The following is a 288,358-nucleotide window of genomic DNA, read 5'->3' as shown; positions in this document are numbered from 1 at the left end:
CATTCATTCATTTACTTGAGAAATATTTATTGAGCCTCCGTTATATGTCAGGCATTGTACAAATACTTATAAGTGGTGAGCCAAATTAGACATTGTCCTTTTACTTGTGAATAGAGAGATATTAATCAGATTGTCCATACAAATACATGTATAATTGCATCTGTCATACATGTTAGAAGGTAGACTCATAATGATGAGTAACTAATGAGGTGATCTGACTGCTAGGTCAGGTAAGATCTCCTTGGGAGTACTGTTTCACTGAGATCTGAAGTTAATAGGAGCCAAGTGAAGAGCATTGCATGCAGAAATAACAGTACGTATAAATGTCCCGTGGTAACCCCAGCTCTTTGAGAAACCCAAGGGTTTTGTGTACTTCATTTAAAACATTGTAGTCAAAACCAATATGACACATCACAACTGAACAGTAAAACAGCGCAGTGTATGAAAAAGGCAAGTTAATCCTAACTTCTTCAATGACAAATTTATCTATCTCTCTGCTTATAAGCATTCACATCAGAGGATAGAGAAAATAGTTGAGGGGAGGGAAAGGAAGTGATATTACTACAGTTTTCTAAATACAAATCTGTTCATGTCAGTCCTTGCTTTAAAAATTTCTCTACCTCTTCCCTGTGTGCAACAAGATTTTTCTGCTTTTAGATAGTGGAGGATTGAACAGTTTTAATTTCAATGGTAGTATATTTATTGTAAGGTCTAGCAGAAATTGCACTAGTAATTTCATACATATTTCTTCCTAGAGGGAAGTTTAAGTAGTTAATCCTACTGTAATGTACCTTAGACAGTTGGCATGAATTACAGGGGAATTTTTCAGCCATACCTATTGTTTTTTTTTTAATTTTTAATTTTTAAATTTCTTTTTAGTGTACCAGAATTCATTGTTTATGCACCACACCCAGTGACCTATTGATCTTTTAAAACATCACTAGCCAAACCTCTGCCTCTACAGTTTAGAAAGCATACAGTTCAGAAGTACACATTGTATATATAATATGGTTTGCTGAACATGGACCCTCACATCCTGAATTTCTGTGTTCAGTGCTATAATTTTTTCAACCATACATCAAAATGCTATTTCTAATAGTACACAAATATAACAGTAACAGCCAAACATTTTTTAGTTCTTTCCAGATGCCAGGCACTGTCATAAGCCCTTGGCATGACTAATACATCACAGGAGTGTAACAATACCATGAGGTAGAGTCTCAGTTCTCCAACGAGGAAACTGAAGCACAGCATGGTAGATAATTTGCTCAAGGTCACACTGCTAGGACAAGATAAACACCAGACTGGCAACCCAGTGCTCTTGTTCTTAACCATCATGTCCCAGAGTGGTTCAAAACCATGATGGTGGCACAGAAAGGAGCAGTTTGGGAAACAGAACAGGAGATAGAATCTAATTTTCTCAACCAGGTACCCTTCTGGCCTCATTTCCTGCCCTTCATCTCATGTCGCACTAGTCCACTCGCACCTCCCCACCCCGAACTGTGTTGGGACCCTTCAAGCCTGGGACCTTCAGCCATACAGACCCAGACCCCATCCCCCGTTCACTGCTGCATCCAGAGCTTCCAACGTAGAGCTCCACTCAGAGAGTCTTGTCGGCTGAGTGTTAGATCCAAGAATATTAGAGCCAAAAGACACCTCAGGAATCATCTTGAAGAATTTCATAATTTTCTAGATTAAGGAAAGAGAAGTCTAGGGAAGGAGACCATGTTGCTTGCAGTCACACATCAAGTCACACACAGACAGGATCAGAACCAAGACCGAGCTCCCAGGCCAGGAGACTTGCTAATCCATCTGGCTCTCAGCCTTTTGTCCTTTAAATTCATCAAGGAAGCTCTAAGAAAAAAAACACAAAAACTAGAACACAGATAGCAAAGGACCGTGGGTAACTATTTCAATGTTTTATTAACTCTTGAATACATTCCAATGCATTTCAAAGTGATCTAGAGACCACAGAGTGGGCCGGGAAGTCAAAGTCATCCTAAGCAATTACAGTGTTTATCACACCAGCGCTTCACAAATGAATCCAGAAAGCATCTGGGAACCTAAAATAGATTCCCCCAGGCTAAGGGAAAAATCTTCATGTAGAGATTAAGAGATTTGTCCGAAGGTATGTGGGGACTCACTGGTTTGGGATTAAGCTGCATGGGTGCATGCCCTCCAACCTGATTTCATCTGACAGCCAACCAATAGCATTAGCCCTGCGGTGAAGACACCACTCACTCATTCATTCATTCATTCATTCATTCATTCAACACATTCATTGATGTCTGGTCTGTGTCAGGCAGAGTGCCAGGCATGAGGCACTAGATGCCTAAACAGAACATCATGTCAGGATGGCATGTGGTCACCTACCCGCAACAGCGGTGCTGAGAGCCAGAATAAGGACACCGTGAAGTACACATGGAATCCCAGAGGAAGGAATCATTCTGGTGAGGGCTGCACCTGCACCTGGTTTGAATTCTGTCTCCAACTTCCTAGCTCTGGACCTTCAGAAAGCTAATTAGCAGTTCTTGGTCTCGGTTAGTTTGACATTAAAATGGCAGGGGGCGTAACGAATGAGAGTATCTACTGCATAGGACCGCTGTGTGGATTAAATTAAATAACATCTGTTGAGCAGTTAGAACAGTGGCTGACTCATCAGTGCTCAGTAAAGGGCCTGTGAATCGTCAGAGGTCAAGGGCTTCCTGCTCTAGCCCTGTTTCCACCAGCCATGTTACCCCAGGCCAGGGACTTAACATTCCTGCATTTCCATTTACTCATTTCTAGATAGCAGGTTGCTCCATAAGAAATCAGAGATCTATGTGTCCCCTATTCTTCAGCGAAGAAACCGTAAGAAAGCCATTCTGAACCCCAGAGAGTAGCTTCCAGTAGAGAGGAAGGTAAAGGGTACTCTGTGAGTCTCCCTTAGAAGCAAGCTGTATGCATTTGCTAGGGCTGCCATAATCAAGTACCTCAAACTGGATGGCATAAAAGATATTCATCATCTCACAGTTCTGGAGGCTAGAAGTCCGGTATCACATTGTTGGCAGGGTTGGTTCCTCCTGAGGACTGGGTGGGAGGACCTGGTGGAAGATCACTCCTTGGCTGCAGGTGGCACGCCTCCTGGGGCTCTTCACAGTATGTCTTCCTTCTGTGTGTGTCTTTGCATCCAAATGTTCCCTGTTTTGACGAGGGCGCTAATCGTGCTTTCCTGGGTCCCACCCTAATGACTTCCCTTTAACTCGATAACCTCTAGAAAGACCCTCTTTCCAAATAAGGTCCTATTCTGCAGTGCTGGAGGTTAGGACTTCAACATATGATTTGGGGGGGGGGGCACCAAATCCAGCCAATCACAGAAGAGAGTTAACATTTGAATCTCTGAAAAAGAACTAATAAAAATATATGGCAGATTGTTTTACAATTCACTAGTATGTGTTTTTTCCTCTGGGAAAATTAAGTTCCCCTGCCCCTTGAAATTAGTCTTGGCTGGGTAATTTGTTTGGATCAATAAAGTGCCAGCAGAAGTGACACTCTGGGCAGCAACAGTTTTTGCTTTGTCATGCCACTAGGACTGGCCCTGTATCAGGGGGTTCCTACTCCATCGGCCTGGGTCCCAGAGTAAGGATAGCTATCAGTAACAGAACCCAGAATAGGAGTAAAGCATAAATCTTTATTTTTACAAGCCACTAAGATTCGGAGGTTCTTTGTTACCTCAGCATAACTAGATGAAGGGTAGGCAAACTCTGGTCCTTGGGCCGAATCCTTCCTATCACAGTTTTTGTAAATAAAGTTTTATTAGAACATAACCATGTTCATTCATTTGCCTATTGCCTACGGCTGCTTCCGAACTATAATGGCAGAGCTGAGAAGTTGTGACAGACACTGCCTGGTCTATAAATCCTAAAATATACACTATCTGGTCCTTTATAGAAAACTTGCCAACTCTTAACCTAGACAGTTCTTACTAATACAATATATTTGAGGCTTTAATTTTTCCTTGGAATTTTGCTTTTGCAATGTTCCACAAACTTTGATATGTAGTATAATAATGATCATTTATTTCTAAATAGTATATAATTTATTTTAATTCTCTTTTTCATCTGGGTTATTTTAAAAAGTATAATTAGTTTGTTTTTTAAGTATACTATACTTTCATTGTATTTATTATCATATCAATGATACTATCATATCATTGTATTATAAGGATACTGTCCTTTCAATAGTATTTATTACATTATAAATATAAATACTATTACATTATAGTCAAAGAATGTGGCATATTAAGTTCTATTGTTGGAATTTATTGAGTTTCTTTGTGGGCAAATACATAGCCTATGTTTGTAAATGATTCACATATATTTGAAAGGAATGTGTATTTTTATTTGTTAGATGGTGAGTTCTTTCTCTGTGTCTGACTCTCTCCTTCTCTCCTTTTATATTTGTGATCAAGATAGTTAATGGTTATTATTTTTTATTCAGATCTTTTTCATCTATACTTGCTTTTGGCTTTTTGATTTGCCCTTTTCTGAGATAATGTTAAATTATTCCTTTATAGTTATGAAGTTGTCAATGTCTAACTTACGTCCCTCCTTTTTTGTTTATATATTTTGAAGTTATGGTCCTCTATATATAAAGGCACCTGCCTCTTACATCTTCTTGGTGAATTGTACCTTTAATGAATTTGGAACATCTTTCTTCGTTCCCTTGAATGTGCTTTGTCTGGCATTAATACTTCTGCATCTGCTTTCATTTGGTTAGCATTTGCCTGTGTCTCAGCATTCTCAGCTTTTAAGTTTCTCTAGTTATTGTTTGTTTTAGAAGTGCTTTTGGATCTCTTTTTAGACCAAGCTGAGAGTCTCTGTCTTTGAATAGTGAGAGTTAATATACTCATACTTGTTACTACAAATATGTTGGGAGTTTTAAAAAATATTTTCATTTGTTTTCTATTTAAATTGTTTTTTTTTTCCAGTTTCCCTTTTCTGCTTTTAATCGGTTTACTGAGGTTTCTTCATTTTTTTTTCTTCCAATGTTTAGATTAGGTATGTTTCCTTCAGTTCTAAGGAAGTTAGAATGACACACAACTTTTTTCTCTTTTTTTAATTGAAATATAATAAACATACAGTGTTACATTAGTTTTAGGTATACAATATAGTGATTCAATAATTCTGTACATTACTTAGTGCTCATCACAGTAAGTGTACACTTAATCCCCTTTATTTCATCCATTCCCCCACCCACCCACCCATCTCCTCTCTGGCAACCACCAGTTTCTTCTCTGTATTTAAGAGTCTGTATTTTTGTTTGTCTCTTTTTTTTCTTTATTCATCTGTTTTGTTTCTTAAATTCCCCATATGAGTGAAATCATAATGGTATTTGTCGTTCTCTGACTGACTTATCTCACCTAACATGATACCCTCTAAGTTCAACCATTTGTTTCAGATGACAAGATCCCATTCCTTTTTATGGCTGAGTAATGTTCATTACACACATACGTGCGCGTGCACCGCATTCACTTTATCCATTTGTCTATGGATGGACACTTGGGTTGCTTCCATTTCTTGACTGTTGTAAATAATGCTGCAGGGGGGTACCTGGCTGGCTCTGTTGGTTAAGCATCTAACTCGAGGTTTCAGCTCAGGTCATGATCTCGTGGTTGTGGGATCAAGCCCTTTGTTGGGCTCTGCACTCAGTGAGGAGTTGGCTTCAGATTCTTTCTCCCTCTCCTTTTGCCCCTCCCCACTCGTACTCTCTCTTTCTCTCTAAAATGAAAAAATTAAAATCTTTTAAAAAGATAATGCTGCAGAAAATATAAGGCTGCATGTATCTTTTGGGATTAGTGTTTTTCTTGTCTTTGGGTAGATACCTAGTAGTGCAACTACTGGATCATATGGTAATTCTATTTTTAATGTTTTGAGGAGTCTCCATATTGTTTTCCACAGTGGCTGCACCAGCTTACATTCCCACCAACAGTGCATGAGGGTTCCTTTTTCTCCACATCCTTGCCATACATTATTTCTTGTCTTTTTGACACTAGCCATTCTGACACATGTGAGGTGATATCTCACTGTGAATTTGATTTGCATTTCTCTGATGACTAGTGATGTCAAGTGTCTGTTGGCCACCTATACGTGTTCTTTGGAGAAATGTCTCCTCAGGTCCTCTGCTTAATTTTTAATCACTTTATTTATTTTTTTGGTGTTGGGTTATATAAGTTCTTTATATGTTTTGGATATTAAGCCCTCATGGGATGTATTATTTGCAAATATCTTCTCCCATTTAGTAGGTCACCTTTTTGTTTTAGTGATGGTTTCCTTTACTGTGCAAAAGCTTTCTTATTTTGATATAGTACCAATAGTTTAATTTTGCCTTTTTTCCCTTGCCTAAAGAGGCAGGTCTGAAAAAAATGTTTCCACAGCCAGTGTCAAAGAATTTACTGCTTGTTTTCTTCTAGGATTTTTATGGTTTCAGGTCTCACATTTAAGTCTTTAATACATTTTGAGTTAATTTCTGTGTATAGTGTAAGAAAGTGGTCCAGTTTAATTCTTTTGCATGTGGCTGTGCAGTTTTTCTCAACACCATTTATTGAGGAGATTGGTTTTTCCCCATTGTATATTCTTATCTCCTTTGTCATAGATTAATTGGCCATTTAATTGTGCATTTATTTCTGGCTTCTCTGTTCTGTTCTATTCATCTATGTGTCTATTTTTGTGCCAGTACCATAATGTTTTGCTTATGACAGCTTTCTGGTATATCTTTATATCCGGAATTGGGATACCTCCAGTTTTGTTTTTCTTTCTCAAAATTGCATTGGCTAGGGGCACCTGGGTGACTCAGTGGGTTAAGCCTCTGCCTTTGGCTCAGGTCATGATCTCAGGGTCCTGGGATCGAGCCCCTCATCGGGCTCTCTGCTCAGCAGGGAGCCTGCCTCTCTGCCTACTTGTGATGTCTGTCTCTGTCAAATAAGTCAATAAAATCTTTTCAAAAAATTGCTTTGGCTCTTCAGGATCTTTTGTGGTTCCACACAAATTTTAGGATTATTTGTTCTAGTTCTGTGAAATGTTACTGGTATTTTGATAGGGATCGTATTAAATCTGTTGATTGCTTCGGGTAGCATGAACATTTTAACAATATTGGTTCTTTCAATCCATGAGCATGGAATATCTTTCCATTTATTTGTGTCATGTTTAATTTCTTTCATCAGTGTTTTATAGTTTTCAGAATATAGGTCTTTTACTTCCTTGGTTTATTCCTGGGTATTTTGTTCTTTTTGGTGTTATTGTAAGTGGGATTGTTTTTTTAATTTCTCTTTCTGCTTCTTCATTATTAGTGTATAGACATGCAACAAATTTCTGTATATCAATTTTGTATCCTGTGACTTTACTGAATTCATTTACCAGTTCCAGTATTTTTTTGTGTTTTTAAGTAGTTTTCCAGTAGTTTTAAGGCAGATGGATATTCAAAGTATTAATTATAAAAATAAAAGGGATATAATCATATTTGTGCACCATGTTTATGGAAAGTTCTTACTGCATATAAAATGGAGGTAATCATCCTATCTGTTCTCCCTGTGTCACAAGAGGATAAGGAGATAAAAAGGGAAATGAAAGCCAGTTCTGTTCTGTTAGTGTTTATGTTAAGCTAATTATAGCTCCATTTAAGCAAGTTATTTGAACTAATTCTCGAAGGCTTAGCCTTACTTACTAGTTTAAAAGGATTGGATGAATTTCAGACACAAGAAAACACATAAGCCTGACTCTAGGTCAATACTGACTTTTCCCGATTGGCAAAATTTCCTTTCTACACTGAAGGCCTCTGAGCACATAAAAAGCCTCAAGGTGAGTTAAAGGACACAGTAGAGCTGCCTTGTTCAAGGGCTCAAAGTACCTTTTCTAACCAAGATCCATGATCAATCTGTGTGATTTCCTATACACCAAAAGAGGGAATTGTATTGTAAAACTGTTCACCAACAGTCTTAGATTTTGTTCACACAGCTCCAAATTTTGTTTACACGTCCTGGCTTTTTACTTCTCCGTTTCTTCTCTGCTGACACCCAGGTATTCTCCTCTCCTACCATTTCGTCTGTCACATTTCATTGATTACTTCATTTGTTCACTTATGTAGTCAACATTGACCAAATGCCTATAAAATGGTACAGATGCTAATGGTACAAAGTTGAACAAAAGGACTTCTTTCCCTCCAAAGCACAGAAGCTGGTTTTTAGAGGATGAATGGTAGGAATTTTATAGACATGGGAATTCTAGGCAGAGTGAAAATTATGTACAGAATTCTTCTCCCTCCATGGTTCTGTTCTAATATGTTTGGGATGACTTTGGGGTACTTTGGGATAACAAACAGAGCCCAGGAAAGCCTCTTTACTAAGAAAATTACAGGAAATTCCTCACATGACCTTTCAGTATGTGAAAGAGTCCTTCTGCCTGGGATTCATTTCCACTTTGGGGGACACTGGTAGATTCGACCTGAAATCAGTGTCAGAGGTACCAAAGAGGGTGACGACAAAAGAGGCAAGGGACGAAGATAACCGTCAAGTTAAATCATAACTCCCGGATTATCTGGAGAGATTAAGCCATAATTCTCTTAGGCCCAATTGTAGGGAGTTGCTTTTCTATGCAGATAAATCCTGTCTGGAGTTAGGGCAGATCCAAGTTCTGTGGGGCCTGCTGATTATTGTACAACTGGGACAAGAAGTAGGGTGGATCTTTACGAAGACAGCTATAAAACTGCAAATCTGAAAGTAGATGCAGTGCCTTGGAAGAGGCCCATGCAAGTGAGGGCCCCGAAGCTTGTCTCTCACTAGATTCCTGGCAAAACTGCCTCTGACCAGAGCTCCAGCAATAGGGAGTAGGGAAACATTAGGGTTCTTCAGGCATGTCTGGGCCATGAAGTCACTAGGACTTGTTTTTCAGCATGCTTCATAGGATGTAGCTCACCCAGGTATCTTCACGACATATCCTTGAGTATCAATTATATTTAATCCTATTGGGTACCAAGGTTTCTGGAACCCTAAATCTGTACAACTAATCAAGAAGAGTGTGTTTGTTGACTATGATAGAAATGTCAGGATGCTAGTCTCTTCTCTGGGGTGGTTGTTAGCTCCTCAGTGGAACAAGCATCATCATTCCTTTCTAGGCCTGTGAGGGCTGGGAACCAGGAGCCTTCAGAGCCACCAGGGCAGAGTAAGTGAGCTGTTTTGCTCTGGGGTGTTAGGCATGTTCCCTCATGTATTTCTATGTTAATCAACTTGAGTTCTGGCTTAAAGACAGTGAATCATCTTGAGGACAATCTGTGCTGTTGGTGCTTGCAGGAGTTTAAATGGCCAACTTGGAATCCAACACTGTTGAATTTAGAGGGCAAAAAAATTCACATGTAAGAAGGATGTTTCTCCCTCCAACCAAACAAAATAGAATTAATCCTTATTAAGAAGGAGGAGACCTACAATGTCTGGCAGGGAGAGAATGTCTGGGGGAAATAGTGATTTGCTAATTTACTTAGTATCCTTATTTCTATTTGATTTCCTTCTTGTCCAAGAGTTTTGTTTGGCATTGTATGTGCTTAGTCATTTTGTCATGCATCAGTCAGACTCTATACAGATCCAAGCAAGGACAGGAGCTGGGGCTACAAAGAAACCTAAGAAGATCTTGCCTTATAAGGAATGACCAGCAGAGAATCTGACCCCAAGAGGTGCTTTGTAAATGTCTATTGAAATGAATAGAATTGAATTAAGTTAAATATGCTCATAGTTTGGGGGAGAATAAAGAGTAATAAGAAGTAATTATCCTACAGTGTAGCAACTTTTTCCCCCTTAGAAATGCAGGGATGTATAAACATTAATGGCTCTAGATTTAGAGAGATTGGTATGAAATCCAGGCTCAAATTCTAGCTCTGTCAGTAATCATGAGTGTGACCTTGAGCAAGATGCTTAGCATCTCTGTGCCAATTCCCTCATCTGTCCAATGAAGTAAAAACTAGTACGTACCTCATAGTGTTGTAAAATTACGAGACATAATATAAGTAAATCAGTAAGATGCCTGAGCACAAGAACATTTTGTGTTGCAAAGGATTTACAAGGGCTTAAGAAGCACAGTGAAATGGAAGAGAAGGGTTTTGCATTTGGATAGTTGGGGACCAGGATGTGACTTGGGTTAGATATAAGGATGTATGGGAGGACTGATGGGAGGGTGGATGGATGGATCAGCGGACGAATGGATGGATGAATTGGCAGTAGGGTAACTGGTTTGGAAGAGGGTTAGCACAGGATCTTTTGTTCTATCTGGCCTCTGCAGAAGCTGTTTTCATGTCCCAGTGGCTCTCATGTCATTCATAGGATGGGCAGGGTATGACAAAGCCTTAGTGTGAGGGGCTCTCTTTCTTTACATTTCTGCACAGTCCACAGTGTGTGATTCTGGCACAGTGAATTATGGAGACACCAGGGTTTTGGATTTTAGGGAGGGAGAGCTAGGTAGGGAAACAGGATAGTCAAGGAAGGCATTAACATTGGTGGAAACATTTGGGTGCTATGGGCAGTGAACACCGACAAGGAGGCTGAGGCCGTAGGAGGGGTTCAGACTTGATCATGAGTTCCAGTGAGACCTAGAGACTCCACCAAATGATTGAGGGCATCTTTGAGAAGTTGAGATCCTGCAGGTGGGGCTGTGAGCTTGCAAAACTTGGGTACTAATAGACCTTATTCATTCTCTCAGATTGGTGGGATTTGAGGACATTTGGGTTACACAGGGTTTTAAGTATTCACAATATCATTTCTTCCTTTAGGGTTTCTGCTCTGAACTTTAGTCATTTAATTCACTTCTTTCAGTGATAATTCATAAGCAAGAGAAATAAAATCTAAGTGTTTGTTGAGAAGGACAAACTTTTCCTCTTCCAATTTGGGTCCTGTACTCGGGGTCTGCAAATTAATTGACAATAGGCAGACTAAGAGGAGAAAAGACAAAGTTTATTTACAAGAGGTTAGTGGCAGCTATAATTCTCTACCATATTTTGTAGTTTTTGTTGTATCATATTGTACAGTTCCCATTAAATTCCAATGAATTTCTACTTATTCCCAAGTATTTTGTATTTTTTGATATGATAGTAAATGCAAATTATAAAATGTTTGTTTGAATTTTATCTTCCACTTAGTTGTTATGCATAAGTAGAAATGTAGTTGATTTTTGTATATTGACTCTCTGGTCTTGCTAAATTCATTTCTTAATTCTAGTAGGTTTTTGCCGATCTCTGAGTTTTTGTGTTCTTTCTTTCTTTTTTAAAGAACTGAATGCATTTTACTATAGAGCTCACTTAGATAAATACACAACTTAAGATGGTATATATTGAATTTTGAAAGACGGTTCTACACCCTCACTCAAGAACTAATGAAAACCATTGCATTACCAGCTAGTTTGAGTTCTGGTGTGTTCGTGTGTCTCTTCTAGAGCTTACCCAAGTTTTGGTTGTTGCTCCTCCTTCCCTTTGCGAGTCTGAGAGACTGCTTCTTGCCCCCAGTACTCTGCACCATGATGGCTGCCAGCTGGTTCTTCATCTTTCATTTGGGGATTGGCTTCTCCCACACTCTCTCTCAGCCTCTGGAGATGGCCAGGGTATACTCCCTGGCCCACCCACTTTTCAGCACCATGCTTCACCCTCCATTAGTCATGGAAGGGAAGAGTATCATGGAAAGAGTGATTTCGGTGGCTGGGAATGGAGATAAACAAAGGATCTGGCCTTGGCAGAAACAAAATCCTGGGACTTACTGTGTAAACTATTAAACCTCCACGGGGCGCCTGGGTGGCTCAGTGGGTTAAAGCCTCTGCCTTCGGCTTGGGTCATGGTCTCAGGGTCCTGAGATCGAGCCCCGCATCAGGCTCTCTGCTCAGAGGGAGCCTGCTTCCTCCTCTCTCTCTCTCTGCCTGCCTTTCTGCCTACTTGTGATCTCTGTCAAATAAATAAATACAATCTTTAAAAAAAAAAAACAAACTATTAAACCTCCAGGCTGCAGAAGCTCAGTGACTTGGTTTCCAGCTTGACCTTTGACATCAATTTCGTAGGTGGGGTAGGGGTGAAGGTCTAAAAGCTGTTACATAGAAATCACAATAGGCAGGCAGTGATCACAATAGTAAAGCAGCCATTTTTAAAAATAATTTTTATTAACATATAATGTACTATTTGCCCCAGGGGTACAAGTCCGTGAATTGTCAGACTTACACACTTCACAGCACTCACAATAGCACATACCCTCCCCAATGTCCATAACCCCACCACTCTCTCCCGACCCCCCCCAACACCCCTCAGTTTGTTTTGTGAGATTAAGAGTCTCTTACGTTTTTCTCCCTCCTGATCCCATCTTGTTTCATTTTTTCCTTCTCTAGCCCCAACCCCCTCCCCTGCCGCCTCTCAAATTCCTCATATCAGGGAGATCATATGATAATTGTCTTTCTCTGATTGACTTATTTCATAAGGCAGCCATTTTTATTTGACCCCACGGCTTTTCAATTCTTTTCGTTGCTCAGTAATAGGAAAATAAAGTGATTTTAAATGCTATACATAAGTATTCACAGCACTGTTTCTTTTAAGATATGAAAGTATGTTCAGGACTTTCATGAACTTTAATTGTTGTTTACCTACATAAAAAAATTGGTCTTCTCTATGCCTTGCATGGTTTTTGATCTTTCACTATTTTACTTTCCCTTCTACAGCTTCTATTATTCTCCACCGTAATTCTCCATCTACTGCAAGACTGAGAGTACATTGTGTCTGGTACAGTCATTGGTTATCCCTGTATCCAGCACAACGCCAGTCACAATAGGAGGGGATGATTCCTTAGCATTTTCTGTGTAAACAGTCATGTTGTCTGTGAATAGACAGTCTTACTTTGTTCTTTCCAATCTTTATGCATTGTATTTCTTTTTCTTGCCTATGGCACTGACTAAAACCTTCTGATTAGTGCAGAATATCAATGATAAGAACAGACATCCTTATTCTGTCTTTCATTATAGGGAAAAAATATTGAGAATTTCACCATTAAAGATTATGTTAGGCATAAGTTTTTTTTTCATAGATGCCCTCTATCAGACTGAGGTGTTTCCTTTTCTTTCCTATTTTACTGAGGATGTTAAAAATAAATGGATGCTGAATTTTGTCAGCTGTTTTTTGCCATCTGTTTAAAGGACCCATGGTATTCCTCCATCATTCTCCTAACATAGTTAATTATATTGACTGATTTTTGAATACTGAATTATCCTTATACTCCTGAGGTAAGTCTTATTTGGCCATGACGTGTTATCCTTTTTATATACTGGGGCATTTTATTTGGAAATATTTTGTTAGAAATGTTTTTATCTATGTTCATGAAGAGTATTTATTTTTAGATTTTTTAGTGTAATTTTTTTCAACATCAGGGCTGACATGAATATTAGGAAGAAAATAATTTAAATGACAAATTTTACATAGTTATTAACCATTTAATGGTCCTAACCATGTTAGAACTGTTCAGTAGCAAGTAACAGAAAGTAAGTTGAGCTAGCTTGGGCAGCTAGCACTGATCCCAAGATCAGACATGAGACATGTATCCCAGCCTCTAGAAGGAATCGGAACCACAAACCACCAAACCCTCCACCTCCCTACGTCACTCGCCTTATTGCTCAGCTTCACTCTTCCCTCTCGAGGACTTTCCCTGCTTCTCTGATTCACATGACATATCCTAAGCTTATTACTAAGAAACAAATAAATGAGTCCCAGAAAGGTTCAGAAACCTTTCTCATGCGTCACTAGCCAAATGTATGCATAGTTAGAAAGTAATCGACTAGCCTTAGTCTAAGAAAATGGAAACGTGAATTAGATCAATTGATCAAAACAAAAGTTTCACTGGTAATGATTATAGCTAATCCTGAGTGTATACTCTATGCTAGACCATTGGTAAGAACTTGATTTACTTTATCTTATAAGACTTAACGGCACCCTTACGGATAAAAACTCATACTATCTCCATTTCACCGATGAAGAAATTGAGGCTCAGTGAGGTGGATAACTTTATAGACTCCTCTCTGAATTATAAACTTCAGAGTCAATATCGTTGCATCTAAATGGAATGCAGACCTCTGGGCAGAACACAAATTATTAGATACAAAAAGGAAGAAGTCAGAATATTAAAACTATTAATTCCTATTGTGTCTGAGGTTGCATTTACTATCTATGGCAATATAAAGATGATTCCCAGCAGTAATGCTACAGGAAGACTTTTGTTTAACAGTGCTGCTGCATAGTCAAAATTATAAGATCGATATCTTTTTATATTACAGTAAAGAAGCTTTTGTATTCTCAATAGCCAACTGAGCACTGCTATAGCAGAATATCAGAAAGAAAAAGGAACTAACCTTAGTACTAAGAAAGAACTTTAAATTAGAAAAAATAGACAATAACAATATAACAATGATTACTACTTTATTAAGTATTTACTAAGTTCTAGGTGCTCTGCTAGATGCTTTACCTTTACTGGTTTATTTGCTAGTCACACAACCCCAAAAGTGTGTATTACTGGCTCGTTTTGGAGACAGAAAAACTGAAGCACAGAGAAGTTTAGGAACTCTCCCAAGAATCACAGCAAGTAAGCAGCAGAGCTAGGAGAGTACCTTGCATGGTTGCAAGTTATGTGAGCATGGATTGGCTCTTTGCCTTTGGATTCATTATGGTTATTTTGAAAAAAAGCACTTTATGATTTTATGCCAATTTTCAAGATTCCTTGCTGCCCTTTAGAATAAGACAATATTGTGAATCCAGGAACTCTGAGATATTCTCATTCTGGCTCTCAGCCATAGAGATCGCTGCATTTCCTTGACCACAGAAAACACTGGCTTCTATGGCCCAGGGGCCCAGGGCTCATAACCGTTTCCAGTTCCCCCAAAGTGCTGAAGACTAGAAGGTAAATAGTCCTTCAGCATGAAACAGAGCAGGGCAAACACACCCTCAGGCATACACAGGATGGAAAGTTTGCTCAATACACAGACCTCTAATGGCAAACACAGCAAAACAAACATGGCACTGAGAGGAGAAAAGGGGAACAGGGCTGGGGAAAGTCAGCTGATCACATCCAGACATTATCTGCCTGAACATCTGCTTCCCTGGAGGGGTATAGGGAAGGACCCAAGTGGCCCCAATTTGCATCCTTTATACACTCGCTGCCCTGATTTTGGCCTAGCCTACATATTGAGCAACAGAAGCCATTTGGAGAGGCCTTTGTTTGGCCATATCATAATTTGGCATCCAAGATGAAAACATCTTGAATATTGACATTCATCCCTGATGGATTAACAACAACAACAACAAGGATAAATATCAAATCAAGGTGCTCCCAACTGCTGAAATTCACAGGCTCGCTCTAGACTAATTAAAACTCAGACTAATGAGTTTTAGTCTGGGCAAATGGAAATCTGGGGACCCTTCCTGTGGAAACTATGGTACTATGGTACTAACTTAGGTAAAGTCGGCCTCTAGGAGGGGCTCTATGAGTTGGGAGGAGGAAATCCTTCTCTGCCATTCATGAACACACACTATCCCCATGGTCTTCATACCCAACCAAACTAATAAATCTTCTAATATGCTTCTTCAGTGATTACTGATTGATTGGCACTAATATCTTTTTTTTTAAAGATTTTATTTATTTATTTGACAGAGAGAGATCACAAGTAGGCAGAGAGGCAGGCAGAGAGAGAGGAGAAAGCAGGCTTTCCAGTGAGCAGAGAGCCCGATGCGGGGCTCAATCCCAGGACCCTGGGATCATGACCTGAGCCGAAGGCAGAGGCTTTAACCCACTGAGCCACCCAGGCGCCCCATGATTGGCACTAATATCTTGATAGTAGCCAGTTGATTAGTAAGAGATAGAACCTTCAATGCTCATGGTTTTCCATTCACTAAAATGGAAAATGACATCACCTATGGATTGGTCTAATACATTTGTTGGCAAGTCTGGAATAGGCCCTTCAGGTGAATGGCCAATAGTACAAGGAGGCTAACCCTGTAGGCTATGAAGAGACAAGGTGAAGATCAAAGCACAAAACACTTTGTCAGTTCTGTCTGTTTGCCTGTCTTGAGAAGTAATGAGTCTTCCAGAAAGGGGTGGGGGAGGCAGCACATTGTAGAAGTAGCCAAGCATACCATGGTTTTAGACATCCTGCTAGGTCAGAAAAACTGAGATTCAGTGTTCCTAAATTGTTCTGAGACATTTCTTGAACTTCCTCTATATTCCAGGCATGGTGCTGGGTGCTGGTGGCATAAAGACGAAGACAGAGTCTCACCAGAGTCATGCAGGATAGCTGGGGACCCAGACATAGAGACAAACTATCTCCATCAAGCATGTAGGTGCTGGACCAGAGTTCCGTGCAGGGCACTATGGAAGTGCAATGCAGGGGACCACTTAGCACAGGCTTGGGTACAGGCAACGGAAGAGGTAGAGAAGTATTTCCTGGGAACGATGTCTGAGCTGAGTCTTAAAGAGTGAGTTAGGAGAGGGATAAGTGGAAATAGGGAGTTGAGGGCACCATATTGCAGTCTTGCCATATCCTGAACTGGGAGCTGGAAAGGAAAGGAGCTGGAAATGAAGCCAGAAAGGTAGGGGTCTGGTAACAGAGAAGGGTGTGTGAAAGAGACACCTTTACACCCATCCACAAAGCACAGAAGTGATGTTTCAAGAAGTTAGATCAAATGCCTATGATTTGAAGCCAGCCAGTCCTAAATTCAAGTGTCAGGTCTGTAACTCACTCATCAAGTGAACATCTAGCAAGGTGTTTAACTTCTGGGTCCCATTTTCCTCATCTGCAAGCTGGAAAGAATGACAGTACCCACCTAATGGGGCTGTTGTGAGGACTGAATGAGGCAGTGTGCGCAAAGCCCTTCAGGTGGTCTCAGCACATTGTAAACACTCAGTGATGATAGAAAGTAACTTTAGAAAAAATATATATACATTTGCTCATGATCTCACAGTAAACGGCAGAGTGTGGATCTGACACCATCTGCAGGGAACACCCAGGAAGACAGTGGGGGTGACCTGCCTTGGGGGCCAGCAAGAAGGGGAAACAAGCTCAGTAGAGAATTTAAAACTGTAATAAAACTGAATCAACGTGAGTCTGCTTTTTATTATCGTCAAGCACAGAAAATTCCAAACATTGTTAGTGATAAAATACTCCTCCCCCTCCCATATGTTTTGTTGGTTTAAGAATTTCTAAACCATTGCTGCGTGATGACTGTTGAATTTAAAGACATATCTGAAAGCCACAGCGGCCGCCAACACACGTCGTCAACTAAAGACCTTCCCCTGGATCTCGTTCAGCAGAGCATAAATTTCAAATGATCACTTCAGCTGCTCTGTTTTCCCCCTTTACATTTTAGGCAGGTAAACATTCCAAATGATCACACAGGGTGATAGAAGTGAAGTGACTCAATTCTCTGTCTTCATCTTTCAAGCTCTCAAGCTTTCTAGGCTCTTGTTGTGTAACCTGAATCTATTGTTCCATCAAGGGAGTACATACAAAACCTCATCTGCGCACAAAGTGTGCTCACATGTCTGTGAACTTTTAGGAAATGATGAGGAGTTCTCAGAATTAACTTCCATGTAGATAAAATGTTTATTAAAGAATAAGGAATTAAAATGAGCCAATTTAATGCTATTTACTCCAAATAATTTTTCGTGCAGAAGAGGGCATTTAAAAGTTATCTGCTCCATGTTTCATATATGCTCGGGTCTCACCTCTGCTGGCCTGTCAGGCTCTACTGGCCCTGCTGATTCTGCCCCTCTTCCCTCCTAACTCCCGCAGGGCTCCCACTGTCCCGATGCCTCTCCTTCTCCATGCTGGAACCCCCACACTCCTGTCAGCAGAGTCAGTGACTCAGGTAAGACTGTGTCCATCTGAGGCCTTGCCGTAGTGCAAGCTCATCACCCAGAATGGACAACACCTCAGTGCTTAGCTACCATGACAGCTTAGCAGGTATGGCGCCCTCTTGAGTAGCAAGCTCTAGATGAAGCACTAAAATAGAGCATGAGGAGAGAGGAAGGAGGCAGGGTTCAGAGTCGGGGTGACAGTAGAGAAGACCCAAGGGAGGAGAGAGCCCAGAAAAGAGAGGTGGCTTACAGGGTGGGGTCGGAAGGCAGCATCTACAGTGAAGTCTTTCCACTTCACAGTTTTGCCCAAGGCCGAGGAGTATAAATTTGCTCTTTGTGTTCTGCTGGTTTGGAGGGATTCCAAAAAAATCCCCAAAGTCTTGAAACTAATTACAGCAGATGATGGGCACTCTTGTAAATACACGAGGAAAAGACAGGAACAACCTTCTTTTCAAAAGGGAATTTGAGTGAAGTAGCCAAAAACCTGACAGGGACAAGACTGTGGTATCTGGGCACAGAGACCCTATAAACCCTCCTTGTTAGAAGCCTATGCGTGTGCCTAGTCTTCCACCTAAGTGGATTTTTAGAAAGACTTTTATTAATGAAAGATCACTGTGGAGTTTCCAGAAGTGACGTACAGAATGACAATGTGCTCTTGAGATGGTCAATGCCATCAGCTCTCTTCACTATCTGGACATTCATCCTATATTTGTTGGGCATTTATTTTGCCTCAGGTACTTTGCTTGACCCTTGAGATGTAGTTATGAATGAGAAAAACACAGTCTCTATTCTCACTGGGATTAGAGTCTATCAGCGGTGACCGTAAATAATAATACAAGAATTTAATAAATTATTACCCATACAGTAATAAATTCAGTGATTTCAAGTGGCCAAAGTGCTATGAAGGAGAAGTACCAGGTGCTATGGGAGAAATAGGCTGGTGGAATTCAACCATGGCAGTTCTTGGTAGGAAATCAAGAGTAACGTGAGGCTAGGAATAACATGGTGGGATCATATACCCACCTATGAAGTACCTGGCATTTGCTGAGTGGAGCTATAGGAAATTCTTTGGCATACTCAGACTGAGATACATTTAGCAGTGACTTACACTCACATTACTTTATCTTGGGGAAATCAACATTTCTAGATAGAAAATACACTTCCAGACTGCACTGTTGCTGTCATCCAAACAATGACAGCAATGTGCATAGTGGAAGAGCCCACACTGGCCTGAGGACTTCCAGTGAGGACTCGGTTAAATAGGTTCCAACCTCGGGGCCCTAGGACAAGCCAAATGCGCTTACAGTGAAGAAAGATACAATGAAGAAAAAGACTAACACGGGGGCGTTTTTCCAGGAAGAAGGGAAAGGACACTATAGCCTGATGCAACAATTTCATGTCTGAGAAATGGACACAACAAACTCAATAAATAATTAAACAATATGCTAGAGGATAGAGATGGACAAGAGTTTCCATCAGAATCCAAGAAGGATTATTAAATAATCTCATTTAAATGGAAACAGAGGTACCTAAACCTCTGGTATCTCTAATCTGTAGCAAATCACAAATAGTGTGATTTACCTTTACAAAAAAGTAATTTACATAGGCATTTTCTTACTATTCTCACTTAGACTCCTCAAAATTAAAAAAAAAAAAGAAAATAAACTAAAATAAAGGTAAGAGATATTCAATTGTACTGTTGGAGGGCACTATAGGAAGTTTGTTAAATTTGAAAAACTATGGCCCCAAGATGAAAGATGGACCTTATTTGGAGAAGAGAATAGTGGTTTTGTTAGAGGAGGCAGTTAGTTAAGTTCTAACAGGATGCCTGGAGGCCAGCAAGGAGGAAGTCATGACCAGCTCTTGGGGAAGTCAGAGGCCTGTCCTGGCAGCTCTCCACAAGAAGTGGGATCAAACCAGGCAGGCTCAAGATGGTGGATGCCAAGATAGGAAACCCCTGAACAAATAAGGAAGAAAAAGCACAAAATCCTGCTTCCAAGAAATCTCCACCCCAAGTAATGAATATTCCACCCCCTAGTTAATAGCTGTCAATGAAAGGTGGAAACCCAACTGCCCAGGACAGGCTGCTGTCTCTGTGTGCACCCCTTACCCCTTCTCTCTTTCTTACATTCTCTAAGAGTATACTTTTCACTTTGATAAACTTTCCCACTGTGTCATTCATCTGCCGTTCTGTGTCCGTCCTTGAATTCCTTCTCCAGATGAGACCATGAACGTTCTGCAACTCCTTTGGGATGAGGTAGGTCAAAGGCCCAGGGGCTGAAGTCTCTTCAGTTTACCCAACAACAGTTTTACTTCCAGAAACACCTGGATCCATCGTACTGACCATTTCTCCTTACTGTTTTTCATGGTCTAGAATGATTTTATTTACCTCTACTTTTTATTGTAAAAGTCTCCCTACTCTAGTGTATACAGTTGACACTGTATACAGTTTACTACACAGGACTTCGCTTGTCTAGTTCACAGATACAGTCCAGCTTCTCATAGTCCTTGGAGAAGAGTAGGCACTGAAATAAGTATTTAAGGAATGAAGAGATGATATTACATCAAGAGTAGGACATAACAAGCCAGATATGGCCTGGTAATGAAGGAAGTACATTCCAGATAAGTGATACGCAGTGGAGACCAGTACTCATTGCTCCAAGTGGAGGAAACTCATATTGAACAAATCCCACACAGCAATTCTAAGGTTGAACAGGAGATGAATAAAACATGACAGATGCTTCATTCTTCCGGAATACAAGCTGAGCTTCACAGAAAACTAAAGAAAAATCAGGAGTTTACTTTGGAAATGATGAGTTTGAGATCACCTGTTCTCCATCCAGGTGGTATTATTAAAGTAGGCAGTTGGATATACAGTTCAGGAGAGAAGTCGAGGCTGGATTTGAAATGATAATGTGGAAAACAAAATTCAACTGAGTAAATTTGAAGATTCAATTGGCTTTCTTAAACAATTAATCAGTTGGGCAGCCACCCATCTAGCAAGTAGAGGGGTGCTCCCAGGAGCTGTACAAAACAGAAGGTTTTTATAGGAAGGAGGATGGGGTAAGAAAGTTACAAGCAAAAGAAAAGAAAGCATTGTTCCAGGTTAGATCACCTTCCCCTAGGGGGAAGGTCAGGGAGTCTTACCAGGTAGATTACCTCATCTTCCTTTGTGACAGTCTACTTCACAGGTGCTTGTCAGAAAATTCTTGATGAATAGGTTAAGATTTCCATTTCTGGGGGAGGTTAAAACTACCACTAGGTTAGCTATTCAGCCCTGATTTGGTGACTTGACCTATCCAAGTAACACCACTTTGGGGCTGTGGTTTTCTTTTTAACAATAGATACTCACTTAGCTAAACTGTGAAGTATGAGTGAGGACAGTAGTGCTGTAAGATAGGGCTGGAAAGGCAGGCTGGGGACAATATGCTAAAGGATTCTGAAAAGAAAGATACATTCTATGCTTTCATGGTGATCAGGATGAGGATGAGGATGAGGATGAACTAACTTACCTGTTGGTCCACAGAACATATGGGGACCAGCACTTAGCACTGGGAATAAGTGCCTAAGCCTGGGGGCCTTCGGAGATGGCATGCTCAAGCATGAGACCTCCCAGATGCCTATGTACTTCCCCACTCCCCTCCACTGAGCCCCCTGAAAGGAGAAGGAAAGGAGCAATGGGGGAAGATGACACAGTGACTTTGCAAGTCTATCTCCTGCTTGGAAGAAACGGAATTTAGAATTAGTCATGTAAAAACACACAACAGGTGATCTTAATGGGAGCATTGTGACATTGTGATTACAATGAGAAATATGTATTTGGTCTTCTCTGGCTCCAGGTATAGAGCTCCTAAAATCCTTGAAAAGTGACGGGGGTGAGAAGAGCATCTTTTGTCATTGGTTGTTAAACCCCTTTCAACCTTAACTGAGTTTATGCCAATTAGACAACTGTGGAGGATGAGTTTATGCTTGTGAGATGACTGGAGGACAGGACAGGTTGCAGGAGGAGCTTTCAGCTCTCACCCCTCACCCCCACCTCGAGCCTCACCAATGGCCAATGACTTAGTTAACACTGCCCATGTGATGGAAATTCCAGAAAAACTCTGAATGAAGAGGTTTAGAGAGGTTCTGGGTTGGTGAACACACAGAAGTGCAGGAGCGTGGCCTGTCCAGAGAGGGCATGAAAGCTCTGTAATTCTTTCCACATACTTTGCCCTATACATCTCTTTCATTTGGCATTTCCTAATTTGTATCTTTTATAGTAAACTGGTGATAGTGAGTAAACAGTTTCCTTGAATTCTGTGAGATCATTCTAGGAAATTATTGAACCTGAGGCAGGGATTGTGGGAACCCCCAATTTATAGTCAGTTGGTCAGAAGTATGGGAGGCCCAAACTTGTGGTTGGCATGTGAAGGGGTGGCAGTCCTGTGAGACTGAGCCCTTAATCTGTGGGGTCTACACTAACTCCTCGTAGGTAGTGTCAAAATTAAGTGGAATCATTGGACACCCAGTGTCTTTGTCCACAGAGTTGGACAATTGGTTGCAAGCATGGGAAACCCTCACACATTTGGTGTCAGAAGTATTGTGTGTGAATAGAGAAATAGTTCTCCCTGTAGGTATATAAACCTGTTCTCTTGACTAGCCATGAGGAGCTGTAGGACCCTGCTGCCATTTTGTGTATTTTCTACTATGACCAGACACCAAGAGGTATGAATAAATCAAGCATTGGCATTTATGGATTTACTGCATCAGCTATGGTTCAGAGATGTATTGGGCAGCCAGGTCACCAAAAATCCTCTGAGGACAGAACAGCAGCAATAAAGGACCCCACGGCCTTAGAAGAGCTTGCTAAGGCGGCTCTATTGGAAGCTCTTCTGCATGCCAAAGCCTTTCTAAAAGCTTTATGTACTGTATCCCATTCAAATCTGTAGGAGTGGAAATTTTCTCCTTTCATTCTAGGTTCTTTGGCTGATCTAATAACTGAATTAATATAAGACAGGTTAACAAGAGAAAAACAAGCAGAAATTTAATAATATGTATACTCCCTGTACACACGGGAGAGACCTGGGAAACTGGAGTAACTCTCTGCAATGTCCAAAGCCATCACTTTAAACACCGTCTTCAGTTTAAGACAAAGATTTGGGGTGGGGGAGTCAGTTATGGGAGGTTACCAGGAAAGACACAGTTAAAAAAAAGGAAAAAAAAGTAGGATTGTTATGCAGATTTAAGTTCCTGCCTTCTCTATCATCCAAGTTTCTAGAGATTTGGTCATCCTCCTCTTTAGGTAAGGCAAGGAAGACGTCCTTACAAATGGGGATATCCCTTATAAAGGTAACTGTCTCTTACAAAAGGATGGTTAACTTATCAGTTTTCAAAATGACCAATATAAAATAATATGTCCAAGAGGCCAATTTTGAGGTAGCAAAATCTGCTTTCCTTCAAATACTATAACAAACATTTTCTGGTGGCCAAGCCAATACATACACACTAAATTATAGTTATAACTTCATGATTGAACCCAATGAGTACATTCTAAATGGAGGACTGAAAATTTACCTTTATGAAGACAAACTTTTTCTATAAAAAAACTTCTGTGTTTAAATTCAGCTGGCAAAATCTAATTCTCCTGCCGATTTGTAGCTTGATCCATAACCTTAGAATGTGCTTAGCATGGTCCCAAAGGCTATGGAACAAAGAAATATATATTTGAAAACGTCAGTGAAATAATTAGCTGCAACCCTAAAGATGCACAAATGTCATTTCATGATTTTTGGCTAGCTTCCTCTTTGTGTGTGGGGTAGGGAAGGACAGCATGTTTTCCTTTTTCAATTACTTAGGAGTGATAATGAGTCTTTCTTTGACTCAATATGTCACACCACTGAAAAACTGGTTCCTATTTTAGTTAACATTTGTGAGAGCTGGGTGAGCAGTGTTTTTGCCAGAGAACTTTCTCCTCTGTTTTGTGTATGACAGCGTTATGTTAAGGAAAGAAGAGTCCCATTCCTTTGCCAGCTTAAGTTCTAGAAAGATGTAGGATTTTTTTAAGCCAGGCTCCAGGAGGATCCATGAACCCGTGAAGCAGCAAGTTATACATATTTATCAGGTATGTACCTTTTTCTAGGATGGGCCTATAGCTTTCATCGGAGTCTCAGAGATGTTCTGAGCTTACCAAAGATTAAGATCACTGTTGTACAACTTTCTAGAGGTATAACTAACTAAATAGGTAGAATAATAGAGACTCTTTATAGCTAGATGTATTATAGTAATTTTATGTAAATGCAGTGTTGCAGTAGAGTTTGAAATAGTTATGGTCCCTATTCACGATCCCCATGTTTTTCTCTTTCTGGGGTTCTCCAGGTCCAGCCCTTTGTCATAGTATTTTGTCTATGCCCTTGATATTGTTTGAGAATGCTGTCTTCTGTTGCCGAGATACGGTATAGAGGTGGTATTTTGATTTTTTTCTTTTAGTAGAGAGCATGGTCTTGCTCCAACATACTCTCTCACTTGTCAGTTCCCCTGGAATATCAGAAAGCATTTATTAGTTAGACGATCAGGCTAAATACTACATGTGTAGATGAAGGGACATCAGTGTATACACAACAGCTAATGTTGAAAAAATGCCTGCGCTTTAACATTTAGTGTGTAACCCATGTAAGTTTCAACAGCCCAGTGACTCCATGTTGGCATGGTTTCACGTTGAAAGAAATTTAGCCCTGTTTCTCAAACAACTTTCATTTCATTGAATTTCTCAAACAGCACTAAAATGCAAAATAATGAAAAATAAAAATATTTGATATCCTTTTTTCCTATATCTGATCTCTATCGTTGCTTGTGCATGGTGTGTGCTCCCAGTATTTCTCCTCCCCCATTACATGCCCTCCAAAATCTCCCCCAGTTCAGTGCCTTTAAGCTTGAGCATCTCTCCACCTCTTACCGTCTTAGTCCAGTGTTCTATAGATCAGCTTGATTTGTTTTGGTTTCTTTCTTTTGCCTGTGTGTCACAACCCCAATTCTTCCTCCTTGCTCCCTCCCCCAAAAAGCTGATTCAGCAAGCAAGGTCTTTCTGGAGGGCAGGGGAAGGAAAGAGGGAAGATGAATTGCTACTGCAACTTGAATCATTTACCTCTGACACCAATGTAAAAAAAAAAACAAACCACCACACTCATTTGAGACCTAAGCATAACTTCAGTTTGGGATCGTATCTATCTTCATTAACTTGTCTAATTAAACTGTTCACACCTGATTAATTTGATAAGAGGAACCGTTTATAGACATTAGCCCATACATAGTTGCTCTTTATCCTCAGCGATTTCATTCTGCATATGTAACACAGGCACACGCATCTGCAGGCACGCACACAACCCCATCATCCTTCTCTTTTTAGCTTTGCATTTAATTGAACCTATCTTTTACTCTAAGGGCCCTGGTCCAGGAAGAGCTTTAAGCTTCAGGCAAATGGAAAACTAATTTGCATAAAAGCTGCTTTGCGCCAGTGAAAGTCTGGCACATTCTAAATGCTGTAAGTACTTAGCCTCCCTTTGCTTTAATCGTTAAAACCTGCAAAACAAACCTCCAGGGCAACCATCATGATGGGACTTGTGGAGTCAGGCACATTGGTAACTGTAAGTTTAAGGAGTCTTTCATCTTCATTCCCGTGGCAAGGGAGCCCTAAACACCACCTGACCTGAGGCTGTGCCCTCACATGGGTTGCAGAATATGCCAGGCCCGAGTCCCAGAAGTAGCAATCCCAGGAATGGTTGCTGCTGAAACCTGCCTGGGTTTCAAAAGCAAGGATAGGATGGGACCATCAAACTTGCAAATATCCTTCCGAAAACTTCCATTAGTAGTAAAAACAACGTGGCCTCACCTCAGGGCATCTGTGTTACATGCATTTCCCAGCATTGGGAGACAGCTCCTTTCCTGGCTCTTGCCACCAATTACTCGGGTGATTTTAGCCTTGAGAATGCCTTCCAGGTCTAATACTCTCTCATAATAACACGAGCACCTTCATAATTCATGATTTGAAAGCAGTGTACACAGGAAGGCACGTAAGACAGTGAACAATAAAGACACTTTTGGCTCTGGGCCTTAGGTTCCTCATTTGTAAAAGGAGTGGCACAGAGTAGGGAGAGCAAAATTATCTCCTGAGGGGTAGTCCTGCTTAATGCGTGTGCCGGTTTTTACTTTTAATGAAGTAAACACTGACAGAAGCTCTGTAAAGAAACATCAACAAAACAAAGCAAAGCAGAAACCACCTCTGACCGTGTATGAGTTCCCATCTAGCTGAAGAGAAAAGAGATCTTCTCTTGTTAGCCAGATGGGAACTCTCCGTGTGTGTGTCTGTGTGTGTGTGTGTGTGTGTAAAACAACACTAGTCAAACAACTTATGAACACAAATTGAACATCTATGTCAATATTAGCAAGTATTTCTTTGAAACAGGCTGTTAGAAATAATAGAAATTATTAATTAATTATTAATTAATTATCAGAAAGTGCTAAACATAATATGAAAGATAGTAATCCTGCATTCTTTGTCTGCCTCACAGCCCCACTGTTCATTCAGGCCTGACATTTACACGTGAATCCCATAACCCTTGAACCCTTGGAGCTCCGAGCACTGCCATCAATCCCCCTGGTTTCCGGAAATGTCAGATGCCATGGCAGTGGCTCTCTAACGCAGTAACGTGTCACTCCTGCTACTTATCTTGAAGTTACCTTTGTCCCCTTGCCTGGACCCTCATTCGTTAATTCATCAGAGAAGCTAAACACTTTGTTAGGCACTTTGGAGTGCAAAGGAAAGTCTCAGCTTAAACATCACTCTCTCAGGAAGGCCAGATCACCCAATCCCTCTTTGCAGACACCCATAACTCCTGTATCCCTCTTGAGGTCCGCCATGTATCAGGAGTTTGTTCTTCTTTATTGCTGAGTAGTACCGCATGGTGTGAATGTCCCAGAAGGTATTCAGTCCTTGAAAGACATTTGGGTTGTTTTCAGTTTTTTGCTATTACGCATAAGACATGTGAATGTCAGTTTCCCTTTCTCTAGGATAAAATGCCCATGAGTATGCTCACAAGGTTATATGGCAAGTGCGTGTTTAGTTTTGTGAAAAACTCCAGGACTGTTTTCCTGACTGGCTGTGCCATTTTACATCAGTGCATGAGAGAGCCAGTTTCCCTGCATCCCCAATTATATTTTACCTGCTCTTGTAGGTTTGTAGTAATATATCCTAGTGCTTTAATTCACATTTCATCAGTGGCTGACAATGTTGAAAATCTCCTCATGTGCTTCTCTTGCCATCTGTAACTCCTCTGTAAAGAAATATCTGTTTTTTTCTTTTCCCTCTGTATAACTGGATTGATTGATTGAGCATTTTTTGTTTGTTTGTTTTACTATTGAGTTTTGAGGGTTTTTTGGTATCTTGTAAATATAAGACCTCTGTCGGGTAAGAGTTTTGCAAATATTCTTTTCCAGTCTTTAGCCTTTTTTTTTTTTAAGATTTTATTTATTTATTTGACAGAGATCACAAGTAGGCAGAGAGGCAAGCAGAGAGAGGGGGAAGCAGGCTCCCTGCTGAGCAGAGAGCCCAATGTGGGGCTCCATCCCAGGACCCTGAGATCATGACCTGAGCCGAAGGCAGAGGCTTAACCCACTGAGCCATCCAGGTGCCCCTCCAGTCTTTAGCCTTTTGATCTTCTGTTGGGAAGTTCCTTCACAGAATGAGGTTTTTAATTTTGATGAAGTCCAGTTTAGTAGCATTTTCTTTCATGGATTATGCTTCTGGTATCAGGTCTTATAACTTGTCACCTAACTCTAGGTCTTGAAGATGTTCTTCTATGTTTTCTTTTTCTGAAAGTTTTATAGTTTTATATTTTACATTTAAATCCATGATCCATTTTTGAATGGTTATATATGATGTGGAGGTTTAAACCAAGTTTCTTTCTTTTTTTTTTTTTTTTGAATTTTTTTTTTAAGATTTTATTTATTTATTTGACAGACAGAGATCACAAGTAGGCAGAGAGGCAGGCAGAGAGAGAGGAGAAAGCAGGCTCTCCACGGAGCAGAGAGCCCGATGCGGGGCTCGATCCCAGGACCCTGGGACCATGACCTGAGCTGAAGGCAGAGGCTTTAACCCACTGAGCCACCCAGGCGCCCCGACCAAGTTTCTTTCTTTTTCTTTTTTTCTTTTTTTTTTTTTTTTTTTTTTTTTTTGCCTAAGGATAACAAGTTGTTTCTGAATAATTAGCTGAAAAGATTAGCCTTCTTCCTCCATTGAGTTGTTTTGCACCAGCAATAGACATCTTTTTAAAATTTATTTTCATGAGAGCTGTGGTCCATGTCCTCATGGAGGTGACAATCTCCAGAGGGAAACAGCAAAAATCACAGCAGCTTAAGAGAAAAGCTGGGACAGGGGTGTGCACAGGAGTCTGGGGAAGCAAGGAGCTGTGCCTCAGTGCCTGGCTTCCTCTCCATCTACTTGCATCCACACGGTTCTGTGGCTGAGTGCCCGGAGCCCCCCGTCTCTGCATACAGACCATCCTGGATGAGAGTAGTGAGATCTAACCAGCTAGCTGCATTGGAACAATCACCCCTGAACTATTCTCCAGGATTTTCACCCTAGATCTCTACTTGCTCCCCCAGCAAGTTGACCAGACTCATTCTAGTTCTACTGCAGTCTTGGCCATCAAATGTCACCTGAGATGTTGTATTCCCAAGTATGAAACCCATTGTTTCTCCCCAGTTTTGTTTGAGGTTGCCCACGTAGACCAAGGATATCAGGAGGAATAAAGCAGAAATCTGTGCATTCTCTGTGAATTGGCACTGCGCAGATAACCAGTGAGATACACTCTGACTCCAGGTTAAGGAGATGGTGGACAGAGAGAAGAAAGAGACATTTCTCTCTCTCTCTCTCTTTTTTTTTTTTTTTAAGATTTTATTTGACAGACAGGGATCACAAGTAGGCAGAGAGAGAGGAGGAAGCAGGCTCCCCGCTGAGCAGAGAGCCTGATGTGGGGTTGGATCCCAGGACCCTGGGATCATGACCTGAGCCAAAGGCAGAGGCTTTAACCCACTGAGCCACCCAGGTGCCCCCAAAATTTGAGCTCATTTGGTCTACAGTGTGTAAAAAAATAAGTTAGTAGCCATAATAACAGCAAGAGCAATAACCCACTGTGTGGCCCAAACTGTCTGGAGTGTGGATCTCTGTGGTTAAAGAGATTAGCCACAGAATTGCTTCACTCCTACCATTAGAGGTTTTGTTTGGCACTTATCACATTTAGCTATCTCTGTTTAACTATTTATGGCCTAAACTGTGAATCAACGTCTTTGAAGAAAACTCATCTTTGCAAAAACAACTAGTAGGGGTCCTGGCCTGGGGGAATTTTCTCCTACCACCACAGTGACTGCTAAAATTGAGGGTTAATTTTTTCTTGTTGGAAATGTGATTAATCAATTAAGGGCTAGAAACACTGGACTTTTTCATCACTCAAAGGCCCAGGATGCTAATTAACCAGTCATCCTATTTCCATAGCAGGCCTGGTATGTAGTCAAGTCTTAAAAGGAAAAATTCTAAGTATGACCTGTTAGTAGTAAAGAACTTTTATAAGATCTATTCATTAATGAGGTCCTCCTGTCTTGGCATATGTTCTTAACCAAAGAGATAATCCCCTTTTAGTTAATGCTAGTGGCTATAACCCACAAACTACAAAATATTAATAGCTTAATGAAATAAAAATATGCTTCTTGCCCATTTAAGTTCAAATGGATTTTCCTACTTACTGGTTGGTTCTGTTCCAAGAATAATTAAGGAACCCATGCTCCTCTCATCTTGGAGCTTCTTCATTCTCAGTATGTGGGTTCCAAGATCATTGACTTGGGAGAAGGAGCACAGAGGGTAGCCATTAGGTGATTTCATGGGCCAAGCCTGCAAATTGCTCAGATCATTTCTGTTCATATTCCATTGCCTAGAACCTGGTTTTATGGCCATACCAACTTCAAGGGTGCCTGGGAAATGTAATGAAATTGTGTCTAGGAAGAAGAAGAAGCAAGTTTAGTGAACCTGCCATAGTGTCTGACGTAGTCTCTGAAGTCATTACACATCAGTGATTTGGAGCCAAGTAATTTGCAATGATTTGGAGATCTTCTAGGACATATGGTCCCACATAGTCTACCTTGCTGAACACAATGGTGGTGATGATGATGATGATGACAGGAGGGCTGTTGATCCATTAAAGTTCCTGGCAGGTCAGTGAGCTCACCACCAAAACTTATTCAGTTGTTTTGCTTTTTTAAATCTATATATGAGTGAGTATATAAATTGGTGAAATCCTTCCTTTGCCACTGAAATAAATGGTAAAAAGTCACTAGCATGATCCTCATACCTTCATCCCGAATTAATACACTGTCCATGAGTTAAGCAATTCTTTGCCTAGAGAGGCAATATAGTGTAGTGGCTATTAACAGAGTGTAAAACTATGCCTGGGTTCAAATTCTGTCATAGACTAGCTGTATTAATTAAGACTCCTTAATTACAAGGAACAGAGAAAAATGAGCTAGTTTATGCTGATAAGGGGCATTTGTTATAAGGATGAAGGGGTATCTTCTGGAAATCAAGAGTAGGAATACAGCTAGAGCTCAAGAAGGGATGGAAGAAGGTTATCATGACTGTTTTCCCATCTCTGCTTCTTTCTTTGCAGAAGATTGATCCTCATTTTCTCTGCCCCTATCCTTTTTTCACCATATTATTGCAATTTGCCTCCCCAAGGCTGTCTAGTCTATGTGTTCCAGCCACAAGCAGGGACTTACAGTCTCTGAATTCCAATTTCAAATTTCTAGGAGAGAGAACCTGATCGGTTCAGCTTGGATCACATGTTCATGGGTGATCCCAATCAATAATGACAAGAGAAGCAAGGTTCTGTCCAAAAATAGCTTCCAGAGGCCAGGTCCTGTAAATGTAGGCTCAGTTTTTTTTGGGGGGGGGTTGCAGGGGAGGGAGAGAGAAAGAGAGAGACTCGGCTCACAGATGTCTTATTCCTGAGCCTTAGATTCCTTGTCTATAAAATGAAGATAATACCAGCCAACCCAAAGGGTTATTCTGAGGATTACATGAGACACTGTATACAAAGTCTTGTGTAGTACCTTGCACAAAGAAGGTCTTCAATAAATAATGAATGAGTGGATGGATAGAAAGTAATAATACATCACTGCTTTTATCAGAGGCTACAAGCATTAAGGGATAAGTTTGATTAAGGAGGTAGAAGCTCCAATATAAAGGTGATTGGGTTTCAGTTTTATGCAACATTTTTCATGCCACAATCCTGAAAACATGAAGTTGTTATGCATAAAACAGTGAGGATCTTGAACCCTGATGTAGGTATGCAGGCTTGCCAAATTCTGCATTTCAGCTTTGAAAGAATTTATGGAAGAGCAAATAAGCCTATTATAATAAGAAATTATTGTTCCTAATTCATATGGTCTAATGTGCAATGGGTCAAGCAGATGGCGGTTTTATAAAAACAATTCATTCTCTGGTTTCCCACCTGTCACGTATTGCAAGTTTCCTGCCCAGAGGCAGTCTTTGCCACCATGTTTATTACTCCCATAATAGGAGTTGAAACTCCTCCAAGCCCTATGCTGAACACTATTTGGCTAACTCTCACAGGGTATAACATAGATTTCAACCCCACTGCCACTGCCATTGCCACACACAGGGCATCACTATATTTCTCCTGGGTCAGAGAAATGGCTTCTATGTTCATCCTTTTCTCACCCCACTACCGCAGACCTCTCCAGGCTAGCCCCTCACAGAACGAATAAACCTCAGACTGCTCAACTTAACATTCTGACCCTTTAAGATCTGGTCCCAGAATATTTTCTAATGTTATTTCTCATCACTCTTCAGTCAATTCTAATAGCCTCCTTTCTGTCTTCTAAACACTCTTCAGTGTTTGCACTTGATTGCTCTGCTCGTGCTTTTATCTCTAACTGCAATATTCTACCTATTTCTCTCTTTATGGAGGTCTCGTCCATCTCAACTCAAACTTCAACCTCTCCACAAAGCTTTCTGTAATGTCTTTAGGTAGCAATTGCTCTCCTCACCTGTCCAGACACTCATTACCTACTGTGACAAGTCAGTTGTTTGTATCAGTTGTCAAGAATGGCAATAAAGAATTCATCTATTAAAAATGTATAGTTAACCCAAAGTAGGTTATGGTAAAGTCTGAGAACAGACAGAAGGATCCTTCACACAAAAGAGGCATCTCTAAGGAAAAACATACTTGTAACCTTGAAACAAATGGTCATTTGCTTCAAGAAAATTTAACTCAGGAAAAACATTTGCTTCAAGAAAATTTAACTATGGGATAGATGAGATGGGGGAATAAAAAGCATAGTCCAGGTTTCATTTTAGTTAGGGTAAGAGGAGTGAGAGTAGAGAAGCTAATGAATAAAAACATCTACTTTTGGTTGGGATTATATTTGCATATCAATAAATAAATACAGGGTTTCTTAAAAAAATATTTTATTTATTTGAGAGAGAGAGCGAGCACAAGCAGGGAGAGCAACAGGCAGAGGGAGAAGCAGGATCCCCACTGAACAAGGAGCCTGATGTGGGACTTGATCCCAGGACCCTGGGATCATGATCTGAGCTGAAGGCAGGAGCTTAACCGACTGAGCCACCCAGGCATCCCAAGAAAAATACAGCTTATACTATGACTCCATTATCAGCAAAAAACAGTGTAACCCTCCTACTAATTAATAGAAGAAGAAAAAATTTTAAAAACTTGATCAAACTAGCAAAAAGAAGAAAACAAAGAATTGGCAATAAAAGGTAATAAATAGTACGTGTAAAAATATTATGAAAGGAATAAAACTAAGCATATCCATAATAATAATAAGTGTAATAAGTTATCTCATCAAATGACAAAGGGTCACAAATTGGGAGAAAAATCAAAATAAAGAAAAATGCCCCCAAAATGATTTTTAAAATAGTTAACTAATAATGTCATAGAAGCTAACCAGTTAGAAGAGATGTTTGTTATAAATAGCAGGCAATGGTGTGTCAGCAAATACCAGCTTCCTGCTAACCCTGTCAGAGGAAGACCAAAAAGTGTACAAGACATATGAAACCAAACAATAGCAAGGAGATAGAGTTAATATCAAATAAAGTAGAATTCAGAGCAAAAGATTCAATAAGACAGAAAAGGGTATTTTTTTTTCAGAAAAGGGTATTTTGAATGATTAAAAAGAAAATACAACTTCCACAAAGGCTGATGTACCAACCAAAATAGGATTGAACTGCGTAAGACAAAAACTCTTAGAAATAGGAGGAGAATTTGATAAAAGCACAATCAAAACCATATTGGTTCTTTCCAATTTGGGGCTATTTGGTTATTATAAATAAATCTGCTGTAGACTTTCAAGTAAATACATTTTTAGTAGACATATGTTTTTATATGTCATGGGCAAATACAGAGTGGAGTTGGTGGTTCATATGATAAGAATATGGTTCATGTTATAACAAACTATCAAACTGTTTTCCAAAGTGGCTGTACATTTTGTACATTTTTTAGTCCCACCAGCAATGCCTGAGTTCCAGCTGTTCCATTTCTTTTCCAACACTTGATATTGTCTGTGTTTTTTTATTTTAGCCACTCTAGTGAGTTTGGTAATAACATGACGTTTTGTTAAAGATTGAATGAGATAATATTTTAGAGCACTTAGTCTAGTATCTGGCAACTTAAGCACTTAATAAATATTAGCTATCAGAATTACCAGGTAGCAGAAAAGAGATTAATAAGCAGGCAATAAAAAAAGAGTGTCTATAATTTTTTTTTTTAAGAGAGAGAGAGAGAGAGCAGGGTGGGGGTGGGGGAGGAGCAGAGAGAGAATCTGAAGCAGGTTCCACACCCAGTGCAGAGGACATCACAGGGCTTGATCTCACCGCCCTGAGATCTTGACCTGATTCGAAATCAAGAGTCAGACATTTAACTGACTAAGTCACCCAGGTGCCCCAAGAACGTCTATAAATTATCAGGAAAAGGACTGAATGATCCTTTCCCTAATAATCCTAGAGATCAATAAAACAAATAGTCACTTTGTAGAAATTATAACTAGGCGATAAAAATATGAAAAGATTCTCACCCTTACTAATGGTCAGGAAAGTAAAAATTATAATAATAATGAAGTGTTGTTTCCCAACTGATTAACAAAAATAATGAGACCAATAACATCAGTGTTTTTTAAGTGTGAAAACAGGAACATTTTTGTATACCAGTGATGGGAATATAAACTGCTATAACTTTGAGAAAAGGAATTGGCCATTATCTATTAGAATCTTAAATGTGGATATATATATATTTTTTTAATTTTTTTATTTTAATAAACATATAATGTATTTTTATCCCCAGGGGTACAGGTCTGTGAATCGTCTGGTTTACACATTTCACAGCACTCATCATAGCCCATACCCTCCCCAATGTCCATTTCCCCACCACCCTCTCCCGTCCCCCTTCCCCCCCGCAACCCTCAGTCTGTTTCTTGAGATTGAGTCTTTTATGGTTTGTCTCCCTCCCAATCCCATCTTTTCATTTTTTCTTTTCCTACCTCCCCCCAAATCCCCCCACCTTGCATCTCCACTTCCTCATATCAAAGAGATCATATGATAGTTATATTTCTCCGATTGACTTATTTCGCTAAGCATGATACCCTCTAGTTCCATCCACGTCATCGCAAATGGCAAGATTTCATGTCTTTTGATGGCTGCATAGTATTCCATTGTGTATATATACCACATCTTCTTTATCCATTCATCTGTTGATGGACATCTAGGCGCTTTCCACAGTTTGGCTATTGTGGACATTGCTGCTATAAACATTCGGGTGCACGTGCCCCTTCGGAGCACCACGTTTGTATCTTTAGGATATATACCCAGGAGTGCAATTGCTGGGTCGTAGGGTAGCTCTATTTTCAGTTTTTTGAGGAACCTCCACACTGTTTTCCAGAGTGGTTGCACCAGCTTGCATTCCCACCAACAGTGTAGGAGGGTTCCCCTCTCTCCGCATCCTCGCCAGCATCTGTCATTTCTTGACTTGTTAATTTTAGCCATTCTGACTGGTGTGAGGTGGTATCTCATTGTGGTTTTGATTTGTATTTCCCTGATGCCGAGTGATGTGGAGCATTTTTTCATGTGTCTGTTGGCCATCTGGATGTCTTCCTTGCAGAAATGTCTGTTCATGTCCTCTGCCCATTTCTTGACTGGATTATTTGTTCTTTGGGTATTGAGTTTGATAAGCTCTTTATAGATTTTGGATACGAGCCCTTTATCTGATATGTCGTTTGCAAATATCTTCTCCCATTCTGTCAGTTGTCTTTTGGTTTTGTTCACTGTTTCCTTTGCTGTGCAAAAGAATCTTTTTGGTGGGATCCTTGTCTGGTTTTGGGATCAAGGTGATGCTGGCCTCATAGAATGAGTTTGGAAGTTTTCCTTCCATTTCTATTTTTTGGAACAGTTTCAGGAGAATAGGAATTAATTCTTCTTTAAATGTTTGGTAGAATTCCCCTGGGAAGCCGTCTGGTCCTGGACTTTTGTTTGTTTGGAGATTTTTGATGACTGTTTCAATCTCCTTACTGGTTATGGGTCTGTTCAGGTTATCTATTTCTTCCTGGTTCAGTTGTGGTAGTTTATACATCTCTAGAAATGTATCCATTTCTTCCAGGTTGTCAAATTTGTTGCCATAGAGTTGCTTGTAGTATGTTCTTATAATTGTTTGTATTTCTTTGGTGTTGGTTGTGATCTCTCCTCTTTCATTCATGATTTTATTTATTTGCGTCCTTTCTCTTTTCTTTTTGATAAGTCTGGCCAGGGGCTTATCAATCTTATTAATTCTTTCAAAGAACCAGCTCCTAGTTTTGTTGATTTGTTCTATTGTTTTTTTAGTTTCTATTTCATTGATTTCTGCTCTGATCTTTATGATTTCTCTTCTCCTGCTGGGTTTAGGCTTTCTTTGTTGTTCTCTCTCCAGCTCCTTTAGGTGTAGGGTTAGGTTGTGTATTTGAGACCTTTCTTGTTTCTTGAGAAAGGCTTGCACTGCTATATATTTTCCTCTCAGGACTGCCTTTGTTGTGTCCCACAGATTTTGAACTGTTGTGTTTTCATTATCATTTGTTTCCATGAATTTTTTCAATTCTTCTTTAATTTCCTGGTTGACCCATTCATTTTTTAGAAGGATGCTGTTTAGTCTCCATGTATTTGCGTTCTTTCCAAATTTCCTCTTGTGATTGAGTTCGAGCTTCAGAGCATTGTGGTCTGAAAATATGCAGGGAATGATCTCGATCTTTTGGTACCGATTGAGACCTGATTTATGACCCAGGATGTGGTCTATTCTGGAGAATGTTCCATGTGCACTAGAGAAGAATGTATATTCTGTTGCTTTGGGATGGAATGTTCTGAATATATCTGTGATGTCCATCTGGTCCAGTGTGTCATTTAAGGCCTTTATTTCCTTGTTGATCTTTTGCTTAGATGATCTGTCCATTTCAGTGAGGGGAGTGTTAAAGTCCCCTGCTATTATTGTATTACTGTCGATGTATTTCTTTGATTTTGTTATTAATTGGTTTATATAGTTGGCTGCTCCCATGTTAGGGGCATAGATATTTAAGATTGTTAGATCTTCTTGTTGGACAGACCCTTTGAGTATGATATAGTGTCCTTCCTCATCTCTTATTATAGTCTTTGGCTTAAAATCTAATTGATCTGATATAAGGATTGCCACCCCAGCTTTCTTCTGATGTCCATTAGCATGGTACATTGTTTTCCACCCCCTCACTTTAAATCTGGAGGTGTCTTCGGGTCTAAAATGAGTTTCTTGTAGGCAGCATATTGATGGGTTTTGTTTTTTTATCCATTCTGATACCCTGTGTCTTTTGATTGGGGCATTTAGCCCATTAACATTCAGGGTAACTATTGAGAGATATGAATTTAGTGCCATTGTATTGCCTGTAAGGTGATTGTTACTGTATATTGTTTCTGTTTCTTTCTGATCTACTACTTTTAGGGTCTCTCTTTGCTTAGAGGACCCCTTTCAATATTTCCTGTAGAGCTGGTTTGGTGTTTGCAAATTCTTTCAGCTTTTGTTTGTCCTGGAAGCTCTTTATCTCTCCTTCTATTTTCAATGATAGCCTAGCCGGATATAGTATTCTTGGCTGCATGTTTTTCTCGTTTAGTGCTCTGAATATATCATGCCAGTTCTTTCTGGCCTGCCAGGTCTCTGTGGATAGGTCCGCTGCCAATCTAATGTTTTTACCCTTGTATGTTACAGACTTCTTTTCCCGGGCTGCTTTCAGGATTTTCTCTTTGTCGCTAAGACTTGTAAATTTTACTATCAGGTGACGAGGTGTGGACCTATTTTTATTGATTTTGAGGGGTGTTCTTAGCATCTCCTGGATTTTGATGTTTGTTCCCTTTGCCATATTAGGGAAATTCTCTCCAATAATTGTCTCCAATATACCTTCTGCTCCCCTCTCTCTTTCTTCTTCTTCTGGAATCCCAATTATTCTAATGTTGTGTTGTCTTATGGTGTCACTTATCTCTCGAATCCTCTCCTCTTGTTCCAGTAGTTGTTTGTCTCTCTTTTGCTCAGCTTCTTTATTCTCTGTCATTTGGTCTTCTATGTCACTAATTCTTTCTTCTGCCTCATTTATCCTGGCAGTGAGAGCTTCCATTTTTGATTGCACCTCATGAATAGCTTTTTTGATTTCAACTTGGTTAGATTTTAGTTCTTTTATTTCTCCAGAAAGGGCTTTTATCTCTCCGGAGAGGGTTTCTCTAATATCTTCTATGCCTTTTTCGAGCCCGGCTAGAACCTTGAGAATTGTCATTCTGAACTCTAGATCTGTCATGCTACCTATGTCTGTATTGATTAGGTCTCCAGCCTTCGGTACGGCCTCTTGTTCTTTTTTTTGAGGTGAGTTTTTCCGCCTTGTCATTTTGTCCAGGTAGGATTTGCTTTCTCCTGCTGTGAAATTCCGCTGTTCTTGATGACTGAAGTTGGTTTTGGATCGGTTTCTTGTTGATCTTCTGGGGGAGGGGACTGTTGTAGTGATTCTCAAGTGTCCTTGCCGCAGGCGGAATTGCACCGCCCTTGCCAGGGGCCGGGCTAAGTAATCCGCTCGGGTTTGCTTTCGGGAGCTTTTGTTCCCTGAGCGCTTTCCGTAGAGTTCCGGAGGACGGGAATGAAGATGGCGGCCTCCCAATCTCTCGGCCCGGAGGAGCCGAGAGCTTGGGGTTCCGCTCCTCAGTGCGCTCTCAGAGCAAAGCGCCCAATAGCCCCGCCTCCCTGGCTTGCGGTCGCGCCTCGAGGAAAGCAGTCAATTGTTGGAGCTGGAGAAAAGCGCCGGGTCGCTTTTGTCTCCGTGGCCTCCGGCCGCGCTCCGAGCCCACCCAGCCTGCGACCGGCACAAGGTAACCCTGGGCTTAGAGCTCACTCCTCGGCTTTGTCGCTAGAGCCGGCTTCCCCGCTCTAATACCTGCGAGCTCTGCGGCACTCAGACACCCCCAGTCCTTCTGTGACCCCGCGGGTCCTGGGGTTATGCTGACCCCGCCTGGGTTTCCCCCCGGTTTAGCCTCTGGAGCGATGTCTCCCAGTGGAGCCGACTTTTAAAAGTCCCGATTTTGTGCTCCGTCACTCCGCCGCTTGCCGGGTGCCGGCCCCTCCCCCCGGGGTCTATCTTCCCGTCGCTTTGGATTCACTTCTCCGCAGGTCCTACCTTTCAGAAAGTGATCGATTTTCTGTTTCTGGGATTGTTGCTCTTCTTCTCTTCGATTTCCCGTTGGATTTGTAGGTGTTCACAATGGTTAGATAAGCTATCTAGCTGATCTCCTGCTACCCGATGTCGTCTCAGCCTGCTACTTCTCCGCCATCTTGACTCCTCCTCAAATGTGGATATATTTAATTTGACACTTCTACTTGTAGGCCTTCTGTCTTTCATCAGTAAAAGCATAAGAACATGGTAATGTAGTTTATAATAGAAACAATGAAAACTCTCCTAGTCACCCATTAATGGTAGAAGGAAGGAATAAATTTCATACAACTTTACTAGGAAATACTGTGCAACTATGAAAGGAAAGAGATAGGTCTATATGTATTGTCTGGGGGAATTTCAAATTATATATTGCTAAGCAAGTCCCAGAATAATATTTATGGTATGATCCTATTAGCAGGAATGACCTTCATGGGCCACAAACTCAGATGTGCAAAATATATATGATAATTGCCTTTATTTTTTTAATACTTTTTAAATTTTTTTATAAACATATAATGTAATATTAGCCCCAGGGGTACAGTTCTGTGAATCGCCAGGTTTACACACTTCACAGCATTCATCATAGCACATACCCTCCCCAATGTCCATAACCCCACCACCTTCTCCCTACCCCCCTCCCCCCGGGCAACCCTCAGTTTGTTTTGTGACATTAAGAGTCTCTTACGGTTTGTCTCCCTCCCGATCCCATCTTGTTTCATTTATTCCTTTCCTACCCCCCAAACACCCCACGTTGCCTCTCCACTTCCTCGTATCAGGGAGACCATATGATAGTTGTCTTCCTCTGATTGACTTATTTCGCTCAGCGTAATACCCTCTAGTTCCATCCACGTCGTTGCAAATAATTGCCTTTATTTTTATATGGCTGAACCAAAGTTATATCTTGAGTCCCCATTCTGCCTTATGGTGAAAACTGAGTCCTAGCCAGCGTGAGATTTCTATCTCCCTCTCCTCTTCTCTCTTTTCTCTAGGGGTAAGGGAAGGTTAAGGAGACACAAGCCTTGAAGTATGTGAGTGGGGCAGGCACTAGGCAGTTTCTCCTTGGTCATCCTCTGCTGTTGTGTCCTTCCCTCTAGATTGTCAGGTCCCTTGGGTCTGCCAGCAACTGGCGTCACCCAGCTGATTACAGATCATAGCACAGGGGAAAACATTCTGCTGCTCACTGAGGAACACTGAGGGCCATACAGACTGCGCGTGCCACAGTCCTATTCTACAGTGCTTTTCCTTTGAGATATTTGCTCATTCAAAAGCAATGAGGTATGAAAAGGGGTAAACAGAAAAAAGCAGCAAAAAGCAAAAAGTAAAAAGCAGCCCCTGAGCAAAGCCTGGACAGTCTTACAGAGACAGCATGCAAAAATGGTCTAAGGTTACCAAATGCTATGGACTGCACGTTTGTAGCCCCCAAAATTCGTATGTTGAAATCCTCATCTCTGATATAATGATATTGGAGCTGGGACTTCAGGAAGGTAATTAGATCATGAGGGAAGAGCCTTCCTGTTGGGGTTAATAAACACCCTTATAAGAAGAGACAGAGAGAGTGTGCTCCTTTTCCTCACCACCACGATACAACAAGACAACCATCTGGAAACCAGGAAAGGCCCTTCACCAAGAACCCAACCATGCCAGCTCCCTGATCTTAGACTCCTAGCCTCCAGAACTGTGAGAAGCAAATGTTTGTTGTTTCAACCACCCAATCTATGAGATATTTGTAGCCTGAACAAAAACACCAAGGCATGCAGAACTTGAGGGACTTGGAAGCTTGAGGGAAGGAAAGTTCAGAGAAGTGAGTCCTTGAGGCATTTGCAAGGTCCTAAGCAGCCTCAAACAAAAGCAGCTGATAGGAGGCTGAGAAGCTCATTGAGCTTACCGTTCTATCTGACACTTGAAAGACAAAAATTAGAGTTTAGGGCCTTCTAAGGAGAAGAGACACTAGTCGATAATCCAGATGCTCCATGGGGCCCCAAAGGGCTATACTCTAAACATTGGGTATATGTGACTATACTCCAGACATAGGGTGAAACTGGGAATTCCTTGTCTTTGTGACCCTCTTCAAAGACCCTCAACCCAAAGAGTTTGTATCTTTTCTGTTACAGTCAAAATTCACTTTGAAAGTGTTCTTCCAAGTCTGGTGTTCAGACTTGATAGACAAAACCATACTCTTTTGGTTCTCTCTTCGTTTCTGTTGCAGTAACTTGTGGGTAACCAGTGTCGAATGTGATTTGGAACAGAGTAAAGCCACCAGTTTTAAAGAGGAAAAAATTAATTGCACAAAAATATAAATTCTTATGTGTTAGATGGAGATGATAAAACCTAAAGTGTAAAGCTGTTGGGATAGAAATAATGAATGTGAAGTGTGTAAATCAGTGTCTAGCACGCAGTAGGACTGCAGTACATTATAACTCTACCACTCTTATGATTCACTCTTTAAAAATTGTCTCATTGAGACTGAAGAGAAGAAGTGTTTATTTCAAGCTCAGCCAAGCATGTGTTTGCAAAGGCAGGACACTATAGTTGACTCTCAAGGTTTACCTTTAATAGCTACTATTTGACATTTTGGACAGTCGTCTATGATCAGTGTTTTTCTGGAAGCGGACCTTTGAGGTCATAGCAGTGTTGAGTTCAGCTGAGGGTTGGTGAAAGAATCAGAAAGGATTAAAATAAAGCCTCCTCATTCTCAGTTCAGCCTTCCCAGAAACTTAGAGGCTTTAGAAAGTAAAGCTAAAGGTTCAAAAGCTATTTTCAGCATTAAATAAAGCTTTGCAGAAACCAAAAGCTTGTCACACCAGCTAAAATAAGAGATCAACTTTCTTCAGGCTGAAGTACACCATTTCTGTGTTAACACTGTTTAGTTCATGTTGGTCAATAGCTTTGATGGCTTGTTGATGACATTGGAATTTTAAGGATGCAGTCGGTGTGTAACATGTTCTTACAGACACACATTTCGTGGTTTTAGTACCCCAATGGAACATGTCCGGAACAGTCATGGCATTGGACACAAGTATCATAGCACAACAGCTGGTGTTAGGCCAGTAACTGCTGACTTAACTTTCCCCCTCATTATTATAATTAGTGCCACAGCCATGGCAATGACTCATGTGATTACACAATTCACCATGCTAAATAGAAGTGACATTATTGATCATCAAACAATAACTGCCCAAGCAAAATCACTAATTGAATGGCTAAACTTTTTCTTTATAAATTTTGTTTACTTGGGAGATGCACTTTTTCAAAACATGGATTTCATGGAAGGCAGAATAGGGCTTGGGGATCAAGATTTGGGAAATGACCTACATGAAGCACAGACAAAGACTTTGAGTGGTGGTGGTTCTAAGGGGAAAGATGTGCTAAGAAGGCTTGAAGGATAGGTGGCATATGAACCAGGCAGCGGGGAATACCTCTGATTTAGATATTGGTGGGTAAAGAGTACTCCAGGAGGAGGTAGCTGCTAGAACAGAAGGAAGGGGGAGCAAGGTGAGAGCAGTATCCTCAGTTACCAAGTGGGAGAGGTCAGCATCAATGCATTCATGGTCTTCCTGTCTCAGAGAAGAAAGTCCATGAAATATGTTTTCACCATATGAGCTAAAATTGCAGATATCTTGAAAGATAACTGTGAGATTGTTAAACCCAAAGCAAGTTAAGAGTATATTATATTTCCTATTCTGTACCTTTTACTTATTTCTAAGGCATCTTTTACATTGGCTGTTAAGAATAGAAACCATAAAGCTACAATAAAATCAATAAAAAAAGGAAAAAAATAATATGCAAAGTGTTGATGTGTCATTTATTTGTATACATATCACACACACACACACACACACACACACTTAGTTAAAATTTGTTGATTAAAACTCTGTCACCAAAACACTGATGTTTATATTTTTCCAAGAAATACACAAGATATAATCCACATGCAATTCTATGACTTCGGTTTTTTTTTTTTTTAAAGATTTTATTTATTTATTTGACAGACGGAGAAATCACAAGTAGGCAGAGAGGCAGGCAGAGAGAGAGGAGGAATCAGGCTCCCCACCAAGCAGAGAGCGCAATGTGGGACTTGATCCCAGGACCCTGAGATCACGACCTGAGCCGAAGGCAGAGGCTTAACCCACTGAGCCACCCAGGCACCCTATGACTTTGGTTTAAATACATTCAGTGTTAAGATTTGGTTTTAGTCTTTCTTCTTAAGCTTTTCTAATATCCTAACAACCAAGTAGCTATTTTAATCTTATAAAAAAGACCACTGTTGTCCACAGTTTTTAAGTATAGAACATGCACTGTGATCCATTGTGGCAACCGAAGAGTTTAGAGTTGAGAGTCATTATGGGCTCATCTTCTCTGCTTTACCAGTTTTGGGGTGGTTTTGCCTATTAGGACTTACCATGTACTGTCCCTATGAGTCAGAGAGGGTTATGAGCAAATCTGCTTTGGGGTTCCCAAGGAACCAAGACCGTCTGGAAAAAGCTATGTGGTATCGGATCCCAGGCCCTGTCAGGACATCCAGGGCAGAGACACCCAGGGGTTTTCATGAGTCTGCATGATGTTTCACTAATAACAATAATGAGTCAAGAGGATCTGTGCCTGGCATGGATTATTGAATGAGATTCAAATATGAGTCATATTTGCTTAATGCAATCTATGTTTCCTATACTTAGTAATCCTTAATGCTCTGGTATTGTGATGCACTGTTAATGTATTTAAGCGCAAACACCTCAAAATTTGATAATAGCTTTCATTCACTTTCTTCATAATGATTAATAAATGGGTCCAAGTCCACTGAACAGCACTTCTACTTCTACACAATGGGAGTCAGACAGGTAGTTATAGAACTCTGGCCTTCTAGTTCTTCTTTGTTTTGCTAAAATTCTCCATCAGAGTGATGGTATTTGGTCCATGAGTTACAAGCTAAACGCCTGTGCCCCACAGTCACTTTATCCCTGAACTTCATGTACTACTCACGTCTCTTGTCAGTTCTCCCTCTAACCCCTTTCTCATTATAACCCCCCAGTATCATTTAAGGTAAAGAAAAGAATAGAAGACATAACAAAAATCAGAGAATAATGGTAACTAGACAACAGATTTTTCCAGTTAACTCAGAATTAAATGGACCTTTTTTGTTTTCATGTCTTGTTGAAAGTGAATTAACCCACTTTTGGGCTCGTTTTGGTCTTGAAATTATGGGAAGTTTCTAAACGCAACATGAATTCTCACTTTGTAGACTTGTAACTATACAGGTAGATGGGAAAGACTACTGGGAAAAACGAGATTGAGTCTAGCCTTACCATGTATTTTTAATTTTATTGACTTTGATATTCTTTCATTTTGTTGATGTTTCTCTAAATACTCCAGTCCTGCAAGCATAACTAAATAAGAGCGTCTGAGTGTCGATTTTTTAACAGACCGGGTACAAGATCAGTGGCCTAGGCCGGCTCACCACAGAGCTCAGTTCTGTCCCAAAGTTCCCGTTAGTGCGGTCCCACGAAGGCCAATTTGCCAAATGTGTAGACGATGCAAAACTCTGAGCAAGAGCTAACACATCAGAAAGAAAAGGCAACACTGTGGAGATGGCAACGAGCAGAAACAAGAGCCGAACATGAGAAACATGAACTAAATTACAATTAAAAAGCATGAAAGAACAAAGAGGTATTTAGGTTTGAAATTTTCTGTAATCTCAAAAAAAAAATCAATTGTTCAAGTAGATGCTTGTCTCTTCAGCAGTTCATTTGACCTTTGGACTTCTGTTAACGACAACCCAACCTATCCAGCAGTGTGACAGAGCTCCTACACATTTCAAGTGATCTGAGGCTGCATTATTGGAATTTTGATGGATTAGGGTAGGTAAAGGTCCCACTGGACTTTCCATATCAGTCCATATCTGGAGTTGGGGGTGAGGGAGGTGGGTGAGAAATCTGCTATTAAGAGAATTGCTTCTTTTCACTCTTTCTGCTTTGGTGACTGACATTTAGTACAGTTTTATAGTTTGGATTTCCAATGGATATTTGCTCCAAACAGCTAGTCCCTTCCTCATATGATGGTCCCCGAAAACACATAATATCTTGCTTTCCCTCAAAATTTTTCTTTTCTTATTAAAATAACAAACAAGCAAACAAAAACTCTTATGTTAGAAAAGCATAAACCATTAACTATTACTAGTGTAACTAGTGTAACTAGTGAACTAGTGTTACTAGTTCAATGTACTGATCCAGTGCAATACAACAGGAAACGCCCATTTTATCCTTTTCCATCATGACCTTTGGTTATGCTTGGTCAGGTTCCCCGCCCCCCCCCCGCCCCCCGCCCCATGCCTTGAGAAAATATCAGGCCAATCTCAAAACTTACAAGTTACTTGGAGGTGATATGGAGTTTAGTGAGGTACAATTTAAAATTTCAATCTCACATTCATTTCAAAGATTCTTCTCCAAGCTAGGCCTGTTTTACATGCAATGGGAAATATCTGGGGGAGAAAAGGATATGTATGGTCTGTTGTTTCCCTCTTCTTCCCCCTTTCCTATGTGGTCCCTTGGAGGCTTCCTTCTTTGCATACCAACAACAAAAGAGCCATGGGCTCCGGACTTCTGCCCTGGGGGGTTGAGAGCAACCCTGCAGGCCATTCCTTGCTTCCTTTATAGAATGTGGGGTACCACGTATTTTCCTTAGCTTGGGGGTGTAACTGAAATCCTGAGATAATAAGAAAAATCCCATTCAATATCCTGTCATACGACATATAGATCAGTAAGCAAGATTTCAGAAATGCAAACATGTTGTTCCAATTTGATAGCCTCTCTACTAATTCTAACCTTTTATCAATTATTTCTTATTCTGTCCAGGATTTTCATCTTGGCTTGGTAAGAGCCAAGAACTGAGAGTTCATTAATTACCATGAACTTTCTCTCTATGCTAGCTCCAGTGCTCAGCATGCACATCGTGTATCTTCTAGTCTCTCACTTTCTTCTTCTCTTTTTAAAGATCTTTATTTATTTGAGAGAGAGGGTGCACATGAGCTGGGGTGGGAGAAGGGGAAGAGGGAGAGGGAGAAGCAGACTACTTACTGAGCAGAGAGCTGGATGTGGGGTCTGATCCCAGGACCCTGGGATCATGACCAGAGCGGAAGGCAGACGCTTAACTGACTGAACCACTCAGGTGCCCCGCAGGAGTGGGGTTTCTAGTGAAATGAAGGAAATCCTGTCCTTTGAGTAAGAAAACCATTCTTGTGATTAAAAAATGATCACACTCGGGGCGACTGGGTGGCTCAGTGGGTTAAAGCCTCTGCCTTAGGCTCAGGTCATGATCCTAGGGTCCTGGGATCAAGCCCCGCTTCCGGCTCTCTGCTTCGCAGGGAGCCTGCTTCCTCCCCTCTCTCTGCCTGCCTCTCTGCCTACTTGTGATCTCTGTCTGTCAAATAAATAAATAAATAATCTTAAAAAAAAAAAAAAAAGAAAGAAGTGTGTTTAAAAAAAAAACTGATCACACTCAGCTGCCTTATTGTCCCCCCCATTGTTCAGCTTTCTTCAAGAATCATGTTGTAAGCAAGCATTTTTCCCTTTACAAGAGGAAAGTGAGAGGGGTGCCTGGTGGCTCAGTCGGTTAAGCATTTGCCTTCCATTCGGGTCACGATCCCAGGATCCTGGCATCCAGCCTCATAACCAGCTCTCTGCTCAGAGGAGAGCCTGCTTCTCTCTCGCTCTCTGCCTGCCATTTCCCCTGGTTGTGCACACGCTCACTCTTTCTCTCTGTGGGTCAAATAAATAAATAAAATCTTTTTAAAAAATGATAGAAACCCTGCTGCTACTTGAATGTTTAGTGTCTCCCTGCTTCCAGAAAGTTCTTTCCGGGGAGCAAAGTTTGTGTTTTTGGCACCATCACTGATTTGTTATAAAACCTGGATGATCTCTAAGGTCCTTTCCAACATTAGAATTATGTAATTGCATATACTCTGGTAATTACTGGAAGTTTTAGAAAGTCCCCAACTCAACTTCATTACTTCTCCTGGTTTGTAAAGAAACTCCAATCCTCTCTTCATTTCTGTCACACTCATCTTGGTAAAGCAAAGGTTTTTAAAGACAGGTGTCAGGGCATCTCGACTGAGTAAGAGCTGGGCTTTGGATGCAGTTCCATAGAATCACACAGCTTCTATTGGAGGGTCTTTTGTATGCTCTAGGCAGACAGATGTCTTCAAGGTGACAGGGTGCTTAGACATTTAAGCCCCTGTCTGGACACATCTCTGTTTTGTATCAGGCCTTGGAGACTAATGAAGAGAAACTTGGGCCTCATCTTGGTTGACTGATACATATGTCTATTGAACCCGATAGGCCAAATGAACCTTGAAGCTGGACAGGGAAAATGTGTCTCTTTCAGAAAAACCATATTGGACAAAGAATATTTGCAGGGTAGGCGAAATTAGAAGCCGTGACAGGAGGAAGCAGAGGTTCAAAGTGTGGCATGAGGTTGTTCTGGAATCCAGTGGGGCCCTGTCTTTCCCCAGGAACACTTGTGTGCTCTGAGAAGGGAAGAGATGTAATAAATGAGTCCAGAGAGGCCCATGTCATTCTGCCAGGTAAATCTGAAAGCACCATGCCAGGAGGAGTCCTAGACCTTCTTCTCTGCCTTTGCCTGCCACCAGGAAGAGAGCTAAACTCTGAGAGTCTGGCAAGAGAGAAAAAGTGGGGAATCACAGGAATTCAGAGACAGGAAGAATTATTGAGATTTTCAGGCTGTCCTGCTGGAGAAGGCAGCCACCCTGGGGACTTCTGAGGTGTAGCGGTCCAGGCCACTAAGTGGGAATCTGAGCAGAGTTTCACCAGTGTTGGGGACTGGATCAGGAGGCCACAGCCCCAGGGGGCAGGGGGAGCAGAAGAGTCAAAGGCGTAATTCAGATTATAAAACCTGCCTCTCTTCTGGGCAGGCTCCTAGATACAATATTTGAGTGAACGCAGATCCTGACATTTGATAGGTGGAGGGAGACAGATTTTGCAAACTAAAAGCCAAAGGAACTTCCCTGCAACACGAGAGGGGTAGGGGGCTGGGGAACGTTCATATGACTCCCATTTTAATAGAACCTGATAGTGTCTAAAAGGCTCACACTCCTGTGTATGTGTGTATGTGTGTGTTCATTCTATGATCATTAAAACATAGTTAAAATTTACTGAACATTCAGCTTCTACGGTTACCAGTAGAAGCTATACCAGAGTATACCAGAGCTATACCAGTATTTCACACTGAAACTTTGAAAACTGAACCTTTGAAAATTCAGTTAAATGCAATTTAACCAATGTTTGTTCAGGAATGATTACACAGAGAACACAGAGGAACACAGAGGAAGTATTGAAATAGTAATAGTTAATATTTATTAAAGATTTACTGTGTACCAGATACTGTATCTTCATGACCATCTTATGAATTAACTACTATCATTATCATCCTAGCTTTATAGGTAAGAAAATTGAGGTTCAGGAAGATGAAGCAAATCCCCCAGGATCACACAGCTAATTACTGGCAGAGCAGGGACCAAACCCCAAAGTATCTGACTGCAAAGAGAAAGCTCTCAGCTTCCATACAAAGAACTTGTAATGTATATTGACAAAATACTCAGATGAAAACCCCAAACGGTGACCTTGGTTTCTATTCCTTATTTTATCCCTTACTTATTTAATTGTGCAAAGTAAGGTATTAAATAACATATTAGTGCAGCTCACTCTGAAAACCTGCTATGAACACCAGGGTCAACCCTGTAAAATATAAAAAGGCACTTAGCTAACTCTGATGCCTGAAGAGAAAAAGGGCGTCTTCCAGTGCGTATCACCTGAATGCTGCTTGATGGGTCTCCACTTTTACCCTTTACAAGCCAGTCTTTCAGATTCGAAACCAAGCTCCAGGTTCAAGCTAAGGAGAATTAAATCCACCTGCTCTGAGAAGCACAGATTCCTAACATGAGCAGCCTGTGTGGAACAATTGGTGGGACCTGGACGGAGAAACACTGGCCTTTGGGTTGGAATCCACATGCAGCCTCCCTGCCCAGTGAATGCTGGCTCTGTGAGCTGGCTACCCGATGACACAGATAAGCCCGCTGCAGTGACAAACTATGCAAGCCAGCGGCTCTAACAGGGGATCCACAAAGAGACAAATTACACCTCTTTGGGGGCAAGGCTCAGTGAATCGGGAAGGGGGTGCGGGAGGCTTAATCTGAGCTGCGGGAAGGAGGGGTGGAGTGGTGAAATTTTGTGAGAAGGGGATAGGGAGCTGAAGAGAACCGAAGTTCGCTGAGAATAGCCTGTCAGTCTCACCGATTATCTTCATAGGAGCCTTCATATGAAAACAGAAAGTAACCCAAACTCTAGTGCATTCCTCAAGATGCCTCCAGAAAGCTAATGATTTTTCTTCCACTGAGGAATAAAACTGTCAACAGAGGAAAATACTCTTCTTTCCCATTATGGAAGTGGGTTGGGACTGTTGTGAAGTCCATGAGGAAGCGGCAGGCCACGCTCATTACAGTTTAACAAGCTTGGAGCCCAAGAAGCAAAGGAGCCAGAGGAGCAGGGGTCAGCGGGCGCGGGGGATGCTGAATGGGCCAGATGGGCAAATCACACCGTGGACAAAGAACTCTCCCCTTCGACTGCTGGGCCACTGCCCTGACCTCCCAACAAACACCCAGGGCACAAATTTGTTCCCCCTTATCAGCTGCTTAGCTCAGCAGCTGCTGCCATGAATTTCTGTTTCCGCGTCTTGCTTTTTACGAACAGTTGCCTTTTTGTCTAACTTTTGTGTGAGGAGGGAGGAGGCCGACGGGCCAGGAGTATAATGGAGAGATGGCGCGGTCGCTGTTCAGAGGACTGAGGGCTTGAATGGAGTGTTTCAAGAGGGGCAGAAAATAGATTTTTTTTTTTTCTTAAACAACCTCTGGGAAATCCGGAGGCCTAGAGAACACATATCAAGTGCTGGTTATTCATTCTCTTCCCAGTCACTCCGATCAAGGGCGTTTTCTTCTTGGGATTTCTGTTGCAGGGCAGAAGCAGTGGGCATGTGTGAATGGATTATAGATTGTTTGTGCCGAAACCAGCCATGAAAATAAGAGCTGGCCCGTAGGCCAGGCCAGGAAGGGAGCAGACCTGTCGAGAATTAGTGCAGAAATAAACGAGAATCAGGCAGGGAGTCTGATGAGAAAGAAATGCTGTACGCTGTATCCTTCTCTCTGGAAGCAATTACGTGTGGTACCACAACTCCTTGAGTAGAAACCTGAATGGATTTATAAACAAGGATTTCAAAGTGTTTTTGTGATAACAGGATACAGGGATAATGGAGTCTGGTGGCCACTTCTATGAGAAAAGTGGGTACTTCAAAGATACCCATTTCTTGTGAAAATTAGGTATTAAAAATTATGGCAGTGCAACAGAAGAGCAGGGAAATGGAATTCAATGAAATAGAAAAATAAGAAACATGCTTTCTTCTCTTACCCAACAAAATTACTGTTTCATTTCCCCCTGTGGCATTTTCAGAATGTCAGGGAACTGTTTATGCCCACTGGATCGGACAAGGGGAGGGTGGCAGGGAGGTGGAGAGAGGGAAAATCAGTCACCCTGGAAACAACCCCAAAGGAGGGGTCAGCGTCTCCACGGCCCCTCCTCCACATCCATTTCTAACTCGTGCCCTCTGCACCACTTTGGCCTTCCCCATTCAGGTGGATCAAACGCAGTCCAGTGGGCATTTGTTGTAAAGAACCCTGTGCTAGGTGTGGTGTAAGATACAGGCTGATGAGTTAACAGTGAGGATGATAACTGGGGGTCAGATGACCGTGGTACATTTAGGGCTCACCTGTACCATGCCTCGCTAAGCACTTCCCAAACAGAAGCCCTCAGTAACCTGGAGAGCACCAGGGCCTCTGGAGCCTGGGTTAAATCCTGGTCCACTCAGAGAGTTATTTGACTTCTCCAGGTTTTATTCTGTCAGCTGTAAAATGGAGACAATAATGGTATCTGTATCAGGCAGGGTCCAGTCAGGATTTAACAGAAAGAACTGGTTTCACGGGTACTCCAGGGCTGAATGAGAAGGAAGGGAGTTTTGAAGCAATCACAGAGGGTAGCCACAGCAAGCAGCTGCCACCTCTAAGGCTGGAGGAACCAAGGGAAGAGGCCTGGACGACTAAGAAGCTAGACCTGTAGAGGAGAAGACCCATAAAGTTTGTGGGGACCTGTGAAGCTTGTTATAGAATGTGGGAGGACAGTGGAGGCTGGATCTGCTGCTGATGCTGGGTGGTTGGGGGTTGGGGGGTGAGGGGATACTGAAAGGCAAAAAAAAAAAAAAAAAAAAAGCAAACCCAGAGAAAGGAGGCAATGCCCCCCTCTGGCCTCCCATCTCTCTCTCTCTCTCTCTCTCTCTCTCTCTCTCGTGCCCCCTATTGGCAGAAATTAATAGGAAACTTGCTGCCAAAGAAGAACTGCTTTGCAGAGTCCAAGCACCGGCCATACACCAGAGGATAAAAAAGTAGATCTAGAGCTGAGAGAAATAGCTTAAAAACAAGCTCAGTATTTTATAAAAATATGATGGCATTACATGAATTGATACTCATAAAGCACTAGAACAGTGCCTGGCATGTGGAAGTACATTATAATGTGCTTAAAAAAAAACCAAATAAATACATTAATACACAAAAAACCAATGTAGAAAGTCATATTAGAATCCCAGTTTTATTCATGAAGATGATGGGGCTTACAGAGGTCACATAAAGTGCCCAGGGTTATACAAGCTCGTCACTGGTGAGGTCAAGACTGTCTGAATGCAAAGCTGTTGCTTTTACTTCTCTGAGCCCCTTTGAGGTGCAGAAAAGACAAGCACATAAGTCAATTACTTCACAGAGAGACAGACTATAAAAGCGCAATAGGACAGTTGCAAATAACAGACTTTGGGGAACATGCGGGAGACAGAAAAGCTGCTGTGGGCTGGGGAATCTGGGAAGACTTACCTGCTGGTGGATGTGGTGTTTGAGTGGAGCCGGGGAGAAAGGACAGTGTCTAACTGGCAAGTGCCAGAAGCAGAAGAAACTACTTGAGCTAAGTCCCAGGGTGCAGGCATGCGTGCCGAGTCTGAGGACTGGGACATAAATGTTCCTGATCGTTCTCCTTTGGCATAAACAGTAGAGTTGAAGTATCTCCAAATATAATATAATTTATGTGGTATAAATTATATTAAATATAATATAATTTAATGGGAATTAAAGAGTTCTTTTAGGGCAATCATGAACATGAAATGTTGTGTAGAATATTACACATTAGTGAAACAATGGGATTAGCCAAAAATTAATGAATTTTTAATGCACCTCCATTTTTTTAAACCCATACATAAAGACATTAAGATCTGCTTACAAAAGACAAATGGTCTTGTTTCAAGATAGCTGACTGAACTAAAACTCTAATATGAAGCTATTATGATACCCTTTTAGCAGTACACCAAATTTGGTTTCAATCAATTTTATTTAATTCAACAAACCGAATGCATTCTTCATGCCAGGTGCTGTCTCAGGTATTGAACATGCAAAGAATTGCAAATGGTGGTTCCAGCCCTCAAGGAGCTCAATCCAGTAGGGTAACGGATAGCTATGCAAATCTTGGGAATCCAAAATGGAAAAGCAAAGGTACTAAGTGCACTGGGAATATGGAAACTGGCCAGGGAGGATGGGAATGGAATTCCTTTCCAGCCACCCCAGGAAGCAGCATCACAACCATGGCAGTAAATGGGACGTGCAGGGAGAGAGGCCAAGACAAATTATGGAGACTCATTAGTTTTATCTAGTGCTGGACGAGATCACAGCACTGGCTAGCTAAGGAAGTCAGAGTTGTAGGGAGTTGGAAGAAGTTCTGGAAAGTTTCTATGACTCTGAACCTTGTCTCTCTATCCTATGTTTAGCTGTGAAAGTAAAGAAATTGTCCTAAAAGCAGAGATAGAAACCATGCATGCCAATAATAAGAGCTAACGGTGTCTGACTATCCACTCTATGCCAAACACTTTAATATAAAATGAGTATTATATCTAGACATGTAGTTTTTTAGTCCCCAGGAACCCATTTTCCCCTTCTTCCTTATAGTAGAATATGTGCCTTTCCCATTACAGACAATATTTTCCAGGCTTCCCTGTAGTTTAATTTGACTGTGACTTAGTTCTCATCAATAGAATGTGACTAAAAGTCATGTGGGTAACTTACACGTCACTTCCCCAAAGGAGTGCCCTTCACTTCCTTTTTCCCCCTTTCCACTGGCTTCCACTAGGAAGCCCATGTGGTTTCAGTGCTTCTGGGCACAGTAGGACACCTGGAGAAAGGACATGGGCTCCCAAACAGCTCTGTGGCAGAGAGCCCTCACCTCCTCTTGCTACTGCCTTCTGCTGCTAGCACCTCTCCTTTCCTGTGGCCAAAGATCAAACACACACGAAAGAAAGACAACACTGCTAGAATTATGTCTGAGTTAAGAAAGGAGAGGCCACAGATGGGAACATGTGAGAGACTCTCATAATATGTGAATTGTGCATGCTTTAGTGAATAGATTATATAAAAATTATATTGGCTTGTTTGGAACCTTTGTTGTTTCCATCCTGGCTTCCAGCATAGTTTCGAATGACTGAGGTTTACCTATTAAGAGTTCTCCAGGTGAGAGAAAGGTCATTGTATCAAGCCAGGCAGACTCATTCAACAAACAGGTTTTGACCGTTTGCTGTGTATCAGGAATCAAAGAGAAAATACGCCCAGACACACAATCTCCCCTCTCAAGATTTGTTGACTAGTGGGAAGATATGCACATATGAAAACAGTATTGAGAGGAAAGTATCAACACAAACTGTTTGTTTGTTTGTTTGTTTGTTTTTTTAAATCATGTATTGGCTTATGTAAACATGCAGTTCAAGGGTTCACCATGTCTGCCGCTGCCCCTGCCTAGATTCAGGATCCTCTGGATCTTCCCTCAGGAAGAATCTCCTTCAGTCTTCTTTACAGTCCAATCTTTATGAAAGTGGCTGTCCCTTTCCTTCATTCACCCAACTATTTGTTGTACAAAATTGTACAAAATTCACTTCTCAGCTCACACCCTGAGCTGAGAAGTGAAGATACAGATGTTTACAGGCAAAGAGCCTTTCCACATGAAACTTACATTCTAGATGGAGACAGACAATACATAATTAGAGAAATGAGCTAATGACTGGCTGTGGCAAGTTCTGTGAGGGGAAAAATCCTTCTCTCTATAGTCCCTCGTGGAGGCTGACATTGGATGAAGTGGAAGAAAGGCCTTCAGTTGACAGTTTTGTGGAGACCAGAGAGAATGAACACTGTAAGTAGAGGTGATAGCAAGTACAAAGGCCCTGGGGTGGGAAGAAATTGGATGGGGTAGAAACACAGGAAGGAGCAAGTGTGGTTATAGTGCAGTGAGAGAGAGAGTGGGATAGGGTTCACCCTATCTTCAGGTACACCCGAAGAAGTTCATCTTCTTCAGGTTCACCCAAAGAAGTTGCAGAAGGCAGGCTGTCGGATAACCCATAGACATCCAAAAGAGTTTGGATTTTATTCTACATACAATGAAATGTTTGCTTTAAAAGGAATCTCCTGGCTACTATGTGGGCAAAGTATAAAGTTAAATTCAGGACTAGATGGACCTCAGGTCCTTGTCTGTCCACAGCAATCCATGCCTGGGCTCCACAAGGTACCCAGGAGCCCGTTTGGTAACTGTAGACCCTGTATCAGTGATGTCCCATAGAACTTCCAGCAAAGATGTAAATGTTCCATATCTGTGCTATCCAATCCCAAGCTGCTAGACAGGGGCTCTTGAGCACGTGAAATGAGGCTAGGTGTGACTGAAGAAATGGATTTTTAACATTTTATTCCATTTAAAGTAATTTATTTAAATTTATAGAGCCACATGTGGCTAGTGGCTATTGTACTGTGCCGTGCAAAGCAACACTGGGTGTCTGAGGATTTCAGCTTTGAATCCCAAAGCCAGGGCCTTCCTGCAAAGGTGAGTGAGCAGAGGACATGTTACTCCCTAAACACTAACACCCTCTGTGCGTTCAGCTTGTCAGATGGAGACGATCAGGAGGCATTCTGAGCTTCATTTTGCCCCTGGGGAGGCACGTGCACAGGGTTATGAGGCGCCCCACGTGCGTCCTCAGGGGAAGTCCCGCACTGCGAACAAAGGTTTGGGGACCTCTCTTTCCAGAACGCATAAGCCCTGCGCTCTCGCGGCCGCGGGTGCGGTGCAGCCATTGGCAGGAGGAGAACATCGGACCGCAGCGCCTCGCCCCGCCTGCGACACCGGCTCCAGGCGCAGGACAGGTGGGCTGGGGAAGGAAGGATCCGCGAGCCGCCGAGCGACGTTGGAGGTTCGGGGCCCCTCGCCGCGCAGTTGCCTCTTCCTTGCCGGGATGGGGGCGGGGGTGGCGCGGGCGGTCACCCGCACTGGATCTGCTTCCTGGGCTTGCTTTCGCTTTGGCGGGGGCTTGGCTAGGCCTGCGCACCGCAAGCTAGCGGAGAGAGCCGCGCAGGTGGCCGCCGAGGAGGGGCGGAGGCTGGTGCCTTTCGCCCTTCAGGACCCGCTGCCTTCTCCCCGAGGAGGCGTCCCGGGCTCTGACTCGGTGCCCTGAAGCGCGCGTGGCTCCTGGTTGGCCGTCAGACACCCCTGACCTTGATTTCTCCCCGGTGCCAGGTCTGCACAAGGACCATGGGCGCCACGCTGGGCACGGGCGCGCGGCTGGCGCTCCTTCGGGGCCAGGCCTGCGGCGGCGTCCCGCGCTGGACGCCCTCCGCGGCCGCCCGCGGCTGCCACTCCAAATCCGGCCCGGCTCGCCCCGTGCCCCTGAAGAAGCGCGGATACGATGTCACCAGAAACCCGCATCTCAACAAGGTAACGGTCCCGGAGGGTAGGGTGGCCCTAGCCGCTGTCCTGTGGCGGGCCGGGAGGGGCGCCCCGCCCCCTGGGTCTGGGCTGGATCTTCCCAGGCGCCCTTCCAGAGGTTTTCCATTTTTGTCATGCAGAGGCTTCGCGAGTGTCGGTTTGGCTCCCTCCCCTCCCCGCTCTTCTGCGCGGAAAGCGGTGACCGGTAATGCAGGGAGCCTCATTGCTTCCACAAGAACAATAAAGACTGATTAAGGTCCTCTGACCAGTCTGCCCTGCGATCGGAGCTCCGCCTGAGGCTTACCAATTCTGTTGGTCGCGGGTAGTTCATTTACCTCTGTCAAGCACATTTTCTTATCTGTAAATGAGAGACAGTTGCCCCTGGTGTGTAGTGAGATTTAGAGAGAAAATGGAGGCAGAGCTCGTAGCATAGTACCTGACACCCAGTGAGAACAAATGTCAGCTGAGGTTATAACTGTTATTCTGAGAAAAAGATTATTTTTGAGAGCTGGGGGGAAACAGAAGGCTAGAATTCCAGAACTTTTAGACCTTAATGGGCATCAAAGATCCTAATTCAAGCCTCTCCTTTTATAGATGAGAAAACAAAACAAAGAAAACTAGCTCAAGGTCACCAGCTAGTTAGTTCTGGCCCTGCCACTGGAATCCAGAGCGTGGTGCTTAAGATTCTGGGAGTAGAGTTTAGTATTACTGGAGTTAAAACCCTGGAACCAAAGAGACCTGGATTTAAGGCCTGTCTCCCAACACCTCCTCAAATTAACTTGGGCATCTCATTTAATACCTACTTTTACATAGATAATCAAGTTCAACTTTCTCCTGCCTAAAATGGATATAATGACAGAACCACCATTCCTACCTCATCCGGTTATTGTGACAATCAAATGAATTACTGAACTTGAAATACTATTTTAAGCGATATAGAGTGCTTGATAAATAGGTAATCACTACAAAATAAAATTTTTAATAATTTCTTTGACTGAGAATTGTGAAATGCAAGTGAGAAAAGACATGTGGAAAGGTTTTTTTGAGAAATAATAATATTATACAGATGCTAAGTATTAGGATTATTTTCTACAGAATTAATAGAAGAAGCTAAGGAAAAAAAATCTTTCAACCTCTGCTTATTGCACTACTCCTTGATCCCCCCCAAAAGACTGTAAATCTTTCGTATATTACTACTTTGGGATACTTAAAGTATCTTATGAATTCTAATTGCTTTGGTAGCAAACTGGCTTGACCAACAAATACCTTCTTTTACTAAATATGTAGAGAAAGGGTTGCAGGCAAGGCTTGACCCTGCAGTGCAGATGGCATCTCTAAGGATGCAAGTTCTCTCTGGCTCTCTGTTCTGCTTCTTCAATGTCAGCTTCGTCCTCAGGCTTCAGCCAGTGGAGTCTTTCACCTCAATGCTGGCATAATCTCCTATCTCCTTTTCTCACACCACACTGTGCAAGGATAGAAAGACACTTTCTTTGGGAAAGGAGGATACTTTCTGAAGCCTCAGAGAAAGAGTCCTTCTGTCTCATTGACTCTGATTGAATTCCCTTCCTATTCTCAAACCAATTTCCATAATTTAAGCCAGTCAGGGCTCGCCCCTGGAATTAAAGAGAAAGTTTAAGGTAGGACCACTCCAACTGGTTTAGAGTAAGAGGATGTGTTCCTTCACAGCAAGTCTGTGTCCTGTCATCAGACGAAGAAGGGATTGGTGCTGGAAAGCAAAACAATAAATTCCCACTACAGACTCCAGGGGTTTTGATAATACTTGCCTTAGAAGTACTAGCATATTATCAATCAGCACTTAGTGCTTTGGGACTAGCTTAAAAAAATAAAGGAAGGGCTTGGGGCGCCTGGGTGGCTCAGTGGGTTAAAGCCTCTGCCTTCAGCTCAGGTCATGATCCCAGGGTCCTGGGATCGAGCCCTGCATAGGCCTCTCTGCTCAGCAGGGAGCCTGCTTCCTCCTCTCTCTCTGCCTACTTGTGATCTCTGTCTGTCAAATAAATAAATAAAAATCTTTAATAAAAAAATTTTTTTTATCTTTAATAAAAAAAATAAAGGAAGGGCTTGAATGTCTTCTTTTTTAGCCCTAAGTTTGAGGCTCCTTAAAAGCACTCTTCCCTTGTCCCTGATATAATTTTTCCCCCTCCTAAATAGTACAAGTGGGACGTTGTCCATAAATCTAGGGGATTGGACCCTTTTGTAATGTTCCAAAATTTTTGTATGTCCCTGAAGTCAGTTGATGCTGGTCTGGGGTGAGGCGGGTATCTGGGGTGATGCAGAGGGCTGAGGAGGAGCAGTGGAAGGAGAAGCAGGGCAGGGAGCTGCTGAGGACGTCCTTCACTTCCGTCTGGAGCGTCCCTCTTGCTGTTCCGCTGACCTACAGCACTCCGAGAGAGTGGACACTTTCCATCAGCCAGCTGGGGAGACCTCCTGAGTTAAACAGAACAACTGAGGTTATCACTGAGAACATAAGAGAATGGCAGCTTCCCAGGGAACTGCACTTAGAGGGCGGGTCTGTGGGTGGATTTTTTTCCGCTAGGTTGTGAGCGCCTCCAGGGCAGGGGCTGAGTTTTATGCATTTGTGGTGACACAGGGTAGTTCCTGAAAGATTTAGCAAGGCCATGAACATGAATATTAGCATTACATTCTTGCAGTGTGTTTACTAGATTCTTTTTAATTTTTATCTTTAACTATTTTTTTAAATTGATGTATAGTTGAGATACAGTGTATTAGTGTCAGATGTGGTTGTTGCCAGAGGCGAGGGTGGTGGGGGGATGGGTGAAATAGGTGAAGGAGATTAAGAGGTGCAGGCTTCCAGTTATGACATAAGTAAGTCACAAGGATGTAAAGTGTATGTTTTCGCTAGATTTGCATCCCACATTATGAGTATTCTTTGATTGCATGTTTAAAATTTTTTAAATTTAAATTCAATTTATTTAACATATACTGTATTATTAATTTCAGGGGGTAGAATTTAATGATTCATCAGTTGCATACAAATGCCCAGTGCTCATTCCGTCAAGTGCCCTCCTTAATGCCTGTCACCCAGTTACCCCATACTCCCACCCACCTCCCCTCCAGCAATCCTCAGTTTGTTCCCTAGAGTTAAGAGTCTCTTTTGGTTTGCCTCCCTCTCTGTTTTTATCTTATTTTATTTTTCTTCCCTTCCCCTGTGTTCATCCGTTTTGTTTCTTAAATTCTGCATATGAGTGAAATCATATGGTATTTGTCTTTCTCTGATTTATTTTGCTTAGCATAATAGCCTCTAGTTCCATCCACATCATTGCAAATGGCAAGATTTCATTCTTTTTGATGGCTGAGTAATATTCCTGTGTGTGTGTGTGTGTGTGTGTGTGTGTGTGTACACACCACATCTTTTTTTATCCATTCATCTCTCAATGGAATCTGAGCTTTAGATAGGTTAGCAGAGACATTTAAGAAACTTGAAGGCAGAGCATTGTCAGGAGGTGGAATTCTCCAGAACAGCAGCTGCTAAATAGACCAAGCACCACCACTGTTCTATAATGAATGGGTCTGGTTCCTGCTCTGTCGTAATCTCACTGCGAGATCCGTGACAAGCTCAAGGACCCTTCTGCCCATGTCACATCACTGTTGTAAGGATCATGGGAGATGCCTGGGAAATCATTTTGAAAACTGTGGTGAGCTATCAGATGATCATGTGGCCACTTCCCAGAGGTAGGGCTGGAGGAGCCTGTAGAGAAGACCTAGTCTGGAAATTTTCAGATTACGGGTCACAAATTGTGGGACATGAAGTTAGCTTAGTAGGTCTCACCAGCATTTTAATTTTTTTTTAAAAAGTGGGTTAGAATAGAATTTAAAAACAGCAAATGCATTAAACGTAATAAAGAAGAGTATTAAGTCACCATGTGAAATGCCGATTTTCACTGTGGATTTTTGTTTAAAAAAAAAAAAAGCTTTTGAACATCATTGTTCTCATTCAACACGTCAGTTTCAGATGAGGGAACAGACTGAGAAAGTCGAGTAACCCCACAGAGACTGTCATTGGTTGCGGAAGTGGGCAGAAGCAGCCCGCCTCCTGATTTTCAGGCCAGCGAACAGCAGTGACATTTCCCATGTACATCTGCTTTGGCTGATTTAGACGGATTCCTAATAATGACAGGGTTGGAACTAGATGATTCTGAGTTCTCTGCAGGAGTCTGTGTTTTCTAAGTCATACAAATGCACTGGTACATCAATTTTTATTTCCTTTTTCACTCCTACCGTTCATCTCAGATTTGCACCGGACCTCTTCTATTATCCATGTTGACTGTGGCAACAGAGCAGAGCTTTCATTCTGTATTACAAGATATCAGCCATATTTTACTTACATTAAATAGGCAACAATGAACTCCATTTCATCGTCATAGGCAGGTATCATCCCTATCCTGTTCAGGTAGCAAATGGGCCTTCAAACCATTTCTGGGCTCAACTTACCTATAGCCTCTCTTGGGAAGGGCTGTCCTATTCCCTGCTCCTAAAACAAGATTTGAGCCCTCCACCCCCACCCCAACCCCGCTTGTCTTATTGCTCTGTATTTGTTTCCTTTTGGCCCTGAGCACCTGTTATAAGGGCTGGTTGGTGTGTCTTCCACACTGGATCCCAGGCGCCCTGCAGACGGACTCTGTCTGACACATGATATTCTCTATGTCTGACTTGAGATGCTCGATGAATATTTGCTCTTGAAATGACCTCAATCGAGTCATGACCCCTTTGCTCTCAACGTTATTAATCTTACTGCCACTACTTTACAGTTAGCCTGATGCCCTCGTTGTCTAGAAAAATGCCTACCAATGGCCTGTTTGGAGGAAAAATACCTCCTTGGCTCTTATCTCCCCACACTTAAGGACATTTCACTGCACAAGTCTGTTATTTCCCAGAGCACATCAACCTCCTCCTTTGACCCACATGCCAATGATGGATTTTTGCCTTCCACCACCCACCACCTGCTTCTTGGCAGTTTTTCCTCTTGGGCTTGATACTCAGGGAAAGAATGAGCGAGAAGAGTGCTCAGATCACTGTGATCACGTGCCTGCGCATTTCAGGCTGTGGGGCCTCCGAGCTGCAGGGCCCTGTAGGTAACCACCTTCCTACGTGGATCTGGCGCCTGGAGGTCACTGAGCGTGCGGCGGTCCAGTGGCCAGCGCTGTGGCATTGGCTGCACGTCTGAGGTGGCGTGGGTTTCAGCTCCATCTTCACAGTGGTGAGTCATTAGATTCTCATACAGTGCATTTGGTGCCAGCTTAGAACTTGACCTTGCCTCCTTTGCATGAGGGGAATCTGCCCCACACTTGGCTCATCAGTCTGTCAGGAGATGGTGGCTAGGGGTATGGAGATTGAGCAGTTTGTTGGGGATGCTGCTTTCTGTCCCCAAAGCAGACAGCATAATGTACCTTCGTGAGACCTGTGCTTCGGGCAGGATGTTGAGTTGGGCCCCCCTGACTGACAGAGAAGCAGTGGGTTCTTTTTTTTTTTTTTTAATAGCTAAAAAGTTTAATAATTCATTTTTAAGCTTAAGATTACAGAAAAGCTCTTCTTAGTTTGTGAGTGATTGCAGCAATGGTCCCAATGTTTTATCCTGTATCCATCATTTTTACCATGTAACCTCATACTCTTTTACCACTGAGATCAGAGTGACCTACTACATCAATTGACACTGAGTTCAACCATGTGATTTGAAGCAGTGGGTTCTTAAGTCAACACTGTTTCCATGATGTATCAGTTCATTCTACACTGGCACCTCTTGTACCGTGACTCAGGGTGTTGAAGCTCAAATATTGTTCCAGTATTTTAAGAACAAACAAGCAGAGGCAGGTTGAAATTAAATCCTACCTTGTTGACTACTGTTCTGGCTTCATGGGACTGATAGCATTTGGTGTCAGGGCTTTGTGCTTGGAGTGGCTAATGGAACCTGTATGAGTTTGGTCAAAGTTTAGGCAGCTGTAAGGTAGCAAACCCCAATACGGAGACTTAAACGAGATAGAAGTGTGTTTCTCTTGTCAACAAGCCTGGGTAGACAACTGCAGGTCAGTGTGTGGCTTCACATTGTTGCTGTGTGTTGCTACGTTCTGTGGCCCAAGATGGCTGCCCTAGCCTCTGCCAACGATTCCACACAGAAACCAGAGGGAAGGGGAAATGCCACTTGAGGGCACAATCCGAACATTGCAGATGTCATTTTCACTCAACACTCAGCTAGCCAGAACTTGGTCATAGGCTGCAGCTAGCTGCAAGAGAACCTGGGAAATGCAGTTTGTAGCCAGGGGTCCGTATGTGCAGCTAACATTTCTGCACCATTAAGGATATTGGGGAAACTGCCACAAAATGTTTCTCTGAAACTTTTAATGTTTTTACTGTCAACTTTATCCCAAACTTTAAAATCTATCCATTTCTCTGCATCCCTGCTACCACCAGCCCTGTCCATCCCTTCATCATCTCATGTCTAGATTTTGCAGGAGCCTGCTCCTTGATCTACCACCTTCCCATCGTCTTCCTTCTGATTCTCATAACCACATCTTGGGAGGTTAAAACCTGGCACACATCCTTAACCACTCTCCTTCCTTCAGACCCCATATCCAGTCCTCCAAAGAGTTCTTTTGCTCTATTTTTGGGCGAGGTCTGGAATCCAGCCCCCACTCACCATGGCTCCCACCCTGACCTAAACCACCGACGTTTCTTGGCTGGGTAACTGCAGGGGCCTCCTCGCTGCTGTCCTTGCTTCCCCCTGAGCTCCTCTTGTTTACTCTCTGCACAGCAGCCAGCGTGATCCTTTTAAAACTGTTTGACCATGTCACTCTTCTGCTCAGACCCCACAGTCAGAGTCCTTAGAACAGCTTGCCTCATTGGACCCCCTCTGACCTCGCCTTTGCTGCTGCTCAGCCCCACTTGCTGCCAGCTGGCCTCCTTGCTGTTCCTCACACACGCTCAGCATGCTCCTGCCTCAAGTCTTTGCACTGGCTGTTCCCCCTTCCTGGAACACATGTCCCCTCAATAGCCACATGTTAACTCCCTCACTTTCTTCAAGGCTTCTCCCTTTCTCAGTGAGACCCACTCTGCTCCACCAGATGTACTTGTGAATGTCCTGCACTTTTCTTGGCCCTCCTTAATGTGGAGGTTTTTGATACTTCCTAATATATTATTTAATTACCTTACTGAATATATCTCTTGTTTATTGTTTGCTTTTCCTCACTACGATGTAAGCTCCGTTTGGGCAGGCATTCTTGTCTTATTTGTTCATTGATGTATCCGAGGCACTCAGAACAGTGCCTGGCCCATGTGTGGTGCTCAGTAAACAGTTATTGGATGAGTGAGTCATTCAGAGACACATCTGCTGAGGCTTCTTTCTCTCATCCCTTCCCTTCACCTCCCTTTTCACCAAAGCCCCCCCGTCTTTCACCCTGGTAACTCTTCTTCCCCAGGGCCCCCCTTTGCAGTGTTGATATGCCCAGGATCACCTCTATCTGGATTGTAGATCACCAGGGCCAAGTAAATAACATTCAGACCAACTTTTGGAAGTTCATGCATCTCACTCCGGTGACATTTGTATTCTGTGGAAACCCCACAAAACAGTCTTATTTCAAGCTTTGCCTGCATACCATTAGTTTTGTCTAGAGGCAGTATGTTTATTTTCATGTAATCAAATGTTAACACAGGGACCCAGCACCTGTTCTAAAAATGACTGTAAACAGCAAAATCTAGATCATGGAAATAGCAATGCTGGAGGGCACATGCCAGACAGAAATATGTGTGTTCTGGCTCAGACTTGGGCCAGCTGGCCTCTAGGCCAGTCTAACTCCGGGCTGGCAAGGTGGGGTGTCTGTAGATGCTTTTCCGGGCTCATCCCCAGTCTCCCTTTTTCCAGCTTCTCTTGGTCCTCTTGGACCTTTGTAAGCTCTAGGGCTATGGCTTTCTTTTACTTGACATTTTTGTCATTTCTACCAAAGGTTTATCATCTACCCTCTTCTTTCCAAATGCCAGTTTTGTAGTGAGAGGGGAGAAAAAGGCCTTTCATTCATAGGGCCCCTGCAAGGGGATCACTCATGTGCGGCACTTCTGTTTGCAAAGACATGGACTATAGTCTGCTTCCAGACCTTCACTTTGATGTGTAGAAAGTACATTGGGAAATCCTTTGGGGTGGAGTCCGACTGCCCGTCTGATGCAGAGCACAAAAGATGCTCTATGATGGTGCGATGAAAATCTGAGGGATACCCTCCTGTTGGGGTGCTGAGGTCAGTGGTTAAAAGCATGCCTTCATTCTGTACCCAAATGGTTGCCTGGCAGCCTGCTTACAACACGGCGCTGGCCGAAAGGACTCAGTAAGGAGTAGAATGTACCCAGTCATTTGAGGAGAGGGATTTTTTGATGGAAAGATCGTCAGCTTTGAGAAACTTGAAAAGAGAAAATCAAAGCTGCGTTTGCTTTTAAAAGTTTTATTGAAAGCTGGAGGGGCTAAAGAATTGAATGGAATGATTAGCAACTTGAGAATATTATTTTTTTAAAGCATTTTGTCTGGATTCTGTGCCACTGTTGGAAAGCAGAGCTACATGATGCCCAGAGCACACTTAATCCTGAAACATACTCCCCTGAGGTGTGGAACTCTGGAGGGGGCAGACTCTGGTAGTTCCTTTGGGTCCTTTTTGCTTTGCTCTTTCGGAAAACAGAAGGAGGGTGCTACCGTCTGCACGAGTTGGTATTCCTTCTGAGGGCCTGAGGTGTCCCATAACTTTCCCAATAAGAGAAAGGAAGCCGAGAGCCTTCACGTCTGAAGAGGATCTGGGTCTCCACTCACAGTAGACAGTCTCTACTCACTCTTTCTCTGGTTTCTGAAGGACGCGGTGAGTTTTCCAAGCCAGATTCCTTCTGTACCAAATTTCCTTCCCTAGGGGAATGTCTTGTGGAGGGAATTTAAGGAATAATGATAGGAGATAGCATTTTTTTAGGACATGGAATGTGCCCAGAATTGTTCTAAACAGTTTCTATGCATTAACTCATTTCATATAATACCACAGTGTTGTGATGTATGCTCTTATATTCCAGATGAGGAAACTGAGGCCCAAGGAGATGGGCTAGGTTACCTATCTCGCCCAAGATCATAGTGGCAGAGCTGCGTCTCGAACCCAGGCCATCTGGTTATAGGTCCACATCCTTCCCCACTGTGATGCACAGCCACTTCCGGGCTCCAAGTGCCCTATCGCTTGAGACTGGCGTGTGGAATCTGATGCTCTGGGCCATTCCCTGTCATGGGCCTCTGACGGACTGTTAGCCCTTCCACCGGCTCTGTTAGATCAGACTCCGGGAGTTGGAGAGAACCTCAAGGATCACTGGATGCCTTCTCTTCACCCTTTAAACGTGTGTAATTCTCCCAAGACTCCTTTGTTTATCAAAGTTATTCAGTCAACGTTGGCTCCATATCTGTTCTGTTTTAGGCAGTGGAAACCCAGTGGCGGATACAACCCTTCTTTGGCCTTCAAGGAGCCTATAGTGTAAACAGGGTGATGGTGGAACCAGTTAGGAAGCAGGAAATTCAATTCAGAAGGTCTGTGTAATGGGAGGTGCTCATGCTCTCTGGGGCCACCTCTGCCACTCCACCTTCCTTGATGAGCCACATGGAAGTGACTCATTCATTCCTCCCCCTCCTTCGGCATTTAGCTTATGTAGTCACGGCTCTCTCCCACATTTGGTCTCAGTCTACAGTCACCGTGTGCATGACTGTCTCGGTCTCGATGTCATCTTCAGAGCCAGGACCACGTCTGAGGCATTGCCATGGCCAGCCACAATGGCTTCTTCATAGTGTACCTTCAATAACAATGAGTCAGATGAATCCCTTTCCCCTTCCCTCTGGACAGATCAGAAACCACTATGGCGAAGACGGATAATATACAACCCCATTGGCCATCTCTTCTAAAAAGATGGTGACAATATAAATTATATTTTGATTCTCCATGGGAGTTTGAGGATTTTGAAAGTGAAGGGAAATCTTTTATTCTGATCATAGAAGTTTCGGAAATCTACTGCTTTAAGAGAGTCTCCTGCTCTGATGGCCTGCCTGATGTATGTCATCTAAGGGACAGAACCCTTACGATGAGATTCTTTATTCTAGTCCTTTAAAGACACTAGATTTAGGCCTGATGTAACTAACATCAGGTTAAAGGGTTTTGGAGGTTGAAGGAACATAGCTCACATCGATTGCGTGTGGCCTCCCAGGGCCATGGCCTGTGACTAGGTGTTATGCAGCAGAGCACGCAGGCTACCATTGAGGGGCTGGGACCCAGAAAAACCCAAGGTTCCAGCTCCAGCTCTCATTCACTAGATCTGGGACCTTGGAAAGGCCATTTTATTTCTCTGAGTCTCAGTTTCTCATCTGGGAATGGGGAGGATAACAAAATATACCTATCTCACAAGGGTGCTCTAATGTTTAAATGAAATAATGTATATCAAGCATATTGTAAGTGCTTGGTTAGTTCTCAGTCAACCCATGTCTCTGAAGCTTCTGCTCCATTCTGAACACAAGGCATCACACTGTAGAGTGTGGACCTGCCCTCTTAGAGCATCTAGTCCCAAGGAGAAGGGAGGAGCAAGAGATCCAAACTCATTTTACGTCGGCATGGATACTTCCGATTTTGGCAGAGGTTTGCTAAGAGAGGAATGAGTCAAGGAAGAGGCACGTTGGGTGGAGACACAATAATTTCTCTGTACTTGATGGAGCTTAAGCTGGATGTTCTAGATATTTGTCTGAAAGAAACTTGAGTAAAAATGTCTGTAGCAGCAGAAAACTCAAGGGCCATTTGAAGAGCTGGTACTTCTGAAAGTTGAAACTAGGGTCGAAGGGAGTGGCCACCATCATACCCTGCAGGAATCCTGGGACTTTGCCCCAATATTTTGGCACATCCTAACCAAGGTTTTAAAACTGACTCTGAAAAACAAATCCAAATTTAGCTCATCTGTTTATCTGCCAGTCTGTCTTTGTAACATGTCTCTGTCTTTCTGTCTATCACTATAGCACTCTCAGTCTCTCGAGATTATGGTATCAAGACAGCAAGACAAGAGCACGTCAGCTCTGGCAGTTTAGCATAAAAGTTAAAATGTTGCTTCAAATCCAGCTAAATCGGGCATGGCGCACTTCACTGAGCTGGCGGCTAGACCGGGTGGGGAGCCTAAGCGAGTCCTGCCGTCTCCATACACTTGGCTGTGGGTGATTAATAAATACTGGCATTAAAAATATTTTAAATGAGGATCCTCCCTCTGTTAGAATCAGGATGAGCATTCCTCCAAAGACTATTCACAAATCACTTTGTCCAGCCCTCTGTCTTGGAACAGACAATATCCCAACACGTACCACGGTTTTACAGGGAGGGTTTCAGAGACCCAGACAACCTGCCTAGGAAGTGAGTTGAGGGGGACCCTGGCCCTTCTTGGATGGTGTCTGTGTCCCTTAGACCTGCTGCCTTTGAACGGTAGCACTTCACTTGCCCTCCAAAAATAGTGCCTGAATCAGCCTCACCAACTTATGTGGAGTGCCTTTGAGTCTCCCCATGGAAAGGAGTTGCTTAAATATTGACATTGTCATATGTTGCTCATCTGACCATGTGCTGGTGCAGCTCCTGCTGTCACCCCTCGGGGGTCCATTTCTGAAGAGCAGACCTGCTCCTGACTCCCACCGCCTTCACTTCAGGTGTTGGGTTTTCCTCTGCAGTAACACAATCATGAAGACAAAGCATTTGACAGAACGCTCACCCCTCACGTCGTGCTCTCCCTTCTTACCTCTTTTATTTTTGGTCTTTTCCACCCCGTGATTATTTGTTTTGACTAGTAAGATCTCTTCAGGTCACAGGACAGTGAAAAGAAATGCTGTCGCCACCTGATAAAACAGGCACAGATATAGATGGTGAGGGAAAAAAAAAAACACAACCCTATTAACGGCCATTTTTAGAAACGGGCTTTGAAATCCGCCCATCAGAGCTGAAAGATTTCCACTGTTCTCACACTCCAGGAGCTGGCAGCAGCTTCTCCTCGCATCTCAGGAGCCTCGGGAGCCGCCTGGCTGTGTCTGTGGGAGATGATGGCATGGGTGCAGGTGGGGCGCCTGCCAGGAGGCACTGGGAGCAAGGGACTGCCGAGCAGAGGGACCGTCCTGCCTCCAGGAAGCTACCCGGGCTGCAGGGCCGTGCGCATCCTCAGCTGCTCCTTTGCTGACTGAGCTGATCGGTGTTCCGGTGTTCCGTGACTTTCTACCGGTCAGCTGGACACTGAGTCAGGTGCGTCCTCTGGAACTCATGATTGCTGGAACGATAATATTAGAAATAATAATAATAATAGACACGTACAGAATGCCTGCCCTGCCAGGGGTAGGGCACACTTATAGATGCTTTATGTATATTCTTGCCAAGTGGAGAAAAAATGGTGAAGAAAGTCAACTTTTCCTGTAGCTCTCTATGAGAGAGATAGCAAGTCAACGAACAGAAGTATACAGGCGGTTATTGGTGGTGGAGGGCAAATGAGCAGGGTCCAGTGCGAGGAAAGAACAGAGGGTTGACCTCAGTGGAGGGAAGACCTCTCAAGGAGACGATATTTGCGAAGGTCCCTAATGTACGAGGGGAAACCAGGGTAAGAGTGTTTTGGGGCAGAGGGAACGGTGCGTGCAGAGTCTGGAGGCAGCAAGCAGCTTGGCCTGGAAGGTTCTGAGCACAGACAACATGCACTCCAGCAGGAGCGTGATGAGCAAGGGGAGGGGGCTGCCTGAAATCCAGGTGGAGAGGACCTGGGGGCCGGAGCGTGCAGGGCCATGGAGTCTGTGGGCCTAGCTTCTCTCCCAGTACAGCAGGACACTCTTAAATGTTTCTAAGTGAGGAGGTGATATAAGTGGATTTATGTCAATGAAAGATCTGTGGAGAACCGGTTGGAGGGCCAGAGTCGAAGTGGGAAGACCAGAAGGGACTGCAGAAGCAGTGGGAGCAAGAAAAGATGGGGCTGGCATGTGGGGAGGGGGGCGCGGTGGGCAGGGCAGACGAGAGAAGTGGCTGGATTGGAAATGGAGTTTGAAGGTGGAACGAATGGGGCAGGACCCCGTGTCCCTCTCCTTCAGCTTCGCCAGGACTCCATCCTGCGTTTCTCCCTGTCACACCGCCTACCCTCCATGCAGCTGCCCTCCCCCCCACCCCCCGCCGTGTACTGCCGTACCTCCTATCCTTCCTCAGCACACCTCATAACACCTCATACTTATAAGGAAGTAGGAAGTTGGTGTTTTACCTTTGGAGCTTAGGAAGTGCTTCTTGATGGGTCGTCTCATTGGATCCCCACAAAAACCTTGAGTCAGGCATTTGTTTTCTACACAAGTGAGTCTCTCAGACCATGAAGGGAAACAATGAAGGGATCGATTCAGATCCTCTGAGACTTCACTGGTTTATTAAACAAACATCTGTGGAGCACCTTTTGCGTTCCAGGTACTGTGTTGGGTTTGAAAAATAATGAGATGCGTCAGTCGTGATCCTTGCCCTCAGGGAACTTAGGGTTCAGACTTAAAACCAAATAAATGTAATGCAGTGTGATAGGTTTTATAGTACATTAAAAATATGCTATTAGTAATGTCCGGTGGAGACATTAAAGTGGATGACCTTTGATCCTTATAACAATGTGTTCCATAAGGTAAAAAGGGAAATCTGCTCTGATCTCTCTCCTGAGGGAACTACTTAATTTTCTTTCTGTGTCACGGAAAATATCTATACGATATAAAGGGGTTCCCTGGGTGGACACAGTAGGGGAAAGGCGTCCCGAGCAAATATGGCAAAACGTCATGGCACGTGAGGCAGTGTGGCGATTCTGAAGGACGGAGTGTGTAGGGTGTGGAGGCTGGAGAGCAGGGCGGGGTCAGACTTGGGTGGGGCTCTGGGGCTGCTCCTTCGCTGCCAGAAGAGTTTGACCTTTATCCTGAAGGGCGGGAGACTCTCGAATGTGACACGAGGGGATTGGAGCAGTAGGCAGATCACTCTGACCAGTGGAGGGCACAAGAGCAGAGTCAGGGAGACTCGTTAAGAAGGAATTCATTACCAAACGGGAGATGAGGAGGGCCTGATAGGGTGCTGGTGAGGTGGACACAGACGTGAGAGGTGCCAAGGAAGCAGAAGTCTGCATCCATTCCAGAATTCCTTGAGTTCCATCATAGCAGTAAAAGTCCAAGATTTATTTTCAGTATCCCAGAAAAACAAATGGAAACCTAATATTTATCCATCAGGAATTTACACAGCTTAATCAGGATATTATATTCCTTTGTCTTTGCCTAGAATTAAACAGAGTAAAACTATTAATACTGGTTATCTTATACCAGGATCAGAAATTCCACTTGGCTTACACATTGTATGTCTTAAACGCTGGAAAATTATTGTAAGTGCAGGATTTCTCAAAACATGAAATTCCGCAAGGAGTACTTTGGCACTGGGGAAAATTACTAATGAGGAATTGCTAACTTGGGCTTGCTTTATTGTAAGTGTTTTACTCTGAATACTGGTGTGACTGGCCTTTATCTAGCTAACCATGGTCACCTTAGCCAGCATTTTTGTCATTATGGAGACATCACCCTGCCTCCCGTACAGTCATTGCCATCTCTGCCCTTCCCCCACCACAAAGATTGGGCGAGACCATTTCAACACCTACAGGAGTCCAAGGGCCTTGCTTTTTCTTCCGTGTTTTCCTTCAGTCCCCTGGAAAAACGGTAACTCCTTACATTGAGAATGGGAAGAATATTCTTTGTTTGAAAAGTGTATTTTCTCGATGAGAATTTCCTTCCTCTGTTTTGGTTTTGCTTTTGAGAAGACTTAGGTGGAAGAGAAACAAGGATTTGAGATTCATGCAATAGGGGCCTTCCACGGATCTGGCCCTGCACGGGCGGTGTCGCTGCTTGCACCGTTGGATTGAATTTTAGCTCATCTCTTTCTTTGCTGAGTGCTGGTTTGTCGTTATGGACCATGATTCCTGGAGAAGGAAAATAGAACGTCCTAAGTTTATAGGAATTTTTTTCTTTTTAGGGGGGCTAATTCCACCCAGTATCAGTCACTCATCTAGGTAAAAATCTATTTAAAGATTTTTAAAGAGGTGAAGTTTTGAAAGAATCAGCAGCACGAATACCACAGTGAGCCAGCTCTTGTTTTTCCTACATTCTTTGGTGTCATCTGGGCAAAGCCCTCTGTCACATGTTATGACTATAATCACAAAACTATGAACATCATAGAAAAAGTCCAAGGGTGAAAACAAGCTTTCCAAAATGAGAATTCTTGGGAGGCTAATAGTCTTATAGTTCTTGCAAAATTGTAAAAGATCTTTGGTCAAACCCATTTGATCCAACCATGGGTTTCCCAAGACTTTGATCTTGGGAAACTCACTGTGTCCTATCACTGCAGTGGTCGTCTTTAATTCTCTTCTTCTTCAAAGGAGTGAATTTTTATAATGGGGCCTAACTCTGTAAGCGTTTCATAATATTGTAGCTTCAAAGAAGGAAGGCTGTAAACACATTTGCATCCACTTAGCTGATGGTTTGTAGATCTGAGGGACTCTTCGTTCCCTGCGTTCCACAGGGAAAGCATTTATTTCATTGGTTTTGCCTCTGAAGTGGAGTTTCCAACAACCCACTCAGAGAGGAAATGCTACAGTAACATCTTTGGTAGAAAAAACGTCTTCTGATGTACTTGCTCTGGTGTTTGTGGTGTAATTCTACTTCTGCCTTAAACTGTTTTATTAATTTTACTGCCACTTTTTTGTTTTCCATACCAAGTGAGTAAGACTTTTCTCCTACTTCCTTCTTGTCTTCTTGGTGTCAGGATGTGGTATTTAGCCCCCTAGAGTTGCATAAAAATGCACTAAAAATTATACTTAATTTAGATACATGTTACACATTCATGCTTTTGAAATGTACTAATGTGTGCCTTTCATGGACCCCAGTGAACAGAGATCAGATCATGTGTGCTTGGTTGACTCCCCAGTGTTGAGAATGGTGATATTACCCTCTGGGGTTCAGAAACCCTCTCTTCCCCATTTCTTCCCATCAGAACTAAGGGCTCAAGCCTGGAAACAAGATCCTGGAGCTAAGGTGAAAGGGAAAGATAGCAATAGGGGAGACACCAAGCTAGGAAGGAGAGAAGAGAACCTGGGGAGTGGGGAGGTAGGCTAGTGGTGAAGGCCAAGAAGAATTGAGTTGTGTGTCTTATTAGAGACCATGATAATAGGAAGAACATGACAGACAAGAAGAGAGGTGAAGAGGGAGGAATGAGGATCGAGGTCCATGATAGGTAAGGTAGGCTAGTTCAAGGTCAGAATGGCTGGATGCCTATGGAGCATTAGCATTTTGGTGGGTCTGGGAACCTCTGAAGAGGTAAGGCAGCTTCTTAAGAAAGCCAGACTGGGCTGAACAGCTGCAGATGGCCCAGTGAGTGCAGGAGGCCTGAGGTCCCAGATGGTGTCATTCGAGCACACAGTGGTCTCAGGCTAAAGCTGTTGCCCAGCCTTGGGCTCACAGCCACTCACCTCTGCATACTGTGGCAGTTGCCCTGCACAGGCACAGTTTGAAGGACATCAGACACCCTCCCCCAACCCCCACCGAAGTTCAAGGATATAAGACCCAGAGGCCGTCTAGCTTTGGGAAACCCCATACTCTACTCTCTTTTGTTTCCATACTGTGGTAGCCATCAGTGCCAGAAGCTAATATGTTCTGTGGATCTCCACCAAGCCTGAATTCTCCTATTGTGGGAGCCAGCATACCAGAGATGTCCTTGGAAGAGTCTTGTCCAAGCACCAGAAAGCTGTCCCACAGTCTTGTTTTGTTGTCTCTTCTCTCTATATAAAGGACTTCTCAAATTGTTATCATTCAACTGTACCCCCATCTTACTGGTGAAGGAATGGTAGAAGTTAGGGCAGAAACCTATAGGTGGCTGTGGTTTGACCTTGAGGCCAGAGGTCACTTCTGGCCTCATATCCACTCTCTCTCTGCCCACTGGCAGATGTTCAGACCACAGGCCCGCAGGTGAGTTCTGATTCCCATCAGCTCCACTCGCTCCATTCCCTTATACCTCCAACGAACCACACCCACCTCCAGTCACCCAGCCAACCACGCAGATCGAGAGGACTGTGTCACCACTCTCTGCCCATCTTGGAGACTTTGAATCACATGACTCTCAGAGCAAAGCTCTGTTTCTAGCTTAATTTGAAAGAATATTCTCATTTCTTTCACCTTGAGGGTTCCTGCTTCATTTTCATGCCTGTGAGCATTTTAGTCTGTAGAAAACAGAAGGGAATTCTGTCCACGACTTCACTGAGATCAGCATGGCTGAGTTTATGAATTCTTTTTTTTTTTTCCTTTGAGGAAAGGTCAGCTTTGGATCCAGACACAATAGAAAGCTCAGGTCTAGGATTCTGGGATTTGAACACCACACAAGGGTGTCCTCTGAGTCCTTTTTAGGGAAGTCATCATTTATTTCCTAGCTCAGAAGTATGCTTCTGTGCCAGCAGGAATTGGTTATGACAACGTGTGGAGGGATGTTTCTCCTTGGGACAAATATTTGGGTGGGAGGTTTGTGTTTCAAGACACTGAGTGCTGATGGTAAATAAAACCATTTTGCTGTGATTTAATCATATATTACTCATTCTCTTGTAGGATCGTGTGGAGGGAGATTATGTACATTGGGAAGACGCAGGTCATGCTTTCCCATTGAATAGATCTGCTAAAGGAAAAGGCATTATTCCCTTCCCAGCTTCTTTTTAGACTCAGATGAGAATAGAAATCTCATTATTAAAAAAGAACAAAAACAAGAATAACAAGCCTTTGTGGGAAAGCCCTGACTCCTGAGACAGGAAACCTCAGGCTCATAGAGTGAGGTGACTGCTGGCTAGGGAGAGAAGAGCTGAGCAGCCATCCTTCTTGGCCATGGATCCTTCGTGGGGCCCGGGGACAGGATCCACACCCATCTCCCAGCTTCTGTTTCTGGAGGTCAGGAGATGATTGCTTCCAAGGCTCCTTCCAGGCTGACATTCAAAATGGGCACGATGAGGGTGATTTCTTCAGGGGCTTTCCAGCCAGGGGAGAAGGCAGAGCCATTCACATTTTGGTGAGGAGGGGAGCGGGGAAGGGTCTCTGGAGGAGGTCTGGTTTTGGAGTTCCTGGAGGGACGTGGGTTTGCATCCCGCCCTTGCCACTTACCTGCTGTGTGATCTTAGATAGGCTACTAGATCTTTCTTTCCTGCTTCTCATGTCTGCAGACCGTGGCTGACCATCCCAAACTTCCCATAGTCATTTTCAGTATTAAATAATAAAGGAGGTAACATCTCTCTAAAGTGCTTGCTTAACCCAGCACCTGATGCATCGTAGGAACCCAGCTCCCTGACCCTTTTCTGCTGTTGACATCCCATTATATATAAGAGTTCCAGAAACCTGCAAGATCATGTATCCTCCAGCCACACACTGCTCTCCACGGAGCTTCCTCCTTTCCAATAAGAGCTTCTCGGTTAAGGAAGACACAGTAAATAATGCCGGCTTCCTTCCATGCTTGCTGTGGGTTGCAATTCTTCCCCCCTCCCCGCTCCCTTCCTTCCTTCCTTTCTCTCTCTTTATTTCTTTCTTTCTTGCATTTGTTTATAAAAATCAGTAGCAAATGCCGATTTCCCTTTCCCCTGGTGGCTGTAATTGCCGTGTTCCTTTAAAGGTCTTGATTGCAGAAATGAATGCAGCTGTTGTGTTCTCCATCTGCACGGCCCCGGGGGTCCCGTGGGTGTCCTGCCCCTGGGGATCCCAGTCCTTTCATCATTCGGGAGGAGGTTTCCAGTACAGCAACCTCATAGGCACTAGTGAATCACCTCAGACTCTGGGCTTGAGGTTAGTCTGGAAGGGAACAGCCCTTTAGGCTTATCACCGAGGGGAAGTGGGAGCACGGGGGGGGGGGGGGTGGTGGTGGCTCAGGGAGAGCCACCTGGGGAGGCAGAGCCGGGCGTGGGGGGCTCTGTGGGAGGTGGAAGCCGAGTAGGATTCATGTTAAGTTGTTTCAGTAAAGGCAGAACCAGGTGTGTGTGAGTGTGTGAGTGTGAGTGTGTGTGAGTGTGTGCACATAGTTCAGGATCTCATCTGGGTCTCATCCAATGTGCCTATGGTTCCTTATTTATCACCTCATCTCCAGTTTCTCCCACCCTCGGTGCAGCTTCTACATCATCCTCCACCAGATGAGATTTTTAAAACATGCTCACTCCCCTTCTTTTTTTTTTTTTTTTTTTAAAGATTTTATTTATTTATTTGACAGAGGGAGAGAGATCACAAGTAGGCAGAAAGGCAGGCAGAGAGAGAGGGGGAAGCAGGCTCCCTGCTGAGCAGAGAGCCCGATGTGGGGCTCGATCCCAGGACCCTGAGATCATGACCTGAGCCGAAGGCAGAGGCTTTAACCCACTGAGCCACCCAGGCTCACTCCCCTTCTTAAAACTTTCTGTGGCTTCTTCCCACCCATAACCACAGGTGCAAACTCCCAAGCACGACATCCAAGGCCTTTCTCAAGGGGAATCCCAATCTAGCCTCCTCATCTCGCGTCCTCACTATGTGCTCTTTGCCTGCCCACACCAGACTCGCGAATGTTCTCAAGTGCACACCAGGCTGTCCCTTCTTCGGGCCTTTGTGCCTGCTGGTCCCTGGCTCCTCTTAGTTCTGACAGCTCCGGAGTCCCCTCCTCTGGAAATCCTCCCTGACACCTCCAGACTGAATGCAAGCTTTCCCCGGGTGTATCTCCGTGTTCCACCACCGCTGTGGCTCTTACCACGTTCTTGCGATGATCTTGTTATTCTCTTCCCCACTGTGCTAGGGTCCCCCACAGCAGGGACTGTTCCATTGGCCCCAAGAGCCTGCCTTGGTGCATCACTCAGCTCGGTGGCTGAGGGAGCTCATGAGTTCATGCACTAAGTGTGTGTGTGTGTGTGTAGATGTTCGCTGTGAGTAAGACCCAGCCGTTGTTGGTCTTGAAACCCTTTGGGGATTCCGGATACAGACCTCTGTAAAGATTTGCTCATTTTGGGTTCCATTTGATACTTTTAGTTCTTGTGGAGATGCAAGAATCGTGGTGGGCAAATGGCAAATCCTTGCCACACAAATCGTTAGCTTCTCATTTCCTTTCATAGATCCAGTCTGGCGGCCTCACAGCCTCTGAAAGCCTAGATTTTAGGCCCCACTCTGCTGCTTACCAGCTGCTGTGTAACTATAAGCAAGGCACTGAAGGTGAAACCAACACTAACATTTTTAGGGGACACTGCTGTGACACGACTTTCTCATTCAATCCCACAACACCCTTTGAGGCCACCGTTTATTAAGTCCATCTGTCTTTTCTTTCTCTTTCTTTCTCTCTTTCTGTCGATACAGAGAGTGAGAATTAGAGAAGTCACTTGCCCAAGATCACATACATAGCAAATAAATGCCAAAATACCTGCCACTCTGATTCTCAAACTTGCACCGACGGCTTCCTCTTCTCCAAATCTCACTTTCCTCATCTGTCGTCTCCTAGGCTGTCAGGGGAGGAAGGATGGATGGGTGGCCCAAGTCTCCTGGTGTGGAGAGTGTGGTCCCCGTGGCCTCTGGCCTGGATGAGGCTTCTCTGGAACGAGTGCTGGCTGCGCTGGTCAGGCACTGCTCTCCAGCCCAGACCATGACCTCGATCCTCCTCTTTAGGACTGTTTACTCTAAGAGGCAAATACCGGAATACCATAATTTGTTCCATTTTATAGGTAGGAAAAACTGAGGCACGGAGAGGGTAATTGGCATCACTAAGGCCTTCCAGGGAATTAAATGTAGAAAGTCTGAGGCCAGACCTCCTTCACCCTGCCTCCCAACACCAATCCACAGAACAGACTCCAGTTCCCTCACCCGTCAGAAGCAACAGGCTTCTGCAGGGGCCCATAGAGGTTTCCCCTCTATTACTCTGATGACTGGTAAATGTTCTCTGCCCCCTCTGCCTGTCACTGTGGGAACTTCAGCCCGGAGCCTTCCCGAGACCTGGGGACTAGGTTAAACAAAGTAGCCCCAGGAGAACCTGGAAGGGAAATAACCAAGTCAGAAGGTCAGAGTTCCCGTCCTGCCTCTGCTCTTTCGCCAGCTCATGCTGGTCCCCCAACCTCCGTGACTCTGTTTCTTTACGAAATGAGGATAACATCACTGAGTTGTTCTGGGGAATGACATAGGTTCTCGGATATTTGTAAAGCCCTTGCCTTGGCTTGGACTGTCTTAACAAAATATCATCGACTGTGTGGCTTACATGACAGACATTTATTTCTTGCAGTCCTGGAAGCTAGAAGTCTGAGGTCAGGGTGCTCACGTGGCCGGGCTCTGGTGAGCACCATCTTCCTAGCTTGTAGTCGATGGCCTTCTCGCTGTGTGCTCACAAGGCCTTTCCCGTGTGCAGGCACATGTGCAGAGAGAAAGCTCCTGTGTCTCTTTGTCCCAGCAGGAGAACCCTGCCCTCTCCGCTTCATCTTAACCTAATCACCTGCCAAAGGCCCACCTCCAATCACACTAGGGTTGAGGTTTCAACATATGAACGGACGCGGGGCACAAATATTCAGTCCAGAATAGCCATAAACCAGCAATATTCATCATCATGATGTTAAAAAGGAGAAGGAAGAAGATTGCAGGACCAGCCACCAAGACCTCCTAGTTTGGGGGACATCTTAAGGTCACCTGCGAAGCTCTCATGCCTCAAGTCCACGGGCAGTTCCTAATTCTTTTTTTTTTTCCTCTAAGATTTTATTTATTCATTTGACAGTCAGAAATCACAAGTAGGCAGAGAAGCAGGCAGAGAGAGAGAGGAGGAAGCAGGCTCCCTGCTGAGCAGAGAGCCCGACATGGGGCTCTGTCCCAAGACCCTGGGATCATGACCCGAGCCAAAGGCAGAGGCTTTAACCCGCTGAGCCACCCAGATGCCCCCAGTTCCTAATTCTTTAACGGTGCCCAGTGACATCCAGAATGGAGCAAAGATACAGTCTCACCCCTGAAGAATCGCAGTGGAGAATTCCATCTAAATTAACCTTCATTGTTCCTTATCATTGTTTAGAGTTTCAGTTTGTCCCTGAGGGAGCAAGCCAGGTCTCGTGTTCAAAGGCACCTGCCGAAAAGTTTCCCAGAAAGACAACAGTGGACACACCCGCTGCTATCTGTGACTTTTTTCCCCCCACAATAAAACCCCAAAAGACTAACAAACAAACACAAAACCGACAACCATTTCCAGCCCATAAATGTGGCCTTCTCTCTTACCTGAGCCTTCATGCAGAGTAAACAGTGCCTCGGGGGTGGGACTAAAATGCTGCCAGCCACTTTGTTGTTTGGATAATTTTCTTTTGGAGACACAGATCATTGATTGCAAACCAAAAGCCACAACTTTCCTGAAGGACAGGTAAGCAGCGGATCCGACTATGAGTTAAGAGCCCTGGGAAATCCGGTGTTTAAGATGCTCTCCCAGAGGTCGTGCTGCCTGCCCCTTAGCCCACAGGACTGGCCAGCCCTGTCGGGAGGCAGGTGTGGAGCCTCATGGCTGCTCAGGCTGCTGGGGCCCAACAGTAAGCTCAGGCGGGGGTGAGTGTGGCTCACTGATATGGGCTGTGGCCCCCGTATTCCCTGGTTCATTTGGGGAGAAGGATTTATTATTTTTTTTTTTAATTTTATTTTCTTGGGGGGAAGGGGGATTTAAATCAGGGCCTCCACTTCGGACTGACCAGGGAGAGACTTCCCTGAACACCTCTCTCAGGTCTCCCACTTTTTTCCTCCCTCTCCCTCTTCCTTCCCATTCTCATGCCCCAAAATGGCTGTGTGTTGGAGTGGAAGGACAGGGTGTATTTTGGGTAGGAACTGGGGACTGAATTAGTGGAACGGATCAGGGTCAATGGGGAATAAGTGCAAGAAAGAAATCCTCGTTCCTTGTCATTGCTCCCATCTTGGACTCCAAAGGCACCTTGGTGACAGAGTCCGCACAGCGCTGTGAGCTGGTGGCCTTGCTCTCACGTCAGCTTGGCCGCTGCAGGCGGGCCAGCCATTGGACTGCCCTGAGTCCCTGGTCCTACATTGAGATGCTGGGATGTAACCTTACAACATCACCGTGATAACCCAGTTAGATAGCAAAGGCAAACATGGCTTGAGAGGCCTAAAAGTGCCATTTATATTAACACCTGTATTAACTATAACATTTGTTCCCGAGGGAGCAAGCCAAGTCTCGTGTTCAAAGGCACCTGCTGAAAAGTTTCCCATCTATCACAGCACTTTCCCTGGGGCAAGTACTGAACTAAGCGTTTTCTAGATACTAACTTTTGTATCTCATGATGACTTCTGGTGGTGGGTACTATTATTATACGCCCATTGTACAGAATTTGAAACTGAGGCACAGAAGGAAGCAACTTGCTGCAGATCACACAGCTAGTGAGTGGTGGAGCTGGGATTCAAACCACAGCATTCTAGCGCCAGAGTCTGAGCTCTCAACAACTCTTCTGTAAACATGAGCTGTAGTCTTGCAAGGACAAAGATGCATGGGTCCTGGTAGAGTAGATGTTGTCCATCCCATTCCCTGGCTTCCCTTGGTCCATTGGCTTCAGCCCCCTCCCCTGTGGGCCACCATCCTCTGTGTAGCCCATCTCACCTGCTGGGTCTGCTCTTCCTCCAAGATTCTATACTGTCTCCTATGAAATTCACCTCCTTCCTCCCTGTTCCTACTCAGGGTAGGCACCTACCCTGGGCTGTTGAATTCTTCTATACTTTCTCCCCACCCCATGTCTCCTGTCCCAAAGTCCTATTGATTCTTCCTTCCCAAAGTATCTCCCAGCTTAGCTATCTGGTGCCACTATCCTGGGCCAAGTCCCACTGCGTGCTGCCTTTCTCTCACAGTGCCCTCTTGACAGCTTGATGCTTTGCTCCCGCCTCAACTGACTGCACGTCCTGCCCCAAGACAGCTTGTGAGGGCTTTGCTCTGTCATGTACTGTCCTGTTCGGAAACACTCAGATACGACGCCCTGACAAATAACCCAAGCTTCTTGGCCTGTTGCTTTAAGTCTCCTGTGAGGAGGACACTGCAGCTTGGCTTCCCCCATTACTTCCCTTCACACATACTGTGACCCGGGAAAACACACTCTTCCTTCTTCCTGAAAGTACCTGGATCTCCCTGCCTCTTGGCCTTTGCTCAAGCCATCCCACCACCTGAAAGGACCTCCCCAGACCACCACCACCCCACCTTCATTTGTGCCTAAGTAACCCTAATGCCCATGGCAGATACTTCTTTTTTTTTTTTTTTAATCAATTAATTTGTTTGAGAGAGAGCAAGAGAGAGGCAGGGGGAGAGAGCCTCAAGCCGACTCCCCACTGAGCACGGAGCCTGATGTGGGGCTTGATCTCATGACCCCAAGATCACAACCTGAGCCAAAAGCAATAATCAGATGCTTAACCACCTGAGCCACCCAGGTGCCCCCAAGGGCAGATACTTCTTACGAAAACTTTCAAGATGCTCTCTTCCTCCTCAGAATCCTTCTAGCTCTGATCTCTGTTGCCATCTGGCCTGAGGAAGAACAAGCATTTGGATTTCAGATCAACCTGGATTTGTATCCCAGATACCTATAACACATATTACTTCTCTCCCTTGCTTCCACTTCTATAGCAATGGAGTCCCAATGTCCCTTCTTGTTCCCTTTTATTTCTCTTGTTATATTTCTCCTCCATGCCCTTATTTTCTAGTTATTTAATGTAGACAGTGGAACACAGCATTTAGGAAGAAGGGCTGTAGAACCAGCATATCATGGGGTCAAATTCTGGCTTTGACTCCCTTAACCATGTGACTCTGGGCAAATTGTCTAGGCATGTGGTGCTCAGGTTCCTGATCTATAAAATAGGGTTATTAGCAATAGGACCCCTCCTGTCGTCATTAATGAAAGTGAAATTAGCTAATACCACAAAGCTTTCAGCACCGTATCTGGTACATAGGGACTCAATGTCAGTCTGTCCTCGGTCACATCTCTCCTGTGTGCCAGCCAGCTGACTGGAAACCGTAAAGCTACTTGATACTCTGCAAAGAGGAGTTTCTGTGGCTAAGCATTAAGAAACCAAACCCCCAGCCAGGCCACACAGTGCTCGATGGTGACTCAGTGGTCACTGCGGGAATGCATATTGGAGACCCACAACGTTTTTCTGTGGGAACCCTCAACATCCTGACTCTGTGTCCCTGGGCGCTGGGGCTCTTGTGGTGCTGGGGAGGAGAGTGACTAAGAGCAGCCATTTGGCTGTGGTGACTGACTCATGAATGAGAGGGGTGAGCGGAGGGGGCTCTGCAAGCCCACGTCTCTGTGTGTGTTTCCTGGCAGTACAGCCCTGCCCCACGGCCCAAGACTTCTATGGAGGGGTTCATGTAACTGCAGCACACCCACGTTTCCCTGAAGGAAACTGCCTGCCTGGGCCACCGCTCACACCTCCTGTGCCCAACCATGGCCCCGGAATGGCAGTTCTGCCCTCGGTCTCCTCAGCACGTTGTCACAGAGAATCAGTGCATCCGGGGCTGGGAGGGGCCTTGGGAATGGGGCCCAGGGCCGCTCCCCATTTTGCAATTGTGAAGACCCATGTCCCAGGGGAAGCAGGAGAGTTAGCAGCAGTCGGGACTGGAAGCCTAAGAACTGATCCGCAAGTCTGTGTTCTTTCCCAGAAACCCTGCCGTCCTCTGCGCTAAGTGAACGGAGATGAGGATAGCCAATTCTGAGCCCAGTGTCTGGCACCAAGCAGGCATCTAACAGTGTCTGTTATGTATTATTACCTGCTCGTTTTAAGACTGTCTCTCAGATGGCCTTTGTCATGCCAATAGTTCCTGATGCATCGGGAGCTTTGTAGAGGATACAGCAGGATTCAGCAAGTCTGGGATGGGGATGGGAATATTCTTTCAAGTTTGTCAAGGAGATTCAGCTGTGTGTTTGGATTTGGGAACACAGAGACCCCTCCGTGCCCACTGCTTTCCCATCGTGAGTGTGGCTCGAGTTCTTTCCCATTTCTTCATTCTCTACAAATGAAAGGCAGTTTTTTGGGTGGGCTGGACTTAGCTTTGGAAAATTCTGACTGGGGCCTCTAATTTGTATCCGTCTTAATGAGCTACGTCCCACCAAGACGTGGATGTGCAACAAGGGAGGGGTCTCTGTCCTCTCAGGAGGCGGGAGAGCACAGGGGCTGAAAACACTGGCTTCGGGATTGGAAATCCCTGTTTGAATCCAAGGTTATGTCATTTATTGTCAGGTTCCTTTAATTCCCCCAGACAAGCCACAGGACCCCCATTTTTGAAGTGCTTATTACGCATTTTGTTCTACTCAGCACCTACAATCCAGTACAGAACATCTGCCCCCCACAGGTCAGGAGCTAGAGAACGGGGGTGGGGGCGGGGAGGTGGTGTTCTCCAGCCTCCCGCTCCCCCCACCTCCCACAGTGATCTGGGCTCGTCAGTGACCTGGGCGGTACGTCCTCTCCAGTATCTTTTCCATTCATGCCCTTCCTGCCAGCCTTGCCCGCCCCCTTTCCAGGGTCTTTGTGGCCCCCAACTTTTCTCCCCCAAGGACTCCTGGTGAACCCTCACTTCCTCTCAGCCCTCCCCCTACCCATTGCCTCCCTATCGCTGACAGACCCAGGCAGTCCTGTACAGGCACCAACCTCAGCCTGAAAAGCCCTTTGAGAATCCTGACACAGGCCTCTAGTGGCTCACTCACACTTATTAACATGATTATTCAAGGAATAACTACGGTTTCTGAGGAGAAATGCTTGGATGTTGCCATTCTGAGAAGACGCCAAGAAGCGTGTTTTCTCCGGGCCAAAGGCCTCATTTGACCAAATCGGTTTCATTCTGTCGGTTTTTCTTGGCATTTGGACGTGTTTGAGGTAAACACTGTGGGAGGTTTGGTTTTTTACCTGAAATTGTAATGTTGCTTTTAGGCTTGGAAGCTCGTGTGTAAAGCACCCAAGTTGCTGTTTAACCTGCACAGCCAGGAAAAGGCCAGAAACAAATTCCGAGGGGTCTTTTTCATGGAGACCCAGAAGTGGTGCCATCCATAGCAGGATGAGGGACACAGGAGAGTCACTAGGGACAAAATCCAATGAGGTGTCCAGCTCAGGCCCCTGGGGTGGGACCCCCAAGCCTGCAGAGTCCATCTGCATTGATACAACTCTTCGAGCGAGTGTTCTCAGTCAGGGTCTTGTGATCAGAAATCCAAGCTGCTGCTGCTCGTTCTTTTTTCCTTTATTAATACCAGCATTGCGTCAAGGTGGCTCCTATGCTATCAACGTGGCTTTGAGCTCTCTTCATTAGGACTTTGTTGGGGGGCACCTGGGTGGCTCAGCTGGTTAAGCATTTGTCTTCGGCTCTGGTCGGTCCTAGGATCGAGTCTCATGTTGGGCTCCTTGCTCAGCAGGGAGCCTGCTTCTCCCTCTGCCTGCAGCTCCTGCTGCTCGTGCTCTCTCTTTCTCTCTCTCTGACAAATAAATAAATAAATAAAATCCTTAAAAAAAGAAGAAGAAGAAGAACTTTGTTGGGAAACCCTGTACAGAAAACAGGTAACAGCAATGAAAGGTTCACTGGGGGGATTTAGATCTTTACTTGCAAGTAAGTCATTGTTTGCAGAGCCCCTGCATTTCTCTGGGTTCCGGAGCTCTGAGAGCTCCAGGCCTGGTTCAGATGTGGTTTCCTCTCCTGTGTGCTTCGTACAGCTTCATTGTCATGCTGCAGGGATAGCCTTAAACCTCAACAGTTCACGTTTTATTATTCACATCCAACTTCAGTCACAGTTCCTCGCCCGTCAGAGCTGACTAAGGAGGCGCCTGGCAAGAGCGGGTGGGCGGTACGCTCAGCCAGCAGGGTAATTTCTGAAGGCTGCCTTATTAGGTAAGAATGATCGCTTTGCCCAAAACCTCAGGCACCCCTGGCTTGTATCAGGTGGGCCGCATCTGACCTCTGGAAGCAACGTCAGAAACCCAGGGTTCAGCAGAAACCCAGGACAGACAGAACTGACTTTAGGATGGGAAGACAGTGTAGACTGGCCAGCGCTGTTTCTATCAGAGAGGAAAACCAGAGCTTTAAGTGGTTGGTCTTCATACAGTGCTTACGGCTCCCAGTGATGAAGGAACTTGTAACCAGTCTAAGTGTACCTGTCCCTGGGAGATAATAGGAAATCTGAGGTGGAGAAAGGGCATCTTGTCTAAAGCTTAACATGTGGTCAACCGTCTTTCTTCAGCTTAAGAGAGTGTTCCTAAGTTGTTGTGTTTTTTTTTTTAAACTGTTTTGGGGGGCGCCTGGGTGGCTCAGTGGGTTAAGCCTCTGCCTTCAGCTCAGGTCATGATCTCAGGGTCCTGGGATCGAGTCCCGCATCGGGCTCTCTGCTCAGCAGGGAGCCTGCTTCCTCCTCTCTCTCTGCCTGCCTCTCTGCCTACTTGTGATCTCTCGCTCTGTGTCAAATAAAAAAATGAAAATCTTAACAATAATAAACAACTGTTTTCTAAAGCTTTTCCTTAAGAAAACAAATGATTAGAAGCTCTGCATCTTTCTCTCGCAATGTGTTTTGAAGCCTCATAGAGCCACGCCTCTGGGAATAGTCCAGCTGCTCTAAATGTTATAACAAAGGACTACAAGTTCAGGGACATGAACCCAAAATACTAGACATTCTCATGACCCCTGTGAGAGAGATAGTAGGGCTCTAGTTTCCAAGCCTGGGTTTTCTTTTCCCAAAAGACAAATCATCACTCAGTCCCATTGAATTCTCTGTATAACCAGCCAGCTTTTGTAGGAGCAAGGGGAGGGGGCTCATGGGGCTCACAGGTTTCTGTCTGTGAGGACTATGGGGTGTGTCCATGGAGAACATCAGGGAAGAAGAATGGACTGGCTCCATGCTTGGGCTAATCAGATGACAACCATAGTCACCTTCCTTGTTTGATTTTTTTCATCCCGTATTTGCCAACAGGAAATACTAGATTTAGAGGCTTTTCTCCATATGACGTTTTTCCCATACCTGTGTAGACTTTTCTGTCGGTAAGACTGGGAAACTAGAGCCACAGAAGCCCATAATTAGTCAAGACTCACATAGTGGAGGGGTTGGAACGCTGGTCTACATAAATCCAGAGTCTGCCTTGCCACCTCCTATCTTGGTTACCTAATCCACTACCTAGAAAGGAGCTGGGATCCTAGACAGGTGACCAGAACAGAAACATTATATTAAAGTTTCCAGGGAGGACAAATGTCTGGATCAAGTTTTTAGTTATCAAATCATCTACAAGGTCAGGGGCAGACACAACTGTAGGATGCTGGTTCTCAACCTTGATGGCACTGAATTATTTGATGAATTTTAAATAATACCAATGGCAGGTCCTACTTCCAGAGATTTTGATAAAATTTGTCTGAGATATGGCCTGAGCATCAGACATTTTTAAAAGCTCCAAGGTGATTCAGACATGCAGCTAAACCTGAGAACCACTGCTTAGGAAAAACAGAAATGGTATCTTGGAATGTAAGGCTGGAGTTGTTTCAATACCTGTTGCACCAGGTATAGGACCCAGGAAGGGTTCTAGCGGTCCCAGCAGTACTGGGGAGGAGGTGGACACAGGGCAGGCAACAGAGATCAGCCAAGGCTGGGACCCAAACTGTCACACTAACTACCTGCGGTGATTATTGTGGGTGCCAAAGGGTCGACTCTTATGTACAAGCCTGTTACTATTTTGTGTACTTAAATCTTGACTCTCCAAACAGATTATGAGCCCCCTCAGAGTTTGAGATGCCGGTACCCAAAAGATGTCTACCATCTCTGCCATCATCCCCAAACTCTGTGATCAGGAGGGCAGGACCTATAGTTATTCTTAATCTCCTGGGCTGCAAAGCACAAAGGCCTGGCACATGGTGCCTAGAGGTAGGGAGGATGGGGGCATCCTCAGCTAGTGGCATGGTCATCCATGGAAAGGGTATTTTCACATTAATTTATTCCAGAAACCATTCTGCTTTGGTGTCTGAAATGGGGATATGTTTGTGTACACTGTAACCAAAGCCACCCTTTTCTGGCAAGTTCGTGGGTCTCTTGCCAGAACGTTAGCCTCCCTGCTTTTCCTTTGGTGCAGGTACAGTGGCTTCTGCCTCACAACAAATCAGCTGGTGAGGAGGGCCTTGGCAGAGAAGCTATAAGGAGATTCACGGGGTGGGTTGTGATTTTGAGGTTGATACTGAATCCTTCAGAGTGAGGAGAAAGGGGCAGAATTCACAAGTCAGCAAAAAAAAGCTGCCAAGAATGTGCTTGCCAAATGGCTGTGTACATGATTCTCAGAGCCTTGGTAATTTCACTTTGTGTCTGATCGAAAAATTACATTTGTGGTCTCGGGCCTGGCAAGAATAAAAGAAATAACATGCTTAATATTTGTATGCTTCTGGGCTGAGAAACTTTTAGTTTGAAAAAGTTGTTCTCCCAAAGTCGAAAATCACAAAGGACAAGCAACTTTGGTTAGAATTTTGTCAGAAGTCCAGCAACAGTCCTCATAGCCATGATACAGAAGGGACTAGAAGAAGGAAATTGAAATTTGTTGAGCAACTATTTGATTTACAAGTTGTTTTGGAAGAGTCGATCGTTAGATACTTGCCACGCACTTTGTTACCCATGAAGATATTTTCAAAATACAATTATGAGACTATCACCCATCTGCTTAAAGCCTGTCAGTGGCTTTCCAGAACTTTGTGGAACACAAAACCCATCCATGGCATGGCCTACAGGGTCTTGCTGGGCTGGTCCCACGCTACCCATGGTGTGTCTGCTCCTTCCTACTATAGGGCACCTACAGGCATGCTTCTCTCTCCCACACCCCACAGCAAAGCCTCTAGCCGCTCTTCACCGGTTGGTTCCAGTGCCTCCTTCAGATCCCAAGGGAAGTGTATCCGTGAGGATCTAGGGAGGAGTCTGAAACCACACCAGTTATCTGAACCAAGGGGCTATCCTACAACAAACCACTGAATAACGGCAAAATTATTAACTAGATAAATAAAAAGAAGAAAAAGGAGACTCCAAGGTGGGGCTGGGAAACTATGGCCCACGGGCTAAATGCAGCTCATGTCAGGCTTTTATGACCGATGAGCTCAGAATGGATTTTACATCGGTAAAAAAGCTGTTAGAAGTAGAATACACAACAAAGACAGCACTGGGCCCAAAAAGTTTGAAGTGTTTGCTCTCTGACCCTTCACAGAAAAGTGTGACAACCTGTGCTCTGAGGCTTCACAGAGGTGACGGCTGGCAGACGCAGCTACCGCCCCTCGGTCTGCGGGAATGGAAGTGGGAATTCCTAAAACGCAGAAACTTCAAGAGGGGGCCCAAAGGCCTCCGACCCAGACCGACTGCTGTCTCTGTGGTGGGGCTGGAGCAGAGGACCGCACGGTCTGCCGCAGGCAAGACCCTCGCTGCTGGCCCAGAAAGCGCTGCGGGGACACATGCCACATGCAGGCACGGGGAGCCTGCAGAAGCACCCCGGGAGGCGGGCAGGAAGGAGCAGGTCCTTCTGTCCCCTCCAGGCTTCCAGTCTCCCTCCATTGCACCCTCCTGTAGAGCCCAGCATGAAGGCAGCATCCCAGCCCCCAGATCACAACACAGACGTCTGGGGAACAGGTTTGGAACATAATCATGCAATACTTGGCGCAGGAAGCCTTCCCTGAACTTCCCCGTGTGCTCGGTGCCCTCTCTCGTGTCTTTATTCCATGGTGTGTCTTTTCTCCGCAGCTCTTCCTGCGGGAACCGGGGGATCATAGCAAGCGCTTTACACGGTGCTCACTGTACCCGCACAGTTCTAAGTCCTTTCCAAGATGAAATCTTCCCAACAACCAGAGACAGATACTCTGCCATGCTCATTTTACAGATACTGAAATGGAGGCATACAGACATAAAATAATTCATGGCTTGACTCAGCTGGCAGGCGGAAAAACCAGCCTGTGGACTAAAGATGGTTTTGCTCCAGGGGTCTGTGTTGGGAAACCACCCTCTACTGCCTCTCGGTTTCATTTTACGTCCGTGAATCTTGACTCAGTGTTGTGTTTCCCTCACTAGACTGGCTTCACGAGGGCAGACATCAGATCTCTTCCCGCTGACCGTTGTGTCTCCTGGGCCCGCCACACAGTCTGACACACAGAAGGCTCTCAAGAAATAGTTGTTGAATGGATGAGTATGGGGAATGGGAGTCCAAGAAAAGGGAAGCCAACGGTTAACTGTCCCAGCTGGGATTCCAACACCGACGCACTGGATGGTGGAGCCCGTATTCTCCCCAGCCATGAGCGAGCCCACGAGGGCTTGCCAGCCAGTGATGCATGAAGTTCCCGAGGATGGCCTTGAGGCGCTATAAATTTCCCACTGTTCTCTGTATTTTGAACAAATGATAGTGTTCCTTGCGGTCTTTGGGTTATCCAGAATGTGTGACCAGCTATAATTCTGCATTCCCTGGTCATGCCGCATGAGAGAAATCATTGTGCTCTATACAGTCTCCAAAACAGGGAGTGGGGCCTTCCAGCAAAGCTTTCCTTTTCTTTTTTCTTTTTTTAATTAATTTTTTTATTAATTTCTTTTCAATGTAACAGAATTCATTGTTTCTGCACCACACCCAGTGATCCATGCCATACGTGCCCTCCATAATACCCACCACCTGGCTCCCCCGACTTCCCATCCCCCACCCCTTCAAAACCCTCAGATTGTTTTTCAGAGTCCATAGTCTCTCATGGTTCACCTCCCCCTCCAATTTCCCTCAACTCCCTTCTCCTCTCCGTCTCCCTATGTCCTCCTTGTTATTTGTTATGCTCCACAAATAAGTGAAACCATATGATAATTGACTCTCTCTGCTTGACTTATTTCACTCAGCATAATCTCTTCCAGTCCCGTCCATGTTGATACAAAAGTTGGGTATTCATCCTTTCTGATGGAGGCATAATACTCCATAGTGTATATGGACCACATCTTCCTTATCCATTTGTCCGCTGAAGGGCATCTTGGTTCTTTCCACAGTTTAGCGACCATGGTCATTGCTGCTATAAACATTGGGGTACAGGTGGCCCTTCTTTTCACTACATCTGTATCTTTGGGGTTAATACCCAGTAGTGCAATTGCAGGGTCATAGGGAAGCTCTATTTTTAATTTCTTAAGGAATCTCCACACTGTTCTCCAAAGTGGTTGTACCAACTTGCATTCCCACCAACAGTGTAGGAGGGTTCCCCTTTCTCCACATCCTCTCCAACACATGTTGTTTCCTGTCTTGCTAATTTTGGCCATTCTAACTGGTGTAAGGTGGTATATCAATGTGGTTTTGATTTGAATCTCCCTGATGGCTAGTGATGATGAACATTTTTTTGTGTGTCTGATAGCCATTTGTATGTCTTCATTGGAGAAGTGTCTGTTCATGTCTTCTGCCCATTTTTTGACATGATTATCTGTTTTGTGTGTGTTGAGTTTGAGAAGTTCTTTATACATCCTGGATATCAGCCTTTTGTCTGTACTGTCATTTGCAAATATCTTCTCCCATTCCATGGGTTGCCTCTTTGTTTTGTTGACTGTTTTCTTTGCTGTGCAGAAGCTTTTTATCTTGATGAAGTCCCAAAAGTTCATTTTCGCTTTTGTTTCCTTTGCCTTTGGAGACATATCTTGAAAGAAGTTGCTGTGGCTGATATCAAAGAGGTTACTGCCTATGTTCTCCTCTATGATTCTGATGGATTCCTGTCTCACGTTGAGGTCTTTTATCTTTGTGTACGTGCTGGGAAAATTGGACAGCTATATGTAGAAGAATGAAACTCGACCATTCTCCTACACCAGCAAAGCTTTCTGAGACACACACCGTGTTAACTGACGGTGGTTATGTCTGATGAGGAGCTTAGCGATGGGGGCAGGGATTCTTATCCTTTTTATTCTACATACAGCATAGGGAATAAAATATTTTGACTTCGTTTTCAAATAGCACACTAAAAAAAAACTTTAGTTTAAAATATAGAAAAAATCATGTTCTTTTAGCAAATTGGAACAAAGTTAAATGGTGCTCGTGACTTCAGGTCCACATTCTCACCCATTAGCATGTCCTCTGCGGCTCGCATCTGCATCTCTGGTCTCTCTTCCCGAGAAAGCTCAAATACTTGCTGGAATCCCCATGCTGCATTTTCTCTTTTCTTGCAACATTTTGCAGTACTGTTCTACTCAGAACAAAGCCACCATCCCCGCAACCGTATATGAGGCACTCTGTGATCTGGCCCTCAGAGCGGCCCATTGGCCCTGGCTCTTTTCCTTGGTCTGATGCCAGAGCAGAAGCTCAGGGGAACTGGAGGGAAAAAGCAGAGAAAGGCAGAAAAAGAGGGTTTTACCAACTTTTGTTCATTGTTAACCTTCCAACTCACTAATAAAATGTAGTCGGTATAATAGCCAGTTTTCTTCATGGATTATTTTAAGACCAGTGAACTCGATCTCAATTCCCTGTGCTGGTGGTCTCAGATATTCCTATGAATAGTAGCAGCTCCAGAAACTCTGTATTAGGTGTGACCTAGGGCAATAATCTCATTGCCCTGAGGGGGGGTGGGCATGGGAGAGTGATCTCTAAACTCCATTTGTATGGTAAGCATATTGTTTTTAGTTGATTCTGTGTTTATTAGGTTGGAGAGATCTGTTAGAGATTCAGAAATTTCAAAGTCACTGCTAGTGAAAGTAGGTACTACATCTCTTCTGGTTAAAACAAACTTGATCTAGATTAAGTAAAATATAGAACCAAAGGCTATAGGGGTGTCAGACAGATCCAGTCAATGGCATTCGGGGCAGGCCTGAGGGGACACTGGTACCAGGGGCTGGGAGGCCCTCATAATGTTCCAGCTTCTCTCCTCCCTTATTGACAACAAGCTAATTTCTTAGACTTCTCAGTTTCTCGTTGGGGGAAATATGGTTGCTCCACAGCTCCCAAGTTTACATTAAAATGCCAGTTTCAAAGAGATACTAACTTGGCCATCTCTTAGTCCAGTACTAAATTATGAGAGAGAGAATGTACTGGTCTACCCCCAGTCGAGTCACCACTGGAGGGAAGAGGCCGCTCTGTACGTCAGGGCTGCTGGAGGCTACGACGGTGCATGGGGTCGTAGTGGTGATATTCACTGTGTTAAGGAAATTTGTAATCACCGTAAGGAAACATGAATATACCCAGAGTGTTTGATAGCTGCTTGCTTTTGAACTTACCTACTGATTAAGCTGTGGATTAAGCTGTTACTTCTATAACAGTGCCTTGGTTATTTGACTCTTGACCATCTGGTAGCTTCAAATAGTATGAAACAAAATAATAATAATTATAGTAGTAATAGTAATAATAATAATAGCAAAGACTTACCTTGTACCTTAATAAACCAGACCTAATTCTAAGCACTTTGCTCTTTGTTAATTCATCTAAATTAATCCTCACAACAATGGCATCAGGTGGATGTGATTATGATTTCCATTTTAAAGATGTGCTAACTGAGGCACGGAGGACAAAGTCATTTGCTCAAGGTCACACTGTCAGTAAGAGGTGGAGCCAGGATTCAAATCCAACAGCCTAGCTCCAGAGTCTGTGTTCCCGGGAGAGTGGTAGGGAATGGCTGAAAGGCTCCAAAAACAAAGCTGGAAAGACATTCTGGGTTGGATCCATTCACCAAATAACCAAAAGGGACTCATCGGCTGACGATGGCAGCTAGGGCTGGGAACGAGATGCTGCACCAGAAAGTGAAGAGGCAAGAAACCATCACAAAAATATGGATGGAAGGAGAAAAAGACTAGACAAAAGAGGTGCTGTGAGGCAGTGTGAAGTCGGGAAACCATAGCATGGAAATGGCAAAAAGCAGAGAAACACCATCCCAGTGTTTTTCAAAAAAATTTGATCCTTACACCTACAAGCCCTTGAAAATAGGGCAGTTGTCTGGCCCCTACTCTGGACTGAATCAGAAGTTTATCAGATCTCCCAGAAGGCCACAGGATTTTGCAGACATTGTTAGGCACTCTCATTTCATGATTGCCCCGAGTGAGCCGCAGACAGCTTTGCACACCCCCAGGACCCTGGAGGCCTCACTGCATATGGCAGTGTCTTCCCTAAACCAGCTTCTGGGGCAGGGAAGTGTGTAGTACGATTTCTAATGACTTGTGTTGATAGGAAGATCTCAAAGGAGAACCCGGACTGCGAAACTTTCATTCTAGCTTTGTCACAAACAAGCCACGTGACGATTGGCAGATACCTAATTTCTTTGCAGTTTAAGGTTTCTTTTGTCAAGGTTGGATATAGGTTAGACTGGACCAACGGAAGTATCTGGAAAAGTCCTTCCACACATGTCCTTCCTTCAGTCCTGCTGCCTTCTGCATCCTGCTCTGCCATGGCAGACAGTAAACAATCAGACACTCCTGGCTGAGCTCACTTCCCTGTATTAATTACAGTGCCCCAGGCACCCACTGACAATTGCTTAAAGTTGGCCTCCCTTTGAAACTTATACGTTATCTCTAGAGTAGATGATCCACAGAGTTCTTGTAAACTGAAAATTCATAGTGCTCTTCAAGGAAAAAAAAGTAACTTCATTGTTTGTCTTAAAGGGTTCATTTTCATTCCTATAAAAATTCATGCAACAACTGTTTTCATATTTTGATTTTCTTAAGTCTCAACCAGACCTTCTCTCTCCCAATTATTCCAATCTAGACTGTAATTATGATTTGAATGTTGTTTGTACTGAAAACCCTGTAAATCTTCATTATTCAGTTATGCTAAGACGTTAGACTAACTTGACTGTAAACTTATGTTTTAGATCGACTTGAATGTGAATACAGCTTTATTTAGAAGGACAAGTTTAAAGTTTAAAAGCAGGGGGGCATGGATGGCTCAGTCAGTTAAGTGTCTGCCTTCAGGTCGGGTCATGATCCCAGGCCCCTGGGATTGAGCCCCACCTCTGGCTTCTCCACTTCTCCCTCTTCCTCTGCCCCTCCCCCTATGCGCACGCGCTTCTGCTCTCTCTCTCAAATAAATAAATAAATGAATAAATAAAAATTTTTAAGAAAGCTTTTTAAAAAGGAAAGAAAGCCTTGAATTTTAAAGTATTTTAGGTAAAAAATATAAATGAAAACTTTCTGAAGTGTTGAAACCAGGCCTGGCCTGCTGATTCCTTAAGATAAATTCTTAGACCGGTTGTGAATAATTCAAAGTTTTGCATTTTTGTTTAAGAATTCTAAGGATGATGCTTACAAATTAGCAAGTCTAAGGAGGAAAAAAGTTTTAAAAATATGGTACAGTTGACCTTTATTGTTCTTAAGTTCCACGAATTCTGTGCCAATAAAAACATTAGTTTTTTTTTTTTTTCTCCCATTGGCACTGGGTTGAAATTGCTGAAAATGGTGATTTTGCTCCTTTTATTAACCTCAAGGAACATTGTGTTGGGATGGGAAATGAATATTTTAAGCAGGCAAACTATCTTCCCAAAGCAATTATGGAGAAATTTGGAATTGGCCTGAGTAGGTGGGTTTTGATATTCTGATTTGGACTCAAAACAGAAACATTTTGGTTCTGGACACTCCTTTGTGAGGTCTGGAAGGGTTCCCTTGACATCAACTATGTCCTGGATCCCAACCCAGACCTTATTTCCGAGGAGGCCGAGTCCCGAGCTTGGGCTGTGTTCCATTATTTAACCAATCGCAAGGCCTGAGAAACCTCACACTCTGATGGGAAAATGTACTAAGACAAGTGGCCCTGGGTCAGATGGAGCCCATTATGTAAAGCCTCAGGAAATTGGACTAAGGCCCTGGAGGGCAAAGAGATTGGCTGAATGAGTAAAATGTCTGAATTATAAAGTATTTGACCGGAAAAAGATATATTTTGTGAAGACACCCAAGTAGCTGAGACTAACTCCTCAACGAGCCTTACCTGGTAGAGATGCCTAGAAGGTGACCCTTCCCTTTGTAATCTGCAGAATAAATACTCAAAGGAAGCATGTGATCAACCTCCTTAAATGATTGTTCACTTCCGCCTGATCTGCGTTCCCCCTGCAACTCTATGGCATGACCGAAAGAAGGGTGCCTTTGTAATCCAGCGATCAGAGTTCAGACACCAGCTCTGAATTCTCTCACCTAAAGCCTGACGTATTAGGAAAGAGAAGACATATATTCTAATACACTAGAAAGGAGAAGACCCTCTAAGGAGACAATGTGACAACAGCTAACAGTGGTAACTGATGCCGTAAACTGGTGCTTAAACTCTCTGATCTTCAGTTGGCTCATCTGTAAAATGGAGCCATGGCCTCTCCCTCACAAGGAAAATCCAATGGCCCGTGAGACCCTACCTGCTTGTCCTCTCCACAGGACAGTTTCATCTCCTCCTGGTCTTTCTCTTGCTCATGCCACCTGGTCAGCCAGCCTCCCAGCTCTTCTCTACTCTGGCTTTAAGGGCTTTGCTGGGCTTTGTCCTCAGCCTGGAACCTGCTTCCTCCACTTTGCTTGGCAAACCACCCTCCCCTCCTTCAAGTGCTCCTTCTCACAAGGCCACCTTTGACCAACGTTTTTAAGACTGTGACCTGTTCTACTGGCCGTGTCTCTCTCTAGATCTTCCATATCACATTTGACTTTTTTTTCTTAGCATTCATTGCTAATATACCTCTTTGTTGACTTACTATGTTTATTGCTTATTATCTATCTCCCAACTGAAATATCCTTTAAAAGGGGTAGAGACTTTTGTATCGGTTTCTTTCATTGATGTTGCACCTAAAAGAGTCACTGGCACAGAAAAAGACGCTCAATACAATACATTTTTTTTTAATGAGTAAATGCTAACTAAGTCTCCAAGCAACCAAAGAGCCTATGCAACACAACACATGTGATTTATTCTGAGGGCGGCCCTGGAGTCCCTCGCGCAGAGCCCTGTTGGCCCTTAGTTTTGGTATCATCCCAACAAATAGGCTCTCTGGTTTCCCACCTTACAACATTTTAGAAAAGGGAAGATCCTAAAAGGGGCAATGTGACAGCAGCTAGCAGTGATCACTGACACCTTGATCACAAGAGAGGAAATGGGAAACTTAGAAACAAGCTGGAAAAATTAGATCCTATGTCTGAGACCATTTTATGAGGGCAAATAGCCCCAGAGGACTTCATTCACATGAAATGTTAGGCATTTATGGCATTAGAATGGTGATTACAGTCGTAAAGATAAGGTTGAATCATGTTCATCAAACCCGACTTAAGATAAAAATATATATCATATACTGCAGTTCAGTAGGATGTTGAGTGAATGCCTAGTAGGTTCCAGGCATTGGGCTTGGTGCTAGAGATTTAAAGGAAGATGTGTGTTGGTAGTCTGGAGTGTGAAACAGATAATGTAAACAATTTTAATTTTGTCCAGAGATATTGAAGTTTTAGCATTTAAGAAGGCACAATTAATTACACTGGAAAATTTTCTTAAATGAAAGAGCTCATTCCCTGGATAGGTTGCTATGAATTAGTGTGAATCCCAAAGTTGGAAGAGCATTAGTCAGCCAATCAGGCTTACACCAGAGGGATACATTTGCCCCTCTAATTAATGTAGGGTATTTGATCCAAGCTTTTAATTTCTCTCCACTTCCCAAAGGTACTATGTTGACAAGTAAGGTCAAATTTGGCGACCAAAAGAGCACTGACATTAGTTGGTCAACTCTCTAATACTCTATCATGCAGTTTCAGTATTATTCTATAATTTTTCATATGAATAGTTTTTTCACCAACAAGGTTGCAGATTCCTTAACATTAGAAACAAGGTCATAAATGTGACCAGGTCAGTGTTGTGTATGTTCACATTTAGATCTAGCTAATATTTATTCTTTGTCTCCTATATGCAAGCTCTGTGCAAGGCATTTTTCACACGATCTCACTTCCTCCTTATATTGTTTTGTAAAGAATCTTGTGATATAGATATTCTTATCACAATTTCTGGACTGAGGAAACTGAAGCTTACTTAGGTTATTTATGCCCTACCTCTTGTAAGTGGATTTGAATTCAGGTCCTAGACTTCAGGCTAGGATCAGTGGTCTTGAATAATGAGCTTTGGTCCTGCCCTACTTAGTCTTCACTGAAGTTTAATGTCATCTCAGAATATTTTTTAGATCTTGGATTATTTATTTTCTTTTTGTCATTTGGACCCTACTTGTAGATCAAGTTTCACATCTGTGCTGCAGTTTAGCACCCAAAAAAAGAAATTTTATATATGATAGAGCCAGAATGTATTTTTCTTTATCCTTTGGTTATTTTTCCTTTCCTACTCACATAGCTTGTGGTTAAATTATTTTCCTTAGACTTTCATACTAAAATAATTTGTCTTTGGGTAGAGGCCAAGCACAGACCATTTTCAATTCTCTACAAGATTGTTTTTCTAAGCAGTTCAAATGAAAGAATTCCCATGTCTCACAATGGGCATTTGTAAATTGGTTATTTTGGGCCATCAGTTGCTAGAATGTAGTCTCGTTTCAAAACCTTGCATCTTCTCACTACACCTACCCTTAGGAAATGACCCAATAGCTACATAGAAACAAGAGCAATGACCTAAAAGCCCACACCAGTTACTGTTTCCAGATTCACATAACAGTTTCCTTCATGTTGAGTTTGAAATTTTAATGAAGCTATTTAATTTTCCACTTTTTACATAGCTGTGCATAAAAATTTCTTCTTACCTTAGAGGGAACTAAGAATTGGAATGAAGAACCCTTGAACTAATCAAAATAATCCCATGGTTTAGACTTATCAAGTGCTTGCCTCGTACAAGGAATAATGCTAAGTGATTTATCTACCTTATTATAGCTAAGACCTACAACCCCCTGTGGTAGATGAACCAACACTCAAAGAAATAATTTTTCCAAGGTCACTCAGCTGTAACAAATACCAGATCTGGGACTCAAAACCAAATCAGGTTGGCTCCAGAACCCTTCTCTTCATCTCCTTAAACAAACAAACAAAGATAGTTATTTTGAAATATTTTAGATATACAAAAAAGTTACAAAGAAAATACAGAGAGTTCATGTATACCCTTTACCCAGGTTGGCGCATACATTTCCAGAATCATTTGTTGAAAATAAGAAACGGATGTTGGTACATCGCTATTAACTAAACTCCAAATTGTATTTGGATTTCATCAGTTTTTCCACTAAGACCCTTTTTCTTTCTTTTTTTTTTTTTATTAACATATTCTGTATTATTTGCCCCAGGGGTAGAGGTCTGCAAATCATCAGGCTTACACATTTCACAGCACTCACCATAGCACATACCCTCCCCAGTGTCCATCACCTAGCCACCCTATCCCTTCCCCCACCCCCAGCAACGCTCAGTTTTGTTTTGTTTTGAGATTAAGAGTCTCTTATTGTTTATCTCCCTCCCAATCGCATCTTGTTTCATCTTTTCCTTCCCTAACCCCACAAGCCTCCACCCTGCTTCTCAAAATCCTCATATCAGGGAGATCATATGATAGTTGTCTTTCTCCAATCGACTTATTTCACTAAGCATAATACCCTCTAGTTCCATCCACGTCGTCACAAATGGCAAGATTTCATTTCTTTTGATGGCTGCATAGTATTCCATTGTATATATACACCACATCTTCTTTATCCATTCATCTGTTGATGGACATCTAGGTTCTTTCCATAGTTTGGCTATTGTGGACATTGCTGCTATACACATTTGGGTTCACATGCCCCTTCGTATCACTACGTTTGTATCTTTAGGGTAAATACCCAGTAGTGTCATTGCTGGGTCATAGGGTAACTCTATTTTCAACTTTTTGAGGAACTTCCGTACTGTTTTCCAGAGTGGTTACACCAGCTTGCATTTCCACCAGCAGCATAGGAGAGTTCCCCTTTCTTCACATCCTCACCAACATCTGTTGTTTCCTGACTTGTTAATTTTAGCAATTCTGACTGGTGTGAGGTGGTATCTCATTGTGGTTTTGATTTGTATTTCCCTGATGCCGAGTGATGTGGAGCACTTTTTCATGTGTGTGTTGGCCGTCTGGATGTCGTCTTTGCAGAAATGTCTGTTCATGTCCTTTGCCCATTTCTTGATTGGATTATCTGTTCTTTGGGTGTTGAGTTTGGTAAGTTCTTTACAGATTTTGGATACTAACCCTTTATCTGATAGGTCATTTGCGAATATCTTCTCCCATTCTGTCAGTTGTCTTTTGGTTTTGTTAACTATTTCCTTTGCTGGGCAAAAGCTTTTGATCTTGATGAAGTCCGAGTAGTTCATTTTTGCCATTGCTTCCCTTGCCTTTGGTGATGTTTCTAGGAAGAAGTTGCTGCGGCTGAAGTGGAAGAGGTTTCTGCCTGTGTTCTCCTCAAGGATTTTAATGGATTCCTGCCTCACATTGAGGTCTTTCATCCATTTTGAGTCTATTTTGTGTGTGGTATAAGGAAATGGTCCAGTTTCATTCTTCTGCATGTGGCTGTCCAATTTTGCCAACACCATTTGTTGAAGAGAAGGTCTTTTTTCCATTGGACATTCTTTTCTGTTTTGTCGAAGATTAGTTGACCATAGAGTTGAGGGTCTATTTCTGGGCTCTCTATTCTGTTCCATTGATCTTTGTGTCTGTTTTTGTGCCAGTACCATACTTAAGACCCTTTTTCTATTCCAAGATCCAATCCCAGGGAACTGCATTTCATTGTGTTGCCATGTCCCCCTAATCTGTCTGCTCTGGATACTTTCTCAGTCTTTGCTTTTACGATCTTGGCAATCATGAAAAATAGTAGTCAGGTATCCTATAGAATTACCCCCCATCTCCCAAACTGGGTTTGTTTAATGTTTTCTCATGATTAGACTGGGGTCATGAGTTTTTTGAAAGAACATCAAAGAGGTAGAATCCTTGTTCTTAAACATTTCCTGGTCCTGTGTCACTTTCAGTCGTGCCTATGTTATAGACTGGCAGAATATTTCTGTCTGCCGTTCTACCTGAGAAGCAACTACAACTGTAGTGTGGTTTGGAAAAACAAAAAAAGGCAGAGGTTCATTTAAATTTGTAACATAATGAGAAATCACATGATGACTGACTTATTTCCATATTGCCAGTTGACAGCTTGTGGAGAAAGTCCTAATGAATTCCTAATGTTCAAGTGAAGAGAAGTTCCAATGTTTTTGTGTTGGAAATCCTTCCAAGAGAAGTACACCTAAATATGGCAAACATTTTATTAAAAAAAAAAAAGTTTCTTTAATGCTGCTTATGATAATATGATGTTCAAAAAATAACATAAAAGCCTGACAACAGAGGAATATTTATGTAAATTGTAGCATATCCCCATGATGGTATAACGTACATTTTATACACATATATACATTTTAAAATGATGTTTATAAAAGGTAAATATTAGTATAGGTAATATATACTGGAAAAAGCGAGGTACAATATTGTATATTTATCACCATCACAGCTAATGATGTATGCATTGTCCAAAAATGACTACAGGATAAAAGACAAAAATGTCAGCAGTGGGTGGTGGATGGTAGGATTATGAGTAAGTTTTACTTCTTTCTACTTTTCAATACATTCCATGCAATTAGGATGTTTACATTTTCCTTTGTTAAAAAAAATCTATCTATCTATCTGTGTATTTATATATATATATATATATATATATATATATATATATATATATTTCCCCCCCAACCAAGGAAGAATCCTTGAGACCAAGACAGATGAACTAGGCCTCATTCTCTCTCTAACCCCCAAGCCACAGCAGACCCAGGTCAGAAGCTAACATTCTTGGGGTGGCGGGGGGTCGGGAGGAGGAAGGAGGTGCTCTGCCACCACCCACTTCACACCACCATCAGCAACCCCCCCCCCCCACAACACTTGCATTCCTTGACAGCCCTCCAGAGGCAAAGTGCTTCCCTGTAGCCACTTGACTGTAGACTGAAACTTAGGGGAACTCTCCCTAGCTCTGTGATCTTGAATCAAGAGATAAAGAAGTGGCCAAGGGGTGTCCCACAGCTTGGATTTGAACCTTGGCAGATAATGTTACCTTTGTGCCTCTGTTTCATTATCTAAAAAATGAGAATGATAGCAGTATCTACCTTGTGAGTTTTGGGAGAGGACAAAGTAAGTTATACCTATGAAGTGCTTAGAATAGTGACAGGGGCATCTGGCTGGCTCAATCTGTAGAGCATGTAACTCTTCATCTTGGGGTCATGAGTTAAGCTGCACATTGGGTATAGAGATTAGTTTAAATTTTTTTATTAAATTAAAAAAGGGGTGCTTGGTTCAGTCGGTTCAAGTGAAGTGGTTCAAGTGAAGAGAAGTTCCAGTGGGTGGTTCAGTCAGTTGAGCATCTGCCTTGGGGTCAGGTCATGGTCTCAGGGTCCTGGGATCGAGTCCTACACCAGACTCCTTGCTCAGCAGGGAATCTGCTTCTCCCTCTGCCTCCTACTCTCTCTGCTTGTGTTCTCTCTCTCGCTCGCTCTCTCTGACAAATAAATAAAATCTGTTTTAAAAAAATTAGGGGAAAAAAAAGAAGAACTGTGCGTGGTACATAGTAAGTACCCAATGAATGGTCTTTAATATAATGGCTTGTGATGGAACCGTTAATTTTTATTCACCAGGAATCTGAGAATTCTCTACTAATTGATTTCTTGGGCAACCTCCAACTCTGAAACGCAGTGATTCCATTTATCCAGAGGCTGTAGCTTCTGAAATGTGACTCTGAAAAATACAGGCAGGGTCTAAATGTGACCAGAAGCTCACTAACATCTATTCGTGTGGAAGAAGGGTGTATAAATTCCAGCTTAGATTTCTGAAAGTCAGAAAAACATGTCCCAAAAGGACCTCCAGCTGAAGGCTCTTGGTTTTTCAAGCTGGATCACATAAAAAAAAAGAATGTGGATCTGCCAGAGCGGATGTATTCTTACAGCCAAAAATCCTAAAAGTTCTCTTGTGGCCCCATGTGACATGATTTAACATTTCAGACATTATATGAAGAAGAAGCTGATTAATTTATTTAAAGTGGTGAACGCTATAGAACTTTAGCACCAAACACTTGATATTTATTTATTTATTTTTAAAATTTTATTTATTTATCCGACAGACAGAGACCACAAGTAGGCAGAGACAGGCAGAGAGAGAGGAAGGGAAGCAGGCTCCCGGCCAAGCAGAGAGCCCGACACGGGGCTCGATCCCAGGACCCCGGGATCACGACCCGAGCCGAAGGCAGAGGCCCCAACCCACTGAGCCACCCAGGTGCCCCATTATTTAATAAAATATTAAGAATAATGCCAGGATTAAAGAAACAGCTTGACTTGTTCTAGGCTAGGGGATATAGTGAAGCTATTGAAATGCTTAATTTCCAGAGTCCTTAATTCAGGGTTGGCAAGCAAAGTGAATGTTTGGGTTAGAGGACCTAGCTTTTAGAGACCATGAAATAACTCCTTAGATACCTCATTGGTGACTGTTGCCAAGACGCTGTGAAGACAAAGAATTGAGGTCCAAGGTAAGAGAACCACCTTGGGGATTGGGAGACTTGGGTTCCCCAGGGAAGGTTGTTCTCGTTTTGGGGAGCCCTTCATGTCCAGCCTGGCTCCCTGCGTGTCCAGACAGAAAGGAAAACAGGTCTCCAGTCTGCTCATGTGGCGATAAAGGGGTCTTGGACTCACGGCAATGTTGTAATCCAGCCTGTGTGTTTTGGATCTAAATTAATCCCAAATCAGGCCAGTTCAAGAGAGGATGTTTGAACCTAGTTGAGATGAGTTTGCAACTTCTACATGAATAGTAGAAATAATATTTTCAAAGCACTTTGCAACCTCAAGTGCTGTAAGTCTTCAGGGCTAGACACATCTGGGTTTGAATCCCAGATCCACAGTTTATGAGCTGTAAGACTGGGGCAAATTACTTCAGTTCTCTGTGGCGCAGTTCCTTCTCAGAGGTGCTGAGAAGTTTAGACGAGATTCTGTTTCAAAGTCCCAAGTGCTGAGCTAGGCATATAGTGAGTGCCCAGCCGTCACAATAACTGTCACCTAAAGGGTCATCTTTTCTCCTCACGATGCCCCGTTAGGTGATGGTTGTTGTGGCCCTTCTTTTGCAGAGGAGAAAACTGAGGTAGGAGAAGCTGAGTACTTGTCTAAGATCAGACACATAGAAGCAGAGGAAGAGCCAACATTCACGGCCCCATCTTCAGACTTAACCTCTAGGTCTTCTCATTGCATGACAAGGCAATGCCTTCCTTTGAGTGCAGCACCAACCAGAGACTCATTTGTATGAGTCAAACAAGTGTTTTTGGAGAAGCTACTTCTCTTTGTGCTCATGGGAAACCAGTTTTTTGCCCCCAGAGACTCTGGCAAAGTGGCCAGTTATGCTGTCCCAGATTTTCTGATCCAGAACCCGGGCAGCTGAACATCCAGTGAGAACAGGTGAGCAGGGGTGGGGGTAGTCCCCATAGGTAGAGGTGGTGGAGGGGTGGATGGAGGCAGGGAGTAGTGGCAGCATGGGGCATAAAGAGTCTACGGTCCAAGTTCAGGACAGTGTCATCTGGCCTGGGGCGATATCTGGACTTGGGGGCTGTCCCGACCCAGAGCCACAGCTGCCTTAAAACTGGACTGCCTGAGGTCTTCCATTGTGCCCTGGCCTGTCTGGCCAACAGTTGGTTCAGTTGTGGTCAGTGAAGCACTTAGCCCCTGTTGTCATCTAGTCACTGTCTGGGTTTTGAGTTGCAGCTGAATCCCCATCATCTCCTCCCAAAGTCAAAAGCAGACAACCAGTCATTATTCATGCCTGTCAACACAGACTTCTGCATCCCAGCCAATCTGCTTTTGGGTGGCAGACAAGCACCCCCTCCTCCCCAACACATACACACAATTTAAGAGAGAGCTACAGGATGTCAGAGTCAAGCCAGCCACCCCTGTCTGCCCTGGACCAAGAGGCCGAGACCTCCCAGTTCCCCAGTCTCCAGCCACAGAAAGGAGGCCAGAGAGACGTGGAGCCACCAAGTCCAGGGGCTAAGTCCCTCCGACTGGGCCCTCCAGGGGCCTTAGAATGAAAAGTAAGAATGTCTTTCAATCTGACTTTGCTGCGCTTTCCACTTTTGTACACGGCATCCCTTGCCTGGCGTACCCTCTGATTCCCACATTTGTTAGTCCAATGGAAATGCCCCTTTGGGGGACCCCTGGTTAGTGCAGATGGTTAAGCGTCTGCCTCTTGGTTTTAGTTCAGGTCACTATTGTGATCTCGGGTGTAAGACTGAGCCTTGGCTTGTATCCAGCCCCGGGTCAGGCTCCATGCTTAGCGTGGAGTCTGCTCAAGACTCCCTCTCTCCCTCTCCACCTCCCCTCTTCTGTCTCTCTCAAATAAATAAATCTTAAAATATATAAATAAATACCCTTTTCTCCACGCAATATCAGGAATAGTGTTTCTTTACCTCGAGCCTATTTAATATTTAGGTATTTAGTTTCTGCTTGTTGGAAATTTTTTTATTATGAAATATTTCATACATAGAAAAATTATAAATATAAGGAATGTGTGGCAGTCATTACATGAAACATTGTAAATACAATTTAATGTCCTCTCTAATCCCCTCCTGGATCATAGCCCTCTCTCTTTCGCCACCCTAAGGTAATCACCATCCTAATTTTGGTATTTAATAATTCCCATGCATGTTTTAATGCTTTTAATACATGTGGATGTATTCTTAAATTATCGTCTTTTTGCATATCTTTAAACATCTTAGCAATTACGTCAAAGTAGGTATCCTTCAACTGCCTCATGTCTAAGAGGGGTTTGCTGATAATATCTACCTTTCCAAGGTTTGTTGTGAGGACAAAATGAGTTAATACATGCAAAACACACAAAGTTCTACCTGGCACTTAAGTGTTAAATAAATGTTAGCTATTATTATCATTATATTTTCTTCTTATTGTATTTTAAGAGTTATCCATGTAATACAGTTTCAGTCCATCTATTTTAATCACTATGTATAACATTCCATTATATCAGTAAACTGAAATGTACTTCTTCTCGCCTCTGCTAAGAACTATTTAATTGTTCCCAATTTTTGCTATTAGAAACAATTTTGCAGCCAACACTCTGATACATGTCTCCTTGTACGTGGGCAAGTTTTTCTGGCTTTCATGTAAACGAAGAATGTGAAATTGCTGGTATGTAACTTTAACATATATTAACTCACTTCTGACTAATATAATTATGGGCTGTGTGTGTGTGTGTGTGTGTATGCAAATCTTGAACATTGCTAGCAGTCTGTAAGCTCTTAGAAGACAGCCAGTGTCTTTCAGTCTTTCTTTGATGTGTGCACCCAATGTAGGAAGCATACAGGTCTAGGTGACAGGATATAAAAATCAAATTGCATGGACTGCCTCCCAGGGGTGTCTGTGTTCTGGAAGGACACACTCAGGACACAGATAGTCAGGTTGGTGGTCATTTTAGAGAAGGCTTTCACTGAAAATTCATGATGGACCAGGCATCATATGTACACTCTCAGCCGTGCCTCTCATTAATGGCACCTCTTGTTGTTGGGTGTTCGGAACTCGTCATTCAGCTTGCAAAGTCCAGTTTCTGATGAGAAAGCACTGTTCTATTGTGTTTAAAAGCACAGATCATAGTTCAAGTCCTAACGTCAGCCCATAGGAACTGCGTTGCTCTTGTAGAAAGGATTTAACTCCCGTAAGCCCCTGCTTCCTATCTGTAAGCGGTGTTAATACTAGTATCTATCTAAAGCGGGGGACTTGTGATGATGACATAAGAAAATGCAAGTAAGGGGGCGCCTGGGTGGCTCAGTGGGTTAAAGCCTCTGCCTTCGGCTCAGGTCATGATCTCGGGGTCCTGGGATCGAGCCCCGCATCGGGCTCTCTGCTCAGCAGGGAGCCTGCTTCCCTTCCTCTCTCTCTCTCTGCCTGCCTCTCTGCCTACTTGTGATCTCTGTCAAATAAATAAAATAAAATAAAATAAAGAAAGAAAAAAAGAAAATGCAAGTAAGGTTTTTAGCACAGTGCCTAGCACATAAAAAGTGCTCAGCAGTTGGTAGCTCTTAGGATGGTCGTGTTGATTATGTCATCCATTCACAAGAAGATGCATGCCTTTTTAGGAGTTAGCACAGCTAGGAGGCTTCAGGAACCTTTGCTTTCTTCATTGCGCTGTCAACCATCAGCCTGTTACCTGATTTGAAACGTTAGGATATGAATGTATATACATTCACAACGTATTGGATCCCAGCCTTGCTTTATTTGGAGAATGGAGAAGTTTTGTTTTGTTCTCTGATTTTTCGTTCAACCAACAGATTTGGCTCTAATTCACAGGAAACAAAAATGATAACTTCTTGTATGTCTCTTGATTCCCTTTGGACACTGGGGCAGCCTTCCAAGCCCAGGAGGGCTGCACACTTGAACCTCTAGAGGGAGCTTACAGGGTATTTGAGTCCATTGCTTTGCCTCTGGGCAAAACTGCATTTAAACCGTACCTGAAAACATCGCTATCATGAGTAGATTCTTGGAGAAAATTTCCAGGATCATTTTCCAAACTAGATTCAAACAGTGCCCAGCCTGCTTCCATCACATGTGCACTTAATTTTACTGGAATTGGGTTTCCTTTCGGAGTGGTCTCCAGCTCCCCACAGTGGCCCCTCCTAGGAATTTTCCTAAATTAAGCAAGCGTGCGTGAACTCCAAGAGACTCGTGTCTTATCTTTTGGCTGCCTCTTTGTCCCTTTTCTAGAAGCAGGCATAGCATTTCACAAATAATGAGCAGCTGCTAAACTTAACTTGCTAGATTTATCCCAGAATGTGTGGAGCTTTTCCTGTCTCTAAGAAATACCTCCTGTTATTTTTGTTTTTTGTTTTCTTCATTTGTAACCATATACTTAAAGGAGTGTACTGCTCATGCTTAAATTAATCAGCTCTGGGGTAAAATGTATTTCTGTTCCCCTAAACAACAGCCTGGTTCCGAGCACTTAGAAAATAGCGTAATGGGTACATTTGGCTTATGGGGCAGTCAAGGCATGATCTTCTTGGGAATGGGCCTGAAAGAATGATTCTGGAACCCCAGTCTCTTTCTGAAGGAGAGAAAGTAGAGGAGTGCCCTCCTCCAGTATCCAAAGGGCCATTGGGCAGAATGGAAAGTAGACTTACTCTGCATCTCCAGAAGGCCCACCAAGGGCATACAGGTAGCGCTGAGTAGGAGGTCAACTTCTGCTCAATGTAAAGAAAAACTTTCTAAACACCACTGACTGCTCCATCCCTGGAAGTGTTTGATTGGAAGCTGAAGAAACATCTAGCAAGGATACTGCACCAGGGGGTGGGGACGACTCTTAGATCCCTTCCAACTCTGCAATTCTGTGACTCTCTTACGGGAACAGCCTGCTTCCCTATTTGCCTCTTGATGGTGATATCAACTTGATTCTTTGGGGTATTTTCCCCCTGTAGTGAAAAAACTGTGTCTCTTAAGTCGTTGGTGTTACACAGTCATTGGCATTATATATATCAGTGTAATTGGTGTTAATGGAACCAGAGAGGACAGAATGGTAGTGTGTGTGGTGGGAAAGGGAGAGAGGACAGGTGAGGGAAGTTCTCACAGACCTGATGACACTGAAAGATGAGAGGAATTAGGGAAAGCTGGGGGTCTCCAAGGCAAAGTTTTGAGAAAATGAAAGATCTTGGTTTATTCGAGGCATGAGGCATTTTCTGGAATGGTTTGACTTAGTGCCATCAGGGTAAGGGGAGAAGTAAAAGTTAAGAAGGAAGTGTGATATTCAAAATATTTAATGACCTGTATGGTTGGGATCTAAACCAGTCAAAACAGTGGCTACCTATGTCTCAGTGCTACTGGATTACCAGAAAAACATCAGCCCAATCAATAAGTCTGCAAAGTAATTTTTGACCAGAATATCCCAGACAAGGAGTGGCACAATTTAGAATGATCACTCTGAGAAGAGAATGGATTGCTCAAATTCTTAAGGGCTGTGAGTGTAAGTTGACTAGAATTTATTCAGCAAACTTCAAGAAGCAACACTGCATTGAGCCGTAAACCCAGCCATGGAAAATAAACCTATCCCTCAGCCCACAACAAAAACGATAACAACAAAACCCACAATGTGCCAAAATGAAAATCAAGCTGTTGGTTTACAAGAAATGTAACCCTGTCTCCTTCAGTTGTTCTCCATGCCAGACTGGTTTTCAGGCGATGCCTGGTTTGGCATGAATTCCCGACGAATTTGCTGAAAACCACAACCTCACATGTTTACACTTCTTTCTCCTGGTGACACATGGATTAGAAAAAGAAATAGGGGTGATTAAGTCAGGAAGGGTAAGCAGCAGATAATCCAAAGCCAGACAAATGACCTCCATATCAAAACCAGTCAACCGACCCGAGTCTCCACACCGCTCCACCGAAATTCCTCCACTTTTCCACATGGAGAGAGTCATCAGCACTGTGAACTATCAGTCAGTTCCCAGTGGGCACTGGTGTATTTTTCCTGTCATCCCTGAGTAAGAACACGAGGCCTGAGCAGCATCTGGTGAGCATCAGTTACTGAGCTCGTCAGGGCTATTCTGAGGTACTGGCAAGCTCAGGGGCCACAGGAGGAAGCCTGCGTAAAGGAATGTGAGAACGCTGATGGGGACCCGAAAATAGCTTCACCAAAGGCGGACCACCGATCGATTCTTTAGGGTCAAGGCCAGGTTTCCATTTGAGTGGCATTTGTGTGTGTAGCTCAAAGTGGCCAGAAACACCCCTTTGCTTGCTGACCACAAGGAGAAACTAAGGAAGGCCTGTCCCTGAGAGATTTCCACAAACTCTAGCTCCGCAGGGTGTGTCAAAGTCTCAGGAGGAAGTGATGTACTTGGAGCCAAGCAGGTGGTCATGGGCAGGGGAACTCCTGAGCCTCGGGCTCCTCAACCATAAAGTCAGTCCTCGCTCTTCTTAGAGGATAGCTGTGGCCTTCTCATAAGATAAGATACAGCAATGAATAGATTGCTAGTTATTGTGTAAGTGTCATATGATATGGTTGTTATTGCTCTTCTCAGATGAGCTCAGATAGCTGTGGGGGTGGGGGGCGGGGAGGTGGAGTCTTCTCCCAGCTGTACTCGCAGCCGCCGACTCCCAAATCCTTCTCCGGGAGGGACACACAAAGGCTCTGGGAGCTCTTAGAAAGTTGGAGTGGAGAACTAGTCCATTGTTTCTGGGCCAGTAAGTTGGGGCCCTCTCCTCAGGGAGGAGAAAATCATTGAAAGTGTCCCGAAGGAAGAGACTTGAAGTGAAAAACTTTGAGCTTTGGAGTCAGGCTGTCTGGGTTCGAAGCCTAGCCAGCTCCTCCCTCTCTGGCTCTATGACTCAGGGAGGCTGCTTGTCCATTCCATCTGTAAAAGCAGGCATGATTTTTATAAATCTGTTTTTGAAGGGTTGTTAAAAGGATTTCAAATAATGTAGTTCAGGGGCATCTGGGTGACACAGTTGGTTGAGTGTCTGACTCTTGATTTCAGCTCTTGTCATGATCTCAGCGTCGTGAGATCGAGCCCCATGTTGGGCTCTGTGCGCAAGGGGAGTCTGCTTGAGATTCTCTCTCCATCTATCCCTTCCCTTCCATCCGCACTTTCTCTCTCTAAAATAAATAATAAATAAATAGTTGTAAAAAATAATAATGTAGTCTAATAGAGCCTAAAATAGTAAATATCAGTGAATAATGACTATTGTTAAGTACGACTGATTTCAATATACAGCTGGCCCTAGTAGGAACGAGGTAGTGGTTAGGGGCACCAACCACCAAGCAGTAGAAAATCCTTGTGTGCTTTTCACTTCTTAGACTTAACTACTGATAGCCTACTGTTGATTGGAAGCCTTACCTATAGTAAGAACAGTTGATTAACACGTATTTTGTAAGTTAACACTTACAAAAGAATAACACATAATTTTTGTGTATTATATATACTGTATTATTACAATAACTAAAGAAAAGAAAAGGTTATTAAGAAACTTATAAGGAAGAGAAAACACATCTACAGTACTGTACTGTATTTATTTTTAAAAATTTCACGTAGAAGTGGGGTCGTGCAATTCAAACCTGTGTTGTTCAAGAAGGGTCAACTGTAATTCAACAAAAAATACTTGTTCATACAAATGCTACATGTGGCAAACTTACATGTGGAATCTCAAAAAAAAAAAAAAAAGGGGAAGGTGAACACATAGAAGCAAATTAGAATGGTGGTTGCCCAGGGCTGGGGGAAATAGGGAGAAGTTAGTAAAAGGGTACGAACTTCCAGTAAGGATCTGCTCTAACGCGTAGCATGGTCACTGTAGTTGCTGATGCTGTATTGTGTAACTGAAATTTGCTAAGAGAGTGGAAGTGAAGTGTTCTTACACACACACATACACACACACACACACACACACACACACAAAGGGTAACTATGTGATGTGATGGTTACATAATCAACTCGACACAAGGTACATATAAGGAATCATCCCGCTGTATACTTTAAATATATTACCGTTTTATTTGTCAATTATACCTCAGTAAAGCTAAAAATAAGTACTTGTTCGTAGAGGAAATGCCGGGTCCTAGATGGAAAGGGACTCAGAGCTCCCCTGAATCACAGATGAGAAGGCTGAGAACCAGAGAGCCCGGCTCCGGGTCACACAGCTACTGGGAGCAGAGTCGCACTGTCCACACTAGCCTTCGAAGCCGGGGTGATCTCCTGTCCCTCAAGCCTCTGAGATGGAGGCCCTCCCAGGACGCTTACAGGTGTCAGAGCCAATGACTCAGAAGCACCTCCAGCCTTCTGAGTGCTGGTGGAACAGCATGTCCAGGTGCCCTTAGGGGTCACGGAGGGCAGTGCAGACTGGAAACAAGTTGGCACAGCCTGGCCCAGGGCCCTGGGCCGCAGAGCGACAGAGTCAGAGGAGAAGCTAAAGAAGAGTCACATCACCAAGTCTCTCTTTGAAGACAGGGAGCCACTGTAGGACTTTAGAGGACAGAGTAACCTAGTCAGACCTGTGTTTTAGAAAACACTCCAGGAGTGCTGTGCAGACACCATCCCGCCTGGTTTGCCCAGGACATCGGCACAGGGGTGAAGTTTACGGAGCGTGTGTGTGTGTGTGTGTGTGTGTGTGTGTTGGGGTGGGCAGGGGGATCCCACAGAGCTCTCAAATTCCTGGTGTAGATTCTCATTTTTCTCATCTTATCCTCACAACAGCCCTGGGAGGGAAGCAAAGCAGTTAGTACCAGCCCTCTCCTGCAGATGAGGAAAACCAAGGGGCAGAAGTGAAGCACCTGCCTGGGCTCGAAAGGCCAAGAAGCTGGCTCTCATTCTAGTACTTTACACCACGCTGGGTTGTGTAGGCTGTAACCATGTCTGTAGTAAAAGTCTTTTGCTCCAAAGTAAATTAAAATAACTCGAGGACAAGAGACATAGTAGATGCTTAGTAAATACTTGTTAATTTTTTTCTATTACAAACTACAAAGTTTAGTAACAAATTTCAATAACAAATTTTGACAAATGTAGTTTTCCATAGCAAACATCTATAGTGTCAAGGGCATAACAGTATTTATAAATATTGAAACAAACTTTTTACTATCCTAGGAAGTCTGTTTGAGTAAGAGACTTAGAAACTCAGCTTTAAGGTAACAAAATAATCTACAGTATGGGAGAAAATGTTTGCAAGTCATATATCTAGAATCCAGAATATTTAAAGAACTCTTATAACAAGGAAAAGATAAAGAAACTTTAAAATGAGCAAAGTTATTTAAATAGACATTTCTTCAAAGAAGATGTACAAATGGACAATGGCCCAGGAGAAGATACTCCGAATCATTAATCATTAGAGAAACGTGTATCAAAATCACAGTGAGATGCCAATTCACATCCACAAAGATGGCAATACTAAAAAAAACAAAAAACAAAAAACACTGGGAAATACCAAGTGTTCATTACGATGTGGAGAAACTGGAACCTTTGTACATCGCTGGTGAGAATGTAAAATGACTCAGCCGCTGTGGAATTTGCTGTGGAATCTGATTCAGCCACTATGGAATTTGTTGTGGGGTTCCTATAAAAGTTAAACATGGAATTACCGTATGACCCAGTAAGTCCCCTCCTAGGTGGAGACCCGAAAGAGTGGAAAACAGACACTCCAACAAATGCATGTGTAAGAGTATCCCTAGCAGCACTCTTCACAGCAGCTTAAAGGTTGAAAGAGCACAGATGTCCATGGGTAGACGAATGCATAAGCAAATAGGAGTACACCTGTACAGTGGAGATGAGCCAGCCATGACAGGGGATGAGGCACTAGCACGTGTTACAAGAGGGACGAACCTCAGAAACACGCTAAAGTGAAAGAAGGCGGATCCAAAGGGTCACTGATTATATGATTCCATTTAGATGAAATATCTAGAATAAATATATCAAAATAGCAAGATCTATAGAGACAGAAAGTAGCTGCATTGTTGCTTAGGTCTAGGGGATGGAGGAATGGGAGTACAGAGAGCAACTGCTTAACAGGGAGGGTTTTTTTTTTTGAGATGATAAAAATAATTTAAAACTACATAAAGCTGTTGGTTGCACAACTTGTGAATGTACTAAATGCATATTTACTTATTTATATTTAAAGATTTTATTTATTTGTTTGAGAGAGAGAGCATGAGCAGGCCGGGGGGGTGGTGGAGGAAAGAAACAGACTCCCCACTGAGCAGGGAGCCCTATTCTGGGCCAGATCACAGGACCCCGGGATCACGACCTGAGCTGAAGGCAGACGCTTAACTGACTTAGCCATGCCCCCTAAATGCATTTTTAAATGGTTAATTTTAGTTTTAAAAATATATAAAATATAAGGACACCTGGGTGGCTTAGTCAGTTAAGTGTCCAACTCTTGATTTCGGCTCATGTCTTGATCTCAGGGTTGAGGGTTCAAGCCCCACTTTGGGCTTTGCTGGGCATGGAACCTACTTTTAAAAAATATGTATGTATATATACATATATCTGTATCTATAGCTACACACACACATTTAAATTACAGTTATAGGTATAGTAATATTCAATAGTAATTTTCTTAACTATTAAAATGTCATTTCTAATCTAGTGCTTTTTCCTTATCTTTTTTTTTTTTTTCAAGAATTCAGCTTTTTATTGAACAGGTTACAGAAGAGGTTTAGCCGGAAAGACCAAAGCCCATGTCTTCATCAGACTCCTCTGATTCAGCTTTTTATTGAACAGGTTACAGAAGAGGTTTAGCCGGAAAGACCAAAGCCCATGTCTTCATCAGACTCCTCTGATTCTTCTTTGTTCCCACCTCCTTCTCAGTTGGGCTGGCCGTGCTGCTGGGGGGCAGGACCAGCTGCTGGGGCAGGTCCACCAGCCCCTATATTGCAGATCCGGCTCCTGATGTTGACATTGGCCGGGGCCTTTGCAATCAAGTCCGGCCTGAAATGTGCAACACTTAGACCCACTGTTTTAATGAGGGCATTGATTTTATCTTCCGTGACTGTCACCTCGTCGTGGAGCAGGCTGAGGGCCACATAGATGCAGGCGAGCTCCGAGAAGGGTGGGCAAGTGCTAAGCGGGTGTGGCTGGGCACAGTGTAGTCGCCAGATGAAGTGAGGGCCTCACCCCAGCGTGGCCTCAGCTTCCTTTAACATTATTGCATTTTTTACTCAAGGGTTAACTGTCTCCCGATTACTTACAGAAACTGTGCCACAGTTTCCTCATCTGTCAAATGAGAATCATAATTGTACCTGCCTCAGTTAGTTGTTGAGAGGACTAAATGAGTCAGGAGGTGTAAGTCTATACCTATGTAAGTATGCTTACAGCCATATTAATCTGTTTACATGATGTAATTTAAACATATTTGTATATGTTTACATTTATGTCATATAGAAATTCCCTTTTATCTGGTTCTCAACTGTTTTTCAACAAAACAAGAAGTTATAATGTGCAGAGAACATTGGTTTTATGAGGGGACCCTTCTTGGCTCCTTCTTTCGTCTAGGAGATGGCCCCTTTGGAGCAAGGTGTGCTCTCTTGCTTCAAGGCGTTTTCCAGGTAGACATTAAGTCCTCATGTGAGAAGGTCATGCTGTGTCCACCTGTACTTCACAGAGCTGGATGGGTGGACAAGGAGCCACAAGAAGCCTGTTCTCAGTAGGTGTCTAGTGGGCTTCCCCCTCCCCAGCAACAAGAAGTATGTGGCTCCACTTCCCTTCACAGTTCTTCAACCAGAAATATCCATGGGCCCTGTCCAGCTGCAAGGAAGGATAGATTTGTGGAGGTACATGGCCTCTTTGGTCAGCTGCTAACTGTCTCTGCCACACTGGTTTGGAAGAAGTTCACTACTGGTTTTGACCTGACCTTATAAACATGTTCCTTGGGACTGAATTCTCATTTCTAGTTTGGGGTCCCAGTACTAGGACCCCTGTGGTCACATCCTTTGGTACCGTACCTCAGGTCTTCTGAATGCGAGTCCTTATTCCTGAAAGGCCATTCATGAGTCTGGGTCCCTGCCGCTCATCTAATCTGCTTATGCATTTCTGGGTATTATCTGATGTTGAATTCCCAGCTCTCCAGATACCATCTATCCACCTGAGCTTCTACCTTATGCTGGACCGGTCAGTCACACTTTCTCTGGCTGCCTGTTGCCAGAGCCTTTCCTCTGTTTCCTGTTGCTCCTCACTATGGCTGTTAACCACAACCCGATCCACTCTGGTTTGACCCACCGCCTCATCATCCAAGACCTGGTTCTCACAGGGGAGATGGAAAGCATAACAAAAAAAGGAGAGAACGTACAGGAAAGGAAAACAGAAAAGAGAGGCATGGTGACATCACGAATGAACATTACATGTAGAATGTGGTTCAAGTCTATACTCGGCCACTTACCATGTGCATGACCTTAGCCAAGTCCGGAACCTTTCTAAAATTGGTTTCCTCTGTTACAACGTGAGTGAGGTAGACCAGATGATTGTTAAAGTTCCTTCTGGCCAGTATTTTATGATTCTACATGTAGTTAAGAAACCTCCTGAAAGTTTCTTGGACTCTTCTGAGAGGAAGGAAGGAGGCTGGAGCATCCCCACTGATTGGAGGTGTTACAGGCTGAATTCTGAGTGGAAACTACTTAGGAGTATCCAGTCCTTCTGGTTAAACATTTTCCTGGACTTGACTGAGGAAAACCCAAAAACTGTGCCTTCAAAAATGGAGAAGGGGGAGAGTTGGCTTTAAATATATTTCATCTGACTATGATGAAAGTATTAAAATGGCACAAGTAGGAAATTTATAGGGCACTTTATATTCGGCTCATTTTTGCACTAGTCAGAAAAGCTGAAATTCAGTATGTTCTCAAATTAGCTGAAGAAACCCCTTGTCAAAGACCCCTCAATCCATCTGGTTATCATTATTAAAGCATTATAGGGTGTGTGCGCTTTCCATAGGAAAAAAATGAATAATCCCTTCAAATATGTAATTTTATAGGTTTTGAAATATGAAGGCAACCATTAAGGGAGCTATCAAAGCAGCCTGAGGCAGAGGGCAAGTTGTCAGGGGAAAAATATAAGAGAATTTTCAATAACTGAAGGTTCAACCGATTTTAATGCCAAGGCCTAGGATTGTTACAGAACTTCCTGGAATTCCTAAAGACTGCTGTTCCTTGCACGGAGGAATCTGAACCAAAAAGATATATTCTGAATCACCTGGACCATATTAAAGTAATGGGGGCTTGAAGAGGTAGAGAGGGGGGCCCCCCAGGTGTGCCTAGGAGCACCAGAGGCCCCCCCCCCAAGCACAACACAGCTGAGAGCCTCTGTTCTTCTAGCTCAGGCATTTTGTTCCAAGAGCACTGTGCCCTGGGCCAGAGTTGTCTCTTAGACATCAACCCAAACAAGACAACATTTTCCCTTAAGCAAAACATAGTAGAAAGAATGAGAGCCTGGAATTAGACAGATCTTGAGCCAGATGCAGACTCCCAGCCCACCCACTCATAAGCTTTGTGACCCCGGGCCAGCACAATGCCTCGTTCATAGAAGATACTCAGTAAATCCCTCCTGACCTAAACTGTGTTTCTTCATCTACCAAAAGACGATGGTAGGATCCATATCATAAGCAGGTTATAATGGTTACATGAGTCAACCATGCTCAAAGCAATGCCAGATACATTATAACCACTATATATGTATATATGGTAAAAAGAATATTCTGAAAGTTTCTAACAGGTATTTAAACACTCCCCAAACATTATATATAATATTTTCATTTTCTTTATTTTTTATTTTGTTTTATTCACTTTTTAAAATATATTTCCATACATATTATAAGACCCTCTCAAGGTCTTCAAAATCCTCCAAAGTTCTCCCTTCTACCATTCAGTGCTTTATAGTTTACCAAGTGCTTTAGTGGAAGAACTGACTTGACCCTGACCTCAGCCCTGCCCTGCAGAGATCCCCCCTGGCTTGTCCTGCCTGCTCTCCCAAGGAGACCTGACATTTGGCTGGAGAAACTTGCTGCTGACTCAGCTCCTAGACACGTCCAGTCCTAATAGGACACAGATTTTCCATCCTCATTCCCTACTACCATCAGGGGCTCCCTTGCAAAATATAGGAGGTGATTTCACTGTTGCCATCCCTGATTTGGGGCTGGGATCGTTTTCTCACTGGATGAAAAAAAAAATAACTTTGAAACTTGGCATTTGGATGAGTATCTAAACGTCTCTTCAATCTACTCGTATTTTGTGAGTTGGTAACTGCGTGGAGGCAGAGAAGAAAGGGGGAAAGTCCTTAAAGAATGCAACACTGCCATTAACTGTAATGAAATTGTCAAAAAAAATTTAGACCATAATCCTCAGTGCTAGTGAAAATGCAGTAGGATGGTTACTTATATACTGATTTGGCAATGTGCCTAAAAAGGCTTAAAATTGCTTGACCACTTTAGAATGTAAGTTTCATGAAGGCAGGGATATTTTGTCTGTTTTGAAATGTGTTTATTATTGCTTATTACTATATTACCAATTTAGAACATTGTCCAGCCCCTAATAAGTACTCATTACCTATTTGTTGAATGAACGAATGACAGTTATCAGTCTCTAAAGGCCCATAGCCATTTAATCTAAAAAACAGTCAGAAAAAGATAAGATAAATAAGATAAAAACCAGAAATGCAAACCAAGTGCATGCTCATCAAAGCATAATTTATGATAGTGAAAGGTGGGGAACAATTCTACGAAACAGGAATTATTAGATAATCAGTTGGAGTGTTTTTCAGTTTTTTAATAATGCTTTAAAAGTTGAAGTTTTAGGATATAGGAAAATGCTTATATAATTTTTTTTTCCTTTTTTTTTTTTTATTTTAATAAACATATAATGTATTTTTATCCCCAGGGGTACAGGTCTGTGAATCGTCTGGTTTACACATTTCACAGCACTCATCATAGCACATACCCTCCCCAATGTCCATTTCCCCACCACCCTCTCCCATCCCCCTTCCCCCCCGCAACCCTCAGTCTGTTTCTTGAGATTGAGTCTTTTATGGTTTGTCTCCCTCCCAATCCCATCTTTTCATTTTTTCTTTTCCTACCTCCCCCCAAACCCCCCCACCTTGCATCTCCACTTCCTCATATCAAAGAGATCATATGATAGTTATATTTCTCCGATTGACTTATTTCGCTAAGCATGATACCCTCTAGTTCCATCCACGTCGTCGCAAATGGCAAGATTTCATGTCTTTTGATGGCTGCATAGTATTCCATTGTGTATATATACCACATCTTCTTTATCCATTCATCTGTTGATGGACATCTAGGCGCTTTCCACAGTTTGGCTATTGTGGACATTGCTGCTATAAACATTCGGGTGCACGTGCCCCTTCGGAGCACCACGTTTGTATCTTTAGGATATATACCCAGGAGTGCAATTGCTGGGTCGTAGGGTAGCTCTATTTTCAGTTTTTTGAGGAACCTCCACACTGTTTTCCAGAGTGGTTGCACCAGCTTGCATTCCCACCAACAGTGTAGGAGGGTTCCCCTCTCTCCGCATCCTCGCCAGCATCTGTCATTTCTTGACTTGTTAATTTTAGCCATTCTGACTGGTGTGAGGTGGTATCTCATTGTGGTTTTGATTTGTATTTCCCTGATGCCGAGTGATGTGGAGCATTTTTTCATGTGTCTGTTGGCCATCTGGATGTCTTCCTTGCAGAAATGTCTGTTCATGTCCTCTGCCCATTTCTTGACTGGATTATTTGTTCTTTGGGTATTGAGTTTGATAAGCTCTTTATAGATTCTGGATACGAGCCCTTTATCTGATATGTCGTTTGCAAATATCTTCTCCCATTCTGTCAGTTGTCTTTTGGTTTTGTTAACTGTTTCCTTTGCTGTGCAAAAGCTTTTGATCTTGATGAAATCCCAATAGTTCATTTTTGCCCTTGCTTCTGTCGCCTTTGGCGATGTTCCTAGGAAGAAGTTGCTGCGGTGGAGGTCAAAGAGGTTGCTGCCTGCATTCTCCTCAAGGATTTTGATAGATTCCTTTCGCACATTGAGGTCCTTCATCCACTTTGAGTCTATTTTCGTGTGTGGTGTAAGGAAATAGTCCAATTTCATTTTTCTGCATGTGGCTGTCCAATTTTCCCAGCACCATTTGTTGAAGAGGCTGTCTTTTTTCCATTGGATATTCTTTCCTGCTTTGTCGAAGATTAGTTGACCATAGAGTTGAGGGTCTATTTCTGGGCTCTCTATTCTGTTCCATTGGTCTATATGTCTGTTTTTGTGCCAGTACCATACTGTCTTGATGATGACAGCTTTGTAATAGAGCTTGAAGTCTGGAATTGTGATACCACCGACTTTGGCTTTCTTTTTCAATATTCCTTTGGCTATTCGAGGTCTTTTCTGGTTCCATATAAATTTTAGGATTATTTGTTCTATTTCTTTAAAAAAAATAGATGGGATTTTGATAGGGATTGCATTAAATGTGTAGATTGCTTTAGGTAAAATAGACATTTTCACAATATTTGTTCTTCCAATCCATGAGCATGGAATATTTTTCCATTTCTTTGTGTCTTCCTCAATTTCTTTCATGAGTACTTTATAGTTTTCTGAGTATAGATTCTTTGCCTCTTTGGTTAGATTTATTCCTAGGTATCTTATGGTTTTGGGTACGATGGTAAATGGGACTGACTCCTCAATTTCTCTTTCTTCTGTCTTGTTGTTAGTGTAAAGAAATGCGACTGATTTCTGTGCATTGACTTTATATCCTGACACTTTACTGAATTCCTGTATAAGTTCTAGCAGTTTTGGAGTGGAGCCTTTTGGGTTTTCCACATATAGTATCATATCATCTGCAAAGAGTGATAGTTTGACTTCTTCTTTGCCGATTTGGATGCCTTTAATTTCTTTTTGTTGTCTGATTGCTGAGGCTAGGACTTCTAGTACTATATTGAACAGCAGTGGTGATAACGGACATCCCTGCCGTGTTCCTGACCTTAGCGGAAAAGCTTTCAGTTTTTCCCCATTGAGAATGATATTTGCGGTGGGTTTTTCATAGATGGCTTTGATAATGTTGAGGTATGTGCCTTCTATCCCTACACTTTGAAGAGTTTTAATCAGGAAGGGATGCTGCACTTTGTCAAACGCTTTTTCAGCATCTATTGAGAGTATCATATGGTTCTTACTCTTTCTTTTATTAATGTATTGTATCACATTGATGGATTTGCGGATGTTGAACCAACCTTGCAGCCCTGGAATAAATCCCACTTGGTCGTGGTGAATAATCCTTTTAATGTACTGTTGGATCCTATTGGCCAGTATTTTGGTGAGAATTTTCGCATCTGTGTTCATCAAGGATATTGGTCCGTAATTCTCTTTTTTGGTGGGATCCTTGTCTGGTTTTGGGATCAAGGTGATGCTGGCCTCATAGAATGAGTTTGGAAGTTTTCCTTCCATTTCTATTTTTTGGAACAGTTTCAGGAGAATAGGAATTAATTCTTCTTTAAATGTTTGGTAGAATTCCCCTGGGAAGCCGTCTGGTCCTGGACTTTTGTTTGTTTGGAGATTTTTGATGACTGTTTCAATCTCCTTACTGGTTATGGGTCTGTTCAGGTTATCTATTTCTTCCTGGTTCAGTTGTGGTAGTTTATACATCTCTAGAAATGTTTCCATTTCTTCCAGGTTGTCAAATTTGTTGCCATAGAGTTGCTCGTAGTATGTTCTTATAATTGTTTGTATTTCTTTGGTGTTGGTTGTGATCTCTCCTCTTTCATTCATGATTTTATTTATTTGCGTCCTTTCTCTTTTCTTTTTGATAAGTCTGGCCAGGGGCTTATCAATCTTATTAATTCTTTCAAAGAACCAGCTCCTAGTTTTGTTGATTTGTTCTATTGTTTTTTTAGTTTCTATTTCATTGATTTCTGCTCTGATCTTTATGATTTCTCTTCTCCTGCTGGGTTTAGGCTTTCTTTGTTGTTCTCTCTCCAGCTCCTTTAGGTGTAGGGTTAGGTTGTGTATTTGAGACCTTTCTTGTTTCTTGAGAAAGGCTTGCACTGCTATATATTTTCCTCTCAGGACTGCCTTTGTTGTGTCCCACAGATTTTGAACTGTTGTGTTTTCATTATCATTTGTTTCCATGAATTTTTTCAATTCTTCTTTAATTTCCTGGTTGACCCATTCATTTTTTAGAAGGATGCTGTTTAGTCTCCATGTATTTGCGTTCTTTCCAAATTTCCTCTTGTGATTGAGTTCGAGCTTCAGAGCATTGTGGTCTGAAAATATGCAGGGAATGATCTCGATCTTTTGGTACCGATTGAGACCTGATTTATGACCCAGGATGTGGTCTATTCTGGAGAATGTTCCATGTGCACTAGAGAAGAATGTATATTCTGTTGCTTTGGGATGGAATGTTCTGAATATATCTGTGATGTCCATCTGGTCCAGTGTGTCATTTAAGGCCTTTATTTCCTTGTTGATCTTTTGCTTAGATGATCTGTCCATTTCAGTGAGGGGAGTGTTAAAGTCCCCTGCTATTATTGTATTACTGTCGATGTATTTCTTTGATTTTGTTATTAATTGGTTTATATAGTTGGCTGCTCCCATGTTAGGGGCATAGATATTTAAGATTGTTAGATCTTCTTGTTGGACAGACCCTTTGAGTATGATATAGTGTCCTTCCTCATCTCTTATTATAGTCTTTGGCTTAAAATCTAATTGATCTGATATAAGGATTGCCACCCCAGCTTTCTTCTGATGTCCATTAGCATGGTACATTGTTTTCCACCCCCTCACTTTAAATCTGGAGGTGTCTTCGGGTCTAAAATGAGTTTCTTGTAGGCAGCATATGGATGGGTTTTGTTTTTTTATCCATTCTGATACCCTGTGTCTTTTGATTGGGGCATTTAGCCCATTAACATTCAGGGTAACTATTGAGAGATATGAATTGAGTGCCATTGTATTGCCTGTAAGATGATTGTTACTGTATATTGTTTCTGTTTCTTTCTGATCTACTACTTTTAGGGTCTCTCTTTGCTTAGAGGACCCCTTTCAATATTTCCTGTAGAGCTGGTTTGGTGTTTGCAAATTCTTTCAGCTTTTGTTTGTCCTGGAAGCTCTTTATCTCTCCTTCTATTTTCAATGATAGCCTAGCCGGATATAGTATTCTTGGCTGCATGTTTTTCTCGTTTAGTGCTCTGAATATATCATGCCAGTTCTTTCTGGCCTGCCAGGTCTCTGTGGATAGGTCCGCTGCCAATCTAATGTTTTTACCCTTGTATGTTACCGACTTCTTTTCCCGGGCTGCTTTCAGGATTTTCTCTTTGTCGCTAAGACTTGTAAATTTTACTATCAGGTGACGAGGTGTGGACCTATTTTTATTGATTTTGAGGGGCGTTCTTAGCATCTCCTGGATTTTGATGTTTGTTCCCTTTGCCATATTAGGGAAATTCTCTCCAATAATTGTCTCCAATATACCTTCTGCTCCCCTCTCTCTTTCTTCTTCTTCTGGAATCCCAATTATTCTAATGTTGTGTCGTCTTATGGTGTCACTTATCTCTCGAATCCTCTCCTCGTGTTCCAGTAGTTGTTTGTCTCTCTTTTGCTCAGCTTCTTTATTCTCTGTCATTTGGTCTTCTATGTCACTAATTCTTTCTTCTGCCTCATTTATCCTGGCAGTGAGAGCTTCCATTTTTGATTGCACCTCATGAATAGCTTTTTTGATTTCAACTTGGTTAGATTTTAGTTCTTTTATTTCTCCAGAAAGGGCTTTTATCTCTCCGGAGAGGGTTTCTCTAATATCTTCTATGCCTTTTTCGAGCCCGGCTAGAACCTTGAGAATTGTCATTCTGAACTCTAGATCTGTCATGCTACCTATGTCTGTATTGATTAGGTCTCCAGCCTTCGGTACGGCCTCTTGTTCTTTTTTTTGAGGTGAGTTTTTCCGCCTTGTCATTTTGTCCAGGTAGGATTTGCTTTCTCCTGCTGTGGAATTCCGCTGTTCTTGGTGACTGAAGTTGGTTTTGGATGGTTTCTTGTTGATCTTCTGGGGGAGGGGCCTGTTGTAGTGATTCTCAAGTGTCTTTGCCGCAGGCGGAATTGCACCGCCCTTGCCAGGGGCCGGGCTAAGGAATCCGCTCGGGTTTGCTTTCGGGAGCTTTTGTTCCCTGAGCGCTTTCCGTAGAGTTCCGGAGGACGGGAATGAAGATGGCGGTCTCCCAATCTCTCGGCCCGGAGGAGCCGAGAGCTTGGGGTTCCGCTCCTCAGTGCGCTCTCAGAGCAAAGCGCCCAATAGCCCCGCCTCCCTGGCTTGCGGTCGCGCCTCGAGGAAAGCAGTCAATTGTTGGAGCTGGAGAAAAGCGCCGGGTCGCTTTTGTCTCCGCGGCCTGCGGCCGCGCTCCAAGCCCACCCAGCCTGCGACCGGCACAAGGTAACCCCGGGCTTAGAGCTCACTCCTCGGCTTTGTCGCTATAGCCGGCTTCCCCGCTCTAATACCTGCGAGCTCTGCGGCACTCAGACACCCCCAGTCCTTCTGTGACCCCGCGGGTCCTGGGGTTATGCTGACCCCGCCTGGGTTTCCCCCCAGTTTAGCCTCTGGAGCGATGTCTCCCAGTGGAGCCGACTTTTAAAAGTCCCGGTTTTTTGCTCCGTCGCTCCGCCGCTTGCCTGGTGCCGGCCCCTCCCCCCGGGGTCTATCTTCCCGTCGCTTTGGATTCACTTCTCCGCAGGTCCTACCTTTCAGAAAGTGATCGATTTTCTGTTTCTGGGATTGTTGCTCTTCTTCTCTTCGATTTCCCGTTGGATTTATAGGTGTTCACAATGGTTAGATAAGCTATCTAGCTGATCTCCTGCTACCCGATGTCGTCTCAGCCTGCTACTTCTCCGCCATCTTGACTCCTCCCTGCTTATATAATTTTAAGTGAAAAAAAGAACTGGAAATTTTATATAGAGTATGATCTCAACTCTGTTTGAACAAGTGTTTTTCTTAAGCGTAGAAAAGATGTTGGAAGAAAACAGACCAGATGACTCGGTGTTTATCTCTGAGTGATGAGACTAGGTATAATTTTTATTTAATTTTCTTAACTTTTCAGTGGATAATAAGCATATATTACTTCTAAATTTAGGGAAAGATAGATGTTACAAAATCCCTATTGAACTGAGTCGGTTGGCGCTGAGGCTTGTGACTCCTCCCCCTCTCTGCAACTTGCAGGTTGTGCGTTGATGTTCTGAGACTTTGTGTAGCTTAGGTGATGTCTGTGAAACATGTATGTGTGTTTCACAAAATATTAAGCACTAAACCAAAGGATGTGCTGATAGCTGTTGATACTATTCTTACTCCCGGGGTAGCGAAGTGGCAGCTTTTGAGAATGCTGTGCAGAGCATCGTGAGGTCCTTGTGGGATGGGTGGTGGAATTCCAGACAGGTTGGGCATGACCTTGTCAGTTCCCAGAGGGGGACCCTGTCTGTTTTGTGTAGTACGAGTCCGGCAGAGGGCTGGCTTGTTGTGCCAGTTGGTCAGGGTGACGGTGAACCACAGCGCTGGTGCGCAGAGGGGAGTCATTTTCCCACATCCACAGACATCATCTCCGTGCCCCTTCTCTGTTATCTTTTCACTCATGGTCTCACTGAATCCTCGTGATAACCCTGTGCAGAGAGGTCTATGTTAGCTTTTAGATGAGGAAGTGGAGGCCAGTGGAAAGGTAAACAAATGGCCTGAAGTCACAGACTTAGTGACCAGGGGAGCCGGAATTCAAATACAGCTCTCTTTGACTCCTCAGTTCTGGGCTCTTTCCGCCTCACTGCCCTCTTTCCAGAAGAGTGACCAGGCAGTTTGTGCTGCGGGTCATGTGGAATTTGAGGATTTCCATGCATATTCCAGATGGTATGGTGCTAACCATTTTTGTGGTTGCTAGCCAGAAATAAAGAAATTTTCAACATCTCAAAATCTGGATAGGAATTGGGTAAAATGCTCCTTTGTGACTGGTTCCAGGAACAATCCTTAGATAAGTGGCTTATCTAAGACCAAGCTAGCTAACATCCAGCAATTATCTGTGAAAACTATGCTTCCCATTGGTTACATTGAGATGCCCTGTGTTTGCCCCCTCAAGGCCACAGGCCTCACACTTCCCTCCTTGGATTTAGGGAGGTCACCACAGCCAGGGAAGTGTTCCTTGACCTCTCTGATAGCCTTCGTCTCTTGAACTGGACTCTGTTTATATTGTTCTTCCAAGTGGTATTTTTTCAACACAGCTCAATAGTCATTGTGGGACAGTCTCCCTCCCAATGCCAAGAAAGTGGCTCTGAGCATATGACAAGAGCTGTGTTGTTGTCAACTGAGGGACTCTAGAGAAAAGCCCCAGTCCACTGCTGGTAACAACCCAGTGCCATTCTTGTCACAGTGACTGAATTCTTTGGACTTACCTGCCCATGGTGTTTCATGGTGCTGTGACTACAAAGACAAAATAGGCCAGTGGAGAAGCTGGTCTGGCTGGAGAGAGAACAGGAGGGAACATGGCTCCAATTCCCAGGCCTTGCTTACTCTGACTGCAGGCAGGCTGGGGCTCTGGGTGAGATTTTTGGTCACAGGAGGTATGTTACTTTGCTGGGGCTCCCATAACAAAATACCACAGACTGCATGGCTTAAACAACAGAAATTAATCTTCTTACAGTTCTGAAGGTTAGAAGTCCAAGACCAAGGTGTTAGCAGGCTGAGATTCTTCTGAGGCCTCTTTCCTTGGGTCACACTTGGCTGCTTCTCCCTGTGTCTTCACAGGGTCTTCCTTCTGTCTGTGTTGTCTGTGTCCTAATCTCTTCTTCAAGGGCACCAGTCAGAGTGGAATAGGATCCACTGGACAAAACCAGTTTTCCTGTAATTACCTCTTCTAAAAAAGCCTTAGCTCCAAATACATTCATGTTCTGCAGAACTAGGAGTTAGGACTGTACCACATGAACTTGGGGGGTGGGGGGTGAGCAGGGAAGGGAAACAATTCAACCTAAACAGGGAGACCTGTAGAGAATCAGAATAGAACAGTCACTCGACACATTCCAAACCATGAAGGCTGATGTCCGCCAACTCCTCCAATGCTGGCGTAGCTAATCAGACCCTAGGAAAGGACAAGTGTCAGGGAGACTGTGAGGACTCCAGCACAGATGCCTAAGCAGTGCTGAGAAATAGAAATGGGGACTGGCCTCAGTCTCCCTGGCTTGAAACATCTAAGCCCTGCACATTTTCTACCTTCCCCAAATAGCTCAGTACACAAGGAGGCAACTTACTGTGCTTTCTCTCGCTCTGAAATGGACCTTGAAGCTATCTTTCCCTTTTCTTCCTCTCTGTTTGCCCTGCCCTGGTACAGAGCATCTTCCTCCTTCACCTGGACAGTGGCAGGGGCCTGTCACTGCCCCCTAGCCTCCAGGCTCTGCCCCTCCCCTGTCCTCCAGTTGGCTGCCAGAGGGCTCTTTAACGTGGAGACTAGATCCTCACCTGTGTGCGTGATTGCCTTCCCCATTGCTTACAGGACAGTTAGCTTTCATAGCAGGGCACGTGAAGACTGTGCTTTAAAATCTTTTAGGAGCTCCCTGCTGCCTCCAGAGCACTATAATTAGCTGGGCTTGCAGGCTCAGACCTGCATTTCAATTTGGTCAGACCTCCCCCCACCCCAAATCCTGCTGCCCTTCAGCCCTGCCTGCCCCCAGTAAGATCCCCCTTCCCAGATCTCTTGTCTTCCTCCGAAAGCCTGTCCTGCTTTCCCTCTCTTGCCTCTAGGCTTGAAGAAATGTCCAAAGTCAAGGTCTAATTCAAATGTAGCTTCTCTGTGAAGCCTTCCCACTGCTCACCCCTGCCCTCAAGAAGAATCATTCTCTCCCTACTCTCTACCCCCAGAGCACTTGATACATTTCTCTGTGTGTTTAATATCTTGAATTGTTTCCTTTTCTTAACTTTGTCTCCATCCCTGGAATGGGAGCTCCTTAAGGAAGGGACTTTCTCTACTTCATCTCTATACCGCCCTGCCCCACACTGCCCCGTGCACAGAAGACACTTAATAGGCTCTGAGTAAAGACATGAAATCAAGGAGTCTCCAACGCGTTGTTGTTGGTCTGTGCTTGGGAGGCTGCCAGGTTGTCTGATGATGTCGTTTTCAAACTTGAACGACGAGCTTGTCTTTGACAGCGTCCATGACCCTTCTGCCTGCAGTAGCTCTGCGGTCCCTGTGGGCCGAGCCCCCTACCTCCTCCCGGTGTGGGGCGTTCGCAGGAGTGGCCTAGCCCCTCACCCCGTCACCGTGCTGCGGGGCAGCGTACCTGTAAGAACTGCGCATGCGGGGACCAGACAGCAGCGGCTTCGCCGTCAGAGCTCGGGCCGAGAACAACCCACCGTGGCTACTCCGCAAGTGAGTCCCCTTACTCACATCATTGCCCCTATGGCCTTCCAAGAATAAGATGCAGAAAAATGTTCTAGCAGTGCATTCGGAAGCCGAAGAGATGCAAGTACTTGGCCACCGTGGAAAATAGCAAAGCTGGAGGAGACCTAGGGGAAAAACCAATCTAACGCAAAATACTTCCAGACACTTCTCTTTACCGTAGAACCTTCTTCTTTCAAAGGAAATCTTGAGTAAGGAAGCCCAAGGAGTATCCTAAAACCTGGGTTACACTGTAGTAGAGGAAGCAAGACAGACCACTCTTCCCATGACACTCCCTGCTTAACACCTCTGTAGAAACTCCGAGGACCCAGCACAGTCCCTCAAGTCCACCTTGGCCTCTCCTAATCTCGGTGTCCAACCCTGAAGACCGGTATTTGTTCATTCATTCATTTATAGTCGTCCTTTCTCCCTCTATCCCAGCCCCCCCCAAACAATTAGTAAGTTCCTACTACAACACAAGCACTAAGGGAAAAATAAGTAAGACACAGTACCTGCCATAAGGAAACCTAAGAGTCTAAATGGGCAGTCAGACTTGTAAACAAACACTTGCAGTAAATCTGACAGCTATTTTTAGAGTTCCAAGTCTTGTGGGTGACAGAGAGGTCAGCACCAAGAAAGGAGAGAGCAATTCATTCTCCAGTCAGTGTCCAAAATAAAGCGGCCACAATTACCAGGCCAGCGAGATTTATTTCCCGCCATCTGCTGCTAAAGGAATAAAAGAGGGAGTTTTCATGTTCAGACGGTCTCCCCAGCGGTGTGGGTGCTGAGGGCACAGAGCAGGTCCTGGATGGTGATGGAGGTCAGGGGACTCAGGACACACAGCCACCAGCCCACAGAGAGCGGGGCCGGCTCCTTGGCCAGATTCATTGGTCCTAGGGCTCTAGGGAGTTAAGAAAGCCTTTGTGCCCAGAGATCTTAATTTTTAAAAAATATTTTATTTATTGGACAGACGGAGATCACAAGTAGGCAGAGAGGCAGGCAGAGAGAGAGGAAGGGAAGCAGGCTCCCTGCTGAGCAGAGAGCCCGATTTGGGGCTCGATCTCAGGACCCTGAGATCATGACCTGAGCCGAAGGCAGAGGCTTTAACCTACTGAGCCACCCAGGTGCCCCAGATCTTTAAATCTCATTGTCAGTCATGAGGAAACTTCAGGGAACCCAGGCTTTCTTTCACCAGAAATGAATTGAGCGCATTAGTAAAGGGCCCTCCCCGACCCTTCATATTCCAGTGGATGGATGGGCCATGGAGAGGGCGGTCGCAGCATTCCAGGCCCCATTGGAGGCTGCCATTTTTTTTTTTTAAGATTTTATTTATTTATTCGACAGAGAGAGATCACAAGTAGGCAGAGAAGCAGGCAGAGGGAGAGGAGGAAGCAGGCTCCCTGCTGAGCAGAGAGCCCGATGCGGGGCTCGATCCCAGGACCCTGGGATCATGACCTGAGCCCAAGGCAGAGGCTTAACCCACTGAGCTACCCAGGTGCCCCTGGAGGCTGCCATTTTTGCCCCTCATGGCCCAGGGCCTGGGTCAAAGCCTTACCCCGTCGGTTGATGTGTTCACTCTTTCTGCTCTAGTGAGCCACAGGCTTTTAGAGGCTGAGATATGTGACTTGATATGGTCATTTTTTACTGAGTCTCCTTTGACTTACGAGCCTGGAGAGAACATGGATTTAGGCACCTTGCAGCGGTCTCCTCAGGGCACCATCTGTGTTTGTGAGGGCCTGACATGGCACCTGTTTACAGCGAGAGCCCCTAAACACTTACAAAATAAGGAACTTGCATGTACTTGCACACAGCACGTGTTACCTCCCTCTGGGCGAAGTTAAGAAAGTGAGGGAACTTAGTGCATATTGGGGATGCATTCTGAACCGGGCACTCGTGCCTAGCTCCCTAGATTATTAAACGGGCAATTATTGTGGTATTATTTCTGTAATGTCTCTCCCTCTGATCTGTGAGCTCCAGGAAGGCAAAGGCTGTACCTGTCTTATGCACTGCCATAGCCTGGCTCCTAGCACGCTGCCTGATGAGCAGGAAGACACACAATAAATATGTTGAATGAACATGCAAACTATTTTACATGACCTCCAGATGACCTTGTGGGATTGGTATTATTAGCCCACTTACAGATTAACACATTGAGGCTCTGAGAAGTTGAGTGACTTGCTTATGGCTCCACAGCCGGCCATAACTACAACAGTATTAACCCACGGCTTTCCAGCTGAACCCTTGTGTATACTTGAACCCGGAAGTTAACAAGAAAAGAGAAGGAATCCGTCTTCCCAATGTTCTAGGAACAACTCTTGTTCTGCCTTCTCTTTAGATGAACCACAGGTTACTCTCTCATAATTATAATTTTATGTCCTACCAGGTTTCTGGTAGTGGAGGAGCATGTTTGCTAATACAAACGCTGAAGGACAGCCTTTTCCACAGCTTTCTTTTGGGATGTGGTTCTGACTTTAAGAATGGAAAACATTTTGGGAAATGGAGGAAGGTGTGGACAAGAGTAGCTATGAAGGGATTTATCCCAGGGCTAAGGCTTGAGTTAAGCTTAGGATGAGTAATATTTACCAGAGAGTTGAGGCTGGACTGTCCAGGGACAGTGGGAGCCAAAGCATGAAAGGGGCAATGAGGAATGTGAAGAGACCCACCTGCCTGGAACAGAGACAATTGAAGATCATGCCTTGACCCCACTTAAAAGCCTACAGGAGATCCCTAAACCACAGGCCTCTCAGCTAGACTCCAAAGCCCCCTGTGACTTGGGCCTGCCTTCCCTGTGCCTGCCCAGGCCCTGGCCTTGTCATCCCCTGCTGCTGTGCCTAGCAGATCCCTGGGGCAGACTGCAGTGGCCTTAAGCAGTATGCCTCCTGGGCCTCAGAATCACTGTGCATATGGATCCTTCAACCTGGAGTGTTTCCTCTTCCTCTGCCCATCGGCCAGACTTCTGCTTGATCATACCTTAGATTGTGTGTATTTCCTATTTTATTTAAATTCAATTAATTAATGTATAATGTATTATTAGTTTTAGAGGTAGAGGTCAGTGATTCATCAGTCTTATATAATATCCAGTGCTCATTCCATCACGTGCCCTCCTTAATGTCCATCACCCAGTTACCCCATCCCTTCACCACCCCCGCCCTGCCCATCCCCTCTGGCAACTCTCAGTTTGTTTCCTATGATTACGAGTCTCTTATGGTTTGTCTCCCATTCTGGTTTTGTCTTGTTTTGTCCTCTCTTCCCCTTTGATCCTCTGCCTTATTTCTTAAATTCCACACATGAGTGAAATTATGTGATAATTGTCTTTCTCTATTTGACTTATTTTGCCTAGCATAATACCCTCTAGTTCTATCCATGTTATTTCAAATAGCAAGATTTCATTTTTTGAATGGCTGAGTAATATTCTATTGTATATATATACCACATCTTCTTTATCCATTCATGTGTCGATGGACATCTGGGCGCTTTCCATAGTTTGGCTATTGTGGAAATTGCTGCTATGAACATTTCAGATCACTACATCTGTATCTTTGGGGTAAATAACCAGTAGTCATACTGGGTCATAGAGAAGCTGGGTCATAGAGAAGCTCTATTTTCAACTTTTTGAGGAACCTCCATACTGTCTTCCAGACTGGCTGCACCAGCTTGCCGTCCCACCAACAGTGTAGGAGGGTTCCCCTTTTTCCGCATCCTCACCAGCATCTGTCATTTCCTGACTTGTTAATTTTAGCCATTCTGACTGGTGTGAGGTGGTATTTCATTGTGGTTTTTTTTTTTTTAAGATTTTATTTATTTATTTCACAGAGAGAGAGATCACAAGTAGGCAGAGAATCAGGCAGAGAGAGGGGGAAGCAGGCAGAGAGAGGGGGGAAGCAGGCTCCCCGCTGAGCAGAGAGCCAGACGCGGGGCTCGATCCCAGGACCCTGGGATCATGACCTGAGCCAAAGGCAGAGGCTTAAACCACTGAGCCACCCAGGTGCCCCTCATTGTGGTTTTGATTTGTATTTCCCTGATGCCAAGTGATGTGGAGCACTTTTTCATGTGTCTGTTGGTCATCTGGATGTCTTCTTTGCAGAAATGTCTGTTCATGTTCTTTGCCTATTTCTTGATTGGATTATTTGTTCTTTGGGTGTTGAGTTTGATAAGTTCTTTATAGATTTTGGATACTAGCCTTTTATCTGATATGTCATTTGCAAATATCTTTTTTTTAATCATACATTTATTGCTATGCAAAATATTCCTTTCTCAGGCATTTCTTTTTTTTTATTATTTATTTTCAGTGTAACAGTATTCATTGTTTTTGCATCACACCCAGTGCTCCATGCAATACGTGCCCTCCCCAATACCCACCACCTGGTTGCAAATATCTTACCATTCTGTAAGTTGTCTTTTGGTTTTGTCGACTATTTCCTTTGCTGTGTAAAACTTTTCATCTTGATGAAGTCCCAGTAGTTCATTTTTGTCTTTGTTTCCCTTTCCTTTGGAGATGGATCTAACAAGAAGTTGTTGCGGGCGAGGTCAAAGAGGTTGCTGTCTGTGTTCTCCTCTAGAATTTTGATGGATTCTTGTCTCATATCTCTGTCTTTCATCCACTTTGAGTCTATTTTTGTGTATGGTATAAGGAAATTGTCCAGTTTCATTCTTCTACATGTGGCTTCCAGTTTTCCTAACACCATTTGTTAATGAGACTGTCTTTTTTCCATAGGATATTCTTTCCTGCTTTGTCAAAGATTAGTTGACCATAAACTTGAGGGTCCATCTTTGGGTTCTCTGTTGTGTTTCTTTGAGCTACATGTCTATTTTTGTGCCAGTACCATCCTGCCTTGATGATTATAGTTTTGTAATACAGATTGAAGTACGGGATTTGGTTTTCTTTTTCAACATTCCTCTGGCTATTCGGGGTCTTTTCTGTTCCAAATGGATTATTCCAGCTTTGTGAAAAAAAAGTTGATAGTATTTTGATGGGCATTTCATTGAATGTATAGAGTGCTCTAGGTAGCATAAACGTTTTAACAATATTTGTTCTTCCAATCCACAAGCATGGAACATTTTTCCTTTTCTATGTGTATTCCTCAATTTCTTTCATGAGTGTTCTGTAGGTTTCTGAGTATAGATCCTTTGCTTCTTTGGTTAGGTTTATTCCTAGGTATCTTATGGTTTTGGGTGCTATTGTAAATGGGATCAGTTCCCTGATTTCTTTCTTCTGCTTCATTGTCAGTATGTAGAAATACAACTGACTTCTGTGCCTTGATTTTTTATCCTGTCATTTTGCTGAATTCCTGTATGAGTTAGTTCTAGCAATTTGAGGGTGGACTCTTTGGCGTTTTCCAAATAGAGTATCTGCAAAGAGTGGAAGTTTGACTTCATTTTTGCTGATTTAGATGCCTTTTGTTTATTTTTGTTATCTGATTGCTGAGGCTAGGCTTCTAGTACTATGTTGAATAGCAGTGGTGATGGTGGACATCCCTGCCATGTTTCTGACCCTAGGGGAAAAGCTCTCAGTTGTTCCCCATTGAGAATGGTATTCACTGTGGGCTTTTCATAGATGCCATTTATGATATTGAGGTATATTCCTTCTATCCCTACACTGTGAAGAGTTTTGATCGAGTAATTATTCTGTACTTTGTCAAATGCTTTTTTCTGCATCTATGAGAGGATCTTATGGTTCTTGTCCTTCTTTTATTAATTGATTGTATCACGTTGATTGATATATAGATGTTGAACCACCCTTGCAGACTAGGAATAAATCCCACTTGGTCATGGTGAATAATCCTTTTAATGTACTGTTGGATTCTGTTGGCTAGTATTTTGGTGAGAATTTTTGTATCCGCGTTCATCAAGGATATTGGTCTGTAATTATCCTTTTTGATGGGGTCTTTGTCTAGTTTGGGGATCAAGGTAATGCTGGCCTCATAGAAATAGTTTGGAAGTTTTCCTTACATTTCTATGTTTTGAAAGAGCTTCAGCAGAATAAGTATTAATTCTTCTTTAAATGTTAGGTAGAATTCCCCTGGGAAGCCATCCAGCCCTGGACTCTTATGTGTTGGGAGGTTTTTGATGACTGCTTCAATTTCCTTGCTGGCGATGGGTCTGTTCAGGTTTTTTATTTCTTCCTGTTTCAGTTTTGATAGGTTGTAAGTTTCTAGGAATGCAATCCATTTCTTCCAGGTTGCCTAATTTTAGCTTAGATTTAACCACCTTTGCAAACCCTTCCCATTCACAATATTTGTGACCCCAGGCATTTAGTTCTCTTCTCTACACCTCCAACTCATGCTCTGTTTGTATCTGTTTCTCTATCAGACTTCATGTCTGTACATCCTTGCCCCTGACCCAGCCTTCCATTCCTTGCCCCATACCCACCCACTTGAATTATGGGAAAAACAACCTTCCTTATATCTTCATTCCCTTCTAGAACATTGTCTCCAGCTCCATCTATTAACATCTGTAACCCTCACCCTGAGTTGACTTCTTGTTAACCACTCTCACACCTCTTTTCACACTGCCCAGCCCTCCAAGTCATGACATAGGTAAGCATCCTTTCATTTCCTCTTATTTTAAAACCCTTCTCCCACCCTCCTATTTAAACAAACAAGTAACTTCCACAGCAAGCAAGTCTGCTTCCTTTCTCTAAGAGTTGTGCTCTTTAGAGACACTGACCTTTTCTCCTTTTCATCACTGTCACTTAACCACCTTTCATACCTTGAGGACTTTGGCACCAGCTTATAGACTTTCTCTACCCCAGTCCTGCCATCATCTTGGAGGATTTCAGCATCCGTAGGGCTGGCTCCTCTAATACTCTGGCGTCGCCCAACCGGGAAACATTTCCTTTGCATTCCCCTGCAGCTGCTCCCAGAGTCACACCCTGGACCTTTGGCATTGAGTGAAATTCCTCTACGTGAACCACAGAAATCCTGGAATCATAGAAATCTGTGATTGTAACAATATGCTCTGACCAGAGACACTGTGTGGTTGGCCAACTCTCTGTGCTCCCCACAGTCTTCTGTCTCCTGAACAATCCACCTCACATACCCACCTACCCGTTCCAGTCATCACTCCTGGTCACCAACCTAATCCAGTCCAGCTTGGAGTGCATGGTCCACCATTCCCACCCCTCCTGGCAGTACCCCAGATTTTGTGCAGCTTTATATTTCACTGCACTCTTGAGAGAAATCACAACCCTGGATAAACCCGGAGCTCACTTTCTCCATACCTGTGGCAGGCGGAAGGTGAACAGCTATACATTTGTGATCACCAGCATCAACGGAGGCCTTCTTGGGGCTCAGAAATTTCATGTTTCTCTGACCACCTTATTCTCACATCTCCACAACCTCTCTTTCAAAAACTTCTCCACTCTGACATCACCAACCCTCCCTCCCCACAGATGATTTCTGCATGGGGCATGAAAGTGCACAGCACTTCCACGTCTCAGTGCTTCCTTCCATCCTGTTATAGCAGCTGAGGGGACCTCCTTTCGCTTCTCTATCTGGGTTCTGTCTCCCGTTCTCTACCTTCTTGAAGAATTCCCCCCATCAGCATTTCAACATGCTCGAGCATCTCTGCCTGACACCACACACATTTAGTAGCCAAAGTTTTGGAGAGTTCTCTGTGTTTTCTGTTTGTTTCCTCACCTTCTGCTCTCTTCTTCAAAACTCTGGTTTTCCTGGGGCTGACCTTCACTGGCTTACAGAGGACCTCCTCTTTGCTGAATGCAGTATATGGCTTTCAGTCCTCATGTTTCAGAGAAATTCAGCAGTGTTGACCACTCCTTCCTTCCTTCCTTCCTGAAACACTCCTCTTTGGCCATCTTGTGACAAACCAACTTCTGGTTCCCCTTCTGTCTCTCAGCTGTCCCTTCTCAGGTTCTTCCAGCAGCTTATCCTCCTTTATCCAGACTTCAAATGCTGGATTTTCTCCAGGCTCAGACCGAGGCTCTTTCCCCACTGTAAAGTCTCTCCATAGAGTCTCCAATTACCACCTGTTAGCTAACAGTTTTCAGATTCATTCTCTAGTTCTCTCTCTATGGCCCAGACATATGGATGTCCAGCTGCCTACTGGACATCTTCAGGTGGCTGTCTCACAGGCTGTCAGACTCAGTATGTATCAAGTACAATTTGAGATGTGCTCCTCTCCTTCCACCCCCTTCCCCAAATGTCCTGGTCCTCGCTGTTTGGTGTCCCACCTCAGCAGTGCCACCACAGTTATCCATCTGGTTATGTTGGCAATGATCCTTGACCTCTCCCTCCCACTCAACCCCAAATCTCGTCCGTCACCAGCTCCTGTGCATCTTATCTCCTCCGTACATCTCTTACCTTCCAGTTCTCTCCATCTGCACCCACCATTCTAGTCTGAGCTGCTGTTACCTTTTACTTAGACTATTAAAGGAATCTCCCAAGTTATTAGCATATTCTTAGTCCCTCCAAAAATTCACCTCACTGTAACTGAAACAATCATTTGCAAAAACAAACAAACCGAAAACTGTGAAGTTAATTATATCTCTTCTGTTTCAAACCTTTCTGTGTTTTCCCATTGCCCAGAGGCTGAAAACCCAAGTCCTTAGCAAAGTCACCTACATGCTGCACCATCTTGGTCCTGCCTGTGTTCCTTCCCCTTTCCAAGCCTTTGAACATGCTGTTCCTTCTCCACTTAGAGTATTCCTCTGCTCAACTCTGCCTTGGCACTTAGCCTAATTAACTCTTTATTTAGCTTTCATATCTCATCTTGAATGTTGCTTCCTTGGGGAAGGCTTTCCTAATCACCTTCCTCCCAAAGGAAGATACATCAGGGCTCCCAGTTCCTCCCATGCCTAAATAGCATCCTCTGCATCTGTTCTGTAGTATTTCTTATCATAAAAGAATTCCTTGGGTAATCATTTATTTAATAAGTGTCTTCCCTGTTAGCATGGGAACTTCTCTTTTTCACAGCTGTATCCCCAGCCTGTATACTGCCTTGCACAGATTAAGTGCTCAAGAAATTTTTGTCAAATGAATGTCATTGCCTTGTTTTGTAACTTTGAACAAATCACTTTGCCTTGTATCTTCTGTGTTAATTTCCCCTGCTGAAACATGAGATTCAGGCTTTTTCATCTCTCTTTAAAACTGCATCTAGAATTGTATAGTCACACAATACGTGCTAGTTGAATGAATGAATGAATGAATGATGTGTAGGTTAAGAAGAATGGGCAGATGGTGAACATCTCAACAGAGACAGCAGTGAGAAAATCATTCTAAGATCCTTATCTCACACCTTGGATTATGTGGTTTGCTTAACTTTCAGCCATAAAAATACTTCAGAGATTTGTTCCCTGTGAAAAGCCAGCCTCTGATCCTGGTTTCCCACCAAGGTTTAATTGCCCCAAAAGCCCAGATATTTAACTTGAAGCTTCTGTTTTTCTTCTTCTTTTTTTTTTTTTTAATGGGAAAATAACAGAGAAACCCCTTTGTTCCGGACTTAGTAGACATAGCTTGGCTTCTGTCTTCTCCATAAGCATGGCAGCTGATGTTCTCTCTCTATTATAAACCTACCCAGTGCCGAGACACTCATCAAGGTTTTCCACTAGGGACAGAGAGAGACCTTGCTACAATAGTGTGCTATGATTAGTGGTATCATTGTGCTTTGGCACTAGATCATCTTTATGTTTTAAGGCAATAACATTGATAGAGAATTATATTAAATAGTAGTATTTTCCCGTCTTGTCATTGTTGCTCATTTAAAAAGACAGGTCTTTACTAACAAATCAACATCTACCCAGCCCTCCTCCTTAAAAAATTGTCCTAAATGAATTTCTAATGTGAAAATTCCTAAGGATCAAGCACTCACCTTTCCTCCTGAATCTGCATGTTGTGGATTAGAATTTGTGCAAAACTTTCATCTCCTCTTCTGGTGCAGTTCCATAATCCCAGAGGTGCAGGTGAAAAATCCCTGACTCCGCTATAACTGGCATTTACAGGTGGAGGCCTAGTGCTTGAATTTTAAGCCAGCAACCCAGGTACTCTTCATGTACAGTGAACTTTGAGACTCAGAGTACTTAGTTATAAGTTTATAAGTTTAAGTCAATGACCTTTCATCCTTCTGTGACTTTAGTGATGAGCAAACAGACATAGAAGTGCACTCTCAGCAGAGGACCCAGCATGTGTCCGCACAGGGGCATGAAAATGCTGGGAAAGATAAAGGAGGTATTGAAGGCTGCCCATGGAGGCTGGCAGGAGATGAAGCCAGAAACTATCCCTAGCTCATGAAAAACCTTGCAGACTTCGATAAAGGTGTTTTAGGTTAGGAAGTGAAATGGTCTAATTTCGTTTTTGGAAACTGTCTGGCAGAAGTTCTAGAAGGTGCATTCCAGGAGCAGGGCCATGAAAGCTTGGATGACAGTAGCTGAGCCCAGAGCCCAGCTGTTGAAGAACCATTTGTTGATTAGAGACCAGGGATGATACTGAAGAGAACAGGATGATGAGCATGAGCAAGTCGGAAAAGAGAGGAAGAGTTAGAACCCTTCAGGAGATAAAATTCCATCTGAACTTAGCAATGACTGTGGATATGGGTGGAGTTGTGAGGAACACAGGATCTGCCTCTGAAGTTTCTCCTGGGCTCATGGGTGGTTCCAGTGTTGACAAGAGAATGCAGGATGGAGGTCCGGCAAGGGAGAGAAGTTTGGTTTGGCCCGTGTGGGGTTTGACAGGCTTTTGAGACATATAGGTAAGCATGTGGGAGCAGACGGATATATGCATCTGGAATTAAATGATTCTGGGGACATGATGCAAAGCATTGCCCTTGCCTGCCACCAACTGATCACCCAGACTGTTGTATTGAATGTAACAGTCACTGGCATTGAGTTAGTGAGTCTTACTAAGTGTCAGACACCCTGCTGCACATGTTATGAAATAGGTACTGTTAACCATCTGTCTTACGGAAGAAGAACCTGAAACCTGAAAAGTTAGGTAAGGTACCTAGGCCATGCTGCTCGTAAGGGTCAGAGCAGGGATTCGAACCGGCAATCCAGTAATAACTCTCCTGTGCTACAATGTTTCTCAAATGTTGAAGTCACACTTGTGGTTAAAAGTGCACTTTATATCACAGGCCAGCACCCGCAGATGCCTGTTACACATGTGCGCACACACTCACGCAGGCAACTATGTAAATAGTGAGAAAAACAGCTCTTACCCTGGGACGCCTGGCTGGCTCAGTTGGTTAAGCAGCTGCCTTCAGCACAGATCATGATCCCAGAGTCCTGGGATCAAGACCCACATCAGACTCCCTGCTCTGCAGAGAGCCTTCTTCTCCCTCTGCCTGCTGCTCTCTCTACTTGTGCTCTCTCTCTCTCTCTGTCAAATAAACAAATAAAATCTTAAAAAAAAAAAAAAAGAAAAGAAAAACCCAGTACTTACCCTTACTGCTACTAATAATGCAACCTGATATTCTTCTACTCAAGTCTTTATCATCTTTTTTTTTTTTTTTTTTTAAAGTAGGCTCCACACCCAGTGTGGAGCCCAGCACGGGGTTTGAACTCATGACCCTGAGATCATGACCTGAGCTGAGATTAAGAATTGGATGCTTAACAGATGGAGCCACCCAGGCGCCCCTATTGTCTTTTAAAATGGTGGTTACTTCCTACTAAATTGAGTTCACAGCCAGAGTTTGACTGAGTTTGACAAACATTGCTCTATTTTGTTCTCCTGGGGCACATAATTCATTTCTCTTCCCAGGCCTGGTCATTCCCCCAACCTTTGAGGGGAGAATGCTGAGTGTTGCTACATGTGTCCCTCCTTTCTCACTCAAGAAGGTATTAAAGGTAAAAGGCTGGGGTGTAGTGGGATGAGACCAGCCAGGAAACACTCACTTTGAGGTGTAGACGGATCAAACCTCATCTTTTTTTTTTTTTTCAAAGATTTTATTTATTTATTTGACAGAGAGAGAGAGATCAGAAGTAGGCAGAGAGGCAGGCAGAGGGAGAGTCTGGGGAAGCAGGCTCCCCACTGAGCAGAGAGCCCAATTGGGGGCTTGATCCCAGGACCCTGAGGTCATGACCCGAGCCAAAGGCAGAGGCTTAATCCACTGAGCCACCTGAGCACCCCTCAAACCTCGTCTTTAATGGGGCTCATGAAGGTTAGTGCAGAATGTGCAAAACCACAGCACAGAGCGTGGTACAAAGCCGGGTGAGCACAACAGCGATCGGTAGTATGAACTTCAGTGGCACCCAGGCCTTGGGGTCTAGTCCAGCTCTACAGCTTCTTCACTGCATCCCACCAGGCAGATGAGTTACTTCCAGGGTATAGTGGGAGGAGAATATTGAAGTGGTACTTTGGTTCATTCAACACCTACCATGAGCCTGTCCCTTAGTAGGCACTGAGGAAATAGTATTAATATCTTTATTCATTTAAATCATATCTTATATCATCATCTAATCATATCATTAATATCTTTATTCATTTAAATCATAATGTATACACTAACTTACAAACTGAATATTCCAGACTATTTCGTAATGACCCAGTCAATCAGTCAATGATGTATGGAGTCAGCCAGCTCTTAGTAGGTTATTTAAAGGAGACTTTAAATACTGATTTCACTCAGCACAGGATGTAGGTCTTAGAAGAGGCTGGCAGGTCAGTGTCACTAAATGTGTCGGGCACAGAATTGTTTATTTCGAGCCATCTGCACGTGCCCCTTTGGAGTAGACTGTGTCGCTCTAGACCACCCATGCCGCCTGTGTGGGAATCCCGGGGCCCTGTCCGGAAGCCGTCGGTGGGAAAGAGCTAGTTCATTATGTGCATGTCGTCCCGAAACATGCAGAGCCCAGAGCTAATGATATTTATGAAGCGAGAACTTTTTTAGAAGACTTTCAAGTTCATTAAGTGCAAAGATGAGATTCTATCTCACGGGGAAACAAAGCACCAGTTCAGGCCTATTTTAGAATCAAAGCACTGTGAAACAAACAGAAACAAGCCATGTGAGCTTGTGGTGCAACATTTCCTTTCCCTTTCTTGTAATACAAATCTGATTTTAAAATGGAAATACAGTTCAGATAACATTCCTGGTACTCGAGCTTTTACCTTGCAGTCTGATCCCTTTTGAGTGTCTCTCATTAATTTTAGATTTGCATCAAGTCCTCATTAATCGTTAAAATTTATCAGATGCCTACTCTTAAATTCCAGGATTTACCCCGGAATTTGGGTGCCCAGCTCTGAGTACCAAGGAAGATGAACACAGGGGATTGAGGGTAGAGGTTAGAGAGGGAAGAATACACAGGAGGGGAAAATCTAAGGACGCTGTAGTCTGCTGTGCCTCTCAGAAGCGTGACAGACATGCAGCCTTGCTTTCTTTGCCACATTCAGCATCTAGTAAGGACCCAGGCACAGCTCCGTTGACCGAGTGCCTCAGATGGGCTGGCCATTGGCTGGGCACACCACGCAGGGGGTTTCAGTTGGTTCTCACAGCAATCTTGTGAAATGGTAATTTTTTTTTTTTAAGATTTTATGTATTTATTCGACAGACAAAGATCACAAGTAGGCAGAGAGGCTGGCAGAGAGAGGAGGAAGCAGGCTCCCTGCAGAGCAGAGAGCCCGATGCGGGGCTCGATCCCAGGACCCTGGGATCATGACCTGAGCCGAAAGCAGAGGCTTTAACCCACTGAGCCACCCAGGCGCCCCCAATCTTGTGAAATGGGTACTACTATCTTCATTCCACGGATGAGGAAACTAAGGATCAGAGAGGTTAAGAAAGTTGTCCAGGATCATGCAGCTAGTGGGGGCAGAGCCACAGTTTGAATCCAGAGCCAGTGTCTTCAAAGCCCTATCTCCCTCCTCCTTTGTGTACCTGAACTCTGCTATTTTGCTGAGCACCCCAGCCTGCCCGGCACTAAACTAGTCTGCATAATTCCAAATTAATTCCAAAATACAAAGGGGGTGTAAAGGCCACTGGTTTGAATGAAAAGATCGCTAGCCTAAAATTCCATGGACACAGAGGCCAGATATATTTGGTCTCTCACTGTATATCGGGTGCCAATTACGTGGCTAATCCTCAAAACATACTTGTTAAATGAAAGGTTACTTAAAAATTAATGAACCAAAAATTTGAAATGGAACTCAAAGTTCAAGTCCCGTTTCTACAACTTGCTAAGGACTTGGTTTTATCATTTAATCATTTAATCGTTTAATTCTCTAAGCCTCAGCATTACCATCTGCAAAATGGGCATAACACTCTCACAGCCCGCCTTATAGGGCAGTGGTTCCCAACCCTTACCGTACCTAGGACCTTTAGCAACTTCTTATCCATGTTTCTGTCCCCCAAATTCTGACTTGATGTGGTAGGATGTGATCTGGACATTTAACGGCTCCCTAGGTAGTTCTAATGGGTAGCAACGGTTGGAAACGCCATCATAGGGATATTCTTTTTCCTTTTGGGGGCCTTGTCAAACATAGCCAAGGAAACAAACCTGCTCTGTAAAACCTAAAGAGGCAGTTAAATAGAATCAGTTGTTATAAAGTCAGTCCAGAAGGACTCTGGGCCTCGAGCTCCTGCTTCCTGATGTCATGACAGAGAAAAAGGCTGGTTGCTTCAGTCTCCCGTGTGTCCCTAGGTCAAAATGCCCTCCTTCCTGATCAGGTGGTTGCCGAGGAGGAGGATTTGGTTGACATCAGGGCTGTAACAGGTTAATAGCGACCTGCTGGACAATTGCTCCGTTGGATGAACTTGTCCTTGGACAGTCTCACGTGCCATTCTGGCACCCCGTGCACTCACCCTCCCGTACCGGGGATACATGTACAATGCCTATTCAGAGACCCTCCCAACTATGTCCGTTTGTTTGATTCTTTCTGGTCATGGTTCACTCTTTGACCCAGGCCACTCAGGCTGGGGCTGTGTTGTGGGAGGAAGGAAGCGGTCCTCCCTTGCCCTCAGCAGCAACCCTGTCTGTCACCTTCCTCTGCTGCTACACTATGGAGGGGCAGCTGAGTAAGAGGGCCTTCAAGGTGCCAAGAACAATATTATTTAAATTTTAAATAATAGTCTCTTGGGAAGAAAGGGTCATGAGGCATTCGAACCACCACAGAGAATTCTGCCAAGAGAATGACTCATAAGGCTTCCAGCTATCTACCTCTCTCCCCTTGTTTGGTTAGGACAAAATCCTGAAGTCACCAAGTATTTCAGGAGTGGGTTCTTCCATTTCTCTTGCATGTTGGTCCTTATCCAACAATTGTGCATACACCAGTCTTCTGATGGCAAAACATTTGGAATAGCCATTATTCTCACGTGCTTTTGAACAGTGTATATTAGCCACATGCCCTCACCGTGTCACTGACCCATCTGAGCCACAATTTCCTCTTCTATAAATGGGCATAACAACACCTGCCCTGTCTAGGACAAAATGACATGAACTCTTTGAGACCATTTCAGAAATAACAAAGCAAAAAAATATGCAAGTCGTGCTAGGCAGAAAGGGCACCCTAACTCATGAAAGTCCCAAATGGATAGAGTCTATGCAAAAGGAGGAGAAAATACCTTCTGGACCTCTAGCAGCTCATCAGCCTTCACTGTACAGTTTGGGAGCTGGTGGCGCACAGCTCTGTCCCAGCTGGAGCCCCTCTCAGCTGATGGGTGGAGGAAGTGGCTTAGGGCAGAAGCAGTCCGCTCCAAGCCTGATGTCGTGATGGCGGAACAGAGTGCCATTACTGTTACGCATGTGTCTACTCCCCTTCCTTCCATAATAACACCAGTCAGAGGAAACACGGCTGTGTGTGACACGTGATCTCCAGGGTGCACTCACCCCTGTTTGCAGATGGGCTGATGGGCCTGAGGCTGATACAGAGGATCTCTCAGCAGTAGCTGCACTGTTAAGGTCACTGCCTCTACTTGGAGAAGCAGAATACTTTCATCCCTACTCAGATAAAAGCCAGCTCGATCAACAACCTGTTTAACCTGTGAACTCTCGGGAGTCGTTGGTCAGCTCAGAGGAAAAGAGTGTGAACTTTGGGACCACACGGACCTGGGTTCTGCTCCTGGTTCTTCCATTGACTCGCTGTGTGACCTTGGGCAGTTACCCCTCTGGCCTCAGTTTCTTAGTCCATACGTGGAAATAATAATCACAGGGTTCTTAACCCAGGGTTGCTGTGAGGATTAGAGATGCCAAGTGAGAAACGTTATGTCTCAGTGCCTGACGCAGCCCCGTGAGTGCTCAGTAGAGGTAACGGTTGCTGTTGTTACTGATGATGAGATTTTCATCCTGCAGACCTGTGTAAGCTGCTTTGAACTGCCTGCTGCTTACCACCCCAAGTTTATGACCTAGTAGTTACTGCTTAAGAAATCAATCAAAAAATACATTCATGTGCTAAAGCTGTATGACACTGATGCTGAGGGAGGGGGGAGGGCTGTGTGATATGGGGTTTCAGCGACGGCCTCCTGGAGGAGGCAGCCCTGACTGTGGATTGGGAGATGGAGGAGGGAAGCCGTCAGAGCACAGTGGGCAGGGTCCTGGTGTGCGGCCGTGCGTGGCAGCCAGAAAGATTATGCCTGTCGGAGCCTGGGGAAGAGCTTTGCCCAGCCATGCGTGGGCACTCACCTGGGATGTGGTGACATCACCCTGGCCCCTACTCTCCAGCCCCTTCGACCAGACTAGCTCCTGAGCATTCTTCGGGGTTTATCTCCAGCATCTGTGAATGGACCCTCCTGGACCCTCCTGGGCCACAGCCCTGTGAACATAATAGTCACCGAACACTGCCTCTGTGCTTCACACCCATTGTTTCACTGAATCCCATAACAAGGAAGAGATCAGAGAAGTGGCTTGCCCAAGGCGGAAGCCCAGAATCTCCATGTGTGTTAGTCCCCGTGACTCCTCTGATCGACTCAGGAGGGCAGCCAGCAGCAGCTGCTTCCTCTGGGACTCCCCAGTGTCTAACAGGTCATCTTGGCACAAAGTAGGAACTCACCAATGCCTGTGGAAGGATGAGAAGAGATTGTCAAGTGCATCACAAGGCTCTGGGTCCAGAAGAACTAGGCAGATCACCAAGTGGGATGGGGAGGTCTACCCTAGGAAAAGCTATGTCACAGGGGCCCTGGGCAGCTTAGATGTCTCAACAACAGGAGGCTGGGTCAGGGGCACAGCCTGATGCGGCTTGCTGTCTCTGAGTCCTGTCATTGGACGGTGGTGTCTATGCAGAAATCTCTCTGATGTCAGAAAGTTTTGTCCAGGAAACTTGGGCAATGCTGAGCCCATGGGCAGATTTCAGCAGCTGGACCAGAGATGATCATTCAGAGAAGATGATAAATGGGGGGAAATCAGGGCTGACACTTAAAAGATTCACCCTGGTATAGCCTAGGCACTGACCACTCAAAACAGTCCCAGGCCTTTAGTTCTAGAATAGGGTCTGGAGGCCACCCACTCTGCCCGACTTTAACCCCTTGGCCATTGGATCGTGGTGGGAGCGGGAGGTCCAGAGTTTCCCTGAAAGAAACCAGAGCTGGTTGAGCGATCCACTTGGCTGAGGGAATGGTCAGAGCAGTGGTTCTGTAACAATTGAAACATTTCAATTGTTTCAGCATAACAACTGTAGGTACCTATTGGTATGTGCTGAACACCACAAAGTTGACCTATGACTAAAAGAGCTGGCCATTTTTCAAAAGCCACTTGTTCTCTTTTGAGAGCTTTATTAAAACTAGATAATATAATATGTGACTTTTCCTTAACCAGGCACACAGAAACTATAATTTCTCAATATGATAAGAATGAATAAGGGCCCTACTGCCAAATCCATGTTGCACAAGCCTGACTTCTATCTTAGGATTCCTGGTATACCTTATGGGAATTATGTGACTTTCTGACACAAAGACCTAGAGTTTTCAGTATCAATTAGCAAAGTTTATTTCTTCTGTAGAGAAATATAAATTCTAATACTTCTCTCCCACAGGCTAGTGAATCAGCTTGTGCCAATCCTATCTTGGAGGCCACGGTACCTGCAAAGTGCCTGCATTTCTGCTGTACAAACTTGTAAATCTGAAGTTGCCTTAACATTAGCTTCAGGATGAAAAGAAGCTTCTAGAAGTTTTTTTTTAAATCCCTGAAATTAGCAGTTGCTAAACAGTCATTTTTTCCTCAAATACAAAAGAAGTTGGTGGCAGTCAGCCAAGAGAAACAACTTAGGCTTGTAGAGAGAAGCAGGCTGTTTTTAAAAGCCACAGCGGTCATTAACGAAGATGATGTCATCATTCAGGACCTGGGTCCTCCTGGGATCCCCAGGGCCAAGAAGAGACAATTCACAGTCTTTACCAAGCCAGTGAACCTGCCTCATGGTGTTTGGTGAAAGTGCTCAGTCTCCAGGGTAGGGACGGGGGCGGCGGGGGTGGGGGGGTTGGTTCCTGAGAAATGATCAGGGACCTCAGTGTCGTACCAGCTTGCAAAGCTGGTGGCCAGGACAGGGGATTTATGAACTGGTGACTTCGGGCTTTGGTGAAGAAAAAGTTTGGTATTCTTGTGTGAAGAGTATGTAAAGAATTCTCTGTGAGTCATACTTTCAAACAAAGTGGAGCCTATCTTTGGGTAGATCTTTCTTACCATTTCAGCACTTCTTCTGAGAGGAGGGACAACTTTTCAGAATTTCATTAAGTTGAGGTATCATTATTGCTTTTTAAAAACACTAGAGGGAAAAAAAAAACACTAGAGGAGCCTAGTATTCTGAGATTCCTAAGTTACAAAACAAAACAAACAAACAAAAACAGAGAAAATTAGGAGTGACTAAGGAGTCTAAACTTTCATTTGCTTCTTTTCTTTATTTTTCTCTCTTTCCATTCTTCCCTCACCACTCCCACCCCACTCACATTTTCTGAGGTCCGTATCACCAAGGTCCTAGGAGGAAAATACTGTAAGGGCAAGAATGCAGCCTGTGATCAAATCTTGGTTCTGTCACTTGCCTGTAGTCAAAGAAATCATCACAAGAAAATGATCCCACCGAATGGACTTCCTGATTATAAGATGCATCCTGGTTAAGAAGCAATAAAACATGGAGAATAGCTATGCAACTTCCAGGGCATGACATAATCTCTCTTGCTTAGCCTTCTTATCTAGAAAGTGGAGGTTATAAAACCTCCTCACAGTGTGGTTGTAAGGATATGGTAAGACTGAGTATTTATTAGAGTCCTTTTCTTGGAGCCAATGATCGCCAACAACTCTGTAATTGTTGGATGTGGTGTTGATATCAACAAATGGGCTTGCATCTCCCTGTCACTCTGGAACTTTCTGTAGAAGAGCTTGTAGTAATTATAGGAGATGAAGTCTTTTTCAGCTGGCAGAGCAATGTGGGGAGTTCTGGTGCTCCCTGCCTTTTCAAGCTTCCCCAACCCCAAGGGGTCTGGGGGAAGCTAGACTGCCCTCCGAAAACTCTAGGTCTGCTTTATCACCCACACAGCCTTCTGCACTTCTAGGAGGAACCTAGCATTACCTGGGGCTCATTATAAATAGAGTTCATTAATTATTAGTTAAGGGCCGTTCAGAGTTCCCTACACAACACCCATAGGGATGCTGGTCCCTTCCTTGTTGATGTCCTCCACCCATGACAACTACTCAGGGGCTTGCTACTGTCATGACCACCGGAACCCTTCACGAGAAAGCCAGGGGGCTGAGGAAGCCAGGAGCTTTGAGGTCGTGCTGGCTGACTTCTACATAGAAGGGGTCTCCTTTGGGGCGCCTGGGTGGCTCAGTGGTTTAAGCCTCTGCCTTCGGCTCGGGTCATGATCCCAGCGTCCTGGGATCGAGCCCCACATCGGGCTCTCTGCTCAGTGGGGAGCCTGCTTCCTCCTCTCTCTCTGCCTGCCTCTCTGCCTACTTGTGATCTGTCTGTCAAATAAGTAAATAAAAAATTTAAAAAAAAAAAAAGAAGGGGTCTCCTTTACACAATGAGTGACACCTTATCATGTTGGGATAAAGGTGGAACAGCTGTGGTCCCCATGCCTCTCAGTGTCCCTTAGGGAACCAGTCCCTGTACTCCTGCCAGCAGACACTGTCTCCATAGGGCTTAACCGGGCCAGGGGACAGATTCCATGGGCCCCACTGATTCCCCGTCTCCCTGCCAGTTCCTGAACCAGAAGAGGCTTGTTGGTGAAAGACTCTGGTGAGAGAATGAAAAGACAAGCCACATACTCAGGGAAATATTTACAGAATACATGGGCAATACAAGACTCAGATCTAAAACATTCAAAGAATTCTTTTAAGACAGCTTTATGGAGTTATAATTCACCCACTTAAAGTGTACGCCTCAGTGATTTGAAGGTGTAGTATATTATTAATTTTTAAAAGTTGTGGGAAAGTAGAACAAAATTTACCATCTTAACCATTCCTAAGTGTACAGTTAAGTGGCATGAAGTGTATTCACCGTATTGTGTCGTCATCCCAAGCAGAAACTCCGTATCCATTAAGCAAGACTCACCGTGCCCATCTCGGCCCTTAGTGATCTCTAATCTACTTTCTACAGGAGCCTGGCCTGCTCCATTGGTGGAGCGTACGACTCACCATCTCGGGGTTGTGAGTTCGAGCTCCACATCGGGTGTAGAGATTACTGAAAAAAATAAAACATAAAAAAATCTCTAATCTACTTTCTGTCTCTATGACTTTGCCTATTTTAGGCATTTTGTGTAAGTGGAATCATGTATCTGTCCTTTCATATCTGGCTTATTTAACTTAGCACGCTGTTTTCAGCGTTCATCCACGTAGTAGCATGGATCAGAACGTCATTCCTTTTTGTGTTTGAATAAACCCTCACTCCACACATACGCATCTTGTTGGTCTGTTCATATGTTGGGTTGATTCCATCTTGAAGATATTGTCGATAATGCTGCGTTGGGTGTTGGTGCACCAGTGTCTGTTCAAGTCCTTGATTTCAGTTCCTTCTGGAATATACTTGGGTGTGGAATTGCTGGAGTCTTACGGTAGTTCTAGGTTTAGCGTTAGGTGGGCCTGCTAATACTTTCCGTTCCTACCAGCGGCATACGAGGGTTTTATTTTTTCCACATCTTCATCGACACGTGTTATTTACTGTTGCTTTTATTCCAGCCATCTCCATGGGTGTGAAATGACATCTCGCTGTAGTTTTGATTTTGCATTTTCCTGATTAATGATGCTGACATTTTTTCCATGTACTAGGGGCGATTTATAAATCTTCTTAGGAGAAATGTACTTTCAAGTTGTTTATTTGCCTGTTTTTCAATGGGATTGCTTTCTGTTGATTGTTCTGCTGTAGCAATTATTCATAGATTCTAGATATTAAATGCCTTACGCTATTTCCAGATGTTTTTCCCATTCTGTGGGTTGTCTGTTCACTTTCTTTTTTTAACTTTTTTAAAAATAGATTTTATTTATTTCTCAGAGAGAAAGAGAAAAAGCAGGGGGAGTGGCAGGCAGAGAGAGAGAAGCAGACTCCCCACTGAGCAGGGAGCCCAATGTGGGACTCCATCCCAGAACCCTGGAATTATGACCTGAGCCGAAAGCAGAGGCTTAACTGACTGAGCCACCCAGGCGTCCCTGTTCACTTTCTTGATAGTGTCCTTTTTGTATGAAAATTTTTAAATGAAGTCAATTTACCTAATTTTTCCTTTGTACTAATGCTTCTGGTATCACATCTAAGAATTCATTGCTAAATCCAAAGTTATAAAGATTTACCCCTATGTTTCCTTCCAAGAGTTTTATGATTTTAGCTCTTATATTTTAGGTTATTGACCCATTTTTAGTAAATTTTTGTATTGGGTGTGAGGTAGGGATCCAAATTTATTCTTTTGCATGTGGAAATGCACTTGCCCCAGCACCAACTCTTTAAGAAGCTCTTCTCTCCTCCATTGAATGGATTTGATGTCCTTGTAAAAAATCCATTGCCATAGATGTGCGAGTTTATTTCTGAACTCTTGATTCTAGTCCGTTGATCTATTTATCTGTCCGTATGCAGTACCACACTGTTTTGATTACTGTAGCTTTGTATTACATTTCAAAATCTTCTTTTTAAAAATGGTTTTGGTTGTTCGGGGCCCCTTGTTATTACATATGATTTTGAGGACTGGCTTTTCTATTTCTGCAGGAAAGGCCATTTGAATTCTCATATGGGTTGCATTGAAACTGTCGATCAAAGAATTCTTAAGACTCAACGATAAAACAACAAAACAAAAAATGGGCAAAAAATCTGAACGGATACCTCACCAAAAGATAGACAGATGGAAAATAAGCATATGAAAAAATCCTCAGCATCAATATGCCAATAGGGAATTGCAAATTAAAACAATAATAGCATGCCACTCCATATCTATTACAGTGACTAAAATTTTAAGAACTGACACCACCCAATGCTAGAAACGGTGTGGAACATGAGAAACTCAGTGGCTGCTGGTGGGAATGCAAAGTAGTGAAGCCACTTTAGAAAACTGTTTGGCAGTTTCTTTAAAAAGCTAAACATAGTCTTACCATATGGTCCAGCAATTGCACTCCTACGTATTTACCCAACTGATTTGAAAACTCATGTCCACACAAAACCTGCCCATGAATATTTATAGCAACTTTATTTATATTCACCAAAAGCTGGAAGTAACCAAGATGAATAGATAAATGGGGAAACAAACCACAGTAAAACCAGACTGTGGAATGTCATCCCATGATGAAAAGAAAGGAATTATAGGGGCATCTGGGTGGCTCAGAGGGGTCTCTCTCTCTCTCTCTCTCTCAAATAAATTAATAAGATCTTTAAAAAAGAAATGTATTATGAAGCCACAAATATGGATGGATGAAACTTTACATGCTTATGGCTATGTGGAAGAAGCTAATCTGAAAAGGCTACACACTGTGTGATCCTAATGGTTTCACATTCTGGAAAAGGCAAAACTGTACAGTCAGTGTAAAAAAAAATTCAGTAGTGGGGCGTCTGGGTGCCTCAGTGGGTTAAGCTTCTGCCTTCGGCTCGGGTCATGATCTCAGGGTGCTGGGATCGAGCCCCGCGTTGGGCTCCCTGCTCAGCAGAGAGCCTGCTTCCCCCTCTCTCTCTCTACCTGCCTCTCTGCCTACTTGTGATATCTTTCTGTGACAAATAAATAAAATCTTAAAAAAAAAAAATTAGTAGTTGCCAGAGGTCCAAGGCAAGGAAGGGAGGGATTGATAGGTAAAGCACATGCTGTCATGATGGATTCATGATATCATGCATTTGTCAAAACTCATAGAACTTTACAGTACAAAGAATGGATCTTAATGTATCCAGATTTTCTCAAATCATTTAGTAGGTTGTTGGATCCCACGAAAGAAGGCAGATTAGGACAGGAGAATATAACCGTGTTAATAAATGTATGATACAGCCTCCGTGAAGGCGCTGGAAGGAAAAATGATGACCTGAGTAACTCGGGAAATAAGTGGAGTTTCTCAGACTGAAGGCAAAAGGAGCAGCTCGTAAGCACTATCCTCTGGTGTACTAAGTTGATTCCCATTGCGGTGTAAGGTAACAATTCTGATACTTCTCTATGTGTGCCCTGGAATCTAGTAACTAAGTACATAGACGGCAGATGGGGGTAGCTAAATCTCTCATGGGTGGAGTGAGAATTTACAGATTAGCGAAGTGATAAGGCTAGAATGACCCATGTGGTAATGGAGTAGAGACATTTGGATGAAGTTATGTTTAGCTTAGTATAGATTCATTTCCCTGCTCTTTCAGCTGAGAGGAACTAGAAACAACAAAACCTCAGTAGTAAGTAGCCCATTTATTAAATAGAGCCCAGATCTTGGGTTCTCAGGCCTCATTGGGGAAAAAATGGCTGATTCTAGGACTAGGGTAGGCAATAATCAAGATGGGCTTGGAGCATACTGTGCCAGAAAGTAAGAAGTAGGGGAAAGAGAGGAAAGACAGAAAGAGAAGAAAGAGAGAAGGAGAGAAAGAAAGAAAGAAAGAGAGGGAGGGAGGGAGGGAGGGAGGGAGGAAGGGAAGGAAGGGAAGGAAGGAGGGAGAAAGAGAGAAAGAGGAAGGAAGGATGGATGGAAGGGAAGGGAGGGAGGAGGGAAAGAAGGAAGAAAGGGAGGAAAAGAAAAGGAGGAAGGAAGAGAGACAAGGAAGGGAGGGAAGGGGGAGGTAGAGGGAAGGAGGGAGGAAGGACTTAAGAGAATATGTTAAAGGGACACAGGAACTGGCTGAAAGAGTTCCCAGTGGACGAAGCTGGAAAATTTTGAGTAAAAAAATAAATAAAGCAGTATTGGATTATAATCCAAAGTATAAAATAAATACCCACAAGTCCGTTTTAATATAGACAAGTGATTGAATAAAGATACATGGGGGAGAAGAGACAAATCTCCCATGCGGAAGAGTTCCAAAAAAGAAGTCACTTTACAGCAGAGAACACTGGCAAGCACAACCCAGCCTGATGATCAAGGTCGTGATCAAGGTGATAAGTCATGTTGAGAGTATGGCTCTCGATCTGATGTGAGCAAAATGGCCTTTCACCTCTGCGGTCTTCCTTCTAAAACCCCATAACCCCACTGAGTCATGAGAAAAACATGAGACCAATGCCAGTAGAAGGTGACTTTTGGCTCTCTACTGATGGGACCTCCCTGCTCCTCAGTTTCATGCATATCCCTTCATGGGTGTGTGTTTCTTTCTTGTTCTCTCAGGGGATGGCCTTTACACTGGAAGAAAGGCTGCAGCTTGGAATCCACGGCCTGATCCCCCCCTGCTTCCTGAGCCAGGACGTCCAGCTCCTTCGGATCATGAGATACTACGAGCGGCAGCAGAGCGACCTGGACAAGTCAGTGCCTAGAGTCCGCTCCCTCTACCCAAGCCCCAAGTTCAGCTGTCTCCTGCGGCACACGGGTTGTCTGGTACTCTCCAGGAGGAGAGGCTGAGAGCTCCTGAGAGATCCCAGCCCCAGTCCTGCCTTCTACAGGGTGGCCATCTCCCTGAGGGACTGGGCTCGTTAGGACCGAGGCATAGTCAGAACTGGGAAGGGAGACTGACTTCCAACAGGTGCAATCTGGTTGGTTCTCTGGGAAGTGGTGGCACCCGAGTCAGCCCAAGAAGCACAGATAGGGTTTCATCAGGCAGCGGTGGGGTTCATAGAAAGCATTTCACTCAGCAGGAATAAGGGGAGCGAGTGGGACAAGTGTGTCGGGAGAATGGTCCATGGTCCAGGTCCCTAGAATAAGAGGAATGTTGTGGAGAGCAAAGTGCAAATGCACAGCATCACCTCGGAAAAGACCTAAGATGTCGTATGTTAGAGGTTTATGGGAACTGTAACTAACACTGCTGCCCCTCTGGGTTCTCCTAGGGAGGATATTCCATGAAGAGCCAACTGAGGGATCACAGGGTCAGCTTCGTCAGTTTCCCTGCAGAAGGTCGTGACCTCCCAGTCACATGGCTATGAACTGGTACAGCCAGGATTTGAACACAGTTCGCTCTGGAGTCTGCCTTTTACTGCTCTGCTATGCCACAGCAGGAGGCCTTGGAGCTTAATGGCTACAAGACTAGACCCTAGTGTCAGACTAAGTTCCAATCCTCATTCTACCACTTAATAGCAAAAATTACCCCTCACTGGGTCATTCCTCATTTGTACGATGCATAGATCAGTGGTATCAAACTCATACGGTTATGATGAGGCTTAAGTGCATTAGTGTTCTAACATGCTCAGAACACTTACATAGTAACTGTAACTTATAACAGGATGCCCTATGCAAAAGCTTGTAAAATAAATACGGCACCTTGCTATGGGCTCCAGCGGAAATTTAGGGGGAGGATATGGGTTCCCCCTACATATCTGTAGAGCTTAATGGCCAAAATTTTGGGCTGTGGATGGTGTGGCTGTCCTCCTGGGGGTAGAGCTCAGCAGCATGTTAGGGTGATCCTGTTCCCACCTTCCTGCTCTCCTCACAGTAGCCACTGCTTCCAAATGGTAGTGAATGAGGAAATCTCGGCCTACTCCCCCCACCCTCCACCCCTGCATTCCTGAAGGACTGAATGCTGTGGATATCACTCCCATGAACTCCGAGGCCATACTGCAGCTCGGGTCAGATATTCACTCCCTCTTGTTTATTCTACCCACACTGGGTCTTGCTACATCACCCTGAAGAGCCAACCAGAAAGTACACAATGAATCCAACCGACATCATTACACACGCTCTAACTTTGAAGAACCTGAGCTTCCCTCTTCTGTTAAATTTGCAAAGAATTAAAGTCTAACGTGAAATCCTCTTTGCTCATACCTCTCTGGGTGTTTTCAGCTAGGTAGAACTTACCAATATAGCGGGGAAGACTTGGCAGGCCCGGGGAGCAGGGGACCTGCCTGATCGTGGGAGCTCTGGAGAGCTTGTTCCTGGCGCTCTGCTGACCTCTCTGACCCACCGACCCACTGACTTCTCTGACCCACTCATTCCCAGAATTCCTTATTTCAGCAGGTGCTCAGGGAAATGCTAAGGAAGCTCCCCAGCTTCTTCTGGGTAAGGGTAATGGTATGCTGGTAAATGTTTACTGACTGGTTCTGGGGCACCGAGGGAGCCCTGATTTGTAGCATTTGCCCATTTCCATGATGTGAATATTCCCAGCCATGACCGATTTCAAGTTACCAACTCGACATCACTGAATGCAGAACTGGGAAGAGATGTGTGTAAATGACTACTGAGGAAGAGAATGCTTACACCAGTAATGAGCTGAGATGGCTTTTTTAAGCAGAAATCCTTCCTTCCTTCTAAACATTATTTTTTGTTCTGGACCAGTGCCTTTGGGGAGGAAGGAGAGACTGAGGACCCAAGAAGTCATGTGACTTCCCCAGAGTCACAAAACTAGGAAACAGCAGAGCCGGGATTCAAACCTAGGACCCTGTTACCACACCCAGGGATCATTGCCCTATGGGAACATCACTCTCACCCATTCCATGCCAGGGTTCAAGTGCCCCCAGGCTCTCCTAAGCTGTTGTCCAGGAAGGGTGTGATGCCAGTAGTCACTTACACCCCATCATGAATTTCAGACCCTGGGTCTTTTTTCTCCTACGGTTTTTGCATTTTCAGGACTGTGAAATGAAAGGCTGTTTTCCTGGCTTCGTGATTTTAGGCTTCAGGGAATAGGTGAGAAAGAAATTTTTTTGGAGCATGCCTCCTGAGGTCAGGTAGTACTCAGACACTTGTGAGCTCCGGTTGTGACAGGAACCAGCCAAGTTCAGACATCACTGGTGTGTTCGGTATCTTCCTGGACCCCACACCACCCCAGCCTGGTTGTCTTTTCTCAATGTCCACATAGTGATAACATAACCAACCGTCTGGCACCATGGTTGATATTCGAGAATCAGATTGCTTAGACTCAAATCCTTACTCTGCTATGAGACCTTGCGGGAGCGATTTCATCTCTCTGTGCCTAGTCTCCTTATCTCTAAAGTAGTCAGCATTTTAGTACCTGCCTAACAAGTCCTTGGGAGTTTTAAATGAATTAATGTAAAATATTTAGAATTGTGCCTACGCCATGCATAAGAGTAAGTACAATAAGGCAGATGATTCTCTCCTCATTTCATAGAAAATAAGACTCATGCTGAGGAGAGATGGTGATTTGCCCATGAACGTGCCATTGTAAGTAGCTGAGGGGGAGCCCTGGGTCTTTGCCTCAAGGGCCCTTTGTGCTCCCACCTGTAGGGCCCATGTGACCAGCTTGGTTCTCGTCTCCCTTTCCAAGGTACATCATTCTCATGACACTCCAGGACCGGAACGAGAAGCTCTTCTACCGTGTGCTGACGTCAGACGTGGAGAAATTCATGCCCATCGTGTACACTCCCACCGTGGGGCTGGCCTGTCAGCACTACGGCCTGACCTTCCGCAGGCCCCGGTGAGCCGTCCTGGGGCACGGGCTCAGGGAGGGGCTGTCTCCTCAACGGGAATCAATTCTTTCCTCTGACCTTGCTTAATGGGACTCTGGAGGTTGTACCTGACTGAGCCAAAGGCTTGACAAGACATTTGATTGTAAGCACTTGCTCAGAAAATTACCCCAGGCACAGAGCAATGAGTGGAGAGACTATTAGTATGGAAGCAAGGGGAGAGCGGAGCTCCTCCCCTCTCCAGATGATAAACGTCCAACATGTTGTTCAAAGTTGTCCTGAGAGGTATTTCAGATTGGTTTTCTCTCATTATCCACCTAACCACCCCCCCCCACCCTCTGCGTTTCTGGTCATCTCCACAGTGCTGACAGCTCTCTTACCAAGTCAGCCCAATGAATAATGGAGTGTTGGATACCAAAGACTGAATTCTTCTGCTGACTCAGAGAACCAGTATTCACTCCTTCATTGGGGCTTGACTCAGATTCCACTTAAAATGTCATTTTATTAGGCAAAAATTTGGCACTAGGTTTTTTTTAATAGACAAAGAATTTGGGGGCAGCTTTCTAAAAAGATTGCTTGTTCTTTTGGTTTTTGTTTTGTTTTGTTTTCCATGATGAGTTAGAAGATATATTTTTAAAAGTATATAAAAAAAGGAAAAGTGGAAGTATTTTCCAAAAATCCTCAGCGCAAGGTGCCTGGTAATGATCAATACGTATTTTTAGCACTGACAATAAAAAAAGGGACCTGTGTTTATTATATGTAATGGGACATTGTTTTGGTCCGTGTTAGAACATGTAAAGATATAGTGTATTGTGCAGAGATGTGTCATTTATGTTTCCGTAGAATTTATAAATCTGTGTGTATATATTATTTGCTGTATGATGAACATGGAATCATGGATCTCAAACATCTTTTGTTAATTTGGAAAAAACAATCTTCCTGTGCTGATGCCAGCATTCGGGCTGAGCCTTGCAGGCTGAGAGCCCAGGGACTAATGCTGGTTCCCCTCCTTCCTTTTCTGGCCCTACATCACCCTTGGCAGAGGGCAGTGTATCAGACCTCATCTTGTGGGGGGTTGTGCTGCTGTGGACGCCCACAAGTCGTCATCCCTCGGAATAGCCATGCTCCTGCCGTCCTGTGGGGGGCGCTTCACCGGGGCCCTGAGCACTTCTGATCTTCAACCTCTCTTTCAACAGGAAAGAGACTCCTTTTTTCTTATTCTCATTCCGAAACCAGTCCTGGCAGAGACCTTGGGAAGTGACGGTATCTTTCTGAAGATGTAGGAACCTATTTACCTCCCAGTCCCTACTAAGAAATGATCCTTCCTGCCCAGTCCAGGTCAGCTCACGTTCCTCCTCCGAGGCCTTCAACAGCCTACAAGGCTGAAAGAGACAAGTCCAGCAACTTTGACAAGAGCGAGTCTGTCCCAGCCCAGCTCCTTCTCAGAAATCCCATGCCCTAGCTACTCGAATCTGTTCCCCATGCCCAAGGACGCCTGGCGCTCCAGCCCTCCGCCCCTTTACACTCGTGGTCCTCTCCACCTCCCGCATCTGCATGCTCTCCTCTCCTCATTCTCTGTTGGTCAGAATGGAGGCTAGACGTTCAAGTTCCCCAAGACTAGACTTCTCTGTCTTCCCTGATCCCCGCCGGGTGGAACTGCTCACACCCCCCTCGTGTTCCCCCTCAAGTCATCACACATACTTCTAGTCCATAGTTATAGTTTTCGTGCTTCATGTTTTTAATTATGTGTATATCAGCTGTCTCTACCGGAATGCAAATTTCTTGAGGGGGCTGGAAACACGTTAGATCCATTTGTGTGGACTAGACCAGTACTGGGCAAGCACTTGACACTCTAATGGGAAAGCTGTATTGCATACTGGCTAGGAAGACCTAGGTCTTTACTATTGGCTGTCAGTTTTAGTCTCCTTGACGTTAGGCATGTTCCTTATCCTCTCTCAGCCTTAATTTCCACATTTATGAAATGCAAGTAATAATACTACCTACTTCAGATATCATTGTGAGGGTAAAATATGAGGCATGGATAAGGGACCCGGCATAAATGTGTCTGTTGATTTGCCTTCAGTGACCGTTACAGGAAGAAGGAAGAATTGCTAAACATAGAGTCATATTATGCATAGATGCCATTACATTTTTAGAAAGAAAATCGAGTCATTGAACACTTAAGGAACTCACACGTTTACCTACACACACGATTTGGCTCTTCCAGAACTCATTGTTTCCTGAAGTCCTTTAGCCATAGCTCGCAGCCGCTACCGGTTTGCAGCTAAGATCCTGTGGAAATGCAAGCCTTCCCACTCCCAGGCTGTGTGGGAGCCCTTCTCCACAGACTCTGTGGATTAGGTTGTAGATTTAATTATGGGCTCCCGATGAACTACTAATAGGGTCAGGATCCTGCATACACAGCAGGATTTGCCTCCAGAACCCACTCTAGAATCCAGGGAACACACAAAGCAAAACTTGAGTTCATGAACATTTATGGAGCAGCTACTGGGCACTGGGCATCATGAAATTACCCCCAAAGAATGAAATATGGTTGTTGACCTCCAGCAAATCCCTAGCACAATGAGGGGACAGGCAGTAATGATATGTTAAATATAATAAAAGTTTAAAAAAAAAGATTTAATAGAGACAAAGAACTACATGGGAGTACATGGGAGGGAGAAATTTATTTTCCTTGGGGGCAGTAGGATTGCGTCACAGAAGAGATGATATTTGAGCTGGTCCGGGAAGAATGACTGGGAATTCCATGAGTAAAGAAGGAGGAATGGCCATTCCAGGAAAGGGCTTGGTTTTGTAGACACCTGTGTAGTCAGCCTGCTTGGGTTTCTCCCCATTGCCTGTGCCTGGCAAGGAGCGTAAGGTAGTGGGCTGGGGGAGGTAGGTTTTTACATCCATCGGCTTATATTGGATCCTCCTAATGTCCTGTCAGGTTAGTTCGGTAGCGGTATCTCCATTTCCCAGACAGGGAAACTGAGGTGGCCAGAGGAAAGGAACTTGTCCAACATCACCTTTTAGCAACCAGTGAAGTTGGAATTCTGACCACGAGAATCAGGGAAAGCCACATCAAAGACATGCCATTTGAGCTGGGCCATAAAAGGTGAAAGCAAAGAATGGAGGCAAAATTATTTGTTGACCCAGGCACACCCACCTTTCTGCTTGCTAGAATGTAAGGCCTCTGGGGCCTCATGGTCGGTGAAATGGGAGAATAGAGAGATAGGAGAATTGGCCAGTGTCTCTGCCCAAAAAGAAGAAAGTGCTTGGTTCCCTTCCCACCCAAGCCCAAGGGGTTGGAGTCACGGGGAGCTGTGTCACTTGGGTTCAGGCCCCATTGGCAATTCTCCGATGGGTCAGCAATGGAGAGGGACGTGGCAGCCGAGTAGGGGGTTCATCTGGGTGGAAACAGGACCCTACAATCAACTCCAGCCCAGAGAACCAGGTCAGCCCTGAGTGGGTGCAGTCAGTGTACTACAGAAGCTGGACACATAGCGTGGAAAACAAGGCGTGCTGTCATCCCCGGAGACCTGCAGTTGCCCAGAGCAGGAGAAGAGGGTGATAATCACGGTGCATGTCTGCTGAAGGCCAGGTACTAACTGTCCTAAGGTCTTTATATATATGAGCTCATTTAATTAGCACAATCCCCTAAGAGGTGGGTATGACTATCATCCCACTTGTAGGTGGAGAAACTGAGGCACAGAGAAATGATTTGCCCAAAGTCATACAGTTCATACCCAGCAAGGCCTGTGCGCCAACCCATGCAGTGTGAACCGGAATGTGGACGGGTACCACCAAGCTTCACTGCCTGCTGCTGTCTGGGACTGGTTCCATTTGGTGGGCTTTTGGGGCTCCAGGAATATTTGATCACTAGATCCTGTTTGCTGAGCCTTTCTTGGGAGAGACTGGGCCTGAGGCTGTGTGGGGCTGAGGCAGGCATGGGCAGACTGAACCGTGTTCTTGGATTCTTCCCTCACACTCCTGGTACAGACTTCTCGCATGTGTTTTGCACAAACCCTCCTTCAGATGATTACCCAACGAAACTATTTGACATGTGACATCTGAGCTGTTGCTCCAGGTTTCCATTTGGCGGCTTTCCAGGTGTTGATTCCACACCTGCCTCGCTCTTGAAGGAATTGAGAATTCGGGCTCCACCTCAGCCCTGAGCTGCCTCTGAGGCCTGGCTTGGAACGGCTTTATGGATTAGCATCTGAAAGGAGGACAGCCCCAAGGCCAAGAGGGAGAGAGCCAGCTCCTTCTCGGTTTCTGAAATGATAAACATTCCTGCCAGGTTCCCAGGAACAATGGAGTCCTCTGTGAAAGGGCCTGCCCCCCTCCAAACTAACTAATCAGGTCCAGCCGATGCTAAAATTGAACTTCCAACGTGCCTCTGCATCGCCTCACCACCTTGAGGGACATGCTGGGCTATCTCATGGGCACCTGAATATCCCTGGGCAGATAAACACAGCAGAAGGTTCTGGGCTTTGCGGAGCCTCCTCTGCCCCTTCCTTCCTCTCCTTTGGCACACCCTCTGCGTGGGCCTCCATGGGCCATAGATCCTGCAGAGCCTGGCTTGAAGCAGGGCCTTTGAGTGTCATTAACACGTGACTCAGAAGAGGAGCAAGCCCTGGGGGAGCCCAGGCAGGAGTCCAAAACGCAACTCAGCTAAGGAGGGGGCTGTGGGGAAGCCAGTATGGGTGTAAGACCGCTGTCCAGTGAGAGAGAATCCCCTCCCTCCCCCAGGCACCTCCATCTTGACCAAACTGGTCAACTCTGGATCACAGGAACTGTCCACCTCATGGGGACATCGTAAAGGTCAGAGGAGCTCAACGTGTATGAATGTGCTTTCTCCATTGTCCAGTTCCTCACAAGCTTAAACCTTGTCTTCACCGCCCTCCTCTTGGGCTCTGAGAGATGTGCACATCCCTGGAACCCTAACATCGCCCAGCCTCTGTGTGCGGTCCTACCTGGATGGGTGATGAGGGCTACGTTGTAGGTAGTGGAAGGAGCACGGACCTTGAAGCCAGGCAGACTTGGCCTTGAATCCCCGTTTCCGATGACTGTTTTCCGATGACTGTTGATGGTTTAGCAGCCCCTCAGTCTCCTCATGTGGGAAATGGGAGTGATGCCCGTTCGTGTGGCTGCTTGTGAGGAGTCAGTGAGATTCCGTGTGTCAAGGGCCTGTCCTCCTACATGCTCAGCAGCTGTGCCCCCAGGCTCTGTCATTTGACTCTGAGTCACCCTCCCCGGCTGAGGCAGTTCGGTCCTCTGAAGTACCACCACACTCTCTCGTTGGATGTGGACCTGAAATGATCTGGACTTGTGTCCCTGTTGGCAGGGACAGGTGCAGACCTAGAGGCTGTGATGAGTGAGTGGGAGAGGCGAGGGGAGAAAGTGGGCCTTGGCATCACTGGGCGGAGGCTCTGTGGAACACACCTGAAGTTGGGTTTGGATCTGGACAAAGCCAGACTCCCTGGGCCCCAAGCCAGGCTATTGTCTTCCTTCTCTGCAAATCCAGTGACATGTTTACGGGACAGTAACGGCTACCATTTCTGGAATGCTGACGACACCCATGGCAGGCCCTCGGCTAGTTACTTCCAGTCCTTCATCTCTGAGCCCTACCCGACCCCAAAAGGGGCTTCTTATGTTACCCAGATCAAAACTAAGGCTGACTTGTCTAAGACGTCCCTGCTGACCCAGTGCCAGTTTCCCGTGTCTCTCCTGCATTCCCAGTCGAGCTGCTCTGCTTGCCTTCATGTAAGTTCCCTCGCATGACTGGCCTGCACACATGATGGTCAGACAGACACACACACACACTCCCATGGTGGACAGAGCACTGGGACTGGGGCCCAGGGGAAATAGCTCAGCTCCCCCATTAACCACATGGCCTTAGAGCTCAGCTACTCGCCCTCCCCAAGCCCAGATCACAAGGTCTATCCACCTCGTGGGCACGTCGTAAAGGTCAGAGGAGCTCCATGTGTGTGAATGCACTTTCTCCATTGTCCAGTTCCTCACAAGCTTCCAAAGACACGACTTTTTCATCACTTCTCCTTCACCCCAGCGGCCCGAAGGGGCGTGATGAAGGCGCGAACTCACCTCCGTGGGCTTCCTCCTCCCTGTACCTGTTCGGCCATGGCGTCATTCTGTTTTTGCTTTTGTGCTTGAATCCCTACATGCTTTTATTTACTCTTTTATCTGGTTTCGTTTTTACATCGGAACCTCTTTATCTTCGACCATCTCAACGGATTCCACCATCTGTCCCTGCGTACACATACCTAAGGGCCCTGGGCCATGTGCCTCTGCATCCCAAATGCCAGCTGAAGCCATTGCTAGCCCTTCACAGGACCAGTGGGCACCAACATCTTGACTTCAAGCCACTCTGGGAAACAAAGACAACTTTACCTTGGCAAATGTCCAAAGACCCCTGACACCCAGGGACAGCCTCTGAGCCCGTCATCACGTGGACCCCAGCCCCACTCTCAGTGGGTCAGGAACAGACACACATGCTCCCAGCATGATTGGAAGGCAGGCAGAAAGCAAGGATTAGCATCCTCAAACCGGCTGTCTGCTCCCCATCCTTGGGGCACCAAAGCACTGACTCCTTTGGCCGAGCCCACGCCCCATCCAGTTACACCAGGTTTCTCTGCCAAGCTGTTGCAGCTGTGCCACTGTGAAGGTTCCCCGGAGCACAGCAAGCACACAGCCCGTAGCTGGGTCTGCTTAGCTTCTCATCCGGCAGCCCTGGCACTGGCCCCAGAGCACTGGGTGAGGAGTCAGGACGTGTGGTCCATGTGGAGCCCTCGCCCTGCTTCCCGGCTGACCTTGTAGGCTGACCCTGAGCTCCATAGTCTCAAGTCAAAGTGTAGGGTTGGACTGCATGGCTTCTGTGATCTCTTCCAGCTCTAGCCACTTATGACCTAATAACCCGAACTCTATAACCAAGTTAGGAAGGAGATCTTTGAATGAGCCCCAGTCACATTATATAGCTGAGCCTGTTTCCCCACCTGTAAAACAAACAGGGTCAAGTTAAAGCCGTAGTTCTCAGTGACAGCTGTGCTTAAAAGCATGTGGGAGCTTTTAAGACAGAATCCCAAAGGTGGGTCCCAGGAAGGTTTCCTTTTCAAAAGCTTGCCAGGGATTCTCATGGGCACCCCACGCCACAAACCACTGAGCTGGGTGATCTCAACAGTTTTCCCAGCTTGATCTTCTGTGACTTTCGGGGCATCAATAACCTGCCATCCCTATTTTCTAGGCCACTCCAGCCTGGCAGGGTATCGAAGATTAAGGTCATGATAATAGAACAGAACCTCCATCTCCATTTACCCCTCAGCAAGCCTAACTATTGTAGCCGCTGCCAGGTTCCCTCGTGTCTCATTCACAGGATTAGTGGCGGGGGTGGGGGTGGAGGGAGGTTGGAAGGAGACCCTGGGTGCTTCCTTTCTCCTCCCCCAATTTCCTCCTGAAGCCTCGGTCAGTGCACGGAAGTCCTCCCTCTCCCAAAATGCACACTCTCCCATGTCAGCAGTTGATTGGACAGGAAAACTCATCAGACCAAAGACCACCAAGCACTGGAGTGAGCACATGACCAGCGTGACCTGGCTCAGAAGACGGGCTGGGCCCATTGGAGTCCTTGACAGGAATGTGATGGAAAAATGGGAAAAGTTATGTCGGGAGAATTTTACAGTTAGGAAGAGAAATTAGGCAAAAAGTGTGCTATGGTTTAGACGTCAGGGTCAGGTCGTAGTAGACCAAAAGCAGATGCCAGCCATGAAGGAAGAGAGGGAAAGGAAGTAAATGAGCAGATCTGGGGGGAGAGGACAGCAGTGCAGGTGGGAGCCACAGGAGGAAGTGCTGGTCCCTCGTTTTCCACTCCAGCTCCTAGTCACAAATTCACCATAAACTCTTTCCCCAGGGGTACCTTAAGTGGACGCCCACCTTACAGGTCACTTGAAGAGCTAAGCCGAAAAACGGCTGTGAAATTAGATGGATCTGATTAGCGTCCTGACCCCCTGATGAACTGGGTGGGTGAGGCGAACAGGTTAACCGTAGGGCATCACAGATCAGCTTGCATTAGAAGCACCTGGAGTCTTGGTAAAACACAGATTCGAGGTGACCCGGATGCTGCTGGGGCAGGGACCACACTTTGAAAGCCACTGGATGAAAAGCTGGCGAAAAGTTGTCCCCTGAACACTGAATGGAGACCATCTGCAGGAAGCAGAAGGAGCAGATACTTCCAGGCCCCGCTGTGCATTCATAGAAAAAGCTGCGAGTCATGAGACGAAGGCTTTTGTGCCAGTTTTAGCGTTTTGGCAGTGTGACTGTCAAAGCATCCCTCCCCGGCTCTGGGCCTCTGTGTGCTCATCTATAAAATAAGAGAATTTTATTAGGGGGTCTCGGGGGCTTCTTCCAGTTCCAACCCTTCTAGTCTGTAAATGTTGAGCAGACTAGAGCACTGTGGCAATCCATTTGCCTCTAAGGTGTCTGGCACTGAAGGGAGGAAGATGTAAGAGGAGATGGAAACACATACTTATCATTTTCTGACAAGAAAAAGCTTGCAGGCTTATCTGCAGAAGTGTCATTTTGCTGAAAAGCTCTGACTCACATATGGGCCCCTTCCCAGGCAGACCAGCTGGGCCATCCAGGGTCTGTCTTGGGTTGTTCCGTGCTTGGGAATTGATGCTGGAAGAGAGCTAAGAAGGTGCCACCAGGAGTCCTTCCAAAGCATGAGGTGGTCCAGTTTTATCTGATACGAATGTCCCGTGAAGCAAGTTACATTGTGTCTGGATCCCACCTCATTGAAACACTCTGGAACAGAGAAACACAGAGGAAAGAAGGACCGTTTATTTTTGTGTCTGAATTACAGGGAATTGCCTTTTTCTTTTGCAGAGGAAGTTTGAAGATTTACGTACAAAAGAAGTGAGTTTGTACTGAATTGCCTGGGACCTGCCTGGGACGTTAGCATCCAGAAGGAGCATCTGCTTTTTGGGGAGGACCGAGGAACCCCTTAGCCATCCATGAGTGTGGGTGTAGGGGCTGAGAGTAAAGGTGGGGAAGGTTGAGCCGCCCCTACAGACATGGAGATTCTATTTTTCTGCTCAAGCTGGGAGCAAATGAGCTTTATTAACTAGAACAGGATGTTCTGGGTTTGACTTCCTTTAGCCAAAGGCAGATTTCCCTGGCAATTTAAACAAACTGATTTTTGTTTCTTTTTTATCGGACTCTGTCCTTTTCCTCCTTTGTCCCTGGCAATCCCAGCCATGGTGATCAAAAGAATAGGGGTGGGAGAATTTCCTTACTGAGAAGGAAATACGTACATACAGGCAGGAGTCGAGTAGACCTTTCCTCAAATAGCCTTGGTCTCTCATTAACCTGTAAAATGCACCACAACTTGGGTTTGCTCACGCTAAGTTTAGTCCAAAGGGAGTGGCTTCGCAAGAGATGCCCCCAACAGTGCATATATTTTTGAAAGGCTCTGGACTAGATGAAGAATAAAGGATCGTTGTTGTAGAATTTCTTGAAAAAGAGTAAATTTCTGCCTTGCCAGAAAAGAACTCCACCCCCAGCTGGCAGATGCCTAAAATCCACTCTTATAGTCAGGTCCTTGGATTGGCTCATTGATTGCACCTACAGGAATCCTCTCAAATTTTTCATGTGCCCTGGATGGGTAACATTGAAAACTTTATCAATCAACTGGTTTCTTAGAGACCAATCTTGAACCAGAGTTTCCTAAAAACAAAGAGTTTGCGGGCCCCTGGGTGGCTCAGTGGGTTAAGCATCTGACTCTTGGGGTTTCAGCTCAGGTCATGATCTCAGGGTCCTGGGTTCAAGCCCTGTGTCTGGCTCTGCACTCAGCAAGGAGTCTGCTTGAAGATTTCTCTCCCTCTTCCTTCTCTGCCCATCCCCCTGCTCTCTCTCTCAAATAAATAAATCTTACCAAAAACACACACAAAAAAACCCACCCACAGATATTGGGAGTTAGGAAGGATAGGTTTTTGTGGGAATGGGAGAGGGATGGGAAGGAGTAGATCAGGAAGATTCTCTCTGGGATGCTGCAGATGGAAGCAAGGCTGTGGCAGGGTGCCCAGTGTGGCCTCAATGCTGTCCAGAGGTACTGGAGGGGAACAAGTGAAAAAGTCAAAAGAACAAAAAGTAATCTGGGTGGTGGAAGACGGACTTCTCCAGCTTGACAGCTCTTATCATATGAGCTCCTCTCCTGGACCCCAGCCTTCAGGAGGGAAATGAACTAGATTTTGTTCTTCTCTATGTCTCCCATGGTGCTGAGCATAGTGCCTGCAGACACACCAGACAAAACACTTAAAGACTGTCTTCTGGTTAGGTTCAGCAAGCCTTGATTAAGTACCATCTTTATGGTTGGCCACCATCAAGTACAGGGAAGATCCAAATGGAATAAGATAGTTTATTCCAGGTCTCTGACCCTGAGGAGATCACAGGCCAGCTGAGAAGAAGAGCATCTCTAAAGCAATGTAAGCCACTTAGTAAAGTGTGGTGGGGATTGTCTAGTTTACTCCGAAAGTATGCAGGCAATTCATTGTGGTAAGAAATCTCTCCACTGAATTGTTGTTTCTTGATCTAAACCTTGAAAAACAGATTTTTATTCCCATTGGGAACGTGACCCAGCATAATCCCTTGCATGCAAAGATTTGTGGATGAGCTCCAAGCAGGAAGAACTGCCTGAATGAGACACATGGTTGGAACAAGCCAGGAATCACAGTCGCTCGGGACTGGGAATGCAGAAGACACCGCTGGTTGCCCTTTCCTCCTCCTTCACAAAACCCTGGTTGTGTTTTTGTTTTGCTTTGTCAGTGATCTTTCTTTCTCCCAGTGGCCATGTGCTTTGAAGAAGTCTTGGTCTTTCCCAGCAGCAAGTAGTGGGTCTTTATTAATCCCAGCCAATCATGGTAAAGTCCTTTGGCCAGTGACAATTCTGGGCAAAGAGAGGGGAGGGTAGTCTGCCAGAGGACTCCTGGAAAGGTGTTTCTTGTCCCAAGAGAGCTCCTTCTTCCTGGGACATTTTCATGTCCGCATGGGATGCGTGGAATTCTGTTAATCATTCTCCAGTCACGAAGAAAACAGCCCAGAGGCCAGGCCAGTAATGCCCCAAATGGTAATGCAGGTAGCCTGTGTCCTTAGTGACATTGTTGAGCCACTGAATAAACAAATCGTGGAGGTGCCTTCCCCTGGACTTCTTGTTATGTGAAATGAACTTCCTCTTTCCAGTCAGTTGAGTCAGTGCTGTGTTGCTGGCAGCCAAAAGCAGGGGATGCCTGAGTCACCTCTGTCACATAGCAGCAGCTCACCTCGGTTTTTTGAGACCTTCTGATGCACCAGACACTCTTCTAGGGTTTCACCCATTTAGAACCCACAGCATCTCTCTGTGGTAATACTGTTAGGCCCATTTTCATGAAAAGGGAAACTGAGGCACTATGAGCTGAAGTAACTACAAAAGGTTACATATCTAGTACATGGAAGCGCACACCCCTCCAAGTCTCCAGAGCACATGCCTGAGCAACCTTCCTGAGTCTCTTCCCTCTGGTGACTGAGCATGTCCGATAAGAGGACTCACCACTACACTGGCCCACAGCCCCTGCAGGGGGTCTTAGGAGTCAGGCCACGGACAGGCTGGGGGAGGTAGGACTGATGTAAGGCAGAGTGTGGGGTTGGGATTGTATTAGTCTGAGATCACAGCACACTTTTGAGTGGGAAACTGTAACAAAAGTGTTTTTCGAGAAGGATAATTCTTGAGGGCTCAAGAGGAGAGGCCACAGGACACTGTTTTATTTACAGAAGCACCAGGAGAGCAGAGCCAGAGAGGGTCCTAGATGTGGAGATGAAAGTGAGGAAGGGGACCCTGTAGACGCTGGTGTGATATGGTGGTGAAGGGAGAACTGTCAGATCCGAAGGTGCTGGGGCATAATGGCAGTCATGGAAGGTTGAGATGGACTCCAGAAATGGACCTTCGAGCTGGATGGCAACCACCACCATGACCGCTGTCTTTCACTGAGTGGCCAGTACGGTGATGATTCTGGTATCTTTATTATCTCTGACTCTTACAACAGTCCTGAGAGGTCAGAAACCATGATTATCCCCAGGTCACAGACAAGAGGTTCAGAGGCAATGGGGACCTTGCCTAGAGTGATCTGGCTAGTGACTTCCAGGGTCCAAACCCAAGTCTGTCCTCTTCCAGTGCCTCCCCCTCCATCCTCATTGGAACTCCCTCTAGTCCTGCATTGCTGAAACTTGGCATTTCTGAATCACGGGTCCACAAATATTCATACACCCCCCCCCAAACAACAGGGGCAAATCAAACACATTCCTTAGCCTGAATGACATTAGCAGTTGGTGTCTGCAGGAGCCCCACATGCATCAGCTTGGTTAGAGTTCCCTGGGGGAAGACGAGGTGAAGTGAGGCTATGAAGGGCAATGCTGTGTCAGGGTGCCCTGTTAGAGCACCTCAGGGAGAGAGCCAGACCTTGTGTCTTGGCAGGTCCTGCATACCTGCACAGACAGAGCCTTTCTGGCAGGTAGCAAGGACACACCAAGAGCTTCAGGGCCCTGCTACCATGACACCCCCTTGAGTTGGTATTGGGATATTACCTGGCCTCCCAATTTTAGAAGTAACCTGCACAGCCAACCCAGATGTAACCAGTGCACCCCGGAACTCCCAGACAGCACTCCACTCTGGGTTCTGAGACAGGTGGAAGCATTGGCCTCCTACGAGGACTTTGAAAAGAGTCCCGTCTCTTCCGGAAGCCTCAGGTGGAGCCCTGTCTGTGAGGAGGAGGAATTGATTAGCTCTGAAGACACCTGGGGCTCTAGCTGCAATTCTGCAGGTTCGCCTCCCCCTGCAGCATACAGTGAGACCATCCTGCAGCTGTCCATCAACCAGCTCGAAGGCCAAGAGGGGACATGACAGCCTGCCCAGGGGTACAAGTCGGTGGGAATGGTAGGACTAGAACTCAGGTCTAGAGATAGATAACCCCCCCATCATTTGAATCAAGCTTAGTTCATAATGATGACTTATATGTATAAAGTAGTTTGAAGTTTTAGAATGAATTCAAATACAGTCCCACCTGCTGCTCTGTGAAACAGACAGGGCAGCCCCTTTCACTTGAAGAAATGGATGATTCCTAAGGTTGACTTCCCCAGGTTGTACAAATAGTGAGAGGTAGAACCAAACTGTTTCTATTTGCCATCCAGGACTCTTCCCACGGCTGGATGGTAAGCTGGTGATGGGCAGGAGTCATGTGTGTTCAGCTTACCATTGGATACCCAGCGCCCAGCACTGAGCCTGGCATATGGCCTTGTTGGATGGAAGGAAACTATATGGAAGGATCCACACAGTTAGAATAGGAGCAATGATAAAACAAACTTGGAGTCTCATTTCCCTGATGACTTCTAATAGCACCCTACCTAGATGAAGGGCACCTGGGTGGCTCAGTCAGTTAAGCATCCGACTCTTGGTTTTGGCTCAGGTCATGATCTCAGGGTTGTGGGATCAAACTTCAAATCGCGGGTCTCCCCACTCAGCAGGGAGTCTGCTTGTCCATCTCCTTCTGCCCCTCCCCCTATGCTCTCTCTAAAATAAATCTTAAAAAAAAAAGAAGAATCCCAGATGAGATTCTATTAATGACTCCTTAAAAACAAAGATCTTTAACTTTATTACTTTTGTTTAAAATTCTCAGTGTTTAATTTTTTTTAACATTAATCTAAAAGATTATTTGATTCCTTTAAGAACCTTCAGCAGGTAGGCCTTCTAGGACCCGAGACAGTGAAGCACTCAGTAAGTGCCAGGCTAAGTGTTTCTGGAATTTAATAGAATGTAAAAGCTAAGCTGGGGAGATAAAAGTAATTGCAGAGTTTCTATGTTACTGGGATAATTAAAGAGCCTGCTTCTCCCTCTGCCCACCACCCCCACCCCATTTGAGCTTGTGCCCCCGGGCATTGCTCTCTCTCAAATAAATAAGTAAAATCTTTTTTTAAAATAGAGTGGAATGCGATTATGACCTGCATTTCCAGAATCTTGGGTTCCAGAGGATTAATAACCATGTCCAGTCCTCATCACAGAAGCAAGGCAGTAGGTAACACTTGTTGGCCAGTGTGGCCTGGACCTTGCAGGAGCCTGTCAGTGCTTCTCCTGTAGACATCAGGTTGTCATGGTAACATTTCTACCCACTGGAAGAACAGATGCAGCCACAGTGAACCTCCTTTGAGCAAATGGGGGTGGGGGTGGGGGTCACCAGGGGTAAGAAACAGAGAAACTTCTCTGTTTGTAGACAAAGATGGTACAGGAAATTTGAATTCAAGTAACAGTAGAACACACTTAGGCAGGGTGCTAGCTAGAATAATTAAGATAAATATGCAATTAAATTATTCTGATTATCAGACTGGGAGGTAAAACCTCCACGGAGGCCAGTGATTTTAGATTTTTGTAAAAGTCCACTTACCACAGATTATAGCTGCCAGCTTTCTTTCCCATGGTTCTGATTCACTGTGTCAGGAGTGGAGCACAAGGATCTCCGTTTAGAAACTGCCCGCAGCTCATTGTAGGCAACGCCCCCCCCCGAAGTTTTTTAGAACTACACTGGCATCACATGGACCCTATTTTCATAAACTCTGCTCTGGGTAAACACAGAGCATCAGAAATCAAGTCGGAGCAGACTCTGCTGTTCTCACCTGTTGGAAAAACTTAGGGAAAATAAAGGCCCTTTTCTACTTAGTCCTAGTTTAAAAACAAAACAATAATAAGCTACTTTAGTTAGTACAGTGCACTTTCTTTTAAGCTTACATTTTGCTAAATGCTTCATTAATTGACAGAAACCAGGAGTTTTCCCTTTGCCTGATGCCCTCACCCCAGGACAGACTCCCACCTACCCTTTAAAATCCAGCCCCCATGTCTTCATCTCTTGCCACTTCCTTGGTCTCTCTCCTCCTTCCCTCATGGTGGAATATTTTGCTCCTCCCTCTATCTATCTGTGCACAGGGGCTTTCTGCTAATAATGTTAATGAACTCACTTCAGTATTACCCAGTGGTTATTTACAGATCTGCTTTATTAGACAGGGAGCTTATTAGACCATTAGACCGTGTGTTTATTCATCTTTGTGTCTTTGTCCTTTCCCTTTCTGTCACCCCTGGCATGGCAATTCCCATGTACTAGAATGAATATGAGCCCCATAAAGTCAGGAATTTTTGTCTGTTTTGTTAACTGAGATAAATTTCCTGATTGCCTAGAATAGTGCTTGTTACATAGGGGGGGTCTAATAAGTAATTATTGAAATAGTTCATGAATGAGTGCTTTACCTCACACAAGCCAATAGAAAAGAAAGACTGGGGGACACCTGGGTGGCTCAGTCGATTAAGTGTCTGCCTCTGGCTTAGGTCGTGATCCCGGGGGCCGTGAGATCGAGTCTCTCATTGGGCTCCCTACTCAGGCAGGAGCCTCCTTCTCCTTCTGCCTGCCTCTTTCTTTCTCTTCCTCTCTGACAAATAAATAAAATCTTTAAAAGAGAGAGAGAGAAAGAGAGGAAAGAAAAGAAAGACTGGACCTACTCTGTTTTTTAGCATAACAGCAAAAATTATTCATAATGACACCAATATTATCAGTCTCCTGAACAGAGTGAGATCCCCATTTGATATGTCTGTCATCTGATAGCTTGGGGGTTGGCTATACAGACCCAGGGTATTCTAATTGAGAGAAAGCAATAATATTGCAGGCATATAGCTTGTACGTACATAAATCAGATCAAGTCAGCTTTTCATAACCTTACTCATTACATTCTTCTACTAACATAAGCCCGGGATGCAAAGGATTTCCTAGGCTAGTTTACATGGAATATAGGAAAAATAGCTTTCTTTTATTGAGCACTGACCAAACATGCCAGACATTGTACTGTTTTCCATATATTATTTCTTTTAATTTTCATATACAACTTTATTAGAAATGTTTCATTATCCCTGTTTTACAGATGAGAAAACTGAGGCTCAAAGGTAGTCATTTGTCAAGGTCACTGAGCTACGAACCAGCAAACTTGAGATTGGCGTCTGTGTGCGTCTGAGCCTCTGCTCTTGAACTTCACAATAACGCTGGTGATTTGAGTTGAGTGGATTCAGTTGGGACTTACTTCTAACCCGAGAAGCTGGCATCTTTCCCCCTTCATTTGAAAGTAAACACTTTCTTGCCCTTGAACATTCCTGATCTTGAGTTTTCTGAGACTTCTTCCTTTAAAGACGTTTATAGTTGGGAGGCTACACTTGGTCCGAATGACAGGTCAGATGTCTCCCCACACCCCCTCCCCCATCACTCCTGATGAGTGGCCCTTTTAGACATTTGGTTCCAGGCGCTTAAACTGTCTCTTACATGTGCTTCCAGGAATCAGGGTCCCTGAGGTTTGTACATATGTTTTCCCAGTGAACTTTTGTCCTCTTTGAAAACTGCATTCTGCTCTCCTTTATTAAATTCCAGCTTTCATGACTAATATGTGCTGATAGCTCCAGAAATGTTTATATAATAAATGAAAGTGGGCAGAGTCTTCCGCTTACAAATTGCTTCAAGATAGGGTGCAGATGCCTGCCCGTAGAATTGTCTCGTAAATGCTAGCATAAAATGGATGTGAGCTTTTACAAGTTCAGCTTGTCCTTGGCCTAGGGGCCTGTATGGTTTCAGAGGGTCTTGCTAGGGCTCTGAGCTCCTAGCCCGTTTCTCAAAGGCCACAGAAATGTATGACTCAGTGGGAAAAACTTTGTGTGACTACTTCTCCAATCCGCTTCGGAAAAATCAACACATAGGATTTTTTTTTGCCTCTTTATCTTTCACATACCTGTAAACAAGGGGCCCCCTGGCAGGACTCCTGAGTCAGAGGAATGGCAATTTCAGACTCTCAGGTTTGATAATTATTTGCTTGGAAAAATCAGAAGTTCATGTTAGAACAGAGCCATGTTCCAAAACGCTTACTGCTCAGAGACCCAGATTAACTAGCGTTCTTCTAGACAGCAGGAAGGTGTGTGTTTATTTTGCAAAGTGGAGGCATGTGTGGGTCTGTGCCATGTTCACAACCATAAAAGAAACTGAAGAGTGTTAAGTGTGACTTCTCAGGAAAAAGGGGGCCTGAAGCCTCCGTGATTATTATTTTTGGAGGAGTAAATATTTCAGTAGAAAAAGAAACTCCTTTGTACCAACTCTGTCTGAGTTTCCTTGGCACATTTTAATATTTTCAAGTAACAGCTGAAACCACATTAACCTTCCCTGTTCTAATTGGAAGCATCTGTGAATTGTAAAATTAGAATTTTTTGATTCTGCACTGATTTGCTATTTGGACAGGGGTGTCAGTTTCAGCTGAAATTTCCATCTATGACCTTTTTTTCCCCTCCTGCTTATAAATTGTCCAGTCAGCCAGTGATGTGATGGGGATACAAGGCACTCTTCATCAGCTTTTCCATGTATGCGTGCTTTTCGGATGAAAACCACACTTTCTTCTTTAGCTATTTGTACACCTTATCAGGATCCTTTTGATTCAAAGAGAACAGATGGAGAAGTTCTCCCAGCCCTTGGAATGCGACTCGAACCATTTTCTCCTGCCAAAAAGCATTCATGATTATTGATACCAGAGCAATATCTGAGATTTGCAAATTCCAGGAAGCAAATACAGACAAATAATGAGAAAGTTACTCTGTTTTTTTTCTGCTAATAGAAGCGTGCATCCTAAGGGGCTTCGTGTTTTACAAATACCTCCTAAATCCAACGAGAGGCCTGAGGACGCAGTGCCTTCTTGCCTTCTCACCTGCTCACCTGTGCTATTTAGACTACTCGGTTCCAGGATCCTACCTCCTCTGGTCCAGCCTCAGTATTCTCAGGTGTGAATGGGAACCACGCCTGCCTCCCACATCTGCAGCGATGAGTCAATGCTGTAGCATCTGTAAAATGTGACCGGTGGGAGTGTCTGACTCTGTTCAGTCTGCTGTCACAAAATACCGCAGCCTGGGTGGCTGTAAACCACAGGAACTTCTTTCTCATGGAGCTAGAGTCTGGAAGCCTGAGATCAGAGCGCTGGCCTAGTTGGGTGAGGGCTCTTCCGGGTGGCAGGTTTCTCCTTACCCTCACATGGCAGAAGGCTCAGGAGGCTTCTCCAGGGCGTCTTGTAAGACGCTGATCCCTCTCCTGAGGGCTCCATCCTCAGGACCTCATCACCTCCCAGAGGCCCCACCTCCTAATGCCATCACAATGGGCCCTAGGAGTTCAACGCGTGAATAGGGAGGAGGGGAACACATTCAGAACGTAGCAGGAGCACCACGAATCTTGGCTTCTTTTTTAATTTCCTACTTTCTACACACCGGAAATAGAAATGATAAGTTACCCAAGGCCCAGGATAAGACTTGCCAGGAGGCAGGACCAGCCCGAGCCTGGTGGGTCTACCGCTATTAAGGCTTCGTCCTTTGGGTTCAACCCCACCTCTGCAGTGTGGTACAGAGCGTGCTGTCCACCTTTCCAGAAAGTGGAGAGAGCAAAAGACGGCGGTTGCTCGCAGCCACTTCACGCGTGCTCTGTGTCCTTCGCCAGGTTCAAATTAATGACAACACAGAGAAAGGATTCCAAAGGAAGGCACCAGAAAGATAAGCTTGACTTTGCATAGTAGACACCCCATAAATGTCTTCAGTATTGAATTTAATGGACGGGACTGGCAGATCAGTACATTTTCTGAAAGTGAAAAGGAAAACAAACTACAATTGTGCCAAGACACAGGCAAACCAGAATATGTAGTCACCATGTCTGTGAACCAGGGTACAAAATTAAGCATCTCTTGGAAGGAAACTGATATTCATTCCTTTGGAAAACATTTATTAGGTTCCAACTTAAGAATTAAGAAACTGCGAGTAACATTGTATCATTTTATTTAGTGCGCACACAAACTCGATGAGATGATTTAATAAATTAGTGGCTAATTAGAGTTCTGCTTATATAATAAGCAACTAATACTGAGGTTAAGTAATTTGCCAGAGTTGCCCAGCAAGTAAGGGTTGGTTAGAGCTGGGAGCTGGACTGGGGTGTGTCTCGCTCCAGATCTATGCTCTTGCTGCCATTCCATGGATTTCTTTCTTCTTCTTCTTCTCCTTCTTCTTCTTCTTCTTCTTCTCCTCCTCCTCCTCCTCCTCCTCCTCCTTCCTTGCTACAAAAATTTATGAAAGCTCCGTCTTGGTTTTATCACGTGCTTTTATTACTCAGTTTCTCCTTTTGTACCTACTTGTTATGAGCTGCGGAACTGGCGTGACCGACTCATGGTCTTTCCTCATGTCCTTGCGTCCTTGCAGAGAACAACCTAGAAAGTGCAGATCTTGCTAGAGTACGTTGTAGAACCCTAGATTTTTAGAGGTCATCTCATCTACTTTACATTTTTCAGAGGGGGAAAACAGACTCCAAGAGGTCTGGTTGGCCTCGAACTTCCTCAGATTCACAAAGCTGGACATAGTGGTGGAAACCCTAGCACCCTTGTCCTGACTGCTCCATTCTCACATTCAGGGAAGGAGAGAAAGGAATAGATCATCTTTCTGGAAATCCCTTTCTGAAGGGGATACAGTGTCCATAGGGCCGTATAGGGGACCCATGGAAATCAATGGAAGTGGTGGATTTGGTCCCTGCCTTCCTGAGGCTTCCAGTCTGCTTGGGGAAAATCATCCCACAGAAGCAAGAGGGAGGAAAACGGGGCAGTGGAGCCAAAGGGCCCTAGACTGCAGCTCTCTCAGCCCTCCTGGGCCTGCTTGTTCTGTGGTCCTTCCCGTCTTCCAGCAATGTCTCTGTCATACCCCAGTGTGCTGCTGCTGCTGCTGCTGCTTCTTCTTTTTTTTTTTTTTTCTGGTCTGCCTCCCTCAGAAAACCTGACTAAATCAGAGGTAAAGTCTCATCCATCCTTGTTTCCCATGTGCCCGGCAAAATGCATGGTGCAAAGCAGAATGGAGCCTGTGTGGGAGGCAAGGCATTTGTTAACTTTGAGCACAAGAAAGCCAGGAAGCCCAGCCCACTCTGAGGTCCCCCCGAAGGAGTCCCATGGACAGATGTCTCACTCCTCACCTTTAGGCCTCACTCCAAGGACAGGAATACTCCACATCACTTGTTATCTGGGAGGATCGGGAGGAGGAAAAGGGGCCTCCACCAGGGCTTTGTAACATCCCACCTAGAGGGAGACAGAATGCAAACAGGATGGGCTGTTCAAGGTACAGGAAATTAGCTAGGGTTGGTCAGTGGGTTAAAAATAATCAAAATGATCCTCATGATAGAAAATAAAACCAAAGAAGGAGCGTGAGTGGCCTACCACGAACCCGTCCCTTACTTCGGCCACACTCCCTGCAGACACTTGACCGAAGCAGGGAAGAATATGATTTGTAAGTTCCTCCAAGGCAGGGCCAGCTTCCTCGTCTTGACCTCGGGCAGGGCCTCACCAGCTGCTGGGTGGCAGAGGCCCTCGGGACTTCTCAGACCCTCCTCTCCTGCTGTGCTGCCGGACCCTACCCATAGCCTCTTTCTGCATTTCAGAGGATAGCCTCCTTTCCTGCCCAAAATGTGTGTGTCCTGGCAAAAAACAGGCGCTATGATGGTTTTGTGGCAACAGGGAGCCTTTGTTCCCGAGTTGAATGTGCCGCCCTCCACCCTCCACCCCCCACCCCCGAGCCCAGTCTCAATGGTTTGCCTAATGTCACAGGCCCTTTTTAATTAAGTCCTCCTTCTGTGTTGCACTCGCTGCCAAGAAGCCTAAATGAATGTTGTCTATTGGAGTGGATTTTGCTAGTCCCTCCCTCCCCCAGTTCTATTTTAGGAAACTTCTGAGGGTCACTCCGCTGCAGGCAGAGATAAGGGTTAAGAGTCTTTTTCTCAAGAAAAAACATTCTCCTAAGTGAACGTTATCTTGGTTTTTCTTTCTCTTTGGTGTCACTGAATTCTAACATTCCAGAGGATTTTTCTGGCTCTTGATGGAAACTGAAGATAACGATGCAATTGACAGGCCTTGTTGGATGGAGGAAACCTCACGCACGCGAGCCCTTGCAGCATTCCCGCAAACTGGGGTTTTCAGGGCTGCACGGGGAAGGAATCGTGATCGCTGCTGCTCGTGGCCACCGTGCGGAAGGCAGCGTATTGATGCATCGCTTCCTAAAGCTGCTGTAGCCAAATAGCACCAGCTGGGGCCTTAAAACCACAGGAACTCCTTGTCTCGCAGTTCTGGAGGCCAAAAGTGTGAAATCAAGGTGTCGACAGAGTTGTGCTCGCTCTGAAATCAGTAGGGGAGGATCCTGCCTTGCCTCTCCCACCTCCCCTTGTTTGCCAGTGGCCTTGGGGTCCCTCATCTTACAGACGTATCGGTGCATTCGCCCCTTGGTCACCACGTGGTGGTTTTCCCCCTGGGTGTCCCTACCTCTTGCTATGAGGACACCAGTCACGTTGGATCAGGGTCCCCCTGTGAACTCAATTAAATGATGTCTGCTAACACCCTATTTCCAAATAATGTCACAAGTACTGTGGTTTAGGATTTCCATATATCTTCTGGGAGAAACACAAGTCAACCTGTAACAATTGGCTTGGAGTTTTTCTCACCTGGAGAATACTTGGTTATGTTCTCAGCTTTTAGCCCAAGTCATCAGTATCCGCTGCCCCTGACAGAGCCCTTCTCACAGGCCAAGCGCTCCGGAGTGCACCTGTTACAGGAAATTTCATTCGATCCTCACTCAAGGACTTCGAGGCCAGTATTACTATATGCTCCGTTTATAACTGCAAAAATAAAGGCCCAGAGCTGTCTCATTTTGGCATCCGCATTCTGAGCCACTCAGCATATCCAAGACATATCTTGCTTTTGGGGTACTTATGGGTGCTTGGTGCTGTGCTAGGCCCAGTGTGGGGCAGGGGGACAGCAGTGAGACAGGTGTTGTCCAGTCCACAGAGAACATTCAGTCTAGTAGGAGGAGGTGCACATGAAAGACACGATTTCCTAAATGACGGGTCCTAACTCGCACAGCCATAGTGCCCTTTCCAGGCAGGAATTCTTTCTCTCTGATGTCACTGTCTGAGATCCACTACAGGAATGGGACTGCTGACACGAAGAGCAGTGAGAATTTCCGCAGAGCACGGGGGCCCTCACCTCTGCTCAGCCAGAGCTCCGACATCTTGTCTTACCTAATGGGCATCGAGGAGAGATTTTGTTGAATGGAGTGTACCGTGACTGAATTACACGGTGGAACAAAACGGCCCTAAAATTGTCCACTCTTAAAGCAAAACGTGTTCTGTGTTGCTGCATCGTGTCCCTTGTGGGTCAGCTGGGCCTCATACTTGGGCCTTCCTCCCTCTAGGACTGGGCTCCTGAAGTCACCCCGTCTGAAACCATACAGGCTGCTGTGGGAAGGGAAAGAAAATATGGTGAATCACACCTCGGCCTTGAAACATTTGCACCCCAAGAGGTCACGTAGACTCTGGTGCAGGGTGAACAGCCTGTCACAAATACGCCTGTCAGGCCACGTGGCATGAGCACGGGAAAGAAGGGAGCCGGTGTTCAGTGCAGTTTTGGTTACACATCCATCCATTTCCTTCCCCATCTGCACATGTATCCCAAAGCTCCATGCAGGAGGCGTTCGGTCGCCCCGATTCTCTGGCCCCTCCTTCTCAGCTTAGTCAGCGGGTCCTGCTGTCCCGGCATCAGCTAAGAGAGAATCTAGGTTCTGTTTCTAGAAACTGAAGTCGCAAAGTCCAAATTGGCAAAAGCCATAAATCAGGGGGACAGCGGTCAGTGTTCACCAACAGTTCTCAGCAGGGGTTCCCCTTAGACAGCAACCTCACAAGTCCACGTACAACACAATTTTAAGTATAGGTACTTTATCGACTCACAACTTTTCCAGAATAAGCTGTATGTTACGTAAAGCAGGGCATGTATTCAGGTAAGCCCTGGATTCCAGAGGTTGGCCGTTGGCCATATTCACTGTAGGTATTTTTTTCTTCCCTCAAGTTCCAAAATTGTTTCCTTGAAGTAAACAGGAAAATCTTGGGGAAGTCATCAATAGCCAAAGTTATTTTTGTTTTTTTCCTGTTCCACGGAATGACTGTTAACAGCGAGAAAGTCCCAGGAGGGCCGCTGTGCCAGATGGCCATCTTCGCAGCCCCAGGAGCCGTGAAGGACACTCCAATCCAATTACTCAGAAGAGTCATTAGCCTTGATGAATGTTCAGGTTACTGCAGGATGTTCAGCACCTCAGCACCCCCCCAGGGGAGCCTGTAACTCACTCAAAAGCTGGAAATGCCTCTGTGTCTCAGCCCAGGGCTTCCTGGGGCTTCCCAATTTCCTGCCTCTTTTCTTGCCTCAGAGCAGGATGATAACATCTCACCGGTTGTCAAAGGCAATGCTTCACAAGGCATCGCTTATTTCAGGGGGTTCCAGCTCCTTCTCATGGAAAGAAGATTGAAGCAGGCCCAGCTGTGGACATAGACAGGTCCTCAACACATTAAGTGATGGCCCCATCCATCCATCATGGGCCTTCAGGAAACCAGAGAGACTGGCCTGCTTTAGGAGGGCTTCACATCAGCCCTGCCTCAGACTCACCCTGATGGACAAGGTCAGACGAGAACCAAGGTTCACATTGTCTGTAGGGCTCTCCGGTGTGCGGAGTTTTTGTGCACTTGCCTTGTTTCATCCTCAGTCACTCCGTCATGGAGAAGCCATCGCTCCCATTTAGGTGAACAGGAAACAGAGGCACAGAGAGTTGAAGTGACTTGCCCAAATCACACACTAAAGGAGCCATGTTTCTGGGATCTAAAAGACCTGGGCTTTGATCTCATCTCTGCTTTCACATCTGTAGTTCTTAATCTCTTCTGTGGAATGGTGGTGATGCCCACCTGGTAGTCTTGCGTGAGAATTAAGATATGTACATAAAGGGCCTACCAGGTTTCCTGGAACAGAGATGCTCAAAATGCCTATTGGATGAAAGGATAGATGGATGGGTGGGTGGGTGGATGGATGGATGGACGGACAGACAAGTGAATGAGTGAACGAATGGTGAATGAGTGAGTGAATAAATGAATATTGCCTATTTGTGCTCTGGTTTTCCTTTCGGTTTGCCCTTGATACCAATCTCACTGAATGCTAGCTTTTGCAGGGAACATGGAAAACTTTTAGTCCCCCAACTGTGTATTGCTACAGTGTTTGGCCCTCATTCAGTGACCCACATAATGGAAGATTTTCCACCAAACTTTATGACTGTCTTCCTGTTTCACCAAAGGCACATATAACTGCCAATCATGGCTCCTCACCAACATGCACACTGACTTGGAATCATTCTAGTTAAAATGCAAATTCATAATTAGCTACTAACATCCACTGAGTATTTATTATGAGCCAGGTGCTTCACTGGCATTTTGCCAGCATTTGAACCCAAGCAGTCTGACTCCGGAGTCTGGACTTAACCACTGCACTAGCCAAGCAACATTAAGAGCTGTCCCTTGTTCAGGGCTTACTATATGCCAACAGATACTATACTAAACTCTTTTGAATCCACATTGTCTTCATTAGTGTTTATAGCAAAGGTATGAAGCAGCTGGTGTCATGGTCTCATGTTACAAATAAGGAACTGAACTTGAGGAAGGGAAGTAACTTGTCCATAAGCCACATAGCTGGTGGGTAGCAGGGGCAGGCTTTGACCCAGGTGCTATAGTTGTAAAGCTTTATTTATTATTATATTTAACCCCTAGGCTGTGCCACCTTCCATCTGCCATTTCACCAAAACCTCACTTGACTCACTTGTAGCCCCATCATTTTTAGTGCTTTGCATTATTGGAATTTAGGTGAAAATCCCCATTGCAGCCTTGGGGACTCCGGAGGGTCTGAGGACTCAGGAGAGACTAAGAAGGTGTAGGTAGGCGCACCTCCCATGGCACTTATATATTCTTCCCGAAGTCACTAAGAAGGAATGCAGGGGAGCGATTGTCTGCATTTCTCACTTGACCAGAACCTCATGGAAACAGCAAACCCCATCACCGAGTACTGCTGGGCAAGATAGTTTCCCCCGAGTGGAAAGTGGCTGAAGCTGCAAACAGGTTGCTGAGGGCACTGAAGGGTTTTCTCCCCTGGCAGTGTCTTCTTTCTGAGCTGTTCTAGAGGCAGTTCTGTCTGGAAATGGGTGGATGGGCAGGAGACCCCCCATAGGGTCCTGATGGAACCTGCAATCCATTTGTTTACCATCAGAATCCCTCACTCTGCTGGGGGATTTCACTTCCTCACCAACATGCATCAGAGAAAAAATTTCCATTAGTGGCCCCAAAGAGCATCTCTGGTACATTTCATTCTAAACCTCTAGCTGTGGGAACAAGAAGTCTGAATCGATAGAAAGACTATGGACTCTGGACCTGGGTTCCACCAGGTTCTGATGCTTATGAGCTGTGTGACCTTGAACAAGTCACTTTACTTTTCTGGGTATCAAGGTCCTCTTTTATAAAATGAGGTCTTTGGACTAGGTATTTCAAAATCCCCATCCAGTCAATCCATTTGGGATCATTTGTTACTACAATTATGACAATCGATGGAGAAGCACTTTGAGAAGTGATTAAAAGCTCTTAATACATTTCAAAAGTTGTTATTTTTGCAACATGGTCTCTGCAAAGCATTAAACTATATATGCCAAAAAACGAGAGTAAGAGGATCTGTTGAAATTTTAGTAGCTCAAATTTAAATGTAAACACCTTCATTTCAAGTGTCCTACCTCCCTGTCCTTATCTTCAATGAAGAGGGACTATTTTCACGTATCAAAGAATTTCTGTAATCATACTTTTCCTGTATTTAGAATTAATCACATAAGAGCTTTGCTAAGATCTAGAATAGGGATGGTACCCCTTAGAATATGAGCTTTTTGTTAAGTATCACTACTTAGGGGAATGTTGAAAACCAGAGTTGTTTGGACGAGGAACATTTCCAGAACAAGGGCACGTTAAAGGCTTTAAGAGGCCAAGGAATGCGTCACTCGGATTAATTAATTAATGCGTCACTGGGGTAAATGACTTCCCCAAGGTCACTCGGTGAGTCATCAGTGAGCCTGGGGTTGGGACTCCGTTCCTCCAGCTCGGAAGAACTGGCATCCTGTTGGCGTTATTGTTCCGTGAGACTAGCTCTGGACAGCCTCAGGGGGAAATCACTCATGGATATTAGAAACGCAGCTGTGGGAAAGTAAAAACTGGCAGAAACACACCCCTAACGAGACCTTCACAGGCCAGGCCTCAGAGCAATGGCTGGTTTGAGAGGTGGAGAGGTGGTTCTTTAGAAGTTCCAGGCTTGTACACTCGCCTTGACCCATTCACCCTTCTGTTGCCACCAAGGCAAGTTCCCCTGTTTAAACTTCCGAAAGTCAGATGAGGCTACTTTTCTCATGCAGGGCAGTCCTTGAAGTTCATTATTACCAACATAACGATCTTCCAGATTTCCTAGAGATGACTCTTAGAAACAAGTTCCAAGAAGCCCATCCAGTGCTTTATTTTCATCTTGATCGATACAACTGAGCGCCCCCTGGTTGTTTCAAAACAGCACAGTAAATGCCTGGAACTTGCTCTCAAGCCTTATGAATAAGTTAATTCAAACACTCACGTTGCCCTCCATTAGTGTGGTGGAAAAAGCCCTGCAAGTCTTAGGCTCTGGAGATTTCTTCTTCCCTGGCCTGTCCACCTACCTTTGTACATGCATTTCCCTGGTCTAAGCCATAGGGCCCAGCCTAACCCAGCCCAGCCCCACCCAGCCTAGACCATCCCTTGAGCATTTACAACAGCGCACATAGGACAGTTTCCCTCGCTCAAACTTTATTCAACACTTTCCATGCTCATCCTTCAGTCTTCAGCCATCATCACGTTCATGTGCTCACTTCCACACTTATTCAGAAAGTGGGTGTTGAGGGGCGCCTGGGTGGTTCAGTTGGTTAAACATCTGCCTCTGGCTCAGGTCATGATCCCAGGGTCCTGGGATGGATCCCCACATCAGGCTCCCTGCTCAGCGGGAGCCTATTTCTCCTCTCCCTCTGCAGCTCTCCCTGCTTATGCTCTCTTGTGCTCTCTTTCTGTCAAATGAATACATATAATCTTTAAAAAAGAAGAAAGTAAGGGCGCCTGGGTGGCTCAGTAGGTTAAGCCTCTGCCTTCAGACCAGGTCATGATCTCAAGGTCTTGGGATCAAGTCCCTCATTGGGCTCTCTGCTCAGCAGCGAGCCTGCTTACCCCCACTCCCCATCTGCCTCTCTGCCTACTTGTGATCTCTCTCTGTCAAATAAATAAATAAAATCTTTTACAAATAAATAAACAAGCAGGTAGAAATGAAGGACCTGGCATTGGGTTATATTAAAGGGGAAAGGACTGATTCCAGAGCTTTGGGATTGCTAAACTAGATATATATCTAGTCCTAGATGTCCTATTATGGAGTGGGGGTAACATTCACTGAGGAAAAGAGGAAGGGAAGAGAATCAGGTTTGTCTGGAGTCTTTGTTTTGTCCTGTCTTTGAGTCATAGTGGTGGAAGATTAGGATCACAGACTTGGTTTGGGAACCTGTTGGGTTTGACGTGCCTTTGAGACATGCAGAGGGAGATGTCAGGGCGGTCAAGAACAATGGCTCTAAAACCAGGGGAGGCGTTGCTTCCCAGGAGACACTTAGCAACCGTCAGGAGATATTTTGGGTTGTCACAAAGATGGGATGTTAGATGGTAGATGGTAGATAGAGACCAGTGGTACTGCCAAACTTCCTATAGTGCACAGGACTTCACTTCTCACAGCAAAAATTACCCAACCCCGATGTCAAGGTGAGAAACTCTGGTCTTCAGATCTTTGAGTTACTGGCCCAAAGCCTGCCCAGGGATGAGCTCATAGAGAGAAAGAATAAGAGTAAGAAGGAAAATGGACGAGTATAAGTTTTTGAAGAATTGTAACACCTAATAGCTGGATGACCCTGTATGAAAGACTAAGAACTTCAAGCCTCCAAAGGGAAGAGGAAAACTCAGGGCAGAGTCACAGAGGCCAAACGTTGGTTGGGGGTGGGGGGGGGGAGGGAAAAGTGTCAGATGTTACTGACAAGCCAAAGGCAATGAAGACAAAATTCCAGTCATATTTGGGACACGGCAGTCATTGGTAGCCTTTACAAGCATGACTTTGGCCACACGGCTGTGAGAGAAGATGTCCTGCAGTGGGAGTCCAGAACTGGAGGCAGCTCGTGTAGACAGCACTGTTAAGAAGTTTGGCTGTGAGGGGTGCCTGGGTGGCTCAGTGGTTTAAGCCTCTGCCTTTGGCTCGGGTCATGATCCCGGCGTCCTGGGATCGAGTCCCACATCAGGCGCTCTGCTCAGTGGGGAGCCTGCTTCCTCCTCTCTCTCTGCCTGCCTCTCTGCCTACTTGTGATCTGTCTGTCAAATAAGTAAATAAAAAATTTAAAAAAAAATTAAAAAAAAAAAAGAAGTTTGGCTGTGAGAGGGAGGAGAGAGAAGGAACAGTATTGGCAAGGAATGTGGAAACCAAGAGTAGTTTGGGGTTCTGTGGTGGGTTTTTGTTGGTTTATTTTGTTTAAAATGTTTTATTATGGAAAATGTTTAACATGCATAAAGTAAGCAGAGTATTATAAAGGACCTCTGTGTAAACCCCCTCTCTCCTGATCAGCAGCTGAAATGCCTGTTGAGTTTTCGCAGCTCCGGCTGCTTTGCCAGGCCCTTGTGCACGCACAGGTGATGGTCGGCAGGTCAATAATGTAGGTGGTTTTTATACACAGACCGGAAACTTCGTTCTTTCCGTGGCTCCTTCCCTCCCAGAATGCCCCCTTTTGCTTCCGGGATATTCTTCCAGCCCCTCAAGCCAGTAAGACTTCAGCTCCCTCCTGCCTTAAGTTGTTTGCAGATTAGACTCCACTCAAAGAACTGCAAATTCGAGGTATCCTACCTGCTTTCAAAGTTAGATGACCCTTCAGTTTCTACCTGCTTTGGGTCAGCCTCCATTGCCTTAAAATATATGTGTATTTTATACACTCTAAATGTTGTAACAATCGTATTATTAAAAAAAAAAAAACAGTTCTGAGTGGAAGTAAGGTAGTGGAAGCGTAGGGCATCCTAGTTTTGTCTGGTCCATGGAAATAGCTCGATAGTTACCAAATCATTCTGAACGCCTGCAAAATCAGCCAGAGATCTGAGAAAAGAATTGCTACCGTTCCACAAATAGAAAAGCGACCACATTCTGCAAGGTAGGAGGTGGGGAGATGTGAATCTGAGGAGATACATGGGAAGACAAACTGCGGGGTGGGGGAGGGACCCTCTACTAGCTGGGGTGGGGGTAACGGGATAGAGCAGTGGAGCCCAACATCAGAACGTCTGGAAGTCTGCTCCAGTGCGAGATGTTTCTGCCTGTAGAAGGGTGCTCAGGAGGCAAAGTGGGGTGGAATCCCAGGTGGGACAGTGAGGTCTCAGGATCCCCAGGGTCCCTGAAAGAACCGGGCCGGAGTGCCCCAGAGCTCCCAGGCACCAAAGCAGGGAAGGTGACTGCAAAGAGGGAGACCAGGCGCCAGCTTTCGGCTATGGGTTTCCAGAAACCCCGAACCTCAGTATTACCGGGGACCACTCTCTGAGCAGGGGCCCAGCAAGAGGCAGAACCAGGGCAAAACTGCCCTCCCTCCCACAGGGTGTGCACCGCAGGAGTCTGTATACTTTGGAGACCTGAAACTGGGTTGTACATGTGAGATTAAAAAAAAAAAAAAAAAAAAAAAGGCTTGGTCACAGGCTGGGTGAGCACAGAAAGCGGGCAGAGAGACCGGAGAGACCAGAGTGATGATGGACTGCTTTTCCCTGAGGGCTCTCTGAGGAGTGGGGGGCTCGAAATTTCAGTTTCCAGGCTAGAGAGCTGGGCGCCGCCATTTTCATCCCCCAGCTGGCTCCTGAGATGGTCACAGGGAGTCTGGCCCCCTGGCAAGGATGGTGTGATTCCACCCGAAACAAACACCTGAGAGTCAGGGCCATAGACCCCTCCCCCAGATGAGCCGCAGGCCCTTCCAGCTAATACCAAGGTTGCCGGTCACACAGAAGTGTAAACCTCCAGCTCTTGGGGAAAGAAGTATGTAGCATTCATGGTTCTTTCTTATTCTTAGTCCTTCAGTTTTACATTCTATTATCCTTTTCAACTATTTTCTTACTGTATCAATTTTTAAGTCTTTTTAAATTTTCATTTTTTCACTTATGGTTTATATATTTTTTTCATTTTTGATTTTCATCTATTCAGCTTCATTGTGTGTTTGTGTGTATACATGCTTTTGTTTCTTATCTTTGTTGGGATTTAATTTCCTCTAACAAACAGACCAAAATACATCCAGAATCAAGTTTATTGTTCTGTTCAACTTCTTTTCGGATTTTATTCCCATTTTTTTTCCTTTCCTTTTTTGTTTGGTTTCCGTTCTCTTCTGATTAGTGTAGTAGTGTATATTTTTCTGGTTTAGTTATTATTCTTTAGTCCTTCAGTTTTATATTTTATTATCATTTTCAGATATTTTCTTATCAATTATTTTTTAAGTCTCTTTAATTTTCATCTTTTCACTTCTGTTTATATATATATATATTTTTTTTTTCATTTTTGGCTTCCTTTCATTGTATTTCTTTCTTGCCAGTTTTGAGATCTAGTTTCATCTAACAGAACAAAATATACTCAGACTCTAGTTTATTCTGTTCTATTTCTTGTTGATTTTACTCTAATTTTTTTTCTTTTTCTATTCTTTTGGCTTCTGTTCTCTTCTGATCAGTGTAGTGTATATTTTTCTGGTGTTGTTGATGCCCTATTAGTATTTTCCCTCTCTTATGTCTGTTCTTTTCTGGACATAATGACAAGATAGAAGAACTCACCCCAAAAAGAGAACAAGAGGCAGTATTCATAGCCAGGGATCTAATAAATATGGTTATAAGTAAGATGTCAAAACTAGAATTCAAAACTAGAATTTAGTGATTATAAAGATACGAGGTGACCTTGAAAAAAGTATAGAAGACACTAGAGAATCTCTTACTGAAGAAATAAAAACTAAAATCTATTCAGGTCAAAATAAAAAAGACTAATTGAGATGATGTCAAAAATGGAGGCTCTAACTGCTGGGATAAACAAGGCAGAAGAGAGTGAGTGATACAGAAGACAAAATGATGGAAAATAGTGAAGCTGTGTAAAAGGGAGATAAACAATCACTGGTTCATGAGGGGAGGAGTCAACAGATCAGTGATGCCATAAAGTAAAACAATATTAGAGTAATTGGGATCCCAGAGGAAGAGGAAAGAGAGAGGGACAAAGAAAGATTATTTAAAGAAATTATAGCTGAGAGCATCCTACTCTAAAAAAGGAAACAGGCATTCAAGTACAGGAGGCACACACAACCCCCCCTCAAAATCAATAAAGATAGGTCAACACCTCAAAATATAATAGTGAAGCTTACAAATTTCAGAGATAAAGAGAAAATCCTGAAAGCAGCTTGGGACAAGAGGTTCTTAACCAAGAAAATAGAAATATAAGGCTGGCGGCAGACCTATCCACAGAAACCTGGCAGGCTGGAAGGGACCAGAAATATATTGAAGGTGCTAAATGAGAAAAATATGCAGTCAAGAATACTTTATCCAGCAAGGCTGTCATTCAGAATAGGAGAGACAAAGCGCTTCCAGGGCAAACAGAAGCTGAGAGAATTTATGATCACTAAACCAGCCCTGCAAGAAATATTAAAGGCGATCTTTTAAGGGAAGAGAGAGCCCAAAGGAACAAAAGACCAGAAGCAACAGTGATTTTACAGGCAATACAATGGCACTAAATTTGTATCTTTCAGTAATTATTCTGAATGTAAATGGGGTAAATGCTTCCATCAAAAGACACAGGATATCAGTTTGGATTTAAAAAAAGAAAGAAAGAAAAAGACCCATTGATATGCTGTCTACAATAGACTCCTTTTATTTTCTTTTCTTTTGTGGATTTTTTTTAATTGTGTTGTTAGTCTCTATAAAATACATCATTAGTATTTGATGCAGTGTTCCAAGATTCATTGTTTATGTACAATATCCAGTGCTCCATGCAAAATACATGCCCTCCTTAATACCCACGACCAGTTTCACCCATCCCCCCACACCCCCCCTCCAAAACCCTCAGTTTGTTTCTCAGAGTCCACAGTCCCAATTCACTTTTCTTTTCCTTCTCCTAATGTCCATGTTATTCCTTATGTTCCACAAGTAAGTGAAACCATATGATAATTGACTCTCTGCTTGACTTATTTCACTCAGCATATCTCCTCCAGTCCTATCCATGTTGATGCAAAAGTTGGGTATCCATCCTTTCTGAAGGCTGAGTAATATTCCATTGTATATATGGACCACATCTTCTTTATCCATTCATCTGTTGAAGGGCATTTCAGCTCTTTCTACAGTTTGGCTATTGTGGACATTGCTGCTATGAACATTGGGGTGCATGTGGCCCTTCTTTTCACTACATCTGTATCTTTGGAGTAAATACCGTGTAGTGCAATTGCCGGGTCATAGGGTAGCTCTATTTTTAATCTTTTGAGGAACCTCCACACTGTTTTCCAAAGTGGCTGCACCAGCTCGCTTTCCCACCAACAGTGTAAGAGGGATCCCCTTTCTCCCCATTCTCTCCAATATTTGTTGTTTCTTGCCTTGTTAATCTTTGCCATTCTAACTGGTGTAAGGTGGTATCTCAATGTGGTTTTGAATTGAATTTCCCTGATGGCTAATGATATGAACATTTTTTCATGTGTCTGTTAGCCATTTGTATGTCTTCATTGGAGAAGTGTCTATTCATGTCTTCTGCCCATTTTTTGACTTGATAATTTGTTTTTTTGGGTGTTGAGTTTGAGGAGTTCTTTATAAATCTTGGATACCAGCCCTTTGTACTGTCATTTGAGAATATCTTCTCCCATTCTGTGGATTGCTTCTTAGTTTTGTTGACTGTTTCCACTGCTGTGCAGAAGCTTTTTATCTTGATGGAGTCCCAAAAGTTCATTTTCGCTTTTGTTTCCTTTGCCTTTGGAGACATATCTTGAAAGAAGTTGCTGTGGCTGATATCAAAGAGTTTACTGCCTATGTTCTCCTGTAGGATTCTGATGGATTCCTGTCTCACGTTGAGGTCTTTTATCCATTTCGAACTTATCTTTGTGTACGGTGTAAGAGAATGGTCAAGTTTCATTCTTCTATATATAGCTGTCCAATTTTCCCAACACCATTTATTGAAGAGACTCTACTTTTCCCACTGGTTATTTTTTCCTGCTTTGTTGAAGATTATTTGACCATAGAGTTGAGGGTCCATTTCTAGGCTCTCTATTCTGTTCCGTTGGTCTATGTGTCTGTTTTTGTGCCAGTACCATACTATCTTGGTGATCACAGCTTTGTAATAAAGCTTGAAATCAGGCAACGTGATGCCCCCAGATTTGTTTTTCTTCTTCAACATTTCCTTGGCTATTCCGGGTCTTTTCTGGTTCTATACAAATTTTAGGATTGTTTGTTCTAGCACTTTGGAAAAATGTCAATGGTATTTTTATAGAGATGGCATTGAAAGTATAGATTTCTCTGAGCAGCGTAGACATTTTAACAATGTTTATTCTTCCAATCCATGAGCATGGACCCATGAGTTTTCCATCTTTTTGTGTCTTCTTCCATTTCTTTTCTAAGTGTTCTATAGTTCCTCAAATATTTATCCTTTACCTCTTCGGTTAGGTTTATTCCAAGGTATCTTACAGGTTTTGGTGCTATTGTAAATGGAATCAAATCTCTAATTTTCCTGTCTACAGTTTCATTGTTAGTGTATAAGAAATCAACTGATTTCTGTGCATTGATTTTGTATCCTGCCACATTACTAAATTGTTGTATGAGTTCTAGTAATTTGGGAGTGGAGTCTTTGGTTTTTCCACATAAAGTATCATGTCATCTGCAAAGAGAAAGAGTTTGACTTCTTCTTTGCCAATTTGAATACCTTTAATTTCTTTTTGTTTTCTGATTGCTGTTGCTAGGACTTATAATACTATGTTAAACAACAGCAGTAAGAGTGGGCATCCTTGTGTTTCTGATCTCAGGGGGAAGACTCTCAGCTTTTCCCAATTGAGAATGATATTTGCTGTGGGTTTTTCACAGATGGATTTTATGAAGTTGAGGAATGTTCCCCAAGAGATTCATTTTAGACCCAAAGTCACTTCAACATTGAAAGTAAGGGGATGGAGAACCATTTATCATACTAATGGATATCAAAAGAAAGCTGGGGTAGCAATACTTAGATTGCACAAACTAGATTTTAAACCAAAGACTGTAATAAGAGATGAAGAGGACACTATATCATACTTAAAAGGTCTATCCAACAAGAAGATCTAAGAATGGTAAATATTTATGCTCCTAACTTGGAAGCAGTTAATTATATAAACCAATTAATAACAAAATTAAAGAAACACATAAATAACAATATAATAATCATAGGTGACTTTAACACTCCCCTTAGGGCAATGGACAGATCATTTAAGCAGGAGATCAACAAAGAAACAAGGGCTTTGACTGACACACTGGACATCACAGATATATTCATAGCATTTTATCCTAAAGCAACAGAATACATATTTTTGTCAAGTGCACATGGAACAATCTCCAGAATAGATCACATACTGGGTCACATATCAGGTTTCAACTGGTATTAAAAGATTGGGATTATTCCCTGCTTATTTTCATGCCACAATCCTTTGAAACTGGAACTCAAACACAAGAGAAAATTTGGAAGGAACACAAATACATGGAGGTTTAAGAGTATCCTATTAAAGAATGAATGGGTCAAACAGGAAATGAAAGAAGAATTGTAAAAAGCCATGGAAGTGAGACATGTGGGTGGCTCAGTATGTTAAGCATCTGCCTTCAGCTCAGGTCATGACTCCAGGGTCCTGGGATCAAGCCCTGAATCAGGCTCCCTACTCAGCAGGGAGCTTGCTTCTTCTCCCTCTCCTTCTTCCCCCATTCAAGTTTGCTTTCTCTCAAAATGAAATCTTTTTAAAAAAAGTAAAATTCATGGAAGCAAATGAAAAAGAAAACACAACAATTCAGAACCTTTGGGATGCAACAAAGGCAGTCCTAAGAGGGAAGTATATAGCAATACAAGCCTTTCTCAAGAAGCAAGAAAAGTCTCAAATATACAGCCTTATACCTAAAGGAGCTGGAAAAAGAACAGTAAGTAGAGCATATATGTAGCAGCAAAAGAGAAATAATAAAGTTTAGAACAGAAATCAATGAAATAGAAATAAAAAGTAGAATAGATTGATGAAACTAGGAGCTTGTTCTTTGAAAGAATTAATAAGATCAATAAACTCCTAGCCAGACTTATCAAAAAGAGAGAGAGAGGGAGAGAAAGGACCCAAATAAATAAAATCATGAATGAAAGGAAGAACTCACAACTAACACTAAAGAAATACAATTATAAAAGAATATTATGAGCAATTATATGCTAACAAATTAGGCAATCTGGAAGAAATTATTGCATTCCTAGAAACATGAAAACTACCAAAACTGAAACAGAAAGATATAGAAAACCTGAACAGATCCATAACCAGCAAAGAAATTGAGGCAATAATCAAGAATATCCCAACAAAGAAGAGTCCAGGACCAGATGGCTCCCTGGGAGAATTCTACCAAACATTTAAAAAAGAATTAATACCTATTATTCTGAAACTATTTCAAAACATAGAAATGGAAGGAAAACTTCCAAACTCATTCTATGACACCAGCATTACCTTGATCCCAAAACCAAAGACCCTACCAAAAAGAATTACAGACCAATATCTCTGATGAACATGGATGCCAAAATTCTCACCATGACACTAGCCAGTAAGATCTAAGAGAACTTCAAAGGACTAATCCACGACAAAGTGGGAAAGAAGAGCAAAGGATAAGTACTCTGAAAACTATATAACACTTATAAAGGAAACTGAGGAAGACACAAAGAAATGAAAAAGCATTCCATGCTCCTGGATTGGAAGAACAAATATTGTTAAAATGTCTATGCTACCCAAAGCAATTCATACATTTACTGCAATCCCTATCAAAGCACCATCAGCATTTTCCACAGAGCTGGAACAAATAATCCTAAAATCCAGAAAAGAACCTGAATAGCCAGGGTAATGTTGAAAAAGAAAACCAAAGCTGGTGGCACCACAATTCTGGACTTCAAGCTGTATCACAAAGCTGTAATCATGAAGACAGTATGGTACTGGCACAAATACAGACGCGTAGATTAATGGAACAGAATAGAGAACCTGTAAATGGATCCTCAACTCTATTGTCAACTAATCTTTGACAAAGCAGGAAAGAATATCCAATGGATAAAAGACAGTCTCTTCAACAAATGGTGTTGGAAAAACTGGACAGCGAGATGCAGAAGAATGAAACTGGGTTTTCTTACACCATACACAAAAATAAACTCGCAGTGGATGAAAGACCTAAACATGAGACAGAAATCCATCAAAATCCTAGAGGAGAACACAGGCAGCAACCTCTTTGACCTTGGCCACAGCAACTTCTTGCTAGATACGACTCCTCTAGGGAGGGAAAAGGCAAGGTAAAGAAAGGCAAAAATGAAGGGGGACTTCATTTGGGAACTTCATCAAGATTGGGACTTCATCAAGATAAAAACTTTTGCACAGCAAAGGACACAGTGGACAAAACCAAAGACAACCTACAGAATGGAAGAAGATAATTGCAAATGACATCAGATAAAGGGCTAGTATCCAAGATCCATAAAGAACTTATGAAACTCAATACCTCAAAAACAAATAAACAAAATCCAGTCAAGAAATGGACAGAAGACATGAACAGACATTTCTCCAAAGAAGACATCCAAATGGCCAACAGACACATGAAAAAAATCTCAACATGACTCAGCATCAGGGAAATACAAATCAAAACCACAATAAGATACCCCTTCACACCAGTCAGAATAGCTAAAATTAACAACTCAGGTTGAGGAGAGAATGCAGAGAAATGGGAATTTTATGGTTGGGAATGGAAAATGGTGCAGCCACTCTGGAAAACAGTATGGAGCTTCCTCAAGAAGTTAAAAATAGAACTTCCCCTACAACCCAGCAATTGCACTACTATTCATTTACCCAAAGGATACAAATATAGTGGTCTGAAGGGGCACCTGCACCCCAGTGTTTATAACAGCATTGTCCACAATAGCCAAACTATAGAAACAGATGAATGGTAGGTATGGGATGGAATATTACTCAACCATTCAAAAAATGAAATCTTGCCACTTGCAACAATGTGGATGGAACTAGAGGGTATTATGCTAAACGAAATAAGTCAGTCAGAGAAAGACAATTATCATATAATTTCATTCATACATTGAATTTAAGCAAAACAGAATTATAGGGCAAGGGAGGGAAAAATAAAATAAGCTAAAAACAGAGAGGGAGGCAAACCATAAGACACTCTTAACTATAGGAAAAAAACAGGGTTGCTGGAGGGGCAGGCGTGTGTCGGGGGATGGGGTAACCGGTGATGGGCATTAAGAAAGGCACATAATGTAATGAGCACTGGGTATTATATGCATCAGATCAATCACTGAACTCTCCCTCTGAAACTAATAATACACAATATGTTAATTAATTGAATTTAAATAAAATAAAATTTTTTAAAAATAACAATTTTGGGTGCCTGGGTGGCTCAGTGAGTTAAGCATCTCACTTCGGCTCAGGTCATGATCACAGAGTCTTGGGATCAAGCCCCACATCCGCAGGGGAGTCTTCTTATATCTGTCTCCTCTCCCTCTGCCCCTCCCTTGGGGGCAGAAATTTCAAATATTTTTTAAGCTTTTTAAAGGGGCGCCTGGGTGGCTCAGTGGGTTAAGGCCTCTGCCTTAGGCTCAGGTCATGATCCCGGGGTCCTGGATCAAGCCCCGCATTGGGCTCTCTGCTCAGTGGGGAGCCTGCTTCCCCCACCCCCCCGCCTGCCTCTCTGCCTACTTGTGGTCTCTGTCAAATAAATAAATAAATAAATAAAATCTTAAAAAAAAAAAAAACAGTGTTATTATTGCTGTCTGCAGAGAGTTTACTCTGTCCAAGAGACTGCCACTAACAAAAGCCAGAAGTCTTTTTTTTCTTTTGTTAGAGATAGAGCACAAGCTGGGAGAGTGGCAGGAAGAGCAGGCAGAGGGGGAAGCAGGCTCCCTACTGAGCAAGGAGCCTGAAGTGGGGCTGCATCCCAGGACCCCGAGATCATGACCTGAGCCGAAGGCAGACTTTACTGACTGAACCATCCAGGCATCCCAAGCCAGAAGTCTTTAAGATGATACAGACTTGGGGATGTTTTATGGCTATATGATAATGGCTCTGGGGGAGAGAGAGAAGCATCCCTAAGCGTAAGACTTTAGAATAGTCATTGGAACAGAAGAAATGAATTATCTGCGGATGCAGAAGTTTGCGGGCTTGGCGGTGGAAAGCTGACAGAGATGTGTCCCTTGGCTTCATGTGACATCAGAGGCAAGGTCACTAGTGGAGTTGGGGCAAGGTGAGGCTGTTGGAGGTTTGAGAATGGAAAAGTTTAAAATAGTCTTTACAGAGAGTGGAAAGAGTGACTCTTGAGCAGAGAAACACTGAAAGAGCAAAGACCGGATGGTGGTTGACAGTGCATGTGGGTCGCCGGTGAAGCATTTATGGTGATGCCGGTCAGCCTGTGCCGTGGTCAGGCTTTCTCCCCCTGCCCTTGGCTGCCTGGGTGGAGTACTCGGAGAACAGACAGTAGGTGTATCCAGGGTTGTTTTACAAGACTGCTGGGACCAAAGAGCAGGGCCACAAGCCTTGCGGTGTTGACTAGGGCATGATTTAAATAATGGATCCAAAATCCAAGCCTCTCACGAAGCCATGAAAAGTACTGTTCGGAAGTCTTCTCTGAGTTAGTGAGGGCAGTGAGAGTGGGGGAGGCTGCTCTCCCACACCTCCCCAACCTACTCACGTTGGCGACCCAGAGTGAGTTACTTGTTCGCAAGAAGAGCAGTTCTAGATGCTTTGGAGGAACAAAGGAAAGGAAGGAAGCAGCACAGACCAGCCCAGGTACACACACTCACACCCCTGATCCCAGGTCCACATACAGAGGTCTAAACGTAAATAAAATTTCTAAATCCAAGCATATACACTGTTAAGTAAAATACAATCCACACTTCTGCCTTTACAGACGTACCTTCCCGCTGGGCTGGAAGGCCACGTCCGAATTTAGAAGTCCCATGCTCCAGTGCTGCAGGGAGACGTGGCTCACAGCTGGGAGCCCACCCCTGGCCCAGCCCCAGCTCCGTCTCCCACTGCCTGGGGCATCCTGTACCTGTGTCTGACACCACAACCCACATGTCTAAGTTCCGGTCACAGCCCCAGGCCTAGGGGTCTGCCCACCATGGTGTGGTCTGTGCTCAGAAGGGGGAACCTGGAGAAGAAGCCAACGTGGGTTTCTGGAAGCGGCCTTGGAGTCCTTCAGTCTAAGAATTCTGGGGTCCTGTGTGCCTGGTCTAGAAGGAAGAAGGGAGGGTACTACCTCTGGAGAGCACAAGCCCCATGGGGCACATGGAGTCCTTGTTTGGTGCAGAGGAGAAACTGGAGGAAGGCCAGGGCTGGGCCCTCTCAACTCTTGGAGCCAGGGACCCCTCCCTTGCCCAGGTCTGTGGGAAAAATTAAACAATGCAATGGTACACAGTCTTATGGTCTGACGGCCTGGTTTCTCTGTGTGTACATGTTTTTTCTCCTAGTGGGCTGTTCATCACCATTCATGACAAGGGCCACCTTGCAACAATGCTGAACTCTTGGCCAGAAGATGACATTAAGGTATGATCCTGTTTTCTTTGTTACTGCTCTGTTCTTAGGTGAATCCTTTCAACCTGGACCAGTGTCACCGCCAGCTAGAAAATGAGCCATTGTGACACGGAGGGCGAGACACTGCCCAGCTTTCCCAGGCCTAGAGCCCAGACAGGTTAGAGCCAGGCAGAAATGCATCACAGAGCAGAGGTTTCCGTGACCCACACCCAGGGGACATTGCCCTTATCGTTGTTATTGTTCATCTGAAGATCCGTTCAGCGTGTATTGTGTACCTACTGTATATACAGTGCCAGTTTCCATGGTGGATACGGGAAAATCAGACAGACCTTCTTCTCAAGTAGCTGACTTTTCTGGGGGAAATAAGACAGAGACACAAAAGACTAACAAGGAACTTGGTCAGAGGTAAATGAAGCACACAGAGAGAGCGGAGGGTGTGCCCAAAAGGCAGAGATCACCTTCAGCCTGAGGGGAATCTAGGAAGACTTCATGAGTGAGGTGACATTGGAGCAGGGACCTTGAGTTGAGGGATAGAGTTTGACTGGCTAAGGCTTTGGAGAGTGTAGGACATAGAGTGGGGACATTCTGCAAGAAGAGGCAAAGCTTATGGTGAATAGAACTTGCCCACCTGCGTGTACACAGGAGTGGGGGGTGGGAGTGGGGGGACAGGTGGTAGTTGTATGCAGAGTGACGAAAGAAACCTGCCACTTCTGCCTGGAATACAAGCTGTACTCAAATACTCTGAGGAGAAAACATTTTTATATAATAAGCAGGATATACTGTAATATGCAAAGTATATATTCATTTTGAAATCTAAAAGCTGCAGCTCTGTAGAAACTTGTTAGCCTCTGGCTACATGCCCAGATCACCTCCCGCCACAGGGAATGTCTGTGGAAGAGTATGAGGGGCTTTCACGTCTAAGATCATTGTTGCCTCTGCAAATGGCGGGCGCAAAAATGCGACACACCTGCTAGCTGCCTGGCAAGGGCATTTCTGGCACACGAGCTGGGGAAGGGTTGGAGCTGATGGGAGGCAGAGGCCCTCCCTCCTGTTCCTGCCATTTTCCCCAGTTACCCCCATCTCTCTTCACTAGGTGCTGAGCTCAGCTTCTCCCCACACACCTCTGGCCGTCTGGGGAGCGGTAGCATTCAGAGCCAGAACCGGAAAGGCAGAAGCTTGGCTCTTAAGAGCCGGGCCCAAGCCACCACCAGGGCCCGTGGCCTTTAGGGCTGCAGTGAAGAGCTCATTTCATACATTTCTGTCCGAGTGTGGGCTTTTCTGCCCTGCTTATCTGCTCAGACTCCGGTATGTGCAGGCCTGGGCCCTGCAGGTGTTGGTCTCAGTCCCAGAAGAAGCAAGTTTCTAGGGCATGTCAAAGGTGAAGCTCAATAAAATCTTGAGCACATTTAGGGAAGCCGGCTCACTGGATGGACAGCCAACTCCAGCCTGCCCTGTGCAGACAGGCTGCCGAGGCCCTATGGACTGACCTGGGCCCCCTCCTGGGCTGCTCGCCCACGGTGAAAGCTTGTGCAGAGTGGGCACGCAGTAGACGCCCGAGGAGCCTGAACCCAGGGAGCGGCCGTGAGGAGCATCTCCGAGGCCGCAGACACTGAGCCCGGAGCAGGGGCGTGCAGCCCCCACCAACACACGCACGCTTTTGCACAACCTAGGAGTTGTTGAAGAGACAGACAGGAAGCCGGTGCCTCTTACCCATAGGAAACAGGTGCTCCTTTCTCCGGGCTGGCACAGAGGCTTGGTGAGGGGCTCGTGGGCTGGATTTTAGGCTCTAGTTGCTCCTTTGGTCAGGGCGCAACTTACAAAATATTTGCTCCCTGACTTCAACACACGTAGTTTGAGAACCTTCTACATAGTGAGTGCTAAGTACCAATTATCTGGAGATAGCCACTTTTGTGATTTCAGAGGAAGAGCAATGGAGCTTTAGATCACCCTAGAGCAGGAGGGACTGGAGCAGGCCTCAGACGGAGAGAGGCGTCCGAAGCCTCTCGGGAAAACAGAGCTTCCATGGGCACATCTGGACCAATGCATCTAATTCCCTTACCCTCCACACTCTTTGAGTAAACATCTGTAGGATTTCCCCATAGTTCCCAGGATCAAGAAGGTGTACAGGCCCAAAGTCTGGTGGGAGAGACTGACCCAGAAACATTTGCATAGACTGTGTCTCTGATGCCCAAGAGAGGAGCCCAGAGGCGAGGAGCTAGCATCCCCAGGACTGGCTGGCCTCTCCCCCTGCAGGAGCTGAGAGCAGACAAGGGAATGCCTGGGGCTGCCTCCTCCCCTCCACCCTTTATTTCTATCTCCCTTTGGAGAGACCCCGAGATCAGTCCCTGGTAACTATATAGACAACCCAGCTCTGGCTTTGCAGTCAGACATCGGGAATCTTCCATTCACTTGCTGGATATGCAGATGACCTCTCTGGTCTTTGTTCTGTTACGGTGAGGACGAACTATGAAGTCTGTACAAAACTGGAAGGCACTCGAACGGGCCTTGTCCTTGCTGGAGGTGGAAGGGACGGCTCTGGCACATGCAGCCATGCAAGGCAGAGAGAGCAGATGCCCAAGAGCAGTCCAGGAGGAGGTCTTCCTACCCAGGAATCACGGGCCACCAAGGGGCAGCCAGCCAGTGAGGTCCCTAGACACATTTGACTTGGCCCTCAGTGATTTTTGAAAATTTTGAATTTGTAAGCAATATTTTAAAATCTGGAGACTTCGTTTAGAAAAAGAAATATACAAACTTGGATTTATGGCTTTCTCTAGAAAAACCAGGAGCCCATAGTTTGGCTAAATAGTGGGCCCATAGTTGGGCACGTAAATAAGACAGGGCTGCTCAGGCACCCCACCCCCCACCCCTAGCTTACCCGAGTCTCCCGCCTGCCCCATCCACTGGCCTTTTCTGGAGGGTCCTTTCTCCTCACCCCTAAGGCTGCCCTTTCAAACGTTCAGAATGTTCTAAGCCCTAGTCTTTCTTGTTTGTTGTGTGTTTCCTCCAGTTGCCCTAAAAAGAGATGAATGTCTCCCTCCCTAGGCAGGGAATCCCCTTCAGGGTACTTTGGAGCTGGTGTGGATTCCCTCTCATTATTTCCTTTGGTTCTCACAGTCCTTGTGATCAGAGTGGAGAAGGAAGGGGTGCAGTTGACACCCCCGAAGTAGGTCTTGAAGGACGGGTAGGGGTGTGTCGTTTCTCAAGTGAGCGAGCTGAGGTCTGTGACTTGCCCACAGACATCCATGAGTAGGAGGTGACACCTCCAGAGCCCTACAGCTGAGCCACCCCCTCCCCAGCTGCTGAGTTGTGGAGGCGGTTTTCCAGGGCATGGGTATCTTTACACCCTGATGGTGGCAGCCTCTTGGCTAGAAGGAAGGAGTGGTTCAGAGGAGCTTCTGAACCAACTCAGAAGATAAAGGGTGACTTCCCGCGGTTTCCCAGCCAGAAGGCAGAACTGTGAACCGCGGTATCAGAGAGGGAGGTGATGCCAAAGCCCAGGGCTAGGGGACCACGAAGTTTTGCAGGCCGCTCTTGTTCAGGGGGGAGGGGGTGGGCCAGGCCGCCCAGAGAGCTGTCCGGCATAAATCACGGATGGAGAGAAGTGAGAACTGCTTTTCTGACTCTTTCCCACAGTGGCCACTGCCCCAAGGCTGAGGAAGACTGAGCTGAGAACAGCCCTCCTCCCCACAGCTTTCCCAGTCTCCTAAATCTCTCCCTCACCCCAGGCCCAGCAGCTTCAGGGGGAGGCGCTGAGAGACAGCTGGATGGGGGGTGGGGGTTGGGAGCAGCCTCTGGGGTTGAGCACCAGCTATGTGGGCGTCCCAGCTTGGACCAGGTGCTGGTGCTGGGTGCCTGCCCGCTATGCACAGGCCCACCAGGTGTTAAACCCACTCTGTCCTCGGGGTCAGAAGGGGGGTGTCCTCAGACACATTCTCTGAGATGGATGTTAACCTATCAGGGAGTGCTCTTGGGATCAGTACCTCTAGAGGGGAGGGAAACAGGAGAAAGCCAAGGGAGAGGTTGGGCAGAGTGAGGCCTTAAGGAAGACTCAGCTGAGCCCATGAGGAGCCTCTGGAGTTAGGGTGGCCCTTAGTCAGGACAAGGGAGCCAGGCCTTATAGCCCTGCATCGATCAGTCATTGGTTGTGGGCGGGTGCCCTTCAGAACTGGGTGTGACTTGGGCAAAGTGGCTCTCTTTGGTTAAGGAAATTCACAGAGTGGGCTGACCCCTGAGGGCTCAGCTGAGGGAATGACTCCTTGAGTCCTGAAAGGGAGATGTGGGGGCACATCCTCATATCCTCTACATGCAGCATCTGCTAAGTGCTTTACGTAAGTGACTTCATCAATTTCTAATGACCTGTAAGTGGAGGGGATTATTATTACCCCCATTTTACAGATAAGGATTCTGGCTGTTTGCTTATGAAGGGTGGAAACAAGATTTGAAATTGCAAACTGTGTGTTATGTTGTGGAAAGAGAGAGAGAGAGAAGAGGAAGAGGAGGAAAAAAGGAATGATGAGAGGGAGGGAAGAGGTGAGGTCTATGGGGAGCCCATGACATAGCTACAAGTCCAAGGAAACTTTCTTGCTAGAGCAAGAAAGGTCAGTCTCAGATCATCCCCATTGGGTCCACCTAGGCCAGGGGACATGGGCAATAAGTCAGAAAAAGCTGTAAGTCTAAGCTAGGTGGGCAGAGGAAGAATGTGGCTCACCCTTCCCCTTAGTCATCTGAAATGCAGAGAAGGTATGAGTCTCAGGTGCCATCCAAACAAGAAAACGCTGATCCTGTAGTTCACTGATAGTTACTTCTGGACTCTAAAACCCACCGTGCTCAGGCTTGTCCTCAGATTTTGACCTCTACTGCACTAGTGGCCCTTGGCTTCCAACTCCATTGATGTCATGAAAAATAGGATCCATCATCTTCTCCCTGAATTTGCTCATTCACACCAGGTTCGAAGCAGTCCTGTGGAGAGCCTCTGTTCTCCATGTTGGGTCCACACTGGCCACCATTTATCCAGTTCCTCTCACAGCACAGGCAACATGCTAAGCACCTGAAGAATCAAAGATGACAAGAACCTTTACTTGCCCGTAAGAACTTAGAACTCCTATGAAAGATGAGGTTCTCATCTAACTGTAATACAAGCAAGAAAGTGATAGGTGCTCCGGAGAGAAAAATGCCATGGGAACTCAGAGGAAGGAGTGACAACTTCTGGAAGGGGAGCAACACGGAGGAAGGTGACTCCTGTACTGTTCCTGGAAGCACACAAGAATGGTAGGATTTGGATCAGGAAGATCATAGGGATTGAGGGGTAAAATGGCATGTAGTCAGGAAAGTACAAACCTTATACAAGGTTGGAATTCTTTTATTTGGATAAGGAAGAAATTCAAAAAGCAGATGACCTAGACTGTGGAAGGCCTTAACCACCAGTCAAAGATGTTTGAGCTTTATTTCATAGACATTGAGAGCCATTGGAGGTTTGGGGTAAGGAAATGACAAAGCTGGGTGTGCTTTGGAAAAATGCAATGGACCAAGGGGAAATCCAAGAGTGCAGAGCCCTATCAGGAGACCATTGCAGTGGTCAGATGAGTTGGATGGGCTCACCCAAGGCAATGACAATGCATAGAACAAATAGAAAAGTAAGGAGCAGATTGACTCAGCAGAATTTGGTGACCAGTTGGCTATGGTTGACGAATGACAGAGAGGAGTTGTAACAGAACAGTGTTGAGCTTAGGAGATACAAGGTAACAGAGGGAGGGAGGACAGAAGAAGTGAAAGGTTTAGAAGAATAAAGGGAGGATCACCTAGGTGGCTCAGTCGGTTAAGTTGCTGCCTTTGGCTCTGGTCATGATCCCAGAGTCCTGGGATGGAGTCCTACATCGGGCTCCTTGCTTGGCAGGGAGCCCGCTTCTCTCTGCCTCTGCCTATTTGTGCTCTCTCTCTCTCTGACAAATAAATAATAAATAAAATCTTTTAAAATTTTTTGATTAAAAAAGAATAAAGGGAAAAGCAGATTCATTTGGTTAGGGACTCAGGAATTTGGGAGGACTATTGGACATTCAAGTGGCAATGTGTGCTTCGAGAGGACTAGTGGAAGCCTCAAGATTTGCATGGCTGACTTTCTGGGCCATTGGCCACCATGAGCTCCTCTTGGTTCCATTTCATTCACTGATTTAACAGATGCTTATGGCATGCTCTTCTTGTGGTAATGCTGAACTAGAGAGAAGATAAAACAACTAAAAATCCAATATAGGATCTTTGTCCCAAATAATAACCATTGTTATAATCAAAAGAGCAGCAACCATCTACTGATCACTTACTGAAGGCACCTGGTTAAAATGAGACTGATATTACTTAATCATTACAAAAATCTGAGGAGTTAGGTCTGATTATCCCCCATTTTGTGGAAAATTAAAACTCAGAAAAATGATCTGTTTAGCCAAGATTACATATGGTGCATTATCGAGAAGCCTAAATTTAAATACTGGTTATCAGACTCCAGGACCCCTGCCATTAACCTTTGGGTTGTTTGGTGAGATAAAATGTGCATTTTTTTAAATGTTAAATAAGAACCCAAATGTTTATGCAGCACCTTATGCAGGCTTGGCAGCAGTAGGTGCTTAAGTCAATGTTTGTGGCAGGCAGGCGTTCAAGAAGGGCGAGCAGGCTAGCTGTGTGGCAGCCGTAAGTGCTAGGAGAAATCACATTAGATTGTAATGGTCAGGGTTTGCCTGCGGGAGAAGGAGAAAGACCTTCTAGCAGAGAGGACTTTGGGGCTGAGAAGGAGGAGATCATATGTGAGTTCAGAGTATGTCTGGGAGGAGTGAGGAGGCCAGTTTGGCTGGAGTAGGTACTTGTGTGCAGACGAGTAGCCAGAGATAAGTCAGAACATATCCTGGGCTCAGATCATTAAGATGTTAAATGTTTTGGATTCTATTCTATGGACAGTTCGAAGTCACTCAAGGTCTTTGAGCCTGGGAACAGAGTAATGAAAATGGGCTTCTGACACAATGTATGTGACATTGGTTGGCAGGAGAGACTGGAAGGAGGAAAGATGAGTCCGGGTGTGAAGCTGTTGTAATAACCCAACCACCAGCTCCGTGCGATGGAGAGAGGGCGGCAGACAGAAGTGAGGAGGCAGCCATGCAGGAGAGGGCCCTTGCCAGGTTCAGGCTGGGGGGCAGCCCTGCAGATCCTGGTCACCATCAGGAAAGGCCCCAGAGTTGTAGGGATAACACCCTGGAGTAGGAGCTACCCCCCTCTGGTCAACTCCCTGTCTCTCAATGGAGAGAAATTCTGAGAGGATGGGAATCGAATAAGAAGGCTTTGATCAGGAGAGGTGGTGGAGAAATGCCCCGAGTCTGAGCAGCGTGAAGGAACAGGTTCCCCCAGGGGCATCGGCTCAGAGGCAGCGCAGAACTTGACCAAGAGCACAGGCGCTTTAACCTGGTTGCCGTGGTGGTAGAAGGAGCCTGGAGCTGGGAACCCCACGCCTGATTAGAATCCTGACCTGCCTCGTGCACAAGCAAGGTGACCGTGGTAGGCCATCTAATCTTTCTAAGATACCTCATGTGGAAACAGCCAGTCCAGTGCCTGGCATCTGGCTGATACTTAACACATGTGTATAAAACAGGAAGGTCTTAGAGCTTCTGTTTGCTCACCTGTGAGACAGGGATAAGAGTCCCAGACTCACCTACCTGCCAGGGCTGTGGGGACAATCAGGTGCATACAGGTTGAGAACATTCCCCATAGAGGCAGTGGATCAATCTGAGGGGGAAAATCATGATGGTTGTGGGTCTCTTGCCTCTCCTCCCCAAGTCCCCTTTCCAGAAGCAGAGGAGTATTTGTAAGAATCTCTGTACTTAATTGCTACCAAAAAGCAGCACCAGCCTTTGCATACCCTTATCCTTAGAGAGCTGGAGAATAGAAATGTCTAAGATGCCATGGGCCCTTTGGGCACTGAATCATAAACTCTCCCAGGGCAAGAATGGGTCTTCATGTCTTTATCCCCAGAGCTCAGTGTGGCACCTGCATGGACTGAGCTGAGCCCTGTGATGCCCGGGAGCACCACACGTGGGGCTCTGGGATGTCCATCCCTCAGCTCCTTCTAAGCCCTGGTCAAAGCCAGCCTCCAGTGGAGGGAGGGGTGGCCCCGTAAGCATAACTCATTTCAAGATGGAGGAAGGCAATGATGGTGAGCAGGTTGGGGTGACCTATGAGCAAGTTCACTGTCACCCCGGGGCATCTCTGTGGTCTCACTTTCAAGACCCTTCATGGTTTAACTCCTGCCTGACTTCCTGTTCTCTCCTTTCATGCGACCAGCATCTCCTTGTTCCCCACACAGCACCCACACCCTCCCCACCACTATCCTGCCTCTGAATTTCCTTTCGTATCAAGCTCCTTCCTCCACGCTGTACCCCCCACGGACAGCCTTCTCCTGTCCAAGGGGTGGCACGTGGGTCCTCTCTCCCTTACAAAAGGTTACCCTACAGGCAGTAACTCTCCCTTCTCTCAGTCCCTACTGCCCTCGTGCTGCTTTGCACCTCACTCTCCCCCCAGAGTCGTTAATTCGAAGTAGACATGTTTCATCTCTTTTTTTGCCCCTTAGTCCTTTAAGGCCTGAATCCATACAGACTTGTGATTACAGATGAGCAGAGGATCTGGCCTCGTGTCTGCCAAGTAGCTGCTTCATAAATATGTAGTGAAGGAATGAGTAAATGAATATCTGTCAAAATCGTAGTAATTTCTACCACCGTCCGCCTCACCGGCATCTGTTAGCAAGTAAGCCCGAACTAGCATGTAGTATGCCTCCAGCGATTATTTGCCAGAGCACAGTGGTAACCCCAGGACAGCCTGAGAACCCTCCGGGGTTCATAGGAAGCAGTGACCCCAGCAGCTGCCACGAGAGCCCTGCCTTTTGCAGGCTGGACTTTGTGTACCCCAGGAGTAGAGGGCGCTTCCATCGGCCTCGAAACCCTGGGCCTGTGGCGGCAGTGTGAACACTCGTCCCTCATGGTCTCCTTTCAATATGTCCCTGTGCCAGATCTCGAGCTGGGAATATTTGCTTAGTTTCATGGAGGGAGAGTGACCAGATATGGTTTCCCTCCAACTGTTTCTGCAGCCCCCACCCAAAACCTCAGGGTGGGGCTAAGGTGTCCGCCCAGCTCAGTGGGCTTCTCACCAGCCCGCCAGGGTTGGGGACAGGAAGAAGGACTCCCACCTGCCATGGAATGAATCCCTTGGCCCTTTCCCTGACTAGCATTCCATCCCCCAGCTGAGGAGGTGGGCGTCCAGTTGTCAGGCCTGACGTGGGAGGAGTGACAAAACGAGCACTTCATCACGAGAGGCATTTCCCTGATTATTTCCAGGCTGTGGTGGTGACCGACGGCGAGCGCATCCTGGGCCTGGGAGATCTGGGCTGCTACGGCATGGGCATCCCCGTGGGCAAGCTGGCCCTGTACACGGCGTGCGGAGGGGTCAGCCCACAACAGTGCCTCCCCGTCCTGCTGGATGTGGGCACCAACAATGAGGTAACGCACCACCCAGGCCCGGAGCCCTGGGGCCAGAAGCTGGCTGCTGGAGGTGGCGGGGGCGGGGGCAGCTTTGAGGGGCAGTTATAGCGACACAGCGTTGGGACATTTCTTTCCTGGGTCCCCCTCGCCAACGCCCTTCCCTTGCATGGCTGAGAGGTAGGGACCTTTCTCCTCCCTGCTTTGGCCCAGCCCATTCCCTTTCTCCAGACTACCAGGTCTCCTGGCTCTCCTTCCTCCTCAAGGCCCTCTGTGCCCTCCTTGACTCCAGCTTGGGCCTTGTTTGCTTCCCTGCTCTGTGGCCCTGTGCGGCCTCTCTCTGACTCACTAGTGAAGAGAGTCCCTTGATCCAGGTGATGGAGGCTGCTGGGCGGTATTTTTCCAGCATTGTAGAGGTAGGCTGCCTCAATGAAAGAATTAAGGCTCAAAGCACCAGGGCCAGGGACTGAAATAGCTCAATCAGTCAGGTGAGTGTCTTGCAAGCCCAGGGAGAAAAGGTGCCCCAAGCTGTGGATGAGATCCTCCTACAGATTCCACACGGTTTGGGATTTAAGGAGCTCAAACCACAGGCAAGAGTTGGCTCCTCCAGGTACCATCCTGGGCCATGGGGTTTGTGCGTGTCTGCAGGCTCTGCTCTGGGTCCCTGTGTCAGAGAAGACAAAACACTACCCAAGAGTTCCTTCTTAATGACGTGCATCTCTGAGTTTAAAGTCGGTGCAAATTCATTTTTTTTTAAATGGGAAAAATTTTGAGAAAATCAGAGAAGTGTTAAAAATATCAGTTATACACCAGTACCAATCACGCTTTCCATTTTGATATATTTCCTCGCAGCCTTCCCCCCCCCAAACATTTATAAAACCAAAATAGGGTTTATGTTGAATATATAGCTTTGTATATGCTTTTTATAACTTTATATGTATGGAGTTTTCTCCCAGGTCATTAGCCATTACTGCACAATGTCAGCTCCCTGGTGTGTCATAGTTTACGAAGGAAAGCTCCCACAGCTGGATACTCAGGTTGCTTCTTGCCTTTTTGCAAATACAAGCTTTACTCTGAGCCCATGTTTGCAGATCAGTCTTTGTTTCCATGTGTGATCATGTACTTAGGATGATTTCCTAGAAGCAGAAATGTTGAAGCAAAGGGAGTGGTCACTTTTTAGATTCTTGACTCACATTAGTTGTGAGTCACTAATGCATTCTAATGCATTAGTGCATTATGCATTATGCACTAATGCACTGCACTGCAGTGATCTTTCTCAAGACACTTGCCGTGTCTCTGTGTGGCCGTCCCCCTATTTCTAAACAAGAGTGAGCCCTGTGGCTCCTCGGGAGGAATGATGCTTATGCAGGCTTTAGCCACAGATGCCATCAAGTGAGAGGACAGCCAGGCAGACGTCCGCTTAAGAGCTGGGAAATCCTAGGGGGTGGGAGTGGGGTGAGAGTGGACAAGGGGCGGGGGGGAGAAGGACTGCCCTGGGAAGCGGGACCCTGGTCCTGGCAGTACGGGCAGCCAGGTGAGTCCCCGCACCTATTCAGACTTGATCTCCTCATGGTACAACGAGTAACTGAACCAGAAGGTTTCTGAGGGTTTCTGCCTCTAAAGCTCTTCTCCATATGCCTCCCCTCCAGCCTAGAAGACAGAAAGCAGGGTGGCAAGAGCAGTCTTCAAGGTCTGTTGCGTGCTGTGGTTCTCTTCCCTAGACCAGATGCCTGGGTCCTGCCGAAATGGTCCCTCGGTCACAACATGCACTGAATCATGCCAGCAAGGATTAGTGTAGTCAATTTTGTTTTAGTTGTTCCTCTCATCCAGGTCCTCGTGCTGTGTTCCACCTGGATTTAATAGAGACCTTGACTCACTCATTCCTAAAAGCTGGCTCCAAGCAAGACTGAGTCTGAGGCTAAGGCCACTGTATCCCCTGGAAGGGCGTGGGTTGCCTCTAGCCGATGCCGAAGACCCCGTGTCGTTGAAGGTCTAACACTGCAATGATGTGCTAAACTGAGAGCTAGCCCCAACTTGTAATAAACCCACATGAAGATAGGCAGGAAGCACAGAGTAAGTCATGGCCAGGCACTTTTCACAGGCCACCCTGTTTATGCTTGACAACTCAGAGAAATGAATTTGCCCAAAAAGATCTGCCAGGAGTGGCAGGGCAGCGATCCTCGTCTCTACCTTCCTCTGCCCATACCACACCTGCCTGCCTGGGTGCCTGCGGCTTCAGGAGTAAAGGTCATTTCGTGATTTTTAGAATTTTTATTACTAAAGTAACCTGAACGCATTATTCAGAATCTTGAAAGGGAAATGGCATCTCTCACACCATGCTCCGTCCGTGTTCCTTTCCAATATTCATCTATGCATCAATATAGATGGAGTAATGTGCCTGTATTTTTGTTCTCGTTTTTTTTTGATTAATGTTATTTTATGAAGATTTTCTATTTATTTAGCAAAAGTTTCCTGAATGTTTAGTAGGTGTCAGGCACTCTGCCTGGCATGAGGGAGATACAAGAGAGCCAGGGCGTGGGCAGGATATTCTAGTCGTCAGTGTTTCAATGCCAGCACCTGATTGATCATTTTTAATGGCTAACGTGTTCCTTCTCCTCCCTGTGTCTGCTTCTCCCCCTGGGGCTTTAGGCCTCTGAATCACTTCTCTCTCCTGGGTGTGGAAAGGAGAGCACTTTCCCTGGGGCTGCCCCCTCCTGTCGGGAAGGACTAGAGTAGTCCCCAGCTGAGAGGGGGCACATGCGCCATGGGGTGGGGGAGAGAAAGCAGCTCCCAGCACTGCAGTGTGCCAGGCCTAGCTTGAGGCCGTTGTGGATTTGAATCTCATTTCACTCTCCCCGAAGCTGTGTGAGATGAGGAACCCGAGACCCACACACGTGAACTATGCACCTTAGGCCCCCCAGTGCTGTGTCAGAGTCGGGGTTGGAACCCAGTGTCTCTGGCTCTGGAGCTCCCTTGTCCGCCGTCACGCACAGCTTCAAGGGGTTGGGTGTTTTGTGTCACAGACTTGGTGTTGAAGACCAGGAAAGGAGGTGCTTCATGCAGGCAGGGGCCCCATGAATGCACAGGCCCAGGGGTTACCGATGCCATGAGCATGGTCCTCCTGCCCCAAAGAAAGGCAAACTCCTACCAGACCCTCTTCACAAAATTCAAGACGCAAAAATCCAGAGTTACAAAGTAGCCAATGTTGGGAAGATGGTCATTACGTTCTTCCAAACACATTCACTATGTGATCTCCCACACTACAGTTTTGTGTTTTTGTTTTTTTTTTTAAACTGAGTCCATTTGCAAGATTCCCTCCTCCCTGGAAGTCTTGGGGTGTCTCTCCCTCAGAGTAAGCCAGAGTGATAGGAGAGAGACGCTTCACCTCTCATCCACGCGTCCATACAGGGAGAGTGCTGTTTGAGGAACTATGGTGTCAGGATAACTAGACTGCCTGTGTGTGTGTGTCTCTGTGAAAACTCCTGAGGCTACAGGACCTCTAATCAGAGTCAAGGACAACAGCCCTTGACATTTCCTGTTGAAGGAAAACATCTGCTCTCCACCGCCCTGAAGCTCTGAGTCACTCTTACCTGCCGACCCCAAGGAAGTTCGGAAAAATAAATATGTGGGGCAGCGAGCCCATGAAGAGGGGCTATCCCATGATTAAGTTCTAAAGGGACAAAGTCAGGGAGCCCCCCACCGCCAGATAAGCCCGCCAGCTGGCAGCCTCGGTGGCTGTGCGTGGATTGAGTTATGTCTTTTCTTTCATCCACATGCAGCCAGATAGTGTCACAGGCTGCCCACATTCGAAGGGACCTGAGCTACAGTTGACCGTTCACCAACACAGGAATGAGGAGTGCTGACCCCCACGCAGTTGAAAATCCATGTATGACTTTCCAGTCCCCAGAACTGAACTACTAATAGCCTACTATCGACTGGAAGCTTTACCGATGCCATAAGTAGCCAGTTAGCCCATATCATGTGTGTTGTATGTATGATGTGTGTTGTACAGTATGTATATACCGTACCATTACCGTGAAGTAAGCTGGAGAAAAGCAAGTGTTATTAAGAAAATCACAAGAGAAAAAACATTTACAGACTGTACTATATTGATTGGAAAAAATCCACAGATAAGTGGACCAGTGCCATTCAGAGCTGTTGTTCGAGTGTCAGATGTACTTCTCATTAAAACCCCTCATTTCACCCAGGAGAAGGGGCGCAGAGCAGAAATACCTTCTCCCAGGTCTGACTCCAAGCCCAGCGCTCACAACACTTCGCACGATTGGTCCTGCAGGGTGACCCCGGGCTTGGCTTTAAGGTGGCCTATCAGCCGTAGAGGGCTTCTCCTGGCAGAAGTCTTGAGCCTAGATGGATTTTTTTTTTTCTAAGATTTTATTTATTTATTTGACAGAGATCACAAGTAGGCAGAGAGGCAGGCAGAGATAGAGAGAGGGGGAAGCAGGCTCCCTGCTGAGCAGAGAGCCCAATGTGGGGCTTGATCCCAGTACCCTGGGATCATGACCTAAGCCGAAGGCAGAGGCTTTAACCCACTAAGCCACCCAGGCACCTGAGCCTCAATGGATTCAAATGGGTGGATGTCTTCTTGGGGAGACATGGGGACAGACTGTTCGCAGAGACCAGCCACCAGGGCCCTGGAGGTGCTGCTGGAGTCCCGGGGAAGCGTGGGTCTGCCAGCAGACCTGAGGTTGAAGGGCCATGTCCACCTCACAAGAGAGTATCTCTACCGCAGCTGATGAACAGCCCACACTCAGCCTGTGGTGCCATCAGACATGCTCGCTTTGTGTGCACGTGACCTTCGAGGGCGCCCCTCCAAGGATCTTCGTAGCTGACCCCTGGACTTAACAGAGGCCCTGAGAACAGCGGTAGGCAAACCTGCACCCAGAGGGAGAACTTATGCTGTGTCCACAGCGTGAACCCAATCCCAGGTCCTCCCCAGTCCCCCACGCTCCCTGAGGAACCTCTCCGTGGGCCTGTCGCTACAGGAGAGAAGTATTTTTCCCAGCCAGAAGCTTCGTCTCTTTCCCCGCTTAAAGCCAGTGCTCAGCGAGTATAGGGCAAGTAAGGAGGAGGAAACCATTTTTATTTTCCACGACAATTTGTCTCCAAGGAAAACTTAAAATCACAGACCGAAGTGACAGAGCCTAAATTTGGACCAAGGTCTGTCCATCTCCAAAGCCCAGACCCCCTTCTGATTCTAAATCCAGACCGGCCTGAGGGAGCTCAGAGGGAGCACCCTGAGAAGGGCTGCCCAGCTGGGCGGCACTTTCCTCTGCAGACACCTCCTGCCCGCTTTCAAGATTCCTTCTGCCTCTCCCGCGAGGGCCACCAGATTTAGCAAAGAAGACTAGAGGGTGCCAGTTCAATTTAAATTTCAGATAAATAGCTAATTGTATTTTTGCAGATGTCCCATGTACGCTCCATGCAAAACTGTGGAGACATAGTGAGGCTAAAAAAAATTCTTGCCGATCTGAAATTTAAATTTAACCAGGCATTCTGTTTTTTTATCCAGCAGTACTTCCTGCTAAACCCTTCTAAGCATTCATGGAAGGAAGTCAAGGATTGAGGAGGGCCGCAAGGAGAGAGTCCAGGACGGTTAATGGTCCCACACCTTGCTGGTGACCGTTCTGATGGCTGCATCACTCAGTGGGACAGAGGGCAAGATGGGGACTTCTGGTTTCATGTCGTGCGGACACCGCCGTGAGCGTTCCTCTGTGTGCTGTGGGCCCGGCTGGCGGGCGACAGCGACTCCGGCTTCCGTTCTGGCTGTCCCTGTTTCCCTGCCTCCTCTACAGGATCACAGCCTGCATCTTCCCTGCCACGACTGAGGTCCTCCAGGGGCCCGGGCAGGGGGTGCAGAACAACCACCATGTCACCTGGCCCCCATAGCATGGAATATTGGGGGAAAGGGGCCCTGTCCTGAGATCCAGTCAAAGCAAGGCTCCATTTCAGCTCAGCCACTTTCTGGCCAACTCCACCCTCCTCGTCTGTAAGGTGGGGATGAGCATAGGGAAGGTGGAAGGATCAAATTACTTTTGTTTCAGGAGTGAATTTCTTGAAAGTTCTATACAAACAGAAGGAGCTCCTTTTTAGTATTCTCTCCATATAGAAACTTTCTTTCCCTCGTGTGTATGTGTGTGTGTGCTTAGGTAGGAAATATTTCAGGCATAAAACGTTTCAGTGCTTTAAAGCTGTCAGAGCCACCCGTCTCTCTCAGTGGTACCCTATTATGGTTGACCTTTGATTTTCAACGCCGATATACTGAGAAGTTTTTGGAAAATCCTAAAAGTCTTCAATGTTCCTGGAGATTTTCATTTGCCCCACAAACCACACATGCAGCACCGAGAAATTGCCTTTTTTGCTGCCTGATGTAGCAGTGATCCCGATCCGTCGCTGGGCAACATTACAGATTACAACTCACTGTGGCCCCTGGTCTCCGTAAGAAATAAAACTGTGAATCTCCTCAGGTGTCAGGAGCGATACCAGCTTTATGGTTTCTGTGTGCGCCCTCTGGGCTGTATGTGTGTGTTTCAGAGTTGAAGCTACATCTGCGTAGTTTTGCATCCTGCCTTTCTCACTTTTGATAACCTCATGCACATGAGTCCAGGTAGCTGCCTTGTTTTAAAAACCACCAATTTTAATGACTGCCTGGCTTTCCATCAAGGCATCACATTTATGGTTCACCCTTGGCTGGATGTTTGCTGTCTCTAAGTGGTTTTCAGAGGGTCACCTTGAAGGGGACACGTGAGGGTGAGCACCGATGTGCCTCCTGTCATCCTTCAGCTCGCAAACACACACTCCTGCCAGGGCGGAATCCTAACCTGTCTCAAGGAGGGAGAGTCCGGGGTGAAGAGAGTGAGAAATGAAGGGCAGGGCCCACCTTCTTCTTTTTTTTTTTTTTTTTCAATTTTATGTTATGTTAGTCACCATACAATACATGATTAGTTTTTGATGTAATATTCCAGGGTTCATTGTTTGCGTGTAACACCCAGTGCTCCGTGCAATCCTCTGTGCCCTCCTAATACCTATCACTGGACTGACCCATCCCCCACCGCCTCCCCTCCAGAAGCCTCAGTTTGTTTCTCACAGTCCACAGTCTCTCATGGTTCATTTCCCCCTCCAACGCCCCCTTCACTTTTCCCTTCCTTCTCCTAATGTCCTCCATGATATTCCTTATGTTCCACAAGTAAGTGAAATCATATGATAACTGACTTTCTCTGCTTGACTTATTTCACTCAGCATAATCTCCTCCAGTCCCATCCATGTTGATGCAAAAGTTGGGTATTCATCCTTTCTGATGGAGGCATAATATTCCATGGTATATATGGACCACATCTTCTTTATCCATTTGTCTGTTGGAGGGCATCTTGGCTCTTTCCACAGTTTGCCGTCATGGACACTGCTACTATGAACATTGGGGTGCATGTGGCCCTTCTTTTCACTGCATCTGTATCTTTGGAGTAAATACCCAGTAGTGCAATTGCCAGGTCAAAGGGTAGCTCTATTTTTAATCTTTTGAGGGACCTCCACACTGTTTTCCCAAGCGGCCACACCAACTTGCATTCCCACCAGTAGTAAGAGGGTTCCCCTTTCTCTACATCCTCTCCAACACATGTTGTTTACTGACTTGTTAATTTTGGCCATTTTAACTGGTGTAAGGTGGTATCTCAATGTGGTTTTGATTTGAATCTCCCTGATGGTTAGTGATGATGAACATTTTTTCATGTGTCTGTTACCATTTGTATGTCTTCTTTGGAGAAGTGTCTGTTCGTGTCTTCTGCCCATTTTTTTGACACGATTATCTGTTTTGTGTGTGTTGAGTTTGAGGAGTTCTTTATAGATCTTGGGTATCAGCCCTTTGTATTGTCATTTGCGAATATCTTCTCCCATTCTGTGGGTTGCCTCTTAGTTTGTTAACTGTTTCCTTTGCTGTGCAGAAACCTTTTATCTTAATGAAGCCCCACAAGTTCGTTTTCACTTTTCTTTCCTTTGCCTTTGGAGACATATCTTGAAAGAACTTGCTGTGGCCAATGTCGAAGAGGTTACTGCCTGTGTTCTGTAGGATTTTGATGAATTCCTGTCTCACATTGAGGTCTTTCATCCATTTTGAGTTTATCTTTGTGTATGATGTGAGAGAATGGTCATTAGCAGCAATGGACGATCCGTACATGTGTGTGACTGCATCCACTGATTCTGTGCAGGGTGTATGTGTGAGGAGGTAGAGAGAGGTGGGGAGGGGAAGAGGGGCAGAGAAGAGTGTGTGAGCGCTGTGACAGAAAGAGCTGCAGGAGGTAGAGTAGGGGTTACCGCCACAGGCCGGTGTTCAGATGGGCCTCTTTCTTGACCTAAAATCTCTGGGGTACGATCTACCCTTGTGCCCTCAGGGACTAGTGCAGTGCCAGGCCCATGGAAGGTATTCAGTAAGCTTTCTTTGAACAAATAAAGTGTTTTCTAATTCAAGTCCAGATCAGTGGCTTTTGACAAGACCCAATACCTCAATCTAGATGCTGCCTGGAGCAGTTCTCAACCAGGAACACTTTAACCCCAAATAGACATTTGGCAATGGTTAGAGAGTTTTTTGTTTTTTGTTTTTTTTTGGTCACCACTGGGGATGCTACTGACTTCTAGTGGAGACCAGAGATGCTGCTAAATATTCCACAGTGTGCAGCTCAGCCCTCCCATCCAAGAATTCTAAGCCCAAATATTAAGAGCACCACTGTTGAAAAACCTTAAAATAAACCCAGAACACCTGCAGCCAGGATTTAGAAGACTTAGTCTGAGAGGATTTTCTGTATCAAATCATCCTTGGTTCCTGAAGTTGGAACCACCTAGGAGTCCCACCTCAGCCGATGGTGTAGCCTCCAGACCCTTCCAGAGATGACACCTGACAAGGCGGTAGACAGCCCACTTCCAACTGCCTCCTCCCTTCCGCTCCCTGGTCCTTCCCACTAAAGCAGGACTGTTGGGCAAATGGATGCTCTCTGTTCCAGGAGCTGCTCAGAGACCCTCTGTACATCGGGCTGAAACACCAACGCGTGCGTGGGAAGGAGTACGATGATCTGCTGGACGAGTTCATGCAAGCTGTGACGGACAAGTAAGTGGGTCACCCTGTTCCTTTTGAAAGAGGACTCTGCAGAGATAGTATGACTCAAGTCAACAGCAGATACACAAACAAGAGGTAGGAGATGCATGCTTCTCTGGGTGGTCTGAAAATTGCAACTACCCCATGTCTCTGGCAGACAAAAAGCCAGTGGATTTGTTCTGTGGAGAATCTTTGTGAGCCGGTAAAAGAAAGAAAAGGGCTGATGATTGAAGGCTCGTGACTGGGCGGTGGTTACATGTCAGATGTCCCAGGAAGAAAACCCCCTTGGCTGAGCTGTTCTGGTGTCTTGGCATGAATAGGGGTGTGGTGAGTGGTGGAGAAAAGAAGTGTACCCTTCTGACAAACTGGTTTGGAAGGCAGCTGGTCACATGAGCCATCTTTTCCCACCCGTACGTGCGGACCCGATGGCGTTAATTAGCCATCAGGGAGGCCACATGGGCTGTGGGCCTGCAAGATCTATGAGGTGTCATCTGCGCACTGGGGTATGTGATAATTGGCAGCTTCTGCCCCCTCACCTGTCCTGTCTGTCTGCCATCACGGCCACACACACACCCTGCTGTGGCTGGGGTGGCACAGGGATGGAGTTCTAGAAACAGCGCCTCCCCCGACCCACATTTAGTCTGATGGGCAAGTCAGTGAGGATAGAGTTTCGGCAACTCAGCAGGCCCCTGCAAACCCAGCAGGTCCCCTAGTCTCTTGAAAACCTCCAGCCTTTCTGACTGTCCCAAGAGTGCCCAGGTCATGGCAGGGCTGGCCTGGTCTTCATTGGCAAAGGCCTCCCTTGACTGCGCTCCGCTGCACAAACAGAAGCAGTAGACTGGGGAGGGCGCCGCTCTGGAGTCTGCAGCTTTGGGGGCAGGAAAATTAGATTTGACTCTTGACCCCACCACCTCTAGGTCTGTGACGTCATGAAGCAGGTGACTGAGTTTGGAAGTCTCCTTATTTGGGGATAAGAAGCAAGCATTTTATCGTTGTAACGGTTTTTTGTTTTCTAAGATGAAAGAAAATAATACTGTCGTTACAAGGGATGGGAAGGACCTTATAGAAAAGTCATTAGGAAGGGAGTGTGGGGTAGGGGGGCCAAAGGTCCTGAGTAAATGAGAGGATGAGGATCTGATGCACACCTGGAGGGCTTAGCCTTAGACAGGAGCACAGACGTGTTGGGGTGGGTGGACAGGGAGCAGAGCACTGGGCACAGGTGCAGGCAGGTGGGGAGATGGGGTGGGGATGTGTGGGAGGCCCACTGATTGAGGACAAGGTCATCCACTGACAGTGAGGATAGGGGCAGAGGTGGGGGAGGTTTAAGCCTGGAGAAGGTATGACCCGCAGTGTCCAAACTAGGGTGCTGGGGGATGATTGCTGGGCCCCCCTGGACTACCTGCCCCCCGCCGCCGCAGATCGCTGGTCATGAATTTAACCGATTTCTGTGTTTTTCTCTAGCCAGTTTCAAGTGTCTGGATGCAGGACAGGAAGAGGCAGAGAGTAGGATTTAATTAGGGTTGGATTTTGATAGGCAAGAGAGAAAAAGAGAAAAGAATTGTGGGTATATTCAAGGGGCTGATTATGATGATGAGTCCTGGGGTGTGTGCTGAGTAAGAAGGGACATGAGGACATTATGGGGGGGGGGAGGGGACCATGGCATGCACGATCAAGGGATGGTAAGTCCTAATGAGGCTTAGGAATGATTGGGTTGGGTAAAAGGTAAAATGAGCTGGACAGAGAGGAGGTGGCCATCAGGAAGTGAGGTGTTCACAGCTGAGATCATAGGGGAGGCACCGCTACTGAGAAGCACCACCAAAGCAGCAAACTGAGGGTCAGCTGCATCAATAGAGGCATAGCATCTAGAACAAGAGAGGTGAATGTCACAGTTCATGCTCCCCCTTGCAGACCATCCTCAACACCACATTCAGTTCCAGACCGGCTACTGTGAGGGTCATAAAGAACTTGCATGCCATTGGAGAGCAGTCACCATGACAGCGAGGGGAGAGAAAAGCTTAGCCTGGTGGGGAGAGGACTTATGGACTTCTCTGTCCATATCCAGATATCTGAAAGCTGTTCTTCCAGAAAGGGGCTCCTCTCGTTTCCATGTACCCACATGGAGAAGAACCAGTTGGTAGAATGGCAAAGGAGGCAGTTTTCAGCTGAAAACAAATCAGAGCTATCTCACAGCACACTTGACCCTCTGTGGGAATGAGTTCCCTGTCACAGAAAGTGTTCAAGTATAGGTTGTGGGTGGTACTGTTATAGGAGGAAAGGTAAGCCTCAGAGACTCTTTAAGATGCCTTTCTACCCCAGGATTCTGTTCGGACCACGCAAGATCCCTGTGGGGCTGGCAAGGATAGGTATTACTGTACCGTTTCATGGAGGAGGACACTGGGGCCCTGGGAGTCTAAGGAACCAGGACTGCAGGGGGATCGTGGGTGCTGGCCACAAGGGCAGACTGCTTTCCACCCTGCTGAGTTCCCTGCGGAGGAAGAGAAGGGGGATGCGATGGGCTTGGAGAGCCCGGTTTCTGCTTCCTGTGACCTGGGCGCGCTACGGCTCCAATGAGTCAGAAGTCATTCCAAGATTCCCCCGAGAGAAGTCTCGCTCTTCGTGTGAGGAGGTTAGGTAAATGAGTTTGTGAGAAGAGCTCCCATTTATCATCAGAATCAGCTGCCAGTCTCACAGGCACGCAGGCAGTGGGGAGGTCTGAGGAGGGGCGCGCATCCGCCGAGAGGAATGTGTCCTCAAGTGGAAATGATGATGGGTTGACAGCTGCTTGTTTTGACTGTCTAATAAGCTAAAGCAGATGTTTCTGTGGATACTGTAGGTGGGAAATGAGCTGGTCTCCCCAGGCGCTCTGGGGAATATCGCAGCCCCAGGATGGACTGCCTGGAAGAGAGGGGGGCGGGGTATGAGTCAGCAGCCTTGAAGCCAAACACAATGTATTTTAAGAAAGCCCTTCTGGAGATGTTGACTCCTGCCTTCAACTTTCTTGTCTTTTTCCAAACATCCTGCTACTGAGAAGCTCCTCCTCCTTGCCCCTGTACACTAACGGGGGCAGAACTTAAGGGTTTAGGCCCAGAGAAAGAGTCACTGTGGCTCCATTACTATCCCACAGTCTGGCCGCTGGGGAGGGCACACCCGGACAGAAGGAGTCGCCGCGGGCTCAGAGCTGAGACAAAGCCTTCGGTTCCCCTGGCTCCCAGGGTGTACACAGTCATTCCGGCCTCCCTGCTCTCTCTCTCTCTTTCTGCCCTGCAGACCTGGAACCTGGTGCCTGAGTCACACACTTTCCCTGGCCCTTTCCACTACCGTGTGTTTTTTCGTTTGGGTTACTTACAGTAGAACTGATGGGAACGGTCTGTTTTCCGTTTGCACCTGTGGCCTTAGCCCCGTCTGCTGCCTGGACAGAGGGTGAGGTCAGCATCAGCTCCCACCTTTCCATGGGCTCAGGAGGGAAGCCACCCCCTTTCCCTCTGGCTCCCAACCCTAAAATAGAGGTTCCTAAGGTGCTGGGAGGAGTGATAAAGAAGGCAAATGATAGTTTAAAAAATAATAACACACCTCACTTAAAAAAAAAATCATCTGCTTTTTAGCACCAGGAAAATGTTCTTTTTCAGTCTCTGCATCTTTATATGTCTGGTTCTCTCTCTCTCTTTCTCTCTTTCTCTCAGTCTCTCTCTGTCTCTCTCTCTCTCTCTCACACACACACACACACACACACGTGCACACACAACCCTACATTTGATACCTGAAGTTCACACCAGAGTAAGGCTGGCACAATAAAATGTCCACCACATTCCACTATGAAAGATCCTACAAGATCACAGATCCTACCAGATTCCAAGAGGGGGGAAGAACACAAGACAAAAATCCCAGGAGATATGGTCCATGGGGCATCACTGTCCCCTTGCAAACCCAACATCTTTTTGTGTGACAACATTTCTTTCTTTTTTTTTTAATACTTACCCTATCTCTATTTTCTTTTTAAGGATTTTATTTATTCATTTGACAGAGATCACAAGGAGGCAGAGAGGCAGGCAGAGAGAGAGAGGGAAGCAGGCTCCCTGCTGAGCAGAGAGCCCGATGCGGGGCTCAATCCCAGGACCCTGAGATCATGACCTGAGCCGAAGGCAGAGGCTTTAACCCACTGAGCCACCCAGGCAGCCCAACATTTCTTAATACAAAAATGAGAAAGACTTGTCCAAAGATTAAAAAAAATTACTAGATTGCTCCAAGATCCACACACTGATACTGACTTGTTAAGAGGCTACCCATTCAGGCCCCCTGCGCTTTGCTCTTGGAGCCAGAAGGAAGCCTTAGATGGCTTCAGCTGCCACCACTGGCTCCCTTGCTCCCTCAGCCCCTGCCATGTCCCCCACATGTCATTTTGTGAGAGCCACGTGCAGAGACTGCATGCTTATTTCCCCAGTCTTGAATGTCCTTCCATTTTTTTTTCTTTTTTAAAAGATTTTATTTATTTATTTGACAGAGAGACACACAGTGAGAGAGGGAACAGAAGCAGGGGGAGTGGGAGAGAGAAAGCAGGCTTCCCACTCAGCAGGGAGCATGATGAGGGGCTCCATCCCAGGACCCTGGGATCATGATCTGAGCCAAAGGCAGATGCTTAACTACTGAGCCACCAGGCAACCCTGTCCTTCCATTTTCACGGCTATTTCCTTCTGATCATTCAGGCTTGGAGATGGGTCCACACCCAGGCAGCAGGGTCGCACAAGGCAGCATGTTGGCGCTGAGAGTCCTGCAGGAAACTAGGAACCTTCCGGGGCTACTCCGCCCTCAGAGAAGAAACAGGCTCTGCTGGGCAAGCCCAGCAAATGACAAAGAGCTTGTGAGGGGAAAGAATGTCTCTTGGAAGAAACCAAAACACGAAGCCTTCACCATGTGTAGATTTAGGGTCTGCATTTATAATATACACATGGTTCAGAAATGAGTGTAAATTATTGTCTCCTGCCAGCGATTCGGTTGGAGAACCTTCTTGGCAGAAGGCATAGTCACACTTCTCTGTGAGGACACTCCCACAGGCCATGCTGTGTGGAATTCCTCGAGGGGAAAAACAACTCACAAGTGAAAACAAATTCATGATTCACTATAATCCACATGGAAACAATCTGCACTGTGGGAAAATCAGATACACAACTAATAGAAGAATTAGAACCCTAGGAAAAGGAATATTCTCAGAAAGAGTAGACAGTAGCTCTGCTTAATATATTAAAGAGATGTTTTTCACTAGAATGAAGTAATAAGGAAAGTGCACAATATTGTGGAAAAAAAAAAACAGCAAGCAAAATTGAAAAAGAACAACAACAACAAAAAAAGCCTTCTGGAAATGGAAAACAGACTCATAGAAATCCAGCAGAGCATTAGGGCAGGACACCATCAGAAAATCCATGTCCTCAAAAGTAGTGCCTGGAGGGGGGCACCTGGGTGGCTCAGTGAGCTAAGCCTCTGCCTTTGGCTCAGGTCATGATCTCAGGGTCCTGGGATCGAGCCCCGCATCCGGCTCTCTGCTCAGCAGGGAGTCTGCTCCCCCCCCCACCCTGCTTGCCTCTCTGCCTACTTGTGATCTCTGTCTGTCAAATAAATAAATAAAATCTTTAAAAAGAAAAGAAAAGTACTGCCTGGGGGCATTTCAGAGACTCTGCATTCTTCTGCCTGATTATCCAGAAACAAAATGGGACACCAAGGTGTTTTATCAGGAAAGATTCATTCTTTCTTTCAAGATTTATTTATTTATTTGAGAGAGAGAATGGTGAGGGGCCAGAGAGAAAGCATCCTCAAGCAGACTTTGCACCAAGCAGGGAGCCTGACATGGGCTCAACCTCATGACCCTGAGATCATGACCTGAAATCAAGAGTCAGACACTTAACCCACTGAGCCACCCAGGTGCCACTCAGGGAAGATTTTTCTGAGCTGCTACTGATGACACAGAGCATTTCTCAAGGGAAAGAAAGGGTGGATAAGACTGGAGGCCCCAGGTCCAAGCCTCCTCATTCCATGCCAGAGGGGATATAGCAATTCCAAACAATCCCATGGTGTGGTCCATTCCTCTCACTTTCTCTTTGTCTTTCTTTCTCTGTGTCTTGTTTGTTCATACACACACACACACACACACACACACACACACACGGTTTCTTCTTATTCTGCCACATGCATTTTATTAGGTTAACCAGATTGTTTTTTGATAAAGTTGGACAACAGGAAAAAACTCTGAAAAACAAAAGATTTCATCAAAATAAGGTCTATAAAGACAAAAATATCTGGATGCATCTACACCAAGCTGGTAACAGTGCCTGTAGTTAAAGGATGAAGTTGCCTGGAATTTTTGCTTCCCAAGCCATTCATTTCTATATCATTTGTGCACCAGCATCTCCTTTGTGACTAGAAAAAATAATGAATTTTTTTATAATGAGTTAAGCATCAATTCTTTCCCAGAAATAGTTCCTTGTATTAAAAAACAAAACAAAACAAAATCAGTCCATTAAAGAAAGAAAGAAGCAAGCAAACATCCCACCCCATCTCCCTCTGGTGAATTCAGTGCTGGGCTAACCTAGGCTCCTGTAGACAACAAAGCAATTTGCATACATTATGTCATTTAATATGCTAATCCTATTAAGTAGATAATTTTTATCCTGTCCCACTAAAATAGAAGTTGCAGGGAGGGATCTTTGACTGTTCCGTTCACTGTTACATCTCAAGCACCCATAACAATGCTGAGTGTGCTATGGATTTTCAATAAACACTTGTTGAATGAATGCACAATTTACAGATGAGGAAACTGAGGCACAGAAAGGTTAGGGAGCTTGTCCGAGGTCCGCCTCTGGTTAATGGTTGACCAAGCTGTGAACGGAGGTAGTCAAACTCCAGAACCCACCCTCTCATTTGGATACTTTCTATTTCTGTTCTTTTACATGAAAGTCAGTCCAACATACTCCAGACAGTTTCTTGATATAATAGGCAAGGAAGATAAATGTGGGGAAGCTCTTTTGGGAGCTATCCTACTGAGCATACTCTTCCCAGCTTGTTCTAGGGCAGGGTTAGTGCCCTGCGCATTTTCACCATAAGGGGAGCCCTGGAGGAATCAGCCATCAACTCCCGTTTTCAAAACTCCGTAGATGTCGGCAGTGAGGAAAACACCATCTTTGTGGTTTGTTTTTTATTTTTATTGAGATATAATTGACATGGAACCCTATTTAAATTTATGGTGTGTGACCGGATTTGATAAATATATTGCAATATGATGATCACCGCAGGGTTAGCGAACACCTCTGTCACATCACGTAATTATCATTTCTTTTTCGTGATGGGAAAATTCTCCAGCATCTGGGTTGATTAGCTGGCCCTTCTTGGTTCTTCCTTCTTTAACCACCAAATGGCAGGTGGTCCTGTTGCCCCATCACTCACCAGAGCTGGGCGCCCCCTCCAAGTCCTTTCGGAAACTACAAGCCCACCTCCATGCAGTCATCCCCAACAGGAAAAGCTGAGGTTTTCTGGCTCTAAGCTTCTCCTGGTGGTTTTTAAATGGTAAACAAAGGAAAACCCCTAAGCTTGTGGCATCCAGACCACAAAGAAAGTTTCAAGATTTTATTTTAATTTTAAGAGCTTGTAAAGAGCATGAGCGTTCCCTCCCAGCCTTGATTATAAGGTTTCAAGGGAGTGTTCCCATTCTGAGTCCCTCTTAGCAGAGATCGTCACTACTCAGTATTTTCATGCATATACTGATAATTTCAGGAACACCTTCTGCTGTTCGAGCTGTGTCTTACCTAATTTTCCCACGCAGGCCTCCCTAGGACTGTCATCTCACCATCTTAGAATACCAGAGCAAGAAACAGCCAGTTCACTTGAACCAACTCTGTCCCTTTACAGGTGGGGAAACTGAGACCCAGGAAGAAAATTATTTCCCCATGGTCAGATAATGATAAAAACAGTGGGAAGTCAAGGGGAACCTACCCAGTTGCTTGCTCTGGATCGCATAATTCCTGAAATTGCTTCCAAGCTTCCTTTCAACCTGTATTTATCATGTGTTTTCTCTGTGCCCCGGAGGGTGGCCAATACAAAGAGTAGACCTGTCCTGGAGAAGTCCTGCTTCCTGACATTGTATTCTGGACACAAAAAATTATCAGAAAGTCACTCTAAGTACCACTTGTTTATTTCTTCATTCATGTGTTTAACCATATATGCGTTCATTCAGAGAACAGATATTTATTGAACACAGTGAGAAGTCAGAAATAGACTTTGTCTCAAGGAGTTTATAATTGACTAGGGAAAAAAAGAAATCTCTCCCCTGAGTTTGTGTAGGTCTAGCATGCACCTGGCCAAGGTCCCTGCCTGCAGTGTTGATCAGGGTGGCTGGGGGAGCATAGTGGTCAAAGGGCTTGGGACATTGGGTGAGATTTAAAAGTCATGGCCTTCTTCCCAGAAAAGGAGCTGGCCGCTCACTTTTATGGAGCACCCGCTCTGTGCTGGGGGCTTTAATTATCACAATGCCCTTAGAGATAAAGAAACTCTGGCTCGAAAGGTTAAGTAACTTGGCCAAAATCACCCAGTTAGAAATTACAAGAGTTTGGACTTGCCCCAAACCCATGTGAGTCCGAAACCTGAGGCGGTTTACAACAACCCCCCGCCTCTCCCTGCCTGGCTGGAAGTCCCATCTGTGTTAACCTGAGCAGCGCGGGTAAAGGGAGCAGCCTGAACGGAGGTGACCCAAGGCTACTTTGTGGCTGTGGCCTCTGGAGGAACAGCATGTGGCTCTAAGGGGAGCTGTCATCTTATGGATGTGCGCGGCGGGGCGCTCGGCGGAGGGACTGTTCTCTGCCTTTGGTCATTCGTGCTTCCATTCCTTCCCAGCACCGACTGGGCCGGGCAGGCAGAGGGCACTGGGCATGCTTGTTTGCCCAGAGCTGGAGGCTAGTAAAGGAAGTCACTGAGAGCTCCTTCTTCAGCTTTTGTGTCCCACAGGGGCAAATAAGACCACTCCCTTCTCTCAAGGACACTGCCCCATTCTGCTTTGATCTAATCTGTCCCCTGACCTAGCCCAGTGGTTCCTTTTCTCCCCACTCCCCCACCCCAGACACGGTGGCTCTCTGCTGTCCTGAAGGCCCAACACACGGGACCAGGATTTCCAACCTTATTGTCCTCCCCCCAGCCCAGCATAAGTCAAGGTAAAATTTAGCCAGGTCTGTGGGGGAGGGGCAGTTGAGACTCTGAGGAGGTTGGAGATGTGATGGATGTGGCAGTCATCCACCTGAAGAGTGAGATCACAACGGGCCACGCTGGTCAGAGAAGGTCCGTGCGATCTCAGTGGCTTTATGACAACTCAAATGTACAGCGTCTGGCAGATCAGAGCTGGTGTAAATGCTGACACCCCCGAGCCAGCCAGCAGGTTGGTGGCTAGGAAACATGCACAGGCTTTACAGCAGAGGGTTGAGGAGTGAGATGCTGTGTCCTAGAGGAGAAACCCAGTGCTGACCTCTGACCTTTGAGTGGCCAAGGGGTCAGCAGACCGGCCACCATCCTCTTCCCAGCACTGGGATTTCTGGTGCCATTTGCGTGCATGCCCAGGAGCTCAGACAAACTGGGAAATTGAGGAGGAAATCCAGACTGTTCCTGAAGTGTTTTCTGTCTGGCCAGGGGTGGCCATCAGAGCAGTGACTGAGGAACGGCCACATTATTCCGGTCCTTTTGCTTAGAAGTTGCTGCTTCCTGTAACTGTCTTGTTACTCAATGGGAGTTTTCCCCATTGGGCCGGAACACCAGCCACAGGAGCCAGCCAGTCTGGCTGCCAGAGCACAGCACATCAGGGGGATCTCCCAGGGCCGGACCTAGGAAGGGAAGGGCCTCAGAGGTCCACCCTCACCTCCTGGCTGGAATCCCTTCTACAGCTTCTGTGCCAAGTAAAAAGGACCACACCTTCCAGTCGCCAACTTCCAGTGACCACCGCATCACTTCCAGTGACTGGTAGCCTCTTTCCATCCAGTGTTTGAACTCTGTGCCGTAGAGAGCATTGAAATGTGGGTCCTTCCAATTCCCACCTGTTGGCTCTGCTTTTTCCCCCAAGGCCACATAAAATAAGTCTACTTTATTCCTTGTCCACAGAACAGTTCTTCATGTCTTTGAAGATAATCATGATGCCTCATTCCACTTGGCTTTCTCTTTTTCAGGCTCAGTGTTCCCATTTTCTCCACTCCATGGTTTCCAATTTCCTCGCCTACAGAATAGTTTCCTGCCATGCTTGTGGTTCCCTTCCCAACCCACCCCTCACCCCGGCAGAATGAGTCACTCCCTTGTGCACATTGGGGTGGAGCTGTGGTGTAAGGGCATATCCACCCCTCCACGACAGCAGGGTCCCAGGGGGAGGGACCATGTCTTCATCACGCTCTAACTGGTTCCCACCTCCCCCATTTCCCTGGGATCTCCCCCATCCCTGCTTCTCTCACCTCTCCTCCCCACTAGCTCCTTTACCTTATAGGCACACCCCATCTTGAAAATGAATCCATCCTTCAGTCCCTTATCCCCCGATGGCTCTCACCCCTACTTCATAGCCAAGCTTCTTGAAACTGATAATCACTGACCTTTCCTCCCCTTGCATTTACCCTTTAACCCCCTACAGCATGGTTCCCCCACCACACCACTCTACTGAATGTAGTTTGGAAAAGGTCACGGTGATCATCTAAACACCAGCCTCTATAGACACTTCAAGATGTCCTTTTCACTTGACATCCCAGCAGCATCTGACATTTCTGACCATAGCCCATCAACGTGGCCTCTGTGACAGCTGCTCTGCTGGCCTGCCTTCCACCTCACTGGCTTCCCTGTGGGCTTTCTTTTGTTGGACTCTTTCCCTCTGCTCCTCGGACATACATGCATCCCAGGGCTCTGTCCTTGACCCTACTTCCTGCACACTGCACACGCTCTGCCTGAGACCCTCATCCAGTCCCATGACTCTGACTGGTCACAAGGCCCTGAACTTCATGCTCCTGTCCGAGAAGCCTCATGGAGCACCTACTGCTTTGGGAACACGTCCACTTGGACATCCCAGCACCTGAGACTCAATCCACATGTGCCCAGCCTGTCTCACCAAGTAAGTTTGTTAGTCTTTCTCTATCTGCAACCTCAGTGAGCAGTGGACATCCCTGTCCCCCACCCTGGGCTCCCCGTTCTCCTTCATCTTCTGCACATGGCCTATTAACGCATTCTTGCCGTTAAAATCCATCCCCTCCCTGCACTCCACGTCTATGGCATGCTAGGCTTTATACACATTATCTTATTCGATTCTAACAGGACTGCAAAAGAGGTATTGTTAGCCCACTCTATCATCAGTGGAGACTGAAATTTGGATTAAAAAACTTGCCTGAGGTCACACATTTGTTGTGCAATGGAGCCAGACCCGTCGATCCCGAAGTTCTTTCCACTCCCTGACACTCTGCCAGTCCTCCTTCACAGCATTTAGCCTGCGCCTTCTGTCCCGCTCTGACCGCGCTGCCTGGCTCCAGGAAGACTTCATGGTCTCTCGCAGGAGTTGACCTGTCTTCTTGCCTCTAGTTTGTCTTCTCAGCTGTCCACCCCATCATCCACTGTACTGTGACAACGAACTCCCTAAAACACATGCACTGTCTTGCCTCCAGCCCCTCAGTGGGGCCCACTGCCCTCCAGACTGTCTAGGCTCTTTACACAGGCCTGTACCCAGGCTGGTCTCCCCCAACTGCCCCCCTTTCTCCCCACCCTCCACCCACGCTTCAGCTCTGTGTATTTTCCTGCAGTTCCAGGAAGGCCCCCTCTTCTCATCCCACACGCACATGTTATTCCTCCTGCCTGAGATGCCTTTCTTCCTCCCCTACCCACACAGTCTTCCCATGAACCCCTGCTCTTCCTTCAGGCCACACCTGTGAAACCCTCACTGCCCCTCGCCACCCCCTGCCCCCCGCAGAGCTGCCTGCTCCCTTCAGGACCTCCCACATACCTAGCACATACCTTTATTATTACCCTGGCCACAGTAGGTTACGATAACTTTTTTTTTTTTTTAAGATTTTATTTATTAGACAGATCACAAGTAGGCAGAGAGGCAGGCAGAGAGGGAGGGGGAAGCAGGCTCCCCACCGAGCAGAGAGCCCGATGCAGGGCTCGATCCCAGGACCCTGGGATCATGACCTGAGCCAAAGGCAGAGGCTTAACCCACTGAGCCACCTAGGTGCCCCATGATAGCTTCTTTATTTTCTTGGGTTCCCATCAAACTGAGGTTCTTGTATTTGCCTTTGTGATCTTGCAGGTAAGGTGGTCCCTTGTTCACAGCAGATACTTAGACATGTTTGCTGGATTGGATTTTTAGGTCATACCTAGGATAGATCCTGGGACAAAGGGGATATTCTGCTGAATACGTTTCTTTAATAATTAAAACTGAGGGGCACCTGTGAGGGTCCATTTGTTAAGTGTCCGACTCTTGATTTCAGCTCAGATCATGATCTCTGGTCATGGGAGATCATACCAGGCACAGAGCCCACTTAAGATTCTCTCTCTGCCTCTTCGTGTGCCTTTCCCTACCCACCCCCATTTGTATACATGTGCTCTCTCTCTCTAGAAAAAATAATTGAATTGTAACACAAGGTGATATATGCTATGATAAAGATATACCCAGAGTGTCGCAGCAGTCCAGGGAAGAAAAGAATTAGTGCTACCCTGAGGGTAGGGAAAGCAACGGCACAGGGAAGCCTTCCTGTAAGAGGTGACATTTAAGCTGGACCTTTCAATTTGAGTAGGAGTTGGCCTAGGTGAAAAGGGGCCTTCTAGAACCTTGAATAAAAACACGGAGCTATGCAAGGACCCACGATATTTGGGAGACAGCAGGATGTGTCCAGGGTATGGGAAGACATGGGATGGGCAGGGGTTGGGCATTAAGGTTGGGGCCAAAGTGAGTACCAGCCAAGGTGTTTGAACATAATCCTAAAGGCAGTGGGAGCCCTGTATGGATTTTCAGAAAATAAGTGGCCTGCACAGATTTGTGTTTAAAAAGACAAGGAGGAAGGATTGGGGGAAGGGGAATAAACCTGGAGGAGGTAAGATTATTATTGTAGGATCCTGGCCAGAAGAGGCAGTTGCAGTAATCCCAGGGAGAGATGGCCTTGCCCTGAATTCACCCAGACCCTTGTGGTACAAAGTTCTTTCTGTGGAGAGTTGCATCTGTCAAAGTGTGCTCTGCCATAGGTGGGGAGGGTGGGACACAGAAAGTAAAGTCTCTGGCCAAAGAAGTTTAAAGAATGCTAGGTTTAACAGGTTTCTTAATGCAGGACTTTTCAGAGCCTTCAAAATATATTGCATATGTTACATGTAATACTCAGAGTTTCTCAAATACATTAAGCCACAGAAACTTTCTGAGAATATCTCGAGGGACTAGAGTTTAATGGCATATATAAAATTTAAAAAAAAAAAAAAAGTCCAAGAGCTTTCATGATTCTGTCAGCTCTAGTTCCTGGGAGGAAAAGATAAATCAAAGAAATAGCTTTCCACTGGGTGACAACTGATGTTCTCACTGAGCACTCTGCTGTGAGAATCTGTGTGTGGGGGTTGTGTTGGGGGACCAGACGGGCCTCCCCTGGAAATAGGAATGTTGCTTTTGGTCATTTGGTTTGGAGACAGGCTGAGCAAATTCACCTGCTCCTCCCAGGTCCCTTGTGTTTGTTCAGGCCTGAAAGAGGTTAGACCCAGGTGTTTGAAAAAAATGGCAGGTCCTAACCTATGGAACAGAGAAACCAGGTCTGCAGCGCCAGGAATGTTTTGCTCACACGGTGTCCTTCATGCAACACTCCTCTTGCTGGGGGGTTGGGCAGAGCATCTACCTTAGAATCTCCTCATTCTGGGCAGGTGGCAGGTACCCAGCTCTGTTAGTGCCGGTCTGGTCTCGTCACAGTATCATACCCTGCTGTCCCCGGGGCTCCCAGACACAGGTCGCCATTTCCAGGCTTCCTCATGCCTGAGCACTGGGGGAAACAATACAAACCAGCCACCCATCAGCCCTGTGTCTTTAAGGAAACCCTGGCCATGAAATGCCTTCCCTGGCAGCTCACCAGCTGAGTCCCTAGCAGGGTGGAAAAGTCTGGGCAGCTCCGCGCCAGTTTGGAGCGGGGCCTCCCCCTCTAGGACAGCAGTTCTCCACCGCAGAAGCGCCAGGTAACCCTGAGCACCCGCCAGGGCTTCAGGTTGAAGAGTTCAGACGTGCAGAAGGAGACAGAGAAGCAGGGGCCTCCCTGGTGACAGGTAGCTTCAAGCAGGAAAGAAGGGAGGTCAGCCATATGCTGCCAGCAGTGAAATCAGGAAACCTCAGTCATGCACCTGAGCAGGTCCCCTTCTTAGGGGCTCCTCTGTCCTGCTGTCCTACCTGGAGGGGGCCTGCCTCCACCCTGCGAGCTCAGCTGGTCTGCTGTGTCTCCACTCCAAGCGGACTCGAAAATACTCCCTCTTCTGTTCCTGCCACATGTCGCTCTCTTCCTGACAGTGGTCAAACCTCCCTACTTCGGACTTGGAGAAAAAAATATGCATGAAGCTCATCGTGTATCTACTCCAGCCATCCCCTGAGTAGCTGCTGCTATGACTGCCCACTCTCAGGGAGGGAAACTGAGACCCAGACAGAGAGGAGGACTCACCCAAGACTCAGAGTTTAAGTCAGAGACAGAGAGCGAGCACAGTTTGCCTGTCTCCTGGTTTGGTGTTTTCTTCTCACCACATGGCCCTTTCTTTCCAGATGAAGAAAGCCAGCTCTGTCACCTGTTTAGCTGTGTCTTTTACAAAATCATATTGCCATTAAGTTAGGGGTAAGTTGAAGCAGTAACAACACTGCTATTAAGATAAGCGCTGGAGTCAGACAGAGCCGGATTCAGACTCCAGCTCACCACTTTCCAGCTGCAGAACAGTAAATAACCCCTGGGCAAATAGCCTCACACTGGTAGCTCAGGAGTCCTTCTCTGAAAGGGCGCCTACTGCATAAGGTCATGTGAAGATTAATAGAGATAATGTATGTAAATAACTCAGCATGATGCCCAGCCAGTAAGAAGCACTGGGTAAAGTTTAGCAATTTGTATTACTGTTGTTAGTAGTTGTATCTTAATGAATATGTAAGGCAATTATAATTAACATTTATTTTTTTATTGTGTAATGTTAGTCACCATACAGTACATCATTAGTTTTTGATGTAGTGTTCCATGATTCATTGTTTGTGTATAACACCCAGCGCTCCCTGCAATCTGTGCCCTCCTTAATACCCACCACTGGGCTCACCCATCCCTGCACCCTCCTCCCCTCTAAAACACTCAGTTTGTTTTTCGGAGTCCACAGTCTCCCATGGTTCATCTTCCCCTCCAATTTCTCCTCCCTTCACTTTTCCTTTCCTTCTCCTAATGTCCTCCATGATATTCCTTATGTTCCACAAGTAAGTGAAACCATATGATAATTGACTTTCTCTGCTTGACTTATTTCACTCAGCATAATCCCCAGTCCCATCCATGTCGATGCAAAAGTTGGGTATTCATCCTTTCTGAGGCATAACACTCCATAGTATATATGGACCACATCTTCTTTATCCGTTCGTCTGTTGAAGAGCATCTCGGCTCTTTCCACAGATTGGCTATTGTGGACATTGCTGCTATGAACATTGGGATACATATAGCCCTTCTTATCACTACATCTGTTTCTTTGGGGTAAATACCCAGTAGTGCGGTTGCAGAGTCATAGGGAAGCTCTATTTTTAATTTCCTAAGGCACCTCCACACTGTTTTCCAAAGTGGCTGCGCCAACTTACATTCCCACCAACATTGTAAGAGGGTTCCCCTTTCTCCACATTCTCTCCAACATATGTTGTTTACTGTCTTGTTAATTTTGGCCATTCTAACTGGTTTAAGGTGGTATCTCAGTGTGGTTTGGATTTGAATCTCCCTGATGGCTAGTGATGATGAACATTTTTTCATGTGTCTACCAGCCATTTGCATGTCTTCATTGGAGAAGTGTCTGTTCATGTCTTCTGCCCATTTTTTGACTTATTTGTTTTTGGGGTATTGAGTTTGAGGAGTTCTTTATAGATCTTGAGTATCAGCTCTTTGTCTGTAGTGTCATTTGCAAATATATTCTCCCATTCCATGGGTTGCCTCTTTGTTTTGTTGACTGTCTCCTTTGCTGTGCAGAAGATTTTTATCTTGATGGAGTCCCAAAAGTTCATTTTCGCTTTTGTTTCCCTTGCCTTTGGAGACATGTCTTAAAAGAAGTTGCTGTGGCCAATGTTGAAGAGATTACTGCCTATGCTCTACTCTAGGATTTTGATGGATTTCTGTCTCACATTGAGGTCTTTCATCCATTTTGAGTTCATTTTTGTGTATGGTGTAAGAGAATGGTCAAGTTTCATTCTTCTGTATATAGCTGCCCAATTTTCCCAACACCATTTACTGAAGAGACTGTCTTTCTCCACTGTATATTTTTTCCTGCTTTGTTGAAGATTATTTGACCATAGAGTTGAAGGTCCATATCTGGGCTCTCTGTTCTGTTCCACTGGTCTATGTGTCTGTTTTTGTGCTGGTACCATGCTATCTTGGTGATCAAAGCTTTGTAGTAAAGCTTAGAATCAGGCAACGTGATGCCCCCAAATTTTTCTTCTTCAACATTTACTTGGCTAATCAGGGTCTTTTCTGGTTCCATACAAATTTTAGGATTGTTTGTTCTAGCACTTTGGAAAAATGCCAATGGTATTCTGATCGAGATGGCATTGAAAGTATAGATTGCTCTGGGCAGCATAGATATTTTAACAATGTTTATTCTTACGATCCATGAGCATGGACCCATGAGTTTCTCCATATTTTTGTGTCTTCATCCTTTTCTAAGTGTTCTATAGTTCCTCAAGTATAGATCCTTTACCTCTTTGGTTAGATTTATTCCAAGGTGTCTTATGGGTTTTGGTGCTATTGTGAATGGAATCAAATCTCTAATTTCCCTTTCTACAGTTTCATTGTTAGTGTATAAGAAATCAACTGATTCTTGTGTGTTGATCTTGTATCCTGCCACATTACTGAGTTTCTGTATGAGTTCTAGTAATTTGGGCGTGGAGTCTTGGTTTTTCCACATAAAGTATCATGTCATCTGCAAAGAGAGAGAGTTTGACTTCTTCTTTGCCAATTTGAATACCTTTCATTTCTTTTTGTTGTCTGATTGCTGTTGCTAGGACATCTAATACTATGTTGAACAACAGTGGTGAGAGTGGGCATCCTTGTCATGTTCCTGATCTCGGTGGAAAGACTCTCAGCTTTTCCCCATTGAGAATGATATTCACTGTGGGTTTTTCACAGATGGATTTTATGAAGTTGAGGAATATTCCCTCTATCCCTATACTCTGAAGAGTTTTAATCAGGAAGTAATGTTGTATTTTGTCAAATGCTTTTTCTGCATCAATTGAGAGGACCATGTGTTTCTTCTCTCTTAATTGATTTGTTCTATCACATTGATTGATTTGCGAATGTTGAACCACTTTTGCATCCCAGGGATAAATCCCACCTGGTCATCGTGGATAATCTTTTTAATATACTGTTGGATCCTATTAGCTAGGATCTTGTTGAGAAACTTGGCATCCATATTCATCAGGGATATTTGTCTGAAATTCTCTTTTTTTGATGGAGTCTTTGCCTGGTTTGGGGATCAAGGTAATGCTGGCTTCAGAGAAAGTCTGGCAGTTTTCCTTCTGTTTCTATTTTTTGAACAGCTTCAGAAGAATGGGTATTATTTCTTCTTTGAATGCTTGGTAGAATTCCCCAGGGAATCCATCAGGTCCTGAACTCTTGTTTTTTGGGAGATTTTTGATCACTGCTTTAATCTCATTACTGGTTATTGGTCTATTCAGGTTGTTGATTTCTTCCTGTTTCAGTCTTGGAATTTTATAGGTTTCCAGGAATTCATCCATTTCTTCTAGATTGCTTAACTTATTGGCATATAGATGTTGATAATAATTTCTGATGATTGTTTCTATTTCCTTGGTGTTAGTCATGAACTCTACCTTTTCATTCATAATTTTATTAATTTGGGTCTTTTTTCTTTTGGATTAGTCTGGCCAGTGGTTTACTGATCTTATTAATTCTTTCAAAGAACCAGCTTCTAGTTTCATTGATGCATTCTACTGTATCTCTGGTTTCTAACTCATTAATCTCTTCTCTAACCTTAATTATTTTCCTTCTTGTGTGTAGGGTAGGCTTAATTTGTTGATTCTCCAATTCTTTAAGGTGTAAAGAGAGTTTGTGTATTCAGGATTTTTTTTTTTTTTTTTTGAGTGAGGCTTGGATGGCTATGTATTTCCCCCTTAGGACTGCCCTTGCTGTATCCCATAGGTTTTGGACCAATGTGTCTTCATTCTCATTGGTTTCCATGAATTGTTCAAGTTATTCTTTGATTTCCTGATTGATCCAAACGTTCTTGAGCAGGATGGTATTTATCTTCCAAGTGTTTAAATTTCTTCCAAACTTTTTCTTGTGGTTGGGTTCCAGTTTCAGAACATTGTGGTCTGAGGATATGCAGGGAATAATCTCAATCTTTTGGTATTGGTTAAGACCTGATTTGTGACCCTGTATGTGGTCTATTCTGGAGAAAGTTCCATGTGTACTCAAGAAGAATGAGTATTGTTGTTTTAGGGTGGAATGTTCTGTATATATCTATGAAGTCCATCTGGCCGAGTGTGTCATTCAAAGCTCTTGTTTCTTTGTTGATTATCTGCTTAGATCGGTCTGGTGCTGAGAGTGGCATGTTAAGATCCCCTAGAATTAATGTATTCTTATCAATATGTCTCTTTATTCTGATTAACAGTTAGCTTATGTAGTTGGCTGCTCCCATGTTGGGGGCATAAATATTTGCAACTGTTAGATCTTGTTGGATAGACATCTTTAAGAATGATGTAGTGTTCTTCTGCATCTCTAACTCTAGTCTTTAGGCTAAAATCTAATTTGTCTGATATGAGAATCACTACCCCCAGCTTTCTTTTGAGACCCAGTGGCATGAAAGATGGTTCTCCATCCCTTCACTTTCAGTCTGGATGTATCCTTAGGTTCAAAATGTATCTCTCGTAGACAACATATGGATGGGTCCTGTCTTTTTATCCAGTCTTCAACCCTGTGCTGCTTTATGGGAGCATTTAGGCTATTCACATTGAGAGTGATTATTGAAAGGTATGTTTTTATTGTCATCATGTTGCCTGTGAGGACCTTGTTTCTATAGATTGTCTCTATAAGTTTCTGTTCTCTATCACTCTTGGGTCTTTCTTCTTTTATAGAACCCCCCATAATATTTCTTGTAGTGCCGGCTTGGTGGTCATGTACTCTTTTAGTCTTTGCTGGTCTTGGAAGCTCTTTATCTCTCCACCCATTCTGAATGTCAGGCTTGCCCTATAAAGTATTCTTGGCTACATGTTCTTCTCATCTAGTGTCCTGAATGTGTCTTGCCAGCCCTTTCTAGCTTGCCAGGTTTCTTTGGACAGTCTGATGTTATTCTGATGTTCCTCCCTTTGTATGTAAGGAATCTCTTCTCCCTAGCTGCCCTTAAAGACATTTTTCTAAATTTACGATTCATGAATTTCACAATCACATGCCTGGCCGTCTCTCTACTCTCGTTGATTTTGAGGGGGTATCCTCTCTGCCTCTAGGACATGAACACTTGTTCCATTCCCCAGATTAGGGAAATGTATTGTATCACATTCATTGCTTTGTGTATGTTGAACTGACCTTGCAGCCCAGGAATAAATCTCATTTGGTTGTGGTGAATAACCCTTTTAATGTACTGTTGGATCCTATTGGCTGGTATTTTGGTGAGAATTTTTGCATCTGTTTTCATCAAGGATATTGGTCTGTAATTCTACTTTTTGATGGTGTCTTTGTCTGGTTTGGGGATCAAGGTAATGCTGGTCTCATAAAATAAGTTTGGACATTTTCCTTCCATTTCTATTTTTTGGAAGAGTTTCAGGAGAATAGATATTAATTCTTCTTTAAACATGTGGTGGAGTTCCCCTGGGAAGCTCTTTGGTCCTGGGCACTTGTTTGCTGGGAGATTTTAAATTACTCCTTCAATCTCCTTACTGGTTATACATCTGTTCAAGTTTTCTATTTCTTCCTGGTTCAGTTTTGAAGTTTATACATCTCTAGGAATGTGTCCATTTCTTCCAGATTGTCAAATTTGCTGGTATATAGTTACTCATAATATGTTCTTATAATTGCTTGTATTTTGGGGCGCCTGGGTGGCTCAGTGGGTTAAGGCCTCTGCTTTTGGCTCAGGTCATGATCCCAGGGTCCTGGGATCGAGCCCCACATCAGGCTCTCTGCTCAGCAGGGAGCCTGTTTCCCCCTCCCTCTCTGCCTACTCGTGATCTCTGTCTGTCAAATAAATAAATAAAATCTTTTTAAAAAATTGCTTGTATTTCTTTGGTGTTGTTAGTGTTCTCTCCACTTTCATTCATGATTTTATTAATTTGGATCCTTTCTCTTTTCTTTTTGATAGGTCTGGCCAGGGGTTTTTCAGTCTCATTAATTCTTTCAAAGAACCACCTCCTAGTTTCATTGATTTGTTCTACTGTTCTCTTGGTTTCTATTTCATTAATTTCTGCTCTGGTCTTTATAATTTCTCTTCTCCTGCTGGGTTTAGGCTTTATTTTCTGTTCTTTCTCTTGCTCCTTTAGGTATAGGGTTAGGTTGTGTATTTGAGACCTTTCTTGTTTCTTGAGAAAGGTTTGTATTGCTATATACTTTCTTCTCAGGACTGTCTTTTCTGCATCCCAAAGGTTTTGAACAGTTGTGTTTTCATTTTCATTTGTTTCCATGAATTTTTTAATTCTTCTTTAATTTCCTGGTTGACCCATTCATTCTTCAGTAAGATGGTCTTTAGCCTCCATGTATTTGAGTTACTTCAAACTTTCCTCTTGTGGTTGAGTTCTAGTTCCAAAGCATCGTGGTCTGAAAATATGCAGGGAATAATCCCAGTCTTTTGGCACCAGTTGAGACCTGATTTGTGACCTAGGATGTGATCTGTTCCATGTGCACTAGAGAAGAATATGTATTCTGTTGCTTTGGGATGGAATGTTCTGAATATATCTGTGTTGTCCATCTGGTCCAGTGTATCATTCAAAGCCTTTATTTCCTCGTTGATCTTTTGCTTAGGTGATCTGTCCTTTTCAGTGAGGTGGGGTGTTAAAGTCTCCTACCATTATTGTATTATTGTTGCTGTGTTTCTTTGATTTTGTTATTAATTGGCTTATATAATTGGCTATTACCTTGTTAGGGCATAGATATTTAAAATTGTTACATCTTCTTGTTGGACAGACCCTTTAAGTATGATATAGTGGCTTTCCTCATCTCTTATAATAGTCTTTGGCTCAAATCTAATTTATCTGATATAAGCATTGCCACCCCAGCTTTCTTTTGATGTCCATTAGCATAGTAAATTTTTTTCCACCCCCTCACTTTAAATCTGGAGGTGTCTTTGGGTCTAAAATGAGTCTCTTCCAGACAGCATATCAATGGATCTTATTTTTTTTCTTATCCATTCTGATACCCTGTGTCTTTTGATTGGGGCATTTAGCCCATTTACATTCAGGGTGACTATTGAAAGATATGAATTTAGTGCCATTGTACTGTCTATAAGGTGACTGTTACTGTATATTGTCTCTGTTCCTTTCTGGTCTGTTACTTTTAGGCTCACTCCTTGCTTAGAGGATCCCTTTCAATATTTCCTGTAGGGCTGGTTTGGTGTTTGCAAATTCTTTCAGTTTTTGTTTGTCCTGGAAGCTTTTTAACTCTCCTTCTATTTTCAGTGACAGCCTAGCTCGATATAGTATTCCTGGCTGCATATTTTTCTCATTTAGTGCTCTGAATATATCATGCCAGTCCTTTCTGGCCTGCCAGGCCTCTGTGGATAGGTCTGCTGCCAGTCTAAAATTTCTCTTGTCCCAAGCTGCTTTCAGGATTTTCTCTTTATCTCTGAGACTTATAAGTTTTACTATTAGATGATGGGGTGTGGACCTATTTTTATTGATTTCAAGGGGGGATTCTCTGTGCCTCCTGGATTTTGATGCCTGTTTCCTTCCCCAAATTAGGGGAGTTCTCTGCTATAATTTGCTCCAATATACCTTCTGCCCACCTCTTCTTCTTTGGGGATCCCAGTTATTCTAATATTGTTTCATCTTACAGTATCACTTATCTCTCAGATTTTCCCCTTGTGATCCAGTAGTTTATCTCTTTTTCTCTGCTTTTTTATTCTCCATCATTTGGTCTTCTATATCACTAATTCTCTTTTCTGCCTCATTTATCCTAGCAGTTAAGAGCCTCCATTTTTTATTGCACCTCATTAATAACATTTTTTATTTCAGCTTGGTTAGATTTCAGTTCTTTTATTTCTCCAGAAAGGGATTCTCTAGTATCTTCTGTGCTTTTTTTCAAGCCCAGCTAGCATCTTTATAATCATCTTTATAATAGTTCTGACATCTTCTAATGTTCATATAGATTAGGTCCCCAGCTGTCGGTACTGCCTCTTGTTCTTTTTTTTTTTTTTTTTTTTGAGTTGAGATTTTCTGCCTTCTGTCATTTGTCCACAGAAAAATAGATGAATGAGAAAACAAAAATGCTAGAAGGGTAACAATGACCCCAGAAGAATATACACTAACAAAATCAGAAGAGACCCAAAACCAGGGGGAGAAGAAAAGAAAAAAATTATACACACACACACACGTGTATATATGTATATATATATATGATATCATGTAATATATATCATATATAGTATGTATCTATGTATATGTGTGTATGTATGTATGCATGTGTGTATATATATGTATGTATGCATCTGTGTGTATATACACACATACATACATATATATGAGAATATATATGTATACATGTATATATGTATACATATATACACACACATATATATGTATATATACATATATATACATATATGTATGTATGTATGTATGTATATGTATATATATGAGATTAGGCTGGTGACTAGACCAGAGCCACACACCTTGATTTGGACTGTATTTTGGTCTGTTAGAAGAAACTGCCTTCCAAAATTTTAAAGAAAGAATATGTGTGCGTGTGTATGTGTGTGTGTATGTATTATGGGTAAACATGATGAAGGGATGGAATAGGATTGTAAAGATGAAAATTTAAACATCAGAAAGGATGAATACCCAACTTTTGTAGCAACATGGACAGGACTGGAAGAGATTATGCTGAGTGAAATAAGTCAAACAGAGAGAGTCAAGTATCATATGGTTTCACTTATTTGTGGAGCATAACAAATAATATAGAGGACAAGGGTAGATGGAGAGGAGAAGGGAGTTGAGGGAAATTGGAAGGGGAGGTGAACCATGAGAGACTACGGACTCTGAAAAACAACCTGAGGGTTTTGAAGGGGCGGGGGGGTGGGAGGTTGGGGGAACCAGGTGGTGGGTATTAGAGAGGGCACAGATTGCATGGAGCACTGGGTGTGGTGAAAAAACAATGAATACTGTTACGCTGAAAATAAATAAAAAATTTAATTTAAAAAAAAGATTTTTAAAAAGGAATTGATAAGGGACAACTGGGTGGCTCAGTGGGTTAAAGCCTCTGCTTTTGGCTCAAGTCATGATCTCAGGGTCCTGGGATCGAGCCCCCCACCAGGCTCTCTGCTCATCAGGGAGCTTGCTTCCTCCCTCTCACTCTGCCTGTCAAATAAATAAGAATCTTTAAAAAAAAATTTTTTTAAAAAGGAATTGATAAGAAGGTAGTTGAAAAAAGGGAAAAAAGGGAGAGAATGTGATCAGGCTGGAGACTAGAACAAAACCATATGCTAGATTTAGGGTATATTTTGGCCTGTATCCCGAAATTTTAGAGAAAGAAAAACTTATATGTATACAAAAAATAAGGTTAAATACTATGAAGGGGTACAGTATGACTATAAAAATGAAAATTAAAAAAAGATCTTTAAAAAGCTATTGATAATAGTTAAAATAGGCTAAAATAGGAAAGAGGAAAAATTCAAAAAAATAGAAAAAGAAAAAAAACAAATTTTAAAAATTTAACTTTGATAGACTAAAGAATCATGGGGGAAAAGCCACAAATTCTGTGTGCTGTATTCTGCTAGCATTGGTGTATTACAGTTTCAGTCTCAGATTGTCTCTGTTACTCAGGAGACTTGGTCCTGGAGGGATGTTCTTGCTGAACTTCTGGGGGTGGGGCCTGTTGCAGTGACTCTCAAATTTCTTTGCCTGAGGGGGGATTGCACCACCCTTGCCAGGGGCCAGGCTAAGCAATCAGCTGGTGTTTGCTCTAAGGAGCTTTTTTTCCCTGATCACTTTCCGTACAGCTCTAGAGGACGGCATGAAGATGGTGTCCTCCCAGTCTCTGGCCTGGAGGAGCTGATAGCTCAGGGCCCCACTCCTCAGTGTGCCCTCAGAGACAAGGAGTCCATCGTTCCTGTCTCCCAGGTCTCTGGCCACAGTCCATGCTCACCCAGCCTGTGACAGAGCATTTCTATCTCTGGTACACAGCCCCATTTGGAGTTTCCAAACCCAGCAGATTTCTGCATCTTGCTCTGGCACTGCTTCTCCCGGTGGAGCAGACTTCTAAAAGTTCCAATTTTGTGCTCCACTGCTCTGCTGCTTGCTGGGAGCCAGCCCCTCCCCCCAGGGTTTATCTTCCCATATATCATCTCGGATTCACTTTTCCACACGTCCTACCTTCCAGAAAGTGGTTGCCTATCTGTTCCTAGAATTGCTGCACTTCTTTTCTTCGATCTCCTGTTGATTTCCTAGGTGTTCAGAATGGTTTGATAACTATCTGGCTGAACTCCTGGGACCCGATGATATTTAGGTCTCCTACTTTTCTGCCATCTTCCCTACTCCCCCAGGCTTTTACAGTTTTATGAGGACCCTGTAGTTGTTTTCTTCTTGTTCTTTCAGCTTGTCTTCTAGGGGAGGGACCTGCTCACTGTTTTTCAGTCAATGCTGCTTGGGTGGAGTTGCCCCACCCCCTATCAAGGGGCTGGGCTCTGTGGAAACTAGGTTTTTCAGACTTTTGTTCTCTGGAGGTTTTTGTTCTTTGGCAGCTTTCACACCTTTTCAGAGGGTCAGAGAAAATTAACTATCTGTACCCAGACCTCTCCCTTAGAGAGAAGCTACAGTCTGCTCCTCTTTGAATGTTCCAGAATACACAGACTACCCCCTGCAAACTCCATTGAACACTGCAGACTCCCACAGGCATTGTGCACCCCCAGCCACCTTCTCAGTGGTCGCCCAAGGCCTCCACTTGTCTCTGTGCCCCCTTCCACAAAAACCACGAGCAATACTGGTCAGGGTGACCCCGGTCCCGGCAGCTGCCATTCCAGGACTGCTGACTGGAGCCCACACTGGGTGCACTCAGCCCTGGTGGTGGTGGAGGCACTGGAGGTGGCTGTGGTGGCCATGGCAGCTGCCAGCCCCAGGGAACACCTACTCGAGCCCATGCCAGCCTCCCAGGTGCCAGCTGTGGCCATTCTGGTACTGTGGGCTTAGGTCCATGCCTGTAGCCACCCAGTCCCAAAAACTGTCCCTTAAGTCCCTTTGTTCTGTTTTAGTGCTGTTATTAGTCCCTTCCCAACTCACAGTCACTGGTCTCCAAGCTATTGCTGGTCCCTTAGCACAGGACATTTTCACATTGAGGTATTACTTTCCAATGGCTCATTTCTGGTGGCTCCCTCCCCCTTCTGTTTATCATCCAGTATCAGTCCATACGCTCCCACCTCCTCCATACCTCTCCACTGATGATCTTCTTCCCCTGTAGAGATCCAGAAGTGTATTATCTTAAATCTTAGGCTGATTTCCTGGTGTTCAGAGTACTCTGGTAGATATCTAGCTCAATTCAGGGGACCGGTTGAAATAGGGTCTCCCACTCCTCCACCATCTTGCTCCTCTATAACATTTAAATGGATGTTTTGGTGAAGTCCATTACCTGTATTTGAATGTACATGGATGAATTGAGAACAAATTTTTTTCATCTAGACAATTAGATTTTTGCTTTAAAATTTTTTGTTCTTAATGGGCTTTTAATTACATTAACAAGTTGGCAGGTAATCTCACTCCTTCATATATCTAACCCTTTATAAAACATTTATTGGACAACTAAACTATCATCTCATCACAGGTGTTCAGTAGATGCTTTTGGAAAGATGAATGGATGTGTTGATGAACAGATGGATGGAAGATGCTGAAAGCAACTGAAGTAGTCACCTCTGGTTCACACAGGCCAGTAGTTTGGTTTTATGAAAAGCCATGAGGGTCTGAGAGATTGGGAGAAAATGGTAAAGGTCCAAAGTTCTCAATGGAAACAAAATGTGCAAGGTGCAATAGGAATGAGGGAAGCAAAGGACGGCTGCCTGAGACCAGCATGGACAGTAGACATTCTGGAGTAGGAGTGGCTCCTGGTAAGGAAAGATGCAGGGAGCAGCCATGAGGAAGGATATCTGAGGTGGTTAAGTGTTCTGAGGGTCCTTAAATCCAAGAAGTTCTGGGAACTAAGTCTAGTTATTGGGTAGAAAATTCACATTAGAATTGCACAAAATGTGCAGTGTGCAAGTTAGGATTAAAGTGACCTGAATTAATGAGGGTTTACTCTATCTCATCAAATTTTTCCTGGAGAGGTTTTCTTATATAAAATGGAATGTAGGAGGGGGCCAAATGGTAGTATAAGAGGACCGTAAACTTACCTCATCCTATGACTACAACTAGTTAACACTCACATCAGTGTAAATAATCCAGAAAACAACCCAAAGACTAGCAGAACAAAGTTCACAACTAAAGGTAGAGAAGAGCTCATGTTGAAGAGGGTGGCAAGCGCAAGGACCCAGTAGGGAGCTAAAGGGACCAAGGACATCCGTGGGTGCGAAGGAGCTGGAAATATGGAAGAGGGAGAGAAACACACACCAAGGAGCCCACATGGAGACCACAAATCCCCAAAACATCGGGCTCCAAAAGTGAGAGTGGCCAAATTTTGAGTTCTTAAAGCCTGGAGTTTTAAGTCAGAGGGCTCAGCTCTGGGAGAACCCAGAGGGTGATAGGATGCTGAGTCCTTTCACTTCAAAGAGCATAACAGCCAGCCTGTGGAGATACAGCCTAGAAGCTGCAGTCTGAAAAACACCTGCAGCAGACAGGAGGGAGATTTATTCACACATCTCAGAGCAGGTCCTGGAGGGGCAGGGTTCCTGGAGGGGATCCCCCAGGAACAAAGGAACTGACAGCCATCTCCCTTCCCCACTCCCCAGCGTAAACACACAGCCACCTTTGGGCACCAGCACTACCTAACTTGCTTACACCAAGTCCCCCTCCCAACTTCAGCAGGCCTCCTCCTCCCAGTTACACTTGCCTCGGTATTGGCACTGCAGACCCCCTCCCCCAGAAGACCAACACCACATCTCCCAGTTTGGGCATGTGCAGGACCTCTGTCCCTGCAGTGGTGGTTGAAGGCACTGTGGAAGCCTGAGGCACACATTGTTAAAATTGTGCACATTGTTAAAATTGTACACCCTGCCCACACAGCCCTGGTCCCAACAGCAGCCCCACCTTTTTGAAACTGTATGCCTCACCTGATCAGGGACCAATCCCTGCCTACAACAGGGAAAGAGAGCCTCTACAGACGAATGGACTGAAGGGAAAAGGCAGCCAGGACACACAGCAGGGCAGTGCAACACACACAAGAGACAACCCTCAAGTGGCAGGTTCTGGTGACAGGAGATACCACACTGTAGGACACTGAAGGACCGCTTCTTCATAAAGCCATTACTTTCAAGAGCAAGAGATATTGCTGAATTTCCTAGTCCAAAGAAACAGACATGGAGTTAGACAAAATGAGGAAACAGAGGAATACATCCCAAATGAAAGAACAGGACAAAACCACAGAAGGAGACCAAAGCAAAATGGATATAATATGCCTGATAAAGGATTTAAAGTAATGGTCATAAAAATACTCACTGGACTTGAAAAAAGAGTGGAGGACATCAGTGAAACCCTTAACAAAGGGATAGAAAACACAAAAAAGAACCAATCAGAGATGAAGAGCACAAAAAATGAGATTTAAAATACACTAGGTGGAATAAATAGGCTAAAGAGAGCAGAGTAACAAATAAGTCACCTGGAGGACAGAGTAATGGAAAGTACTCAAGCTGAGGAGGTGAGAGAAAAAGAAAATTGTGTAAAATGAGAATAGACATAGGAAACTTAGTGACTCCATCAAGCATAAAAACCTTCCCATTATAGGGATTCCAGAGAAAGAGAAGAGACAGCTGGCTCAGTCAGGAGAGCATGTGACTTGGTCTCAGGGCTGTGAGTTTGAGTCCCACATTGGGTGTAGAGATTACTAAAAAATAAAATTAAAAAAAGGTTGTGGGGGGGGTGGCAGAAAGTTTATTTGAAGAAATAATAGCTGAAAATATACCTATCTGGGGAAGGAAAGTAAAATGCAGATCCAGAAAGCACAGAGATTCCCCCACCAAAACCTACTCAAGGAGGTAGTTCTACATCAAGACCCATACTAATTAAAATGGCAAAAGTAGTAATAAAGAAAAAAAATTTTAAAGCAGAAAGAAGGGGTCCCTGGGTAGCTCAGTCAGTTGAGTGACCAACTCTTGGTTTCAGCTGAGGTCATGATCTCAGAGTCCTGGGACTGAGCCCCATGTCAGGCTCCTTGCTCAATGGGGAGTCTGCTTGTCTCCCTCTGCCCCTTCCCCACTCACGCACACTCATCTCACATAAACACATAAATCTTAAAAAAAAAAAAAAAAAGTGAAAAGAAGACAGTTACATATAAGGGAAACCCTATAAGGCTATCAGGGGATTTTGGACCTGAAATTTTCCAAGCCAGAAGGGAGTGGCATAATATATTCAAAGTGTTGAAAGGGAAAAATCTGCAGTCAAGAATACTCTATTCAGCAAGGCTATCATTCAGAATAGAAGGAGAAAGAGTTTCTAAGACAAAAGCTAAAGGAGTTCATGACAACTAAATAAGCCCTACAGGAAATGTTAAAGGGAATTCTTTGAATGGAAAGGAAAGACCATAAATAGAAAAATAGGAAGGAGTAAAAATAAGTATATCCGTAAAAATGAGTCAAGAGACTCACAAAATAAAAGGATGTATATGCAGTATGATACCATATATCAAAACTGTGGTGAGAAAAGGAGTAAAGCACTCAAATGTAAGCAGCCATCAACCTAATATAGACAGCTATATGCAGAGTATGTTATATACAAACCAAATGGTAACCACAAATCAAAAATCAATAATAGATATGCAAAAAATAAAGAGAAAAGAATCCAGGTATATCACTAAAGAAAGTCAGGAAACTATGAAAGAGAACAAGAGAAGAAAGGATCAGAGAAGAACTACAAAAACAACCACAAAACAAGTAACAAAATGGCAATAAATATATACTGATGAATAATTACTTTCAATATAATAGATTAAATGCTCCAGTCAAAAGACATAGCATGAAATGTTTATAGCAGCAATGTCTACAATAGCCAAACCATGGAAAGAACCCAGATGTCCATCAACAGATGAATGGATAAAGAAGATGTGGTATATATATACAATGGAGTACTATGCAGCCATCAAAAGAAATGAAATCTTGCCATTTGCAATGGCGTGGATGGAACTAGAGGGTATTATGCTGAGCGAAATAAGTCAATCAGAGAAAGAAAATTATCATATGATCTCTCTGATATGAGGAATTTGAGGCACAGGGTGGGGGATTGTGGGGGATAGGGAAGGAAAAAATGAAACAAGATGGGATCGGGAGGGAGACAAACCATAAGAGACAATCTCACAAAACAAACTGAGGGTTGTTGGTGGGTGTGGGGTAGGGTGACTGGGTTATGGACATTGGGGAGGGCATCTGCTATGGTGAGTGCTGTGAAATGTGTAAGCCTGATGATCCACAGACATGTACCCCTGGGGTAAATAATACATTATATGTTAATTTAAAAAAAGACATAGGGTGATGGCATGGATAAAAACAAGATCCATCTCTATGATGCCTATAAGAGACTCACATGCAGATTGAAAGTAGGGGTATGGAGAAACATTTGTCATGCAAATGGAAAACCAGTGTAGCAATACTTATATCTGACAAAATAGACTTTCATACTAAGACTGTAAAAAGAGACAAATAGAGGCACTATATAATAATAAAGGGGACAATCCAACAAGAAGAAATAATAATTGTAAACATTTATGCACCCAACATGGAAGAACCCAAATGCATGAAACCATTCATAACAAACATAAAGGAACTAATCGATAGTGATAAAATAATAGTAGGGGATTTTAACATCCACTTACATCAGTGGACAGATCATCCAAACAGAGAGTCAACAAGAAAAGAATGGCTTTGAATGACACACTGGACCAGATGAATTCAACAGATATATTCAGAATATTCAATCCAAAAAGAGCAGAATACACATTCTTTTCACATGCATATGGCACATTCTTCAAAATAGATCACATATTCAGCCACAAAACAAGTCTCAACAAATCCAAAAAGATCAAAGTCATACCATGCATCTTTTCTGACCACAATGCTATGAAACTAGAAATTAATCACAAGAAACAATCTGAAAAGACCACATATACATGGAGGTTAAATAACATGGTACTAAACAATGAGTGGGTCAGCCAGGAAATTAAAGGAGAAATTAAAAGGTACATGGGAACAAATGAAAATGAAAAACAACAGTACAAAATCTCTGGGATGCAGCAAAAGCGGTTCTAAGAGGGAAGTTTATAGCAACACAGGCCTACCTCAAGAAACAAGAAAAATCTCAAATAAATAACCTAACCTTACAACTGAAGGAGCTAGAAAAAGAAGAACAAAGAAAACCCAAACCCAGCAGAAGGAAGAAAATAATAAATATCAGAGCAGAAAAAAATGATATGAAAATGTAAAACAAATAAACAAAAACAGTAGAACAGATCCAGGAGATGAAACCAGGAGATGATTGAAACCAGGAGATGATTCTTTGAAAAGATCAACACAACTGGTATGAGTCAGACTCATAACAGGAGGGAGGGAGGGGGAATGGGACTCAAACAAAATCACAAATGAAGAAAAGAGATAACAACTGACACTACAGAAATACAAAATATTGTAAGAGAATATTATGAAAAATTATATGCCAACAAATTGGGCAACCTAGAAAAAATGGAAACATTCCTAGAAATATGCAACATACCAAAACTGAAGCAGGAAGAAATAAAAAAAAGATTGATTACCAGCAGTGAAATTAAATCAATAATCAGAAAACTCCCAACAAACAAAAGTCCAGAAACAGAGCTTCATGGGTAAATTATACCAAATATTTATTTTTTTTTTAAGCTTTTATTTATTTATTTGACAGACAGAGATCACAAGCAGGCAGAGAGGCAGGCAGAGAGAGAGGGGGAAGCAGGCTCCCTGCTGAGCAAAGAGCCTGATGTGGAGCTCGATCCCAGGACGCTGGGATCATGACCTGAGCCGAAGGCAGAGGCTTAACCCACTGAGCCACCCAGGCACCACCCTACCAAATATTTAAAGAAGAGTTAATATCTAGTCTCCTCAAATTTAAAAAAAAAAAAAAAAAAGAGGAAGAAAACTTCCAAATTTATTCTGTGAGGCCAGGATTACCCTGATACAAAAACCAGATAACCAGATAAAGTCACCACAAGAAGGAGAACTACAGGCCAGTATTTCTGATGAACACAGATGCAAAAATCCTCAACAAAGTATTGGCAAACCAAATCTAACCACACAATAAAAATCATTCACCACAGTCAAGCAGGATTTATTCCTGGGATGCAAGGAGAATTCAATATTTGCAAATCAAAAATCCATGTGATACATCACATCAATAAGAAAAAGGATAAAAACCATGATTATTTCAGTAGTTATGCAGAAAAAGCTGTTGACAAAGTACAATATCCATTCATGATAAAAAAAAAAAAAACCCTCAACAAAGTAAGCTTAGAGGGAATTACCTCAACATAATAAAGGCCAGATATGAAAACCCACAGCTAACAGCATACTCAGTGGGGAAAAACTGAGAACTCTTCCCCCAAGGTCAGGAACAAGACAAGGATGTCCAGTCTCGCCACTTTTATTTAACATAGTCCTAGCCACAGCCATCAGACAACAAGAAGAAATAAAAGGCAATCATTTTGGTAAGGAAGACGTAAAACTTCCACTATTGGCAGATGACATGGTACTAGATGTAGAAAACCCTAAAGACTCCACCAAGAAACTACCAGAACCTAACAAATGAATTCAGTGAAGTCACAGAATGCAAAAACAATGTACAGAAATCTATAGCATTTCTATACACTGCTAATGAAGCAACAGAAAGAGAAATTAAGAAAACAATCCCATTTACAACTGCACTAAAAAGAATAAAACACCTAAGAATAAACTTACCCCAAGAGGTAAAAGACCTATACTCTGAAAACTATAAAACATTGATGGAAGAAACTGAGGACAACAGAAAGAAACAGAAAGACATTCCATATCATGGATTGGAGGAATATATTGTTGAAATGTCTATAGTACCCAAAGCCATCTACAGATTTAATGCATTCCCTATCAAAATACCAGCAATGTTTTTTATAGAACTAGAAAAAACAATCCTAAAATTTGTAGGGAATCCTAAATTACAGAACTAGAAAAAGCAATCTTAAAATTTTTACAGAACTAGAAAAAAAATCCTAAAATGGCCAAAACAATCTTGAAAAAAAAAAAAAAAAAACAACTGAAGGTATCACAATTCCAGACTTCAAGATATATTACAAAGCTGTAGTAATCAAAACAGTATGTATGGTACTGGCAAAAAAAAAAAAAAATAGACACATCAATAAAACAGAACAGAAAGACCATCAATAAACCCACAATTACATAATCAGATAATCTTCCACAAAGCAGGTAAGAATATCCAGTGGGAAAAAGACAGTCTCATCAACAAATGGTGTTGAGAAAACTGGACAACCACATGCAAAAGAATGAAACTGGACCACATTCTTACACCATACACAAAAATAATCCCCAAATAGAGTAAAAATCTAAGTGTCAGACCTGAAACCATAAAAATCCTAGAAAAAAATACAGGCAGTAATTTCTCTGACATCAGTCAAAGCAACTTCTTTCTAGATATGTCTCTTGAGGCTAAGAGAAACAAAAGCAAAAAGTAAAGTCTTGGGACTAGATCAAAATGAAAAGCTTCTGCACAGCAGAAGAAACAACCAACAAAACTAAAAGACAACCTATGGGAGAATGGGAGACGGTATGTGCAAATGACCTATCTGATAAAGGGTTAGTATCCAAAATACATGAAGAACTTGTACAACTTAACACCAAAAAATGAATAAATAATCCAAGTAAAAAATGGGAAGAAGAAATGAACTGACATTTCTCCAAAGAAGACACACAGATGACCAACAGACACATGAAAAGATGTTCAACATCACTCATCTTCAGGGCAATGCAAATCAAAACCACAACGAGATATCACCTCACACCTGTCAGAATCATTAAGATTAAAAACTCAAGAAACAAGTGCTGGCGAGGACGTGGAGAAAGAGGAACCTTGGGGCACTGTTGGTGGGAATGCAAACTGGTGCAGCCACTGTGGAAGACAGTATGGAGGTTCCTCAAAAAATTAAAAATAGAACTACCCTATGATCCAGTCATCACACTGCTGAGTATCTACCCAAAGAATATGAAAACACTAATTCAAAAGGATACATGCACCTCTATATTTATTGCAGTGTTCTTTACAGCAGCCGTATTATGGAAGCAGCCTAAGTATCCATCGGTAGATGGTGTGGTCTGCATACACAATGCAATATTATTCAGCCATGGAAAAAAAGAGAAAGAAATCTTGCCGTTTGCGACAACATGGATGGAGCGAAAGAGTACGACGCTCAGCAAAAGAAGCCAGTCAGAGAAAGACAAATACCACACGATTTCACTCACGTGGAATTTAAGAAACAAAACAAGTGAACAAAGGGGTAAAAAAGAGACAAACCAAAGAACAGACTCTTAACTACAGAGAACAAACTGGTGGTTATCGGCGGGGGGCAGGGGGCGGGGGGGGGGTGAAATAGGTGAAGGGGTTAAGAGTACAGTTATCTTGATGAGCACTGAGTAATGGATAGAATTGTTTAATCACTGATTATACATCTGAAACTAATATAACACTGAGTGTTAACTACACAGGAATTAAAAAATAAATTTAAAAGGTAAAAAATAAAAAGTATGATAAAAATTTACTCCTAAAAAACTGAATTTAACATGAAAGAGTAATAGTGCACTGAACAAAGGTATTTATTTCTAATTCTTGCCTTATTTTTACCTCAGAGTAGTGTTGCTTAAAGGTCAAGTGTGTGTGTGTGTGTGTGTGTGTGTGAGAGAGAGAGAGAGAGAAAGACAGAAAGAACGTGCATCCCATTGCTTTGTTGTCTGACCTTTTCAGCATTTTAGCTCCAGGCCAGTCGTGGGGCAACACTGGGCGTCTTGTGAGGATTATATATAGCAAAATGTCACCAGCAACCAAAGACATTCTGTCCCCCTCCCAAACCAAATACTTGAAATTCACACCCTGGAAAAAAAAATTCACAGTAAATTTTGGCTCAGCAAGAATAGCATTAGTTTTGTGCACAGCAAGTTTTCTTTTTCAGTTTTATCCACTGTATAGGAGCGGGGGACCGGATGGTGGGTCTGGAGAGACCAAGCCCCTCTCCTCACCCCAAATAGCCCTTGCTCTGTGACTGTGAAGGAGAATTGTTGCCAAGATGACATGTGTGTTTTGCACATTACAAGTAAAAATCACCCCAGTTTTCACGCTCACAAGAGCCCACGGCAGTTGCCCAGGCAGACATGACTGTGCCCAATGACAGATGGAAAACTGAGGCAGAATTGAGGAGTGAAGTGACAGGTGTCAGACCACTCGGAGCCAGGTCAGGCACACTAACCTGCTGAACCATGCCCAGCACTGTTAGTACCTTGACCATGGAAGTCACAGTCTCTTCATGTCTACCCCTGTCACATGAACCCACCTCCAAGTCCTCCCACCAACAGCTTCAACTCACTAAGATTCTGGAAGGCCCATGGGAGGAGCAAGTATTTACCTGCCGCTGGATTTCTAACGTGCAGGGTAAGCCAGGCACAAAATTAGGAGGTTGAAAAAGAAGCTTCTGGGCTAATTCAGTACTACGTACCTCTCATAGCCACCAGCCTCATCGGAAACATGCCCCCAGTAGCACTGGGAGCCCCTCAGCTGTGTGCCCCAGCTGGGGGGGCATAAATCTTTCCAGGTCCCTCAGTGGTCCTAAGCCTTTGGTTCACACCAGGTGGGGAGTGGCAGACCCCTTCTCTCTATCTCATGCCCGAGCACTCCTGGCTGATCAGTCAGGGCACTTTTTCTCAACGAACATGAACTCAGATACTGTTAGACACAAATGGACCGATGTATATATGTCTATGTATTAGGTAATTTCTAATAATCTGTGCCGTGCTTGTTTCCAGTAAAAGGCACAGTAGAACGAAATGCTCACAATGAGGGTCAAGAGCAAGAATGGAGTCGGGGGACGGGTGTGTGAGAAGGGCAGGCTGAGGTTGCCCACAGCACAGGAATAGAAAACCGAGTGCTCAGCAGTCTCACAGCATCGGCAGGAAAAATGGGTTACAGATACAGTGGCTTTGTAGGAAATACGGACTTTTCCTTGACCCTGAAGTCTAAGAGTCAACTGTAGGATAGATTTTGAATAAGGCCTATCAAGCAGCTTAATAGGCAAGGCCTTCACCCCCAAAGGCAGGATTTCTCAGAACTTCTGGATGGTCAGAATCCAATCTGGGGGTGGTCGTGACCACACAATGTATACGTGTATCACAGTATCCCACTGTACAGCTTAAAAAGATGATGGTTACTTGTCAATTCTACCACAATAAAGGTGGAGGAAATTAAGGTACATTCCCGAGCCGTGCCCCAAACTCCCTGAGTGAGAAGCTCTGGCAGATGATCCTGGGCTCTGTATTTCAGATAAGGTCACGAACTGATTCATGTGTCCCTACAAGTTGGCCAACACCCCTATTAAAGGGTGAAGAGATGACAGTGGCCTTTGCCAGCCTTCCTGCATCTGAGCGAGGACACAATGCCTGAACCCAGCAGAGTCCCTAGTGGAGGAGCTCCAGGTCTCAGATCCGGAGAGACATCTGCAGGCTGCAGAGGCTCTCCAGGCCCCAGTGGTTGGAAAGTCAGGGTCTCTGCATGCACTTGGGTGGGAGTGATCTTGCCCCTGGGATTTCAGATGGCTGCAGGCCCCCAGAAGGGCAGGCCCCATTTCAGTCTTTCCATCACCCGCCGAGGTCTGCCATCCATCGCCCATGGTAGCCCCAGCTTACATTAGAGTCAGGGCTAGGGGCCCAGAGTTGCTGCTCTCTCCCATCCCAATCCTCATCCATAATGGGGCAGGGAGAGCCCAGGGGTCCAGGAGCCAGCCAGATGGCAAAGAACCCCAGTCCAGGAGCCATGCCAGCCCCACTACCTCTTTTCCAGTGGCTGCTCACTCCCCAGGGCAGGCTGGGATCTGCCAGGGACTGGCTGTGGGGAGGCAATCACGAATTCTCCCCTTTCCCTGCCCACAGGTTTGGAATAAATTGCCTCATCCAGTTTGAGGACTTTGCCAATGCCAATGCCTTCCGCCTGCTCCACAAATACCGCAACAAGTACTGCATGTTCAATGATGACATCCAAGGTAAGTCTTGCCCCGCCTGACAAAGCCATTGGGGACTAAGGCCTCCCCAACAGGCTGCCCTGGGTGCCAGAGTGGGGGCACCCCCCGCTCACCTGCTGCCAGCCACTGGGGAAGAAAGAGCCTTCGTGTTGGGGTCAGCTCCCACTTGGCTAATTCTTAGCTCTCTGACTATGGAAAAGTCCCTTAACTTTGCTGAGCCTCAGTTTCCTCACCAACAAGTGATACGATTACTGCTTCAGAGGAAAGTCAGAATTATGTGATTCCCTATCTGAGAGAAAGACTCCCCAAGGCTGCCATTTTCTAGCCAGTTGAACTTGGGCTAATCACATCTCTGAGCTGTAGTTGTATCGTCTAGTCATTGGGAATGGTAAGAACTGTCTTGGAAGATTATTATGAAAATTTTAAGAGCTATATAGAGCTATAGAATTTCAAATTCCATACATTTCAATGTATAGAAAGTACTGGTACATAGGACCCATGAGACCAGAGCATCAGTCCCCATAACAATGGCCTTTCCCAGCCACAGTAACTCACCCTTGGATTTCCCGAACTCTAGGTATAGCCCTTCAGGGAATCACAAGAGTCCCTTCTCCTAGCTTGGCTGGCATACATGCTACTCAGAATGATAACTATGAAAGACATTGACACCAGGACGCCAGGGCACTCCAGAAGCCAATGAGAAACATCTTCTAGTTCAGGGTCAACCGGGTTACCTGTTCTATGGCTCAAAATATCTGAAGGCACTTGCTTCTTGCTTGGAGATGCCAATATGTGAACCTGGAGGGGGCAGGGCTCACACATCATCTCTCCTGATCCAGACCCTCTCAGTAAGAACTTTGGGAAATCTTCCCAGTATTTTATAAGTTTAGGAGAAACCTCAGGACATACAGATTATTATTTAACAAATGATGTTTGGCAAGCAAAATCTTTCAAAAGCAAAGAGGTATGTCAGAACAAGAACAAGTTGGTGGGGTACAGGTGTTTGTCCTTGGGAATAAAAGATTGGCCAACACTTCCTTTTTGCAGATGAGACCCAAAAAGTCACAACTCTTCATCACATCAGTTAGGTTTACACCTAGGAGAATTCAAACCCACATAGTAATAGCTAAGGTTTAGAGCTGAATATTTATTGTACATCCAGCACTGTTCTAAGCACTTTACACCTTTAATCCTATGAGATTTTATCATCTCTGTCTTAGGAATGAAAAAACTGAGGCACAGAGAAAATAAGTAGCTTACATAGAAAGTGTAGCATTGAAATTTGGGCTCTAAACTCTAAGTTCATAATCACTCACCACACTGTTCTGAGACCTTACACTTTTACAGAACCAAAGGCCCCTTCCTTTCCTATGACCCACATTAAGGGCTAAAGAAATGTGATAAATGGCTTTTTATTGGTCATAAATTTTCAAGAGGCAGGATAGTACAGTTAAGCATATTATTAGACAATTAAGATCAAAATATATGACTTCAGCACTTGGAAGAGTGGGTAGCCAGAGAGGGGAGACCCAGTTAGGGAAGCTGACCCATGGCAACCCCTGCCCACCCAGGGAATGTTGTTCCCCCAGATGTATGGGGCTGGGCCAGGCATTGGCCGCCAGCCCAGCCTCACCCAGAAAGTGGGGTGCTCTGCATGGACAGAGCAGCCCATTCACTCCCTGCCCGCCTGTCCTGCACCTCCCTGTTAGCCTAGGGGGCGGGGGTGGGACGGCCGCCTTCGAGGAAACAACTGCTGGCTGGCCCCTGACCGATTCCCTGTCGCAGCCCTCACTTGTGAGTCAGCAGTAGGACAGCCGTCCCCCTGGGCCCACGAGGTCAGAAGGGGGAAGTGGAAAACAATTCCGCGGGGGCCGCACACCTGGTGCACTCCAGATGTGCTCACAGTCACGTGTGTACATCCTCACAAACACGGGCACAGGCACACATCCGGGCCCTGCCACCCCTCTGCCTCCACTGCCCCCCACCGCTGCCAGAGAGCCCCGCTAGGATGGAACTAGGGCTGTCCATTCCCCAGTCACAAGCACATTTGCATCCCCCACCCCCGCCCCAGAAGCATAAGGCCCCCCTTACACCCGCACCAACCTCTCTGACCTCTGACCCACCCTTCCTGTTACCCCTCTGACCTCCTTCCCTGTCTGTTCCCTCTCCACATGGAAGTTGTGCTCCTCAGTCCTTCCCCATCATCGTCCCCCGAGGAACCCCTGCTTGGCATCCACCACCCAGTGGCAGGCTTTCTTGTCCCAGGGAAGACCTCACATCGGCCTTTGCTTCCCCCAGTCTGACTTGGGTCCCCACCGGGAGTTCCCGTGGTGCCCGGTTAGTGCTCTTACTGCACTGTACCCCAAATGCCCACACTGAATCGTCTGTCTCCCCAGGAGACGATAAGCTGCCCGAGGCAGAGACCGCGTCACTCGTTCTCATTCCCTGGTTCCCAGCACAGTGTAGGTCCCACTGGAGCTGCTTCCTAAGGAGCTGGGAGAGTAAGCGAACGAATGCGGTCTACACGCACACGGACCTCCTCAGAAGCCCACCCGCAGCTCCGGTCAGCGGGTCGAGCTCAGACACCTGCCCCTGCAGCCTCTCTCTGTCCAGGTCCCCATGCACGCTCAGAGGCAGACATATCTCCACGTGTGCACCCGCACGTGCACACACACACACACACACGTGTAGCATTTTTAATTAAATCAGTTCACCGGTTTTGTTTCCTGTCTATAGCCAGTTCCAGCAGAGTGCCTTTTGCTCCCAGGCAAGCCAGGTGGGAAAGTTTTCCAGGCCCCACAGCAGACCGCAGAGGAATTTCCCATTCTTTTCTCAGCTATTAAAGACTGAAGTCATGAATCTAAAATGCGTAGCAAGAACTAACAAATAGTTCCAGAATGTCAGGACCCTTGTAATATCAAGTCTTTGATCAGGACAGCCTGACCATTAGGTACGACCGTGTAAGTGACAACCATAAACAGACGGGCGTGGAGGAGGACCCCCCCCACCCCACTCCACCCCGGACCTTCCTTCAAGAAAAGTCTCGTCCCACCTGCTGGCAGAGCTGTCTCAGCCAGAGAGAGCCGCCTTGCCCACGGTCCTGCCTGCCAGAGACGCCCTCACATACGGATGAGGGAATAGAAAAGCCCAACCATTGTGGCCTAGTGCAGGACAGTGCGGCGGGGACATCTGAACTCCAGGGCTCCCCACGGGGTCAGCTGAGGCTTTGAGGACTACATACAGCCCCGCTTCTCCTCTGCCCCATCCTGCTCCCCCCAGCCCCTTCCAGAGGTGCTGATCCCAAGGGCATTTCTTGGTAACATCCGGAACACTCCACTTGGCTCAGAATCTGCTTCCCAGGGAGCCCAAACTGCAAAGTGATAACATTTTGCACGCACACGGGACTTTAGATGTGAAAAGTGTTTTTCATCCACAGTATCTCACAACTTCCTCAGAATAGCTCCTCTCCCTTCAGGGAGGAAGACATTGCTGTCTCATGTCACTGGTAAAGAAACTGAAGTTCAAGGATTACCTTTTGTTCCCGTTCACATAGCCAGAGAGGCACAAGGTGGGACTAGAACCTAGTTACTTCCGACTCGGCTTCTCCATCTGTCTCCATGACACCAGGCTGTCTGTTCCCCCATGGGCATGAGGCGGGGCATCGAGTCTTCTTGCTAAGGATTAAATTCCAGACCCCCCAGAAGTGGGGCTGTCCCTGATCCCCAGCAGCCTGCTGCTCCCGTCTTCCCCATCCCTTCCTCCGACTCCCCCAGTTTACAGACCAAAGAGGAGGCCCAGAGAGGGGAAGGGGCTTGTCCCCACCACCGGCTGGTTACTGACGGGTCCGGGACCAGAGGCCTATGATGTGTGTTCTCAGTGCTAAGTGGGCAATTAGAGATGGGCGAGGGATTCCGGGACTCGTGGGACAACACAGACGAGTAAGCTCATGCTAGGATCGGCCCCCGTTACCTCCAAATACAAAGTAAAGAGAAGTGAGACCTAAAGCTATATGGTCATGCTCAAAAATAGAAAAGGAACATCCAGTGCAGAATTGAAGAGGGTTGAGAGAGAGGAGGAGGGAGGGAAGAAAAGAGGGAGGCATGACAGGGGCAAACAGACAAGAGGAACAAATCACATGTGGTTGCTGGGGCCAGGCCCAGCCCACCCCAGCAGAACTCATTGTCAGACTCTGCCCAGAACCCCTCACGTGGTAGGGACTGGGACCAGGCTGCCTACGTAAAAATGAGACTGGGGCCATGCTGCCTGCTCTGAATACCAGCCTGGCCTCCCATCCTTGGTAGAACAAGGAAGATCTGACTGAAGGCTTCAGGATCCCACCAGACTGTGCTCTGGGAGGACAGGGCATGCTGGGGGCTGACCAGGAGCTCCAGCACCTAATCTGAGTGGTGTCCTGGCCAGTGCTGCTGTCCCACACACTTGGGCTTCCCTGACCCCACAGGGCTGTCCGCAGGCCAGGGCCTCAGGAGCCCGAGGGCTGGAAGGGTCAGGCACTCCCCAGGGCTGCCAGCAGTCTCCTCTGCCCCCACCCCAGTTGACTCAGAAAGCCTCTGCCGCCCCAGGCTGGTTCTGTGAGCCAGGCTGCTCAGGCACTGACCTATGGCTGGCAGTGTCTGGAGGGATTTTGGAAAATGCAGGGGCTCAGGTGACTTGTTTCATCTGGGACCAGAGAAGCATCCCATCTTAGGGGAGGGGAGAAAGACCCAGAAGGGGACCAGCAACAGCTGTGGTCATGCTGGGGGACAGGCCAGCTGTATCCTTTCCCCGGAGCCAGATGCAGGATGCTGCTGGCCTAGTGACCTTGGCCCTCAGCCCCCGCTGCGAACTGTGCACACCGTGTGGCCAGGGCCAGGAAAGTCGAGCTGGCTTGTCCGTTCCCCAGCATCCGCCCACCCCGCCAGCCTGCCCTAGACCTGCACTGCTGCCGAGTCCGACCACATCCCCGGGGCCAGAGGGCCATCAGGCTGCCGCGTGGTAAGTCAGACCATTGTCACCCTCTCACACTTTCAAGTTTTATTTTGTGCGCCAGAGCGCTTAACACTCAGACCTTGGCTTGAGACAAGCCGAGGTCTGCATCCCCATTTTTCTGCTTTCTGCTTTGACCAAGCAGCTTAAATCCTCACAGCCTTCTTCTCTTTATCTGCAAAATGGACATGACAATATAAACAGCCAGGACGGACAGAATGACCAGGATGCTTTTACAAAGTCAGCATCTCTTCTGGGTGGCTGGAGCCTACACGGATTCACTGTGCGGTGTTTCCATGGTGACCACTGTTTGTGGGCCCGGGGTGTTCGAAGGACGGCAGTGACGTGTAGACAGGGACAGGCATGTAACAGTGCTCAGTGCGAGTACGAAGACCTGGGGTGCAGAGTAGGCTCCTAAAAGACGTAAGAGACAGGGGAAGAAAGGTTGAGAGCCAAACACAGAGAGGCTTTGCAGGGGGTGAGGAGAGAGATGAGCGAGAGCACAGGTGCAGGCAAACCTGAGAAGAGAGGCAGAGCCTTTAGCCGCTCTCCACGTGTCCCCTCTTCTTCCAGCCCATTGACTTCTCCCTGTTCTCTGAATTTTCGCCAACTCTGATTCTGAATGGGCTGGACCCTCTGCCTAGAATTCTCTTCTGTTCTTGGCTAACTTCTGTGTCTTCTTTTTTTTTTTTTTTTTAACTTTTTTTTTTTTTTTTAACTTCTGTGTCTTCTTAAAGGCTCAAGCCTCACCCCCTCCAGGGTCCCACATCCAGGGCCAGGCTTGTCCCACAGGGGTCTAGCTGACCGCCCCCTTCCCCAGAGCCCAGGGCTCACCCACTTTGCAAAATGCCTCCAAGTTCCCCAGAGCCCAGACGACACGATACCAAAGGGGCAGATGAGGAGGAATGGCCAAGCTCTGGAGACTTTTTCCCGCCAGTTTCTCCTGTTTACAAGATACCAGGAGCTATTTCCGGCTCGAAGGGGTCTGCTGTCCCCTCCCTTACACCATCACCGCACACAGAGAGCCGCAGTTCCTGAGCTTTCCCATCGCTCTCCCTCGCAGTGAGCCCCCCACACACACCGGCCTTCTCAACCTTCTCTCCAGAGCCTTTTTTTTTTTCCCCATGAAGCCCTGTGTTCTGTGGCTCTTCCTCCCTTACCGGGCTGTCTCTAGCCCCGAGGTTCCTGTAGGTCTCTTGCATCTGATCCTGGCTCCTTTGGGACCTCCCATTACCCTGCTGCATCAGGTAAAACCCCCAAGCAGCCAAGAAGATGGTAATTATTCCCTCTGGTTCTTCCCAAATTGTGTCAGAAGAGGTCTACCCCATCATCTGCACAGGCCAGGAACTGCCTTCTGTAGAGTCCATGGGTTCCAGAAAATGCTCTTCATAACACAGAAATAGGGCTGCAGTGGTCTAGAAGGTCTTTGCTGGGTATCCAAAAGGATACCCAGAAAGGAACTTGAATTTTCTGAACATATGTGCTGTTGACTACCTACAAACAGACAGTTTTATTTATCCTTCTAGCCTCAAGGCCTAGCGCAGTGAAGGCCCAGAACAGGCCCCCAGGACACAAATGAATGATGAACGAACGAATGAATGAATGAATGGTATGAACAAAGGCATGCCAGTAGCCAGCTGCTGTGGGAAGGCAGAAGCAGGCCCGGCCTTGCAGGGGACAACGCCCATCCCCCTCATGGCCCCCAGCCTCCGAAGCCACCACAAGTAGACCCTGACCACGCCTAACTCCCCGTCTGAGACAGCAGCCTTACCTCACCTGAGAAACGCCTCATTCTTCCCCTTTTCTCCACAATCTGTTGTCCAGCATAGAAGTTCCTATAACTTGGTCAACTGTGACTGTTAGAAACTACTGTTTTTCTTTCATGGTGAATAGGAAACAACCAGTCACACTTTGGGTGGCCTGTGGCATTCATGGGCACAAGCCAGGTTCAACAACATCCCTGGACCCCTGGGCCTCTCCAGGTGGTTACCTCCAGAAAGCTAAACAGCTTCCTTCCTCTCCACTTTTATTTTTTTAAGATTTTATTTATTTGACAGACAGAGATCACAAGTAGGCAGAGAGGCAGGCGGGGAGGGGGAAGCAGGCTCCCTGCTGAGCAGAGAGCCCAACACAGGGTTCGATCCCAGGACCCTGAGATCATGACCTGAGCTGAAGGCAGAGACTTAACCCACTGAGCCACCCAGGCACCCCTCCTCTCCACTTTTAAATCCCTGACGCGTCACCCAAGAGCTGCCCAAAATGAAAGTTCATGATGGAGACGCCTCAGTTTGCCAAACTTTGAAAGATGGGGCTCGAGAACTGCTGTTTTTCCTCTTGGGCTCTGGTCTGTAACTAGGGTAACTTGCCACCTCATAGGATGGCCCCAGAGGAAGAGCCCAGGAAGGAGAGCAGGAGAGCGGGGCTCCAGGGGCCAAGTGCAGAGAGAATTTCCCAAAAGGAAAATGAGCAGCAGTATCCAATGCAGCTGAGAGGTCAAGGGAAGAAGCAGCTGAGGACTGAGCAATGAATTTGGCAACGTGGTGGGACAACTGACCTTGTCAAGAGGTGGGGACAGTTGCTTGATTGGAATGGGTGTCAGGGAGACTGAGAAAAAAAGAAATAGAGGCAACAAATATATTCAGTTCTTTACAAGTAAGAAATAGGGTGGGACTATGCAGAGTCAACAGAAAGCCTTTTAAAGATGGAAGCTTCGTGACATACTTGCATGCTGATGGCAGTGATCCAGCGGAGGAGAAATTGAGGATGCGCAAAAAAAAAAAAAAAAAATTACAAGACAAATTCCTTGCGCAGGCAAAACGGACAGGATCTAGCCCACACCTGGAGGTGGTTGAGCTAGGAGCAGGTACAGCTCATCGATGGTAACAGGAAGAAAAGCGAAGTGTATAGACATGAAGGCAGAGGGTTTCTAGGCTTAGTGGTAGGGGGATTCAGAAGTTCTCTCCTGCTTGCTTCTGTTTTCTTTGAACCTCACTTTCCACTTTTGAGAGGAGAAAAAAAAAAGCGGGGGCTCATAACACCTGCCTGGTAGAGTGGTTGTAAAGATTAAATGAGCAAACGCAGCTAAGCACACACGTAGCCCAGGGTCAAGGTCACAGTGAGAGTGATCAATCAATGGCAGTTGCCCTCGCATCCTTTCATGGAAATGTTCCATTCTTCCCTATCAGATTTCCCATTGTTTTGTGTTCTCCACCCCTTCCATCACATCTACTGCCTAAGTTCTCTTCCTTCTACCTCCACTGCCCCCACCCCCCTAGTTGTCCCCCGAGGAAAGCCCCTTCCAGTCCAGAGTCAGGAGAGGCGGGCAGAGCTTCAGAGACCACGAAGGGGTAGAAGCAGCACCCGGCTACCCCTGCCCTGCTTTGCTTCCGACTGGGTGACTGGCAGGGGCCTGTTCCCTCCTCTGTGCGGTTGTTGGAGGTCATGCCTCCGGTCCCCATCCAGCACTGAATTTCTGCAGGTAAGCCCAGTTGTTCAGCTTGTAGGTTCTAACACAAGTTACTTGGCGTCTGAGAAGGAAAGGACCCAACACGCATGTGGTGTCTTTGGGAGTCTCTCTGCTGGAATGTCTTTGGCGCCATCTGGTGGCGGATGTCTTGCACATCTCCTTTCAGGAGGCAGGAGATGGTCTCAAACACTGATGAGCAGAAAACCCCCTCTCTCCAGTGGAAGGGAACTAGTACTTCACCTAGAGAAGCCCTCTAGCTCGGTGCATCCCGGGCTTAAAAGGGCATATAAATCATCTGCAGATCTTTGGAAATACAGACTCTGACTCAGAAGAACTAAAATGAAAGTGGCTCTTGAAAGCCGGAGAAGAGGACGGGTGGAGGTGTTTACGTCAAGACAGAAACGGGAGTAGCTGACATAAGACTAAGAAAATCATAGACAAGCGTATTTAGGAATTTGGAGGAGGGTCGTACCATGCAATTCTCACTACCTGTGTAAGCGATTTAAATAATGACTTCGCTGCTCTTTGATGCTTTCTTGGCTGTCAGCTTGGTGTTCCTTTTGAGTGCAGTACAGGGCTGGGCCTGGCCAAGATACAGCCCCATTTATTCGGATTAGATAAAAATTAGACCTGGGAAAAGAAGGGGAGGTTAGGGATGCCTGGCCAGGGAAAACAGAGCATCTGGCAGAGGAGATCCGGTGCGCTGAGTCTTAAGGAATAAATAAGGAACTGCAGAAGGTCTGTGCTATGCCTGTGATGGTAAACATCACAGGCATAGCACAGAAGTGTAAAGAGACATGACCTGTTAGGGAATGATCACTAACATGCCTGGTACATCAAGTACGCAGGGAGGCAGGAGGCGAAGGCAGGCTGATGCTGACGATATACTTTTCTATACATGAACTAACAAAAAGCATATCGTGAACAACTTCTTTATAGTTGTCATCACACTTGCAATCAGTTAATACTGATTAGACTTCCTTTACAAAGTTATACTTCCAGTTAATACTTTCTTTACAAAGCAGGAATGAACCTATTTTGTTACCAAGAGTGTCCTTGGTACCTCAGAGTCTGGTACATAATTGATGCTTAATAAATAAATGAAGGCAATGAATTCCACACAATGACCTCTGACTACTGATTATATTACAGTTATTGGTGCCCAAGCCCTGGAGAACAGGGAGTTCCCTAAAGGCAGGGACCATGTGTGATTCACCTTCCCTAGTGCTTAGCATGGTGCCCGTCACCTGGTAGGCCCTCTGTACATGCACTGTGAGCTCCTTGGGGACCCTCAGAAGGGTGTTAGGAAAGCCCCCAGCAATCCTCAGCCCAGGCTGTGAAACCCAGTGTCACTTGAGCAGTTCCTCCAGGCCATTCCTGTGTGAAGACTGGAGAGCCTGCACCCTATCTTGTGTTCCTACCTCGGGGTCCTGCCTTCTGATGCCACAGTGATGAACATGCATTTATTAGGCTTCAGCTATTTGCTGTGTCCCCTGTCTTAGCCCAACATGTGCCCTCTAAGCCAGGTACAAATCCAGCCCATATTCTGGAAGAAAGCCCTTCCCCAGAGCTACAAAATGCAAATGCCTTTGATAACTGGAAAGGAAAACAGAAAATTCACTCATATTTGCACTCTGCCATCTTGAGTATTTTGTTGTCCCTTCCAGATTCCATGTGTGTGTTTCACTGCAAACAGAATCATGATATGTAGACCTTGTAAGGTTCTCTTCCTTCCAACTAACTCAATGAAGCATGGTCTAATGGTTAAAAGCACAAGACCTAGAACCTGATCCCCTGGGATTCCCTTCAAATGCTCACTCTGTTAACGTGATCTTGGATAACTCGGCAAACTACTCTGTACTTCATTTTCCCAGGGTGTAAAATGAGGATGATAATAGTTAGGATTAAATAACTAAACATCTTTACAGTTAGACATGTAAAGCACTTGGAACAGTATCTGACATTAGTTACAAACTTAATAGCATTTTTCTGTTGCCACATCATCTACATATGATCATTCTTAATGGTGCAGTATATTCTGAGCGTCCGCACTAGCTAATTTACTGAACTGTTACTCCTTCGTTAAATGTTTAAGTTATTTCCAGTCATTCTGTATTATAAATAACACAGTCATAAATATCCGAGGACATGCGTTGTGGATTTTTCCATACATAGCTTCCCAGAAGTAGAAGTATGAGGTTAAAGGGCACAAGCATTTTATGCCTTTGGTCTATATTGGGAAATAGCTTCCCAAAAAAGGTCGTAACGTTTTAAAATCCAACTTATGCTGGAACTTTTTATTATTTACTACTCCCTCACCAGGCTTGGAGGACATCAAATTCTTTGATTTGTGCAACTTTAACAACCCATAAGCAGTCCCACTATAACTTCCTTTTCTTTGACTTTCATGGAAGCTAACAGTGCCCATGTGATTACTTTATTGTGAACTCTCTATTGGTAAGTGTCTGCATCAGTTGCTTTAACAGAGAAGACTTAGTACAAAAGATTGCTTACTATGTATTTTAGAAATGAAAAGCCCTAAGGACCTGTTCCCAGTCCTGAGGCTAGGGCACAAAGAGAAGACCAGGTGGCAGCCGGTTAGTGTTGGTGTCTCCGAGGTGTGTGCTACAAGGCTAGTTCTGCAAGTGATGGACAAACTGCAAACTGAAGTCAGCTGCTGCTTCTGGAATATTCTGTTGCTGTAGAAGTGGAAAACCAAGGCTGTGGGGTTTCCAAATTTAGAAGTATGAAAATGCAACATGCCTACTTAAATTTGAATTTCAGAGAAATAATGAGTAACTTTTTAGAACATTTGTACTAATATTGCATGGGAGGTACCCTAAAAAAGTTATTTATTGTTTATCAAAAATTCAAAGTTAAGGGTCCTACATTTTATCCGTCAATCTCACACTTCAAGGATGATGCTGGAAAAAGCATCTATCCCCCTCACCTAGCCTTTCCATCACCCTCTGCTGCCCATTATTGGCAGAGCCCAGCATAGAGCCAGTTGGCAAAGCTCAGAAGTGGTTTGCAGACAAAGCCAAGTGAAGGGTGGGTTTGAAACTAAGAAGCAATTACCCGATAATTGGCATAGCCCATCCTTTCAACCATTCAGCCTCCATACACACGGTTCTATACCCTGGTACTTCCAGACAACGACAAAAACAACTCTAACAAAATACCTAACAAAATACATCTTTCCAAAAAATGAAAACATTCTTACCTTCTCCCCAAAATGGGGAGGGACAAAGTCTCTATAGTCATTTTATTCGTCTCTGGAAAATAGTCACACTACCCATCTCTGGGCAGGATTAACTATCCTTTAAACGCAGTCACAATCACATTTGAAAATTCTGTCACCTAAAGACTAAACTGTAGAATTAACCTTCAACAATACTTATATAAAAAAAATAAGAGGAAGGAGAAGGGAGACTAAATTAGCTAATATATACCATTACATAAATCACATCATCATCAAGGCAGAAACTATGCCAAGCTGCTATAGTCCTTGTTTCTGTCATCAGTCATGAGGCCATAGTCGATGCTTCTGCATTTCTTGCTCAACCTCTTATCCTATGGTTTCTTGTCCTCAGGACCGCAGTTGGCCAGGGTTCTTTAGTGGGGTGACCCAAACCTTTCTTTCTGAAGAAAGTGAATCCTCAGTGGTCCTGCCTCTCTCTGGTTGCCGTAGCAATCACCACTATCTCCTAGTGAGCATGCAAGTACTAGGACACACCCCAGAGGATCCCTTGGGCTCGGATCTAGTCCCTCTTGTCCTCAGTTGCCCCTCAGTCATCAGGTAGCCTGATAACAGCCCATCAAGTAACCCTGTCTTTCTTTGTCCACGGTTTTGTGGCAAAAAGAGAACCAAATGGCAAGGTAGCAATCTCAACTCTGTTTGGTGGAACCATGTTGTGAACTCTTATAGAAGCGCTTGTCTCTGGGGAACCAACACCTCCAATCCAGAGAGCACAGAATTAAAGAGACCGGAAGCAAAATTTCTGCAAATGAGTTATTAGGTGAAATGATGAAAGGAACCACTTCCACTTCTACCCGTTGATTTCCAGACCCAAGTATTCTGGCTGTGGGAGAAAGGGCACAATGTACTGTTTGCTAAGTCAAATCCTATATTGCCTCTTATAAGACAGAACTTCACCAGCTTCATCGAGTGTTACCTCACCGGAGTCTTAAGTAAGTCTTCAGTAGCCCATTCTATGGATCTATTCAGCCAGCTGCTCCTCGGTGGTCGAGTACATGTCAAGACCACTGAATTCCAGGGGCATAAGCCTGTTGCTTCACTTCTGTTACTGTGAAATGAATTCCTTGATTAGAGCCTTATTGTCTGTTATCTATCAGGATGATGACAAGGCATCCCCAGATCCCAAACATCCACAGACTGTGGCACTGGCAGAGTCTTATATACAGGGGAAGAAAATCTATATCCAGAGTATTTGTTTATTCCAGGGAGGATAAATCTCTTTCCTGTCTATAATGGAAAGAGTCCAAGGCAATCATGCCGCCCGGTAGGTGGTCCCCAGGGAATGGTGCCATACCAGGAGCTCCGTGTTAGCCTCTGCCGTTGACAGGTTAGTCATTGAGGAGTAGCAATAGTGGGTCAGACTTGGTGACAGGGCGGCGTCCATGCGTAGCTTCCATCCTTGCCGCCATGACTACTTTGTTCAGAAACTCACTGTGTAATCCCTAGGTGGCTGGAGAAGGACACTAAGATACACAGGACATGCCACTTTGCCCGCGTGATCGAGGGAATCTATTTCATCATGCCCTTTCCTATGTGGCACAAATATGTCCGCAATCTATACCGATCCCAAGAGGCCCATCCACACACCCCTTCCCCAGACTTCCTCATCACCAAGCTTACTATTCTATTCTTTCTAAGTCCCTGACCATCAGCCAAACCATTAGCAACATCCCATGAATCAGTGTAGACTGTAGACCTAACCATCTCTTAGACCAAAATGGACAACCAAATTTACCACTTCAAGTCCTATCCATCAGAAATATTTCTCTCACTATCACTCTTCAGGGCTACCTTTTGCTGGGGCTGTGCAGCTGCAACCATAAACTTCCCATTGATGCCAGCGTATCATGAGAGTAATTGGTAAACCAAGCCCAGGCTTTTCTCCTTGGTCGTAAGGAATCTCTAATGAGGCCCTAGGTGTGCATCAAAGGAGAAGAAATCGTCCGCAGCAGAAGGTGTCAAATGAGTCTGAGCCACCTGCTCATGAGACTTACTTGTACCTTCCAGACGGGCTCAAGCCACTGATGAAGGCATGCTGCTGGGCACACCCACCTCATGGCTTGGTGGGTAAGACAGCTCAGATCACAGGGTCACTTCATATCTCATGGCTAGTTGGTGTTCTCATTTTTAATTTGCTTTTTATGTATCCCTTAAATTATTCTGTGAGGCCCACACTTCTTTTCAGCTTCTATTATATTTGTCCTTGTCGTTTCGTTTATGAATGCTGGAGGGAGCAGCCACTGACTATCTGATCCTCCCTCCCAGGGTCCAGTCACAATCCAGGAGCTGTCTCTCCAAGAACAGGCACCTACAAACAGGGCGTATACTTGCTCCCAAACCGGCATGCCTGCAGCCTTGACCTCCGGAAGGGCTAAGGAGAGGTGCTTGTTCTGCTGCACATTCCAGGCGTGGGGGACTCTGCCAACGGTCTTCTCTCAGGGTGGAGAGCCAGTGGCCAAAGACTGATCTCAGGGCACTCTGTTGCAGGCACGGCTTCTGTCGCTGTGGCAGGGATCCTAGCTGCTCTGCGAATCACCAAGAACAAGCTCTCCAATCACGTGTTTGTTTTTCAAGGTGCGGGTGAGGTAGGTGCCATCAGGAGAACAAGGATGGGTGGAGAAGCGTGAAGGAAGGGAGGTGTTCAGGGGTTCAGAGAAGAGGAAGCAGCCAAGGTATATTGTGTTAAGTGCAGCTGCCTGGGCACCAACATTTGGGTGTCCCAAGGACTCCTCGGCCTCCTAGAAGAAGGGGGGAAGGTGCAGAGAAGAGAGGACCTTGGTAAAGCTTCTGACAAATGCTGAGCAGCTGTTTGCCTTGTGTCTGAACATCCACTATACGATCCCTCCCAGGCAGCCATGGGTATCGCCCACCTCCTTGTCATGGCCCTAGAGAAAGAAGGTGTACCCAAGGCAGAGGCCACAAAGAAGATCTGGATGGTGGACTCCAAGGGGCTCATTGTCAAGGTACGGTCAGTCTGGAAACCTAGAGGTTTCCTGACACCTACAGCTACTGGAACTGGACTGTAAGAGGTCTCTAAGGGAGAAAGTTCTCAGACAACAGGGGGGTAATGTTCTACCCTCCAAAGCAGAAGACACATCCCAAAGCAGCCTTAACTGCTCTGTCCAAAAGCTTTACTATGTGGGCAACTGCGTGTATGCATGCCCCTTCCAGCTTTATCTCCCACCCCTTCCTGCCTTGGACTAACCTCCAACCTCAGTAAATCATAGTTTTCCAAAAGTAACACGCTCTCTCCTGTCCACATCCTTGCATATTTTGTTTCTCTGCCTGAAATGCCTTTCTCTTTTGCCAAACACCCACTCTCAACCCACAACCCCATCTGTTTGCTCCTTGTCTTCTGTTACCTCCTCCAAGAGGCTTTCTCTGAGCATCTAGGTCTCAGTCCACTTCCTACATTTACGATCACGTAGCCGTCCCCCACCATACGCTGTACTTGCCACACTGTAAGGCAGTTGCCCTTTTGATTGTCTCTCCCCACTAGGCTTTGTAGTCTTCATATCAATGCCTGGCATGTAATGAGTCTGTAATGATGTTTGAGGTATGAGTGCAAGAATGAATAAGAAACCATCTAACTTTGGACTGGACGACGGAGAGGGGCATGTTTAGATGGCCTCCAAACTTAGGACTTCACTGAGAGCTCCACGTTTTAGTGCCCCAAATTCCACTAACAGAGAATGTCAGTGAGAGACTTTTTAAAAAGATGACAGAGATAGGAATGGGGCAAGTCCAGGGGGCTCCCAACCAAGAATAGAAGAGACCCTCGGCAGAAGCTGACCTTCTCTTGTCTCATCTGGAGCTAGATCACCACTAGAAGGAATTCCTCCTCCCACCCCAGGTCATTCCAGAGCACAAGGCAGCGCAGGAAGAAGATGGCAGAGGCTGCCACATTTCCCTCTTGCCACCTTTCGACATTATTTTGCTTATCCCATTAAGCTGACCCCTACTCAAGTCACTCTCAAAGCTGATGTCTTCACTCCAATTCTCATGAGAATAGCTGACCCAAAGGAGTCATCAGAACACCTGTACCATTTGCCAGCCTGTCAACCCCTGAGTCCTATTTGAAGAAATGAAAGGATCCTGAGCTTGTTGGCAAGAGCCAGCCACGGCAAGGCTGTCCTAGGGCTTAGCTTATTATTATGCACAGGGCGGGCCATGGCTCCTGTAAAGTACATTCCAATTAGCTTTCTGACCCTGATGGCTCAGGCCCCCATCCCTCAACTGGCCCTGAGTGCTGGCTGCCTTGGGGCCAAAGGTCTTGGTCACGCTCGAGCATTTCATGAGAGCCTTTCGGCCCTGGCCCAGGAACCATGACCCTAAAAGTGCAAAGCAAGGCTTTATGGATTCTCCATGTGTGGTTTGAGCTAAAGAAATCCCCCCCACACCACCGCACTGTGACACAAGCACACATCACAATCCTTAGTTTCCACCGCAGGTTTTCCCAGGAGATCTGATCAAGAGAGTGAGCAACAAGGCTTCTGAGAGCTCAGACCAAAGCACAGGGCTCTCGGGGAATGTTCTCGGGATCTCCAGAGGCACCATTGTGTTCTCACTGCCAGGCATCATGTTCTCCTTTCCCTGCAGGGGAGGAGCCACCTGAACCATGAGAAAGAGATGTTTGCCCAGGACCATCCTGAAGTGAGCAGCCTGGAGGAGGTGGTGAGGCTGGTGAAGCCCACGGCCATCATAGGTAGGAGGAGGCAGGAGGCCCACCGGCCAGCCCAGCTAACCCTCTTCACTTGCAGGTGGAAGCTAAGGCTCAGCCAGCAGGCACAAGGAATCGATGGAAACCACGCTCTCCCCCCGACCCCATGGCCACCGCAGTGCCACCATCTTTCACTGAGGGGTGACTCTATAAAAATCATAGAAGGCACCAAGTTGGGGCTTAGTGATGCAGAATTATACAGTGCAGTGGAAAAGAACAGGGCTGGTCTGAGAGGATGTGAGCACTGCTGCCCCGAAGAGGGGACCCTGGCATCTCTCCCTGTGTTGGGAGAGCCACGTACTCTAAAGGACTTTGCCCAGGACCAGGCAGGGACCTGAAGGGACCAGTGTTCCCTCAAGGATGAACAAGAGGTCTTGCCTAGCTCAAACAAGAAGACCCTTTTCTCTTTGGCTTCCTGCATCCATCCCTATGGTGGATGCGATCTCCAAGGTTCCTGAGTCTTCCATGTTGCACCAAGAGGAATGGGGTGTTTATAAAGAGTAGGCCTCCCTACTACCCCCCTTTTCCCTGTAGGTGTTGCTGCCATCGCAGGAGCCTTCACGGAGCAGATTCTGAGGGACATGGCCTCCTTCCACGAGCGCCCTATCATCTTTGCCCTGAGCAACCCCACCAGCAAGGCCGAGTGCACAGCTGAGAAGTGCTACCGGGTCACTGAGGTCAGCGGGGAGTCCTTCCTTCCCCAGGCTGAGAGGACATAGTAACAATAATTATGAGTAACCCCATGAGGGTGAAGAAAAATCCCCACTTTCCTGATGAGTAAACTGAGGTTCAGAATGATGAAATAAATTGCCCGAGGTCACATTGCTGCTAAGGAGTGGAGCTGGTCCTCAAACCCAGGTCTGGCTCCAAAGCCCAGGCTCTCACCATCCCGTCATACTGCTCAAGGGTCCTCTAGAGACACAGAGCTTTGACCAGAACCTGAGGCATTCGTAGACTCTAGGTCACCTGCACTCCTGTGGTGTCCTGGGTTAGCCTTCTCGGGAGGTGACAGGTTAAAAACCTCCACCTTTCCGAGATTTCTTGGCTGCCAGGTAACTCAGTGAGAGCTAAGCTTTCTGGTCCAAGGAACAAGTGTGCTTCCAGCACCTGCCGTGTGCCTGTGCTGAGCACGTGGGAGAGAATGAAGAAGGGTAGGCCACCATTACTGCCTGAAACCCGTCTCCAGGCTCCATCTCTGCTTTTCTTCCTGCCTCCAGGGCCGAGGGATCTTTGCCAGTGGAAGTCCTTTTAAGAGCGTGACTCTGGAAGATGGCAGGACCTTCATTCCTGGGCAAGGAAATAATGCCTACGTGTTCCCAGGAGTGGCTCTGGGAGTCATTGCTGGTGGCGTTCGGCACATCCCGGACGAGATCTTCCTCCTGACGGCAGAGGTAGCCCCGTCCCTGCTCCCTTGCGTGCGTGCTCCCACTCAGGCCTGTGATCTCCCCCAGGTGCTACACCGGCCCCCAAAGATTCCTTCTCTCATCTCCTCTACCCGCCTGCCCCTCACCCCTCATCCTCAAGATGCGTGAACCTCAAGCTTCTCTCAAGATCCCCTCAAGGCTTAAACATCTCTCAGAACACACAGAACATTTTTAAGGGAAATTAAGGAATCGTCCATGGGAGGAGGTACTGGCTGGAGGCTCTGGCAGTGCAGGAACGCCTGTCCATCTGCTCCTCGCTTCCCAGCAGTGTCCACATGCATGCCCAGAACAGAGGCGAGGCCACCAGAGCCATCGCAAACGGGGCTCATGGACCACGACCAGCAGTGGAGTCTTCTGACCACTGACCTTGGCCACGTTACCAGGGGAACTTGGTGCAGAATAAGGCCCCCCAGGGCAACTTTCCGTAAGGAAGGGATGGGCCACAAGCCTGGTTTGCCTGCTCTGAGGACCGGGATCTGGAGCACAGATACAGGGGTGCTCCTGCTCCGGGCACCTTCCTAGAAACACTGTCAAAATGAGTCTTTGCTGGAAGTGAGGAAAACAAGGAAAGAATTCATGAAGAACGATAGCGCATGTTCCTAATGTCGGCTGAGAATCCTACCAGCCGCAGTGGCTTACATCCACCCCGTGGTTACTAAACGACAGGCACTTGACATTTATCTTCTCTCTGAGGAAACTACAGAAATGTCTCTTCAGGGAGGGTAAACGAATCAAAACTATAAACACACACTAAATATGTTTATCCCCAGTGAGCTTCAAAGGCTCTGTGATTTCTGACACGTTCTCATTTCCCCCCTCCCTGTGGCACTGGTGAGAGTCCCAGGCCACCAGAACATGGGAACGGCTCCCATGCAGCCCTAGCCAGCTCCTCTTCTAGAAGCCCTGCAAGGAACCATCTCATGCTCTAAGTTCCTTCTTCCTGCTTCTTGGTCTTTGAGCACTGGCTCCACAAGGACAGCAAATAATGTCTCCTGAAGGTTTGTCAGCCTTCCCCAGGCCATGTGCACACTGGCTATGGCTTCGTGCCACGGGCATCAGTCCATCTTGTGTGACCCTCCGGCATCTTTCTTCTTACTGCTCTGTCAGTGGTGGTGCCCCGTGGCTGTGGGTGGAGCTGTGCGAATGCCCCCATCAGATGGGAGGAGTCATTTCCTGCTTGGAATGAGCCTCAAAGCAAACTCCCCTGTGGCGCAGAAAGATGGCTGCTCCAGTCTTCCTCTGTAACCCCAAGAGACATCGACACCCTCACCCCCTAGAGCTTGGGGCGTTGGTCAGTGCCATCATTTCATGAACGATGTCAGGAACCTCTCCTCAATCCACACGTTAATCTCTTGCTGCAGTCGGGACAAGATCCCTCCCTTCTAGGAGCTGACAGTCTGGTCTTTAAAGGGCTGGCAAATTACATTTCTGCAAGGGGTTCTTAAAAGTTTAAGACAAATAAAGTTGAATCTCATTTTCCTATGGAAAAAAATAATGTAACTTTTAGGAGACTTCTATGTCTCATTCCACCTTGACAATTCTGTAAACCAGATACAGTGATCATCCCGATGCGATACCCAGGAAAGTAAGGCACAGAGAGTCTAATCCATGCCCAAGGTCACTGGGCGCATGAGCAATAGCACCAGGAGGGCCCCAGAGGATTTCCTCTGAGCTGCAGCAGAGCCTCGCCAGTGCCCAGCGTCTGAGAAGGGACCACCAGCCACCGTCCCGCTCTTCAGTCCACAGGACGACTCCTCCAGATGCAGACCTCGCCGTGGACATCCTGCTTCCTTCTGATCCCATCTTCCACACCTCCCCCAAGAAAATCCTTGAAAACCCAGAGCAGTTCATCTCTCTCATTTTAGACATTCGAATGGCTCCTCAGTGCTTACAGGGTAAAACCCAAACTCCTTCATATGGTTTCCATCTAAGGCATGTCATCACCAGGCCCTACTTTCCTCTCCAGCCTTCAGCCTCGACCTCCCGTTGACCGAGCCAATGTTCTTCTTACAATCCAGAACTCATGCTCCCTCCTGCCCCCTCTCTCCAAGAAATTGCATGTGCTGTTGCCTCTCCCTTTTCGAGTAATTCGTCCTCTGTCCCATCTCCTGGGAAGCTTTCCTGTATATGGCCGACCGGGCCCTGCTTCCTCTGTGCCCACGTGCCCCCTCTGCTTGCACTCACTTCTGTGTTGTAATTGTCATACCTGTTTGTTAGTCATTGTCCACTGCCTCCAGACTACAGGAGGAGAAAGGCTTCTCTGCCACAGACCCTCAGCAATGAGCGCAGAGCCCGGCAGAGCCCGGCGTATCCTAGAGCTCAGTTAGTGTTTGAATGGAACAGTGGAAAGGAGAGATGGGAGCAGGGAAATGAGGCAGAAGAGGAGGAAGCCCACGTCCCTGATGTCAGCCATACTCTGAGGCAAGACCAGCTGCCCTGGCTCATCCATTCTGGGACACAGTTTTCAGAGAGCACCATGGCTCTTCCCAGATTTAACTCTGACACAAGACGACTGGGCGGGAGTGGATTCAGAGCCGGCACATAACAGAGGCTGTTCCGCAAGGCTGGCTGAGCTCCAGCGTCTGAGGCTGGAGGAGGAGACTTGAGGTGGAGAATGGGCCTCAGAGACCGGCTCTGAACCAGGGAAGGAAGGTGTGGGAGGTGCTGTTCCCAGGATGCTGGCATTCGCTGTCACTCACTGCGGAAGAAGGCTTTGCTCAGGACTGGAAGGGCGAGCCGCAGGAGCTCTGAATACAGGGAAACAAGATGGCCTAGGTGGGCACCCAGGATGTTACTAAGCACGGGGGAGAGGCTGGAACTCGGGAAGGGTCTCAGCGATCTCTATGCAATAGGCTGGACCAGCCATGGGGAGATCCTAGAGTCTGCTTCACAAGTCTCAAGTGTATTCGTCTCGGTCTTCGTGATTCTCCTTTAGAATTTAGGGTCCGTGTAGTTTAATCTCTCAGCCAATCTCACAGTACAGAAAGGATGTGTCCTTGCTTAGAAGCCCAAGCATGGGGGCGCCTGCGTGGCTCAGCTGGTTAAGCGTCCGACTCTTGATTTCCACTCAGGTCATGATCTCAGGGTCGTGAGATGTGGCCCCATGTCGGGCTCCACACTGCGCATGGAGCCTACTTAAGATCCTCTCTCTCCTGCTCCCTTTGCCCCTCACCATCTCTCTAAAATAATAAATCTTTAAAAAAATAATAAAAATCCAAGCATTAAGCTGCCCTGGGGCCTTGAGACTACAATGGGAACAGCTCTGGTTGGCCACCTCTGAGGGGTGAGGGGAGTCTCTGGAGTAATGGTTTGGGCTTGTTCTGGGAAGATGGAAACTCGGCTTACTCCTCTTGCTTCTCTCTCCCCAGCAAATTGCCCAAGAGGTCTCCGAGCAGCATCTGTCACAGGGGAGACTGTACCCCCCACTCAGCACCATCCGAGATGTGTCTCTGAGAATAGCCATCAAAGTAAGGAGCATCCTACCGCCAGTGATATGGCCAGCGCCGCTCAACAACTTCCTCTCGCTGGGAGTTTAGGGGAGCTAAGGGGAGGGCAGATGTAGCGACATCGTGAGCTCCCACGCCAACTCTGGCCAAAAAATGCCTGCCTGCAGCTCAAGCCCCACCCCACACCCACTCGGGCCAGTTCTGGGAAAGCTCCTGGATTTTCCCTCAAACACCAGGCAAAAAGGTCAACAAAGTCCACAGTCTTGTGGACCAGAATGTGGGTGGAATTTTTTAAAACTGAATCATAAGTGCCCATTTATACAAAAAGGCCAATTTTCATGGCATCATGAAAAGAGCTCTGGGAATCCCTTCACTTTCCTGAGCCTCAGTTTCTTCCTTTTCCAAAGGGGATGGTAATTCCTCTCTGAGTTCTGAAGGCTAAAGAGGACAGCGAGAAAGCTCCATACTCAGTGTAGGGTAAATGCTTATTCCTCCCCTTTTTCTCAGAATGGCTGGGCCACATGGTGGTCGGGTTCCTGGAATATTCCAAGGAATAATATCTTCCTAGAGTCCTTGCAGAGATGGTACATTTTCAGAGAATCAGAACACAGTGCAATCAAGACTGGCCCAACACGGATAACTGTTGAATAAGGGTTGCATTAGGGTTTATTATACTATCATTTTGATTAGTAGGTATATTTGACATTTTCTGTAAGTTTTAAAAGTAATTTCAGAAGATACATTGCACAACTGCACGTGCTCCCCATGAGCTGTCCATCGTAGGCTCCAGAGTCAGCCCTGAAGGCTAACGGTCCGGCTCACGGCCCCAGCTCCGCACTGTCCATTTCCTTCCTTTTGGGGATGTAGAGACTAATGCTCTTCTGAAACCAAATCTGATACCCAGAGAACAGTGTCTAGGCTCTTCTCCCAATTCAACCCACATGGGGGGGTGGGGGGATATCAAGTACTGGACACCTGATGTGGCCTGTTGCCTAATTTTATCCTCACACTACTCCAGAGAAAGGTCTCATAACTCCCACTTTAGAGATGAGGAAACTGAGGCTCAGCAAGGATAATGTCACCACCGAGGACCCACAGGCAGTTGGGAGCAGGGGCAGACTTGAGTCTGAGGCCTCTTGAATGCAGCCTAGTGTTTATTCACTGCATCACAGTTCCCTACCCCAGCAGAAAGCTCCAAATCCCTCCTAGCGGGTGGCTTCAAGGACAACAGTTTATGGTTACGCAGGGGCGGTTACCCTTCCACAGGCTCCCAAGCACCCTTAGGCAACTTTTAGGCAGGTTCCTCCTTAGTTCCATTTCCTTAGCCTGTATGTTTTTCCCTAGGTCCTCGACTTCGCGTACAAACACAACCTGGCCTCCTACTACCCGGAGCCCAAGGACAAGGAGGCTTTTGTAAGATCCCTGGTCTACACTCCAGACTATGAGTCCTTCACACTGGACAGCTATACGTGGCCTAAGGAAGCCATGAATGTTCAAACAGTCTGATGCAGTCTCAGAGGCTGTGAGAGTCTGGAACAAGCCCGGAGTAACGATGACAATATAAATGGGTTCTAAAATGGCCATCTTTGTCACTGTGTTTTTCCTTTGAACTTTCTGGTATGAGGGGAGATATCCAGGCACATAGTGAATGAGAGCCTTGTCCATGAAGGCCCTAAGAATTCACTTTTCTATAACCCTCTTCCAACTTCCAGCCCAAGAATTTCTTCATCTAATTGCCAACAATTAGCTAGATCTCGTGGGAAATCTAGAATCCCTCCTAGAACTCTGCCTTCACAGAGCTCAGAGTAGTGAAGGAGATGAGATGTGGACACAATTCATTTTTCCACAAGGGGGAAAGTGGTTGAGTCCAAGAAAGACGTGCACATAAAGGTCAAAGGTATTCACCTTTGAATAGGGAGTGGAGATGTCCTATGAGAACATAAGAGAAGGCTTCGAGGGGAGAAATGTGTGCAAAGTCCCAAAGTAAAGATGGGTAGGAGGCATGGGAACCTGAGGAAGGTAAGGGCAGCCACTGAGCAGAGAGCATGGCCCACCCGTGAGGGAGCGCAATCCCAGCTGGAGGAATACACACCCTTCAAGACTCAGGTGGGCATGAAGGCTGAGTGGCCGAAGGCAACTCACTAGTCAAAAACTATCCCTCACATGTGGGTTACTGAATATTAGGATTCCTTTTTGGTTATTACTAAAAGGAAAACTAGAGAAATGTGGGTGTGTCAGCAGGCCAAGGAGTGAGGAGGAAGAGAGGCAGTGAGCGGAAGAGAATCATGAAGTTCTAGGGAAGCCCTGATTTCATTTTCCTGACTCTGGTACTCTCCTCTCTCCCTCCCTCCCTCCCTGCCTGCCTCCCACCCTTCACTCTGAAGGAATTCAGCAAACCAGAGCAGTATTCTTAAAGAATGCCTTCAGTCTGTCGTGGGGGTTTCCTAGACCAGTTCAACCGCAGCTTTCACCTCCTTCTGTCTAGCAGAGCCCACACCCTGGGATGGGGAGGTGGAGAAAAGCCTGCGGCCGCCCTGAAAAATTTCTAGAACCTATTGGTTCTTTCAATCTCTAATTTTATTGGATAACACAGAAAACAGTAAACGATGCTAAGGGACCTACCACCCCCAGCCCTTGCTGCCAGCTCAGCCTCAAGATCCCCACCTCTCAGTCACAGGACTGTCGGACTCCTAGCATAGTCATTAGCAGAGACAATAGTCACCCTTGCCCAGGTCTTGTTCTCCCAACATCTGCTTCCTGGGTGCTGGTGCTCAGCCAAACACATCCTGAGAAAACACCCCTGTTCTACAATCCCTGGGCTCATGGAGAAGGAGAACGTCTTCAGAAGAGGATTTGAAGTGAAGCTGCAATCTCAATGCCAGAGAACCTCTGCACTGTCTTTTCTGTGTCCTGGCCCACCACTTCCGTAGCCCAGCTGCGCATCCTTTGTACTCAGTGTCATAGAAAAGAAAAGGATTGGAGAAAAGCAATGACTTAAAAGCAGAATATTAGATCTTTGAAAAGATCAACCAAATAAATAAATTGTAGCTATACTGACCAAGACAAAGAAGATACAAAGTACATTTCCTTTGTTTCAGCCACACTAAACACAGGCACTTTCAGGTCTGTACCCTTATAAATGCTTGGTCTCCATCTGCCAAGTTCTTCCCTCTGCCCACTCCCTGCCCTTTATCAAATAGCAGCTCACCCCAGCTTTCTGCTGGAGACATCATTCATCTTCGGAGTTCAAATGCAACTGGTTCCTGAAGTCATCCTGGACAGAGTTAATAATTAGATTAGAAATCAACAGAAAAAAATGGGAAATTTCTGGGCGCCTGGGTGGCTCAGTGGGTTAAGCCTCATGATCTCAGGGTCCTAGGATTGAGTCCCGCATCGGGCTCTCTGCTCAGCGGGGAGCCTGCTTCCCCCTCCTTCTCTCTGCCTGCCTCTCTGCCTACTTGTGATCTCTCTCTGTCAAATAAATAAAATCTTTTAAAAATTTTTTTAAAAATGGGAAATTTCTAACCACTTGGAAATTAAATAATACATTTCTAAATAACCCATGGTCCCAAGAAGAAATCGCAGGGTAGATTATATATATGTTGAATTGAATGAAAAATATCAAATTTAATGAGTTTTATCTAGAACAGTGCTTAGAGGAAAATTTTGTAGCTCTAAACAAATGCCTCTGTCAGTAAAAAGAGAAAAGTCTCAAAGCAATAACATGAACTCCTTGAAGAAGCAAAAAAATCCAAAGCAAGTTAAGATTAGAACAGAAATAATTGATCTATATCAAATAAAGAATTTGTTTTGTAATTAAAAATCTTCCCACCAAGAAAAATGCAGGCCCAGATGCCTTTTTTGGTGAATTCTATCAAATATTTAAAATGGGAATAGTACTGGGATGCCTGTATGGCTCAGTCGGTTGGGCGGCTGTCTTTGGCTCAGGTCATGATGCCAGCATTCAGGGATCGAGTCCCGCATTGGACTCCTTGATCAGCAGGGAGCCTGCTTCTCCCTCTGCCTATGCCTGCCTGTGCTTTCACTCTCACTCTCTCTCTCTCTCTCTGACAAATAAATAAATAACCTTAAAATAAAAACAAAATAAGATAGGAATAATACCAATCCTTCACAACCTCTTTCAGAAAATAGAGGAGGGAACACTCCCAAATCATTCTATGACATTAGAATCACCCTGATATCAAAACCAAATAAAGACAACACAAGAAAACCACAGACCAATTTCCTTCATGAATATAGATGCAAAATCTTAAAGCATTAGCAAACCAAATCCATCAATATAAAAGAATTACACACAAGGAACAAGGGGGATTTATTCCAGGAATGCAAAGTTGTTTTAACATTTTAAAACTGATCCTCACGGTGCGTGGTATTAATAGAGTGAAGGACAGAAACCGCAAGATCAAGCCAATGGATGTGATAAAACTATTTGAAAAAATCCAACATCCATTTATGATTAAACTTTCCACAAACTGAGAAGAGAACATCCTCCACCTGATAAAGAACCAACAGCTAACATCCTACTTAATGGTGAAAGAATGAATACTTTCTCCCTAAGATCTGGAATAAGCCAAGGATGTTGTCATCACTTCTCGTCAACATGGAGGATCTGGCCAGTTCACTAAAAGAAAAAGAAATTAAATGCATCCAAGTAGGAAATGAAGAATAAAACTGCCTTTATTCACAGATGACATAATCCTATATGTAGAAAATGTCAAAGAATAGAACCCTTTATCTCACTAGTGCTCTCCCTTTCTCCCTGATCAGTATAAAAAGGTCAGAGGATACAAGGTCAATAAACAAAAATCACCTGTATTTTTATATATTATCAGTAAGCAATCTAGAAGTAAAATACTTCCATTCATAACAGCATCAAAAAAATACTTAGAAAATTAAGAAGTGCAAGTCTTGCACAAGAAAAATTACAAAACACTGCTGGCAGAAATTAAAGATCTGGAAAAAAAAATCCAAATAAATGGAGAGATGTTCCATATTCATGGATTTGAAAAACTCATTATTAAGGCTGCAATTTTCTCCATAATTTATTTATAAATTCAATACTATATCAAAATCCCTGCAGACTATTTTTTTTTTTAGAAACTGACAGGCTGATCCTAAAATTTATATGGAAATGGAAAGGATCTAAAAAGCCAAAATTTTTGAAAAAGAAAAACAAATTTCACTATCTAATTTCAAAACTTGCTATAAAACTACAATGATCAAGATTTTGTGATTATGTAGATCAATGGAGAAGACCTGAGAATTCACAACAAAGTCCTCACATTTATGGCACATTGATTTGCAACAGAACTACCAAAATACTTCAGCGGGGGAAAGGATAGCCTTTTGAACAAATGATAGTGCAAAACCTGCACAGTCACATGCCAAAAAAATTTTTTAAATTTTTAAAAGAGAGACATTTACTTCACACCATACACAGAAATTAATTTAAAATAGATCACAGACCTAAATGTAAGCTAAAGCCATAAAATTTCTAGAAGAAAATAGAGCAGAAAACTGATTGAGGAGAGTTCTTAGATAAAATTCAAAAGCATGATTTATAAAAGAAAAATTGATAAATATGCTCTTGAAACATGATTGAGAGAGAAAACAAGCACAGACTGAGGGGAAATACTTGCAAATTATATATCTGATAAAGGCATTGGGTCCAGAATATAGGAAGAACTTTTATAGTTCAATAAGAAAATGACAAAACCACCCAATTAAAACAGTGGGCGAATGTTTGAATTGGCATACTACAAAAAAGATGTGAATGGCTAACAAGCACATGAAAAGATGCTTAGTATCACTGGTCATTTGAAAATTAAAACCATTTCACACTTACCAGAATGGCTAGAATAAAAAAGACAGTAAGTGTTGGGGAAGATTGGAACCTCTTCTAACAGGACTTTGTCTCCTAAGCACTATGAGATTAAGGGAGAGTTGCCTTTGTCTTTTAAATCCCAGGGTCCTGGGATCAAGCCCCTCATTGGGCTCCCTGCTCCTCAGGAAGCCTGCTTCTCCTTCACCCACTCCCCCTGGTTGTGCTTCCTTTCTCACTGTGTCTCTGTAAAATAAATAAAATCTTTAAAAAAAAAAATAAATCTTCATTCTAACTCTCCAGGCTCTCAGGCATAGCCCCAGAATTCAGCATGTGTCATTTAGTATACTGGACACAGTATACTAAATATAGTATATATTTATACTATATATTTATACTATTTATACTATACACAACGTCGTTGTGCCACCCAGATCCCTGTGCAGGGCTGAAACACTCATTCCCCCAGCTGCCAGAAATATTTATTAGCTGAAGGTTCACAGCTACATCCTTCTCTGGGAATTGCACTTGGCTGAAGGAAAGTACTTCATTCAAGGGTACGGCTTCATCCCCAGGGACAGCCTGCATACAATGACTGGTTGACTCAAGTCCAAATATTCAACCCCTTTACCTCAGTTGCAGACATCTCTAAGTGGTCATCCCAGCTCGAGAGCTCCTTGCAAGATTGGCTAAGGCCAGTTTTACAACTAACTGTATGTATCACCACTCAACAACTACCACCATTTTCTGGTTCTGTTGCTCCCTCACAGGTGTTGAGACAACTCCCCAGTAAATCTCCAAATGCAAATATCAGATGTAGTATAGGTTTCCAGAGGGACTCAACTTGCTACATGTGGAGAAAAATGGCCTAACTTCTCAGTTTTCTAATCTGCTGTACCAGTCCCACATGACCACCAAAAGCCTCTGGGTTTCTCTTTCCCTCAGTAGAGACCCCCCCCACCCCCACCCCGCCCCGGACCAAGTCTGATTCTTAGTCCACGTCCAGAATCACTGAATGCCCCCAGTGGGCAGGGCGGGGGGGGAGGGGGTTGGCCACTCACCTCAGGAGAGCTCCTCCCTCTCTGGAACTCCCGTTCACCTAGTTCTTGTTGCTTTTACAGCTCTCCGACATGTCTTCAAACATACTCCTTTACAATTTTTTCCTATTTTTCTGGTTGTTATAGTGTAAGTGGTATAATGCTGCAAACTTCTACACCCTATCTGGAAGTGGAAGTCTCTAGACACAGATTTTCAAAATTCCAAATGTGTGGATATTATTCACTTTTTTCCCAACTTAATTGAATGATAGTCAAAGAAGTTATTAATATTACTTAAATATTTTTAAATTTGCTGTAATTTTATGGTCAAATGTAATAAAATATTTCATGTACTTATTCCTAAAATAATATAGATTCTCACTGTCGGTTGCAATGCCCCTTGTATGTTCATAAGCTTAATTGTTTTGTTCAAATCTATATCTTTACTGAATTTTGTCCACTTGATCTGTTTCTACAAGATGGATAGTAAAATATCCCATCACTGTGGTAAATTTGTTGATGTTCCTTATAGTTCTCTCTGTATTTGCTTTATACATTTTGGACCAATGTTGTTTGGTGCATGAAGTTTAGAATTGTTATAACTTCCTGGTGAACTGAAACTTTAATGATTTTTATCTCTAGTAATGCCTTTGCTTCTACTTTTACTAATATTAACACATCTCTACCATCCTTTCTCCCTCCTGCAATTCATTATTAGATGGTTAAGCTCCTGTACTAGGTGAATGGTGAACACTGAAATTATTTCTGCTGCAGCACTATATTCCCAGACAGTGTGAATATATGGTTAAACTAGCACTAATACAGGTCATCATTTTATCAGTTCCATAATAAAACAAAGTATCAGGTATCCAAATACGAAGTCACACAATTCAAAAAGCACATAAAATATTAGATGCCTGATCATTTCATTAGTAGAAACCCACTTCTCTTTTGATTGGGAAAACAAGGAGAAAACATGCTTCCAAGAAAAACAGTTAATGAACAACTTCTAATAGGGTGAAGAATTATAAGATTTCAGAAATTTTATAAATAAGGAATGTTTGGGCTATAAAGCATCTCTGCCTTAAAAAGAATTTTTTTCTTGCTAAATAAAAGACCTATTCTATACACCCTGCCAAGACAAAGGCAACATTTTACTACAGATATTTCATAGCCTCCTCCCACTCTCTCTTCAAACCCTCGCCCTCTAAGTTGCACCCCAAGTGTAAACATTAAAGTAACTGTAAGACTTTCTTGTCTGAAACCATTACACACATGTGCTTCTGTATAATGTGTATTTTACATGAACTTTCAACCACAGATTTGTGATTTTTCAAAATGGAGGCTTTCATAACAGCACAAAATGAGCTTTATAGAAAGACATTAAATAATCCCTTAAGTCTTGGTAAGAATCCGATAAAAATCGATTTTTGCTAAAACCTGATGTATACTGATGTTCATGTGGGATGGTAAACATGAAGGAAAAAATAACCACATAGGCCCTACTTACAATGTTTGAAAGGACTAAAGGAATAAACCACATATGGTTTACAGTGCTGTTCGTAATTACTGGGATTTTAATTACATATGATACTAAAAATATACAAGTATTGTGCTGGATAATTTGGCACCTAAGCTCTCAATTTCTTACATATTTTTTCTGGCATGGGAATAGTATGAAGCCAAATATAGAGGCTGCAATTCTGTCAAGCTTGTGGTTTTTTCATGATTCCTATGGAAGCTTCATTAGACTTGTCATTCATTAAGCCTACATGTTGGCTAATATGTACGATAATTAAGTCCTGTCTCAAGTTCCATTTCCAAGGCAACAGCATAAGGGAGCCAAGTTTTATTGAATGCAACAGTTGTTTCTATGACCACTGGAGTCTTTGTAGCGCAGCCGCATTTTAGAACGATATTTCTGCAAATACAAAAGTTGCTTGCTGTTAAAAGCTCCACGCCGCTTTTGTCTTATTAACTGTACTGCATCTTCATTTTTCATTCCACTTTCAATTAGTGCTAGGGCAACAAGCACTGGAGTTCTCCCAAGACCCGCAACACAGTGGACAGCAATACAACAACCAGGTTCTTCCCGAAATTTAATGTGTACGAGACTCAACCAGTCGTCGACAATCTGGTTAGATGGCGATGACCCATCATCGAAAGGCCAATCCAGAACCTGGATGCCTTCTTTCTCCACGAGAGCAGTGTCGTAGGTTGCTTCACATACTCTTACTATTGTAGTAACTCCGTATTTCTTAAGTTCTTCTATAAACTTGTTTAAGGTTGCACTGGTTGGGCTGTGTGTAATAAGAAATCTCATGTTCCTGTATGTGACTTCCACGGGGGCTGGCCGGCTCGTTGGAGCCATGTTCATTCAGTTGAAATGTTTTCAATACTTGAATACAGAAGTGATGTTAAGAAGCTGAAGTACACGCCCATATACTCCACTGGAAATTCTCAGTGCTTGGAAAAATGTACTTGAGAATAACAGGAAAGGCAACGAGCCCCCTTGCAAGCAGCAGTCCTTCAGTTCCGTAATACTGAGTCAATGGAAAGGAAGCGCGCCCAGGTTTACCCCATCCAGGTCTTAATTCTTGGGAAACGCTCCGGGGATTTCAACTCTACACGTGCGTGTCCAGGATAACCGATCGGCCGGCGGCTTCTCGGTGGAGGAGCAACGAACCTCTACAGTTCACTGGTCCTCGTAAAGCTCGTGCTGTGCCTGGCAGTAATCTCTGGGGCCCTTGAGAAACTCCATAAATGCGCGACCAAGAACACCACAGACAGGAGTCTGTTTACTCATTAAAGACTGTGGCCTAATCATACAACCAGTCCCGCAGCGGCGACACAGGCGGCGGCGGCGGCCTCGGTTGCGGGGCAGGGAGCGGCAGTGGCAGCCCTGGGGCACCAGTGACCAGACACCAGGCTCTACTGGGCTCCAGCCTCGAAGGAGCCAATCCGCGGGCGGAGGCGTTCTTGCGTCACAAGCCCGCCCTTTCACAGCAGGCGTGACGTAAGCTCCTCTCCACCAATCGCGGCAGGGCGCACCGAGAGGCTATGAGCGTGAGACCCAGCGATGGCCCGCAGATGTCACTACGGCGGCTGGTTGGGAAGGAAGGCGTGGCGGAGACAGAGACGCCGCGATGGGAGGGAAGAGAAGGTATTGGGGGAAGAATTCCATCCATTCCCATCCAATGGCTCTGAACGATACATCCTTTTCCAGTGGTTTCGTGTTTTAGCTGTCTTGGGAACAACACGTTCCTAGACTTTTTCTTTAATCCAGTCTGACAATATTGGTCTTTTAACTGAAGACCTTCGTTAATTTAGTTAATTTACATTATTTTATTTAATGTATTTAATTTACATCATTTTGTTATTTTACATTATGTTAATTATTGCTATATTTTCTCTCATTTTGTACTATTTCATATATTTATCCCTTTTTTATCCGTTCTTGATTTCTTTTGGATTAAGGTTTTGCTCCTCTGAATCTGTATCCAAAATCCTCTACTGTGTTGGGATATTGTGATTGTGGTTTAAGCTTACCAACTGCTACCGATTAGATACTGGTTGTTGTTTTTTTTTAAGAGAATCTTTTTTTAAGATTTTTATCTATTTGACAGACAGAGATCACAAGTAGGCAGAGAGGCAGGCAGAGAGAGAGGAGGAATCAGGCTCCCTGCTGAGCAGAGAGCCTGATGTGGGGCTCGATCCCAGGACCCTGGGATCATGATCTGAGCCGAAGACAGAGGCTTAACCCACTGAGCCACCCAGGTGCCCCTAGATACTGTTCTAAATCTAACTGGCTTTAAAGAAATCCGTTTGCTGTAGCAACTGTATGAATTAGATAGTTTTATTTTTATAGCTCTGATTTTTTTTTTAATTAAACTTAGGCACAGGATAGTTACTTGACCAAAGTTACACAACTAGTAAATGTCAGGGTTAAGATTTAAATCGTGAAATTCTGGCTCTGGAGTCTACCTCTCTAACATATATATGTCCTATCATATACCTTTTTATTCTTTTACTACTGAAATAGCTTAGAAATAGTCAAACATTCTAAATACTTTCCCATGTCTTCAAGGAACTTAATAGGCTTTAAATATTGATGTTGTCAAGCATTTTTTTTTAACACCACATATTACATTGTTTATAAAAATCAGTCTTTGTTTAAATTTATCCAGTATGTGATCAGCTTCTTTGCTCACTATTCCTCCTTGCACCACTACCCTTTCTTCTAAGATTATTTTTTCTTTACCCAGGAGCATCTTCTGGAGGTTCCCTTAGTTCCTAGTATATGATCAACTTTGAACAATATTTTATATAACCTTAAAAATATGCATTCTCTCACTACTGAAATTGGTGGTAGGCTTGGTTTTTTTTTTTCCCTTTGGTTCTTTAATGAGGTTTTTCTTCCCTGAAATTCTCTTATTTGGGTTTCATTCTTAATTATTTTGCTGGGTATATAATATTACATTGACATTTATTTTTGTAGTCCTTTGAAGACATTCCTTGTCTTCAGGTTTCCTCTCTAATAGCTGTAGAATTTTCTAAAATATCTAGTCTTTGGGCATTACCATGATACCAAAACCAGACAGTACAAAAAAGAAAACTATAGGCCAATATCCCTAATGAACACAGATGTAAAGATTTTCAATAAAATATTAGCAAACCACATTCAACAATGCATTAAAGGCTCATTAGCTATAATCAAGTAGAATTTCTTGGTTCAATATTTGCAAGACAATGAGCCACATTAACAAGATAAAGGATAAAAAATCATATGATCATTTCAATACATGCAGAAAAAGTGCTTGTCAAAATTCATCTGTTCATGATAAAAACTCACAACAAAGTGGATTTAGAGGGAAAATGCTCAATAAAGGCCATATAGGACAAACCCACAGCTAATATCACCCTCAATGCTAAAAAACTGAGTACTTTTCCTTTAAGATCAGGAATAAGACAAGAATGTCCACTCTCACCACTTTTATTCAACATAGTACTGGAAGTCTTAGCAACAGTAATTAGACAACAAACGGGGAAAAGGGGAGTACAAATTAGTAGGAAGAAGTTATACTGTCACTTTTTGCAAATGACATAATACCATACATGGAAAACCCTAAAGACTCCACCAGAATCTGTTAGAGTAAATAAACACAATTTTATCCTAATATCTTAATGTGATAGGATGTAAAATACAGAAATCTGTTGCACTTCTATATTATGTAAACACACACACACACACACACACACACACACACACACACACACACAATAGGAGAAAGAAATTAAGAAAACAATTCCATTTAAAACTGCACCAGAGGGGCACCTGGATGGCTCAGTGGGTTAAGCCTCTGCCTTCTGCTCAGGTCATGGTCTCAGGGTCCTGGGATCAAACCCCACATTGGGCTCTCTGCTCAGCAGGGAGCTTGCTTCCCCCCCACCCCTGCCGCCTGCCTCTCCCCCTACTTGAGATCTCTGTCTATGAAATAAATAAAATCTTTTTTTAAAAAGCTGTACCAAAGAGAATAAAATACCTGATAATAAACTTAACCAAAGAGGTATCTTAACCAAAATAAACTTAACCAAAGAGGTAAAAGACCTGTACTCTGAAAATCAGAAGACACTGAGGAAAGAAACTGAAGTTGACAGAAACAAATGGAAAGATATTCCATGCTTGTGGATTGGAACAAATATTGTTAAAAGGTCCATACTACTCAAAGCCATCGCATTCAATATGATCCATATCAAAATATCAATAGCATTTTCCACAAAGCTAGAACATAAATACTAAAACTTGTATGAAATCAATGAAGCCCCCAAACAGCCAAAACAGTCTTGAGAAAGAACAAAATTAGAGGTATCAAAATTCCAGATTTCAAGACATACTACAAAGCCATAATAACCCAAACTGGCAAAAAAAAAAGAGACACCTAGATCAATGGAACAGAATAGAGTCCAGAAATAAGTCCATACACATACGGTCATGTAATCTATGACAAAAGAGGCAAGAGCAAACAATGGGGTGAAGACAGCCTGGTCAATAAATGGTGCTGAGGAGACTGGACTGCTACATGCGGAAGAATGAAACCAGATCACTTTCTTACAGCTTAAATATTAATTCAAAATGGATTAAGTACAGAACTGTGAGACCTGACATCTAAAAGTCCTAGAAGAAAACATAGGTAGTAGTCTCTGACATCAGCCTTAGCAACATTTTTCCAGATAGGTCTCCTCGAGCAAGGGAAACAAAAGCAGAAATAAACTATTGGGAGTATACCAAAATAAAAAGCTTCTGTATAATGAAGAAAACCACCAAAGTGAAAATGCAACCTATGGGAGAAGATATTTGCAAATGATGTATCCTATAAGGAGTTAATATCCAAAATATATTAAAAACTTATACAACTCAACACCAAACAAAACAAAACAACAACACCCCCCAAAATAACCCAATTTGAAATTGAGTAGAGGACATGAGTAGATATTTTTCCAAAGAAAACATACCGATGGCCAAGAGACAAAGGAAAACATGCTCAAATCACTAATCATCAGGGAAATGCAAATCAAAATCGCAGTGACCTTATACCTGTCAGAATAGCTAATATCAAAAAGACAAAAAAATAACAAGTTTGGCAAGGATGTGGAGAAAAAGAAACCCTCATACACTGTTGTGGGGAATGTAAACTGGTGCAGCCACTCTAGAGAACAGTATGCAAGTTCCTCAAAAAATTAAAAATAGAAATATTTTATTATCCACTAATTCCACTTTTGGGTGTTTACCCAAAGAAAATGAGAACACTAATTCAAAAAGTTATATGCTCCTGTATGCTTACTGTAGTGCTATTTACAATAGCCAAGATATGGAAGCAACCAAAGTGTCCAGTGATAGATGAATGGATAAAGAAAAAGTGGTATATGTATGCAATGCCATAAAATGAAGGAGATCTTAGCCATTTGTGTTAACATGGATGGACCTAGAAGGTATCATGCTAAGTGACAGAAGTTAGAGAAAGATAAACATCATGTGATTTCACTAATGTGTGGAATCTAAAAAGAAAAACAAATGAACAAAAAAAGACTCTTCAATACAAAGAACCAACTGGTGGTTTCCAGAGGAGATGGGGGTGGGGGAATGGGTGGAATAAACTTCCAGTTATGGAATAAATAAGTCATGGAGATGAAACATACAGCACAGGAAATATAGCCAATACTATTGTAACAACATTGTGCGGTGACAGATGGTGACCACACTTACACTTTGAGCACTAAGTAATGTATAGAAATGTTGAATCAGTATGTTATACATCTGAAACTAATATAACAATGTATGTAACAATATAACAATGTATGTTAATTATATTTCTTTTAAATTTAAAGGTAGAAACAGACCCATAAATACAGAGAACAAACCAGTAGTTGCCAAAGGGGAAGGGACTGGTGGGCTGGGCAAAATGGGTGAAAGAGGGTGAGAGGTCTAGGCTCCCACTTAATCCTGTTATCAAATGAGTAAGTCACAGGGATGAACATTTCAGCATAGGGAACATAGTCAAATAGCATTGTATACGGACAGACGGTAGCTACGTTTGTGTTGAGCTACGTAACATACAGAGTTGTCAAATCACTGTGTTGTATACCTGAAACCAGTGTAAAACTGCATGTTAACCAAACTTCAAGAAAAATGAAATAAAATGTCTAGGCTTTGTTTCCTGGTCTACGCATGGCCTATAACAATAAACCCCTATTTCTTCCTTCTTTCCCTTTCCTTCCCTCTTCACTCTTTTCTTCCTCTTTCCTTCCTTCATTTCTTCTGTAATAATAGTCCACTAGATGAAGTGGAGCAAGGTAGTCTGTGAAGGAGGCAGGGATACTGGAGTCTAGGGGTGAGTAAGAAGGGCTTTCACACAAGGGTTGGATGGTAATAGTAGCCTGGAACAGACTATCAGAGTCCAAGCAGAGTGGAGAGAACATATAAGTAGGTGTTCCATAAGTATTTACCTGGTAACACATTGAGGGTACTGGGAATCTGTATTCTCACTATCAGATACGAGTTACAAACATAGAAAGGGAGAAAAGTGGAATTAACTCTAGGATTTTGGATTGGGATTGGTTGCATCTGTGTGAACTCTTAATTTTCAATATACAGAAGATAGTTATGGAAATAAAGATGTGTGTACAAGAGAACGAGAGTAGCCTGGAACATCTTGTTATGACAGAAAGTAAGGAAATGTTCAGAAAATGACAGGAATATGACAAAAGGACAGAGAACACAAACCAAGGGAGACTAAAGAGACCTGCCAACTAAATGTAATCAGGTGTCCCAAATGGGAATTTTTATACTTTTTAAAATTATGTTAATCACCATACAGTACCTCAATAGTTTTTGATGTAGTGTTCCATGATTGTTTGTGTATAACACCCAGTGCTCCATAGAATACGTGCCCTCCTTAATACCCACCACCGGGCTCACTCATCCCCTCCCTCCAAAAAAACCTCAGTTTCATCCCTGGAGTCCACAGTCTCTCGTGGTTTGTCTCCCCCTCCGATTCACCCCCACCCTTCATATTCCCCTTCCTTCTCCTAATGTCCAAATGGGATCTTGAAACAGAAAAAGGACATTTGGGAAAAACTAGTACAATCTGAATAAAGTGTAAAGTTTAGTTAATGGTAAAATACCAATGTTGTTTCCTCAATTATGACAAAGGTATCATAGAAATATAAGATATTAGCAATCAGGAAACTAGATGAGCATAGAAGGAAGTATCTAAAACCATTCTAAGATTTTTTTTTTAAACTATTTAAAATATAACAAAAGCAGAGAAGCCAGTTTGAAGGGCCTCACTGGTCATGATTTTTATATCAACTCATGGAATAAAATAGAAATCCTTAAATCCATACCAATACAAATAAATCAATATGGAGAAGCCAACACTTTCCCTTATAGTAGAATGCCAACTAATAAATGGAACAGAAATGGTAGAATTAGTAAAATCTGTATTTAACAAGTGTCAACACAATTATTCAGCAAAGAAACATCAAAAGATGCTAAAACCAGTGGGTGAAAGTTGAATGAGGAATGAGTTACTTATTAACATTCAAAAGTACCTCACACACACACACACACACACACACACACACACACACACACAATAATTCATTAAAGAAGATCGTGTTAAACCTTGAAGGTATCACTTAACATGACCAGTAATGGGACAAATTGAATTGTGAAGCACCTGTTAGGATGATTACAACACATCCCATCTGTGATATTCCTGGAAAAAAAAAAATCATGGCTGGAATTTTATGATGAGAAAAAAATCAGACAAATCCAAATGGAAGGACTAAAATCTTTAAAGGTGTCAGCCATGAAAGTAGAGGCTGAAGACTTTTCCACGTTGAAGGTGATTGAAGAGATAATGGCAACTAAATCTAACACAGATTTAGATCCTTTTGCCTAAAAGGACACTATTGGGGTAACTAGAAAAATCTGATTTGAGTCTTTAAATTATTTTTTAAGGGTTTTATTTATTCATTTAACAGAGAGGGAGAGTCCAAGCAGAGTGGGAGGGAGAAGCAAGCTCTCTGCTGAGCCAGGAGCCGGATGTGGGACTCAATCCCAGGACCCTGGGATCGCGACCTGAGCCAAAGGCAGCCACTTAACGAACTGAGCCACCCAGGTGTCCCGAGTCTTTAAATTATATAATACTAATGAATCAATGTTAATTTTCTGATTTTGGTAATTATATTGTGGTTTTATGGGAGAATATCCTTATTTGTAAGGTACTATATCCTGAAGTATTCAGAAGTGATAAGACCTATGTCAGCAACTTGCTCACTCTTAGTTCTGCCTGGGATTTAGGGGGATAGGAGAATATTTTTACCAATCTTCAACCTTCTCTGTAAGTTTAAAATAATTTCAAGTAGAAATCTAACTTAAGCATTAATTTAAAGGCCTGGGTCATAAGTAATTATCTGATGCTTGCCGCTTGGATTCTCATTCTCACTTTGTGTTTGCCTCTGGAGACATTTTTAAAGCTTTACATTTTAAAAACTTTTAAAAAATATTTTAGCTAGTATTTTTAATGATTCTGTAGCTCTTTCCCTCCCCCAAAAAAGTTCAGGTTATGGCAGACTGGCATTGTCCACTGTGTTCCATTTTCCCCATATTTAATACTAGCATTTCCTGAGTATTTCACTAGACATTACCACCAAGCTAGAGACTTCAATTTCCAAGTTCCCTTGCAGCATGGTGTGGCCATGTGATTAAATTCTGGCCAATAGGACAAAGAAATAATGGTGCCACTTCCGGGCTATACTCCTTTAAAAAAATGCACACTGGTTCCCCTGTCCTTTTCTCCTGAGTTGCTAATTGGGAGATGGTGAGAAATGGAGCAGTTGCCTCGACCCAGTGGTAGAAAGCACAGGAGAAGCTAGTAGAGCCACCCTACTATCTTAGACGACTTACCTCGAGACTGTTCCTTGGGAGGAAAATACACTTCTGGCTTAAGGCACCGTTATTTGATCTCTGTTAAAGCAGCATCCTAACAAAATGTAAATAAAAGGACTGAAGTACAATCTGATTTGGAGAAAGGGGGAAATCAGGAAGAATAAGGACTCAAAACGACAATAATACACTTTCGGTGCTGGCCAAGATGGAGTAAGTCCTCTATAGTATTTCTCTCCAACTGACTCAAACTGAAAAGAACACAAAAAGCAGCTACTGAGGACACAGAAAAGAACACAATAGCAGATGGATTGTATAAGTAAGTCAAAACTTGACGAATGACTAGCATTGTTAGGGCCAATTTAATGTTAAAACCTGTTTAACTATTAGGGCCTGCTTAGCCAGAGCAACTCCATATTGCCTAGGTAGCCATATCGTTGTTTACATCCACGGACTTCATTCCCGGAATAAACGCCCTCGTAGTTCCTGGTATGGTTCTGGGTACCAATTCCGGGAGTAAATGACTTAACAATAGAAGCCACGTACCTTGGGTCTGCGGTTATGCCCTATAAAACCAGCCTGAGATCGGGAGGGGGTCGCTCTCTTCGGAGGTGGCCCTGGCCAGTCAGTCTTACTTCTAATGCTTGCATAGAATAAAGCTTCACATAACTGACTTTGTCTCAGTCTCATTCCCCTGGCCGGTCAGTCTAATTTCTAATGCTTGGCATAGAATAAGGCTTAGCATAACTTTCACTTTGTCTCAGTCTTGTTCCTTTGATAATGGACCCCAACAAGCATAGTGATGACTTTACTGGTGAATTTATTCCTCCTCTTGCTTTGACCTAACAGCAAACCTTTCTAGCCAAGGAACCAGGAAAAAGTCTCCTTGTGGGCTGGGCAGTATGAAGAGAATACCCTAGTTTCCTCTTTTGTCCCTCCCTGGCATGCCGCAGGGCCAGTAAAATCATGAAGCTGGACAGGGGTCACATCAGCAGCAGGAGTGGTGGAGACTTTGCAAGCACCTAGACCCAAGGGATCTGTCTTCTTGGCCAGAAAAACAAGGAAAGGGAACCCTTCTCTTCAGTAGGATGAGAGTAGTTTCTGTTATTTTACTCTGTCTTGTCCTTCACTGCTTTGCCCCAAGGCCAGCCCATCATATAGAACTTTGAGAGAACAAAGGGAGTCAAAACTTGGAGAAAAACCCTGGCTTTATAGCCAGAGGACTGGGAATAGGGGACTTGAGAATGTGGGAGAAATTCCAGTGAGCAGAGAGCTAGAGAAAGAAATCCTCTAATTCTACATGTGAGTCACTACAAGTCTCACTCAGGTTTATTCCCCAGTTGC

General features: G+C 44.7%; 2 protein-coding genes across 6 annotated transcripts; one reads left to right on the top strand and one right to left on the bottom strand.

The window, feature by feature from the left end:
* The first annotated feature begins 54,784 nt into the window (after positions 1-54,784).
* ME3 (malic enzyme 3) lies at positions 54,785-271,273 on the top strand. Of its 5 annotated transcripts, none has more exons than XM_080817691.1 (15): positions 54,785-54,995; positions 55,366-55,563; positions 149,980-150,113; positions 153,020-153,169; positions 192,936-193,011; positions 202,362-202,523; positions 211,511-211,614; positions 248,299-248,408; positions 262,583-262,680; positions 262,945-263,058; positions 264,695-264,800; positions 265,350-265,492; positions 266,033-266,206; positions 269,608-269,706; positions 271,030-271,273. In XM_080817691.1, exons 1-15 carry the CDS (start codon positions 54,807-54,809, stop codon positions 271,189-271,191), a joined length of 2,019 nt encoding a protein of 672 aa, XP_080673817.1. In that variant the 5' UTR covers positions 54,785-54,806; the 3' UTR covers positions 271,192-271,273. The 5 variants fall into 5 exon arrangements, with proteins under 5 accessions (XP_080673817.1, XP_080673819.1, XP_080673818.1 ...); XM_080817692.1 differs by having other exon boundaries at positions 54,990-55,042; XM_080817693.1 differs by lacking the exon at positions 262,945-263,058 and having other exon boundaries at positions 54,989-55,042.
* Positions 271,274-278,413: 7,140 nt separating this feature from the next.
* LOC308350376 (protein tyrosine phosphatase type IVA 1-like) lies at positions 278,414-278,935 on the bottom strand (the record flags this gene model as incomplete). Its single annotated transcript, XM_080815563.1, has 1 exon — positions 278,414-278,935. One exon carries the CDS (start codon positions 278,933-278,935, stop codon positions 278,414-278,416), a length of 522 nt encoding a protein of 173 aa, XP_080671689.1.
* Positions 278,936-288,358: the final 9,423 nt, after the last annotated feature.

The sequence above is a fragment of the Martes martes genome (assembly GCF_963455335.1).
Source record: "Martes martes genome assembly, chromosome: 10".
Taxonomy (NCBI): domain Eukaryota; kingdom Metazoa; phylum Chordata; class Mammalia; order Carnivora; family Mustelidae; genus Martes; species Martes martes.
Note: the sequence above shows the minus strand (reverse complement) of the source record. Positions and strands in the feature narration are given on the sequence as shown.

Excerpts from the sequence above, each read along its gene's own strand:
- ME3 (XM_080817691.1), top strand. The coding sequence starts at position 54,807 with ATGAGGCGCCCCACGTGCGTCCTCAGGGGAAGTCCCGCACTGCGAACA. Across the intron at positions 55,564-149,979 it reads GAAACCCGCATCTCAACAAG|GGGATGGCCTTTACACTGGA; the intron begins GTAACGGTCCCG and ends TTGTTCTCTCAG. Across the intron at positions 153,170-192,935 it reads CTGACCTTCCGCAGGCCCCG|TGGGCTGTTCATCACCATTC; the intron begins GTGAGCCGTCCT and ends TTTTTCTCCTAG.